This window comes from Lissotriton helveticus, chromosome 1_2, assembly GCF_964261635.1.
Source record: "Lissotriton helveticus chromosome 1_2, aLisHel1.1, whole genome shotgun sequence".
NCBI lineage: Eukaryota > Metazoa > Chordata > Amphibia > Caudata > Salamandridae > Lissotriton > Lissotriton helveticus.
In genome coordinates this window covers 409,374,583-409,662,940 of record NC_136058.1, presented here as the reverse complement: position 1 = coordinate 409,662,940, position 288,358 = coordinate 409,374,583, and the positions used below count along the sequence as shown (strand labels likewise).

At 48.3% G+C, this 288,358-nt stretch overlaps 2 protein-coding genes and 1 pseudogene across 3 annotated transcripts; 2 read left to right on the top strand and 1 right to left on the bottom strand.

The window, feature by feature from the left end:
- Positions 1-67,318: 67,318 nt before the first annotated feature.
- Positions 67,319-67,384, top strand: LOC144808093 (U4 spliceosomal RNA; annotated as a pseudogene).
- Positions 67,385-113,296: 45,912 nt separating this feature from the next.
- LOC144806756 (uncharacterized) lies at positions 113,297-196,604 on the bottom strand. Its single transcript, XM_078672999.1, has 3 exons — positions 196,515-196,604; positions 152,046-152,164; positions 113,297-126,318 (listed from the first exon to the last, which is right to left on the bottom strand). Exon 3 carries the CDS (start codon positions 124,933-124,935, stop codon positions 123,064-123,066), a length of 1,872 nt encoding a protein of 623 aa, XP_078529125.1. The 5' UTR covers positions 124,936-126,318; positions 152,046-152,164; positions 196,515-196,604; the 3' UTR covers positions 113,297-123,063.
- A 367-nt stretch (positions 196,605-196,971) lies between these two features.
- Positions 196,972-263,053, top strand: LOC144806730 (uncharacterized). 2 transcript variants are annotated; one of them, XM_078672998.1, is made up of 2 exons: positions 196,972-197,461; positions 258,359-263,053. In XM_078672998.1, exon 2 carries the CDS (start codon positions 259,566-259,568, stop codon positions 260,727-260,729), a length of 1,164 nt encoding a protein of 387 aa, XP_078529124.1. In that variant the 5' UTR covers positions 196,972-197,461; positions 258,359-259,565; the 3' UTR covers positions 260,730-263,053. The 2 variants fall into 2 exon arrangements, with proteins under 2 accessions (XP_078529124.1, XP_078529123.1); XM_078672997.1 differs by lacking the exon at positions 196,972-197,461 and adding an exon at positions 212,870-213,051.
- The last annotated feature ends 25,305 nt before the right edge of the window (positions 263,054-288,358 follow it).

The window sequence follows — 288,358 nt, the reverse complement described above, 5'->3', positions numbered from 1 at the left end:
ACCGCTGGTCCCGGCGAGCCATCCAGGGCGGAGCTGCTAAAGGCCATACAGGGCTCCCATATTGCCCTGAAACGGCAGATTGAGACAGTCTCAATTGATGTGAATCTGCTGAGGGCGGATCTCCACAAAGTCATGGACAAAGTCAATGCGGCGGAGGGAAACATAGTCCAGCTGCAGGAGGAGGTGGCATCCCTCAAACAAATGGTGACGCGGCTCGCGGCCTCGACCGGGGAGCTGGAGCGCATGGCAGAGGATGCCGAAGGGAGGGCGCGCCGCAGCAACATTAGAGTCCTTGGCATTCCGGAACGGGTGGAGATGGGGAATGCGGAGCGCTTTCTGGAAGACTGGATCCGCACCACGCTTTGCCCTACCGGGCTCTCTGATGTGTTTGTGATCAAGCGCGCTCATAGGGCCCTGGTCCCCCCGCCACGGCCTGGTGCCCCGCCGCGGGCCCTCATCGCACAGATCTTGAACTACCGGGACAGGGACTTCATCCTCAGGGCAGCGAGGGAAACGGCGGACCTCACATATGAAAATTCCAGGGTGTCTGTATACCCGGACTACACCCGCCAGGTTCAGCAACCACGTAAATCGTTCTTAGCAGTTAAGCAGAAGCTTCGAGAAATGAACCTGCAGTATATGTTACTATATCCTGCAAAACTCAAGGTCCTCTCCCAAGGCAAAGCTCACTTTTTCGATGGGCCTGAAGAGGTGTGGGAGTGGCTCGAGATTAATGGGGACGCACTCCCGCCAGAGGAACGGGGTCGATCCCGAAGCCAGTGTGGGACACGACCTGCAAGGAAACGACGATCCCGATGCAGGCGCTCATCTGGAGTCGCTGGCAGGGCTGACCCTCCCAAGTCAACGCGCATGCCACCGGGGAGTGGTCTGACAAGAAGCGAGCCGGATGAGTGATCGCCAATGCGACGGAAGCATCTATGTTTGCGACCAGAACCCTATCCAATCTGCTATGTGTGTTATGAGTGGGGGGAAAGCAAGTGTACAGTTTTTGGGTGGGGTGACGTTGACGCCAGACATCAGTGATCCCTAAATTCAGCATTACCTCATGGAGTTGCTTCGTCATTTGCGGCTTTGTGCCTGCGCGAGGCGGGAATCTATCCAGGACTGGGTCCAATACACAGTTAAAGTCCCCCAACCAGAATAGAGGGGTTTCCAGATCCAGTATAAGGACCTCCTGCAGGGTCAGAAAGAACTCGGGGTCATCTACATTGGGCGCGTAAGAATTCAATATCGTAATATCTTGCCCATTAAGTTTTGCCCGCAGGAGCAGGTATCTGTCATTGACGTACGCCTCCATGTACTGAATGGCGAAGGGGTCCCGGTCGCCACCCATACGAGGACCCCTCTACCAAGGGAAGCTACATCAATTCCTGGTAGACCTTGGTCCACCTTCTCCTCAAGAGTCGGGGAACAATGCAGACCACTGGGTCAAAACAAGGGTGACCAAGACTCCTGCTGGTGGGGGAGACCAAAAGAAAGAGGCCAGAAAGCGACCCTAGGGAAATGGGGTAACCCGAAAAAGAAAGATTCTACTTCAGGCCCCCAAAAACCTGTTCAAGAGAGTTGTCCCAGAGACTCTTGACAGCCAAAGGGTGGGTACCAGGGTAAGAACTGGGATCCTAAGATGGGCTTGGTGCCATGGATGAGGTCACTTGGGCACTGAGCTTGAGACTCTGGCTGTAAAAACAAGAAATATACCTCTGGTCCACCTGCAGTACCTGCAGCTGCCAGTCTCCAGATGGGATCTCAGAGAGCAATGGCCAGGCCAAGGAGCTCACTGAGGCGACTTGAGTAGGGGATGTGGCCTTAGCCACCTTAGCTGCCTGGCCCACTAACATGCACATGGGGTTAGGGTGGAGGCCTTGAGAGACACTGGTGCCAGCATCCCCATGGTGACTGAGCAGATAGTTTCCTTAGAACAGCATCTGCCTGGAAGGACCTTTCCAGTAATCAATGCTGAAAATGTGACAAAAACAAACCCCGCAGGCGAGGGTGTCTTTTGATTTAGGAGGAGTTGCTAGCAACGAAGAGGTAGCAGTGTCTTCATCCATGCTAGTTAATTGTTTTCTTGGCAATGATTTGGAACCCTTAGCCTGGGCTGAGGCAGAACTGAGGATTCATGCAGAAATGCTTGGAACCTCACACTGGGTGTGTGTGTGAAAACCATAGCACAGAGCAGAGCCCGGGTGTAAAAGAGGTGCTGAAGTCTGGAATATTGCCCCAGTCCTCCAAGAGAAAAGGCAGGAAAACTGGAGAACCAGCTTCTAGTCAGACACCAGACCGTTCTCCTCAGGAGGAAGAAGTGTCAGCCCCAGAGACAACTGAGCCTCAGGAGCTGAAGTTTTACCAGGATGAGCTTTTGGCCCTGGGGCGACCCTCTAGGGAAGATCTGTGCCAGGGACAGAAAACCTGTCCCACTCTTGAAAACCTGTGACTGCAAGCTGCAGCACAGGAAGGAGGTGATGGCAGTGGTGTCCGCAGGACATATTGGGAGGAGGAAATCCTTTACACTGAGGGCAAAGACCCCAAACCTTGTGCCACTAGGAGAGTGGTAGAGCCTCTGGCGTTTGGGGGAGTTCCTACGCCTCCATTTGTGCATTATAAGCAGCCACATATACGACTTATTCTGTCCAGACTCTTTGAGATTATCAAAGAACGGACTGTTCTTCTCCGCTTTCCATGATAGAACTTCGGATCAGAGTTGTATATGACGTATTGTTTGGCATCTGTGCAGCCACATCTGCTTTAAGATCAGTGAAAGCAGCCACAAAGCATATCTGGATGAGAGTCTTGAAGGTAAGTAACTCTCAGAAGCTCTTGTTAAGCTATCTTCCCTTCAGTGGGGCAAACTTGTTTGTATCTTTCCTAGAGGACTCGGATATGGCATCCCCGTAGCTGGACACCTTGACCAGACCAGAACTAAAGGCCAGGGATGCACCAGAAGGTGAAGAGATTTGTAACTCCTGTCCTATCTGTCAAGCCAGTGGCACGACAGGTGGGCACCCAAAGGCCCCCTTAATCTCACTTCCAGTTGTTGGTGTTCCCTTTGAAAGGGCAATGATTGACATTGCTGGTCCCCTTGAACCCCCTACAGCACCAGGGAACAGTTCTGCTGGTAGTAGATCATGCCTCCAGGTATTCTGAGGCTATTCCCCTCAGGACTACCACTGCCCCTGCAGTGGCTAGGGCCCTCATTAGCATCTTCACCAGGGTGGGCTTCCCTAAGGAGGTGGTGTCATACAGAGGTACCAACTTCATGTCTGGCTACTTGAAACACATGTCGAAGGAGTGTGGCGTGAATTACCGGTTCACTACCCTCTACCACCCACAATGTAATGGCTTTGTTTTGTTTTGTTTTTTTAGAACTTTATATTAATTTTGTCAACATACAACCTGGCAGTCAGTATACATAGACCTATCATACCAATATGTTCTACGTAAGTAGGTTAATCAAGAAGCAGTCAATAATTACACATGCACTAATCTGCTTTCCCATTCTCCAGGTGATCAATAAGTGTCCCATTTCCCTAATTGGGAATGTACCTTGTAATTATCATGTGGAGACACCTCCCTGCTCATCCCCAGTGTCATAGTGTTTTGCCTCATCAGTTTCAGAGTCTGTGTCTGTGTCTGTTGTCACTCGGGAAGCAGGAGCTAGGAGTTATCTGTATGAGCACGGCAAGTGTTTAGTGTATCCTCAAATATGTCATCCTTTCTGCTAAGGTGCATATGTGTCTCCTCAGCTAGTGCCCAGTCGAGCGCATCTGTATGCCAGAGCGCAATCGTTGGGGCATGCTGGGACAGCCATGTGATTGCAATTCTACGTCACGCCAGTACCATAGGTGACTGACCAAATTTATAGGTTATCTTGCGCCCTTTTGGCATCTAAAGAGGCCGAATAAACAGCATTTGGGTTTCAGCTCAATACTTAGTTGTGTGTTATGGACCATTTCTTCAACAGCTTGTTGCCAGAAGGAGTGTATTGCATCGCAGGGCCATGGTTAATGTAAGAAATCAGCCCCCACAGTGTTGCAGCGCAGGCATATTTCTGGGCAAGACACGACCATTCGATAAAGGTCTTGTGGTGTTAAGTAGGTTCTTCGCAGGGCCTGTGTGACTGTTTTCCTGCTTTCCAGGGGGACCAACAGGAATAACCTTTTTAGGAGTTTCAGGGCGGCGAAGCTTTTCCCACATAGAGTTCTTATGTGGGCCTGCATAGATATTGTGTCGTCAATAGTTACACCCAGGTTTTTGGTGCAGTGCTTGGGTGTGGGGGCGTCTCCTAAAGAGGAGGGCCAACAGGAAGAGTCCCAGATGTGTTTGGTTTCTCTGAGGAGCAGGATCTCGGTTTTGTCTGCATTTAGCTTTAGGGAGTGATCTGCCAACCAGTCAGCCATTTCTGTAAGGCAGCTAATAAGTTTAGTTTTGGTGTCTTCATGCCCCTTCCCTATGGTGATTGTAAGTTGTGTGTCATCCGACACCCTAGGAAGCAGGTGCTTTTAAGACAAGTTGCGTTCACTCACCTGATGGTGACATGCTTCATTATTGGGCTATACTCCTCACCAGGCTGGCGCTACAATGCCTGGCGGGCACCACCAGAGGGCACTTTGTCGGAGATCTTTTATTAAGTATGCCGGATGAGCATAGTAGGACAGAGGATGTTGTGTCATAAGATGTGAGATTGGTGAAGTCTGAATATAAGATCAACTATCGACCAGTTGCCGCAATATAGTTAATGTGATCATCCTGGTCCATGTTGAGATTAAAAACAGTGGCAAAGAAACTGAGGAACTAATGGCCCCTATCACTGTGTGAAAGTGTTGATCACCTATGGACCTGCTGGGAAGCTGGGGGCAATACTTCTGGTCAACTTTTTTTGCCCTGCACCGTGCATAGGTGATAAGGTGCCTATTACCATCTTAGTGCCACAGGTGAGCGCTGTCTAACAGGGTGCACTAGATATGGTAACCCTCCTAAAATTCAGGACATATTGACTTATCCAATAACGAGGACGGACACCGCATCAGAGGGCAACTGGTTTGAAAAGCACATGCTTCCTAGGGCGTTCAGTTAGAGATACTGTCTGTGGGACTGAACCTCCAGAACAGTATACTGTGAGTTGATTTATATGAAGAATGTGTATACTGGACTGTCATTTTCCTCAGCATCTCTTGTGCTATGTAAAATAAAACACAACACACTAGGAGGCCAACAAATCTATCATACATTTAATGCAAAAATAGCAAAAGGCCAAACAAACTAACAAGTGACAATTGTCTTTGCAATGGACGAGAGCATCCACCCTAAAGCAAGTTGGAGTATATAATGCTAATGCTACAACAATTTATTTTTATACACTTTTCTCCTAATACAAGTCAATGAAACATGAACACGTGATAGAAGCAGTTACTGAAACAACACTAATGAGTAGGAGGCAGGATCTTCTCTCGAGAGGAATGTGAGGAGTCCGTGATGTGCAGATAAAAGATACACAGACAAGCTGCAGAATTCACTGTTTCTGGAAATAACACTTCTGTTTGTCAATATTTAATTTACTACAAGATGCAGGAAAGTGTGCAGATGGACATCACTAAATAAAATGGTTCTGGCCCTAATGGAATCATGTAAATTTGCAGGCATATTAAGGCGAACAGACACATCAAATTAATATAAGAATATTGTAATTTGGTAATGTAATATATCAATGCACGTTGTGACAGTGATGTGCATGATGTGTAAACAATTACCGGTATTAAAGAAACCAGTATATCCAGTTATGCTTTCTTGCTAGAGGCCACCACTGCTGCTATTCAGCTATATTTAGCGGTGCCACCTGTGACTTATAATCCTGCACTTAATCAATACCAAAGGTTGTCAATGCTTCTTGCCAACTCTGGTCACTGGTGCCACTCGCACCCCCACCACCCTTGGGCCTGCTATTCTTTTAGCCAGCTCCTGTTAGTACTGGCCCCTGGGACCTGTTATCATTCTAGCCAACTTGAGTCATTAGTAGCACCTTGGGACTAGTGATCATACCAGCTTCAGTCAGTATTGACTCCCTGAGACCTATTATCCTGCTAAGTAACTCCAGTCAGTAGTGACCCCTGTACCTTAAATCCTGCTAATATTCAAAACCAGAAGTCCACTCTACTGCCAACCAGTTCCAGGCAATATTGACATGTATGGGGGGCGTGGCCAAGCAACATGGCCGCCAGGACGTAGTCTCCCGCAGCTGCCGGCCAGCCTGACCTACAAATCCTGATTTAGACCAGATCCTGGTGCCTACGGACAACTATAATTGTGGATTTAGTGACCAGAATACCTAAAGCTTTAGCCAGCGTCGAAGATTGCTGCGCCTGGAGACGGAGGACCGCTTACGGAGACCACCCTGCGGCCGCCCGACACATCCGCTACGTGAGGCCGGTGCTGTGGCCTATCCGCGATCTGCTGCCGGCGGATTCCTGTGGCCGCGGCGGATTCCTGCGGCCGCGGCGGCTTCCTGCGCCGCGGCATATCTCGCCTTTCCACACCCCTGGCCTCGGGGATCACGCTGCGGGGTACGCGGCAGAGGCGGGGCCTGGCGCTACCGGACCAGGAGCGCGAGACTTGGCCTGTGTGCACCTGGGCTGCGGGGGCCCCTGCAGTCATCGGGGACATCCTGCGGTGCCTGGATTCCATCAGAGCGCCGGGCCCGCAAATGAAGAGGGGCTGTGTGGCTGGGGGGCCTAATCCTGGTTTGGGGCCCTCGTTGGTGGGGTCCGTTCAGCGGCTCCGGCTCGGCTTGTGGGCCCTACTTCCCTGGTGGCCAAAGTGACATTCCTGGCCTGGAGGGGGGCCTTGACGGTTTGTGGTCTGCCGTCTGGCTCTCAGGGGCTGACTGCAGCCCCCGCCGCACGCCTGTTTGGAGCGGTGGGTGGCGGTGGTCGCCCGGAACCGGGCCCCACATGACTCTTCTTGGGCCCAGTGGATTTGCCATAGCTGCCTGAGGGGATCTCTGCCGCCTGGGGGTGATGATAAAACGGTCCCCCGAGGGGACATTGCACGATGGGCTGCACTTGGCTGCAACGTCGCCACGGCTGGATGGTAGGAGAACTGTGCGATCCCGCGGACTGGTCCTAGCCGAGCGCAGTTGACCTGAGGTCCTGGCCTGGAAGACGGGGCCCTTCCCCTGAGACGAACAGCATACACTTGGTGTGGCGGTGAGAGGGACCGGCATTTAATAGGACTCTGGCGGAGCACACCCTGGGAGACTGCTAGGGACCCTCTGCGGGCCGGGGCTTGCTCGCGGGCATGTTGCTGGCTGGGACACCTAGAAGGGGTTCCTAGAGACTTGGACAATGAGCAAGGACAGGATGGCCCGTACCTCGCAACCTAACACCATCACTCAGTACACTACGCCGCGACTCCCTTCCCAGCGCATGACGCGTCAAACCGGTCAAGAGGAGGAGGGAAATGCAACCGCTGGTCCCGGCGAGCCATCCAGGGCGGAGCTGCTAAAGGCCATACAGGGCTCCCATATTGCCCTGAAACGGCAGATTGAGACAGTCTCAATTGATGTGAATCTGCTGAGGGCGGATCTCCACAAAGTCATGGACAAAGTCAATGCGGCGGAGGGAAACATAGTCCAGCTGCAGGAGGAGGTGGCATCCCTCAAACAAATGGTGACGCGGCTCGCGGCCTCGACCGGGGAGCTGGAGCGCATGGCAGAGGATGCCGAAGGGAGGGCACGCCACAGCAACATTAGAGTCCTTGGCCTTCCGGAACGGGTGGAGATGGGGAATGCGGAGCGCTTTCTGGAAGACTGGATCCGCACCACGCTTTGCCCTACCGGGCTCTCTGATGTGTTTGTGATCAAGCGCGCTCATAGGGCCCTGGTCCCCCCGCCACGGCCTGGTGCCCCGCCGCGGGCCCTCATCGCACAGATCTTGAACTACCGGGACAGGGACTTCATCCTCAGGGCAGCGAGGGAAACGGCGGACCTCACATATGAAAATTCCAGGGTGTCTGTATACCCGGACTACACCCGCCAGGTTCAGCAACCACGTAAATCGTTCTTAGCAGTTAAGCAGAAGCTTCGAGAAATGAACCTGCAGTATATGTTACTATATCCTGCAAAACTCAAGGTCCTCTCCCAAGGCAAAGCTCACTTTTTCGATGGGCCTGAAGAGGTGTGGGAGTGGCTCGAGATTAATGGGGACGCACTCCCGCCAGAGGAACGGGGTCGATCCCGAAGCCAGTGTGGGACACGACCTGCAAGGAAACGACGATCCCGACGCAGGCGCTCATCTGGAGTCGCTGGCAGGGCTGACCCTCCCAAGTCAACGCGCATGCCACCGGGGAGTGGTCTGACAAGAAGCGAGCCGGATGAGGGATCGCCAATGAGACGGAAGCATCTATGTTTGCGACCAGAACCCTATCCAATCTGCTATGTGTGTTATGAGTGGGGGGAAAGCAAGTGTACAGTTTTTGGGTGGGGTGACGTTGACGCCAGACATCAGTGATCCCTAAATTCAGCATTACCTCATGGAGTTGCTTCGTCATTTGCGGCTTTGTGCCTGCGCGAGGCGGGAATCTATCCAGGACTGGGTCCAATACACAGTTAAAGTCCCCCAACCAGAATAGAGGGGTTTCCAGATCCAGTATAAGGACCTCCTGCAGGGTCAGAAAGAACTCGGGGTCATCTACATTGGGCGCGTAAGAATTCAATATCGTAATATCTTGCCCATTAAGTTTTGCCCGCAGGAGCAGGTATCTGTCATTGACGTACGCCTCCATGTACTGAATGGCGAAGGGGTCCCGGTCGCCACCCATACGAGGACCCCTCTACCAAGGGAAGCTACATCAATTCCTGGTAGACCTTGGTCCACCTTCTCCTCAAGAGTCGGGGAACAATGCAGACCACTGGGTCAAAACAAGGATGACCAAGACTCCTGCTGGTGGGGGAGACCAAAAGAAAGAGGCCAGAAAGCGACCCTAGGGAAATGGGGTAACCCGAAAAAGAAAGATTCTACTTCAGGCCCCCAAAAACCTGTTCAAGAGAGTTGTCCCAGAGACTCTTGACAGCCAAAGGGTGGGTACCAGGGTAAGAACTGGGATCCTAAGATGGGCTTGGTGCCATGGATGAGGTCACTTGGGCACTGAGCTTGAGACTATGGCTGTAAAAACAAGAAATATACCTCTGGTCCACCTGCAGTACCTGCAGCTGCCAGTCTCCAGATGGGATCTCAGAGAGCAATGGCCAGGCCAAGGAGCTCACTGAGGCGACTCGAGTAGGGGATGTGGCCTTAGCCACCTTAGCTGCCTGGCCCACTAACATGCACATGGGGTTAGGGTGGAGGCCTTGAGAGACACTGGTGCCAGCATCCCCATGGTGACTGAGCAGATAGTTTCCTTAGAACAGCATCTGCCTGGAAGGACCTTTCCAGTAATCAATGCTGAAAATGTGACAAAAACCCACCCCGCAGGCGAGGGTGTCTTTTGATTTAGGAGGAGTTGCTAGCAATGAAGAGGTAGCAGTGTCTTCATCCATGCTAGTTAATTGTTTTCTTGGCAATGATTTGGAACCCTTAGCCTGGGCTGAGGCAGAACTGAGGATCCATGCAGAAATGCTTGGAACCTCTCACTGGGTGTGTGTGGGAAAACCATAGCACAGAGCAGAGCCCGGGTGTAAAAGAGGTGCTGAAGTCTGGAATAATGGCCCAGTCCTCCAAGAGAAAAGGCAGGAACATTGGAGAACCAGTTTCCAGTCAGACACCAGACCGTTCTCCTCAGGAGGAAGAAGGTTCAGCCTCAGAGACAACTGAGCCTCAGGAGCTGACGTTTTACCAGGATGAGCTTTTGGCCCTGGGGCGACCCTCTAGGGAAGATCTGTGCCAGGGACAGAAAACCTGTCCCAGTCTTGAAAACCTGTGACGGCAAGCTGCAGCACAGGAAGGAGGTGATGGCAGTGGTGTCCACAGGACATATTGGGAGGAGGAAATCCTTTACACTGAGGGCAAAGACCCCAAACCTGGTGCCACTATGAGAGTGGTAGAGCCTCGGGCGTTTGGGGGAGTTCCTGCGCCTCCATTTGTGCATTATCAGCAGCCACATATACAACTTATTCTGTCCAGACTATTTAAGATTATCAAAGAACGGACTGTTCTTCTCTGCTTTCCATGATAGAACTTCGGGTCAGAGTTGTATATGACGTATTGTTTGGCGTCTGTGCAGCCACATCTTCTTTAAGATCAGTGAAAGCAGCCACGAAGCATATCTGGATGAGAGTCTTGAAGGTAAGTAACTCTCAGAAGCTCCTGTTAAGCTATCTTCCCTTCAGTGGGGCAAACTTGTTTGTATCTTTCCTAGAGGACCTGGTTGTGGCATCCCCGTAGCTGGACACCTTGACCAGACCAGAACTAAAGGCCAGGGATGCACCTGAAGGTGAAGGAGATTTGTAACTCCTGTCCCATCTGTCAAGCCAGTGGCACGACAGGTGGGAACCCAAAGGCCCTCTTAATCCCGCTTCCAGTTGTAGGCGTTCTCTTTGAAAAGGCAATGGTTGACATTGTTGGTCCCCTTGACCCCCTACAGCATCAGGGAACAGTTCCGTTGGTAGTAGATCATGCCTCCAGGTATTCCGAGGCTATTCCCCTCTGGACTACCACTGCCTCTGCAGTGGCTAGGGCCCTCATTAGCATCTTTACCAGGGTGGGCTTCCCTAAGGAGGTGGTGTCATACAGAGGTACCAACTTCATGACTGGCTACTTGAAACACATGTCGAAGGAGTGTGGCGTGAGTTACCGGTTCACTACCCTCTACCACCCACAATGTAATGGCTTTGGTTTTTTTTTTTTAGAACTGTGTTTTAATTTTAACAACATGCAACCTGGCAGTCAGAGTATACAGAGACATATAATACCAATATATTCTACGTAAGTAGGTTAATCAAGAAGCAGTCAATAATTACACATGCACTAATCTGCTTTCCGATTCTCCAGGTGATCAATAAGTGTCCCATTCCCCTAATTGGGAATGTACCTTATAATTATCATGTGGAGACACCTCCTTGCTCCTCCCCATTGTCGTAGTGTTTTGCCTCGTCAGTTTCAGAGCCAGAGTCTGTGTCTGTTGTCACTCAGGAAGCAGGAGCTAGGAATTATCTGTATGAGCACGGCAAGTGTTTAGTGTATCCTCAAATATGTCATCCTTTCTACTAAGGCGCATATGTGTCTCCTCAGCTAGGGCCCAGTCGAGCGCATCTCTATGCCAGAGCGCAATCGTTGGGGCATGCTGGGACAGCCATGTGATTGCATTTTTACGTCATGCCAGTACCATATTTATAGGTTATCTTGCGCCCTTCTGGCATCTAATGAGGCTTAATAATAAGCATTTCGGTGTCGGATCAATACTTAGTTGTGTGGCATGCACCATTTCTTCGACAGCTTGTTGCCAGAAGGAGTGTATTGCATCGCAGGACCATCGTTAATGTAAGAAATCAGCCCCCACAGTGTTGCAGCGCAGGCATATATCTGGGCAAGACACGACCATTCGATAAAGGTCTTGTGGTGGTCTTGTGGCGTTAAGTAGGTTCTTCACAGAAATTTATAATGTATCATTCGAAAATGGGCATTACTAGAAACCATGTTTGTTAGTTCACAGGACCGCTGCCAGTCTTGATCTTCCTTTGGAATGTCAAAGTCTAAATTCCAGGCCTCTTGAGTCCGTGTGTAGTGTGAAGTGTCTACTGTACAGTTTAAAATGCAGCCCTTTGGGGGTGCGAGGGGTCGTGGCTCCTCCTCTCCCTTTCGGGGATGTTACAACCAATATCAGCAGTACCGTCCCTATCCGGGCCAACCGCGTTACTCCTCCTCCCTGCAACAGCAGTCGTTTCGACAGCTGCAGGCTGCCTCTTACAAGCAGTACAGAGGGAAATCCTCCTGCTGAGGTAGAGATTCCTCAAAAAAGCGCTGCCAACTGCCAACTGCCAACTGTCAACCGCTCTTCCCATCAATCCGACCAAAGTTGGAGGGCGGATCTCCCATTTCTTCTCCAATTGGTCTGTAATAACTACAGATCGATGGGTTTTGGACATAGTGTCCAGAGACTACAATCTGGAATTTGTGAAATTCCATCAAAAATCTCCCCCCAGAGGTCCTCCTCCTGCCCGTCTGATGGAACTCATATGCCAAATCCATCTCATGTTAAGGAAAGGAACGATCAAAGTGTACCGAATCTTCAAGGGGATGCAGGCTTCTATTCAAGATTCTTCCAAATCAAGGAACAATCGGGGGAGTGGCGCCCCATTCTAGACCTTCGTTCCCTCAAAAAGTTCCTCAAGAAGCAAACTTTCCGGATGTTGTCTCTCCTAGAAGTGCTTCAATTAATGCGTCAAGGGGATTACAAGCCAACACTGGACCTTCAAGATGCCTATTTTCATGTCCCTATCCTACCCAGACACAGAAACTTCCTGCGCTTTAGAGTAGCTGGCAGAGATTTCCAATTCCAAGTCCTTCCATCTGGCCTTCGCTCTGCACCTGAATGTTCACTAAAGTCTTGGCACCGGTGGCAGCATATCTTGGTCAAGCTGATGTCCAAATATTTCGCTACCTCGACGACTGCCTTATAAAGGCCTAGTCGTTCGCAGTCGCAAGCAGACACACTCAGTCATGCCTGTCTCTGTGTCTTTCCATCACTCTGGAGAAGTCTCAGCTCACCCCCTCTCAAGTGAGGACCTTCTTGGGGGCCATCATAGACACACAGCAAACAAGGGCTTTTGTCTCCAATGAAAGACAACAGCGGATTTCCAAACTGGCAACTCTCCTGTGCACATAAAAGTATGTTTCTGTTCGACAGTTCAAATCGCTACTGGGGATGCTGTCTTCCGGTATTCCCCTAATTCCCAACTGTCGCCTCAAAATAGAACTCCGACTGGAGAACTCGACAACCAATTGCAACAAGTCTCAGGGTCCTTCGACAATGTCATCAACATCACGTCTCAGATATGAAGAGCATTGCTATGGTGGACTCGCATACCAAACATCTCTGCAGTTCGTTCGTAGTGGACACTTCAAGTTTCATCCTCACGACAGATGTCTCCCTCGAATGGTGGGAAAGTCATCTTCAAGCCCTCACAGTCAAGGGGAAATGGGACAACCACCTATGAACTTGGCACATAAACCTTTTGGAGTTACTAGCAATATTTCCGGCTCTGAAGTCCTTTTGCACCCTCATTCAAGGAGCTTCAGTGTTGATCCGAATGGACAACACAACAACCTGACCCCAGGCCACCCCCCATGCCGCACGGCTCCTCCGCTGTGACCGCGTCTTTGACCCTGGCGCCGCAGGTTCGCCCCTGACCTCGGTGTCCCCCTGCTGCTACCTTCTCCTTTCTGCTGCTGCCCTCACTTGTGAATTGTGCTTTTTTTTCAGGACTTCTGCATTTTTCTGTATTTTTCGTAGTTGCTGTTGTATCCCTGCACTCTGTGTGTGCCCCCCCGCTCCCCGCTTCCCGCCGCAGCTCCCCCGCGGCCCGCCCCTTTTCTTTTATACCCCCTGCTCATTGGCCGCCCCGCTCCCGCCTCCCAGCTGCTCCTCCCTCCCACTTCGTCTCATATGGAGGCCGCAAGGCGGCCGCGCGCAGAAGGCATGCCAAAGGCAAGCCCGTCTGCGCCTGGACCACGCCCACCGCCAGGACCCCTGGCCCTCAATGATGCCTGCCCACCGACGGACTTACGACGCCGCCACCATCCACACACTCAACGCCGGCCGGAACCCCGCCTGCTACCGAGCCATCCCGAAACGCACCCACGGACCCTTCACCTGCCAAGCCTGCAAATTCACCTGCCTCCAAACTTGAACAGCACCGGCCAAGTCAGCTACCAGCAACAATCACCTCAAGTGCATCCTGCTCAACACCCGCTCCGTCCACAGGCACACAGTCGAACTCTGGAACTCTGTAACCTCCTGGACACATCACCAGACGTTGCCTTCCTCACAGAAACCTGGATGAACGCCTTCTCAGCCCCCGACATCGCCATAGCCATCCCGGATGGCTACAAAATCACCCGGAGGGACCGCGTCAACCAAACCAGAGGAGGCATCGCCATCGTCCACAGAAACACCATCCAAATCACGACCAACTCCGACGACACCCTCACTGCCGCCGAGCACCTTCACTTCCAGATACACACCGACCCCAAGACCACCCTCAGGGGCACTCTCATCTACAGACCCCCGGGACCACGCACACAATTCAGCGAAGCCATCGCAGACTTCGTCAGCCCGCACGCCCTAACCTCCTCAGACTACATCCTCCTAGGGAACCTCAACTTCCACCTGGAGAACAACAATGATAGCAACACCGCCGCCCTGCTGGACAACCTCACCAACCTCGGACTCAAGCAACTGGTGAACACCCCCACCCACTACGCCGGCCACACGCTTGACCCCATCTTCTCCTCCAGCAAGCACATCTCCTTCAGCCATTCCACCGGACTACTCTGGACAGATCACAGCTGCGTCCACTTCAACTTCAGGAGAACCACGACCCACCACCACCCGCAATAGGTTCCTCGCAGAAGCTGGCGTAAGATCACCACTGACCAGCTCACCACCTCCCTCAGCCAGAACTCTCCCACCAACACGACGGACCCCAACGAAGCAGCCCGCAACCTCGCACAGTGGCTTACCAACTGCGCCGATGAACTCGCACTATTGAAGAACCCACCCAGCAGACCCGGCAGCAAGAAAGCCTTGTGGTTTACCAACGACCTCAAAAACTCCAAGAAAACCTTCCGCACCCTCGAGATAGCCTGGCGCCACAACCAGACAACAGAAAACATGACAGCCCTCAAGTACGCCACCCGCAAACACCACTAGCTGATCCGCACCACCAAAAGGACAACATTCAAAGAACGACTGGACAACAACACCCACAACAGCAAGGAACTCTTCAGCATCGTTAAAGAGCTATCCAACCCCAGCACCTGCAACAACAACATTAAACCATCGCAAGACCTCTGCGACTCACTCGCCTCGTTCTTTCACCGCAAGATCGCCGACATACAAAACAGCTTCGGCGCACAGACCAGGCACCCTACCACCGAACCATCGCCCCCCGCCACCACCACCCTATGCACCTGGACCTCGGTTAGCACCGAAGATACCACCCGAACGATTAACACCATCCACTCCGGCTCCCCAACCGACCCCTGGCCACACCACATCTTCAAGAAAGCCGACTCCATCTTCGCACCCCAACTCCGGGACATCATCAACAGCTCCTTCGCATCCGCCACCTTCCCGGAGAGCTGGAAACATGCCGAGCTCAGCGCCCTCCTGAAGAAACCCACCGCGGACCCCACGGACCTCAAGAACTTTCGCCCCATCTCGCTCCTCCCGTTTCCGGCCAAAGTCATCGAGAAGATCGTCAACAAACAACTCTCCGCCTTCCTCGAGACAAACGGATCCCTCGACCTCTCACAGTCCGGTGTCCGAGCAAACCACAGCACCGAGACCGCCCTAATCGCAGCTACCGACGACATCAGGTCCTTGCTCGACAATAGGGAAACAGCTGCCCTCATCCTCCTGGACCTCTCAGCAGCCTTCGACACTGTGTGCCACCGCACCCTAATACAGCGCCTCAGCAACACCGGAATCCAAGGAAAGGCCTTGGAGTGGATCATCTCGTTCCTCGCCGGAAGAACCCAGAGAGTCCGCCTCCCCCCGTTCCGATCCGCGTCCACCGAAGTCATCTGCGGCGTACCGCAAGGATCCTCGCTCAGCCCCACCCTCTTCAACGTCTACATGAGCCCCCTCGCAGCCATCGCACATCAACACAACCTAAACATCATCTACGCTGACGACACCCAGCTGATCCTCTCCCTCACCAACGACCCCGCCACCGCCAAAGCCAGCCTCCAGGAAGGAATGAAAGACGTCGCGGAATGGATGGAGCTCAGCCGTCTGAAACTGAACTCAGACAAGACGGAAGTCTTCATCCTGGGACCATCCCCCTCTGCCTGGGACGATTCCTGGTGGCCCCCTGCCCTGGGCACCGCCCCCAAGCCAAAGGACCATGCACGCAATCTGGGCTTCTTCTTGGACTCCTCCCTCAAGATGACCAAGCAAGTCAACGCCGTCTCGTCATCCTGTTGCAACACCCTGCGCATGCTTCGAAAAATCTTCCGGTGTATCCCCACCGAAACCAGGAGGACGGTCACCCAGGCCCTCGTCACCAGCCGACTGGACTACGGGAACACATTCTACGCTGGAACCACAGCCAAACTCCAGAAAAGACTCAAGCGCATACAGAACGCCTCTGCACGACTCATCCTGGACATCCCCCGTCACAGCCACATCTCTCCCCATCTGAAAGACCTGCACTGGCTCCCCGTCAACAAGAGGATCACATTTAGACTCCTCACCCACGCACACAAGGCTCTTGTTGGAAGGGGGAGTCTCTGGTTGGCGCAGTGCAACACTGGCGACAAGCAGCGACCCTCTCTTCCTCGTCAGGGCTAAGGGTTACCTTCAAGAACAACCTCTGCTTACCCTCTAGGTAGTGTGGCGCAAGCAGTCTAGGCTAATCTCTGGGGCACATAGGGTTAAACATTTGCAATATCATACCATCACCACCAACCCACCACACAATGACACCAAACTGTATTTTGTAAAAATATATTCTCTTTATATATCGTTAAAAGCAGGCTTGTAAATACAGTCTTGGATTACTTTGAAAATGCAGGTTCCAGTTATTCTTGGTAAAAAGTCACAGTTCTTAAGCAAATGCACTCTTTTGGGCCTTCTGCCCAGGTTTGGAAAGGTTCAGTGCTTTACAGCGCCTCAATGCGCTTTCCGCTGCCTCCGCTCGCTTCCTCGGAGACAATCGGGCCCGGCCTGCCAAAGCTCACGCTTCCCGCGTGAGCCGCGAAAGGCACGACCGGGTCCGCTCTGGAAATGAGTCACCCTTCGGGGCTCGACTCGAGGAGAGGGGGCCGCGGGCCACAGGGAGCGTCAGGCGGAGCCTCGGGGGCCAGGAGCAGTGCGAGCCTCTGTCTCAGGGGCGGCTCGCGCTGTGAGGCAGACAGCAGCTGCGAGGCTCCCGGGGCGCCTGAGGTCACACAGCGCGGTGCGAGCTCAGCTGGCAGGACGCTCGCACCGCGAGGGGCAAAGACACAGTACCTTAAGATTCTTGTGGAGCGGACGGCTGGAAGGGGGGGCCTGTCCCACGTCGCGTTGCTTCTCTGGGGTCGATGCGCGCTGCGGCTCTCAGCCGGGCAGGTCACGGGTCACCCGGGGCGGCGGTGCTTGGTGGCGGCAGGGTCCTTCCTTTGGAGTTCGCTCCGACCCTGAAGGCGGCGGCTGTGTGGTGGCGGCAAGTGGCAGTACGGTCCCCAAGTGCTAGACGTACCCAGCCAAAGTGCCGGTTGCAGCTGTGCGCTCACAGCTGAGCTGTCGGGCAGGATGCCGACCAGAGGGGGGTTATCACAGGGCGGCAGTCCGTCTTTGCAGAGGGGTTGACGGCGCGAGGCGCAGTCAACTCGGGCGCTTGGACCGGACGGGTCCTCCTTCACGTTGCTCTCGGGGCTCCCAGGCAGAGGCAGTCACGGTGCTCGGGCCAGCGGCGGCTGGGCCTCACGTTGCTCTTGCTGTCGCTTTGGGCCCCTGTCACGGTGCTTGGGGGGATATCGATGCCCTGGATCACGGGGAGCGTGGCAGGGATGCACAACGCTCCCAGACTCCTCAGTCAGCGCTGCAGCGATAAGCAGCACACACAGTAGCTTTCTTCAGGGGGATAGCGCCCACTGTTCCTGGGGCGCTGGTCAGGGGGCAAGTTCACAGGCAAGCCCTTGGAGATCTTTCAGCAGAGTTTGGCACAAAGTTCAATAAAGCAAAAGTCTCTTGTAGTCTTTTCTTTCCTCTCCTTCTGCAGCAAGGCACCAGACACAGGCCAGAGACAGCACTCCTCCTTGTAGTCTTCTTCCAGGTCCTTCTCTTCGGGCAGAGTTTCTTCTGTAGCACAAACAGGATCTAATTTACAAGGAGCAGGGCTCCTACTTTTATACCCAGATTCTTTTGTTCTAGCAGGCCAGGGGGGCCTCTGCATAACTGCTCCAGTCTCTGAGCACTTGTTGTGGGTACTTCTGGCTTCTGCATGCAGTGTGAGGGCAGGCACATCAGCCGCTCCCCGGGGGGGCGGAGCCGGCATTGTGAGGACAGGGGCAGCCTGAGCACTTTGTTGACAAGCTTCGGTCCTTCCTGGGCCAGGTGCAGGCTGAGTCATCAGTCGCTCCCCAGGAGGGCGGAGCCAGCATTGTGGAGGCAGAGCACAGCCTGATGCATCATTCAGGGGAAACTCCCACCACCCACTAAGGTGTCATCCTGCTATTCACTACCTGTCAACTCCCAGCCCTGTCACTCACACACACCAGACAGTCAGATCCACATCCAAGCAGAGGCGGGCTGAAATGGTTAGGCCAGCAAATGCTAACTTTCTAAAAGTAGCATTTGCAAACCCAGGATATTAAAATAAACTTTACTAAAAGAAGTATTTTATTATTCTGAGTTCAGGCATACTAAACATTAATTTCTACCATGTTCCCTGAGCCTGCTGGGATTATAGAGTGTAATAATTCCAGCAGCCCATCTGGCCTAGAGGGGAACTGGTAGCCTTACAATAGTGAAAAACGAATTTGGCAGTAATTCACTATTAGAACATGCCACACACACCAGAGCATGTCCTACCTTACACTTACAATGCACCCTGCCCTCAGGCCTACCATAGGGGTGACTAATATGAAGTTAAGGGAAGGTTTAGGGGCTGGCAAGTGTGTGCACTTGCCCAGCCAGCATGACAGTACCAGACTGCACGCAGGTTCTGCAGTGGCAGACCCTAGACACATTTTAAGGCTGCTTCTGTGGGTGGCGCAACCAGCGCTGCAGGCCCACTAGCAGTATTGGCATTCACAAGCCCTGGCACTCCTGGTGCACTTTACTGGGGACTAACAGTAAATCCAATGAACCAATCATGGACATCAATCATATGTACACTTTACAGTAGGGAGAGCATATGCACTTTGGCACTGGTCAGCAGTGGCAAAGTGCCCAGAGTCATTAAACCAACAAAAACAGGTCAGAGAGAGTATTGGAGGAAGGCAAAAAGTTTAGGGATGACCCTGCCAAGAGGCCCAGGTCCAACACAACCCCCTTCCAGCCAAAACGCAGGGTAGACCAATCACCACTGTGATGGGCTTCACTGCTTAGGGCGATAGAACATGGACCTGGCCCGCAACAGCAGGGGCACACTCCAGTTCTATGCCAATCTGAACCTATTTCAAATCCTCTGTCCATACTCTCAGGGTCCACCCAGCTAATCCATGGGGCACCCTTCTCTTCCTCTGTGGACACCACCTGTGCAGCCTCTAACCTTAACTTGCTCACAGGTGTGTCCCAACAGACAGACATCAAATCACAGTGGCCACTGACAGTAGTCAGGGCTGAGACCCAGGCCTCATGCCTCTCAGGGCTCTCAAACCTCTGTGGCCTCAGAGAGCGGGGGGCGGTAGCCCCAGGTGCTTGGCACCCTTTGTCCACTCTCCCTCCTGTCAGGTCAGGTATGACATCCTGGCACTGACCCACCAGCCCCAGGCCTGTACCTGGCGGCTGGACCAAAGACTGGGGTGGGCTCTCCCACACCCGGTCCTCCACCTCGGGGCTCTGTACCCTCCTACCTGGAGTGTTACCCCCTTCCAGAATTGTCAGGGCACCTGTGGCAGGTGACCTGCACAATTCGCCCACCAGTTCAGGGGTGCTATCCTGCAACTGGGGCACCAGGTCAGGGGGGACACCCTGCACCTGGCCCTTAAACCTAGGGTCTAAACCCTCAAACTGTACCGGGGTCAGAGGCAAGGACTCCCTCCCTCTGCACCCCCTTCCAGAGTACTGCCCACTCCCAACTGGAGTGGTACCCCTAGAAGAGACATGGGTCAGGACACTGATTACAGTGGTCCCACCCTCCAGGTCAGACAACACCTGAACCTGGCTCTCCAACTCAGGGACCCAACCCTGCAGTTGAACACTTGCCTGGCGCACCAGGACTTTCCGGGGGGCACGCCTGCCCCCCCTGAGGGTGGCACATAGCTCATGTGCCGTGCGACAGTCTGCCTGGCGCAGATCTCCCAACCCCTGTCCCTCTGACAGTGTGGGAAGATCCCCCAGGACAGAAGTGGTGTCCCCCTGGTCATTCACTGGGGACGCAGCCCTGCTGGCTGGCCCCTGACCCACTGGTTCTTCCACTGGGGACTCTTTCCCCCTCTCGCCCCTCTTTCTGGACTTCTGTACCCTCCCAACTGGAGCGGTACTGCCAGACACCAGAACTACTGGAGCCCTGTTTACAGAGCCTCCACGTTCTCTAGCCACTGGGGGATCCCCCTCAGCGGGTGACTCATCCGGACAGCCTAGGCTCCCCACCTGGTGTTCCCTCAGAGAACCATCCAGGCTCTGAGACTGAGGTTGGGCACTACCGGGACAAAACCTATTCTCACTCCTTCCCCTTAAGGACAGGACGTGAGGCCCTACACCCCTCTCACTACTACAGGACCTAGCTGGGCTACTCTGCGCCACTTCCACCACTCTGGGCTGGAAGATACCTGAGCCACTCCCCACAGGATCACACCCCAATGCCTCTCCAGAACCTCTGGAATCCACCACAAGGTCTGCCTCCAACGTGAGCTCCCTGGGGTCAGAGAACTCACTCTCAAACAGGTGTTGGCATAGCTCTGGAAAACTGGGACTTAAAGTATGCTCTTCCACAATTGGATTACACAGCCCCCTAGCAGGGTTAACCAAACCATCCTTCACCTCTCCATCCAGTGCCTCACACACATACTCCACACCATTCTTCTGAGACTGGCCAGACAGTAGCGAACTGTCTCTGTCACACAACCCACACTCTTCTGGGCGGTCCTTACACTCACCCACCAGGACCTCAACCATGGGGGAATCCCTCCCACCACTAGGACCATGAACTGCTACGCCAGCAACCCTATTCCCTTCAGGGACGCTGCGCACTACTGGAGCTACCTCATGCCCTTGAACCTCCTGGTGTATGTTAACCCCCTCCAAGTCAGGTGCCATACCTCTAGGTGCGCGCGCTATGCTGTCAGCACTAGATACCTTAATGTTGCTGCCACCATCTGAGCTGGACTCCACCTCCAACTCAGCAAAGCTCAATCTCTGAGCTACACACATTTCTTGTTGCTGGGCTGACGCCCTCCTGGCCTCACGCCCCTCGAGCTCCAAGTCAAGTTTCCTCATTCTTAAGTCATGCGCAAGCTCCATTTTCATTTCTTCCAGGGCTAACTTCCTAGATTCTAACTCCAGTTGGCAATTCAATTTCAGCTCCGCCAACTTCATTTCATGTATTCTGGCCTCCTTCCTGTCCGTCAACTCCTCTGGCGACAGGGCTCTACCAAAATCCATGATGCTTCCTGCTGATCCAGGCATGACTTCACAACAAATGGGGATTCTCTCAGTAAAACATAAAAAAAAAGTCTGTGGCTTAGTTACTGGACTGTCATCACTGTGCAATGGTCAATAGTAAATGTATGAACACTGCAAATGTAAATTCGCGATCCTCACCGCTGCGTCCAATGTTGGAAGGGGGAGTCTCTGGTTGGCGCAGTGCAACACTGGCGACAAGCAGCGACCCTCTCTTCCTCGTCAGGGCTAAGGGTTACCTTCAAGAACAACCTCTGCTTACCCTCTAGGTAGTGTGGCGCAAGCAGTCTAGGCTAATCTCTGGGGCACATAGGGTTAAACATTTGCAATATCATACCATCACCACCAACCCACCACACAATGACACCAAACTGTATTTAGTAAAAATATATTCTCTTTATATATCGTTAAAAGCAGGATTGTAAATACAGTCTTGGATTACTTTGAAAATGCAGGTTCCAGTTATTCTTGGTAAAAAGTCACAGTTCTTAAGCAAATGCACTCTTTTGGGCCTTCTGCCCAGGTTTGGAAAGGTTCAGTGCTTTACAGCGCCTCAATGCGCTTTCCGCTGTCTCCGCTCGCTTCCTCGGAGAAAATCAGGCCCGGCCTGCCAAAGCTCACGCTTCCCGCGTGAGCCGCGAAAGGCACGACCGGGTCCTCTCTGGAAATGAGTCACCCTTCGGGGCTCGACTCGAGGAGAGGGGGCCGCGGGCCACAGGGAGCGTCAGGCGGGGCCTCGGGGGCCAGGAGCAGTGCGAGCCTCTGTCTCAGGGGCGGCTCGCGCTGTGAGGCAGACAGCAGCTGCGAGGCTCCCGGGGCGCCCGAGGTCACACAGCGCGGTGCGAGCTCAGCTGGCAGGACGCTCGCACCGCGAGGGGCAAAGACACAGTACCTTAAGATTCTTGTGGAACGGACGGCTGGAAGGGGGGGCCTGTCCCACGTCGCGTTGCTTCTCTGGGGTCGATGCGCGCTGCGGCTCTCAGCCGGGCAGGTCACGGGTCACCCGGGGCGCAGTGCTTGGTGGCGGCAGGGTCCTTCCTTTGGAGTTTGCTCCGACCCTGAAGGCGGCGGCTGTGTGGTGGCGGCAAGTGGCAGTACGGTCCCCAAGTGCGGGACGTACCCAGCCAAAGTGCCGGTTGCAGCTGTGCGCTCACAGCTGAGCTGTCGGGCAGGATGCCGACCAGAGGGGGGTTATCACAGGGCGGCAGTCCGTCTTTGCAGAGGGGTTGGCGGCGCGAGGCGCAGTCAACTCGGGCGCTTGGACCGGACGCGTCCTCCTTCACGTTGCTCTCGGGGCTCCCAGGCAGAGGCAGTCACGGTGCTCGGGCCAGCGGCGGCTGGGCCTCACGTTGCTCTTGCTGTCGCTTTGGGCCCCTGTCACGGTGCTTGGGGGGATATTGATGCCCTGGATCACGGGGAGCGTGGCAGGGATGCACAACGCTCCCAGACTCCTCAGTCAGCGCTGCAGCGATAAGCAGCACACACAATAGCTTTCTTCAGGGGGATAGCGCCCACTGTTCCTGGTGCGCTGGTCAGGGGGCAAGTTCACAGGCAAGCCCTTGGAGATCTTTCAGCAGAGTTTGGCACAAAGTTCAATAAAGCAAAAGTCTCTTGTAGTCTTTTCTTTCCTCTCCTTCTGAAGCAAGGCACCAGACACAGGCCAGAGACAGCACTCCTCCTTGAAGTCTTCTTCCAGGTCCTTCTCTTCGGGCAGAGTTTCTTCTGTAGCACAAACAGGATCTAATTTACAAGGAGCAGGGCTCCTACTTTTATACCCAGATTATTTTGTTCTAGCAGGCCAGGGGGGCCTCTGCATAACTGCTCCAGTCTCTGAGCACTTGTTGTGGGTACTTCTGGCTTCTGCATGCAGTGTGAGGGCAGGCACATCAGCCGCTCCCCAGGGGGGCGGAGCCGGCATTGTGAGGACAGGGGCAGCCTGAGCACTTTGTTGACAAGCTTCGGTCCTTCCTGGGCCAGGTGCAGGCTGAGTCATCAGTCGCTCCCCAGGAGGGCGGAGCCAGCATTGTGGAGGCAGAGCACAGCCTGATGCATCATTCAGGGGAAACTCCCACCACCCACTAAGATGTCATCCTGCTATTCACTACCTGTCAACTCCCAGCCCTGTCACTCACACACACCAGACAGTCAGATCCACATCCAAGCAGAGGCGGGCTGAAATGGTTAGGCCAGCAAATGCTAACTTTCTAAAAGTAGCATTTGCAAACCCAGGATATTAAAATAAACTTTACTAAAAGAAGTATTTTATTATTCTGAGTTCAGGCATACTAAACATTAATTTCTACCATGTTCCCTGAGCCTGCTGGGATTATAGAGTGTAATAATTCCAGCAGCCCATCTGGCCTAGAGGGAACTGGTAGCCTTACAATAGTGAAAAACGAATTTGGCAGTAATTCACTATTAGAACATGCCACACACATCAGGGCATGGTCTACCTTATACTTACAATGCACCCTGCCCTCAGGCCTACCATAGGGGTGACTAATATGAAGTTAAGGGAAGGTTTAGGGGCTGGCAAGTGTGTGCATTTGCCCAGCCAGCATGACAGTACCAGACTGCACGCAGGTTCTGCAGTGGCAGACCCTAGACACATTTTAAGGCTGCTTCTGTGGGTGGCGCAACCAGCGCTGCAGGCCCACTAGCAGTATTGGCATTCACAAGCCCTGGCAACTAGTGCCTGGCTTGTGTTATTGCATTGTTTGCATAAGATTCTTCTGGTGCCTGGCCTATGTTATTGCATTGTTTCCCTCAGATTCTCCTAGCGCCTGGCCTGTGTTATTGCATTGTTTGCATAAGATTCTTCTGGTGCCTGGCCTGTGTTATTGCATTGTTTCCCTCAGATTCTCCTAGCGCCTGGCCTTTGTTATTGCATTGTTTGTGTCAGATTCTCCTCGTGCTTGGCCTGCGTTATTGCATTGTTTGCATCAGATTCTCCTAGTGCCTGGCTTGTGTTATTGCATTACATGCATCAGATTTTTCTGGTGCCTGGCCTGTGTTATTTCATTGTTTGCATCAGATTCTCCTAGTGCCTGGCTTGTGTTATTGCATTGTTTGCATCAGATTCTTCTAGTGCCTGGCTTGTGTTATTGCATTGCATGCATCAGATTCTTCTGGTGCCTGGCCTGTGTTATTGCATTGTTGCATCAGATTCTCCTAGTGCCTGGCCTGTGTTATTGCATTGTTTGCATTAGATTCTTCTGGTGCCTGGCCTGTGTTACTGCATTGTTTGCATCATTCCTAGTGCTTGGCCTGTGTTATTGCATTGTTTGCATCAGATTCTTCTGGTGCCTGGCCTGTGTTATTGCATTGTTTGCATCAGATTCTTCTGGTGCCTGGACTGTGTTATTGCATTGTTTGCATCAGATTCTCGCAGTGCCTGGCCTGTGTTATGGCATTGTTTGTGTCAGATTCCTCAGTACCTGGTCTCTGTTATTGCATTGTTCGCATGAAATTCTCCCAGTGCTTGGCCTGTGTTATTGCATTGTTTGCATCAGATTCTTCTATGACACGGCCTGTCTTATTGCATTTGTAGGACCTAGTACCAATGGCGTGGGTCTCCCATCCACTTTTTGATGGATTGCCTCCTCTGTTTTTGATGTTTGCTGGTTTAGACGCTTTGGGCACCTCGCCACTGCCAATCAGTGCCGCAGTGCAAGTACTCATTGGATTAAAATGGTGTTTAATTCGAGATTCCATGATTGCCGTATTTGATTTACTGTCAGGCCTGTCAGGCCTTAGTATTGTTCACAGGGGTGCCCAGGGCTTGTAAATCAAATGCTGCTGGTGGGCTTGCAGCACCAATTGTGCCACTCGCCGGAGCAGCTCGTAAAGTATGACTTGGGCCTGCCACCGCAGAGCGCCGTATGCAGCCTGGGGCTGCTGTGTGACTCAATAAGTGCAACCACTTGCCGGTCTGTGAACCTTCCCTTTACTGCCTGTTGGTCACCCCTACAAAAGGCCCTGCGGGCAGGGTGTGTTGTATGTGGGAGGCTGATCATGCCCTGGAGTGTGAGGCATGACCTGGTACTGAATCAACCCAGAGCGCATTTTTCACTATTGTAAGGCAGCCTGTTCCCCCTTAGGCCAGAATGAGCAGTTTGGTTATAGCATCCTATAATCCTACCTGACTCAGGGAACCAGGTAGTGAGTCGAGTTTATTATGCCTGAACTCAGAATGATAAGATGCTTCTTTTAGTAAAGTTTGTTTTACCATTCTGTGTTTGGAAATACCACTTTTCGAAAGACAGTATTTTCTTGCCTGACCATCCAGCCTGCTTCTGCTAGCGTGTGTATTGTGTGTCTGAGTTTGCGAGTGACAGGGCTGGAGGGACTCCAGGAGGTTGGGCGTGACGGCACTAGGCTGATAGTCCTGAGAGTGATGGGAGGAGTAGGCACCTGGGTCTGCATAGAGATTTTCGACTTATCTCACAAGACAGCAGACGCCACGCCGATGCGGTTATCACCACGCTCAGCTTCCCACAGATATCCAAATTGCATTTTTATGCTTTTATCGGCTCGATAACATATGAGGCCTCCACTGCCTCATATCAGATTCGTTTTATTCCACGAGGCAGTAGACGCCACACCGCTACAGCAATTACAACGCTAAGCTGCCCACAGGTATCCAACCTGGGTTTTTATGGTTTTATCATCTGATTTTTCATCAATATATGAAGCACTACATATGCCATATCAGCAACTGAGGATTTCTGAAGCCCCGGCCTTCTTAATCAACAGCTATCCACTGACCTTATTCACCTGCACAGTACAGTGCCTGCCGTTTGGGAACGCAAGATCACTTCCACCAAGCCATCGAGTTTTCGTCAACTTTTTACTTTATTCGCCGCAACTCATGCTGTCATGACTTTTCGGCTGGATTTATACCTCCCTTGTTTTTTCTTTCAACATCCTAAAGCACCTTTATATGCTACAAGATGGTAGCGTCCTGAGGAAGACACTTTCCATGTGTTGAAACGCGTAGACGAAAACCATCTTCCATTCAGATCATTGGAAATATCTGTATACACAACAATTTATATATATCGAATTTCTAACGAAAGAATTTTTTACTGTTATTGTTTAGTTATCCTCATGACATCTTTTATCAATTTTATTAAACCAAATCCGTAAATGCTAATTTTGTGCCTGATTATCTCTTACTAAAAAAATGTTTTTGCTACTTGAACCGCGCCAGTATTTTGTTTTGCCTGGGTGTGTTATTTTCTCATAAAATCTGCATAGAGCTGGGCCATCTCCCACAACATCGGCTCCACTCCCTGTAGTGAGTCTGAAGACACTGGCCTACCCCGACAAAGGAAGAAAACACACACTGGTAGAATGCACCAAAAACTGGGTTTGACCAGGCAAATACCCTCTGCCTTCAGAGAACAACGGATTTATGGGTATAAATACTGGGGCCCAGACCCCAGATCTTTGGAATCACTCTGGAACGAACAAGACGTCCCTCTGCCGAGGAAGATCACCTGGAGACAGGAGGAGTTGTACTGCCCCTCTGCCAGAGCGCTGTAGTGGGTTGGCCTGTGGTGGTGTCTCTCGTGCCAAGGAGAGGTAGAAAGGACCAAGGAAGATACTTTCATCATCCTGCCGATTATTCCCCGAGGGCTAGAGTTGTGCTAGTCTCCTGTTTGAAGGCGCAGGTGTTTGAAGGCGCAGGGCTACCAACAGCTTCACCTCTTCTGTTTGAGCAAAGCTGGAAGTGCTGTTTCAGCCACTACAGAGGAACTCTGCAACTCAAGCCAGCTAACTTCGCCACCATCTGCCACGAGACCGTGAGTGCTGCTCTGACTCGCACCGTAGACCAACACCTGCCGCTGGGCTGCAACCGGCTCCGAGATCGCCATCATCGACCAGAGTGAGCAAGCACTCACTGACTCAATGACATCAGCAATGACCTGTTGCGCCAGCGCTGCCGTATCGCCACCTCCTCTCCCATAAGGACCGAAGCCACCTCCTGCCTGCATCCCCAGCTGGGGTACCGCCACATCGCTTTCCCCCAAAGCAAGGAACCGACGCAACCAACATGCCACACGACCTCACAGCTCCCTGACGCTGAGAACAGCCTTTGTTTGTTTTCTTAATGGTACTGTCCCTTGAGAGTCTAGTTGTGACTCCGGGCCCGACGCTGTGCTCCTCGCAGGCAGACTGTCCCCTGAGAACTCTTTTGTGCGTTGAAACGATAACTCCTGTTGGGATTATCTGTTGCCAGAGACACTTGAAACTAAGAACCTATTTTTGAGTAAACGCTTAACACACTGCATCTGAGATATGCCTGTCTGCTCATGCCAAGCTACCAACCGGGTGAGCAGGGGTTATCTACAGCATGTAACTCCCTTGCCCTAATGTAGACAAAGGGTCCCTACTTGACAAAGGTCCATACTGTTGCCAATTAGAGACTCCGGGTTCTAACAGCATTGTTTGCATCACAGTCTCCTAGTGCCTGACCCTTGTTATTGCACTGACCCCCCAGCCCCCGGACCCTGCCCCCAGTTCAGGGACTCCATCGCCGACTTCATCAGCACGCACCCCCTGACCTCCACCGACTACATCCTCCTTGGAGACCTGAACTTTCACCTTGAGAACAACAACGACAACAATTACACAACCCTGATCGATTACCTCACCAACCTCTGACTGAGACATCTCATCACAAAGCCCACCCACTCCGCCGGCCACACGGTCGAGCCCGTCTTCTCCTCAAGACCGCACGTCTCCGTCAGCCACACCACCGAACACCTCTGGACAGACCAAAGCTGCATCCACTTCACCTTCCAGAAACCCACCACACACCACCGTACCCAACAGATCCCCCGCCGCCGCTGGAGCAAAATCACCGAAGACCAACTACATGCAAACCTCACTCTCAGCCCACCCACCAAACCCTCCAACACCAATGCCGCTGCACACAACCTCAGACGCTGGATCGAGGACTGTGCCAACACCCTCGCCCGCTGAAGTAACCTCCCCACAGAGAAACCAGCAAGAGGGCCAGCTGGTTCACTCCAGAACTCCTAGCCTCCAAGCAAGCCTGCCGGAAACTAAAGAAGAAATGGCACAGTGAACAAACTCCAGACAGCCACTCAGCACACAAGGAAGCCGTCGGCAACCACCACCACCTCATCAGGGCTGCCAAGAAGACATCCTTCAAAGACCGCCTCAACAACAATGCACACAACAGCAAGGAGCTCTTCAATATCCTGAAGGAACTCTCCAACCCCAGCTCCAACACCAACGACATCCCGCTGTCGCAAGCCCTGTGCGAATCCCTCGCCACCTCCTTCCACCGCAAGATAGCAGACATCCACGACAGCTTCAACACCCAGACAGCCCCAACAGACACTCCGCACACCATCGAACACGTCCCCTTGCTAGCCTGGACCAGCGTGAGCATCGATGACACCATCATGCCCATGAGCACAGTCCACTCCGGCTCTCCGTCAGACCCAGTCCCGTACCACGTCTTCAACAAAGCAAGCAGCTCCATCGCACCTCACCTGAGCAACGTCATCAATCTCTCCCTCGAGACCGCGACCATCCCAGAGAGCTGCAAACACGCCGAGATCAACACCCTACTCAAAAAACCCAAGGCAGACCCAAGAGACCTCAAGAACGTCCGGCCCATCTCTGTGCTCCCCTTCCCGGCCAAGGTCTTTGAGAAAATCATTTACAGACAGCTAACCCGATACCTCGAAGGAACAGAATCCTGGACCCTTCCCAGTCAGGGTTCCGCAGCAACCACAGCACCAAGACCGCCCTCTTCGCCGCCACCGAAGACATCAGGACCCTGCTAAACAACGGGAAGATCGCGGCACTCATCCTCATATACCACTCCGCCGCCTTTGACAGCGTCTGCCACCGCACACTACATGCACGCCTCCACACCGCAGGGATTCGAGACAAGGTTCTGGTATGGACCACCTCCTTCCTCTCCAGCAGAACCCAGAGCATCCGCCTCCCCACATTCTGTTCCAAAGCCTCCGAGATCATCTGCGGCGTACCCCAGGGATCCTCCCTCAGCCCGTCACTGTTCAACATTTACATGACCCCGCTCGCACACATTGACCGACAGTACGACCTCAACATAATCTCCTACGCCGACAACACTCAACTGATCCTCTCCCTCACCAAGGACCCCATCACCGCCAAAGCCAACCTCCATGAAGGAATGAAGGCCGTGGCAGACTGGACGAAGAACAGCCATCTAAAGCTGAACTCGGAAAAGACAGAGGTCCTCATCCTCGGCTCCAACCTGTCAGCCTGCGACGAGTCCTGGTGGCCAACGGTACTGGGATCACCCCAGACCCACACCGACCACACACGCAACCTGGGAATCATCCTCGACTCAATGCTCTCAATGACCAAGCAAGTCAACGCCGTCTCCTCCTCCTGCTTCAACACCCTCCGCATGCTCCGCAAGATCTACAGATGGATCCCGACAGATACAAGAAAGACAATCACCCAGGCCCTCGTCAGCAGCAGACTTGACTACGGAAACACCCTCTACGCGGGCACCCCAACCAAGCTCATCAATCGACTACAACGTATCCAAAACGCCTGCCACAACTGATCCTCGATGTACCATGACACGGCCACATCACCCCCCACCTGAGAAACCTGCACTGGTTCCCTGTCAACGAGAGGATATCCTTCAAGCTTCTCATCCACGCACACACGGCACTCAACAAGACCGGCCCAGCCCACCTCAACAGACAGCTCTTCTTCTACACTCCCAAACACCAGCAACGCTCCGCTGACCTCTCATTCGCCACCGTCCCGCGCATCCGAAGAACAACCACCAGAGGGAGATCCTTCTCCCACCTCGCCGCCAAGACATGGAACACCCTCCCACTGAACCTACGACAGACCCAAGACCTGCTGATCTTCAGGAGGATACTGAAGACCTGGCTGTTCGATCAGTAACGGCCCCTCCCCCCAGCGCCTTGAGCCCCTCCCGGGTATCTAATGTGCTTAACAAATGTCTGATTGATTGATTGCATTGTTTGCATCAGATTCTCCTACTGCATGACCTGTGTTACTGCATGGTATACATCAGATTCTCCTAGTGCCTGGCCTGTATTATTGCATTGTTTGCTTCACATTCTCCTAGTGCCTGGCCTGTCTTATTGCATTGTTTGCATCAATCCTAGTGCCTGGCCTGTGCTTTAGATTCTCCTTGTGTGTGACCTGTATTATTGCATTATTTGCATCAGATTCTCCTAGTACCTGGTCTGTGTTTTTGCACTGTGTGCTCTGCATTGGTTATGTTATTATTCTAGAAGTTGCAGCTTTTCTAACAAAGTACCTTTAGTCCCAATAAAGTGTATCTTAGTGCACGCTTCCTGCAGCAGTAATCCATTAGCTATTTACGTAGAAAAAGGCAGCACAACATTTCTTCCAGAGATTTCTTTAGGTCAGAAATAGTAAACAGCTAGGTAGGTATGATGTAAAACAAACTGGTGAGTGAAGTTTTAAATGAAGGACAGCAACACGTCCATGTTGAAACAACAGAAGTAAGACAATGGTACATGTTATGAAAAAATGGTTGATTAATATACAGTTCTGTGCGGTGTGTCATTATTTGTTCTTGTCTTCCAGTCTATTGTGATTTTACGAACTAACTTTGCGCGTGGAGCTTCCACGAATCTCAGAGACAGGCAGTTCCAAAGATGGTAACAGAGAATGTTGAAAGATTGGATTCTGGATGCTGGTAGATGGTTTTAAAGATTGGAGTCTGGATTGGGCTACCAAGTGCTGGTGGATCGATTGGTAGCTCCCGGAGGGTGTTTAGTTGGTCTGTGTGTTGGCACAGCTGTCCAGGAGGCCTAAGAAAATGTCAGCAATTTACAAAGGGCTTGCTGAGGACTAAGACCGCCCAGCTTCATGCAATATGGACTTGAAGGTGTGTGTTTGGGCAAGATTAATTGGATTCTGATAGCAAAATGTATGACCTTGTACAAAGAGCATTGATGTGACCAAGGATCACCATCTTCTGTTACAACAGATAGAAAAGATCAATGTACCTCGAGGTTCTTGAAAAGCTCTCTGCACTGTGCTGGTACAGTGGGTATGTTCACTAGTTGCCATTTTCAAGGGGATGTTTAGTAAGAGTAGTTGAATTCATCCTTAGAATTGTATTTCTAGCTTCAGCTCTTGGAGTCTTGCAGTATGTGGTGGATGCGGTAGAACTGTCTCAAATTTCCACGGAGCTTAGAAAATCCAGATTGTCCTTCATCTCACAGCTTGACACCTGTGACTTGACCAGTAGAATTGCAATAAAGAAGTTGACCTAGGCCAGTTGTACCGCACCCGACCTTTGAACTGATCATTGAGGAAAGAAGCCCCTGCCTGGAAGGAAGATCTGCACAAGGCACAGCTAACAGAAGACCCAGCTGGCGGTGGCCTCAAAGCAGTGAGTGAACCACAAACCACACGATCCTTCAAGCCCAGCTGGCCACAGTAAGCAAAGCAACAGGAAGCTTGATCCGGGGCCCTGGAGCTGTAGTAACACGTTACCAGCAGAGCGTATCTTTGCCACAGTGGTCAGGGGCCTGGGGGACCAAGAATTGACTGATAGGATTATAACAGGCAGACAAAGTCCAAGCTAACAGAACATCACATCAGCGGAATAAGTATGTTGTCAAGTCGTTCCTGAAGCCACTATGACTTTACTGAGGGAAGGGTTGAGTCGAGGAACAAAAAGAAGAATTTCAGTTTGTGATACCTGCACTCACTGAAGGTCCTCCACCCTCATCCAGCCCTCTGGAAGCGAGGGCAGTAGGTAATGCCTCAGGTCACTGAAGGTCCTCCACCCTCATCCAACCCTCTGTAAGCGAGGGCAATATGTAATGCCTCAGTTCACTGAAGGTTTCAACCCCTATCTAGCCCTCTGGAAGTGAGGAATGTGATTTAGGACCCAGGCGATGGGTCTTAGAAGTCATGTAGGAGTAGTGTGCGGGCACTAACACGTCAGGCCAGGAGGTTGGACCACCTTTGTACTTTGTAAGACGTCTGATGAATGAGACAGAGGAGTTTGAAGCTGACCTGTTTTTCATCAACGGTGATGGATTAAACCCAGATCTTTTGACTGGGTGTGAATGTTTGATTGATTCAGATGCTCCGTCCATCACCACCCCCTTTTGTACCGCTGTTTTTCATCAAGGCGGCAGTGAAAGCACATGATGATAGTTCTGCACTCTAACTCTATCATTTTCAGCATATTCAGATCAGCATATTGTGAAAGTGTAGCTGTCTTCCCCGTGCAGCCTTCCACAAGTTGAGGTAGATAGTCCAGCCAAAAGAGAAAAATAAGCTCTTACCCCCTCAACTCTGTTAGGAGAGGTTAGTAGTTTTGTTGAATCATTCCAGTAATCCTGTTGTAAAACTCAAGAAGACCAAACGTTTTTGAATTTGAGGAAGAAATCAGACATCGCGGGCAAATGAACTTCCAATGTTTTTAACCTATTCAGGCTCAGCTTGTGTGGGACAAAGCTCTGGCTTTCCTGTTGAGAGTCCTCTAGCTATGAGAAGAACTTCAGTTTGAACTCTATTCATATTTATACATTTAGTAGTCATCAGGAAGTAAATGGCTGTCAAGCACACCCTCAGACCGCTGATGGAATTGTCAGAATCCCTGTCCAGCCTAAGGATCAGCTGTTTGTCACCATCAAAGGATAATACTTTCAGACCAAAGGAGTGGACTAACCTCTCAGTGGTGCCACATCCGGATTACGGAGAAAGGGTGAGATATCACATCCATTGGGTTCCTCCATAAACTATTGCCACCATTGCTGAGCAGACGAGCAGAAGAACAACAGTGTTGGAACGCCCACGCTGAAGAAGCAGAACGATTGTAGAGCTGCCCTTGGTGCCTCCCACCGAAGGACATTCAAAACGAGAAGTAATTGTTCAACAGTGTCTAAAGTGGCCATCGGCTCTAGAAGGTTTAGGCCGGCCTGAAGGTTATCATCTTGGCTCATTTGAAGCTCCTCCCGGAAGGGTAACAGAACTGTTCCTGTGCAGGGGCCGGGCTGGAATCCTGGGTGTTACCCAAACAAGAGCATAGTCCACTAGACTTTTATGACATGATTTAGAGTTTGGGTACTCCTTTGCAAACACAAAAGAATAAACTGCCTGGATGGCAGACCTTAAGGGTTTCAAGCTTCCTCTGACAGCCAATAGAGTAGGGATCGTCAAAGGAGGGGCATTACACTGCCCACTTTATTTAGGGTGGGTGATGTACTGTCCTTTTTAGGTCTCGCCTAGCGATGCAGCGCATTTGTTGCTCACTTGGCAAGATCTATTGTCGTCGAGGTACAGGAGATATGCATGCGCCCGGACAGGACATGTGCACGCGTATGGTGTGTCGGCATGGCGCGCCTACGTCAGCTGCTTCCATTTACCAGCTTGTGAACGGGCAGCATTCCATTTGTCGCTGCTTGTTGTAGTGTGGCGTGGTTAGGATTATAGCTCCTTCCCCACGCCGCTGCTCGTAGCTTCCAGTTTACAGCTGAAGCTACATGTTGGTATCCTGCCCTCCTGCCCACTAATGCTGGTACACAGGACATTTGCAGAACAAACAAAACCGATGCAGTTTTTTAAAAACTGATTTAGGACTGACTTAGATGCGAGGCAGCGCCTTAAAAGGGAAGAACACGGTGCAGTTAAAAACTGGTACAAAACTAATCTAATAGTGAAAGTAACACCATATTATGTGCCTACTGAGGACGCAGTAAGTGTATTGGGTGCAGATGTTTGTCTTCTTTTGATTACTTCCCCTGCCCCTGGGAGAGGACTTGCTCTCATGTTCCCTGTCTCGAACCCAGGATTTCCTTTGCTAAAAGAAGTGTTGTGCAGGACAGAAGGTCATAATACCAGTAAAACTTAAAACAATAAAAGCATATATAACAAGAAACCCAAACGACGCAATGTTGAACACGGAGTAAACTGTGCAACACAGATGTGTGTGTGGTACACAGTGTGTGTTTAGTGCTGCAGAACAGGCACCTCACCCCCAGGTAGAAGCAGGTACACAGAAGGATGCAGACAGGCAGTCACCAGCCAGCAGTGTTCTGAACAGGAATGCCCGCTTTATCACCCTTGCCCTCCCGGTATTCTATAATAGATTAGTAGAGTGCATACATATATTCATTTGTTTAATTTTATTGTGTACATTTGAGTATATATACATGCATATACCATCTGTAGGTATGTTTAACATGTGGTGGTTAATTATGATATATGACTTGTGTGTGCCACACCTCTCATTCACTTTTTCACATTCTTTCGTAGTAGCGGCCACGCCTTCCTTTTCTGCACACCGCTTCATATTGAAGTTAGCGGCCATGTTTTTTTTTTATCCTGCCGGGCTCGCCACAAAGAGCTTTTCTCACCTACCTCCCGGTCACAAACGCTATCTTACAGGAAGAACAGCGGTCGGTAAAGACAAAGTAACTGGCACAGGATCATCTGATAACATATTATAATATATTCACTTTGGACTTGTTCCTTATCTTACATGTGCTTAATAGTTAAATACCTTTTGATTCTATTTTCATTTAACATTTACTTTTTATTTTACCTTAAATAAGCTCAAGTTTACATGTATTATTTTTTAAAACACATAATCAAACCAAACCTCACATTTTATAGTTAGGTAAAATACTTTGCTATTTGCAATGCGCATAGCTCTAACTCTTGAAAATGCGAGACCTATTGCATTGCAATTGCTTGTTTTTGTTAGTCACCTCCAGGTAAAACCTGGTAGCGATGGACAGAAAAGAAAATAATGATCCATACTTCCCGTGAAAAAGCTCCCAGTGTGTTTTTCTGAAACAACATTTGGTGGATTGACATCAAAATTGAATGTGGGCGTCCACCACATTTTTATGCTCTGAAAAGAACCCCTGTCAATGTACAAAGGTGACGACTGAGTCAACAGTTTTCTACAAATTTAAATTTGAAGTTTCAACTGGACTAGTCAGGCCTTTTGTTCGGTGGTGAACCAAATACCAAAACTGCCTCAGCACTAAAAGAAGCGTAAGTGCTACTGGAAGCTTTCAAGACACTGGTAGCAAAGGCCCTTTGAAGTGGACTCCGTAGACGGCATTGACTCAGTTTAGGTCCATGTCCCATTGAGTACCATGACGCTATGAGACCAATTGGGGTCTTAATTAGTCTAATCTGCACTATCTCTTGATGTGATACTAAACCCTAGGCCTTGATAAACTGGACATAGAGTGAAATAGCATTTACAATGCACCATTTATCATGCATGCCTTTTCCACGCATGCCTTTACAACAAAATGCCAAGTATATATATCCGATGTGTGTGTATATATCACCTACAGGCGGTTGCCAATAGGTAGTAGAAGCAATTCTCTCTCAGCACACAAGTTTGCAAGATTTATTGGGAACCCTATCAGCGTGCAGCACGGAGACCTCAGCAAAGCTTACTGAGTGCCCAATTGGTATGACAGTGCAGAGATATTTTATAGATACAAGCCCTAGAGGATGGGCATCACAAAATACATAACACAGATCAGACTATGTCCTGCTGGACCAATCAGTGAAGGCTAATACTGGTGTGATACCTTCTAATGACCGAAATACGTCTACGATCTAGTGTTGCTGCCCACGTGTCATCGGCAAAAGCAGATTTGGGATATGTCCATAGAGGTGAAATATGTGTTTCTGATATATGTGGGAATGGCACGGGCGTGACCGGTCAGGTCACGTTGACACAGATAGGAAATGTGCTGTTTCTGCAATAGCTAGCTGGAAGCTGGCACGCGTATTTATCGGAAAGCCTTGCGTTGCTTTGCACGTTGCAGCTGGCTGACACAGAAAATGAAACGCGTGACCATTTTGTGCATTCTTGCTGGTGTCAATTTTAAGTAGATTAAAGAAAGCTACAGGCCTTAAAGCAAAAGGCATTTGGTATCATAAAATATCAGCTACATCATCGCCACATCTGATACCAAATCACATGCTAATCAGAAATCAGCTTTGTTCATCATCTCTTGTCCCTCATGCTGATGGGTGTGGTGGTATGTAATACCATCCCTGGATATGCAGCGGGCACAGGAGTTGGAAATGACTGTACAACAGGCCGGGCAGATTTTGACCAGGAGGCATAGTGTCAAAAGGACTGCTACCACTATTATAATGGCCTGTAGTATCCAAGAACCCCAGTCTGCAAACCAGTTCATCATGTCTTCCCACAGGCCCCCTGTGTGTATACCATGAGCCTCATCTCTAATTTCCTTGATCTTATCTATTGCTATATTTATATTCCAACTGTTATCTATGAATATGCAGCACTGAGAAGGTAATTGATGAATGATGTTGCAGACTCCGCCTTCTTTGGCCAGAATGATGTCTAGAGTAATCCTATTCTGGATTATTACAGTCCTCATGGAGGTGAGTTCTTCTGTTATATTCCCTAAGGCGCCAGTGGTAGAGTCCGCTAGATCCTCAATCATTCTGGATAACTGGTGTATCCTTACTGAGGTATAGGCACCGCCTACCACTGGGATCATCGCCCCAAAACCTATTAATATGTTGTCTACCCATGCTGCCGTTCTCTCTGCCCTAACCAGCGCCAACACTTGCTTTTCTGCTGGAACTAACTTGGTGAAGTGGGTCATCTGCGGAATGATGGATGCTCGGTAGCAACTTGCATACCATCCTGGAGGCAGATAGAAGTATGCCCATGGGCCACAGACAAAGAAAAGGCCCCTGTAACCTACCAGACCTGGAGATGACTTGTCACGGCTCCTGACTCGTGTCAGTCTCATGGTGTGGTTACAGCTGCTGGTGCCCATATATATCTGTTGAACTGTCTTTGCTGGTTGTATACCTTTTATCCTGTTTATCCTGTCTTCACAGTCGAACAATCCCTGATGACCCTGAGCCAGTCGGCTGCATATTTGTGCAAGGGACCCTTTTAGGTATGAGAGGAGAGTCTGTTGCTTGCTTGCTATCGCTAGGAGGGGCCAGTACTTCAAATACAGTCACACCTACCGACACCTACACAGACATGCTGTGTTGGCTTAGTAGCATGTCGCGCATTAAGACACAGCCTACATACTTGGATACTGGCTGTACGTGGTACTTTAAACTATGTGTGGCATCTGTGGGCAGATGTGTGCAAACATAGCAATCAGATATATTTAAAATTGTTACATATGGCTTTAGCATTTCAATGTATTGATTTCCTTCATATGTTTCCCACAATCCTCCTTGATCCCCTTTATTCACATCCACCCCCATTTCAGCATTCTTTGTGGTCATAGTCAGTCATATTCAGTTCATAATCCTTTGGGGATTTCGTTGGTTCATTTCCCACTCTTCCATTAAGATGCGGTATCTCAAGATCTGCAGAATAGACTATAATCATCGTTGTCACTAGTATTGCTGGTGCCGGTAATAATATTGCAAGGACCACTGCTTTCCAGTTACATGTGTGTGGTTCAGTGGATGGCATGGCTCCAGAACAAACCTGTCCCTTCCCTATGCTTTTTAATCTTCTTGTGAAGGAGCCCTAAGTTTATTCAATGGTCCACTCGGGCTGGTGAATAGGCCCTAATTTTGTTCTTCTTCCTCTTGGCGCTATGCTAACTAACCCTTAGAGCCAGGTATTTTACCCACTGTTTTCCTGTTCTATTCAATGTCTCGGATAGGTCTAGGACCAATGTTCTCTATTGCAAAAACGGCACAATGGGGAATGTTCCAGGTCTTGGATAAGGCTAGAACCAGTGTCCTCCATAGCAAAAATGGCAGAAAGTTGAAAGTCAAAACGTACATTTGTTAATTCTTGCTCAGGTACTTGTGCCAAACGCGTTGGAGAGGAAATGTCATGAAAAATCAGTCTTATTAGTTCACTGAGCAACAGGGGATCTGGCATAAGTAATGTCAGTGTGGCAAAGAGTTACTGCCGGCCAGGAATCCTGCTGAAACTTGCCATCACCAGCCAGGGAATGTCTGAGACCTGGGCCAGACCCTCCAGGACAAGAAAAAAATTGAACGTGAGAAAAGGCAGCGGACAGTAGGCAGCAATGACAAAGGTGAACACACGCCCGTGGCGCAGAATCGAAGAAAAGTCAATATTACAGAAAGCGAGATAAATGGCTAAACAGTATTGACTTCCTGGGCCTTGTGATGGCAGAAGCAAAAATAGACCATGAGAACCAATAACAGGAGAACGAAGAACGTGACCATAAAAGGGACCATGAAAGACATGGAGTCGGGAAAACAAGCAGTGTAAATATCCCCAGGACATAAACACACTGGCCCAGACATAGGAAGCCAAGAACAAGAGGCAGAAACAACACAAGCGTGCTGAGAGGGAAAAGAGCAGAATCACCCCAAAGACAACAGAGAGGCAACAACGAGAGCATCCACCGGTATCGACGCTCCAGCAACCAGAGAGATCGGAGAGAGATAAATAAACAGAACGTTATCACCTCAAATCCCCTCTCTCAGAGGGTGCAGAAGAGGCCAAGCACCAGTGTCCGTCAATGGAGCCAGTCAGTTGTGATGGGACCGCATTCTTCACCAAATGTTGAAGCTGAAATAATAAAGGATAATAAAATGACACAGAAATAATTCTCTCTCAGCACACACGTTTGCAAGATTTATTTGGAACCCAATCAGAATGCAAAATAAACATGCAGCACGGAGACCTCAGCAAAGCTTACTGAGTGCCCAATTGGTTTGACAGTGCAGAGACATTTTATAGATACAAGCCCTCGAGGATGGGCATCACAAAATACGTAACACCGATCAGACTAGGTCCTGCTGGACCAATCAGTGAAGGCTAATTCTGGTGTGATACCTTCTAAGGACCGAAATACGTCTATGATCTGGTGTTGCTGCCCTCGTGTCATCGGCACGTGTCATCAACAAAAGCAGATTTGGGGTATTTCCATAGAGGTGAAATATCTGTTTCTGGTATATGTGGGCATGGCACGGACGTGACCGGTCAGGTCACGTTGACACAGATAGGAAATGTGCTGTTTCTGCAATAGCTGGCTGGAAGCTGGCACACGTATTTCTCGGAAAGCCTTGTGTTGCTTTGCACGTTGCAGCTGGCTGACACAGAATATGGAACGTGTGACCTTTTATGCATTCTTGCTGGTGTCAATTTTAAGTAGATTAAAGAAAGCTACAGGCCTTAAAGCAAAAGGCTTTTGGTATCATAAAATATCAGCTACATCAGTTTTAGTTAGGATGTAGTTTACATAGGAAGAGCGTTTTTTCATTTGCCAATAACTTTGGTGTCATTTGACGAATACTCGTGAAATTTCTAAAAGTAGTTTGAAACTCACTTTAGCTGCTGTCTTTTTTCGGGGTGATCTGTCTTAGAAAAAAGGGGGGTCCCAAAACGCTTTTTCCCCATGTTAATTTCCATAGGAAATGTTGGCATGTCTACAGCCCTGACCTGCTTAACAGAATGACACCAGATTTGTCAGGAAAATGGATGTTGATTCTGGGAAGTGCCTTTTTGTGATTTCTTTAAATCTGTACAGTAGTTGCAGAGTTATTTACAGAAATACCTTGGGACACGGAGCACCCGCAACCCCTCCCAATCTCATACCTTGATCTGATTGGCTACCAACACTTCAAACGAGGAAGTGTTGGAAGCCGTCTTGTGACTCTGTTTGAATCAACTCACAGAAAAAACCATTAAAAAAAGAAAAGGGGGTTGGGTAGAAACACCCTGACCCCACTGGGTCTCTTCGGGGGAGTCCCACAAAGACCTCGCATGGCCAAAAAAAGCATAAAAAAAATAATTTCGGCAGGATTCGATGCCTGCCAACTTTTTTGTTGTTAAACCTAGCGTGGTCTCCTGTGTTGGCCCCAAGTGGGCCAGGTCCTGAGGGCATTTCTAAAAATAATAGAGTGAGGCGAACACAGGTCCCCCCCATGAAGCTGAATATTGCCCTAGGGGCCATCACCTACCCGGGGCTTCTTTAAAAATGAAAGTGGGAGAGGCTCGCACAGCAGGGCTCGAAAAATCTGAAAAGTTGTACTAGTCCTGCAGATCTAGTACCTTGGAAAATCCCCTCGACCTAACTTTAACCTACTTGACCTCCATCTCTGAAAACAGAGCAAAAGTGACAAGATAACAAGATTTAAAGTCATCTTTATTGCTCATTCCCTTTGTCAGCAATAAAAATGCCTTTAAATCATGTTATCTTGGCACTTTTGCTCCGTTTTCAAAGACAGAGTACAAAAGTTAGTTTGTCTTCCTACTCGCCAGAAAGGGAGAGTGGGACCTAAAAATAGCTTGTCCTAATCAATTCTCCCTCGCAAATGCGAGCAGGCGAGTGAATTTGTCGAGCCCTGTACAGCCTCTTCCACTGCCCAGGAATCACCACCTCCCCGGTGCTTATTTAATTATAATTGGGGGGGCTCTTTGACTCCCCACGTGCCCCGGTGTCCGCCACCTCCCTGGGGCTTTCTCTTTACACAAAGCATGGGTTGCGCGGACCCCCCTTCCTCCACCCTGTGGGCTGCCACCTTCTCAGGGCTTTAATTTTAAATAATGCGGGGGCACAAAAAACCCCTGCGACCCCGGGGAATGCCAACTCCCTCGGCCTTTTGTCAATTTGGAAGGGGGGGCCTGCATGATCTTCCCGGAGACCCAGGGACCACCTCTCCAGGGGTCTAATTTTAATTGATGTGTGGGGGCCACACAGACCCCCCTGCACCCCTAGGGTCTGCCACCTCTTTTTTGTTAAATGTATTGCGGGGGTCACATGGCCCCTCCGCAGCCCTGGGGAAAATATGAAGAACCTTCAGCCAATAATGGCCCTGGGCACCCCTAGGGCAGACCCCTGCTATTTCCCTGGCCACCCGTGGGACATAGCTGTTTGTTGTGGCTTGGCGGGAGCTATACCGCTCCGGCCAAGCCACAGAAAACTGTGTTCCAGTTCTAGCAAGCGAGAGCAGAAAAAAATGCTCTTGCTTGCCGAAAGCGGCGCATTCTGGGGCAAGATTCTAGAGTTTAGTGAATATTATTGTATTAGCTCTCAGCTGAGCCGGAGAGCCTACCCCTGAGGAGGGTTTTGCTATTGGATACTATAATAATCACTGCACTCTAGAATTTCGTCCCATAATGCTTTGCAGGGCCTTTGGTTGGGATTGTATTTTTGCCCATACCTGTGCTTGGGGTGGTCCTAGGAGGATGGGACCACCACCAAATCATGTCAGCATTGTGTGCTGTTTGTGTTCAAGGATTCTTCTTGGTCCTTTCCCTAGGTTAGTAAGGACCCCAGAATCATCACGTCTCTCACTGCTTGCTGTATTTTTATTTTCACTTTTGTTAGATGATTATATGCATTTTAGCATGTGATAATGTTACTTGTCGTTTTCCCAAGGGTATGTGAGGATTCTGTTTTCTTAATTGTGGTGAGATGGAATGGAGTTGCGGAGCAGAATTCACAGAGTTTTTGATCAATTCCACAGAATTCGGTATAGTGGTACTTATCTGTGTGTTCATATTTTGTGTGTGTGTTTGTTATGTTATGTTATGTTAATTTCGATTTATATAGCGCCAAATCACCGACAGGTCTCTTAGCTCTTGCTTTGGGTACCCGTCCTGGCTTTCCCTGCGAGATAACCCCTACTGGGCATCCCCAAGGTGAAGACCAGGCATCCCATCGCACTGGGGCCTTAGTGGAGATTAAGCAAGCTATTGCCCAGAGTTGCAGAGTGTGAACCCATGATTCGAGTAGGCACTGAGGCGAGAATTATCGAGTCCGTGGATATTTTGAGCTCAAGACCCTGCCGCATCGGGAATTGAACCCTGGTCCCGGGTCCGACCTCTGCATCAGGGTCTGCCTCCTCTAACCAGTGAGCCACACTTCTCCACCTTTGTATGTGTATTTCTTTGTAGGTACACCCTTTTCTGCCGTAGAAGAATGAAAGCCTCTTTTAATGAGGTATTCCACAAGCCTGCCTTACAATTTAAAAAACATATTAAATGACATGAGCACACCCGCAATTTTCTATGTAATGACATTTATCCCAAACACGGATTGTTTTTCCTCCATTCCTACTTTCAAACTAGAGGCGTAGCTTCCATTTGCGCAGCAGGCGCAGTGGCACCAGGGCCCACTGAACTCCTAATTATTGCTGTATTTCCCAGTTTCACATGGGTCAAAGAGGGAATGTCTTTCTTGGACTAGAGCCCCTGACACACTGGCTACTGCTGTAACCTAGCCTTGCTGGAGAACAAATGTTATTTGCGAGAGGGATGCTGTATGAAAGAGTGACGACTCGTTGGATATTGTTCTATTCGTGAAATACATCTGCTTTAGAGTTGGAAATGATTATCAGCCCGTCAGTGGCGGGAAGTTCCATCGGGGAGCATGGCAGTGCCTAACAGGGCTGAATGTGAACACAGCTAAGTACGGGAAGCTGCCCAGCGCATTACCTTTGCTTGTGTTCTAGGCCTTGTCATAAAGTTTGGCCAACTTAATTAGATATGGTGATCTCCTGTATGTGCTGCAAGCAAGTACACCATCCCACCGAGATATTAAGGTGTTAAGAGCCCTGTTCGTTGGGGAACGTTACTTGCGAACCACAGAGAATTGAAGGTGGAGCAGCCATAAAGACAAGCCCCAGGACAGTCTGGAGGTCAGCCAGCGTGTAAGCCTCATTACGTATAATCTCTTTAGTTCAAATGGGGCTGGTAAAAGCAGATATCTGCCCCACCATAAATATGAAATCTGGAAATATAGAGAATCTTTTTACTTTAACACTGAAAACTGCCAACATTTCTGTGTGACAATGTGGGCGAAATGAGGAATTAGAAGGGGAATTGGAGCAGTATATCACTAAACGTGTAATAGGTGATTAGGTGGAGACCGTAAATGTGTAGTGTTCATGTGATGTTTGTTTTAATAAAACTGTGGTTGTGGTACACTGGGTTGCTCGGTTGAAGGCGTGAGCCGAAATGCGTAGGCATCATGTGTTGGGTTTTGCTGCATTATAGAATGAATAAAACAGTAGTGAGCACTTGGACAATGATTTGTCGTCTTCGTGGCACACGGAGTGAGAGTGCGGCTGATCGTCCTTTGGATAAAGTCATTTTGAGGTGGTTTATGGCAGGGCCATTGTTGTAAATCATTATGCGTGGTCAAGGCATATGCATGGTAAAGACTTGCGTGGTAAAGGTGTTACGTGGTTAAGGCATATGCATGGTAAAGGCTTGCGTGGTAAAGGTGTTACGTGGTAAAGGCATACGTGGTAAAGGCATTTGTTGGAATGTATGACATTATAATTAGTCTAATCCTGCACTATCTCTTGACTTGAAACTAGACCCTGAGCCTTGATAAACTGGACACAGAGAGCCCAAAAAAAGTGTAAAAGCACGTGTATTGGGAAGGTCATGCCACATTGTCATCACATGCCATTTTCCCAGTGCCTTGTACCATTTCCCCAGTTTTTCTCGCATAAATGGTGCAATGTACCGTATAGCACTACTCGCCACCACTTTTAGAGGGTGATCCATTTCTCTTCCTACCCTGGATGGAGAGTTACTGCAGCATTTTGTTGAAGTGAAACTCTAAGTGTCAGAAAAAGTCACATTGGCGTCTGTGAATTTTCACTTACTCACAAGTTAGGGTTCATTCACAAACTGACGAGGTGAAGCATGCGTGCGCTGCATTTACTAGTGTGTGATTCTACACATGCAAAACATGTACACCTGGTGGCGATCATCTGACTAGTTTTGTTTTCAAACATTGTTGAAAGAGCTGCTTAGTCCTAAAAGCTCCAACTCTTTGAGCATAAATAAGATAAGCTGCAAACCAACTCATCTGGGGACACAGACAAGCCCACTGACACCAAGATAGAGACAGTAAAGATGGTTATTCACAGGCCCTGGAAAACCCCCTAGTCCTGCTCATCATACAGACCCATCTCCCTCCTAAACGCTCATGCTTAACTATTCACAGGCATTCTGGCACACATCTTAGGCCATTCATAATGGCCTTATGACTGCGAGTCACAGCAGTGGTGAGATAATACTGTGCCGTTGATGCAATGCATTCTTTCCAACACTGAGAAGACACTGGACACAATGTCCGCCAAGGGCCCGATTTATATTCAGGTGGATGGTTTATTCTGTCATAAATGAGGCAGGTGTCCTGTCTACCCTATTAAAAATGCATTATATTCTGTGGCAATTGTAATAAAGCGATCATGATCTGTCATGTTTGAGGCAATAACCTGTCGGATAAACTCTAAATCAGGCCCCTTGTCTGCAGCAAGTGTTGTAAAAGGAGCAGGAGCCAGCGTTATAGGAAGAGGGTCTAGAAGCAGATATAGTCCCAGAGTCACTGAAGCACCTACCTGTTCACTTCCTCTGTTTATACCTCATTAGCACCTTCCTGTGCACCTGCTCTGTTTGTACCTCATAGGTACCTATATGTGCACCTCATCTGTTTATACCTCATAAGCACCTATATGTGTACCTCATCTGTTTATACCTCACTAGCACCCACCTGTGCACTCTCTCTGTTTATAGCTAATAGGCCCCTTCCTGTGCACCTTCTCAGTTAGTACCTCCCAGGTGAGCTTCTTAAATGAAGCTTGTGATCAGTGTACTGACAACCACGGCCTCTTCACTATCAGGCCATTATCTCCATCTGCTGTGTGCATGCTTCAAGCGTGCCCCCCTGCCACAGCTAACAAGGAACCCTGAAGAGTGAGTACACAGACCGAGGGGAGTAGGGGAGCTGAAGGACATGGAATGAGGTAAACCTGGATAAAAGAAATATGGGAATGGAGGAATGTGACTTCACCTGTGAACAATCGACATCCCCTTTCGCTCTACCAAAGCCCTGTTGAGTTTCAAAGTAGCATCCTGGCCTTCAGACAGACCACAATAAGTCAAATATCATGGAAAACAGGAACATGGAAAGCAATTATTAATATGCACACATCTGTTGGATGCTTGATATTTCAGATAATTTATTGGTTGTGATGGATTCTATATTAGGATTAAATGACTGATATCGTTGAATAATAAATGTCATGATTTAATGTTTGTTTGCCATATCTGTGTGCGCAATATAAAGACGGGCCATTAGAATTAACCCCTCATTCTGTTTCACAGAAAGCTCTGGAAGGAGCTGCTGATTGAAATACAACAGGATCTTAACTTTATCTACTTTAGGAAGAACTAAAGACTAATTTTTTAAGTTGTCTTTCAGGGCAGAATCAGTCAATAGTTCAAGGGAGATGGATATATATTACGCTGATAGAAAATCCACCTCAACTCGGGATAATGCTCCAGTCTTCCAGGTTAGAAGGATCCAGAAATGCTTGAGCCCGGAGGGCTGTAAAATGTGTTGAAGGTGACGTAGGGCTTTATTACGAGTGTGGCGGTCTTCCAATGGGACTACCACAGCGGAGGTACCAGGCAGACTGCCAAGCCCATTGAGAGCCCGCCGCCGGATTATGACCTAATCCATGGTGGGTGGGCGGTGCAGCAGCGGTCTCGCGGCGGCTGTATTAGGCTCATTTGAGAGCCTTAACAGCATACCACCACCTTAAAGGTGCCTGCAGTACGTTCCTGTACCATGTCATGCATGCCACACTGTGCAGGAACAAGGGTGCCATTCCATGGGATGGCACAGCATGTGCCCCCTGCATGCAACCCCAGGAGCAGAATCGGCCAGGGCCCTGTGAGGGCCCCCTTACCTGCATGTCCTTTATCCTTTTCATGGTAGAGTCCCCGCCATGAAAAGGGCGGTGGATATGCAGACTGTAATATGCTCGGCGATGACGGCATCGGCACTGCCAACATATTCAGGGTGTTTGCAGACCGCCTCCACAGCGGGATCCTTGATCCTGGTGGGGGGGGGGGGCGGTCTCACCACCACACTCATAATACGGCGGTCAGTCCGCCTGGATGGTGGCAGTTTGACCGCAACCGTGAGTACGGCGATCATGAGGGCAGTCGCACTCATAGAAAGACTCTTAATAAGCTGCAAGGTAAAGGCGGGAGTTGGCATTTGAACTGATCCAGTGTGAACAGGAAAGCATTGTGGAAAAAGGTGTCTGGAGTTACCTTTGTCATATATACTTCCTAAAGAGCTACCTTTGTCATGTATACTTCCTGAAGAGTTACCTTTGCTATACACTTCCTGAAGAGTTACCTTTGTTATTCACTTCCTGAAGAGTTACCTTGGTTAAATACTTCCTGAAGAGTTACCTTTGTTGTACACTTCCTGAAGAGTTACCTTGATTAAATAATTCCTGAAGAGTTACCTTTGTTATACACTTCCTGAAGAGTTACCTTTGTTGTACACTTCCTGAAGAGTTACCTTGGTTAAATAATTCCTGAAGAGTTACCTTTGTCATGTATACTTCCTGAAGAGTTACCTTTGCTATACACTTCCTGAAGAGTTACCTTTGTTATACACTTCCTGAAGAGTTACCTTGGTTAAATAATTCCTGAAGAGTTACCTTTGTTATACACTTCCTGAAGAGTTACCTTGGTTAAATAATTCCTGAAGAGTTACCTTTGTCATGTATACTTCCTGAAGAGTTACCTTTGCTATACACTTCCTGAAGAGTTACCTTTGTTATTCACTTCCTGAAGAGTTACCTTGGTTAAATACTTCCTGAAGAGTTACCTTTGTTGTACACTTCCTGAAGAGTTACCTTGGTTAAATAATTCCTGAAGAGTTACCTTTGTTATACACTTCCTGAAGAGTTACCTTTGTTGTACACTTCCTGAAGAGTTACCTTGGTTAAATAATTCCTGAAGAGTTACCTTTGTCATGTATACTTCCTGAAGAGTTACCTTTGCTATACACTTCCTGAAGAGTTACCTTTGTTATACACTTCCTGAAGAGCTACCTAAGGTAGATACTTCCTGAAACTGAATTAACGGCAGCGCTTCCTGATTCCTCTCTTTTTCCACAATCTGTTCTGTTTAAATGAAATCTTGTCCATGTATATCTGCCTAAAACTCTACCTGTAGCACGAGTGCTCTGTGGCTGCCCTTTCTTTAGTAAGTTACTCAGTGAATAATGGTAAATCACTATCTTTTCAGAAGTAAATACAATGTGACATGTTCAACCACAGTTTTAATGAAATATCCATGTATGGTAAAATGTTCCTCACTAAATTTCAAATATGGTAGAGAAGAGATGTCTTATCCAGCTGGTTAAATATTGTGTATTCACATTCTATTACATTTGCATTAAGTAATATTACATTTCTTTACATCCAACAGAGAATAAGCCTTAAATGCAAGGATTGATTATGAATAAGGAAGATAACACATCAAACCTGCAAAAATTATCAAAAATAAGGAGCTCCAAAAACATCAGCGCAATCAGAGGCAGAGGACAGATCCAGGAAGACGAAGTCAAAGGCAATTCAGTGAGTGTCCGAGTCTGAGATCTGCACCTCGACACCCCAAGACGAAGAAATGACCACAACAAAACCAAGACAACAAAACTGACAAACCACCTGCTGTATAAACAAGCGTCCAACACCAGCTTTGATCATGAGGCCGGTATGAGAGTTGGAGGAAGGTCTTGTGTCTATTTGGGATCCATAGCTTGGAACAAACTCCCTCCTCAGCTTTGAGCTGTTAGTATCATGATAATGTTTAAAAAAGGTTGAAATCTTGGCTTTTTGTCCATGTTTGAAACAAACTGATTTACTTTCTTTTCTGACCTGTGCTTTGCCGCGGGACACTCTTTGGAGTAGCTGTACACATTACGAGTCGCTTCACCATCATGATATGGCTAGAGCAGTGCTTCGCTATCTAAATTGGCAACAGACCACCATTCAGTGCTCTAGGTGTATTGTTAACTCTTTCTAGCCAAACCTCAGGCACCAGGGAAAAGCACAACGAAGTGGAGCCTAACCACTGAAGGCTAAAGGAAAGCGGAGTTCTCCTCTCTGAAGTACAGAGTATTGTCCCAATTTGCACCTACCGGAAGGAAGATTAGGCTTTACCCGCAAGCATGCAAAGCCATTATCCAATCTAAAGATGCAATCACCCTCAAGGAAGCCTTACTGATATTATGAATGTGGCAGGTATTTAGTGAGTCTTGTATTTTTATTTTTAAATCGGAAATCACGCGTCCAAAATATAACACGCATACAGGGAATGTGAAAATAACGCAAGTAGTTTATGAACTATGCTGACCCTTCAGGAAACACGGTCAGGAGAAAAATCGTGCAATTCCACTGAATATGTCAAGAACTTTAGCCAATTAGAAACCATAAAAGAGCATCAGCAAATACACACAGGGGAAAAACCATACCATTGCAATGAATGTGTGCAGAGCTTCAGTTGGTTATCACTCCTCCAAAGACATCAAAGAATACACACAGGGGAAAAACCATACCATTGCACTGAATGTGTAAAGAGCTTCAGTCATCTATCAGACCTCCATAGACATCAGAAAATACACACAGGGGAAAAACCATACCATTGCAAGAAATGTGTGAAGAGTTTCAGTCAATTATCAAACCTCCATAGACATCAGAAAATACACACAGGGGAAAAACCATATCATTGCAAGAAATGTGTGAAGAGTTTCAGTATGTTAGCAGAACTCCAAACACATCAGAGAATACACACAGGGGAAAAACCATACCATTGCAGTGAATGTGTGAAGAGCTTCAGTCAAATTACATGTCTCCGCACACATCAGAGAATACACACAGGGGAAAAACCATACCAGTGCAGTGAATGTGTAAAGAGCTTCAGTCAATTATCAAACCTCCAGATACATCAGCGAATACACACTGGGGAAAAACCATACCATTGCAGTGAATGTGTGAAGAGTTTCAGTACGTTAGCAAAACTCCAAACACATCAGCGAACACACACAGGGGAAAAACCTTACCATTGCAGTGAATGTGTGAAGAGCTTCAGTCAATTATCAAGCCTCCATACACATCAGCGCACACACACGGGAGAAAAACCATACCATTGTAAGGAATGTGTAAAGAGCTTCAATCAAATTTCACAGCTCCACAGACATCAGAGAATACACACAGGGGGAAAACTATACCATTGCAGTGAATGTGTGAAGAGTTTCAGTACGTTAGCAGAACTCCAATCACATCAGCGAACACACACAGGGGAAAAACCATACCAGTGCGGTGAATGTGTAAAGAGCTTCAGTCTGTTAACAGGCCTCCGGAGACATCAGCGAATACACACTGGGGAAAAACCATACCATTGCAGTGAATGTGTGCAGAGCTTCAGTCGGTTAGCACATCTTCAAACACATCAGCGAACACACACAGGGGAAAAACCATACCATTGCAGTGAATGTGTAAAGAGCTTCAGTCAGTTAACAAGCCTCCGGAGACATCAGCGAACACACACAGGGGAAAAACCATACAATTGCAGTGAATGTGGAAGTAGTTTTACTTACTCTTCAGCATTAAGAAATCATCAGCGAGCTCACAAAGGGGAAACAAATCGTTTAAATGCCATGAATGCTTGAAAAGCTGAAGTCCATTATCAATCCTAAACAGGCATCAGCGAACACACGCAGAAGAAAAGCCTTCAAGTGCAATAAATGTGTGAACAAATGTAGTCAATTGTCAAGCCTATGTAGACATCAGCTTGCACTCACTCTGTAAATACCGTACGACTGTAGTGAGTGTAGAAGTACCTTTAGTGCATCTTCCGCACTAAGGATTCATCAGTTAATGCTCACCGAGAAAAATCCATTCAGGTGCAGCGAATGTGTGAATATCTTCTGTCAGTTATTAAACCTACGGATACATCAACTAACATACACAGAGTAAAAAAGAGCATTGCAATGAATGTCAGAAGTGATTTTGTCAATTGCAAACACACCTGGGGTAAACCTTACAATTGCTCTAAAAGTGTGACGAGCTTTTGTCAATTTCTGATCCTACATAGCCTCAGCGTAAACACACCTTCATTTAACTCACTTAGAAATAATCCCAGAGATGCAGTGAATTCAAAAAGAACTTAAGAACATTAACAATAATATTGACTCATCTGAGGACATAGACAGGGGCAGAACAGTGCAGTTATTGTGAGATGAAGGAATTACAGGAACAAGTATATAATTATGTTAGTTATTCAAATACCAGATGAATGAAGACTCGACTAGAAGAAATGAAGAAAACCAAAGATTTGTAGAATATTGAAAGTGTCTGTTCCCAGTGATTGTTCACTTCGGTACACATAGAAAAAACAACGTGATATAACAGGAAATCCACTGGGAGACTAGCACAATGAGGAATAAAAGAAAAGAAACACTGGTAGTTTTTATTTGGCAATGAAGAGTTACAAAGAAAAACATCCAAGTGTTCCAGTTCATGCCACCTATGAAAGTGTAGGGATAAATATGATGTAGTGTAGTTCCTATTATCCCAATAGGCTCTGCGCATTGGAATAATACCTTCAATAGTATAGGCCTAGACCAGACGTTAACTAGGTCTACTACTGTCGATATTAGACTTAAAGTTTTGGGTTTGCCAGCTAGCTCAGAGTTCACTAGAAACTTTCTCGAATAGGCAAGGAGGAGTTGAACCTCCCTGGATAGACAAGAAGGGATTTAGTTTCTGACAACCATAGAACATGACAACTTTGCTCTCCCCTAATCAAGAGTGTATCTCTAGAGTCGTGTGAACAAAAGGCAATTTATTTTATTCAGTCAGTACGTGCATTCTTAGTCTCACCAGATTGTAGCGAAAAGGAAGAGACGGGCGTGTTCAATAAAAGATGTTATTTATTGATCAGTCTCTTCTCATACAAGAGAAATGGATCGATATTATTGCAATACTTATGGTTAAGTAAAGTGCATACATTAAAAGCAGAAGTATAAAATAATACTGTAAAAACATTGATATGGTTTCTGAGCCATATGAAGGTTTAAAATGAATAAAATGAATACATACACATATACATTTGACTAATCGTACTCAACTGGTGTTTCTAACTACGCCGACCCCGTGTACCTGACCTAAGCCTAATACGTGGGCGGGAATAGAAAGTTACAGTTTAAGTTAAGTTTGTTTTGCCAAGTGACTGACTAAAGAATTCTCTGCAAGGGGTTATTCAGTTCTGTACCTGGAATCTAGGATGAATGAGGGATGGTATCTCTCGTCTCTGGTCTCGATATTCCAGGCTGCCTGCGAGGGCTACCTGGAAGCGCCAGAGCTCAATCAATCAATCAATCAAGACATTTCTAGAGCGCACTACTCACCCGTAGGGTCTCAAGGAGCTGGATTTCTCGGCAGGAGAAAAGGCAGCTTCTCGTTCTCAGCGCGTCAGGAAGGCGGGGCTGCGCCAGCGGGGTCTGCTCTGCTCTGGGCTTCGGCAAGTCTGGCTGCTCCGATCTCGTCACCACCGCGTGTGTTTGCATAGGGCAATATCGGTAATATTTATACCTTTAAGGTGCCGAGATTGACGTAAGGATGGACATAGATACGTCAATAAGGATGTCATACGACCTGGTCGTTAGCACATTCTTTTGCTGAAGTTCTCGGTGAAATCAAAACAATGGCCGCAGGGTTTTTCCCAGGTCTGTCATAGGTTTGATTTGTTTTGAGAACTCCGTATGCCTTATCAGGGGCTGGAGGAATATCGCTTGTCTAATTAGATGGCAAGCGTTATGACCTAATCAGATAACACGTTCCTGTGCCGTAGTGTGGCTTTATCAGATAACGGTTCCTGCATCATGGGGGTTTTCTGCCTCATGGGATGGCTGCTAGTTAACTTGTTAACCAGAATAGGGTCAGGAATAGGGGGATCGATACAGAACCTATAGGAATACATCACAATGATTCTGCCTGCACATATTGCTATATTAGCATAAGTGAGTTAGTTGTGAATTTTGCTGCTTTTGCACATGACACAACATCTCTGTTTTTATAAAGACAAACTGCTTGCTTTTCCTTCACATGAGAACGGTCTGTTTTTCATATCTCTAGACTCACACTGCGACCTCAAGTCTACACAAAGTGTTCAAGGGTAAAATAACAATGTATGCTGTTGATGCAGGTTGATCGGCCCATGCTCTAGACACAACACAACACAAACACAGCTGCTCATTTCTAAAACTCAGGTGCTTTTAATATTGCACTGCATGCATGAGTCTAGCACTTGGAAAAAACCTTTCAATCGACAAAGAGCTGTGCTGATCTGAGATGTGATTCACTTCACCTGACTTTGGAGGTATGGGTTTCCCGGTTTTAACCTAGAGATCTTCTATTATTATAATACCTAGCTCCTATCAAGGGGAGGGTGGTACACAAGGCGCTATAGACCATTATAATATGATTTCTCCCTTTGTATTTTATGGAATTGTAACAATGTTGATTGTATTGATTTTATGCATCTTTTTACTTATGTTAGCAAAGATACTGCATCTTAGAGCACGTAGTTGAAATAAACATTTTAAACTATACAGTGTCTCTGATTGCTCACGTTGTGGACATTTATGAGAATAAAAACAAAAGAGTGTTCTTGATTCCCACTATTCCTGAGAGGTCCCAAAGTCGCTTGTTCATTGGTAGCTTCACTTTAGTACGGAGAATGAATGAGACACTGTTGCTAGTCGGATAGGGGTTCTGGGCACTGAGGTGCACTTTTGGTACACCACAATACACTGAAGTCCTGGTTTCCTGCGCATAGTTCTGTGCATGAGCTGAATTCCCGTAACATGGCACCCAAAGTCTTGATTAGTGCTCGTATCTGTCCCCAATACCCTCAACACCTTTTCCGGTTAACAGGCGTGACGGATTAACCTACCTATACGAATGTGTTATAGGTTAATACAAGCATAAGATTTATAAAAAGGTACACATTTTGAATTACTACCCTTTGTTGTACTGCAATTTATATAAATTGTTTTTCTTCTCTATGTCCTCATGGGTGATATTGACATAGCTCAGCATAGTTGGGCAGCGCTCCGGCGTCATCAGACGCAGTTTGGAGTACCAGACGATGATATGTCTGTAATATTTGTAGTGAGTGCTGATTCGGCGTTCCCCTTTGAGCTTTTCTACTATTGGGTCACGTTTCCTGCAATAAATGTGGATGAGGATACGTTTCATACATACACTCACACTGCGATTCCTGTGAACTATACACCATATAGGACACAAGAGATTCCAATTTCGGCATTGCAGCATCGTGTTTGGTTTAATGGCACCCTGCCCCACACAGTAACTCCGGTTCGGTTAGGTCCCTTGTCAATTCCTGGGGCCACTTGGCCAGTCTTAGCCGGGTTCACACCATATCCACGTTATCTCAATGCCCCGATTGATGACTTGTGTCAACTTTATACCTCTTTTGTTGGGGTACATAGGGCTTTAGTTCAATATGTTTCTTGCAGCGGAACAAGTTGGACCGGCCGGGATGTAGATTGGTCCAGTCATGGTTAGTACGGTTAATTTAGTAATGGGCAAGCACCCTCAAACTAAGTACGATATGCCTTATTGGCTTGCCGAGAAATTTGACCCACTGGAAGCAGTGTTTCCTAATAACACTCCTGTGGAAAAACACAGGATTCTCTCAATTAGTTTGCAGAAAGACCTATTGCCAGAGGTAATAGATTGTGAGATTTGGGGTAAAGTATTTGCAGCAGAATATGCGAAGTGTTTCTGCACGCCGTCTATAAATGTCTTGCCCTCTGTGATCAAGCATGTTCCGGATGAGCACAGTGCGGAGGCGGCTGTCGAGTTGAGAATGAGGCTCGTTGGAGTGTTTGACGTAGTTGCTGATCTCATCTTTTGTAATGTAAAGGGAGATGCGGTTAACTTTCAGGTGTCGAATGCTTTGCGCCTTGTCCAAGACGTTGACAAACCCGAGCGTTACCTTGAATTATTGCGGAGGCTTATAAGACCATTGGCCGCAATAGTTTGGGTGTTAAGCCTTTTGCTAAAACCGCAACTCAACCGCAGACTCAGATAGCAAAGTCTACTAAAGAGGATCATCCAAATTTTCCAAAACAGAATTGGAAGAATAAAATCAGGGGAAGCAGCAATAGAAACAGGGGTCGCGTCCGGCGTCGCCGATACCAGCGTCTACTGAGCGCATTTATGATTTGTGCAACCACGCAAGAATTAGGGCTCCTGATAGATTACAGGTTCCTCAGCAACGTTCTCCTTGTTCTTCACAGGAAACATCGCGCACAAGCTGGTGGAGGAGAACACGGCAGGGGTCAAGGTGCCCCACAAGGACGTGAGCAGCCCCGCCCGTCTGATGGTAAAGGCAAGCAGGAAGACTTGCCACGTTAACGCCCTCATTTTCAGAAAAAGAAAGTTGCTGCGTTAACCGTAAGGTATGCCACGGATAGTGAGAACACAGGTTTGGATCCTGACATGGGCATTAACGCTGCTCGACAGCGCAGCGGAGGTTACAATAGTGCGGCAAGCACTGCGTCCATATCTGAAGGCGACAGCAACTGACACTTTTATCACAATGGAAAATGCTGCCAGTAGGGTGGCTCCCCCTGACAGACTATATGATATAGTTCTTTTAATAGAAGGTGACATCCAACGTGTAATAAAAGGGATTTTTTGGGAACATCTGACCTCTACATCTGACATTCTGTTAGGTTAGTTGAGTCAGACTGGGCCCTGCTTTTCATTTTTGCCGCTCCAAGAGGGGAGGAGGTCACCCTCCCCAGCTTTCCGCACACCGTGCCCAAGGAGCAGTCCGCAGAACTTTGCAGAAGAGTGTGCTCTGGTGCTTGCACCTGTGTTGTACCATACTCAAGTCGGTGGGATAAACTTTCTCCCAGACACGAGATTCCATTGCGGTTTATGCCACAGCCACCACCCCGCTATCCCATGCGGCGATTGGCTAAAGCCCCCGTTGCGGAAATCCTTGAACAATTAGAATATCAAGGTGTGATTGAGACATGTGTGTCACCCATAAATAATCCTCATTTCACTGTTACCAAACCTGATGGGTCGTACTGCCTGGTTTTGGATTATCTTTGTGAAACAAAGGAGTTAGGTCAATGTAGAGTATGGGGTAGACTGGGTCATAATAAACTAGAAAACACAAGAATATGTCTACATCCAATTAATTTCCAAAAACTTATTTCAGATCATAGGAGAAACACAAATGTATTGAGTTTGACCCAGTATTTTCATTTATACCTGTCTATTTTGAAAAAAAAATCATTCTTCTTTTGAACGTTTCGCAAAAAAGGAGAAAACTGTACATCCAACACATTTAAATTCCAACGTCTAACTATTTACAAACAAAATATTTACAATTCATATACACAATTATCATACATTCCACAAAAAATTCACTATACAAACACAAACAATTGAAATTTTCAATGAAGTTAATCTGAATTCATATAGAATGAAGAGACAAAGTCAAAAGGAAGGAGCACGTCCTAAAATAAGGATGACTTTTACAACCAGCCAGAGCTAGTTCAAACACTTAGTGATATTGATTGCTCCCTCAGATGTGCTGACGCGTTTCTAGTCCGAGGAAACCAGTTCCCAGATAGTCATCAGGGCTTTGTCACTTTTCTGTGTAAAATGCAGAAAAACAATAAAGTTTTAATTATCTAGCTTGAAGCCTCTATTCTTTCTGGTATTGCACTAAACTATCTATAATATGTACCTGTTGGTCTCTGATGTCTTACTCATTCCGACTACAAATGTCGCTTTATTTACAAATTGCATCAAAACACGTATTAGGAACGGCCCCTTCAGTTGCTAGAAACTACGTGTCCCATAACCCCCAGCCTAATAAAAAAAGAGTTTGAAGTGCAGACGTTTCCAAGATGGCCACCGGTCAAGCGCAATAGAGAGAGCACCCGTCCTGCTCACACATTGACAAAGGTACGTTATATAGCAAACTGGTGGGTACACAAGATTATGGGTCCAATATTGTTACAATTTCTTTCATCAGAACCTGCTTTTGAAAACAGAAGCACAGGCGAACCACTTGCTGCTATTAAGACTCTGACCCTGAAACAAAGGTAGGAATGAGTAAGATTGTATCTTCTTCCTCCTCCCCGCTTCGTGTACATAAATGAGTGGAGAAACTCTGACTTTTTCCTTCTATCACAGGCAGTCAACATAAAATGTCCTGTTTCACAGCTTGAGCCACTTCCTTGAATACAAAGATTCATAAAAAGGTTTTCCCTGAGCCTGACGATACCGTGAGAGGCCAGGACATCAGAGACACACAGGTACATATTTTAGATCATTTAGTACAATACCAGAAAGAATAGAGGCTTCAAGCTAGATAATTAAAACTTTATTGTTTTTCTGCATTTTACACAGAAAAGTGACAAAGCCCTGATGACAGTCTGGGAAGTGTTTACCTTGGACTAGAAACATGTCGGCACATCTGAGGGAGCAATCAATATCACTAAGCGTTTGAACTAGCTCTGGCTGGTTGTAAAAGTCATCCTTATTTTAGGACGTGCTCCTTCCTTTTGACTTTGTCTCTTCATTCTTTATGAATTCAGATTAACTTTTTTGAAAATTTCAATTGTTTGTGTTGGTATAGTGAATTTTTTGTGGAATGTATGGTAATTGTGTATATGAATTGTAAATATTTTGTTTGTAAATAGTTAGATGTTGCAATTTAAATGTATTGAATGTTCAGTTTTTTCCTTTTTTGCGAAACTTTCAAAAGAAGAATGACTTTTTTTTCCGAAATAGACAGGTATAAATAAAAATACCGGGTCAAACTCAATAAGTTTTTGTTTCTCCTATGATCTGAAATAGGTTTTTGGAAATTAATTGGGTGTAGACATATTCTTGTGTTTTCTGGTTTTGGATTATCGACATTTAAATTCACATTGTCGTACATGTGCGGTACAGAACACCCACAGTTCAGCTCAGCTCTCATTAACAGTCTGATGCGAAAAAGATTTAAGGTCACACGAGATATTTCAAATGGCATTTTTAGTCATAACCTGTCCTCCGTTAGTAGTCAATGGACAGCGTTCACTTGTGGCGGCAAACAAAAACAATTTAAAAGATTGGCCATGGGCTATAAAAACAGCCCAGGTGTCTTTGCTGCACGTGTCGTCTCTTTCTTAGATGGCATTGATCCTGATGCGTACTCGTACATTGATGATATTTATCTAATGGACGACGAATTATGGCCACATCTTTGACCGCATTATAGTTATGTTTGCGGACTTCGGTTATACATTTATCTTTGCAAAGTCAAACATTGCGGAGTTCACAGTGTTGTTCCTGGGCTCAACAATGAAGGTAGAGGTCTTGCACCTCACTTCCTGAAGAAATGCGCATGTTTATGGTCTCCTACAACTCTGAAAAAACTACAATCCTTGCTGGGATTTTTGAATTTCGGGCGTACTTATATTCCCTATTATGCCCAGCGTATCAAACCTCTTTATGCTTTGATACAACCAACTTTTACCAAGTCATGCTGGCTGCCTGAACGTTCAGCTATTCTGCAATTCTTGAATCTAAGTACTTATTGACTCATGATGACCACACTAACCTGGTAATAAGAATTGTGCCTGGTGCCGTGGGTTTCATGTACTTGACGTTTAATGAAAGAGACACAGTGCCTATCGCTTACAAGTCACACTTGTACACTTCGGCTGAAAAGCGATTTTCTTCTGTCGAGAAAGTCTTGACAGCTGTACATATGGCAATTCTAAAAGAGAGAGCGCAGTCACAAGGAAAACACATGTTTGTTGTTACACCTTACACTGCATTTGAAGCAGTGATGAAAGCCAGTGTGCCAAATTCTAAAGTTTTATATCCTAATCAGATACAATGGGCAACTTCGTTGACATCTCCGGATGTCACATTTATCTTTGACCCCTCATTGCAAACTCAGGAGTTCTTACAGTATGAGTTTGTTCATACTGCTCCTCTGTTCATGCGCACGCTTGAGAATTAGCATTGTATCTATAACACTGACGGTTCGGCGCAACCGGCGATAGGATCTAAGCATTCTTATTCAGTGGTCTGCCCAATCGTGGCTGGTACCATGGTGAATGGAGAATTCAAGTCCGATGTCGTGCACACGCAGATATTAGGTGACTGTACCGCCCAGTTGGCAGAGCTACGTGCTCTAGTGCTTGGGTTAGTGAGAATGAGGGGTAAAAGGTCTGAGTCCCTTACTAGCCGTTTATTGAGCAATGGTCCCTCTTTTTTGTCAAGCTTACCCTCGGCATGGGGAAACCCCTAACCCCCTATTATAGCAAAGTTTGAGAAAGGTGTGTCAGGGCAAGCTTTGTTTTTTATAGTCTATTATGGAAAAATTCCAATCGCACGAGACGACTCGTACCAGCATTACACCAAAATCAGGGAATCTCTATTTATCCACAGAAAAGAACGACCAGATATACTTCTTCAACCTGATTCGTAAAGCCCTGAGGAAGCCCCAGGCCGGATGGCCATGTAAGGGGTGAAACAAGTGTTGGCTGTTCTCCTACGTACTATCACGAATATAGTAACACCTTTATTAAAACCAAAAAATTAACCATCGTGTGATTGGAATTTTTCCATAATAGACTATAAAAAACAAAGCTTGCCCTGTCACACCTTTCTCAAACTAAGCTCTAGTGTTTGCATTGAAGTTTGCTGACCCTCGTGTGACTACTTTAATTGGGAGTGACTCTTATTACTGTGTTCAGTCCTTCAATGAAAATGTATTCTTTTGGACTCAGAATGACTATCGTGATTCCAAAGGTGGCACAATTAAGCACAAGATACTATGGGTTTGAGTCGCAGAAATAAAGAACGTCTGCCTCTCGTAAATGTAATTCATACCCTTGGTCACCAGCATGTAGGAGTACACGCTGTTGGCAACAGTCTTGCTGGTGAAGCAGCAAAGACCGCAGTCGCAACATATATAGTAGCAGCAGTTACAAGGTCCAACAGTAAGAATGATGATGACATCTTGGCAGCTATAGCTGCTACAGAGATCGGTGATAATTACCCTAAGGGTTTCCCTTCTAAATACTTTTATCATTTAAGTCCTGATAAAGTTCCCTATGTGAGAATTAACAACGTTGGTGACAGGCTGATTTCCGACTCAGACCGCAGGCTACCCTTGATAACAGTCGCTCACTAAGGCATAGCCTCGGTTCATGCTGACGTTTCAGCGTATGTCTCGATCTTACAGCAGCGTTACTGGCGGCGTGGATTGTGTAAATAAACTTGTGAATATGTCCTTTCTTGTTATGTATGTCAGCAGATTAAACCTTCAACTGCTGCACGGCCGCCTCAAACTCAGCTGTACATATCTAATAGACCACTTGGTTGTGTTTATTTAGATCACTGCTGACCTTTTTCTGCTGATACTGCGTATAAATATATCTTAGTTGCAGTGGATTCATGCACACGTTTTCTCTGCGAAGTGGGTGCTGATGCTCGAACTGTCATCACAGATTTGCATGTCTTTGTGGGAATTTTTGCATGTGGCACCTTCCATTCTGATCAGGTCCAGCGTTCACCTCTAAGGTGTACAAGAAAGCCATGGGGTCTTTGGGGGTGCAGGTAAAATTTTTGTCTCCATACCAGCCTGAGGGCAATTCTGTTGTGGAGTGAATCAACCGTGACTTAAAGCGATCTTTGACAGCTAGGGTTTTAGGTACTACGTGCACTAAATAAGCTTCCTAGAAGATCTCTGGGTGGGCAGACCCCTTACGAAATGCTCTTTGGCATAAAAATGTTTGTCCTGGACCTTGATGGTCTAGACATGGCGGCGACAGCCGTACCCTATGACTTAGATAATCATTCTGCTGTGTTACAGAACCTACAAGAGACTCGAGATAGTCTTGCAAAGGAACACTTGCCCTCCACATATGGAGCTGAAGCTGCTCTACAGATTCCGGTAGATTCCTGTAGTTAGCTGGCTACCCCGAGTCAGTGACCTGGTCTGTGAGAAGGTGGAGAACAAGAAGGAGTTCAGCCGCTCGTATCATGCACCCATTCCAGTGCTTGGCATGCAGGGCACAAGAACAGTCATTTTACCACCACTTCCGATTCGCAAGGGAAACAGGTACGACTCCATTGACAATGTCAAACTACAACGAGCGGCCGATTCTTCTTAGTATGACTCCTGCTGTCTCTTGTCCAGTACTGCTGAGAAATTCTGTTTTGGCCTCTGCTGACACCAACATCCCTGACCTTGCTATAGAGATGCCCACAGTCACTAATCCATTATTAATTTCGCCAGCTGGCGATCCACATGAAGTTACTGAGTATACATATCCCACGGATGTGTCATTGCCTGATGTGTAAACAAGTCTAGCTGACCAGTCACATTTTTCCTTTGACTCTGACTCTATAACATCGAGTGTACCATTGAAGTTTTCTATTTTTGTTACTTGGTTTAAAATAAATTTTTTGGTTCCCCCTTGGACTTACATCTGGTTGGTTCTCATCTCCATTTTTTTGTTCATGTCGATTGGATTTGTGATGGTATTTTTTCGTCTGGTAAATGGACACTATATAACTGAACGATCAAAAATCTGATTCATTGATGGAACTTTGGCCCCACACTCCTCATCACACATCATGAAAAGAGACCAGACTTTTGTCAACATCACAGCCTAGCCCGTGCTAGATGTTATTGTATGAGATGCTGTAAAATTTCAAACTCATGGACCCACAGAGGTGATTAATGTTCCTAATGTACTTTGTGTTTCAATGGGAGATGTTGTGAAACAAAACATACAATCTGATGATTGGGATGTCCAAGCCATTGAATCTCTCTTTTCTGATTTGAAATATTATGCTACCTTTCATGCTGAGGATTTATATTTAGATTCAGCAAACTACGCTGACTTGTTCTGTTACCAACACTATGGCTATCACTTTCTGCATAATGCTAATACATTTAGAAATGTGGTTAATTACACCCAATGGGAGGGGCGTGGCCGAGAGCCGAGCATGGCGGACGCTTGCTGAATTAGCTCCGTCCTCTGCCCGGTAATACAAGCTTAATATCCTGCTACCCTGATGGCCCCGACGACCCGCCCGGGTCTGCATGAGACGGAGGTGTCGGTGGGCAGCCTGGTCGGGGTCCAGCACCCGGCACAACAACTTACAAGGCGCCGAAGCACCCGAGGCGGAAGAGGCCTGCTACCAGCCCAGAAGCCGCGGCCTCGAGTGAACTGTGGGGCCGCAGAGTGAGCGACCTGCCGGAAACACTGAGCGGACGATAGGCGGAGCTGTCGGGACATCGGCGGCAGAGGTGGGGTGGTGACACTGCTTTTACCCCGGACCCTGTCAGGACACTTGGAGTGCACTCCCTGCGCAATCAGCCGGAGAGACACTTGCAGAGCGCGGAGCCGCCCTGCCGGGCAGAGCCTGGTGGAGACGGGGAGGCGACGGCCTTGACTGCTGTGCGACGGATTGGGAAGTGCCTAGTCGGAGACGGCGAGCGGAGGAGCATCGGAGCATAGCGGAGGCCACGACTTCTGGGACCCGCTCTTTTCACAGCTCCCCGACGGCTCACAGCGGTTCAGGAGGTGAGGACTGCGGGCCAATGCGGGGGTGCGCACTAACGCCGGTGAACCATGATGGCGGACTAGAGGAGCTGCCGGGGCAAGCAGAACAGGACGTTCCTAGACACACATAAGGGGCAGGTCTGCCATAGAGGATAAGACACTACGACGTTGGAGGAGGGCCCGGTTCTTGCGGAGGTGAGGGGCGGAGAGGCGGCCGTGCTGTTCACTGCCTGGAGACCGGCTTTGAGACATAGCGTCTGGGAGAACACCCCCCCGCCACCTGGTTGATACTAGCGGTACCGGAGGCCGAGCGGCTGCGACCGCTGACATACATTGGGACTGGTGGAGTAGAGGAGGCTTTCATCGCACCTGCGGAGCACTGCAGGGTCTGTGGGAGGAGAGGACACGCCACCACGGGATCCCCCGGGGAGCCGGACGGAGGGACATTGGCTTTCCTGCTTGTGAGGGGTGGACCCCATTGAAGTGCAGTGGTCACACACGATTACGTGCATTGAGGTGCCGGTGGGGAGGCGCGTGGCCGGCCGATTTTGCCCCGGACGGCGCCAGGACAAGGGATCAGTACTTGTGTGCCACTCTCGCCTGGCCGCGGTGCGACCAACCACCACTGGGACGCAGGCCAGGCCTATTGTTATAGGCTTAATACCACCGTAGGCGCGCCACGTGAGCGACTTGTCGATACCACACCACTCCGCCAGCACACGGAACACAGGCGGTAGAAGAGTCGGGAACGGCGCAGGTGGGACGCCTGAGGCACGACCTGCTGTCCGCTGGAACGCTGCCCCCCGGGGGCGCACACGCCGCCATCCAGTTGCTGAGAAACATGGTCAGGAACAGGGCCAAGATGCCTGAGAGGGGCGCTGATCTAACGCAACAGTCTACTGGCTCAGAAGATCCACTGGCCTCGTCTAATGTAGAGATGGTGCCTCCAACGGGCCAGACATCGCAGGAGGCCAAACTGGACCTTATCCTGTCAGAGATACGGGCTTCCAGGGAAGCGATGGAAACGCGCATGGACCAAATGGCGACTGGCATGTCCCTACTACGCGCTGATCACAACAAGCTGGCGGAGAGGGTCACGGAACATAAACTGGCCCTGGACGATCTGATCCCGCAACAGACGGAGCATTCCACGAAAATGGAAAACATGGAGAAGCAGCTGAAACTAATATGGGCGAGGATGGACGATGCGGAAGGGCGGGCGCGCCGCAACAATGTGCGAATACTAGGAATTCCGGAGCGGAGTGAGGGGAGGAACCCGACGCAGTTCGTAGAGGATTGGTTGAGGAACCTTGCAGGGCCGCAGGTGCTTACGCCCCTATACAGCGTGGAGAGGGCGCATAGGATACCAGGTAAACCGCCAAGGCCGGGTGCGGCACCTCGTCCTTTAATAGCTCGCCTGCTCAACTACAAGGATAGGGATATAGTCCTGCGAGTGGCAAGAGAGAAGGCGCCTATACGCTTTGAGGACAAGACTATCTCGATTTACCCAGACTTCACCCCCAGGTGCAAAGGGCCAGGTCTACGTTCCTGCATGTGAAGAGACGCTTGCGGGACAAGAACCTGAAATATGCCTTACTGTTCCCAGCCCGCCTGAAAATAATTCACAACAACAAATCACTTTTCTTTGACACGGCTGAGGAGGCGGCGGAGTGGATGGAGGTGACGCTGACGCCGCCCAGCTCGCAAGACCCTCTTGCGGAGGGACAGCTGAGGGTCGACCCGCCGCGCGGGAGGGAGGAGAGGCCTGAAGAGGGTGCAGCACACGAGGAGGTGGAGATAACGAGCAGACCAGACGGCCTGACGGGACTGAGGGGGACACAGGAGAGGGCTCGGCTGACGGAGGCCGCACTGGCTGCACACAACGTGGGCGACGCGGTGGTCCTAGATAGCGCCTCTGATGCCAGGACGGAGGTATCTGGTTCTGCGGACAGCCTGCAACTTTTTCCGAAAATAACTGCACAAGAGGCGAATGAACTTTAACGGGACTTCGGAAGACACCGCTTGGTAATGTATAGCCTGCATGAAAGACCTTGGGCGGGCTAACCGGGGTCGGGGGTACGGACACTCGCTGGGGCACGCCGTAAGGACTCCGGCGAGGCCCAGGCGAGGGAGAGCGGTACCACACCCCCAGGGCGCAGCAATGGTACTGTTTGCTTGTCACCCCAGTTGGGTGCTAGTGTTTGGACCTCATAGTTCTTTGAATGGGGACCTTGATGTTTTGGGGTTGTTAGTAACTGGGGCACACACGGCAGCAATTACTGGGAAGTTGGTAACATGGTTGGATACACTGAACCTAATTGTCGCAAATGGCCATGGGGTCACTTAGCGAATACAAAATGTGCACCTGGAATGTGAGAGGTATGAGCTCAATCCATAAAAGGTATAGGGTGCTTGCGCAACTGAATAGGAGACGTATTGCAGTGGCATACTTACAGGAAACACATCTGAATAGGGATGAAGGTGCGAAACTGCTCAAGAAGTGGAAGGGGCAACTATTTGCTACTACTTATTCTGTGTTCTCCCGGGGAGCGGCGATATGGATTAGGAACACAGTCCCCTTCAAGGTGATGGAGGAGAGGTTAGACCCTGAGGGCCGGTATGTGCTTGTCAGGGGATTGTTGGATGGCTCCCCTGTTGTGCTTGGCTGTGTGTATGCACCGAATGTGGGACAGGGGGGTTTCTTGACCTCGCTTAACAGAGTGATAGCTGACTGGTCGGAGAATGTGTGGATTATTGGAGGGGACTTTAATGCAGTCCTGGACATATCGCTGGACAGGTCCTACCCGCCACTGCAGGCTACTGAAAGCAGGCGACAGGCGGAAGCGCTTTCTCAGTGGGCGGCGGGTTGGGGGCTAGCAGATATTTGGAGATGCATGCATTTGACGGACAGAGAGTATACCTTCTTTTCCCCCCCCCCATGGCCTACACACGAGAATAGACCACATGTTTTGCAACATGACATTACATGGGGAGATGGTAGGCTCAGAACACATGGGTAAGACCTTCTCGGACCACAATCCAGTCGAGGTCACGCTGAGATGGGGCAAGATACCCACGCCGATACCGACGTGGCGTATGTCCCCGGACCTGCTCGAGGACACCGTTTTTAAAGCTACCATGGCGGAACACATCGCACAACATTTACACATAAATGATGGCTCGGCTAGTACACGCCAAATAGAGTGGGATGCCTTCAAGGTGTATATAAGAGGGGAGGCATTGAACACACGAACAGGTATGAGGCGTATGGTCATGGAGAAGCTTAGTGATGTGGAGGGCCGACTGGCCATGCTGGAGAGGGAGGCTGCGGGCACGAACTTGCCTTTTACGCCATTGCAGGAGGCACACATTCAACACGCCGAGCTGTTGGAGGAACTGCGTGTCCTGGATTACAGGGAATATACATGTAGACAACATGCCCACGCAGACAAATCCGGACCTCTATTGGCCCGGATATTGCGAGATGCCCCGGACCCTACTCCTGTGTTGGAGGTTATGGATCAATCTGGGAGGCTGGTGGCGACACAGTTCGGTGTAAACGTTGCCTTTCGTGAATACTATGAGTCGTTGTACGGCCCACATCGAAGTATGTCTGATGAGGCATTTGAAGAGTTCATGTCGGGAATCGAGCTGCCGCGCCTAGGTAGGACCCAGAGTGACGACTTGGCACGACCTATATCGGTCGCGGAAATACGACAGGCAATAAAAGCACTCCCAAGGAACAAGACCCCGGGAACCGATGGCCTTCCGGCTGAGTTTTATGGGGCGTATGTAGATTTGCTGGCCCCGCGACTACACGAGGTGTTCAACGAAGCGAAGAAAGCGGGTGGGTTACCGCAGTCTACGCTGCAGGCCCTGATTGTTTCATTGCCTAAGCCGGGTAGGGACAGTTTACGTTTAGCTAACTATAGACCGTTGTCCTTGTTGAACACCGATCACAAGGTACTGAGCAAGGTGTTGGCGACAAGACTGGCGCAATATGTCCCGGGCCTGATCCACCCGGACCAATGTGGTTTCGTGCCTGGCAGAAGCACGGCGATGAACCTGCGGAGGCTTAGCCAACTCATGCTTCACGAGCATTCACCCGTGACAACTGAGGGCTGTATATCGTTGGACCTGCGGCAGGCATTTGATTCCCTTCGTTGGGATTATATGTTTGCGGCGTTGGAACGGTTCGGGGTCCCGGCTGACTTCATTGCTTGGATCCGATTACTATACACCCGCCCCACTGCTAGGGTCCGCACGAACAGATGTATCTCACCTCAATTGGCTATAGCGAGGGGCACGAGGCAAGGTTGCCCACTATCCCCGCTGTTGTGTATTATGGCACTGGAACCGCTCCTGTGTAAACTCCGGCTTCAAGCACGGCACAGAGGTATCAAGAGGGGAGGTGTAACACATGTGGTGTCGGCATACGCCAATGACATCATCCTTTACTTGAGGGACTTAAAGGGGGGACTGGATCCCATCCCCGAGCTTTTTGAAGACTTTAGTGCACTCTCGGGCCTTACGATCAGCGAGTCTAAATCCCATGGATACTGTTTTGCTGCTCTGGAGGCAAGTGATCCCTTGTTTTTCCCACCTCACAGCTTCCAAATGGCGGAGACTACTTTCCGCTATCTGGGGATACAGATTTACAGAGGGGCGACAAATATGCTTGAGGGCAATCTGGGTCGGGCTGTGGCAGCACTGAGGTCGCAGGTACAATTTTGGACCGCACTACCATTGTCAGTGGCGGGCAGGGTGGCCGTCTCTAAGATGGTAGTCCTCCCGAGGCTCCTTTACTACTTTACGAACTTGCCCTTTATGGTCCCAGCTGCGGTATTTCGAACCTTGAATACCATACTAACGGAGCTGGTCTGGGGACGGGGCAGACGCCGCATAAGTTTGGCGAAGCTACAGCTACCCACGGCGGCTGGAGGGATGGGAGTTCCTGACTTACTGGCGTATTACTATGCGTGCCAATTACAGTGGCTGGCTATTGGCTAGCGGGACGCAACCTGCACGAAATAGGCATGTCTGAAGAAGACAGGAGAAGGGGTGCCGTCCACACACTGTTGCTGCCCAACGCGGCGATCTGTGGGCAAGCTCCTCCCTTACTCAAGATGGCCATCTCCTGCTGGAGGAGAGCTGTGCGATACACGTCCCCCACCTCCTCCTATGCTCCCACAATACCATTACTGGGGATCCCATTGGGGACAGGAATTTTGTCTACACGGGCGCTCACCACATGGACGGATGCCGGGGTGTCGCAAGTGGGCGATTTTTTCAATGATGGACACATGATGACATTCGATAGCTTTGCGCAGTGGCAGTATCATAGCCAATGAGGTCTAACCGAGGCGCGATTATTGCTTATTGATGATGACATTCAATGACTTTTGCACAGCACACCACACGCCTGGGGGAATGTTCTTACTCCACGGAGGGGTGCGCGGCTACATCACACGGAATTGGGCACCGGCAGGCGACGAACCACTTGTCAACCCATTACACACGATGCTATACCTGATGGGTTCAGGGAGCCATTTAACGAAATGGATTGCGAGTGGTATTCGTGCGGGGAGGGCGATTTCGCTGCAGCCGCTGCGTGAAGTGTGGGGGAGGGATGCAGGCCGAGCGTTTCAAGATAAGGAATGGGAGCATGTTCTTAAATTCCCCAAGAGAGTCTCGAGAAACCCGAATTTAAATTTATACAACTTATGATCTTACACCGCACGTACCTCACGCCTCACCGCCTGCATTTAATGTTTCCCACCGCGCCAGATTCCTGCCCTCGGTGTGGACTGGCGGATGCAAGGTTAATACACATGCTATGGGATTGCCCGAAATTGGGATATTTTTGGGCTACAATACACACTGCACTACACAGAGTGTCCCCCACCAGACAGTACAACACTATATCCTTTAGCTTGCTGGGACTAGGGACCGCTGAACGTAAAAGAAGTGTGGTCACGAGGTTCATTGACCTCGCACTACTAATGGCCAAGCGTGCTATTACCATGAGGTGGAAATCGAGCAGGCCACCTGACCCAGACGTATGGAAAGCGGAAGTAGTGAGGTGGGGTAAGGCTGAGGGTATGGCATTACAGACCGAAGAGCGCAAAGGCTTGAGAAGGGTTCCTATATCTCTTGAGTGGAATGCTGTGATGATATCCTTTGAAACGGCTGAAGTGGACTCTACCACCGGGAGTGCGTCTGTGGATGACTGAAATGGGTAGAATGCCATGGGAATAACGTTTCCTTGGACTCACGTGCGCTTCTGTATGGCAAGGGACAGTAGCTCATACACAGACACAGGTGCACGAAAGAAGAAAAGAGTAGACATTTGGCCATGGCTGCGTTGTGGCTTATGGGACATAGAGGGCATTGCGACAAACCTTTGGAGAAACTAAGAGACGGATTTGGATTGTACCACCATGGATAGTTGACACAATATGCTTACTTTGATGTGCCTGGGGAGGGATGCTGGGTGGGGGGAGTTGGGCGGGAAAAGTTGGGGTTGGGTGGAAATTTGAAAAGAAGAAAAGGTGATTGGAGCTAATACAGTATACCTGGAATGTGTGCCTTCTTGAGCTGAACTGTACTGTGATGTTTTTGCAATGATATCCTGCAAATAAAAAGAATTAAAAAAAAAAAATGACACCCAATGGGAACATTGTCCTATTCCCATAAAAGGCAGCTCAAATACCCTTTTGAATAAATTCACATATTTTACTGACTTTGATCGGTCTAACCCGAGCTCATTTTATTTTAAATTAAATTACAAATCGAATTCGAAAGTGAGACTTACTCAATCAAAAGGGATGGCTAAGAGGTTTACTTAAAAGGGGAGGAGTGCACTTCCACACCTGATCATTCACTCGTATGCAAGAATGCTTAATTGCACGACACGTATAATGTGGAGGCTCCGAATTTAGCTTGCATTATGAATGGAATTCCTGTGTCAGCTATCGTACCAACATTCACACTAATAGCTAACGGTAGCTATTTGCTTTTAAATAATGAAGCTTGCTGCGGGATGTTGGCTGGAATTCCGTACATTGTCACTGTTTCACAGCGAGTAGGGAGGCTTGATATCTCGATTTGGCCTTTCATTCCGCCCCTGAAAGCAGAGTTCAACAAGTTGATCAGAATAAGAGCTTTATTGTCTCAAAAAGAAGTCGCTCTCACTTCTTCTCATGAAACATTTGTTCTTCATGTTACTAAAACGCGTACAGAAGTACACTTGCTTTTAAATATGGATCTCCCACTTCATTTTGGTGCTTTAATCCACACTATCTTTAATGCCTCAACCACTACAGGCCTGGCCCACTTTTTTAAAACTGTTAGCTCCAGCCTTGTGACCTCATTCCAAACTATATTTGGTGTGATACCGGCATTTTTTCATACTATTTTTTCCAGCGTCTTTGGCGGCTTCCCTCTAATTCTCACCTTGGCTGACAGTGTGCTGCTATTGATTTGCTTGCTCCAAAATGGCTGCACTGTCTGTGTCAAGAGACAGCCGACCCAAGCTCACGCAGCTTCATAATCGAAAGCTTGAACACTATGGAGTACTGCCATTGGGCATATTGGGCGTGGTATATGGATTATCATTTCGCTTTTCATACTTTACTTGTGCTGAAAATGCCAGAATGCTGGCTTTGCGCTGCCTTTGTCTTGGTCAGCTTCGTATAGCCCTGTGCCGTGAATGCTTCAGCACTGGCAGCAGGCTCCTGCTCACCTCTCCCATCCTACACTGGCACCACCAGCCTCTATGACCTGTGAAGAGGTGGTGACTAAGAATAGTACAAAACAAATAAGCACATTTTCCAAAATGCTTTATTATCACTAAAATCAAATTTAATGTTGCCAGGTAGCACCCAAACAAACTGTTTTCTTGTGGAAAATGGCTTTGTTTAGCTTATATAACACTGTTATTTATCGCTGAAACATCAAGTTACCGTTTGATGAGATTAGGAACAGGAATGACTGCCTTGCACGGAGGAAACATCTGGACCATAACAATAAACTAAATAAGTAGAAACGGGTGCCCTGCTGAAACATGAAGCGCTGGGCCCGTGTGGAGAAAAGTAATACGGTGTGGATATAAAAGCAGTAGTCCCCAAAGGAGCATATATACAACTACAGCGTAACCAAACTGTAGTTGGCCGGTCCTCCTGAGAGAAAACCGCAAGTGATGTTACAGGAATGCCAACCAATCAGAAGCCATCAAAGAAGAATGATGGAGGAGTAAACCAATGGCAAGAAGCCAGGTGGGATCACACTCCTTGTAAAGATTACAGCAGGTCTTGCAGACAGTGCATGTGCTGATGCTCAACCTATAAAATATTTAAGGGACAGAGTGGGCACACCCAAAAGGAACTCCCCTATACAGGCTGGCCACAACATGGACAACATGCCGTGGCAGCCGTTACAGGACTCTTGGACATGGAGCCAATTGAAATGAAAAGATGATAACAGTTCCTTATGACAAAACTATGGCACACCTGAAGCCATCTTGATTGAATCAAACTGATAAACCTAAAAATATTTCATTTAAAAAGGAACAAAAAGAGGCAGTCCATTTTGTAATAGACATTATGGTTAGTGCCGTAGAAAGCAAAATTAGAAAACCTTTTAAATGAGTTCTCAAATATCTTCTTCTATTTCATTAAAACGTTTTGGCATGCAGACTGAAACATGCACTTTCAACGCCAGCAGCAGATTGCCAGTTAACTCCCTGGTGATCAGCAGCTGTACCACAGTGTTCTAATGAGCAACTAGAGTACTAACTTTCTGAAATTTTTCCAAAAGTGTGGCACAGCTGAAATTCACCTTGATGGAATTGAAGTGGAAAACTGAAAGTACTTTCTACTGAGGATACCTCAGTAAGTTATACATTTGCTAGCTAAAGAAAAGCAAAGTTTCGATTCTATTAAGGACAAAGAGGCAACAAATATTCATATTTTTAATCACTTTATTAATCCAGCAGCATTCAAAGAACATCTTAATGAAAAACAGCATTTACTACATTTTCCATTAACCATAAGCGAATCCAAGAAATGCATCGAGCTGCACAGAGGAAGCAGGGAATCCTAGGAGCAGCATTGAGCAGCGCAGAGGGAGTGGGAAATCCAAGGACTGTAATCAAGCAGCGCAGAGGGGTGAAGGAATTTACCCGTTTAGCACCTCAAGCCTTGAACACAAAATGAAGAGTCGGTCAGACATTAGAGAATACAAACCAATAACTGTTTATTCAAAGTACACTCAGAGCGGAGCCTGGTCTGCCCAGTCGCTAGGAGTGCTGCAGAAGGACTGACATCATCCAGCATAAAGATACATTATGTACATTTCAGAACCAATGAAGGCACGCCCATCATTGAATTTTCCAAGCAGATGTAGCTAAACAGTGAAATACAAGAAGTAAGTTTCAATTCTGAGAGCGGGCACACATTATCTGCTATTCAAGGTCGTTCTGCCCGTCCCTGCCACTAGACAAGTGGGAGAAGGCCTCTATATGGTGTGAAAGGTATGCGCTAATAAGAGCAGCTCCTCATCCATGCACACAAAGCCCTCCACGACACCGGCCCTGCGCACCTCAACAGACGACTCAGCTTCTACACCCCCACCCGCAAGCACCGCTCTGCCGACCTCGCCCACGCCACGGTCTCCCGCATCTGAAGAATGACAGCGGAGGCAGATCCTTCTCCCACCTCGCAGCCAAGACCTGGAACACCCTCCCCACCAACCTCCGGCAGACCCAAGACCCACTGGCCTGCAGAAGACTACTCAAGACGTGGTTATTTAATCAGTAGCAACTCCCCCCCCCCAGCGCCTTGAGACACTCACGGGTATGAAGTGCGCTTCACAAGTGTCCTGATTGATTGATTGATTAGTGAAGCAAAACTCAACCCTGGAGCAATGCAACTCAGAAAAGGACATTTCTCAGAAATAGCAAAGAATTAGTTTCAATCATGATTCTTCAAAATGGTGCCCAAGTAGAAAATGGCCACAAATGCTAACTTACATATAATAATACATAAACAAAATCATTTCTATTGTAACAGGGGGTTGGGTATCCAAGGAGGGGCATGGAGTAGTGCAGAGGGAGTAGGGAATCCAAAGAGCTGCTCGAGTAGAAAATCCAAGGAGTGGCATCGAGCAGGGCAGAGGGTGTAGGGGATCCAAGGAGCTGCATCGAGCAGCGCAGAGGGAGTAGGAATTCCATTAGTTATTGTTGGGGTGCACCTCTGTGAGAAGTTGGCCTGATAGGTGATGTTTCCAATTCTGGAACCACCTATTATCAGACCAAACAATCCCTTATGGTGTCTGGTTGTAAGTCAACCTTATTAGACAAGCTATCCTAGGGGTAGCATGGACTAAGCAGCCTAAAGGCTTAACTTAAGAGGTCGTGTTAAGCGAGCTGTTTTACCACCCACAATCCTGTAATATCAAATGAAAGGACACCACACAAGTATATATTATAAAAATATATGTATTTATTACTAAAAACAATCCCCAGTATTCTTTATGAATAAAGGGGCACAAGCGTTAAATCAAAAGCACTGTTTAAACATACAAAGTTGCACAATTATGGATGAGGGCAGGGGGCCACTCAAACCATATACTAAACAAGTGGTATAAGAGATGCCACTCGAACAGTGGTTAGGCCTAGGGCCTAGGGAATCGCTGGGAGCAGTCAGGACAAGCAATGCTGAAGTCGGGAATGGCCCTCGGGATTCGGGAGATGTGCGGAAAGCGCACGCATGCACCAATGTTAACCAATGGTGCGTAAAAGTTGTAAAGTTAAAGTTAAAGGACACTTCCGCTGAACCTAGAGGAACAAAACTTAACACACAGACCCTAGAGGTGTGCACCAGTGTGGGAACACCGGCGGAGCAAAGTTACCTCACCCACAGGAAGTGGGTGCACAGGGTCGAAGTGGCGTCGGGTTCTGACACGCAGGCTCTTGATGCTTGAAGCTGAAAGGGCTGCAGGCGGGTTAAAGATGAAGTGTCCGGTGGAGTCCAAGGGTGGACTCAAGTCGAAGGGTACCTGAAAGCAGAGGGGACAGAGTCTGGGTCACTCAGCAGTGACCAGGGTGGAACCAGGACGGAACCAGGCAATGTCGGGCGCAATCAGGTGGTCGTCGAGGAGCTTCTCTCCGCTGTCACGTGGGCTCTGGGGCATCTGCGATGTCCAGGAGCAGGTCACGATCTGTCCCACGCAGGCTCTCACCGTCGGTGCAGTTGGCTTCAAGTTTGGAGCAAACAAGCCTTGGCAAGAGCAATCCACGCGGGATCGGAAGATTGCTTCTCACTCGGACCAGGAAGGTCAGAGTCGGGGCTCCTTTTCAGGGGAGCTGGTGTGGATCTGGAGCAACCAGATTCACGAGTCTTCTTAGTCGTTTCGTTGACACAGGGACCACTAGCCAGCTGGCAAGTGACCGGGCCAACGCGTTGAGCCAAATAGAGCAGAAGGGCCCCACGCAGCACTCGTCGAGTGTGGAGGGCTGAACTTCGGCTCAGGAGTAGCTCAGGGTGGGGGCTTCTCAAACCCCGGTGTACAGCTGCGAGGGTCACTCGTGGGCTGCACGGTCAGCATCTCGTGGTCAATTCAAGATGGCGTGCCCCACGCTTCCGGTCGCCTCCACGGGTCTCAGCTTTGCAGGGACTGTGGATCGGGCTGTTAGAAGGCAGGCAGGCTTGATCTCGTCGATCTCAGTCGCTCGAGTTCCGGCGGGAACTGCAACTAAGTAGACGTCGAGGGCTGGATGGTGCCTGCTGCTGCAGGGTGGTCACTCCTTGACCACAAGGGAGATTCTTCGGGCTTCCACGTTGAGATGGAGGGCGAAGGGTCCAGAATTTCGTTTCAAATGTTTCTTCCAGGAAATCTGATGTGCATTGGCACTGCTCCCACTCTTATTCGAATCTGGGGGGCGTGATTACCTGCTAGGTCCCCCCCTATGGGTGGGACCCAGGAAGTGGGTGGCTACACCCCCTTCCTTTGATCCAGGCCGCCCTGGCACGAGGGCTGGAGTGCCCCAGAACCGGTTTGGCCGGATTATGCAAGGGGCAGCCTTGTGCGCCCCAAGCAGTGTCTGGTTTCTTTCAAACCTCCCTGCTACAATCCACTATCTCCTGTCTGGAGGGCGGTGACACCCTCCTGTAACAGGAAACCCTTTGTCCAGGACCCCTTTGGCTGAGTTTCGGTCAGCTGCAGGGGTCCAGACATTTGTCTGTGGCAGAGGCATCCATTTTGTGGATCTAAGGTCTTTGGAGAAATCAACCGCATTTAAGCAAAGTAACATGTCTTACCCCTCTAGAGGGGTGGAATGCTATCCCCGTCGCCAGAACTGGCGAGGGGATAGTATTCCAAATCGTATGACACCTTACACGACATGTTTTGATAAAGCCAAACCAGAGTTGCTATATAACCGCGAGGATTATAAGGCACTTAAGAGTATATGGTATGGCATTATCCTGAAACAGCTTAGGGAGTTGTCCCCGACAGCTACAGACAGGCTCAGCTCATGCTAGAGCTCCATCTCACATAAAACCACGCACTCTGCCTCCAGGATTGATGAGGCCTTCCATAGGAGTGGCTCAAAGGTTAATATGTGTCCAGATATAGGTTTAGATATAGGTATACTATATCTAAGCAAGGGGTGATTACACCACCTTACCCCAGCTGAGTGATCAGCCAGTTGTGTCAATTTAAGAACCAGCCAGGGGTGGCAAAAGATATGCTGCAGCCCCTGGTAGGCCTTGGTGGCCCCTATGCCCTGGGCACCTATAGTGCATTATACAGGGGCTAACAAGGAGTCCATTTCCAATTGTGGTATGTACCTAGGGTACATGGAATCCATTTTACAGAGAGAGCAGATGGCCTGGGGCTCTGATTAGCAGGGAACCAGGTCAACTAAGTCAAAAAACCAGCTAAACACAGGCAAAAAATCCGGGGTAACCATAGTCAGGTAGCCACCTTCCTACATAACCCCCCCCCCAAACGAAAGGAGATAAGGCTATCCTTGGCCAGGTAAGCCTATATTGCCTGAGTGGCCATATAAGGAAGTACCTGCACTAGCATGGGTACCCCCTGTCTCATGGTCCACTAAGCAGTCCCTCCCCCTTGGGGTATCAGAGGGTCTCCACCATAGGGAATCACTACCTTGGGTGTGTTTATGCAAAGTTAAAGGCTGGTTTGGATATGGAGTATTGAAGCGAGGCTCTACTAATTTAGGGCTTAGCTTCCTCCAATTATCTTCCACCATGTGTGCCTTTCTCTCTTTAACTGAGTTGCACTGTGCTCTCAGGGTCAACCTCTGGCTACCTAAAGCTGGAGGCTGGGTCCCTCTGTTTGGCTTGCTGGAGGGACAGTTCAGGTTTGGGCCCCTTGGGTCCCAGGTGTGGCTGTGCCCAACGGAATCCATCTGTGGGAGGTCCCTAACTGTTTTTAAGGGGGCTCCCTCAGGAGTTTTTAAAGTTTTCACCTTACTAGGGCTACTAGTTTTGGTGCACCTAATCTTTTGATGGGGGTGCTTTATTTGACAGGGGGCCCTCTGGGTCTCACTGTCCTTCTTGTCCTCTGCAGCCCTGGGCTGGCTAAGGCAAGGTAGAGAGGGGCAGGTTACCTGCTCCAGACTGGGTCCCACCTGAGAAGGGTCCACTGACATCAGAGGTTCTGTCAGGCTAGGCCCAACCACCTCTGGGGCAGCTCCTTCATCAGGGGTAAGATCAGTTCCCTGAGGAGGCTGATCCTGTCCTAAAGTCTGGTGAGGGGGAGATTTCTCTTCCTCCTCCATGCTCTAATTTCTAATTCTAATTTAAAACATTTGTAGAGCGCAGCGTATACCGTACGGTTTCTTGGCGCTAGTAGTTCGTTTGACTCCGGAAGAAAATAAGACCGATCTTGGGTAGGGAGGGGCATTATACAGGGAAGGCTTGTTTGAAGAGAAATGTTTTTAAATCCTTGCGGAACGAAAGATAATGGGTGGAATAACGGAGGTGATCAGGGAGGGAATTCCAAAAAGTGGGGGCAAGAGTGGCAAAGTTGGTTCCGCCCCATTTTTTACGTTTAAAACGTGGGGTTAGGAGGAGGGATTTGGAGGAAGAACGAAGCTCTCTAGAGGGAACGTATTCCTTTAGTAATGAGGCAATAAAGGCAGGGGTAGTGCCTTGTCGGGCCTGAAAGACCATACACCCGGTCTTAAACAGGGAACGTTCTTTGACCGGGAGCCAGTGAAGCTCTTTGAGGAGGGGTGTGGAGTGGTGGTACCGTGGGAGACCATAGACCAGACGAGCCGCCTGGTTCTGGACCAACTGGAGTCTCCGCAGGCTGTATAATGGGATGCCGTTGTAGATGGCATTAGCGTAATCTAGCCTCGAGATAACCAGTGCAGCCATGATCACCTTAAGTGCCTGTGGGGAAAAAAAACGGGAAACAGAGCGGATAGTGCGAAGGGTGAGAAAGCAGGAAGATACAACGGTGCTAATTTGTGAGTGGAGGGTGAGCTGGTTGTTGATTTTAACCCCCAATGTTTTAACTGTGAGTGACGGAGAGGGGGGGGGACCTAGAGAGAGTGGCCAGAAATGAGAGTTCCACGGACTGGACGAACCACCGGTGAGAACCAGCTCGGTTTTGTCCGGGTTCAATTTCAGCTGGTTGTGGTTCATCCAGTCCCTGATGAAAGTCATAGTCGACTGAAAATTAGAGACAGAAGAAGGGGAAGTAGACAGATCGAAGATGAGCTGGAGGTCGTCCGCGTAGTTGTACACGGTGACCTCCAGCTGCTGAAGAGCAAAGATAAGAGGAGAAATGTAAAGGTTAAACAACAAGGGGGAAAGAGAAGATCCCTGGGGGACACCACAAGTGACAGGGATGGGAGTGGACGTGAAGTCACCCGACCGAACCGCCTGGGTGCGGTCCCTCAGGAATGAGGACAGCCAGAGCAGGGCTGAGCCCTCGATTCCCGCCGCCCTGACACGGGACAATAAGATGGTATGGTCAACCGTGTCAAAGGCGGCGGAGAGATCGAGAAGCACCAGCGCCTGGTGTTTATTGCTGTCCATGCCCGTCCTGAGGGTGTCCAGTACTGATACCACGACTGATTCGGTCGAGTGTCTGGGGCGGAAGCCGGCCTGGCGGGAAGCCAACCCACCGTTGGCCTCTACGTGGGCGCTGAGGACCGCGGTGGCATGGCGTTCCAGCACCTTGCCCAGGTAGGGCAGCAGGGAGATAGGGCGGTAGTTGGCTGAGATGGTAGGGTCAGAGCCGGGCTTTTTCAAAATGGGCACTATGAAAGCTGTTTTGAGTGCCGGGGTCACTACTCCCTGAGCGAGTGAGTTATTGAGAAAAGTGATGGGGGCTTCAGGGCAAGAGGAGTAAATGTGTTGCAAGATACGAGCTGGACAAGTGTCTGCCGGGGAACCCGACTTGACTTTGGAAAGTATCTCGCGGAATGAGGCCTCAGTGAGGGGAAGAATAGAGGTGAGGCGATTGAGAACAGTGGGGGAAGAGGGGTCCACAAAAGTAGGTGAAGGGGGGGGGGATGTTAGCCTTGATGGTAATGATTTTGTCTGTGAAATAGGTATTGAGCTGATCGCAAAATGATTGAGATGGAAGGATTTGCGAAGAAGCTCTGTCAGAGTAAGCCAAGTTGTTAACTATGCTGAATATTTCTCTGGATTTATTTTCCGCTGCCTCTATTTTTAAGGAAAAATAGGTGGTTTTAGCAGAGAGAATAGCAATTTTGTAAGTAGCAAGTGATTTGAGATAGAGGGATTTTGCTGCAGAGGAATAGTTTCTTCTCCACTGTCTCTCCGCCTGTCGGGCCGATAGTTTTAACTCTTTTAGGTGGTCGTTAAACCATCTGTTGGAGTCCTTTTGTCGTCGGATGGAAATACGACGCAAGGGGGCCACAGTGTTACAGCCTGTTGTCAGCCAGATGTTCATGGCAGTGGCCTGAGAATGGGAGGAGAGACCGGAGAGAGACGGGGTGGAGTTGCGGAGCAGGGAGGACAAAGAGGAAAGATCAACTCTGTTCCAGTTCCGCGCCCAGGTGTTTCTGGCATGTGGAGCTTTAGGTACAGAGTGGTGAGAGATAGAAAAAGAAATAAGAGCGTGGTCAGACCAACAGCAGGGGGATACCATGACCGGGGATAATTGAAGGTTGAGGGACCAAACCTGGTCCAACGAGTGGCCGTGGGAATGGGTGGGGACCGTTATGTGCGGGACAAAGTTCAATGAAGAGAGAGATTCAGTGAACTCTTTGGAAGCGGTGCACTCAAAGGGGTCCGAAGGCCAATAATTGAAGTCGCCTAGCACCAAGACCGAGGCGTAGTTGACCACCAAATTGGCCAACAGGTCTTGAAATGCCGGCAGGAATGAAGAAGAAGACTGGGGGGGCCGGTACATAGGAGACAAGTGATGGGGGGAGAGAAGGATAGGGAACGGGCCACAAGGAATTCAGTAGGAGAAATGGGAGAATAGGAGAGAAGTTGAAACTGTAATTCTGAACGGGCGATAAGCGCCACGCCGCCGCCGGCCCTGCCCGCCGGGCGATCGGCGCGCAGGGCAACGTAGGAAGGGGGGAGAGTAGCCAGGAGAACAGGAAGGGAGGAGTCACAGAACCAGGTTTCGGTTAATAGCAACAGATCCGGCTTCTCAGTGTCAAGCAGGGTAAACAGCTCATGATGATGCTTGACCGCTGACCTTGTGTTGAGTAAAAGAAAAGATAGCGGTGGAGGCGAGGAGGGAGGGACAGGCAGGGGCGGGTTCCGCGGTGGAGGGATCGAGGGGACGGACCGTGGCCTAGAGGTGGGGGAATGGGCAAGGCCTAAGGACGCAATGTGCCTTAGTATAGTTTCTGGGAGAGGCCAGTCTCCTTGAAGGGTGGTAAGCTGCTTGGATGAATACAGGGTATGTTGGGCAAGGGGTCGTGCCCCAGGCCCCGTCCGGCCGCGGACGGGCGCAGACGGGCTTGCCTTAGGCACGCCTTCGGCGCGCAAACGGCGCGCCCGCTGCGCACGTCCGCTGCGCTCCCTAGGATAGCACATTTGATAAAGGGGATTTGAGGGCGGGAAGGGGGCGTGGCCTCAAAGTGGGCGTGGCCGAGCGTGTAACAGGCCGAGGGGAGGGGGTCACGTGAGCGTTTGATCCGCTGCACGGCGCCCTCCGAAATGAGATTTAGCAGTGGGAGTCCAGGTAAGTTAAAAGCACAAGTATTTGTTCACAATTACACAAAATTGATTAAAACGAGCACTCCCGGCTATTTTGCCTCAGGAGACAACAAACACCCCAGCGCTAGCGTCTCAGCGCTTATAAAGGGCGGGAAGGGGGCGTGGCCTCAAAGTGGGCGTGGCCGAGCGTGTAACAGGCCGAGGGGAGGGGGTCACGTGAGCGTTTGATCCGCTGCACGGCGCCCTCCGAAATGAGATTTAGCAGTGGGAGTCCAGGTAAGTTAAAAGCACAAGTATTTGTTCACAATTACACAAAATTGATTAAAACGAGCACTCCCGGCTATTTTGCCTCAGGAGACAACAAACACCCCAGCGCTAGCCTCTCAGCGCTTATAAAGGGCGGGAAGGGGGCGTGGCCTCAAAGTGGGCGTGGCCGAGCGTGGAACAGGCCGAGGGGAGGGGGTCACGTGAGCGTTTGATCCGCTGCACGGCGCCCTCCGAAATGAGATTTAGCAGTGGGAGTCCAGGTAAGTTAAAAGCACAAGTATTTGTTCACAAATTACACAAAATTGATTAAAACGAGCACTCCCGGCTATTTTGCCTCAGGAGACAACAAACACCCCAGCGCTAGCGTCTCAGCGCTTATAAAGGGCGGGAAGGGGGCGTGGCCTCAAAGTGGGCGTGGCCGAGCGTGTAACAGGCCGAGGGGAGGGGGTCACGTGAGCGTTTGATCCGCTGCACGGCGCCCTCCGAAATGAGATTTAGCAGTGGGAGTCCAGGTAAGTTAAAAGCACAAGTATTTGTTCACAAATTACACAAAATTGATTAAAACGAGCACTCCCGGCTATTTTGCCTCAGGAGACAACAAACACCCCAGCGCTAGCGTCTCAGCGCTTATAAAGGGCGGGAAGGGGGCGTGGCCTCAAAGTGGGCGTGGCCGAGCGTGTAACAGGCCGAGGGGAGCGGGTCACGTGAGCGTTTGATCCGCTGCACGGCGCCCTCCGAAATGAGATTTAGCAGTGGGAGTCCAGGTAAGTTAAAAGCACAAGTATTTGTTCACAAATTACACAAAATTGATTAAAACGAGCACTCCCGGCTATTTGCCTCAGGAGACAACAAAAACCTCTCAGTTTGTGTGGAGTTATCCATCATTTCAGGTTTCACAACACACATGTCAGTTTGAGTTTGGGCTGTGGCCATCACAGCCCCACCAACCTTTTCAGGAGGAGACTCAGTGTGGGTTTCTGCTGTTATCATAACAGCTTTGCTATTCTGTTCAGGAAGAGCTTTTGCTAAAGATGGGGCAGAGAGTTTCTCAGCCCTACCAACCTTTTCAGGAAGGACATCTTGAATTGGGGCTGTAGCCATTACAGCCCCACTAACCTTTCCATTGGAATTCACCATTCTAGAATGGGTTTCCTGTTCAACCTCAGCCCAGGCTGAGATCTCCAAATCATTACCAAGTAGGCAGTCTACAGGCAAGTTTGGTGACACTGCCACTCTCTTTGGGCCAATGACACCTCCCCAGCTGAGACTTACTACTACCATGGGATGATTTGTTTGGATTCCATCAATGTTTGTAACCTGGTATGTGGCACCAGGTAAAAGTTGCTTAGAGGGGACTATGCCATCAGCCACCATGGTGATGCTAGCCCCTGTGTCTCTAAAAGCTTCAACTTTCAAACCATTGATGATGGGTTCTTGTCTATACTTGCTCAAAGTATTTGGGCAAGCAAAGAAGTTGGCAAACCCCATGCCAGTCTCATAAACAAGATCATTGGGTGATGGGGACCTGGATAGGCCAGGGTCCCCCTGAGCTCCAACAGTAAACCCACCCAGATTCCTGGGTGTGCTTCCACTTCCTGGGGGACTACTGCTGACAGTAACAGGAGGTGTTGAAGCTGGCTTTGGAGGTATATTTTCTTTATTGTTATTCTTGGGACAACAGTTGTCTGTTTTGTAATGCCCAACCTGTTTACAGAGATAACAATAAGGCTTTTTCTCAGTTGAAGAAGTGTCTTGGGACCCACCCCCATCCTTGGAGTTTTGGGGCCCTGGGGAAGTCTTTTCTTTACTTTTATCCCCACCCTTATCTTGAGGCTTGGTAGACTCCTTCTTCTGGTTACTGTCCTGATTCTTAGGCCTAATCCTGGTTCTGACCCATTTGTCTGCCTTCTTTCCCAATTCTTGGGGAGAGGTCAGATCAGAGTCCACCAGGTGCTGGTGTAAGAGCTGGTTCTGACAATTACTTAGGATCTGCTCCCTCATAATCAAATTATACAATCCTGTAAAGTCATGTACTTTGCTGCCATGTAGCCAACCCTCCAGAGCCTTAATTGCACAATCAACAAAATCAGTCCAGTCCTGAGTCTGTGTCTTCTGGGTGTCTCTGAACTTAAACCTGTACTGTTCAGTGGTTAAGCCAAACCCATCTATCAGAACACTCTTCAGGACTTTGTAATTGTTTGCATCCTCATGTCTGACAGTGAGGAGCTTATCTCTCCCTTTCTCTGAAAAGGAGTACCATAAGATTGCTGCCCACTGTTCCTCAGGAACCTGCTGTACCATGCAGGCTCTCTCAAGAGCAGTCATCCATTTGTGGATGTCATCCCCTTCTTTGAAGGGGGGCACAATCTTTGTCAGGTTTCTACTATCATAGGACCTGGGTTTCTCTTTAGGAATATTGCTGCCACCAGTGGCACCTAAGCCACACAATTTTTGCTCTCTTGCCAAGGCAAGTCTAGCTTGAGCCAAGGCTACCTCCTCCCTCTCTATCTGGAGTTTGACAGCCCTCATTCTGGCCCTATGCTCTAGCTTTTGAGAAGCACTCATGCCTCTCTGTGATTCTCTGGAGACACTAGAAACATGAGAGTCCCCTGAGGGAGATCTCACTCTTCTGTTGCCTGGGAGAATAACATGGTGGGTTCTGGGGAGGTGCTGGCCCTCTCCATTCCCCAGTAGGTCCAAGTTGGCCTGGCTAAGCCTGGCAACTGGAACCTGGCTACCCCTCTGATCCTGATCTTCTAAGTCCTCAACTTCTGAGTCCTCCTCCTCCTCTTCTTCATCATCATCCTCCTCCTGAGGGGGGTCAGTTACAGGGGGGTTCCCTCCATTTCCTGTTTCTAGGGAAGCTTGCTTCGCCTTTTCTAAGTCATCCTGTTCTAGGATTTCTACCAGGATTAGGCAGGTGGGGCTTCTGCCCCTTTTTAACCCTCTTGCTTTGCACAAGGCAATCAAGTCTCTACGGGTTAATTTGTCATATCCAAAAGTTGCCTGGGTAAGGTCAACTGTCACAGGAGTAGACCCTGAGGCTTTTCCTGTGTCAGACATGGTTACTAGTGAGGTGTAAGTGGTGCACTTACCTACACTAAGTGTTTTCCTACTGTACCTTGCTAGTGAGTTGTAGTCAGGGTGTGCTAATCCCTTTAATCTACAACTACTAAGTTCAGTAGAACTTAATATGCTAAGCTTTTGATTTATATGTACCTAGAGGTACTTGATGTGATCTTTCAATTTGATACAAAGATTGCAATGGTAAAACAACAGCAAGCTCAAATCCGCACCGCTGCTTACCAATGTGAGAAGTTGGCCTGATAGGTGATGTTTCCAATTCTGGAACCACCTATTATCAGACCAAACAATCCCTTATGGTGTCTGGTTGTAAGTCAACCTTATTAGACAAGCTATCCTAGGGGTAGCATGGACTAAGCAGCCTAAAGGCTTAACTTAAGAGGTCGTGTTAAGCGAGCTGTTTTATCACCCACAATCCTGTAATATCAAATGAAAGGACACCACACAAGTATATATTATAAAAATATATGTATTTATTACTAAAAACAATCCCCAGTATTCTTTATGAATAAAGGGGCACAAACGTTAAATCAAAAGCACTGTTTAAACATACAAAGTTGCACAATTATGGATGAGGGCAGGGGGCCACTCAAACCATATACTAAACAAGTGGTATAAGAGATGCCACTCGAACAGTGGTTAGGCCTAGGGCCTAGGGAATCGCTGGGAGCAGTCAGGACAAGCAATGCTGAAGTCGGGAATGGCCCTCGGGATTCGGGAGATGTGCGGAAAGCGCACGCATGCACCAATGTTAACCAATGGTGCGTAAAAGTTGTAAAGTTAAAGTTAAAGGACACTTCCGCTGAACCTAGAGGAACAAAACTTAACACACAGACCCTAGAGGTGTGCACCAGTGTGGGAACACCGGCGGAGCAAAGTTACCTCACCCACAGGAAGTGGGTGCACAGGGTCGAAGTGGCGTCGGGTTCTGACACGCAGGCTCTTGGTGCTTGAAGCTGAAAGGGCTGCAGGCGGGTTAAAGATGAAGTTTCCGGTGGAGTCCAAGGGTGGACTCAAGTCGAAGGGTACCTGAAAGCAGAGGGGACAGAGTCTGGGTCACTCAGCAGTGACCAGGGTGGAACCAGGACGGAACCAGGCAATGTCGGGCGCAATCAGGTGGTCGTCGAGGAGCTTCTCTCCGCTGTCACGTGGGCTCTGGGGCATCTGCGACGTCCAGGAGCAGGTCACGATCTGTCCCACGCAGGCTCTCACCGTCGGTGCAGTCGGCTTCAAGTTTGGAGCAAACAAGCCTTGGCAAGAGCAATCCACGCGGGATCGGAAGATTGCTTCTCACTCGGACCAGGAAGGTCAGAGTCGGGGCTCCTTTTCAGGGGAGCTGGTGTGGATCTGGAGCAACCAGATTCACGAGTCTTCTTAGTCGTTTCGTCGACACAGGGACCACTAGCCAGCTGGCAAGTGACCGGGCCAACGCGTTGAGCCAAATAGAGCAGAAGGGCCCCACGCAGCACTCGTCGAGTGTGGAGGGCTGAACTTCGGCTCAGGAGTAGCTCAGGGTGGGGGCTTCTCAAACCCCGGTGTACAGCTGCGAGGGTCACTCGTGGGCTGCACGGTCAGCGTCTCGTGGTCAATTCAAGATGGCGTGCCCCACGCTTCCGGTCGCCTCCACGGGTCTCAGCTTTGCAGGGACTGTGGATCGGGCTGTTAGAAGGCAGGCAGGCTTGATCTCGTCGATCTCAGTCGCTCGAGTTCCGGCGGGAACTGCAACTAAGTAGACGTCGAGGGCTGGATGGTGCCTGCTGCTGCAGGGTGGTCACTCCTTGACCACAAGGGAGATTCTTCGGGCTTCCACGTTGAGATGGAGGGCGAAGGGTCCAGAATTTCGTTTCAAATGTTTCTTCCAGGAAATCTGATGTGCATTGGCACTGCTCCCACTCTTATTCGAATCTGGGGGGCGTGATTACCTGCTAGGTCCCCCCCTATGGGTGGGACCCAGGAAGTGGGTGGCTACACCCCCTTCCTTTGATCCAGGCCGCCCTGGCACGAGGGCTGGAGTGCCCCAGAACCGGTTTGGCCGGATTATTGAAGGGGCAGCCTTGTGCGCCCCAAGCAGTGTCTGGTTTCTTTCAAACCTCCCTGCTACAATCCACTATCTCCTGTCTGGAGGGCGGTGACACCCTCCTGTGACAGGAAACCCTTTGTCCAGGACCCCTTTGGCTGAGTTTCGGTCAGCTGCAGGGGTCCAGACATTTGTCTGTGGCAGAGGCATCCATTTTGTGGATCTAAGGTCTTTGGAGAAATCAACCGCATTTAAGCAAAGTAACATGTCTTACCCCTCTAGAGGGGTGGAATGCTATCCCCGTCACCAGAACTGGCGAGGGGATAGTATTCCAAATCGTATGACACCTTACACGACATGTTTTGATAAAGCCAAACCAGAGTTGCTATATAACCGCGAGGATTATAAGGCACTTAAGAGTATATGGTATGGCATTATCCTGAAACAGCTTAGGGAGTTGTCCCCGACAGCTACAGACAGGCTCAGCTCATGCTAGAGCTCCATCTCACATAAAACCACGCACTCTGCCTCCAGGATTGATGAGGCCTTCCATAGGAGTGGCTCACAGGTTAATATGTGTCCAGATATAGGTTTAGATATAGGTATACTATATCTAAGCAAGGGGTGATTACACCACCTTACCCCAGCTGAGTGATCAGCCAGTTGTGTCAATTTAAGAACCAGCCAGGGGTGGCAAAAGATATGCTGCAGCCCCTGGTAGGCCTTGGTGGCCCCTATGCCCTGGGCACCTATAGTGCATTATACAGGGGCTAACAAGGAGTCCATTTCCAATTGTGGTATGTACCTAGGGTACATGGAATCCATTTTACAGAGAGAGCAGATGGCCTGGGGCCCTGATTAGCAGGGAACCAGGTCAACTAAGTCAAAAAACCAGCTAAACACAGGCAAAAAATCCGGGGTAACCATAGTCAGGTAGCCACCTTCCTACAACCTCGCTTGCAGCACTCCACACTGTTCACACTTTACTATTGCACGTTGTACCAAATTCTGTCTCATGGCTGGTGGCTTTGACTGTGCCTTGCCATACAACAATAATAGTAATGAACAATAAGAAAATAAAATTCCCACTGTGCAACTTTAGTTAGATATTATAGCTCTCCTGCGTCTCAACGATATCTTCATGTATACTGCAACAAATAGACAAAAGATAGTGATTAAAATCAAATGTGTAGCTATATATTTCAAATAAAAAACATGTCCACCTAATAACTATTTCAATCCTTCTGTCAGTAATGATTAACCAAGATGTACCGCTAGTTCTTCATCAAGGTTAAGGCCTGTCGGATGAAGGGTGTTGTACCTGATAATCAATTTTGATTCTAATCTTCTTAGTTCTAATATTCTGTTGCCGCCCCATCCTCGAATTGGAACACTATCAAGCACACTGGATTTCAGCAGGTTACAAATCTGGTTAGGGAAGTTTTTCAAATGTCTGGCAATGGGGTATTGTTGATCTTCATTGTGAATAGCTCGCATATGTTCTAATACTCTTTTTTGGCCTCATGGACAGTACTCCTGATATAGAATTAATTGCACGGACATTTGAGAGCATATATTGCAAATTCTGTATTGCAAGTAAAATGTTTTAGGATTTTGTGTGCTGCTAGTTTTTCGGATAGTTTAATGGTCTTGCAATTATCACTAAACTTATATGCCTTGCATTTTCTACAACTGAAAAATCCTTTGATGTCAGTCTTATCCCTTTCCAGATTAAGTAAACAGTGACTCAACATGTCTTTTAGGAATCTCACTTTTTTGAAAGTGATGGCTGGCTTGTCTCCAACAGGTTTTACTAAATCTGGGTCTGTTTTTAAAACTTCCCAGTATTTTCTTAAACTATGTTTCACCTGCCAGGCGTGGTTGTTAAAAGATGGAATGAATCTATTTTGCTTGTCCTTATCCTCATCTGTCTTTTTCTTTGGTACTAGCAATTCATTATGTTTGAGTTTTTCAACCTTCTTACTGGCTTGTCTAATGGTTTTCTTAGCATACCCTCTCTCAGCAAATCTTTGCATCATATGCACCTTTTCTTTCTGAAATCCCTAGTCAGTGCTACAGTTTTTTTTCGAATGTAATAGCTCTCCGTAAGGGATGCTTTGGATTAGAAAGATAGGGCGGCAGCTGTCCGTGTGCAGTAGACTATTGCCTGCTGTTTCTTTTCCTACCTCCTCCAATTTCAGAACTAGAAACTCAATGGTAGTTTTGTTGATGTTGCTACTAAATGATAGGTTTAGGGACTTATCATTGAGTATGTTGACAAATTCGTAAGCTTGATTCTGGGTACCCTTCCAGATAAAAAAGATGTCATCTATGTATCTGACCCAGAGGACGACGTGGTCTTCAAAGTGTCTGATGTTACTGACAACTTGCTTCTCCCATCAGCCCAGGTACAACCCAGCAAAGCTGAGGGCAAAGCAAGTTCCCATCACCGTTCCCTGGGTTTGTCTGTACAGTATTTTATTGAAAATGAAGAAATTGTTTATTAGTCAAATGTGTATCATATCTAAAATCATCTCAGTATGCAGCAGATATGAGAACGATCTTCCCTCAAGGAAGTATCGACAAGGCTCGGGCTGAGCAAATTGGAAAAGATGGTATACAATATAGATGTATCTAAACCTTGGTCCTGAACAAGGTGGAGATGTAAATTGAAGATGTCCGTCAAAACGTGGATTGACGTTTTTTAAATTGTCCATTGTTGCCTGACTTCACAGGACAAATGTAAACAATGTATAATGTCTTGTACTCAAAGAAGAGTTTTTGTCTTTTTGTGTGAGATTTAATTTTGAAGCTCCTTTTTGAGTGCTGTGATAGATATTTATGTACACAGATGTACAACCTTAATTGAAAATGTGGATTGTTTTGAGATTGATTAAAGAAAAACCTTTTTGCAGTCTCAGAGGTGACAAGTGTGGTATTGATTATTTACACATCGTGCAATATGATTGTACTAATGTGGAACAGAAACAGCATTCATGTTCATTCTTACCTATATATAAGGTGTTGAGTTTTTGTGTATTTTTTGAGTATTCATTGGCACTCTGTTACCTAACCTTTCTCACTCCCTCTTTGGTTAACTTCAAGCAAACCCTTGGACTGTCCTCTGTCACACTTAGTAAAGAGTCTGTCCTCCTTGGGTCTCCGAAGTCATGCCCTGAGTGCAGTTTGTCTTGTCCCTGACATACTTCATGTAGAGCCCGGCCTCTTCTTTCTACACCGGTCTCAGAGCCTGGCATCTCTCATGTGCCACTGGGCGTGTGCAGTCCGTCTTGTCCCTTACATACTTCATGTAGAGCCCGGCCTCTTCTTTCTACACCGGTCTCAGAGCCTGGCATCTCTCATGTGCAACTGGGCGTGTGCAGCCGCTGTCACATGTAGAGCCCGGCCTCTTCTTTCCACACAGGGCTCAGAGCCTGGCATCTCTCATGTGCCACTGGGCGTGTGCAGCCGCTGTCACATTTGGAGCCCGGCCTCTTCTTTCCACACAGGGCTCAGAGCCTGGCATCTCTCATGTGCCACTGGGCGTATGCAGCCGCTGTCACATTTGGAGCCCGGCCTCTTCTTTCCCCACAGGGCTCAGGGCCTGGCATCTCTCATGTGCCACTGGGTGTGTGCAGCCGCTGTCACATTTGGAGCCCGGCCTCTTCTTTCCACACAGGGCTCAGAGCCTGGCATCTCTCATGTGCCACTGGGCGTATGCAGCCGCTGTCACATTTGAAGCCCGGCCTCTTCTTTCCACACAGGGCTCGGAGCCTGGCGTCTCTCATGTGCCACTGGGCATGTGCAGCAGCTGTCACATTTGGAGCCCGGCCTCTTCTTTCCACACAGGGCTCGGAGCCTGGCATCTCTCATGTGCCACTGGGCGTGTGCAGTCTGTCTCGTCCCTGACATACTTCATGTAGAGCCCGCCTCTTCTTTCCACACAGGGCTCAGAGCCTGGCATCTCTCATGTGCCACCGGGCGTGTGCAGTTTGTCTTGTCCCAGACATGCTTCATGTAGAGCCTGGCCTCTTCTTTCCACACAGGGCTCGGAGCCTGGCATCTCTCATGTGCCACTGGGTGTGTGCAGCAGCTGTCGCATTTGGTGCAGGGCCTGTTCTCTCTCACAGGGCTCAGAGCCTGGCATCTCTCATGTGCCACTGGGTGTGTGCAGCAGCTGTCGCATTTGGTGCAGGGCCTGTTCTCTCTCACAGGCTTGTTTATGAGAGCCCTGCGTCACTTTTGCACCACGTAACGGGGTACATGCATGACGCAGTGCTCTCAATCGACTTAAGAAGCCACACAAAGCCTCCCTGCGTAGTTTTAAGTGACCTCAGAAATCATGAGTAACGCAATGCAGTGCAGATCACTATGCCGCCTTAATCTGTGCCCGAGAGGCTTTTTTTGGTTGTTGCGGTGGGTTTTCCCACGTAACACGCACAGAATTTGACGCTGCCCCAGATTAACAAAATCATGTAAACCTGGGGAGCTGCCAAGTGTGTACGCCTCCTAAGGTGAGGCGTACTGAAAAGACATTCTGCAGGAGACATACAAAGAGAAAAACACCTCTTAGCATTGTTTGTGTTCAGGAAAGTGCCCCTGCACAAAAACAACCTTGCGTGCAGCGGAGGTACCCTTGCGTTGGGGCTGGGCTGCCAAAACGGCGCCAGTGCAGGAAGAAAAGACATGAATGCACCGTATTGCCTTGCTGCACTGCCCTATGCCAAAATCCCATAAATGAGCCCCTGGTTGTCGGACCTGTCACACTGAGTTCAAATCCTCACTTCTCTGGGTTCCCTGTCACACTTAATGACGTCTCCTGGCTTCCACTTCTGTTTGCGTTGATCTGTTTCCATAACCATGCTTGTCCCTCATTAACAAGGACTGTATTCCACTCACAGCAGTAACCTCCCTGGAATTCTTACACGTGCAATCCTGAGTGGCTCCGTATCTTGAATTACTAGCCCCGCAAAATCTTGACCCACTAATTACGGGTCTGAAAACCCCAGACGTGAGTCCCGTGCTCTCCATGCCACTGGAATCAAGCTATCCTGGCTGAAGAGGGGTGAAACCCGAAACCGGTTCTAGGATGCCTGTTTCCAGTCTAGGGAGGATCTGGCTTGGCAGTTCGCGCGGGACTGTTCCCATTGGGTGAAGGGTCAAGACTGATTTGCATATGGCTGGGTCCAAACTGGAATGGCATGGTGACCAAAAAAACAAAGGATTTAGGACCCAGATCTCTGTACTGGGGTGAATGTATGACATTGTTCTGCATTCTGCCCATCAATAGTTCTTTTTGCAGGTACAGCTGGAGCAGAGGAAGCGGAGCTGGAGTACACAGAGCAGGGACCCCCAATATTGGGTTTGAGCCCCACCACTATTCAGGAGGGTCGTGGCCTCCTCCCGCAGGTTAAACAAACATAGAAAAGAGTCAGCTAGGGTTGAGCTTAGGAGAAGCCACCTGAAAAAGTTTATGAGCAATGGGTGGAGGGTTCAAGGTGCAATAAAGAAGCAAATGAGGGGAAACATAGCGAAATATAAAGTATGTTCTTGTAAAGGACCGATCTGGGAGCATGAATAATTCTTAGCTATCCTGCGAGATCGACGAATGGAGACAACACTACTGCGGCATTTACGCCCGCCATTTAGAGCACCCGAAAGGACCCTAATGATCCAGACAATCTACTTTCCCAATACCCTATAATATGCCCCGATGAAGCCCCAGGCTGGATGGCCGTGTAAGGGGTGAACGACGTGTTGGCTGTCAGTTTTGCTCTCTAACTCACTCTCACGGATAGAGTGACAACACTCATGGCATCAGCCGAGAAGAATTTAAGAGAGCTTCTTCGAATGGTGCACTTGCCTTTGTTAAGTGTCCGCTTGGCACCTTGCAAAGCTTGGCAGACTTTAAGAAGGGGGCAGCATCAAGATCTTGAGAGGTGAAAAGAACTGCTACATAGTACCAGAACACAGCTTTTACCTGTCTGCAGCAAGGCACACATGTCTGCACTAAGCCCCTGCGTAGGTCCTCCTCCTGCAGGCAGTGATGGGAGTACAACTGAATACACCTGGTATGCTGATCTCCTGTCAAGTGCCATACTGGCTGCAGCACACTCCCTCTAACACCTCACAACATGCACATGCCACTTAACGCACCCTTACATCTCTAGACGCATGGGTGCGCAAAGCTCATGGCATGAGAAGGACATTCTTGCATCTCTGAATCAGATGACAAGAGGTAAAATTAATCACTCGCAGTAAAGGAAGCCAATGGCTGGAGTGGGCTGACCCACTGCCCGATGCTGAAGCAAAATGTGAATGACACAACAACAGACCAATGGATGAAACCCCTTGAATAGTATAAGGAAGGCAGCTTTTTGTATGGTCACCCCCAGGATTTTTTGACCGATGGTTTTTAGACTCTAAGAGAGAACTGAGGCCTGCTAGCCAGACCTCCGCGTCAGTGCCGTGACCTCAAAACTTGTACGTTACATTGGCTTTACCCACTTGGTATCGGCTACCTTACCTATCAGTCCCTTGTATGTGGTACACTGGTAACAGGGCATGTAAGTTAGAAGGTCACCCCAAGTACTGCAGCACTGGTTGCACCACCCTGGGTGTGATAAATGTCAAAGGAGTCTCCCAGCTACTCACTGCAGACTGGAAGAGCAGTTTCAAACTGCTTGCCCGATGTTCCCATTTAAAGCCATGGCAAAGTCAAGTGTGCCCTTGAAACATGCGTAAGTTACCCCTATAGCAGGTCTATCGAGCCCTAAGGCAGGGCGCAGCATATTTTACATGTTCTTCAAGGAAAAATCTGCAACTGTTGTTTTTATTGTGGAAAGACTTGGCCGCCCCATTGGCGAGTACAGGGTTACATGCTGACACCTCAGCTGTGCTAAATCCTGAATGGTGTAACCAAAGTTGATACAACAAAGTATCAAACAACTCTTGCATTAAGCCCCACTTGATTCTGAAGCTTAAATAAATGTAATAATTTACAGTGTACAACAAGTCTAAAGTTGCCACTTTGTAACCTTCTGTCTGCTATGCCTTTAGCAGTTAGCTTGCGTCTGAGACAGTTTTCTGCCCTCCCGGGGAGCCATGTTAACGACTTCCAAGAAAGGAGACAATAGGGTCCTGCACTGGAGAGAGGTGTTACCTCCCTCCTACAGGAAGCCATGCGGGATTTGACCCAAAATGTGACCTTCAAAGCTGAAGCTGCCTTTGAAGAGCAAAGGGGAACACTTGGCAGAGGGGCAGCTCGATTGTTTAGGCAGAATAGCTGACACCCGGAAGGAGAGGGGAAAACGGTTGTAATTTTTCAGGACATGTAGCCCCCTCATTAGCCACTCCTCTGGGTTTGGGGCTAGAGAGCTTTGGAGACTGAGAGAGGGGGTTCTGCTATCTTTGGAGCATGCGGAATCCTGGGATGCCCACATGCCACACTTCCCAATAAGTGGTTATCAGGAAAGAGGGTACCTGGTAGCCCAATGGCTACAAGCTGCACCATACCCTGAGGGCACTTTTCTGTACATAAATAGAGCCCACCTGGCACCCAGATCTCATCTGGACCCAAGGAAGGACCGAAGAAGGACTGCCGTGCTGCACCGTGGAAACGACAAAGAGAGACTGCACTAAAATGGGGTGCACATACTGAACCTGGTGGCAGGCGAAGGAAAGGGACTGTACCTGCTGTTTCCAGAGGCCAGCCAAAACCAAGAGACTCCAAGGGGCAGGTAGCTGTCCTCCTGTTCACAGAGCAGGGCTACAGCAACTGAGAAGCCTGCTAGGGGAATCCATATTTAAGGGTCTTTGGACCCGAAGTAAAAGGAGCAAGGAAAACAGCCTTAGATCTGTCCTCAAGATATGATTTAAGCCAGGACAGAGCTTTCCCTTGAGTTCTAATCTTCAACAGCTGTAGGCTAGAATACGAGACCGTGTCAAACGCTGATGACAAATCCAATTCTACAACCGTAGCCGATGCACCCTGAACCAGATTAGACTTGATAATTTCAGAGATCTCCAGTAAGGCCAACTCTGTACTGTACCCTGTACACTGCGTTTCATGGAAAAGGGAGTTTGATTCCATAAAAAGGGAAAGCTGTCTATTAGCCACCTTTTCCAGCATTTTGGCTACTGTGGGAAGAATTGAAATAGGTCTGAATTTGCTAAGAGTTTTGGGGTCAGCATTAGTTTTGTTAACAGTGGTACCTGGAGGGACTGTTTTCACCCCTTCAGAACAAACAGCAGACTTCTGTGAGGCGTTCAGCAGTTTGTTCAAAATGTGGTTAACAAACAGCAAAGCTGATTTCAGGATTTCAGGGAGGATTTCAGGGAGGCAACTGTCTCGGGGCAAGCCAAACTTGCAGATGGAAGAACATATAGGTCTAGATTTTTCATATATTACTTAATCAGGTTGTCACCCTATTTAGGGACTCACATTTCTGACAGAAGAGTGACACAGGGCCCGATTCACAGAACAAACTTAATTCTGGGAGTTTTTAAGGACCAGTTAAAGGTGAATTGCTAAATTACCTTTCTTGCTGATTATGGACCACACACGTGTCCTAACCACATCTGTTAGATTGATCCAAATCTTTTAAGAGAGGAAAGCGCTTTAATCCTGTGGGCTCGATTCACAGAACTAACTTAAGACAAAATCCTAAACTTACTACTTTTGGTATTCACAGAACGTACTTACTACTTTTGGTGGGATAGAGCCATGTCTTCAACTTCTTCCTGAGCTGCAGCAAGTTCTCCATCTGCCTGAGTTCAGTTGGGAGTTTATTCCAGGCCAGTGCCGCTGCAATACTAAAGGCCCTTCCTCCTGATTTAGCTCTTTTAAATCTAGACACTCTTACCAGCTTAGCTGATGAGGAGCGGAAGATGCGCTAGGCAGCGTACTTTAAAACGGCTGCTTAGAAACATGTTGTGTTTGGTGTCAAACACCTTGGAATCCTACCTCCCGCGGGAAGGCATGATTCCTCCCTTCTAGAGGGACTTATGTGAAACACCGGTACACCCGATACCCGCTTTTTCGACCTGGGCATCACAAAATAGATGATGCCAGGCACAGACACAAGTCTGACCTCCTGCTGCTGAGCCAAGCCTGACAATAGGTTTCCTGTCACGGGCGGTGTGACCACCTCCCAGAGAGACCTTAGTGTATTGGGGCTGAGTGGATGCACTCTTAGAGTGCCAGAAAGTCTGCACTGGGGGCACATTTGGTGTCCCTGTGCATAGTCCAGCTCAAACCGGTTGCAGGAGCCATTTGCTGCTGCACTGGTGTGAAACTGGACAAAGGACATGGGTGTAGCCACCCCTCTGTCCTTACCCTCCCCTAGGAGGGTCCCTAGAGTTAGTTCAATGCCTTCCCTGGGTATAAAGTGGGAAACCTGACTACAGGACTTTGGATTTTACCTGGACTAAACTCTGCAAGCAGAAACCAAGTACTTCAATGGTCTACACTTCGCTGGAAGATAGAAGAAACTCCCTTGGAGTAAAGGAGTTACCCCCCTGCATCAGCAGGCACCTAAAAGCATCTGACTGGTTTGCATCTCCCGAGCTCCTGAGCACTCCGCAGATTTCTGCAACACAGGAGGTGGGTTCCCGAGCATCTCTGAGGTCGATCTGCTCTCAAAAACAAATGAAACAAGGCCCAAAATCCATTATATAGTACAATTAGCATAAAAGCCAATGTACCATGTCAAAAGTCTTCTATACATATAGCAAAAGTAGGGCAGTTGGGCTGTGGAAATCGTGCATATGTGAGAGTATAATGTGGAGGTTCCGGAGACAATTATGAGCGCTCTTATTAGGCTTAAAGCCATTTTGATCATCATGCAGTAGTGTTCGGACGACATTATGTAATCTCAAGGCTATTACGTTTGTACAGGCTTTAGTTTCGATATTATTAATTACTGAAATTGAATTATAGAAGGCACCGAGTTGTGGGCACTTATGCGGCTTCAGAGTAACTGAAATAACCACCCCTCACAAGAAGTCAGAAAGCATGCAATTCACAAAGACTCTTTGAAACATCAACTTTAAATGCAGAATAACCAGAAAGGCACATTTCTTGAAAAATTTAATAGTACACCCCTTGGGACCTGGGTCCTCCCTTGACAGTGCCCACACTGAAAGATCTCTTATGATGGGATTTTGAAGTTTAGCAGGAGGGGGATGTTAAAAAAATATAATATTTCGTAGTAATGGGTGAATGCCTCTGTAATATCTGTACTTGACCCTCAGTGGATACAATCAAAGGGACAATTCTTGACATATGGCCTTTGTTTGGAAGCCAGTACAAAAATTCCCAGCCTGGTCACCCACTTCATACTATGTGAATATAACTAACCTGTCCATCCAGTAATATCAATCTTCTGCTTTAGTGTGGTCCTCGGATGTTTAAGGAGTTGAGCTGCTTTGGTATGGTTTGGATTCACCTCCCTCTTTTCTACCTGAATAATTTGGTCTTCTGGGTCAGTATTCTCCCTCTCCCAATTTTCGAGCTTACGCCTAACCTGAGCCATGGTATTTCCTCTAGGCACTACCTTGAATGCTTCCCAAGCTGTAACTGCTGAGGAGACTGAACCCGCAATAATGTAAAAATAATCTATGATCTTATTCCGCAGATGTTTCACAAGAGTATCATCTAACATTCAAACACCATTTACCCTGCAACTCCCACTGTCGATGTCTTGAAGTTTATAGGACGGTGAATGATCGGAGAACCCACTGGAGAGAATGACATGTTTACCTTTGTCGTCTACATAAACTATCTGTACTGAAAATGGGAAGGACCTACAGAGGCAAATGGAGAATGGCAACCCCTCTGAACCACTGAGTACATACTGCATGATAGACATAGGTGTCTGTGTACTACCCAAGAACACACACTGTGTACCTAGTAAATGAGTCTCTTGAAGTTATGTTATGTTATGTTATAATTTTGTTGAGCGCGCAGCTGCCCCAGCTAAGGGGCGTCCCGGCGCGGTCAGTCTAATTGTACAAAGTAGCTGAAACAGAACAAGAAAGCAGAGTCCCTAAGTCAGTGGAAAAAGGAAGGTCTTAATGGCTTTTCGAAAAATCAGTATGTCCTCTATACCATGAATGAAAACTGGCAAAGAATTCCACAATTTAGCCGCCAAGAGCCGAAATGAACGGCCCCCGGTACGGCAAAGTTTAGTCCTTGTATAGCTACCAGATGTTGACCCGAGGAACGCAAACTACGTTGGGGGATGTGTGGGGTTAGAAGAGGGCAAAGTAGCTCAGGGCTGGTACCTTTTAAATTTTAAATGCCATACAAATAGTCTTAAACTGGATTCTTACCTCAATCGGTAGCCAGTGTAAGGCTCTAATAGTGGCTCTGGCTGAACATCTACGTGGGAGTCCCACTAGTGCACGGGCTGCCGAGTTTTGGACTCGTTGGAGCCGTAAAATCTCGGCTTTACTTGCGCCTAAAAGTAGAACACTTGCATAGTCCAGGCACGATAAAATCGTAGCCTGGACAATGAGCTGCCGGACTGGTGCATTAAAGAACTTCAGGATAGGGTGGAGACCTCTCAACAAGCCCACACAAGTCGCTGCCACCTTCTTCGTGTGGGTCTGAAAGTTGAGACCCGCATCCAACCAAACTCCCAAGTTCTTAACCACTGGCTTAGATGTTGGCATGGAGCCTAGCGAGGCCGGCCACCAATGCTCATTCCAGAGGGAGGTGTTTACAGTAACAGGATATCAGGGGTGTGATGATCAACAAACAACATAACTGCCCCGTTCCAATTTTAGTTTTCAAACCATTATACAATATCCCATCTCACTGTCTGACAGCAATTTGTTAGTCATTAGAATCAAAGTGATCCTGTACAACTTGCGGGAGCATGTGCCTGGTAACCCAAGCAAAATGAAACCTTAAAGAATCTAAACTAAAATCCATCCCCCTAACACACCCACCCTATATTTCTATCCTAGAAATAAGTGTCAACCCAAATCATATGTAATACTCACATGTGAAACTCAATGGCAAAAAGTGAAAATAGAAACAAGCAAGCAAAAGGATTGATGCGCTTTGAATGAAGAGTCCCTTTTCTTTTCTCTTTCAGGGGTTTTGTATTGTGCAGAAAAGCTGAACATGAAGTAAGTCCTTTCATAATGGTTTCTGTTGCCACAGGCGTGTTATTTCCCCCAAACCCTGGGTATGGTGAAGACGGTCTGCAGCAGGAGCAACCTCTACCCCCAATGACTTAAGGTGTGCTAGATTCTTTGATGCCTCATCGATTTATGTAGTGTTCTTTGCGGGATGAAGATATTTCATCAGACACCCTTTCAATCCCCAAATGTGTCAGATGAAAACATTTCAATACTTCACGTCCAGTTGTAACACTAAGAGCATCTGTGAGAAAGTGCCTCGTTTGACATGGTTATCCCCTGTTTTTTGCTGCCTGGTTTTGATGTGGTTTCAATTGTAGTGCACAGGGTCTCCTGTGCCAGTGCCGCTGACCCAAGTGATCTCAACAACTACAGGACTGTCTCCAATCTCCCATTCCTAGGAAAACTACTAGAAAAATATGTTCTCGGTCAACTCACCCATCACATGGACATCAAAGATCTCCTCGACCCCCACCAATCGGGCTTCAGAAAAGGATGCAGCACAGAGACTGCCATCCTAAATGTCATTGATGACATCCATAAATCACTGGACATGGATCGCTGTTGTCAACTCATTTTCCTCGACCTTTCAGCGGCCTTTGATATGGTTCAACACAATCTACTCATCAACGTACTCAGAGAAAGGGTAGGAGCAGAAGGGGTGGTCTCACAATGGTTCAACTCCTTCCTGCAAAATCGCTCCCACAGAATAAAAATCAGAGACTTCACGTCCCACCTACACACTATAACCAGAGGCGTCCCCAAGGTTCAGTTCTCAAACCCGCACTGTTCAACATCTACAGGGAGCCACTCACCATCATCCTCAAAAAAGCCAACATACCCTTCCACCTCTACGCCAATGACACCCAGATCTACCTCGAAGAGAAGGAATGTGTTCCTCCTTGCTTTTGTATGTAGTACATTGCTCTCATATTGTCCATCGTCCAGTCAGCCTTGTTGAGAAGATGTACTTGGAACTAGAAATATTACCAGTGGTTCTAGGTGATTGATGTGGAGCGCTTTTTGTTGAGTGGTCCACTTGCCCATAATTGTGTAATTTAGGAGATGGGCTCCCCAGCCGGTGAGTGATGCTTCTGTTGTTAGCACTATTTGTGAAACTGGCTCCAGGAACGGCCGTCCTTTGGAAAGGTTTTGTGTGTTCCACCACTGCAGAGAGCGATGTGTTTGGCTGTCTACCAACATCAGATTTGTAAGTTGTCCCTGAGCCTGATTCCACTGACATGCCAAACATGCTTGTAAAGGGCGTATCTCAGTGGCGTAACTAGGAGGGGTGAAGGGGGCAGACCGCCCCAGGCGGCACTATTTTGGGGCAGCGGCCGCGCGGCTCTGGTGGCCCGTTGCTGTAGCCTTTATAATTTATTTGGGGATACTCAAGTGTCATTACAATAATGTCAGTGTCCCCAAAAAAAAATAACAGCCGCTGCAATGGGCCGCCAGTACCGCGCGGCCCCAGTGTGAAGTGCAAGCAGCACACCTACTTGTAAATGCTGCCTGCAGTGCATGTACGGTGCGCAACGTACCGCCTTTGTGGATCCCGTGACCTCCCGAGGGCCGTCAATCTTGTAGCGCGCGAAAGCACTACCAATAACGGCCCTGGACACAATGTTTGGCCAGCCCTCGCGCTGAAATTGCAGTGCCAAGGGAAGGACAACGCTGTAATCCTGGTACTGCCTGCAAATTAATGGGATAAGTAAAGTGGCACGTCTGCCTTGTGTTGACTGCAGCGTGGTAAATCTGCAAAGAAGCTGCAGCCCAGGAACAGATGCGGGCACGGCGGCACAGGTGCTGCGCCATGCTGCCTCCGCCTGCCCGCGGTGCGTGTGTCACTAGCGGAAGCGGTAATAAAGAGGGAAAGAGAAGCCGAGACAGCAGCAACCCGCCCGCAGCTCCAGCCATCTCCCCAGCCCACCGGGCCTCGAGGTCTCCTTCATCAAGTACCAACTCTATGAAGTAAGTGAGTGGCGGTCATTTTTACTGACGCTCTTCTGGCATGGTGGTGAACTATATTAGTTTTACTTGGAGCGCCATGCACACACTTACTCAGCATTGTTAATAGCAAGCGCTATCGCATGCTGGACGACACCGGGGTCGGAGTGCTCAGCTGACCGCTTTTAATTATAATACTGCTCAGTACTGACACGTAAGTGAGAGGCCTGAGTGTGCGGCGGTTTTCGTCTTAAAGCAGTGCACTTCTGTGGTACAATTTGTTTTGGTAAAATTTGCTAATTCATAAGTTATACAAAAAATGATGTATGTTGGGGCAATTGGGGCAAATCCATAGTTGTACAGCAAAGCACAAAGCCACAGAATCATATATTTCCAGTGGCCCTGCCCTAGACTCACATTTTACTTAGTGCTTCTCAAAAGGTAGTAATTTTATCTCTAGAAGGATTCAAACCGTCAGGATCTGGACACAGGTTCGGCTCTTCGACTGAACTGCAGAAACCCCGCACCCTCCCCCAGGAGCGCCTCGTAACCCTGAGTGGTGATTAGCCCCGCTCTTAATTGAATACAGCATTGAACAGCTGAACGGTGGACAGGAGCGTTCCAAGAAGTTTCTGTATTGCAGCTCATATGCACCTTTTAAACAAACTTGATGCATTCGAGCAATGCGCTATTTTTCTGAAATACACAGAATCTGTGCAGAATATGGTTTATGAGGCAAACACAATAAATCGCTAATCAGTTGTATTAACCCCTTCAAAGCTCATGACGAGCTCAGCTCGTCATGAGTTACGCCTGTCATACGCTCATGACGAGCTGAGCTGGTCATGTAACGCGGCTTTTCGCAAACGTTAGCGCACAGCGGGAAAACCCGCAGCGCGCATGGGGTTAAAGCAAACACAAATGTTTGCTAACTTTATCTGCTGCGCAGTAAAGGCTGACCGGCAGCTGTGAGGTCCGTGTTGGGGCCTCTCACATCCTGTTTGACTCCTCGGCCCGAGTGTCCCATGTGGGATAGAGCGGCCTCAGCGATGTTCCTGAGCATGATTGCCAAGGAGGAGCCCGAGGCCCAGCAGTCAATGTTACTCACCTCGTTAAACAGTACAATAAGGTTACAAGGGCACTAAGTTAGTGAATAGTGCTCCGTCTCTGGTGCTTTGTAGCGTTTCTTTAAGGATCTTCTTAGAGTTTCTCATCAAATGGGTATCATTTCTGATATTTATGTTTCACTCGTCTTCATTGCTTGATTTTGTTTGCAAGGAAGTGTCACTCGTAGTCGTTCATATGTCACCCATAATTACACAGAAATGATGAAAATGTCACACCAATCTGAAACCTTGGCAGCTATGAGAGTACTGCTAATCGGTATCCATGGAGCACGGTGTGCCTACTCGGGGTTCAACAGCTCGGTGTATCATTCTGCCGGAAACGAGCCCTTAGCCTGACAAACTTCACCACCACAGAGCGGCCCCCTTCAACCTTGATTGCGGGGACTCAACCTAGAAAAATCATATATACCAAGGCCCATTCTAAAGTCCCACCAGGCACGTCTGTGCGTAGATTGATTTATCTGAATGCACGGATTTAATCCTGTAGGTTCACTTTTTAAAAATATTTATGCTGCTTGTTAACTCAAAGTAGAATGATTTACCCAAAGCCACATCCTCCCACGTCCCCCTGTCAGTCAGCACATTATGTATTGGGGTATAGTTGCCAAATGAAGTGGCTGCTAGGGCGGTTGGTGTCCTCAATCAACAGGACCACTCATATTCCAAATCTAGCACTCCTCGGACTCCAGAATTGTGACCCTTCTGTTGCTCTGTAGTCTGTGCACGGCATTTCTCCATAACCATTTTGCTGAAAGTTGCTGGCTTGTGGGAACACATCATGTCTGTACCCAGACTCCCCTGTGTAGATGTCCAGCTATTCTTGCAATGGGCCCATTCCTGCACCTTCTTCCCAAGTGCCCAAGGATCCTGACTGTGAGTTTGAATGTTTCTTGTAAAACAGAAATGCATGTGTAGTCGGGTATTCAGTCCACCCTGCATTTCTGTTTAAAGCCTGCAGCACAACAAGTGCTGAAAGACACCTAAATCCAACAGCCCACCTTCAGATCCAGATACACGCAAGTAAGTGCAAAAGTAGTCTGTCTCGAGTGACAGTCACGACGCACGCTGACGAGAGTACCTGTCTGTGAACATGTGGCATTGCGGCTGTTTGGAAAGAGCTCAAATAATAAACCAGGAGATAAGAATCACTAAACTCCATGCTGCTCTCTCTGTCGCACATGGGACCTGGGCCCAGATTATTAACAGGGTGTGAGAGGCCCTAACACAAATCTCAGTTGCCTCAGGTATATACCATAAATTCATTAGAGTGAGCTGACTCACGGACTCCAGCCGCCACAGTGAGCATGTGTGTGTTAGCATGATTGCTGGGCAAGGCTCGGGAGAGCCAGAGTGACACACATAGCGGTCACAGTCAGGCAGGCTGACAAATATTTTTAAAGTATTTATTTTAAATCACACCAGTATAATTAAGCGAGTGGCCCCGGGGTGCTGTGCGCAGCCCTCTACAACTGCGAGTTCAGGTAGTTAACACTTACTTGCACTAGTTAATAGACCAATCTAAAACTAGCATTCCAATGATACATGTGAGAAATATTTGTGCCTGAAATTTGACAGTGAGGTGAGATTCAAAATTCCTCACACAATCGCAGGACTGTGGATGCCATGGGCGGCAAACTGAGGGATAGCCCCGGGCGCCACAAACTCTAGCTACGCCTGTGGCGCATCTGAAGTCTTGAGTGAGGTATGATGAAAATGCAAGAGGCCATCAACCCTATTAGCTGCATAAACACTTGTGCTTAGAGAGAGTGTTGAGGCTGAAACTTGGTGATGAGGGTTTGCATGCTGGCTATCCTGGCTGGATTAGGGTATGCTAGAGCTTTGCAAGTGTCTATTGTAGCTCCTGGATACTGATGTACGTAGGAGGGTTGAAGGTGTGACTTGGTGTAGTTTAGTGTGATCCCTAAGTCGTGTAATAGCTGCATCATTTGATAAGTGTGATGAACACACTGGCTGTATGACTTGGCTTTTAAGAGACAGTCGTCCAGGTATGGAAATGCGTGGATTTGCTGCCTTCTTAAGTGCGCTGCTACTACTGCAAGGCACTTTGTGAACACCCCGAGTGCTGTGGTCACCCCAAATGGATGATCCTTGAACTGATAATGCTGGCCGTCCACTGTGGATCTTAGGTATTTCCTGTGAGCAGGGTGAATGGGAATTTGGAAGTAGGAGTCCTTGAGATCTAGTGTGGCAAGAAAGTCGCCTCTTTGAAGCAGTGGAAGGACCTGCTGAAGAGTGATCATGTGAAAATGATCTGATTGAATGTAGAAATTGAGAGGTCTGAGGTCCAGTATTGGTCTTAGAGTCCCGTCTTTTTTGGGGATTAGGAAATACAGGGAGTAAACCCCTGTTCATTGATGTTGTATGGGAATTGGTTCTATTGCGTGCTTTTGAAGCAGTGAAAGAACTTCTTGTTTGAGGAGTGTTAGATGTTCCCCGGACATTGGACGCTGTTTGGGTGGTAAGTTGAGGGGAGTATCAGAAAGTTCCAGGCAGTAACCATACTGGATAATAAGTCTTACCCACTTGTCCATAGTGATGGAATTCCAGACAGGTCAATTAATCAATCAATCATTCAAACACATTTATAGAGCGTGCTACTTACCCGCTAGGGTCTCAAGTCGCTGGGGGGCGAAGGGGGTGCTGCTAATGCTCGAAGAGCCTGGTCTTGAGTTGCTTCCTGAAGGAGAGATGGTCCTGGGTCAGCCGTAGGTGGGTGGGGAGGCAGTTCCATGTCTTGGCCGCCAGGTAGGAGAAAGATCCTCCTCCGGTGGTGGTTCTGCGAATCCGTGGGACGGTTGCGAGGGCGTTGCTGGCGGATCGGAGCTGCCGGGTGGGTGTGTAGAACGTGAGGCGGTTGTTGAGGTATTTGAGGCCCATGTCGTGGAGAGCCTAGTGTGCGTGGACAAGGAGCTTGAACGTGATCCTCTTGCTGACGGGGAGCCAGTGCAGGTCTCTCAGGTGGGCAAAGATGTGGCTGTGACGGGGGATGTCCAGGATGAGTCGTGCAGAAGCGTTCTGTATGCGTTGGGACTCTTTTCTGTAGTTTGGCTGTGGTTCCAGCGTAGAGGGCGTTCCCGTAGTCCATTCGGCTGGTGACGAGGGCCTGGGTGACCGTCTTTCTGGTTTCGGTGGGCATGCACCGGAAGATCTTTCGGAGCATGCACAGGGTGTTGAAACATGATGACGAGACGGCGTTGACTTGCTTGGTCATCGTGAGGGAGGAGTCCAGGATGAAACCCAGGTTGCGTGCGTGGTCTGTGGGAATGGGGGTGGTGCCCAGTGCAGGGGGCCACCAGGACTCGTCCCAGGTGGAGGGGAATGGTCCAAGGATGAGGACTTCCATCTTGTCCGAGTTCAGCTTCAGATGGCTGAGCTTCATCCATTCTGCGACGTCTTTCATTCCTTCCTGGAGGCTGGCTCTGGCAGTGGCAGGGTCTTTGGTGAGGGAGAGGATCAGCTGGGTGTCGTCAGCGTAGGAGCTGATGTTTAGGTTGTGTTGGCCTGCCATGGCTGCGAGGGGGCTCATGTAGACGTTGAAGAGGGTGGGGCTGAGTGAGGAGCCTTGAGGAACGCCGCAGATGATCTTGGTGGCCGCTGAGCGGAAGGGAGGGAGGCGGACTCTCTGAGTTCTGTCGGAGAGGAAGGAGGTGATCCATTCCAGAGCTTTTCCTTGGATCCCAGCGTGGTGGAGGCGGGTTGTTAGGGTGCGGTGGCAGACTGTGTCGAATGCGGCCGATAGGCCAAGGAGAATAAGGGCAGCAGTTTCCCCATTGTCGAGCAGGGACCTGATGTCGTCGGTGGCTGCGATGAGGGCGCTCTCGGTGCTGTGGTTAGCTCGGAAGCCGGACTGCGATGGGTCGAGAGAGTTGTTTCTCTCGCGGAAGGCGGTCAGCTGTTTGTTGATGGTTTTCTCGATGACTTTAGCCAGGAAAGGGAGGAGCGAGATGGGGCGGAAGTTCTTGAGGTCCGTGGGGTCCGCGGTGGGTTTTTTCAGGAGGGCGCTGATCTCTGCATGCTGCCAGCTCTCTGGGAAGGTGGCAGATGTGAAGGAGTTGTTAATGATGTTCTGGAGTTGGGTTGCGATGATGGAGTCGGCTTTGTTAAAGATGTGTGGACAGGGGTCGGTTGGGGAGCCGGAGTGGATGGTGTTCATCACGTGGGTGGTGTCTTCAGTGCTGACGGGGGTACAGGTGCAGAGAGTGGTGGTGGGGGGCGTTGGTTCGGTGGTTGCGTGCATGGTCTGGGCGCCGAAGCTGTTGTGTATGTCGGCGATCTTGTGGTGGAAGAAAGAGGCGAGTGAATTGCAGAGGTCTTGCGAGGGCGTGATGTCGTTGCTGCTGGCGCTGGGGTTGGAGAGCTCTTTTACAATGCTGAAGAGTTCCTTGCTGTTGTGGGTGTTGTTGTCCAGTTGTTCTCTGAATGCTGTCCTTTTGGTGGTACGGATCAGCTGGTGGAGTTTGCGGATGGCGTTCTTGAGGGCTGTCATGTTTTCTGTTGACTGGTCGTGGCGCCAGGCTTTCTCGAGGGTGTGGCAGGATTTCTTGGAGTCTTTGAGGTTGTTGGTGAACCACGAGGCTTTCTTGCTTCCGGGTCCGTTGGGGGGATTCTTCAGTGGTGCAAGGGCATCAGCACAGTTGGTGAGCCACTGTGTGAGGTTGCGGGCTGCTTCGTTGGGGTTCGTAGTGGTGGTGGTAGGGTCTTGGCTCAGTGAGGTAGTGAGCTGGTCGGTGGCGATCTTGCTCCAGCATCTTCGGGGAGCCTGTTGCTGGTGGTGGTGGGTCGTGGTTTTTTTGAAGTTGAAGTGGACGCAGCTGTGATCTGTCCAGTGTAGTTCGGTGGAGTGGCTGAAGGAGATGTGGTTGCTGGAGAAGAAGAATGGGTCAAGCGTGTGGCCGGCGTAGTGGGTGGGGGTGTTCACCAGTTGTTTGAGTCCGAGGTTGTCCAGCAGTGTGGTGGTGTTGTTGTCATTGTTGTTTTCCAGGTGGAAGTTGAGGTCCCCTACAAGGATGTAGTCTGAGGAGGTGAGGGCGAGCGGGCTGACGTAGTCTGCGATGGCTTCGCTGAATTGTGCGCGTGGTCCCGGGGGTCTGTAAATGAGGGTGCCTCTGATGGTGGTCTTGGGGTCGGTGTGTATCTGGAAGTGGAGGTGCTCGGCGGTGGTGAGGGTGTCGTCGGAGTTGGTCGTGATGCGGGTGGTGTTTCTGTGGACGATGGCGATGCCTCCTCCGGTTTGGTTGGCGCGGTCCCTCCGGGTGATCTTGTAGCCATCCGGGATGGCTATGGCGACGTCGGGGGCTGAGGAGGCGTTCATCCAGGTTTCCGTGAGGAAGGCGACGTCCGGCGCTGTTGTGTCGAGGAGGTTCCAGAGTTCGACGGCGTTCCTGCGGACGGAGCGGTTGTTGAGCAGGATGCACTTGAGGTGGTTGTTGCTGGTGCCTGGTCTGGCGGGTGCGGTGCAGGTCCGGAGGCAGGTGAATTTGCAGGCTTTGCAGGTGAAGGGTCCGTGGGTGCATTTCGGGGTGGCTCGGGGGCAGGCGGGGGACCGGCCGGTGTTGAGTGCGCGGAGGGAGGCGGCGTCGTAGTTCCGTCGGGTTGGGTGGCAACGTCGAGGGCCAGGGGTCCTAGCGCTGGGTGCGGTACAGGCGCGGACGGGTGCAGACAGGTTTGCCTTAGGCGCGCCATCGGCGCGCCAGCGGCGCGTCTGGTGCGCGGTCGCTGCGCGGCCTCCATATGAGGGGGAGAGAAAGGGAGAAGCAGCTGGGAGGCAGGAGAGGGGCGGCCAATGGGAAGCGAGGGGGCGGGGCCGCGGGGGATGCGAGCGGCGGGAAAAAGAGGGTCACAGAAGGAAAGAGGGGGCAGGGGGGAGAGACGGACACAGCGGCTCAGCTAAACAAAATGAAAAAACAGGGGGCACAAGTGGAAATGAGGGTGAGGTCAGAAACCAGCCAGAAATTACAGACAACAGGGGGCAGTGATAACCGAGCAGCAGACCAGTCTGCAAGGCAGCAGACAACAGGAGCGGTAGCAGCGGTGCACAGGGGGTCTGCACGGTGGCAGAGGGAGCGACCAGCCTGGTCACAGGGTCAAGGGTCACTTCTGTCACCACCTTGCGGCCTCCATATGAGAGGGAGAGGGAGGGAGGAGCAGCTGGGAGGCGGGAGCGGGTTGGCCAATGGGAAGCGAGGGTGCGGGGCCACGGGGGATGCGAGCGGCGGGAAAAAGAGTGTCACAGAAGGCAAGAGGGGGCAGGGGGGAGAGACGGGCACAGCGGCACAGCTAACAAAAGAAAAAAACAGGGGGCACAAGTGGAAATGAGGGTGAGGTCAGAAACCAGCCAGAAATTACAGACAACAGGGGGCAGTGAAAACCGAGCAGCAGACCAGTTTGCAAGGCAGCAGACAACAGGACCGGTAGCAGCGGTGCACAGGGGGTCTGCGCGATGGCAGAGGGAGTGACCTGCCTCCGACCGGAGTGGAATGGGCTGGAGGGGAGTCACTGCTTCCTAGCGGGGGAGGTGCGAGTGTTGTTGTTACCTCGACCTCTCCCTTTGTTGTTACTTTCCCTGTATCCACCTCTAAAATATCCCGTGGGAGATGTTTGTGTGGTGTTTTTGTATGAAGAGGAAGCAGTGTCTGTACCAATGTTCTTGGATTATCCTCTGTAGGGCGAGCGGCAAAGAAACCACGTGTGGACGGAGACTGAAATGCTCCCATGGATTTAGCAGTCTCCGTGTCCTTTTTCATTTTATGGTGTCTACAGCCGGTCCAAAAAGTTGTTGCTGAATGAACACCTGGTTGAGGATAGTTGTTTGTACCTCCTGTTTTAAGCCAGAAATGTGCAACCAAGCATGTTGTCTGAGTAACATGCTAGTGTTAATGGCTCTAGAGGCGGTCTTTGCTGCATCAAGGGCACACTTGATTGATGCATTTGTTATTAATTTCCCCTCTTGGATGAGATCATTGGCCTTGATCTTGTATTGATCTGGTAAATGTTGCAATTGGGTTTGTAGTTGGTCATAGTGAGCCCTATCATACCTAGCAAGTAATGCTAGTGTGTTGGATATCCGCCAGTGATTAGCTGCTTGAGCAGCAACTCGTTTGCCGGAAGCATCTAATAATTTATACTTCTTGTCCGGATGTGGTGCCTCACCAGAGGTCTGAGAATTAGCCAGTTTTCTAGCGTTAGCTACCACCAGGGAATCTTAAGGGAGTTGACTTTTGATGTAGGCGGGATCATTGAGAGGAGGTTTATATTTTTTGTCAATTCTCAGATTGAGAATTCTAGCCCTAACAGGGTCTTTAAATATGTCAGGGGCATGTTTAATGACACCTTTTAACATTGGCAGGGTTTGTGCAGTCTTTAGTGACTGCTCAAAAGTGTCTGAATGCATTGAAACACCATGGTATGTAGCTGCCCTATTTACCAACTGACTAAAACCAATATTGTCATCTGGGGGAGTTGGCTTTGTTGGGTATGCCTGGGGATCAGGGAGGACTGGAGGGTCGACCGGGTCATCATAATCGTCCCAGCCGTCCTGTGGTAAGTCTGTGTTGGTATCAGGGTCTGTAAAAGGGTCATTGTTGCCTCCCCCATTGCCTAAATTTTCATCGACCTGTGGTAATGGTGAGTTTGGTGTAAGTATAGGAGAGTGTGGAGGAGAGATAGGATTGGTAGGAAGAACAGGAGAAGAGGGTTGTATAGGTTTAGTAGCACAGTTTTTTTTCTTAACAGGCACTGCAGGAATGCCCAGTGTATCCAGTTTCCTCTTCTTGTGTGGAACAGTAGACACATGTGCGGTTTTAGGGTCTATGTGGAGTGTTTTTTTTATTTGGAGCGATAGGATCTGGTCGAAAAAGTTCTTCCTCTTTGATAGACGCTTTCGGTGCCGATCTTTTCGGGTCCAAGCGAGGTTTGGATTTCTGCTCTGGAGCCTTGGAAGGTGTTTTTGGATCCATCGGCTTTCGATGTGGAGGCGGAAATCTTTTTTGGTTCCCGAATGTGTTGGTTTAGGATCCGATGCCTTTTCTTTCGGCGCCGGGGTGGTCAATGCTGATTTCTTTCTGGGAGTAGGCTGCGCTCCCTATTTCGGTGAAGATGGCGCCTGTGGGACACTAACATGCGGTTTGCTCGGTCACGAGCTGCCTGAAGGCTTGTCCTTTGTCTTTGGAGCCGAGCCCGGGGGCGGGGCTTCTGAACATTGTTTTCCGTCACAGCTGGGGCCAACAGGCGAAGTCTTGACCAGGGCCTTCTTTTTTGCACGTGGGGTTGGGGATGCGGCAGTGGTACTCACTCGTTGATCTGGAGGAATGGGTGGTCTGAGTTGGAGTCGTCTGCTTCGGACATGATTTCCAGTTCCTCAGAATCTTCCTCCGGGACATCGGCACCTGCATCAAAGATGTCCACCGGTACCGGAGCTGCTTGCTGCGCCATGATGTGTCGTCGGGCCCGGTGATCACGGATGGTCTTTTTGGATCGAAAGGAGGCGCAGGCCTGGCAATTATTCTTGTTGTGCTCTGTCGAGAGACCCAGATTACAGACCTTGTGGTGGTCACTGTGTGGGAATTTAGCTCCACACTGGGGGCATTTTTTAAACAGAGTCCTTTCCTTGAGCTGTAGCCCCTAAATGTAGTATTTAGTGGCAGCCTGAACCTTCCTTCCTCAGATCCAGCAAGAACAAGAAAAGAAGATAAAAAGGACCAGAAGCCGTGCAGAGCTAACACGAGGACGACGCCCACTGACTTGGCCCCAGCCCTACAGGCCTGTCTCCCCTCGAACCTGCTCCTGCAAAACCCCGGCATTTCCAGCAGACAGCAACCTCACAAACCCCGAAGGACCTGCCTGCCTTCACTTTCAAGACTGTTTCTCCTGTGAACACCGGAAGTGTTTCAACTGCAGCTTCTGGTGCCAGCCAGAAACCGATAATTCAGCCCACTCCACACCCACCGAGCCCAACCCGAGCTCGAGTGGAAAAACGCCACAAGGAGGTCCCCCCGGCGATCCTGACCCGAGATCCGGCGACCCATGACTTGCCTCAAGCCTCCAGAAGACGTCTGCAGCCTCAATCCAGAGGACCCCCCCTACCGTGACCGGAGCGGGTAAGAAAATCCGACGTCCAAAATCACCCCTACATCTAACGCCCCACGGCCTCGTGTGCCCAAACCAGCGGTGCCTAACCAGCTTTCAAGTTCCCAACTTACCACTTGAAGTGGTGGTCGCTCCTGGAAGATCCTCGTCCACAAGCCTGCAGTGTTTCTTTGTCCCGGAGAATCTCCATTGAAATCAACAGGGCATCCGACCTCAAAACAGCCCCTGCGCCCGGCCGCCCTAGCAAGGGACTCACGTCTGAGCATACCCTGCCAACTTAGGGCGAACAAAGCGATACAAAAGGGGATGATGGACGAAATCTAGGTATCCAGCACTGAGTTAGAAAAGTAACACAAAAAGTAACTTACCTGCAATTTATTGTAGAAGCCCATTCATTTCAATGTACTGCTCCAAAAAATTTCCAAGTGTGGAGTTTTTAAAACTGAAAATATTCTTTAAAAATCATGCGAATTACCATAACGTAATTACTTAGCTGTTTCTAGGAAATGTACCAGTGCTGAATCTAGGTATCCAGCACTGAGTTAGAAAAGTATAGCAAAAAGTATCTTACCTGCAATTTAGTGAAAAAGCCTATTCATATCAATGTACTGTATTTGCTAAGTGTTGCATACTACTGCTCCCTTGTAAATCAAACAAAGTACAATTTCTACTGCATACTTGAACTGTGTTCATACAAGTAAATAATTACCGTAAAGCATTTTTATGCTTACCTGTGCCAGGCTTGCTTGGTTCTAGAAATAAAACAATAGTATATTTTGTTATACAAAAACAATTGGCCTAGAGTTCAGTTCTTGAGTGTGTGAATTCATTTGCTGACTGAGTGTGTACATCAAATGCTTAACACTGTCCTCTTATACTGCCTTACTGCTCAACCAAGCTACCACTTCAGAGAGTAAGGTTCTATCTAACTTTAACCTCTGTCTTCCTCTGGAGACCCTTGGACTCTATACACACTATACGTCACTTTGGTGCAGTATACCGATCCAGTTTCTTACAATACCTCACTGTATGTCTATCTCAATTTACATGTGATGTTGCCCAGTGGATGGAGCAAGCTGCTCTGGTAACTTCAACGCTGGAGAGACACACCCGGATGAGGGAAATATAACTCTGCTGGGGTCTGTACTTCAGTATAGCATCTTGAAAGGTCAGAGTTATCACTAAATTTTTTTAACAGGGGATTTTAATACTCATGTGTAGGGACATCATGCAAGGAGGAGTGGAAGCTATGCGCTGTGCACGACAAGCAGGCTTACACATGGAACATACTCCCAAGGGTGTTGAGCTTAACTTCATCTTGCTTGAATTTTATCTAACACCTGTAATAAATAAGCTGCCTCCGGGGAAAACAGACATTACTCCTATCTTTATTGGGAGAGGGTGTGAGACAGTTATTGATTTCACCTTTGTATGTACCCCCTTTTACTCTCTGGTTACAGATTTTTCTGTGCAGGCGAGTGAATGCAGTGACCACAACCCCGTTTGTGTCTCAACTGGCTGGACCCGAATACTCGGACACACCAAGGTGGGCGGGGGGCTGGTGTCTCCCTTAAAGAGGCGGAAGCGGGAAGGAGCGGGGGTGTATTGTCCCAGAGCTACTCCACGAGCCCCTTTTAACTCGGTGTTGCAGCGAGTTTGCCACCTGTCTCGACGATGAGGCAAGTGCTCGGGACATCATGGGTGCATTTGGATCCATGTCTACTGTCATAAGGAACTTTCTACAGGGCCTGATAGCAACCAGGTCCACGATGGTTTGACTCAGCGTGCTCCCAGGCTTCCAGGAACCTGAGACAGGCCTTGGGTGTTAAGCCCCGAGACTGGGTGGCGGTCAAAGGACTACGAAGAGCATATAAGGCTGCTCTAGCAACTCGCGAGTCTGTCCTGAAGGAGGAGGCCTGGATCAATTTAGTGGAGGCGAGTACACTGCGTAATAGCTCAAAGTTCTGGGACATTATTAACAGTCCATTTCTATCTGGAAATAATGCTAATTTACTGGATGCCCAAATCACAGAGGACGATTGGGTACATAATTTCGAGGGTATCGAGGGCAAGGAAAGGGTGGAAGGCAAGTCGGAACTTATTTTCACCACGCAAGAGGTGAGTGCCAGTATTCTGGGTTCATCTAAAAACAAGGCCCCCGCGCCAGATAGGATCCCACCAGATCTCTACATCGCCCACTTAAAAACCTGGGTGCCTGTCCTCACAGCGGTCATCAATACTGCAGTCCAGATTGGCCGCACAAATTCTTGGGCTTTATCGATTATAGTCCTGGCATTTAAAAAGGGATAACAGATCAGTACCTATTGTTATAGGCCCATTTCTCTGCTGGACTCTGTGGTGAAGGTGGTGGGCTGCATGGTACTTGACACACTTGTATCATGGGTTGAGGAAAACAACTTTTTATCCGATATCCAAAACGGCATTCGCCCAGGTCGTTCCACTGTGGAACAGTGTTTAAACCTGTACATGGTTCTGAACAAATACACTGTGGCTCGTTCCAGCCCCATTACCTAGCCTTCATGGACCTGTCCTCAGCATTCAACTGTGTTAATAGGTCCAAGCTGTGGCAGCCTCCATTGGCATTGACAGGAACATCATTTTATTTACCGTGATTAAACTGCGGTTGTCCGCTATTCAAAGGACCTGAACGTGTCCTCTCAGCTTGACATCAAGAGAGGGGTGCATCAGGGGTGCATTTTAGCACCCTTTCTTTTTAACCTATATATTAATTCCTTAAAGAAGGCCCTTTTGGCCACAAATGCGGATTGTCCCCAGGTAGGCAAGCGTAGCCTGCCAGTCCTCCTATACGCTGACGACGCAGTCCTCTTGGCGAGGACAGCTAGGGGCCTACAACTTCTGAATTCTTTTGCCCTTTTAATGGAGGACTTGGACCTGTTGTTTCATCATGCCAAGTCGTTCATTATGCAGGTGGGACCTCGTAAAGCTAAGCAGTTCACTTTTAAACTCTGACTTTCATCAATACCGAAGACCAATGTTTTCTCCTATTTGGGAGTTGTGTTTGACGATTCCTTGAGTTGGTGCCCTTTGCTTACTTGGAAGAAAGGGGATCTAGTGAAAGCTTTTGCAGCTGTTTTTAACTTTGCCAGCAGAGTGGGTGGGAAGCCAATAGGGGCTCTTTTGAAGACATATGAAGACGAATATATCTCAAAGGTTATTTATGGGAGTGAGATTTTGGGTCACATTGGGGTAGGAGCAGTGCAAAGTACTGAAAACTCTTTCCTCCGAAGGACCCTTTCTGTCCCACAAAGCACTTTGTTTTATGTCGTGCACAAAGAATTGGGAATGCCTTTCCTCTCAAATGTACTGGCTTTCCGTCCCCTGGCTTTGTGGCTTAATATTTGGGCTAAGCAAGAAAATACACTTAGCAAAGACATCCTACGGGAATGCCTTTCACTTGACCGTGTCTCACGCATCCGAAGGCTCCAGTATATAAGAGTTGGCCTCTTCAGGGTAGGTAGGAACTATTCGCTAACCCTGAGCGCAGATGTAAGAGTGACTTTTCTCTGGTCAAAGAGTGTTTTTAGGAATGAGCCACTGTGATAGAGAGAAAAATGAGCTGTGTAAGCCTAGTATGCACATGTACATCGTGTTAAAAACCGTACCAACCAGCGAACCTTATCTTCTAGTGCTTAAAAGCATCCATGATCGTTTTCAATGATCCGGTTTCAGCTCAACCTCTTCCATTACCTCATGGCACACCCTCGCGGCTTCCACAGAGGCCAGTGCCTCATTCCCTGTAGCTGCAACAGTGAGTCTCGTCAGGACAAGATGCACTTTATAATGTTTTGTAGTTTTTATGCTGTCCCTAGAAAGTTATTTATTATTCCCATTCTCCAAAAAACAGGTTTTAGGAGGGTGAGACCAGCTCTTATCTTTTTACAACTCCTCTCTAAAGACACTGTTTTGCATACGCTTTACTTTTTACGGTTCGCTGTTAGACTCAGGTCAAGCTGCGATTAACTTTTGTACTGTAATTCATGAATTTCTATTTTGTGTTTTGATTAACTTGTACATATTATATTTGTCAATCTGTAACTTGGAAAATGTTTAATCACTTTATGTATGACTTTTATGGTTTTCTTTTATAAAACCGAATAAAGTTTGTTGATAATAATCACTAGGGGATTCATTTACAGGGTAGCATGGTATCCCTCACAATAACTCCAGGAGTCACAGTCCACACAATGTACATGGGTTGTTCCCCCTACTTCCAACTTTACATGTATCCCAAATCACCTGCCCAAACCTCTCCCTCCTGATGCCAATGTGGTACTCCGTCAACCCGCAGACCATATTTTTGGCCCCTTTGAAAGTGCCCATACAATAAAAATGCTGCAGTTGTAAATACATATCAACTACCATTTGTTGTGTTTTAAACATTTTATTGAATAATAAAACCTAATAAACATAAGCTGATTATTAAAGCAAAACAGAACATCAGTTGCCATACACATAAGAGACAAAAGTTGCACATAAAAATCAACAAACTGTAACACAGCAAAGTTATGTAGAGCACAATTCCTAATTTCGGGCAGTCTTTAAAGTTCAACAATAAAATAATTCATAAAGAACAAGAAAGGAAAGAAAGAAGGTGGGATACAGTGGTTTCATTAATGTAATGCTTCCTACATATAGAAAAACAAATACTAATTATTTTCCTTAAGCAAGAAAGTCCTCACATTAAAATGCTAAGAGAAATATATTGAAGAATGAACATTTCATGTGTAATTAGAATTCAATTTGAATATTTTAACCTTCTCAGCATTATTTGACTCATGATTACAACCTGAATGCTTTCTGGAAAGGAACCGCCGTATGGGGTTCAAAATCACATCTTTTCCAACGATAGGATTAAAATGATAAACTTAAATTAAAATTTGATTTATTGATTTAGGCCTTTTTAGAGATCAACAATTTTAAATATATACAAAATCCATACACTTTTGTAAAATTGTCACCTAAACTTGAATTCAATCCACCTTTTGATTAAACACTTCCCATTCCAGCAAGCATCACAAGACCACTTGTTGTTATCTTCCCAATTAGTGATAATGTTTCAGATGGCAACAACAATAAATATGTTTAGAATTTTACCTCCGAAAGCAAAAACATGCCATTTCTGAATCATGGTGCACAATAAAATGTAGGAACAGAAAAGCATCTGTAGGTATAGCATTCATTAAGGTTTGACCAGGCTTAAAACTAGAATTCCTGAACTTTTGGACATTTAAATGTCATATTTTAAAAGAGTTCTAACAGCCCCGGCATGAGCTCCGTGAAAAATTGAAGATGAGTGAATTGTACTTAGACAACATGTGCTGATTAGTAATCTATTGATGTAAAATACAGTGGTCAGGCAATGCTTGTGGATCTAATCTATTTAGATGTTAACTCCATAGTTTATTCAATAAATTGACTGAGCATAATACTTGAAGGTCCATCTCTCAAATCAGTTCTATTACAGTTTTATTTGCAATAACACTAAAAGAGATCAATGAAAAATAGGTTTTAAAAGCCATGGGTGGGATTGATCCTTGGTTTAAATCTAGATTATTGTCTGCAATAGAAACCAGTACAAACAGATCAAATCTAAAAGCATTGAATATGTTTATTATGTTGGTTTAGAGTAAACACAGATGACACACATTGTTCCTGAAACTCAGAAAATTTATCAAAAGATTATGATTACAACCTATTTTAAGTCCAGAGACCGGTTTAGATGCTTTCCTGTTTAAGTGACAACATTTGCAAATATATTTAACAAAACATTAAAGCTGGATGTCAGAAATTCTGTCTTTAAGCATTGTGTAAGAGTTATGTGTGATGGTTTTTATTTGATCTGAAGCAACACTAACACTAAATAGGTACGTCCACCGGTTATCATTCAACCAACATTATTAGCAAACCTAATTTGGAGGGAATTGAGAAAAATGGACTCATGTACCAAGGGTTTTATTGTTCAAAAATCCACTGGTTCGGTAATGCACAGAGTTTGCAAATGCTAAACCCCTTTTTGAAATGTACTAAGCCCATTTAACAATTCAGAATTTGGAAGTGGAATGTTCATAGAGTCCCTTCTAAATACGTAATACATCCTTAAGGTATGTATGAAGCTTTGAAACCATACGTGGGCTGAAAAACAGTAACAGGCAGTAGTAACCCAAGGGGACATTTGTGAATCTGAAAGTAAAATGGGGTGCATTAAAAATACCTTTATTTAAAAGCCATCACAGACACAGTAGTGTGCTGAATCCACAAGCAACCACTTTTACCAAATGGAATATTAATACATGAACCTCAGTATTTCTTATATATTGCTGAAATGTAGTCTAATATTTTTGTCATGTGGTGTAAATATTTGTTTCTATTATTTTATTTTCAATTTCAATATTGTCATGAAATGTACCTATTCTTTTTGTCAAACATATTGAAATATCTTTGTCATAATTTTTGGGGCATTCTAAAAAATGTTTTCACTCTCTAACTTAAAACTTCCTAAGAAAAATACTGGCGCGCAGTCCTGGTTTCTCCTAGATCATTGAGCTTTCTCACTAAACCAAGCACAATATTGATTTGAGAGAGGTGGTTATTGAAGTCATACGCACTGGGGTTAGCTTACAAAAGTCAAATATAGAACTTCCTTTATCTTTAGAAATAATACTTGCAAAAGTTTATGTCCAATAATTTCAGATAATTTACTGATAAAGATATCAGATAAAGATCCCCTAATTTCTTATACCTTGTGCTATCAAAAATCTGCTAGAATTAACAGACTTCTCTTCTAGATAAATCCAGGTATGAGAAGGTATTAAATGCATTTATCAACTTTCTGTTATTTTAACACATTTTCTCAGTGCAAAGAGTATTTTTCCTACATTGATCACAACATTTCAAGCAATGGCCTGTGCTTAAACGTACAATGAAGGGGTAAAAATGTATTTCTACCACAATCAAGAAACCCTTGGGTCTATGAGGATTACTGTTGCAAATGAAGACCTAGCTAAGATTAAATATCCCTTTAAAGGGAAGATTTCCCTCACCCACCATAGTTGGCATGCTTCCTCATTCGGAATCTTCTCCCACCATTATACCTAGTTACAGTACAGGGTACAGCCCCCTCACTGAGAGGGAGGAGTTCAGGCATGTTTTGTTATAGAGAATGGTATACGAAATACCACAAAAATGAGCTCAGGGTAGTGGGGGGCAGCAGAGTGAAAGTTAATAAGAGGTCAACATGTTTCAGCCTATTAACCCTCCAAAGAGGTGTTTGCTGCTTTCTTCAGGACCTAATCAAAAGTGCTGCTGTTCATTGTACTCAAATAATAACAATCATTGGCATAGCCAATAGGTCTCGCCTTTGGGACCTTATAAGTGTTTAGCCATGCAGATCCAGTAACAATGTGAAAAAATTTCTCTTAAAAAAGAAGACTATAAACTAACTAAGCTAGACGTGACTTTATAACTGGTTAATCAAATGTTTCTGGAGGTTTAGTATATATAAAAAACTCCTTTTTTTATGGCCTATCATATAAAATTGATGCTCTAAATTTTGGTAAGAGTACACAATTTCAAAATATTCAATTCTGCTTTTATATCAATTTACTTTTGAAAGCTTGAAGTGAAAGAGAATTCTAAATGTCATTTGCTTATGAGTAGGCTCTAATGACTATTTCGTGATGACAATGTAGTTAGCATTTTTTTGTAAAAGATGTGTTAGAAGTATGGGTAGGGAAAATGGCTATTTTGGCCAAAGGCTCCCCTTTCTTTATGCATGCTAGTTTTAATTTGTACACAGAATCACAAATGTTTTATGTGGTACACTATCATGTTAGATGAATCGGTTTTACCCTTTTGATAAGCAAGAGATGACGATGAACCGTTTTTTCGTCCCTGGTTTTAAATGGATTCAGGTTGGAACAGACGAGGTGTTGGTTGACTGCCTCAGAAAATAGTTGTTTCCCGCATGCTGCTTTCATGCGACTTAAATCCCTTCAGTCCAAGAGGCGGCTGCATGCCTGCAGATATGGCCAGATCAGTACTTGGCTGGTTCAGTTCACCAGTGGGGCTAGAATAGAAGCTGTTAAGGGCAGGGGCTTAGCTTCCTATTGGTGCAGCAGGTGCAGTGGCACCAGGCCCCAGGCGCGTTAAAGGCCCACTGAACCCTGATAACTGCTGTTTGTCACAGTTCAAACAAAGGCCTGAGGGGCCCACAGAACAATGATTATTGCTGTTTTCCACAGTCCAAACAGAGGGCAGGTGTCACATTTCCTTTCTTGCCTTAGGGCCCAGGGCCCACTGGCTAGGCCACTGGTTAAGGATGCAGTGGGGAAGAGGTGGGGAGACAGGTGGATATTTAAACATCTCGACAATGACTTCATGCCTGGGTATTAAAGTATTCATTGCAATTAAGGACTTAAGCAGGAATAGATCTCATAATATAGGGAGGCCTACTTACAAATGCAGCTCGATAAGCGGCTGCCTTTTAACATCTCACTTATCACCTCTCCTAATTTACAGTTTTATTTTAGATGCAGACTTAAATCGTGACCTTTGAATATGTTTATCTATCTTTAGGTTCCAAATGGCCCATCTTTTCCATATGCAAGTATCAGACAGGTCGGGAACACCCAATGGCGTTGAACTTCATAAAGCCACATTAATCACTGGTCTTGAAATGCAAATGGCAGCATTAGGCACACAGAGGTGTAATCTACGTAATCTCATTATGTACCTTAGTATACAAGTAGTACCACATTCTTTGTATACCTGAATTAAATAGGCACACAAAATAGTACCATATTTAAAGGCCCAGTTCAGAATTACAGGGAAGGTGCACTGTCCCAGACTACACATCGGTGCAGTCTTCAGTGGGTGCGGTCATGTCACACAGGGGGAGTACACCAGATTATGCTGGAAAAAGCATGTGGTGCCCCAACGTAGGTACAGTTGTAAACCACCAGTCTGCTTACAAAGTAAAGCGTCTGGCAGCTATTAAACGAGGTGGCACGTTTCCCCTGCAGGTGGGTGGGGTCTGTCACCATCCTGTCAGGTGGTGGTATACAATCAGTGCGCCTCCTAACTGCTTGTTTGCCCTTTCGCCCGTGTCAATAATACAGTGCAGTCGCAAGACAAAAGGTATTACCACATTTGAATGTGGCCATGCCCAATACAAAGGAAAGCATGCCCGCTGAGAATCTCTCCTACGTGATCCACACTACATAAAGGGCTTTGTAAGTGTCTGCAGCCTCTTCTGTAGAACAAAAGCCAAAATGCCCATGGGACAAAGAAAGAGGGTGCACTCTGATGCTTCATCATGTACGAAGCCTTTGGCATTCGTCTGTACTAAGCGAGTGACAGAGTTAGTGGAGTGTTTATTGCCCTCTATGTCACTCTACTTCTAAGCACCTACTACAGCTTGTACATTGGTTACTGTAATCTGTTCACCTACATTATGCTTAATATAAATAGTGCACAATTTTGGCGTTTGTGTCTGCCTACAATGTGGACATGATACAAACAACAGTACCTACTGTAGTGTAGTTCCTATATTCCCAATAGGCTCTGCGCATTGGAATAACATAAACAATAGTTTAGACGTAGGACTGAAGTCGACTAGGTCTCTATTGAATATGTTAGACTTAATTGTGAATGCCAGCTAGCTCAGCGGTCACTAGAAACGTTCTCGACTTCACAAGAAGGGATTAGTTTCTGATAACCGCATAAACATGACAGCTTTGTTACCCAAGAATAAGAAATATATCTCTAGAGTCGCGGAAACAATAGATTGCTATTTCACTCAGTCAATTGTGCATGCTTCGTTTCACCAGGATTTGCAGAGAAATAGAGAGACAGGTGTTTTCAATAAAAAAGGTTATTTATTGAGCAGTCTTCTTTCTTATGCAAGAGAAGTGAATTGCTACAATGGCAAAAGAGTATTATGAACTAATACTGTAAAAGCATGATACGGTTTCTAAGCCATAAGATACATAAAACTGATAAAATGCATGCAATGATAAATAACGACTAAAAGTACTCAACTGGTGCTTTTAAAATACTCCTACCCCGGTGTACCTAACCTAAGTCTAGTACGAGGGAAGAAGTAAGTGAGGTGTAGCTTAAGTTCAGTATTTTTTGCCAAGAATCTATCCAAGATTTCTCTAAGGGTCTAAGGAGCTCCATACCTTGGTTTTAGAGTGAAGGAGGTCTTGTATCTCTCTCTCAGGACTCGATCTCCCAGTAACCCGCAAGGGTAGCTGGGAAACACTGGAGCTGGATTTCTCGGCAAAAGAAAAGACAGCAACTTTCTCAGTGCATCAGCTGGAGGGTCGGCTTCCTTCGGCACTCGCTACAGCAGGGCATCGGGCAAGTAGTTAGTCGATCTGCTCCAAACCACCGTGTGTTTGCTAGGGCAGATGTGGGTATATTTATACCTGGAAGGTGCTGAGTTTGACGTAAGATTGGACATATTAACCTCACTAAGAACTCGGAGTTCTTTAAAAAATCCATGAGTTCTTGGACAAATCAATACTTAAGCAGGGGGAAGTCCCAGACTGCTGAAGTTTAGTTTCTCCAAGAATTCGTTGTGGATTCTAGGAACTTGTGGAAGTAGCCATGCCGTATTTGGACTGCATTGGCTATGTCTATATATGGTTAAGATTCTTATGCCTATATAAGGATATAATAAGTTATACCTATATAAGGGCATGAATCAGGAAAAATTACACTAGGGTCCTAGATTCGTCTACAACACTACAAGGTGGATGTTACAATTCAACAAGAGTCTAAAATACTTCAGCACAATTGACTTTGCATCAATATTACGGGGCATCAGTCTTGATGGCAGGCCAACTTTGTATACATTATTATCAGAGACTATACTTGCCACTTGGATACAACTTTACAAGAGAATTTTATAAATTTTCGTACAGTTGTATTTATATAATAAAACAACCTACCCACAATAATTGATCTATCTATTCATCTTTTTGGGTTCTGGAGTAGCATGCTACTCGCTGAAAAGCGCTTCAGCACTTCATCAGGGGTAGCAAGCGCTATATAAATGCAAAACCTTCCCTCTTCTATCCCTCCAGTCTCTTTTTCAACCCAACTAACAGACCAACATGTCCAGCTCTCAAATCCATTTTATATTTCCCTACACTAATTCACCACTAATCATTTTGGGATCTACTCGCCGAAAAAGCGGTTCAAATTGACCCTAAAGCACTCTGCTGCTCGCAGAACTCCGCGTTGAGCGGTTGAGTTTTTTGACACTTTGCCGAGTTCTTTATTGAGGAACACCGCCTAGGCCTAATCTTAGCATGAAAATCTAGATTTCAGTCATATGTTAAGAAACAAGTGTGAGTAGAAACCTTTTGGGTGGAGAAAATTTAAGACATTAATATTATGAATTTTTTGTTAATTAGTTGATATTTGCAAGTACTAACACTTCTCTGTGTCAAGTAAAGACCTTGATAGTTTTGTAACTTTCAGATACTCAAATTGTGGATTTTGTTGCAATTAAAACATTTTCAAGGCCTAAAATTTCTTTGGAGGTTGCATGCGGGCAGCCTAAGTTATCCTGCAAGAATTTCCTGATTAATCCTATTGCAACTACAATATGTGCTCTCTCATGTAAAGTCAGGTTGTTAGAAGCTTTTCTGCAACTCAAGATATGCGTTACTTCTTACCTGGTGCCGGTGCATTTCTCATGTTTAGTGAGATCTCCTTTCTGAGTATAACGTTTCTGGCTTTCCCCTCCTGTATAAGGCTTAAGTCCAGTGTGAATTCTCTCATGTGAAGTGACATTGTATTTGTGATTAAACCTTATCTGACATTCAGAACACATAAGGCTTTTTTCTCCCGTTGCTCACGACAAGTGAGATGTAATTTGTGACCAAAACTTTGCTTGCATTTCGAGCACTCATAAGGTTTTTCCCCAGAGTGGGATCTCTCATGAAGCATAACTCTGTCTTTCAGATTCAAGCTTTTAAGGCATAAGGATTTTCTTCAGTGTGGAGTTTCTCATGGTGAGATAGCGTTTTTCTCTGCAGCTTTTCTGTCATTCAGAGCACTCATAAGGTTTTCATCAGTATGGAGTGGATTATGGTTAGTGAGACTGTGCCTATCAAAATAGGAATTTCTGGCATTCACAGCATAGGTAATGTTTTTTTCCTGTGTGCGTCTGCTCATGTAGTTGAGATTGCATTTAAAATGGATGCTTTTCTGGCACTTGGAGCACTGAAGTATTTTTGATGGTGTGTTTTCTTATGGTGCATGTAACCATCACTACCTCTGAATCTTTTCTGACAATTAGAACACTGATGTTTTTCCCCCAGTGTGGATTCTCAAATGTGCAGTGAGATCATATTTACGGCTGAAACATTTTTGGCATTCAGAGCACTGATAAGGTTTTTCCCCAATGTGGGTTCTTATATGGTGAGTGAGAATGATTTTTTCACTGAAACATGTGTGGCATGCAGAGCATGGATAAGGTTTTTCCCCAGTGTGGGTCCTTGTATGTGTAGTGAGTATTCTTTTTTCACTGAAACATTTCTGGCATTCAGAGCACTGATAAGGTTTTTTCCCCACTGTGGAATCTCACATTTCAGTCAGGTCAGTATAGCTCTAAGCTGGCCCTGTACGCGGACAATTTGATTTTATATACGGGTGATCCAGGTACAACAATTCCTCGGATCGAGGAACTGACAGCAGAGTTTGGGGCATTATCAGGATACAAGGTGAACAAATCCAAGACTGACGTCATGTGTTGGGACGTAGATCAATGGTATGGCACTGAGAGTCGGAGTTTAGATATCTGGGAATATATATTGTGGGGGAATTGGATCGGATTCCTAAGTTAAATCTGGACAGAACAACTAGGGAAATGGACTGTTTGTTTAGCAGATGGAAGAACCTCCCATTGTCAATCTATGGGAAAGTGAATCTAGTGAAAATGGTCATTCTCCCCAAGCTCTCCTACCTGTTTTCCACAATACCGCTAACATTCCCTAAGAAAGACATAAATAAGATACAGAGCAAAATAGGTAGTTTTGTGTGGGGGGACAAAAGGGTGCGCCTGACCTGGAAGAAACTCAGACGAAGGTTATTAAAAGGTGGGTTAGCTCTCCCCGATATTAGTCTATATGTAGTGGCATTCCAGTTTAAGAGCCTACGCATGCTACTTACTAAGCCAGACGACTCATCCTGGGGCAGATTGCTGGGAGAGATGGTGAGAGCAGAAGGGGGAAGCGATGCCTTTATGTATAAATTTTGATCTCCTAGATTCTTCAAGCGGGTTCGTTTGAAGATACTAAAAACCACCCTAGAGACATGGTACAGGGTAAGGGTAAGCAGTGGGATTGGGTACTATCCAGACTCAGCTCCAGTTTGGGATTCACCTGGTACCCCGGACTGCTTGAACGATGCCTTGGCAGTACCTATAAAAAGGGCTGGGATTACGAAATGGAAAGAGTTAATGGATGAGGAAGGGATATACCCATGGGAGTACTTGAGTGCAAAGGTAGGGACAGATTTATCAAGATTTAAATATCTTCAATTGGTGTCTTGGCATACAGCGGAACGTGAGGAGATAAAAAGTAATGAGGAAATAGAAAGGTTAAGTCAATCCTTCACACCCATTATAAAAGAAATCTCGGTATGGTATCAACATCTACTAAAGGGTGAAGACACTGGGATAGCTTCGGCAGAGGGGGTATGGAACAATTCCTCCATGGCACCACAGGCAGAGGGCATGCTTGAACCATCTTTGAAGACACTATACAAACATATAAAGCCTGCCTGTCTGAAAAAGAACCATTTTTTCGTGGTCTATAGGCTTTACTACACTCCTTATAAAATCGGGAAATTCGCCCCCTCACCGCACCAAAATGCCCGAGATGTCAAGAATTGCTGGCAGATGACATCCACATGTTTTTTGAATGTTTTTGAAACATTTCTGACATTCAGAGCATTGATAAGGTTTTTTCCCCAGTGAGGGTTATTGTATGTCGAGAAGGACTTCTTTTGTCACTGAAACATTTCTGGCATTCAGAGCACTGATAAGGTTTTTCCCCAGTGTGGAATCTCACATGTGCAGTTAGAAGTGATTTACGGTTGAAATGTGTTGGGCATTCAGAGCACTCCTAAGGTTTTTCCCCAGTGTGGGTTTTTATATGCAGTGTGAGATGTCTTTTTTCACTGAAACATTTCTGGCATTCAGAGCACTGATAAGGTTTTTCCCCAGTGTGGGTTCTTATATGGTGAGTGAGATTGATTTTTTCACTGAAACATTTGTGGCATTCAATGCACTGATAAGGTTTTTCCCCAGTGTGGATTCTTATGTGCCGTGTGAGACTACTTTTTTTACTGAAACATTTCTGGCATTCAGAGCACTGATAAGGTTTTTCCCCAGTGTGGGATCTTATATGCACCGTGAGATTGCGTTTTTCATTGAAACATTTCTGGCATTCAGAGCACTGATAAGGATGTTCCACAGAATGGGTTATTGAATGTTGAGAAAGACTTTGTTGGTTACAAACCCTTTTCTGGAATTCAGAGCACTGATAAGGTTTTTCCCCAGTGTGGATTCTTATGTGCCGTGTGAGATTATTTTTTTTACTGAAACATTTCTGGCATTCAGAGCACTGATAAGGTTGTTCCACAGAATGGGTCACTGCATGATTAGAAAGACTTTGTTTGTTACAAAACCTTTTCTGGCATTCAGAGCACTGATATGGTTTTTCCCCAGTGTGGATTCTTGTATGTTGAGTGAGTCTGATTTTTACACTGAAACATTTCTGGCATTCAGAGCACTGAAAAGGTTTCTCGCCAGTGTGGGTTCTTATATGATGAGTGAGACCGTTTTTGTCAATGAAACATTTCTGGCATTCCGGGCACTGATAGGGTTTCTCTCCAGTGTGGGTTCTTCTATGCCGAGTGAGCTCGGTTTGGGTAATGAAACATCTCTGGCAATCCGTGCACTGATGAGGTTTTTCCCCAGTGTGGGTCCTTGTATGTATAATAAGTCCTATTTTTTTACTGAAATATTTCTGACATTCAGAACACTGGTAAGGTTTTTCCCCAGTGTGGGTTAATACATGTAGAGAAAGACTTTGTTTTTTACAAAACCTTTTCAGGCATTCAGAGCACTGATAAGGTTTTTCCCCAGTGTGGGTCCTTGTATGTACAGTAAGGTCTCTTTTTTCAATGAAATATTTCTGGCATTCAGAGCACTGGAAAGGTTTTTCCACAGAGTGGGTTAATACGTGTCGAGAAAGACTTTGTTTGTTATAAAACCTTTTCTGGCATTCAGAGCACTGGTAAGGTTTGTCCCCAGTGTGGATTCTCAAATGTTCAGTGAGATAAGATTTACAGCTGAAACTTTTTTGGCATTCAGAGCACTGATAAGGATGTTCGACAGAATGGGTTATTGAATGTTGAGAAAGACTTTGTTGGTTACAAAACCTTTCCTGGCTTTCAGAGCACTGATAAGGTTTTTCCTCAGTGTGGAATCTCACATGTGCAGTTAGAAGTGATTTACGGTTGAAATGTTTTGGGCATTCAGAGCACTTATAAGGTTTTTCCCCAGTGTGGATTCTGATATGTTCAGTGAGATAAGATTTACTGCTGAAACTTTTTTGGCATTCAGAGCACTGATAAGGGTTTTCCCCAGTGTGGATTCTTATATGTTCAGTGAGATAAGATTTTCTGCTGAAACTTTTTTGGCATTCAGAGCACTGATAAGGGTTTTCCCCAGTGTGGATTCTTATATGTTCAGTGAGATAAGATTTTCTGCTGAAACTTTTTTGGCATTCAGAGCACTGATAAGGGTTTTCCACAGAGTGGGTTAATGCATGTTGGTAAAGTTGCGTTTTGAAAGTAAACCTTTTCTGGCATTCAGAGCACTGATAAGGTTTTTCCCCAGTGTGGATTCTCATATGCGCAGTGAGATAAGATTTACCGCTGAAACTTTTTTGGCATTCAGAGCACCGAGAGAGGATTTTCCCAGTGTGCATTCTCTCAAATTCAGTGAGATGAGATTTATGGCTGAATCTTTTTTGGCACAGGTAACTTTTTCTCCAACTTGGGTTATTTTGCTTTGATTGAGGCGAGTTTGAACACTGAAATTGTTCTCACAGCCCGTGTTTTTAAAAGGTGTATTCCTAGAGTTAATATCTCTACATTTAGTTTTCTCTTGCTTATATGCCACGGTAAGAGTGAACCCTATTTTAGAGTTGGGCTTGTTTAGATAATGTTCAGCATTTATCTCTAAAAGATATTGTGTGTAATCTTCTTAACACTTGAATTGAGCAAAATATGTCTGGATGCAGCCCTGTAACACTGGTCGAAATGTTTGTAGCAGATAATAGTCTTTTGGTTATAGCCTCTCCAGCAGCAACTTATTTTGTGACTGAAGTTTTTCTCAAATCTATTTGTATAGGTTCTTAGCAATGCAGTGATAAGGTGTTAGTCTGATATTCAATGATTAAACTGAGAAGTACCTTTTTGCACTGGCGTAATGGCAGTAACTGAGAACATTAGAACATGCACAGTAATATTGTGGCTCATCAGTCGCAGAACAACAGTTCTTTTTACCCGTTCTGTGTTTGGTGTAAGGTTAAGGATTGTAGTTCTGAAGACAAGGATTTATTTACATTAGCTAGCGCAACGGTGCTCATTTAATCCATTTTGATATTTAACAGTTTTAAATATCACTGAGGCGATTTACATAGAATTACAGAACAGTACACAATAAAAAGGAAACAATCTGAGATGGTCATGAACAACACAATAAAGTGGTGAATTTTTAACGTTTTCGCCAGAGTGAGCAGAGTGGGTCGAGGTGTTATATCCCGAGGCTGATAGTCTCAAACTTGCGTAACTGGTTAAAAACGGTTGTTGAACAAAGGTGATTTTCCAATCTTTTGGTTGTTAGCGTGTCAGCTTCGGAGTCTTCTTTCAGTGTCTTTTCTTTGATGGTTTGCAGAAGAAACCTTTTGTTATATCTTTCTTTTATGCAGTGTGTGCTTCCTCTCTGGAATTACATGCTTTAGATCATGCGTGCTTTAGATGAACGTTATTCTGTCATGCTGAGGCAATTTGTCTTTCTGATAATATTTCAGATGAGGATGTTGTGATTGGTCTTTCTGGCACTATTTCGGATGCTGTGTGGACAGATATGACTTTGCTCTGGGTTAATGAAATGCAACATTAGAGACTTCACTTACAGGTATAGTACTTTCCTCAGCTCCCACTTCCTCGCCACACCTAGATTTTGGAAATTGTTTAAACTTAGAATGCTGGATGTCCTTCAGTTTTTCAAAATGATCCTTCTTATAGCACTAACATTCAGTTGGCTGGTGCTAAATCTTTCTTTCTTCGTCTGTAATTTCAATCACCTATAGTATTAAAATTAAATAGTTAATACATGTAAATATCCCCAAAAATAATTTACAAGCCATATCAAAGCAGAATTGCAGAATTTTGAAAGTGTTGAGCTGTTCTTCAGACAGAGCAGAGTGTAGAATGGTAGCCTGAGAGTACTTGGATCTAGGAGTGAGGATTTGTAGAATTTCCAACATTTTATTAAGCTCAGAAAGGATACATGTACCCGATGGACTTGTAACATAGAATCCCAAAAGCAGACATTAAAGTCATATGGACTGGCACCAAAAAGATATTTAAAATATTGGTTGAAAGCTTTATTCGATATGCAAAGATATCTTACAAGCATAACATACATTAAAACAACATTTAGCAAAAGAAGTACAGGTATGTCATACAATTAAAAAAGATAAGATTAGGGAATTCCCTAAAATAAATTAGCTAAAAAGGAATTAAATCGATATAGACAATCTATTGCAACGAATCAACCAAAAACGCTTTAAAAATTTGGAAACACCACAGACTATAAGAGATGAGGTATCAGTCAATAAAATTCGGAGAGCCACCGAATGCTTTCGTGTTCCCAGACGTTTGAAGAGGGGTTTCAACCAGTATCTCCTTGGGTGAATATAGTCTGGGCACTCAAAGAGTATATGTGCCACCGTCTCAGGCCTGGTTAGACAACAAGCTCAAAAGGGGGATAAATGGGCACAAGACTTCCACTTTGTTACAGTTGTTCTTAGCGGCAGGGTGCCAACTCTAAACTTGAAGTAAAGGGCCCTGTCCATTGGCATGGTAATTAGGTCCATGTAGGGTTCATATGATGCCACATCCTTTATTTCAAGGAACGCTGCCGTCGAATTGCAATGATGTGGGTTCCCAATTAGTTGGCGAGAGACCCAGTCCCAATATAGTTTTTTGAGGACTGCCTTAGAAGGAGCAGATCTTAAAGTCCAACAATCTCCTAGGCCCAGTTCCCCCAGAAGAGTTTTAGTGTCCCTCAGCCACTTGATCTTATTCCAGCCCCCCATGTTCAATATCTCTGATAGGCCATTGGCATAGGATTTTAGTTCCGGGACCCTCCAAATACGGGACCATAGGAGCAATGGGCGTAGACGGGCCTGGTCTTTGATGCTTTTACAGCCCAAGTCCAAGAACACTGGAACTGTTGGGGTGCTTAGGGGGAGAGCTAGTAGGTCCTTCAGGAACTTATTTTCAGCCTTGGATAGGGAATCCAAGTTGCAGTGACCCCATAGTTCTGCGCCGTACAAGGCAGAAGTAACCCCCCTTGCCTTGTAGATCTCGATTGCAGGCGCCACTGAAGATCTGGGGGATGCATGATATTCCTTAAGTAAGGCACCCCCTACCCTTTTGTGACAAAGGACCATCTTGTCGATGTGAGAAGGCCAGCTCATTTTCTCATTTAGGCGTAAACCCAAATAATCAAATTCGGTCACTTTCTCCAGAGGGACTGAATTCAAGGTGGGAGGGCAACCTAATTTCCTTGGTGGACGTAGTATCAGATATTTCGTTTTTTCTACGTTTATCACCAGCCCTCTGGTTACGCAAAAGTACTGAAAACGGGTCAACAACTTCTGGAGCCCCTGGGGGGTCTTTGAAATTAGCAGAGTGTCATCCGCGAACAATAATGTTGGGATCCGCACACCCCCCAGACAGGGTGCATCCGCAGGTTCCTGTAGCAGATGCTCCACCACACCATTTACATACAGGGAAAAAAGTGTGGGAGCTAACACGCAACCCTGTCTGACACCCCTACAGACAGGGATCCTATCTGTTGTTTCACCGTTCCTCCCCCAGCGAACCTGGGCGAAATTGTTCGTGTGAAGTTTCATAAGAAGAAACAGAATATACGGGGGCAGGCCCAAACGGTGGAGGACCCTCCAAAGTTCTTCCCTGGGAACTAGATCAAAGGCAGTCTTCAAGTCAATGAAGGCCAAATAGAGACTGCCCTTGCCCAGTTCCACCACCTTCCAGTAAAGTAATGTTAGCCTAAAGACCTGCTCGATTGTTCCTGTTCCTGAGCAAAAGCCAGCTTGGAAGTCCGATAGGACTTGATTCTCGTCCACCCATTGGAGGATTCTCCCCAGAATGACTTTCCCAGCTACTTTTTGCGTAGAATCAATCAGGCTTATTGGCCTATAATTCCCTGGAATGTCTCTACTTCCCTGTTTGTATATGGGGACTACCACTGCCCCTTTCCACGACTCTGGGATAAAATAGAATACTATTAATTAATATTTAATGTAGATTTCTAGGATGGGAATTTCCCCTTCACGGACAACAGGCGTTGCCCCTGCCCTGAGTTACCACCTACTTGTTTTTGGTAACCTGACTTTTGAGTTTTGGCCTCTGCCTCAAGCAAATCTATTGTGTGTTGCGAGGACTATGCCTAGACCTATCCCTCAACTAGGGTCCAGAGTAGGAATCAAGGGCAATGAAATTAGGGAGTACTTTCATGTGTTCATTTTAGTCCACCTGATTATCAGTCGTTAGGCTTTTCTGCACCTGGATTTACCAGGTGCAGAAAAACAGGACACAGTTTTTTTCCAGACAGAAAAATTAGACTGAAAAGACCCACAAGACTCTGGGTGCAGCAGAAGCCGCCAAGACTTATGCTGTTTTTTTTACTAACTGGGGGAAACACACAATTCTTCCCTCTGTTAGAAATATCTTTCCCCTTCCCTCCTCTGCTTCGCCCATCTCCCCCCCAACCAACCACATGCATATATCTACCACCTGCTAAAAACAAGTGGTAAATAAAAGCAGAAAAACAGTATGAAATAGTGAATGGCATGTGGTTTGACAGGCAGAAGAATCTGTTCCTCGTGGCAACTCCCCAGTACATGGCGTCAAACCTGTAACTGCACGTTACTGGGATAAATCTACCATAAAACAATTACATGAGATTTTTCTGCCACCCCAGTACTGTGCAACTTCTAACAATGGACTATGAGAGATATTGGACCGGGCCTGTGACCTAGAGGGTCCCACCAAGTGTGCCCTTATTTAAGGCAGAGGACTGTCATGGGTTTACCAGCTAGAGCAGTGGTGGCAATGCACCCTGTTGTAAGGATCAATAGCCTTATGATATCTTTGCATCATGGTCAGTGGAGTGGCTTTCTACTGACACACCCATGTTATGCTCCATTTCTATTCCTGTGCCCAGACTTTGCGCTAACATCAAGTGCATGTTTAGGGTGTTGGGTGTGCATAGCATAAATGCAATGTGAGAGTGCGACAGAGTAAACTGCATCTCCTGCCTGTCAGTTGTGTATACAAGTGGGACCATCTATCCCTCTTTTATACCCTAGTTCAAAGTCCTCTGTTACCAAGGAATAATGTGCTCTACAAAGTACTCAGGTGCCTGCTGTGACACCAGGGATGGTGTCAGCCTGACAGTCTATCTAAGTTGAAGGGACATCACCGGCAGGTTGTATTACTTAATGGAGAAGCTATGTACCTGTACTGAGGAGCCTAGAAGCCTGCCTATCTGGTAAGAAAGGGAAGGGAGTTTGACTATCCAGCAGGAAGACAAGTCTGTCCTGGAAGAAGCAAGGTCCGACACATCCTCGTTCTCTGTAGGGCGGGCCGGAAAGCCATCCAGCAGGACCAGCTAGTCTGAGGGATGCCAAGACTCTCCCAACAGTTCAAGGCAGAAAATAAAACTTAACGACAACATGATTGTTGAGGCCAAGTAGGACGATTGTGTGCTGCCAACAGGCCCATTCAAGGTTGCATTTGCCAAATTCCTAACACAACAGAGTCTGAATCTACTGACTTCCTGGAGAGCCTGTGTTGGGCTTTTAGCTGCTGAGTTTCTGACTACTCTGTGTCAGAGGCCCATGAGGGACTACAACTACTCCAATGTCGAACACCCTGTCTGAGCTTACGCCTGTGGTCCAGCTGGCCACAGTGTGGGCTCAATTGCTGATGGTCGGGCCTCCAGAGGGGCTGCACTTACAGACAGGCCAGGTGTGACTGCTACCTTGGGACTGCTGATCTTCAGGCAACTGCAATAAAAAGACAGAGTGGGTGCCCTACTGAATGCAGTCCTACATCCAGTCAAAAGCACTCCACAAAAGCCTGCTGGTGGGTCACTGCCCTCTCAAGTCTTCGGGCGTGCCATTCAAGTGTCGGGAAACAGGAAAGAGACCCAGACAAGACTGACTCATCCTGTGACAGGGTAAGACGCTTACGACAGAGCATACAAGCATCGGGGTGACTGGAGCGACAGAACTGCACCTATACTATATTCATGATACTCCTAAATGCCCCAGAGGACAAGAGGGTATCAGAACCGGACGCACCTGTCTGCAGCACATGGTAGTCTGGCATGCCTGCACTATCTTTTCACCCAGACTGTCCATAAAGATGATTTCAGAGCCGCTACGCACATAGCAGTGGGAATCACAGACCATTGGCTGGTGGAGGTGCAACTCGATAGTCCGGTTGTGGACTTCATGCTACCCCCAAGGGTTGATCCGTGATATTTAAAAGACAAGACGTTCAAAGCTCGTATGAGAGATGGAGCAGACTTCTATTTTAAGGAGAACGGGCGGCCTGTTGAATCAGCTTGCGTGCTATAGGATGAATTCAAGCCAGTGATCCTTGAGGACACTTACAACAAAGGGGACGGAAATACTGGGAGAGACTTCCTGAAAGACCAGACCCTGCCAATGCTAACGAATGAGGACCGAGACGCACTAGACCGAGACCTGACAGTAGACTAAATAAATAAGACAATAAGAACCTTGCAAACAGGCCAAGCAACAGGGCCTAATGAGCTTCCCTTAAAATTATATAAAAGCATGATGGATAAAATCAGGGAGTACCTCCAGAAGAGGTTTAAGACTGCCTGAAAAGAAGGGTGTCTCCCAGAGGACCAAAGAACGTCTGAGGTGGTAGTCGTCCCAAAAAAGGACAAACCAGTAACTGAGTTTGGGTCTCATATACCTACCTCCCTGCTTAATTTTGAGACTAAGGTCCTTGAATAGGCCCTAGCGATCTGCCTGCTGACAGTAGCTTTATGCCACATGAGGGAACGCGCTTAAATCTCCGACACCTTAATGGAGTACCACATGCAACAGGGGATTCCTTTGCTGAACCAGTGGCGCTGCTTTCAAGCTCTTGTATGTGGACCCTCTAGCGCGCATGCACGTCAATAACACAGTCTCCGAGTCTTTGCTGTCCAACAGGGATGTTTCTTGTCTCCTATGCTCTTCACACATGCTTAGGTTCGCCAGGACCTCTCATATGGGGTATTCCAGTTGATCAAGAGTGGGATGAGAGAATCTCCCTCTACGCTGATGTTTTGGTGTAGGATACGTAATCAGCCTTCTCGAGTGAACTAATCCTACAAATCTTTCACATATTTGGAGATTATTAAGGATATAAGATCAACTGGAAGAAGTCCTTAATATTCCTGCTGGTGGCAGGGACCCTGCGGCTGGACTCTAGGTGCACAGTTCGAGTGGCACTACATGGCTTTAAATATTTGGGCGTGTTCATTACAAGAGAGCCACAGGCAGGAACATACTCCTGAAATTAGACCGGCTTTGCTGGGATGCCCCACACTTGTGGGTGCTCCCACTTTCCTTACTGGGCCGGGTAGTCCTATTTAAAGTGATGACCCTCCAGGGTCTCCTGTACATCGTGAAAAAAACGTCCTTTAAGATCCCACCAGACATTTTATTTTTAAAAGGTAGACTGAGAACTTTGGCTCCTGTTGTGGGATGGTGGCACTTCGTGCTGAGTAAGGTGCAGAGGGGAATTTATTAAGGTGGACCGGCGGTCCGGAGCATTCACAAGTACTACTGGGCCACGCAGCTGATGGCAGTCAACAACTGGGTTTTTGTGGACCGTGAGGATCCAGCTTACCGGGTAGATAGATTGACCATGGGCAAGAGAGGTTACCGCACCCTGGTGCTGTATCGAAAAAAGTATGAGTGCGCCCTACCTACTCATACCCAAACAGTGGTAAGGGTGTGGAGAGAGGCTACCAAGTGTTTAGGCTGAGAAGGTAAGCTGACTGAAATTATTCCACTGTATGGTGGTGATCTCTTAAGTGCAGTGGGAGGATTGCAGGGCTTCACAAAATGGGGATTGATTAGCTTAGAGCAGCCGGGCGATGTGTGGAGGGGACAGGCGCTTGTGCCCTTCACGATCCTACAACAAAAGTATGAATTAGGTGACTAAAAACGGTTCTGACATTTGCAGGTGGGTCACGCTCTGCAAGGTCACATCTGGGAAGGGGGGAAGTTGCCTGATGCATCCCCACTGGGGGACCAGCTGCTAACTAATCCCTTGACCGAAAAAAAAATCTCAACCATCTATAGGAAGTTGATCTACAATTCTCTGGATCCCTTGGGGATGTTTCAGGCGGCCATTCACCAACTTTTGTTATTTTCAAGAACAAGCTTCCAAAGCTGGAGTTTGTTTTTAAAAAGCAATAACTAATGACCCTCACACCCCTGGAACTTTCTCCTTGATTAATTTACTCCCAGGAAGTGGGATTCATTTAAAAACAAATTCTCATCATGACTGCCAGGTATTCCCTGGTGGTCCTGAATAAGAGAAAAAAACATCAGACAGCCTGATCTAGAAAGGAAGGGCCGTTCGATGTATTTACTGGCAGACCATCGTTAGTTGGACAGGATACCCTGATATTATTGTGCCGTATCTGTTTTGCCTGTCCTCTGCGCCCCTGATTTTATTGTGCCGTATCTGTCCTCTGCTGTGCCCCTGCTCGCTCCTGTGCCTCCACTGCCGACCCACCCCGCTCCCTGCCGCTGCTCCCCCGCGGCCCCACCACCGCTCCCTCCAGCATCACCGCTCCCCTCCCCACTCGCCACCCCGCTCCCGCCTCCCAGCTGCTCCTCCCTCGCTCCGCCCCCTCCACTCTCCACTTATGGCAGAGTCCGTGCGTGCGCGCAGCGTTCACGCGAAGCGGGCGCGCCAATGGTGCGTTGAAGGCGCGCCAAAGGCAAGCCCGTCCGCGCCTGGACCGCGCCCAGCGCCAGACGCCCTGGCCCTCGCAGATTCCATCCCACCCACCGGACGTATGACGCCACCACCCTCAGCGCACTCAACACCGGACGCCTCCCCGGCTGCCACCAAGCCATCCCAGGATGCACCCACGGACCCTTCACCTGCCACTCCTGCAGGTTCGCCTGCATCCGGACCTGCAACCCACCCGCACCTGCCAAGCCAAGCACCAACAACCTGAAGTGCATCCTGCTCAACACCCGATCCATCCACAGACACGCCGTGGAACTATGGAACCTGCTCGACACCACATCTCCGGACGTCGCCTTCCTCACGGAGACCTGGATGAACGCCTCCTCAGCACCCGACATCGCCATAGCCATCCCGGACGGATACAAGATCACCCGGAGAGACCGCGCCAACCAGACTGGAGGAGGCATCGCCATCGTCCACAAGAACACCATCCGCATCACGACCAACTTCGAAGACACCCACACAGCCGCCGAACATCTCCACTTCCAGATACACACCGACCCCAAGACTACACTCAGAGGAACCCTCATCTACAGACCCCCAGGACCCCGAACACAATTCAGCGAAGACATCGCAGACTTCATCAGCCCACACGCCCTCCCCTCCGCTGACTACATCCTCCTAGGGGACCTCAACTTCCACCTGGAGAACAACAACGACAACAACACCACCACCCTTCTGGACAACCTCGCCAACCTCGGACTCAAGCAACTGGTAAACACCCCCACCCACTACGCCGGACACACGTTTGACCCAATCTTCTCCTCCAGCAAGCACATCTCCTTCAGCCATTCCACCGGACTCCACTGGACAGACCACAGCTGCGTCCACTTCAGCTTCAGAAAGACCACTACCCACCACATCCCGCAACAGGCCCCCCGCAGGAACTGGAGCAAGATCACCACCGACCAGCTCACCACATCACTGAATCAGAACCCTCCCGCCAGATCAACGGACCCCAACCAAGCAGCCCTCAACCTCGCACAGTGGATCACCAACTGCGCCGATGACCTCGCACCCCTGAAAAGCCATCCCAGCAGGCCCGGAAGCAAGAAAGCCCTGTGGTTCAACGAGGACCTCTAGAACTCCAAGAAGAACTGCCGTACCCTCGAGAATGCCTGGCGAAAGAACCCGACCACAGACAACATGACCGCCCTCAGGCACGCCACCCGCAAACACCACCAGCTGATCCACACCACCAAGAAGACAGCATTTAAGGAACGAATAGACAACAACGCACACAACAGCAAGGAGCTCTTCAGCATCGTAAAAGAGCTTTCCAACCCCAGCGCCGGAAACAACGACATCATTCCCTCACAAGACCTCTGCGACTCACTCGCCACGTTCTTCCACAGCAAGATCGCAGACATACACAACAGCTTCGGCGAACAGACCGCGTACCCCACCACAGAACTGACGCTCCCCACCACCACCCTCCGCGACTGGACCCCGGCCAGCACTGAAGACACCATCCGCACAATGAACACCATCCACTCCGGATCACTGACCGACCCATGCCCCAACCACGTCTTCAACAAGGCCGCCTCAGTCATCGCGCCTCAACTCCGGGTCATCATCAACTGCTCCTTCAACACCGCCACCTTCCCGGAGAGCTGGAAACACGCCAAACTCAGCGCCCTCCTGAAGAAACCATCAGCAGACCCCACCGACCTCAAGAACTACCGCCCCATCTCACTCCTTCCGTTTCCTGCCAAAGTCATCGAGAAGACCGTCAACAGACAGCTGGCCGCCTTCCTCGAGATGAACGGATCCCTTGACCACTCACAGTCCGGCTTCCGAGCCAATCACAGCACCGAGACCGCCCTCATCGCAGCCACCGACGACATCCGAACCCTGCTCGACAAGGGGGAAACAGCGGCCCTCATCCTCCTGGACCTCTCCGCAGTGTTCGATACTGTCTGCCACCGCACCCTAGTACAACGCCTCAGCAGCGTCGGAATCTAAGAGAAGGCACTGGAGTGGATCATTTCGTTCCTCGCCGGAAGGACCCAGAGAGTCCGCCTCCCCCCGTTCAGATCAGAGGCCACCGAAGTCATCTGCGGCATACCACAAGGATCATCACTCAGCCCCACCCTCTTCAACGTGTACATGAGCCCGCTCGCAGTCATCGCACACCAACACAACCTCAACATCATATCCTACGCCGACGACACCCAGCTGATCCGCTCCCTCACCAACGACCCCGCCACCGCCAGAAACAACCTGCACGAAGGAATGAAAGAAGTAGCCGAGTGGATGAAGAATAGCCGTTTGAAACTGAACTCAGACAAGACGGAAGTCCTCATCCTTGGACCATCACCATCTGCCTGGGACAACTCCTGGTGGCCCCCGACTCTAGGCAGCGCACCCAAACCAACGGACCACGCACGCAACCTAGGCTTCATCCTGGACTCCTCCCTGTCGATGACCAGACAAGTCAACGCCGTCTCGTCTTCATGTTTCAACATCCTACGCATGCTCCGAAAGATCTTCCGTTGGATCCCCACCGAAACCAGGAAGGCGGTCACCCAGGCACTTGTCACCAGCCGACTGGACTACGGAAACACCCTCTACACCGGAACCACAGCCAAACTGCAGAAAACACTCCAACGCATCCAGAACGCCTCCGCATGACTCATCCTGGACATCCCCCGCCACAGCCACATCTCCGGACACCTGAAAGACCTGCACTGGCTCTCCGTCAGCAAAAGAATCACGTTCCGCCTCCTCACCCACGCATACAAAGCCCTCCACGACCTGGGCCCCAGGTACCTCAACAACCGCCTGACCTTCTACACTCCCACCCGCCAACTTCGATCGACCAGCCACGCCCTCGCCGCCGTTCCACGCATCCGAAGAGCCACCATGGGAGGAAGATCCTTCTCCTACCTGGCAGCCAAGACCTGGAACTCCCTCCCCATCCACCTCCGTCTTATCCAAGACCACCTCTCCTTCAGGAAGCAACTCAAGACCTGGCTGTTCGAGCAGTAGCGGACCCCCTCTCCCCCCCAAAGCGCCTTGAGACCCTCCGGGTGAGTAGCACGCTATACAAATTTCTTGATTGATTGATTGATTGACCACGCTTGTGAAGGAGTGCCCTGCTCACCAAACTCTAAATCAAGACCTTTATCTTGTCTGTGCTATGCATGTATCTCTAGGTCTGCTTCATTATGTCCCTCAGTCTTTGTATTATCTACCTGTTATTGAGGCTTGAGTGTTTAGCACAGGTTTAATCTTACGGTCTGTGTGTGTGTAGGTTTATTTGAACTCTGCGGTTTAATCTGCACTTGTTGTTTATGCGGTGTTATTTGGTGCCCCTTGTAATTATACAAAATTATGTTACAGGCGACCAGGTGTCTCTTGCCTGTGACTTCTGAGGAAGTAATGGTGCACAGTTAACAGCAGCAACATTGCAAAGTGTCAAGAGCCTGATTTAGAGTTCGCTGGCCGGGTTACTCAGACACAAACGTGACGGATATCCTGGCTGCCGCATTACAAGCACCACTGAATATAATATGTGGGAGCCTCATTTCTTTCGCACTTTCTATATCCCTTGTTTTTATTATCTTTATTTCACTTTTTTTTGTCTCTTATTTCTTTTTCTGTTTCTCTCTATTCCTGGCTTATCTTTCATTCATTTCTTAATTTAAGAAGGCTTAGCTTCCTAAAGCATTTTATTCATTCATTTGCATTTCTTCTTTCCTGTCATGGGGATGACTGCACAGATATCCTTACAAGTAGGATCTTTTGAATTCTGCATGAACCTATTTACTAATGGTCCTAGTTGAAGGTGTCATTAAGAAGTTAAATATATGTTTCTGATGTGAGGTAGGGTGGGTATGTGTGAGAATGTGTGTCAGAGAGAGAGAGTGTGTGTGTGTGTCTGTGTCTGTCTATCTATGTCTGAGTGTGTGTGAGTACTTGAGCGTGGGGAGTCGGCTCTCACTATACTATACCAAAAAGAGGTATAGTGTGCAGAGAGTCCAGTGGATCCCCAGAGATTATACAGAGGCTAAAGTAGATAATACTAATGCTCTTTTGTGGTAGTGTGGGGGAGCAGTTAGACGTATACGAGGGTAGTTTTAAGCATTTGTTGTACACATAGTGGCAATAAGTGACACACACTGTTGTACACATAGTGGTAATACATGACACACAATCAATGAATAAATCTGAGACCAATTTATAAAATGACACTTGGTTAGATTTATTTTGCGGAACCACAGAATTTCATCTAGAGTAAATAAGTGTTCGAGGCATATGGGCTGCAGATGGTACATTTATGAATAGATCGCCATCTGGTGTTGAGCTCGGATGATTGCACTTGTTTTTCTCTTGGAGAAGTCTTTTGTAGTCACGAGACTGATGACTCCTCCCCTGGGTGCTAGTGCGCATGGGCATCGGCTCCATCCTCAGATTGTTTTTTTCCGCCATCGGGTTCGGATGAGGATCGAAGCGCTCCGGATCGACTTCGAGAAAAGAGTTATATTTCGGCGCGTATTCCCTTTCCAATTGGACGGTATTGTTATCGAGCGCGAGTTCATTTCCATTTCGACACGCTTCGACGTCAACAACAAAAATTTCCAACTTCTACGTCGACCAGACCGGGAGGCCTATCTTGACGTACTCCAGCCCGGAGTCTATGGCAAGGACTCCATTCAAAAAATGTCCAACGTGTGGTGCTAAGTTCCCACACAAGGACCTACACGAGGTGTGCAACCTCTGTTTATCACCTGAACGCGAATCCAGGGACTGTGAAGCCTGCGCGGCATTCTCCTCCAAGTCGACGATTAGAAACCGTCGAGCCCGAAGACACGAGGCGTCGAGAATGCAGTCAGATGCGGAGTTGTTCGAGGCCCAACACCCAGAAGAGGAAGAAGAAGATGAGGACGAGTCGGGTCGGAAGCGGACGAGTCTGACGTCGAAGAAATTGAGTGACGACGTCCCTTTACCAAAAAAACGACCCCGTTTGGTGTCGACCCCGCGTTCGAGCCCGGTCAGACAACCGAAAAAAGTTTCCGACGCCCCGCCTTTAGGCTCGGCAACGAAACCGAAACACTTGGCCTCCCATCATGTTGGATCCGAGAAACGGTCGCCATCGATATCGACACAGAAGCTCCATAACAAGGAAAGCTCGCGGACGAAATATTCCATGTCGAAACTGAAACAAGCTTCGACGTCGAAGACTTCCTCGACACCGAAAAAATCGGATTCGAACAAACTCTTGGTGCCGAAAACATATAACACTGACAGTCAAAAGCAAAAGCACCTTTCGGAACCAAAAACTTCGGTACCGACACAGGAGCATCAGACAGATCCAAAACAAAAGACTTTGTTTATTGATCCACAAACTGGCAAGGTGGTGACAAAACTACCTAAAAAGAGGAAGAATGAACAGTTGGACGACAACGCTCCTCCTCCTAAGAAGAGAACAATGGGGACAAATACAACTCCTCCCCTTTCTCCACAACCTAGAGACACACCCTCTTCTCCTCTTCCTCACACTCTGCCAGCTATTCCTCCACCTTCTACACCACGCCCATCTACACCTCAAACAGATGTAGAAAGTGACACAGGGGAGGGGGAACTTCCTAGGGATGATAACGACACTATCCCAGAAGATACAGACACATGGGAAGATTATAATGCAGGGTCAGATAATGATAATGACCCTGAACTGTATCCCTCAAAACCTTCACCACCTGATGATAATACAGGTTTTGCACAGTTATTTAATAGGGCAGCAAAATACCACAAGGCAGACTTACATGCAGAACCTCAGATAAAGGATTTCCTTTTAGAAACACTACCTGCTGCACAAAGAACCTCAGGGACCCTATCAATGCTTAAGGGTCTCCTTAATCACACATCAGACATATTTAAAGACCCAGTGAGGGCTAGGGTATTAAACCCAAGAATTGATAAAAAAAATATAAGGCAGCCCCAAAGGACCCAATATTTATTAAGGGACAAATACCCCTGGACTCGCTAGTAGTCACAAATGCTCGTAAGAGAGCAAATTCATTAACTACGGGAGAAGCTCCTCCTCCTGACAAGGAGCCCAAGTCAATAGATGCCTCTGGCAAAAGAGTAGCATCCCAAGCAGCAAACAGCTGGCGCATAGCTAATACGCAAGCGCTACTTGCACGTTATGATAGAGCTCATTATGATGAGTTAGAAAAACTCATTACACATCTCCCTAAGGAACATCAAAAAAGGGCAGATCAGCTCATACAAGAAGGGAAGATAATAACTAACACTTCCATTAAGTGCGCCTTAGACGCAGCAGACACTGCAGCAAGATCCATAAACACCAGTATCATGTTAAGAAGACATGCATGGCTCAGAGTCTCAGGATTCAAACAAGAGGTACAAACCTCCTTATTGAACCAGCCTTTTGATGGGAAAACACTTTTCGGCTCAGGGACAGATGAGGCCTTAGAAAAGATGAAAAAAGACACAGAAACGGCTAAATCAATGGGCGCATTGCAACAGCCAGCTCAAAGGGGTTCCTTTCGTAGGTCCACCTCAACCTCTTTTACACCAACTTCACCCAGAGGTAATTCTAGAGGCAGTTAGAGAGGTAACAACAACAAGGGTAGAGGTCGCGGAAATAACAACAACCGCAACTCTCCAACCCCAAAACGGTGACTTCGTAAAGCTCCCCTCAGACCATGTAACACCGGTCGGGGGACGTCTATCACAGTTCCTACCTGTCTGGGAAAACATCACATCAGACAGGTGGGTGAGACAAATTATCCAACATGGTTATTGCCTAGAACTGACAGCTACCCCACCAAACATCCCCCCCAAACAGCGTCCAATGAGTCAAGATCATCTAACATTGTTAAAACAGGAAGTACTATCACTGCTACAAAAGCATGCCATAGAGAAGGTTCCACAACATCAACAGGGAACAGGAGTATACTCTCTATACTTTCTGATTCCCCAAAAAGACGGGTCCCTAAGGCCAATACTAGACCTCAGACCTCTCAATGCATACATAAATTCGGAACATTTCCACATGGTCACGCTCCAACAAGTACTTCCTTTACTGAAGAAAGGGGACTTTCTTTCTACACTGGATCTAAAAGACGCTTACTTTCATATCCCAATTCACAAAGCCCACAGAAAATACCTCAGGTCTGTTGTAGAAGGACAACATTATCAGTTCAAAGTCCTTCCTTTTGGGGTTACAACAGCGCCAAGGGTGTTCACAAAATGCCTAGCAGTGGTTGCAGCACACCTAAGAAGACAACAAATACATGTCTTCCCTTACTTGTACGACTGGTTAATAAAGGGCAAGTCACAACAAGAATGTCTTCAAAACACACAGAAGACAATTCAGCTACTGCACCAGCTAGGGTTTACGGTGAACTACACAAAATCCCACCTGCAACCAAACAAGGTTCAACAATATCTAGCGGCTACTATAGACACAGAAAAAGCCAGAGTATACCACAATCCAGTCAGGATTCAAACAATGCTCACATTGATTCAAAGATTTCAACCACAACACTCACTAACAGCTCGAGTGTTCATGCAGCTATTAGGAATGATGTCATCCTGCATACTGCTAATACCATATGCCAGACTACAGATGCGTCCGCTTCAAGAATGTCCAGCAACACAGTGGAATCAGGCTCAAGGTCAGATTACAGATCTGGTGTTGGTAGACGACCGCATACATCGCTCTCTGAAGTGGTGGAACACAACAAACATTTCCAAGGGGCGGTCGTTCCTAGAACCAATTCCATAAGTGGTACTAACAGCGGATGCATCGCTCACCGGATGGGGAGCACATATGGAGAAATATACAGTACAGGGAAGATGGAGTGCACAGGAAAAAAGACTGCACATCAACCATCTAGAACTACTAGCAGTGTTACTAGCATTAAAAGCTTTTCAAATGCAGATTCTAAACAAAGCAGTCCTGATCAGAACAGACAACATGACAGTAATGTATTATATTCAAAAACAGGGGGGGGGACACTCTCTCCAACTATCCAGACCAGCGCAGGAAATTTGGAGATGGGCCATTCCTCAAAACATCTATCTGTTAGCCGAACACCTACCAGGAGTTCAAAATCAGATAGCAGATATCTTAAGCAGGGAGTCAGAACAAATACACAAATGGGAACTGCATGATCAAATACTGCAGCCATTCTTCCAAAGATGGGAACAACCAGAGATAGATCTCTTTGCCACTCATCAGAACGCAAAATGCCAAAGCTTCGCATCCAGGTACCCACATCACCTGTCGCAGGGCAATGCATTATGGATAAATTGGTCCAACAAATTTGCATACACTTTTCCCCCTCTCCCACTAATTCCATTAGTGGTTCGAAAACTGCAACAACATTTAATCACCATGATACTAGTAGCACCCACCTGGGCACGACAGCCGTGGTTCACCACGCTCCTGCAACTCTCACAGGTGCCACATCAAAAATTAAGATTCTTACCCATGCACCTTACACAGAACCATGGAGAAATAATGCACCCAGATCCCAAACAACTGAACCTAGCGATCTGGCTCCTGAGGTCTTAGAATTTGGATACTTAGATTTACCTCCAAACTGTATGGAAATCATTAAGCAAGCAAGACGTCCCACCACCAGAGCATGCTATGCAGCAAAGTGGAAAAGGTTTGCTGTATACTGTAACAGTAACAACATCAACCCTCTGGACGCATCCACAAAAAATATTATTTGCTACTTACTACACTTACAGCAATGTAACCTTGCTTACACCTCCATTAGAGTACATCTTGCAGCTATAGCAGCGTACCTGCAAAACAGGCAACATCTATCCCTGTTTAGAGTGCCAGCAATTAAAGCCTTAATGGAAGGCCACAAAACAGTCATTCCACCAAGACTGCCACCTTCCCCAGTCTGGAATCTCAACATAGTACTCACCAGACTAATGGGACCACCCTTTGAACCTATGCATATGTGTGAAATACAATTCCTTACATGGAAAGTAGCCTTCCTTATAGCCATTACCTCCCTCAGGAGAGTGAGTGAATTACAGGAATTGACAATACAAGAACCATTCCTACAGTTACACCAAAATAAAGTGGTTCTTAGAACAAACCCAAAATTCTTGCCTAAAGTAATTTCAGCATTCCACATCAATCAACCAGTGGAACTACCAGTCTTTTTTCCAAAACCACAGACGGTGGCAGAGAGGGCCCTACATACATTAGATGTCAAAAGGGCAATATTGTATTACATAGAAAGAACACGAACTTTCAGGAAAACCAAACAACTATTTGTAGCTTTTTCCCCAACACATAAGGGCAAGCCTATCTCTAAAGCAGGCATTGCCAGGTGGATTGTAAAATGTATACAAATATGTTACATAAAAGCAAAGAGAACATTAACTGTTCCTCCTAGAGCTCATTCTACACGTAAACTAGGGGCATCTATGACATTCTTAGGAAACATTCCCCTAGATGACATATGCAAAGCAGCAACTTGGTCTACACCGCATACCTTCACAAAACACTACTGTATGACTTTGCCGTCAGATATGCTGCCAGTATTTGCAAGGGGAGAAGCTTTTTTTGTTTAATGGAGAAGTGTGGCTCAGGGGTTAGAGGCAGCAGACCCGGAAGCTGAGATCGGTCCTGGACCAGGGTTCAATTCCCCGCCTCGGCGGGTCTTGGGCTAAAAATTCCACGGACTCGATAATTCTCGCCCCGGTGCCTCCTCGACTCACGGGTTCACACTCTGCGACTCTGGGCAATAGCTTGCTTAATCTCCACAACGGCCCCTCGCGGCGGGATGCCTGACTTTCACCTTGTGGATACCCTGCTATCTCACAGGGGAATACCAGGACGGGTTCCCTAAGCAAGCGCCGGGAAACCCACTGCGGGTAGCTGTGCGCTATATAAGCTCAATTACATTTACATTTACATTTACATGTGCAGGAAACACAACAAGCAAGAGTGGGCCAGGCTGTACTAAAAGCTTTATTTCAAACTGTTGCAACAGACACTGGTGACCACCGCTAGGGAGGTAACTGCTGTATAATCTATTCATAAATCTACCATCTGCAGCCCATATGCCTCGAACGGAATATGCTACTTACCAGTATGCATCTGTTCTTGGCATAGAGGGCTGCAGAGTGGTACATGCCCTCCCTGCCTCCCCGGAAACCTGTGTCTGTTCCAACACTATCTTATTTAGATACACTTACATGGGCATCTCTTTCTGTATTCTATCATACTACTCCATCTAACCCTACTATGGCAAAACAATCTGAGGATGGAGCCGATGGCCATGCGCACTAGCACCCAGGGGAGGAGTCATCAGTCTCGTGACTACAAAAGACTTCTCCAGGAGAAAAACAAGTGCAATCATCCGAGCCCAACACCAGATGGCGATCTATTCATAAATGTCCCACTCTGCAGCCCTCTATGCCAAGAACAGATGCATACTGGTAAGTAGCATATTCCTTTTCTATAGAAATTCTGGTCAATATAAAAAGTGGACAATTAGTACAATTTTCAGACTTTACAATGTTAACCTATGGGGTGAAGAAAACATTCAACAAACGCATAGCCAACATCTACTTACAAGACCATTCTTCATAAGTTAAGGTCTGTATTGGACAAGGTTCACTTCAGAACTAACAGTGCACCACCAGCGGCACGTGGGCGCCTGGGTGCAGGTGCAAGTTCAAGGTTGGAAACCCAATACAAATTAAGGGGGACTGTGGCAATCGGACAGAGGCTGCTTACAGGTAGGTAACAGCGGCTTGGGGGAACTAGGTGGTCAGGAACTGAAGTTCAGGGACTAGGGATGCCACCTAAAAACTTGATTTAAGGGCGATACAAGAAAGTGACAGGTAGTGCCCAATGGGCCCTTTGCCTGGGTGTCTAGGTCCTCTAACATGCCCACCTTCTGTGAGAGGAGGACACAGTCCTAGCCATACCTGAACAAGTCCCACCATCTTCAAGATGGTGGGCACTGAAAAGTGTACTTGATCTAGCCTCCAGCACCCGAGGGCTGGAGTTGACAGAGGGGGGGCACATCTCCTATTCTATCAAAGGTTTGCCACCTGTCCTGCCGCCAAAAAGGGGGTGAGGATGCGACGGAGGCCCGCTCCTTCGAACAGGAGAGGCTGGGGTCGCATTACATAGGGGGCAAGACCTTTGAAGCTCCCCACCATGAATGGCTCTTCCTGTCCAGGGGAGAAGTGAACACCTCCACCCAGGAAAGGCATTGTTCTCAGCCATAGAGTGCGCAGGCACTCTCCCCTGACTTGGGAACTGGGGATACGGGTTTGAGTCTCAGCTTCAGTGCAACATTCTGTGATTCTGGGCAAATCACTTTATCACCCCGTGACAAAAGACAGCATCTAGAAACCATCACGGGTGATGAGCCGCAATATATGTGTAAGACATCCCTAGAGCAGTGTTCATGGGAATGTCACACAGGGATGTGTGCCAGGTCGGCTCCTCAGTTTTGTCAGTAGATGACGCAGTCTGAATTTAATAATTGTCCCACTCAGTAAGGAGGGATCTATCACCCACTCCCCTTCTTCGCTGTCATCGTCAGTTGTGTGTGCGTCCTCAGGGAGATGAGACATCGATGCCACCGGAGGGGGCGGCCTGATGATCGATGAAGCCAGAGGAAGAGGCATCTGTGGAACAGATAAGGCCGACTCCGAGGGAGGAAATCGGCGGTAGTAGTCATCAAGCACATGTTGCAAATTAGAGATGAGAGACATGGGCATCTGCACAGTTGGATCACAAGTGGTGGTTGAGTATTAGGCTCAGGGTAATAATCATATCCTTGGTCATCATCAATATCTTGTTATTTGATGAGAAGCTCAGAAGGAGTACAAGCAGCACGGAACTTGTCATCCTCTTCCGAAACATCCTCATTAGCCCCATAGTCAAAAAGCTCCACAGAAAGATTTGGAGATGGTTGAATCGGCAATAGATCCAAAGAAGAGTTCCTACGTTGAAGAAAGGAAACATCCGACGTTCCTGAAGGCGGCAAAAGTGTTGCTGAAGATTTCAAGGGGACTAGAGACATCAAAGCTGAAGGTGGAACCAAGGATGCCGCCACCGACTCAGCGGTCGACGACGAAGAGAGGGGTTGAAGTTCCGTAAGGAAAAGCTTCTGTGCTGTCGATGAGGCAACCGTCGACGAGGCAACCGTCGACGAAGCAGGTGGAGCCTTGAGCGCCATCGACCGTCTCGTCGGCGAGAAGGCATCCGTCCACGACTGACCAGAGACAGACCTCTTTTTTTGTCAATGACGAAGTGAGGGAGGTGGCAGACGAGCGAGGTTTCACCGACACCATGACAAACGTCGACGGAGAGGACACTGACAACATAATCATTGTAGGTTGAGGAGAAGAGAAGGTGGAAGTCGTCGTTGTAGCAGTGGCAACGGAAAGCATCGTCGACGAGGAACCCATTTTTTAGGCAAATTTGTCTCAGGAAGAGACTTAGTGTTAATGTTAATGTTATGGGTGTCTTTTATAGCGCTCGGCTACTCCGAAGAGTGTCCCGGCGCTTTCTTACCCACAACAGACTGCAAAGGACAGGCACAAAGAAGAAAAAAAGCAAGCAGATTACTGGCCATAAAGCCACGTCTTCAAATCCTTTCGGAAGGTCAACAGATTAGAAGTACTACGAAGCGACAAAGGAAGAGTGTTCCAGAGCTGAGGTGCCAGGCGTTTAAAGGAACGCCCCCCCTACACTTGCTTTTTTAATGGCAGGGACAACGGCAAGGCAAAGAGATTCCGATCTTAAAGCTCTAGCCGGTTTGTAGAGCACAAGCCGTTTCTGGATGTATTCCGCTCCAACACCATGGATTGCCTTATGCGCCAGCGTAAGTGCTTTGAAAGCAATCCGCTTCCGAATAGGCAGCCAGTGCAAGGAGATCAAAAGGTCCGAAGCTCTCGCTCGGCGATGCAAGCCAAAAATGGCACGAGCCGCCGAGTTCTGGACTACCTGTAGCCTTTGAAGAAGATATTCAGGCAAACCCAGATATAGGACATTTGAGTAGTCCAGTCTCAAACCAATAAGGGCCTGGACCGTGATCTTCCTATGCGCCAGCGGGAGGAGGGGAAGGAACTTGCGCAGCATCTTGAGGAGGCCATAACAGGTACCGGCCAATCCAAGGATCTGGGACTTAAGTGTCAAGCCGTTGTCAATCTTGACCCCCAGGATCTTGGCGATCAGAGAAGATGACACGGGAGGGAACATGTTCACCGGCCACCACTCCTGCCAGCTCGGGTCAGACTGACACCCGAAGAAGAGTACCTCAGATTTATCTGGGTTGCATTTGAGGCCGTTTCGCTGAAACCATTCGAAAACAGCTCCAAGACACCCCCGAATGCCCTCGCCGTCAAACTCAGCCCCCTTTCCACAAGTGAAAAGGAGCTGGGTGTCATCGGCATATGACACGATCTGAGCCCCAAAAGACTCAGCCAGCACCGCCAGAGGGGTCATAAAGATATTAAAAAGAGTTGGGCTCAATACCGAGCCCTGCGGGACTCCGACCTCCAGAGGCGGCACTTCGGCTGAGTACGGCGGAGCCCAGACCAACTGCCGGCGACCAGCCAAGTAAGATCGAAACCAGCTCAACACCGTCCCTCTCAGACCGATCTCATAGAGTCTACAAAGGAGACCCTCATGAGGGACGATGTCGAAGGCCGCCGACAGGTCTAGCATTACCAACATGGCCCTTCCTCCTGCATCCAGCACTTCCTTGATAGCCTCATTGACCTCCAAGAGTGCCGTCTCGATGCTTAGGTTTGTCCGAAAGCCCGACTGGGTGGAATGCAGCAAACTATGGGTTTCAAGGAAAGTGGAGAGCACCATGTGCACGTGCTTCTCCACAACCTTTGCCAGAGCAGGCAGGAGGGAAATCGGCCTATAATTGGCATGCAGGTCGGGATCCAGACCCGGCTTTTTGAGTAATGGAACAACCATCACCTGTTTCCAGACCGCGGGAACCACACCCCTAATCAAGGATAGATTAAGAATGGGATTTATCAGCAGATTCATAACCTCCGCCACCCCAGCCAAAAATTTGGCAGGGCGCGGGTCTAAAGGTGAACCCGATTTAGGCTTGATCAGGAGATCCTCAGATGCAGAGCAAGAGAGAGATGGAAACTCCGAAAGAGTGGGGCCGGATCCAGCTGACAAAGTCAACTGATCCCCCGGACTGGTAACAACCCTCGGGCCCAATGAAGAGAAAGAGTCTTGGATCTGTTTGATCTTGGTGGTAAAAAAACCAGCTAACGAGATCACCCATGACTCCGACATCTCATGATGCGACGCAATTGCCTTAGGAGTCATAAACTCCTTAACAATACTGAAAATTTCCCTGCAAGAACTCGAGGCAGTCTCAATTCTTGCAGAGAAAAACGTCTTCTTTTCAGACAGAATGTCAGCATGATAGGCCTTAATGGCCGACCTATAGTTTGCCTTGGCCCCAACATCATACTGCTGTCGCCAGAGCCGTTCTACTACCTTACAGTTGCGTCGTGACAAAGCCAGAGCCTCCGTAAACCAAGGGGCCGAGGTCCATCTAGAAGTTTTCCGGGGAGCCGTATCAGGAGCTAATTCATCTAATCGCTCCACTAACCACCCTTGCAGCAAGTCGAGATCCATCTCAAGATCTCCTGACAGAGGACAGGGATGAGCCAAGAGAGCCTGAGCCAGACTTTCCGGGGTCACACGGTGATATGCTCGACAGGACTGCCTAGGATGAGTAGCCGATAAATACGATGATTTATTAATACCAAAAATATGGAACCTAATCAAAAAGTGGTCCGACCAAAGGACAGGGATGGGACTGGCCATATCAAGTGGGATGGTGGAAAACACCTGATCTAGGATGTGGCCCTTATTATGAGTCGGAACTGCCAAATAGGGAAGAAGGCCCAGGGGGGAGGTGACATCATTGATTTTAATCGTGTCTCCATCCGCCCCCACGTCCATATGAATGTTAAAATCCCCCAGCACTATACAATGTTCAGCCTTCAGGCAGAGTTCCGATGCAAGTGTCTGCAACTCATCGTGAAAGGACCCCAATTGTCCAGGTGGTCTATAAACCAGCAGCCCAGTAAAGGATTGATGGGGGGATAAGGCTATTGAAAAAGCTAGGGATTCACAACCTGAAATGGCTTCCATAGGGACGACCAAACAGGAAACAGATCTCCTGACCACAATCGCCACCCCACCACCCCTCCCCATCAATCTATCCTGCCTAAAGATCACATAGTCAGGTGGAATGGCGGTCGCAATATCCGGATTAGAGGCCCCCCCAGCCAGGTTTCAGTAAGCATTAAACACACCGGTTTTTCTGCGCATAAAAGCTCGTAGATGTCCAGAGCATGTCTACTCATAGAGCGAGTGTTAAGTAAAAGGCACAGATGCTTAACAGTAGCCTTGGGGTTGGCAGCCCCCCCCCCACCGAACAGTTGCCTGGTAACCAACCACAACCCTGACACCGTCTTTTGCCTCTATATCGCCCAGGACAGACTACACAGCACGCACCCTTACCTTTCCTATAAGAAAGTAGCTCCGCCGCCGAATACCTCATCCTAGTACTAGCCCCTCCCGCCACCCCGTCAGCCTCCGGGACGCTGAAGGGCGCAGACGGGCTGAACTCAGGCGTAACTCCGGCAGGAGTCCGGCGACCTCGCTGCGCGTACCCGCTGCGCGTTAGCATGACCGCCTTGTGCAGGTCAAGCGTCCTTTGAGCAACTAGCCCGACAACAAAGATGGCGCCGCCAGGCGTCCTACTTTTCCCCCAAGATGTCCGCCGAAATGAAGGCGAAGGGACAGGGCCCGCCAAAGAAGCGGTGAGTAATCCGTTTTATAGTGCAAGTCTGAGGGCTTTTAAAATCAGGGAAAACTTAGACGTCTGAGACTTAGATTTCGGAGGCGTAGAGGGCATAAGTAGTCACTTAGAAGGAACAGGAGCCCTTTTTGAGGAAGAAGTCTTGCCTTCATGAGTAGAGGTGTGGTCTTTCTTGAGCACCTTAGCCTTAGCAGATACCATCTCTGCCTCACAAGCCCTCTTCTTAGAGATGACAGTCCTGAGAGAGGAATCACTCTCAACATCCGATATCCTTAGTCTTGAGTTTCTGTAACCACAGAAGTTGACCTCCCTCTCTGTCTCTTAAAGTCTTTTGAGGAAAAGTCCTGCAGATTTTACAATCTCTCATCTGATGTTCAGGGTGGAGGCAGTAGATACACTTTTTGTGGGGGTCTTCGGAATGAAGCCAGAATTTCCCACAAGACTCACAGTGTCTGATGAGTGACCTTTTTGTAGTAGACAAAGCAGTGAAGATATTCTGAAGAGTTTCTGAAGGGAAAAGGTAGAGGTACTGATCACAGGGTCAGACTGATTTGCATATGGCCATGTCTGAACTGGGGTGGCAGAGTGGGCTAAAGAACGGTGATGGATTAAACTCAGATCTGTTGACTGGGTGTGTGTGTTTGATTGGTTCAGATGCTCCGTCCATCACCACCCCCTTTTGTACCATTTTGTTTGCCATAAGTTGGCAGGGTATGCTCAGACGTGAGTTCCTTTCTCACTTTGCCACTGGATTCAAGCAAGCCGGGCTGAAGGCGGCTGGAGTGCCAGAAACCGGTCCTCAGAAGCTTGTTTCCGGTCCAGGGAAGGCATGGCTTGGCAGTTCAGGCTGGACTGTTCCCATGAGGCACAGGGTCAGACTGATTTGCATATGGCCATGTCTGAACTGGGGTGGCAGAGTGGGCTAAAGAACGGTGATGGATTAAACCCAGATCTGTTGACTGGGTGTGAGTGTTTGATTGGTTCAGATGCTCCGTCCATCACCACCCCCTTTTGTACCGGTAGTAGTTTCCATGCATAGTCTTTTTGTAGCATGCCGTCATCTCTGACTGGAGCTGGCTAAAAAAATAAGAGGCCCAAGGGTGGTGGGAGTGCGAGTGGCACCAGTGACCGGAGTTGGCTAGAAGCATTGACAACCTTTGGTATTGATTAAACGCAGGATTCCAGGTCACAGGAGGCACTGCTGAATACAGCTGGATAGCAGCAGAGGTGGCCTCTAGGAAGAAGGAATTGAGAAAGCATAACTGGATATACTGGTTTCTTTAATACCGATAATTGGTTACACATGAATGCCACAACGTGCATTGATATATTATATTACCAAATTACAATTTTCTTATATTAATTTGACTTGACTGTTCGCCTTAATATGCCTGCAAAGTTACATGATTCAGTTAGGGCCCAGAACCCTTTTATTTAGTGATGTCCATCTGCACACTTTCCTGCATCTTGTAGTAACTTGAACATTGACAAACAGAAGTGTTATTTCCAGAAACAGTGAATTCTGCAGCTTGTCTGTGTATCTTTGATCTGCACCTCACGGACTCCTCACATTCCTCTCGAGAGAAGATCCTGCCTCCTACTCATTAGTGTAGTTTTAGTAACTGTTTCTATCACGTGTTCATGTTTCATTGACTTGTATTAGGAGAAAAGTGTATAAAAATACATGGGGAGCATTAGCATTATATACTCCAGCTTGCTTTAGGGTGGATGCTTTTGTCCATTGCAAAGACAATTCTCACTTGTTAGCTTGCTTGGCCTTTTGCTATTTTTGCATTAAATTTATGATAGATTTGTTGGCCTCCAGATGTGTTGTGTTTTATTTTACATATCATAAGAGATGACGAGGAAAATGACAGTCCAGTATACACATTCTTCTTATAAATCAACTTACAGTATACTGTTCTGGAGGTTCAGTCCCACAGACATTATCTCTAACTGAACGCAGGCACCCAAGGAAGCATGTGCTTTTCAAACCAGTTGCCCTCTGATGCGGCGTCCTCGCTATTGGATAAGTCAATATGTCCTGTATTTTAGAAAAGTTACCGTATCTAGTGCACTCTGTTAGAGAGTGCTCACCTGAGGTTGTAAGAAGTTAATAGGCGCCTTATCACCTACGCACGGTGCAGGGCTTTGAGTTACAGAGCTCCTCACGCAGTGGTGAAGATTAGGTCACATTTACCCATTTTCCCATATTTGCTCTTGATGAAATGCCAACAGATTGCTCCATGACTACACAAGGCATGAAAAAAGTTGACCTGAAGTATAGACCCCATCTTACCAGCAGGTCCATAGGTGATCGACACTTTCACACAGTGATAGGGGCCATTAGTTGCTCAATTTCTCTGCCACTGGTTTTAATCTCAACATGAACCAGGAAGATAACATTAACTATATTGTGGCAACTGGTTGATAGTTGATCTTATATTCAGACTTTCAATAATCTCACATCTTATGACACAACATCCTCTGTCCTACTATGCTCATCCGGCGTACCTAATAAAAGATCTGCAACAAAGTGCCCTTTTGTGGTGCCCGCCAGGTATTTTAGCGCCGGCCTGGTGAGGAGTATAGCCCAATGATGAAGCATGTCACCTTCAGGTGAGTGAACGTAACTTGACTTAGAAAGCACATGCTTCCTAGGGTGTCTGTGTTCAGTTACAGATAATGTCGCTAGGATTGAACCTCCGGAACAGTATACTGTGATTTGACTGTTATATTTTAAATATTGTACATAGCAGATATTGGCCCTTCCTTGTTTCACAAAAATGATCGGATACCTGCCTCAGAGCGCACTTCTTACAGACGAGTATGGGGTTATCATGTTGCTGCTACAAGCTCCTTACCTGTGCGAGTTATCGGGAACGATGCAGGAGGCAGACCCAAACCAGCCACACATGGAGATCAATGACAAATACTGAAGAACGAACAGAGCTTCCAAGCTGGTGACCATTACTTAATTGACCTTGAAAATAAAAGACACGTTTTAGTATTCTGGTGACTCATAACCATAAAAAACAAATGTTATAAATTCAATATTGTGTCAAATACTTAAAAAATGGAACTGGATGCGCTGAATCGATGTTGTCCCAGGTCATGAGTGACACCTTCCACCACTATAGCTTATGGGACTTTGAGTTTTGTTTTTCTCATTAACCCCTTCCATGCTCATGACGAGCTCAGCTCGTCATGCAGTACACTGCTTGTGTGCTCATGACGAGCTGAGCTCGTCATGAACAATGGATTTCAAGCACTTTCAGCACCAAGCGGGAATTGCTTTAGCATTGATAGTGCTAAAAGGATGGGCTCTAAAGTCCCAGTGTTCTAAGCGATGTTGGTTAAAATCGAACACCTGACGCAGGATGACGCAATACACTGCTCTGCTTAGCAGTGAGATGAATGACAGTTCCCCAGCCCTTCCATTCTTTGACCTACTGAGGCTTGTTGGCCATTCATATTTTTTTGCAACGACAAAGAAACTTTTATTACAGCTTCTGTCAACTGAAGAGATAATACGCCTGGGCGTGTTTCATTAACTACTGACAAACATGAACAAGCAAGAACATGAGTTTCTGGAAAACTATCAAGCACCCAATCAGAATCAGCCGCCCTTCACACCCAGCAAATCCTACTCTTTGGCAGGGTGCTGCCTGCCACTATATTGCAGGTTACTTCCAACATAATCTGATTTATACATACATACTCCAGGGTGCTGCCAGCTATCGGGTCTGCACACAGCAGTCTGGAGCCACTCAGGAAGGAGGTAAGCTCTACATTTCATCTTAAGCCCTTAGGTTACATTCACAGCCTGATAGGTCCGGAGAACTTTATCCTCGCTCTAACCGCGCCAAGCAGATAGACGTAGCCTATCATAGGCTGTGTTGTGTGCTGGGTGATGCCTGGCATCTTATTATCGTTGGCGGGAGGATGAAGCTCTGATAAGAGCTATTACAAGAAGAGCAGAGAAACAGGGCCACAGATCGCCACAGAGTGACAACAGCCCAGAAGCTGAAGAAAGAACTCTTGAATAGGAAACCTCCTCCACCCTGGAGATTCTCCTGGGTAAGCAAATGATGGTAATGAAATGCAAACTGCAGCATTAAGATCACACACTACAGCATCATTCCCTTTAAACAAAAGGTAACAGCCTACAAGAAAAAGCGAAACAAAAAGCAACAAAACTAGAAAATGCATTTCTAAATGCTGCAAAAGAGAAACAGTTAATACAATTGAAAAATATTAAACTTTGTTGGTACCTTAGTAATATGCTTACTTCTGGGCTTCACTCCATCTGCAGCAATAACGCTCTAAAAGGAGAAACTACTGCTGTGAGTCTCAGAGTCTTCGGTATTACTGGTCACGAAGACTGTGGTGTCGGAAAATAACTTTCTCTTATTTGGCTTTATAATTCCACCAGTCACGCCATCGCTTTTAGCAGACACGCTACAGTCGGCAGCATCACAACGTCAGGCAGACCTGCAATGCGGATCTCACCACTCACACTGGGTGAATATTCAACAAGCATGGTCTCGGCTTACCAAGCAGAACTAAAGAATCGGGTCTCATAACCATACCCAGAGCCACAGCTAGCTCTGCCGCCACTTGAGCATACCCAAACACCTCAGCACTTAAGCACCAGTCCCAGGAGAGACCATCTGTGAAGTCCTTGTTAACTGGCACCACTCCTGGGTCAGCACAAGCAGCATCATGGACATCGTCTAACACCGCTGCCACAAACATTCATGAACATCCAAATCCTCGTCACCCAAACTATCCAAAAATGACTTTCTAGATAAGCTGCCATCCCTGTAGTTTCTGTCTCTGTGCACTAATTTGATGCCAAAGATGTAATTTTAAAAACAGCCTTAGCAACCTTACAGGGGCCTTACTGGCACCAATAAGGGTTCAAACCAAAGGGCTGTGGTCTGTGTACTTTAAAAGATGCATGCCCCCAGACCTCTTCTGGACAATAAAAACACAACCATTCAGAGGAATTGGTGACATCATAAATCATGTAAGAGGGCAGTAAGCTCACTCCGTACCCTCAGAAAAACAGAGCGCACTCTATGAATGAGAGGTACTGCCTGAGCTTTAAGTTTGATACAATGCTCAACCCATTCACTGCACCCACTCGGGAAACATCAGGAGAATGTAGTAAAGTATTCTTAATGTCATTGGCATCAAAATCTACATTTGATACAGGCATGTCACTCAACACCGCTGGATTATCAGGACCCGGCCTCATAGCGAAACCAACTTAGTCTGATTCTGCCATCCCATCCCTTACCTTACATTGATAGATACACATTTTTGAGTGAATCTTTTTACCCAATCATTCCAGCAGACTAACAAAGTAATCCAGTATATATCGAAATCCTGCTCACCTAAGGTGTGGGGATTTATACTGGAGCTGGCCAGCTGTTTCTCACAGCTCTAGTTTTATCAAAGGCTACATCATACAAAATCTTGATGGTTAGTCCTGAATCCGCCATTCCCGCACCAGCATGAACCATACACAAGGGACACATTACCTGTCGCATGAAGGTGGAACGAACTATGGAATCAATTTCTAAAACTAAGTTATTCCCTCTGGGGACATTCTTCCTCATTAACATCAATTGTGCCGACTTTTACAGTAGTGCATACACTCATACTGCTTGAAAATGCCCCAACACTGCAACACTGTCCTTGATCCGGGCATTTACCATTACTTCCCAAGTGTGCCTTAAACCCACACCAGTAACAACTGCCATAATGAGCTTTCTCAGCCCAATTCCCATTTGTTCTGTCTCTGGAGTTCACAGAACAACCCAGAGCAGTCCCAAGAATGCGACTCACTGGTGATGCACCCTCCCCAGAGGTCAATGTTCTAGATGGAAGGATGTAGCGCTCTATGCTTTTAGGAATGTTCACCTCTCGGGAGAGTTGGGTTCCTGCAGCTCAGTAATCCCTCCTGCAACTTCTTAGAGAAACAGTTAAACACAGGCTCGTCTCTGCTACATACATCCACTCTGTTCTCAAATTTGTTTGGGGCTGTCAAAATGCAAAGAGCTGCAATATATTCCGCCACACTTTCTTGACTACCTTGTTTTAAAAAGTTGTGACATTCAAGCGTGATGCTTGGTTCATCTCCAAACTGAATTATTTAGAGGTTCTGTTCCCGCACGATACTCGTCCCATATTCCAAGTGCTTCAACCCCGGTAGGTTATCAACTACCTATTTGCAGATCATTTTAAAAAACTCTCCGCTAGTATCTGCAAGAAATTGAATCATTATTTGCGGTGAAAGAGGAAAAATCACAACCCCTGTCAGAGTGAATCCTCAACGCCATTAACCCCTTCCATGCTGGTGACGGAACCGCTCCGTCACCAGCCTCGGTCGCGCTGTGCTGGTGACGGTGCGGTTCCGTTGAGTGGGCACAACAAAGTAATAACAACTGTGAACGTTGCTTCTTTACCAGTCCTCTCGTTCTTCCCCACCAGTCTTTCCCTAAGTTGGCAGTTCCATCCGCACATCTACTTGCTTCACAGTCTTTCCCCCAGTGTCTCTCCACACAGCAAAACGGGGCATGCTTTGAGGATAAGCTTAATGGTAATGCATGAGCCTTAAAATCTAGTACGTCTTATCAGAATTAAAGGCTTTAAACGCACAGTCGGTTTTTGAAATAGATCCCACAACTTTAATATCTACATCGTAAATTATGATAAAATCATCTATCATAGTTGCTGTACGAAACAGTAAGCACGTTTATATTCTTCTTGGTAAAATCGAGTTTATAAATGTGTCTGTAAAAATGTATTAAAAGCAACTCGATCGGCTGCCATGTTGATATCCTTACGTGGAGCAAAACAGAGAGAGGTAGGGGATTCATGCCTCTTCATCTGAGCAGCAGGTCAACGGTCCAATTTGTTGTGAAAATTCAAAGCATGACAATGCAAAATATTTTCCGGTGAGCATTCATTTCAAACACTTATTTCATTTTTTTTTTTTAAAACAGATTTTATTGACTGAACACACATATTATGCAAAGCTCTGTCATCCAGAGTCTACTACCATCATCAATTTGTCAGTACAGCTTCAGCAGTGTTCATATGCATAGATATACAATAACACAATGCAAGGAAAGAAACTAAATAATAAACACAGCACCCCCCACCCAATCCCACCACCCCATGCACCGCTACTCGCTCTATACGCAGCATAACGACCATATATACAGCATGCCATGTACTCTAGCCACCAACCGTGGTACCATACAGTCCAACACTTCAGGGAGACCGGATGGCCCCTTCTTCTGGCGGGGGATCCAAGTCCAACCCACGGTAGTCTGCCCACCGTTTCCAAATTTTGTAGTGCTTTCTGGGACAGCCCCTTGCCAGAAAGACAGGTTTCTCAAGGCCCATGCAGAAGTCCATCCCATTCTTCCAGGCAGCTAATGACGAGGCCTGGGGCGCCTTCCACGCCTTTGCAATGTCTCGTTTCACCAACGTTAAGCCTAGCAGCAGGAGATGGCGCTTATACCTGTTGCCCCCAATCCCTGCCATTACATGCAATAGGACGAGCTTAGGATCCCTCTGGAGCTCCCAGGCCAAGACCTCATTCAGGCATCGGAACACCCCATCCCAGAATCTCTGTAGCGCTAAGCACTCCCACACCGTGTGTAGCAGCGTGCCCATCTCCGATCCACACCGAAGACAGTCAGGAGATGCCACCGTACCCGCCCTCCACAAACGCTGTCTAGTAAAGTATGTGCGGTGCAAATATCTGAATTGAATAAGCCGCAGGCGAGTAGAGATTGCCGCACCCCTAGGACTCTCTAAGGCCTCAACCCAGTCCTCCTCATCTAGATCTCCGACGTCCTGTTCCCATGTGGCCCTAAGTCGTGTCAGGTCAGAGGAGCAATGTCGCACGAGCGTCTGGTATATGCATGACAGCTTCTTGTCGGGCAGTTCCCCCATAAATATTTTAGCCTCCAACAGACTGAATTCAGGGAAATGCTCCAGACCCGCCAGGTAGGGTGTTAGAGCGTGGCGAAATTGGAGATATTTGAAAAACTGGGTGCGGGGCATGCCGAAGTCCCTCTGTACATTATCAAACGATTTGAGAACACACCCTGACATGACATCGCCCAAGGCAGAGATGCCAATGGCATCCCATCCCCGGAAGCCCGTCAGTGCATCCATCTGGGGTAGACGACCATTGCGCCACAGTGGGGTTTCCTGAGTAAGGACATTCCACCAGCCGATTCTATGCAGGGCCTGCCTCCACACCTGAAAGACCACCTGCGTGGCTGGGGGAGGGACCTCTAAAGCAGTGCCGAATACAAGAGCGTATGCAAGGACACCAGCCCATCAGGTGCCGTTCCACTGCATAGGCCGGATCCCCTCTACTGCCGTACCACCAGTCGTTCAATACTAGTAGGTGCGCCGCTTGGTAATACGAGAGGACGTGCGACGTGGCCAGTCCCCTCCGTGTATGTTGAAAGAAAGCATGTCCGCAAGGCTACCCGCGCCATGCCCCCTTCCCACAAGAACCCACTCAGGGCTGAGTTAAGGCGTCAAAACCAGCAGGGCGAGATCTCGTGTGGGTGGTTCTGTAATTGGTATACCAGGCGTGGGAGCGCCACCATTTTAAAGATGGCAGACCGGCCCTGAATAGACAATGGTGTCTTGGCCCACCCCTTCATATCCTCCCGAGCACGGTCCCACACCGGAGTAAGGTAGCGCTCGCGGGAGACAGCAGCATCCTCTGAGAGGAAGACTCCTAAGTATTTCACCCCCTCAGTAGTCAGCTGGAGGCCTGATGCCCAATCCCCCACGCTCTGCGGACCACCGAGCGGCCACAATGTGGATTTGCCCGGGTTCATGTAGAGACCCGAGGTTTCACCAAAGATCTGCAAAATGCGGAGGAGTCGAGGGCCGGAGCGAGGCAAATCTGTTAGTTCGAATAGCACGTCGTCGGCGTACAATGCAATTTTATCTGTAAGGCGTCCACCTGAACCCCTTGAGTTGGGCATCTATACGCACCCACACAGCGAGAGGCTCCATAGCGAGCGCAAATAAGTACGGGGAAAGAGGGCAGCCCTGTCTCGGAAACGACCGGGAGACGACACCGCCCACGCGCACCGAGGCTGTGAGGTCAGTGTAGAGCAGCCGAATATACGCCAGGAAGCGCGGACCAAGATTAAGACGACCCAAGAGGGCAAACAAATATGTCCAGCTCAGTGAGTCGAACGCCCTGTCCATATCAGCCAGGAATAGCGCTGCCTGCTCCCCCAAGCACCTCCAGGCCGATATTGCGACTCGGGCCCTCCTGATATTGTGACGGGTGGACCGCTGTGGCATGAACCCGGTCTGGTCCGGGTGGACCAGGTCCATAATGTACGGCTTGAGCCTGGTGGCCAATGCTTTAGCTAGGATCTTGGCCTCTGTGTTCGAAAGGGAAATGGGACGATACGATGCGTGGCACTCCGGGGGTCTCCCAGGTTTTAGAAATACCACCACCTCAGCATGCCGCAAGTCCGGGGGGAGCGACCCGCTTTCACACACCTCCTCCACCACCGGTCGGAAATGAGGACCCAACTGGACTAAGAACCGCTGAAAAAATTCACTAGGGAAGCCGTTGGGGCCCGGAGCCTTGCCCGGATTGAGATCACCCAGTGCCGCCGCTACTTCGTCGTTCGACAGGGGCCGCTGGATAACGTCAGCCTCCAGACACTCCAGGGGAGCATACAGCCCCTCGTAGTACTCTGCAAAGCTCCCGGCGATGGCCGGGGGCTCAAGAATTGGCGCACCCCCAAGGGGCGTGGCCGACAGCCGGCGGGGATGGTCGCTAGTTAGAGCGACTCACGGCCCGTGTCCGACGATCCGCTGCACCGATCCGCCCACAGAGCGGGATTTCCTCTTCTGCCGAGGGGAGTCCCATGAAATACCGATTGCGTCCGCTGTGGCGAAGTGCTGGCCCGATCGGGGCTCATCAGAGACTGCTGTGCCGGAGGAGAGGTGCTCCCCCTGGGCCCGCAAGATGGCGGCCATCTCCGGGGGTCGGCCAGCCTCGTAGGCTGCGCCCGCCGAGAGTGACTGGACCCGGACGGCACTCGGCACGTGCCCTACTTTGGTGCCGCCCATAGGACCTGCCCGCTGCCTTACAAGACGCGGCGGACCCCCTGCGCGAACTCTGGTGCGGCCTCCGACCCGCGGGGAGAGACGCAGTGAGGGTCCCTTCCGGCCGGGGAGTGAACTACGCGACTCCCCGGCTTCGAGGCCTGCCGATGGCTGAGCTTCACTCCCTTGGTTGCCCTGCTCGTGGGGCAGCAAACCTAAACACCACGGACACTTGCCTTGGTCCTACGTGGGGGTGACCGCCGGTGTCGTCTGCCTGCCGGGGCACACTACAGGCGACGTCCCGGCCTTGCTGCACTCTTTGTCTCTGGGGAGCTCTGGCGGAGGCTTGAGGGGATGAGCAGCCACCCAGCCTGCGAAAAACAGACGGCACCTGCCTGAGGCTGCGGGGGGCGTGCCCCAAGGGCCCTGGTGGCTGTCTGCTCTTGCTGGCATTGCTCTGGGCCTGCTCGGCGGGGTCGTCTCCGACGCTGTGGAGTCCTGCAGAGGCGGAGCGGCTGAGTTGCTGCCCCAGGGGTGTACCGGTCCCATCTACCATACCCGCCACGCCTATTCCACCGCCTGGCCCTGTTCTGCAGCGGCAGTGTAGCTCCTGGCTGTTTTGCCCACCAACGACCCAGCGCCTGGCACCTACGAACAATGTTTGGGGGGTGACCCTCCCCTCCAGGATCCACCATCATCGTGCCACTACGTGGCCGTCAGCTACGCATAGTAGCGCCACACCTCGGAGGGAGCCAGGCCTCTCCTAGAATCACCCCACGGACCCCGCTGAGCTTCCTGGGTTGCCTCAGGTACAGTATCTGGTTCCTTTGCCACGGGGGCAGCCTGAGACTGTTGATCCACGTGTGACGGACCCGACCGGTGCTGCGGTGATTGGTCCAGAGGGTGCTATATGGTGTGCTCTTGATCCGCTCCGTCGCCGCAGAGGGGTGCTGACCTTCATCCTAAACTTTGACTCTGTCTTCTCCTCCTGGTCTCGAGGTCCCACCACCCGGGAGAGATGGCGTCCGGCAAAGGGTCACGGCCCCCAACTCAGAGGCAGATCACCAAGAATTCCTGGGGCGCCAGGGGTGACAACAGAGATGCGTCCCCCTCGAGTGACCCGAAGCTCGCTTCCCCTGCCCAGGGGACAAAGACACTTACCCTGGAAGACGTAATGGAGGCTATCGCCGGGGTTCGCTCCTCCCTTGAAACTCGTATCGACTCAGTAAACATCGAGGTGACCCTCTTGCTCGCTGACTTGCGTAAGATAGACACTACAGTTAAAGATGTAGAAGTCAAGACTGCCGCCCTGATTGACGACACTTCTACTCTTCAACAGCAAGTCGCTCAACTTCAGAAGCAGCAGAAACAGATGAGCGAACAGTTGGACGACTATGAAGGGAGGGCGAGACAGAACAACATCCGCATCCTGGGAGTCCCGGAAAGAATGGAGGCGCCCTCAGCCGACCTATTTGTGGAGTCCTTGGTCACAACTCACCTTAAACCAAAAAACCTTTCGAGTGACTTCTCCATTGAAAGAGCACACAGGGTCCCGGGGGGCAAACCTAAGCCGGGGGCCCCCCTCGCCCCATCATCGCGAGGGTCTTTAATTTTAGAGACCGGGATGCTATCCTGCAGGCTGCCCGGTCCGGACCGCCTCTTCTTCTAGAAAACACTCGCATCTCTTTGTTCCCGGACTTCATGGTTAAGGTGCAGGCAAGGCGGCGCAGCTTTTTGGAGGTCAAGAAGGCACTGCGAGACAAGGGCGTCAAATACTCCATGCTATTCCCGGCGAAACTACGTGTAGAGAGCGACGGAAAAACTTGGTTCTTTCTCTCGCCGGAGGAGGTGTGGGACTGGTTGGAGGGCTGGAGCAGAGTCGCAACCGTTCTGTGCCGGACGACCCCTTGAGGGAGACCCCCCACCTGAAAGCCAAGAACTCTTCACAGGACCTCATGATGACGTGGAATGACACGCCTCTGCCACGATGGACCTGAACGAACACTGTTTTGGCCCTTACCACAAGGATGTCCCGAGAACTGCTAGATTGCCCGGAGAGGCTAGCTTCCTCTTTCTGTACTGACTCCGTTTCCTGAGACTTCTCCCTCCGGCCGGGATCGGGCTGCACCAGCTACCTAACAAGTAACCTTTCTATTATGAGAATGTAGCTTAAATCGTATGATGTGCTCTTACTAGTGTATTACATTTATATTGCTTCTCAGTCGGGCGAGTGGCATTGCCGGCTCACTTGCTACCCCCAATAATGAGTGGGAGGGCGACAGGCACTCTGCCTAGTTGGGGTGTGGATAGTTCTGAATCTGCGGGCAGGGAAGCAGGGTGGGGGGTAGGGGTGGGGAGTAGGGGGAATTGTTTAGGTTTTGTTGCTGTTATGCTGTATTCCGCAGAGCTTCCGATGGTCACCTAACTTTGTTCACTTCCCCTTTTGCCTCCAGCAGAGTGGTCCTTAGTCTCGCTTTTTTGCTTACCCGAGGTCCTGTACCGCAGGGCCACACTCCCGGGCTGCCACCCGACCCCTGGGGTTCTCATGCTTTAACTAGTCTCCAGCTTGGGAGGGTCCGGAGGTCTGGTCGCCACGAGAGGTTCCTTTCTAGACGACCCGCTAATTTGACTTTCCACCCTTACAACCATGACTCACCTACTCTCTAGCTCCCTTTCAGTCCTCACCTGGAACGTCAACGGATTGGGTCACAAAATAAAACGAAGTGTGGTCCTCCAGTTCCTTAGACGCCATTCCCCCGACATAGTCCTGTTACAGGAGACCCACCTGATTGGCAATAAATGCCAGGCAATGCAGAGGGGGGATACAGGCTTTTGATCCACGCAGGGTTTACTACTGGGTCCCGGGGCACTGGGATTTTAGTTAGGAAATCTCTTGCACTCACTCACTCACGCTGCTGGGCCGACCCTCTTGGCCGCTTTGCAGTGGTGGAGGCCACCTGGGAGGGGCGCCCATTGAATATCATTTCAGTACACCTCCCGCCGACCTTAGCGCGTGACTCTCTTAAAGAACTGGGTATCCAACTGTTAGGCCTCTCCACGGGTACCCTAATAATAGGAGGGGACTTCAATACCACTATGTGCGACGACCTGGACCGTAGGCCCAAGAGGGGTTCACACCGTCAGACCTCTGAACTGGCTGACTTCACTCACGCTTTGGGACTAACGGACATCTGGCGCTTTCACTTTCCAGACACACCATCCTTCACTCACTACTCTAACGCACACAACAGCATGTCGATAATTGATTATTTCTTATGCCCCGACGCCGACATTGGCCGCTTTGTTCGCCCGCGAAGCCTCCCGTGCGGTATATCCGATCACTCCCCATTGATGGTGGACTTAACCTATAATCACCAGGTGGTGTGGGGACCCATCGTTATCAACCCCTGGCTCTTACAGATCCCCGATATCAGAGAGGCGCTGCGGGAACGTACTGAACTTTACTTTGAGGAATACGTTGGCTCGGTGGACTCAGCTGTTACACTCTGGGAAGCCTACATAGCGGTGGTGAAGGGTGAAGCACTAGCCCTAAAAACTAGCCATTTGCGTAAACAGGCCGAGCTCATCACGCGGGCGGAAACTGACCTCATTAACCTCAAGGTGTCCCATAGTGCCGCACCCACAGACTCCACCACTGCGCGTCTCCGTACCCAACAATTGATTTATAGAGCATTGGCCCAGGGGCGGGCACAGGCGCGATTGCTTCATACGCGCCATCGGGTCTATGAATTCGGAGACTGTGCAGGCAAGATGCTCGCATGGTTGGAACGTCTCAATCATGGAACGAGATGGGTGCCGTCCATAGCCAGACCGGACGGGTCGGTGGTAGTGGACCCCCCAGGACATTGCCGAGGTGTTTGCCGATCATTTTGAAAGGGTATACACCGCCAGCAACGTTTATTCATCTGCTGAATCCAGACAACTGCTGGAGGAGATGCGTCTCCCTGTCATTTCGGACTCGGATAGGCGTGCTTTGGATGCAGACCTCTCCGCTGATGAGCCCACCTCGGTGCTCTTTGCTGTAAACTCCGGAAAGGCTATGGGCCCAGACGGAGTCCCGGTTGAGTTCTTGAAAGGAATGGTCCCTGACATCATCCCCCACCTCCTGAATATGTTCACGGAAAGCCTAGAGCTTGGGGTGCTCCCCCTCGATCAAAGGCTGGCCTCAATTGCGGTCATCCTAAAACCTGCCACGCCTCCCACTGCTTGTAGCTCCTATCGGCCGATCTCCTTTATCCGCACTGGGGCCAAGGTTCTGGCTAAACTGCTAGCGACCCGTCTTCTCTTGGTACTCCCTTCGCTGATACACGATGACCAATCTGGCTTTCTGCCGGGCCGAAACACGGCGTTGAATCTCCGTAGGGTCCAGAATGTGCTGAGCCGGCAACCCACCCTATCTCAAGATGCTGCTATATTATCCCTCGATGCAGCAATGGCATTCGACTCGATAGAATGGTCTGGCTTTGGACCCACCTTCATTGCTTGGGTGCGCCTCTTATATACGGACCTCTTTGGCCAGGTCCGGGTCAACAATTTCATGTCCTGAAGATTTCCTCTTCATCGGGGCACCAGGCAGGGCTGCCCCCTCTGCCCCTTGTTGTTCGCCCTCACCTTGGAGCCGCTGGCTCACTGGGTCCGCACCGATGCCTCAATTCGAGGCCTGCGTTGCAGCGACGAGACCGTGGATAAAATCTCTCTCTGCGCCGACGACATCCTGATTTATGTATCGTCCCCTCAGTCCTCCATTAACAGTCTGTTCCATGTCCTTACTAACTTTGGTAAATACTCCGGATACGCCATAAATTGGTCCAAATCGGTGCTGTACATGCTACATGGCCCGCCACCTCGCTTACCTCAGGGTTTTTCAATTACATTGGCCTCTGACGGCTTTACCTACCTTGGTATTTTCATTACTCCCGACTCCACACAATTCTACAACCGCAATCTGATGGGCCCACTGCGCAGGCTGCGTAGCGACGTCGCTCACTGGCGATCGCTCCCGCTCTCTCTCCTGGGTAGGGTGGCATTATTCAAAATGCTAGCGCTTCCACGCTTCCTGTATGTCCTACAGAACTGCTTTTCCCCCGTTCCGAGTTCGTACTTCAGGTCGGTGGAAAGTGAGCTCCGAGGGCTGCTCTGGGACGGAGGTGCCGCTCGGATCGCTCTCTGTAAGTTGTTTCAGGACTGGTATGATGGGGGAATAGCCCTCCCCAACCTCCGTCTCTACTATTGGGCCTCCCAGCTTGTGGTGCTCAACCACTGGATACACGGTTCACCTCTGAACCCGGCCTTCCTGTTGGACAGAGAACAAACAGGCCGTGAGGGTTACCTGGGGGCTCTGTATAGTAAACGCACTAAAACGAGGTACATTGGACCCATGGCTCATACAGTGGGGGTTTGGCACACTGCCAATAGAAGGCTGGGATGGGCTGACAAACTTACTAAGGCCTCACCCCTGTGGTCCGCACAGCGTCTGGGTTCCCTTTGCTTCTCCCAGGGCTTTGATAGATGGGATGCGATCGGGATTTCTGAGGTCGGAGACCTTGTACACAAGGGTAGATTGCTGACCTTTACCGACCTACAAGCTAAATACGCCCTGGCATCCACGGAGTTCTTTAGGTACTTGCAAATTACACACGCTCTGCGTGACGCATTCCAGGACTTCGCTTCCATACCGGATACCTCCCCTTTGGAAGATAGGCTCTTGTCAGAACCTCTCCCTGAAAAGGCCATCTCCCGAACTTATCGTAAACTCTGCAATAATCTCCCCGATTCCTTCCTGCCGTTGAGGGCCAAGTGGGAGGCAGACCTGAGTCCCCTAGAGGATGAGGATTGGAGATCGGCACTGATGTCTCCGAGGGAATCAGCTATATGTCACAGGTTCCGATTGATTCAACTAAAAGTATTACACAGAGCATATATGTCAGCCCTTACATTGGCCAGGATAGGTCGGCGACCAGACGCCCTATGCCTCCGTGGTTGCAGACTCCCTGGAACCTTCTACCACATCCTGTGGGAGTGCCCTGTGATACAGCTGTTCTGGGTAGCCGCGCTGAGTAAAATGAGCCGCTCCCTGGGCAAACCCCTATCCGGGTCGCCTAAAGAATGCGTCCTCAACATATGGGGGCCCAATGACCTTACTGCTCCGGAGCTACAATGGGCGGTCCTGGGGTTTTTGCTGGTTAAACGCTCCATAGCGATGAGTTGGGGTTCCCCAGATAGACCGTTGGTGATAGGCTGGGTGGCCGCAGTGGACCAATGCATGATAGCGGAGAAGACTGTGTATAAAATAAGGGGTTGCCCCAAGGTGTGGGACAAGAAATGGGGACACTGGAACACTTACCGGGGTGAACTGTGTGACTCTCCAACGGTGGAACTGGCGATGTCCCGGGGAGGCTCCTGAGACGAGTGTATAGACTGGGGGGTTTGAGACTTGTCCTTACTGGGACCCGTCAATGTCTACTTCCTAAACAGGGGTTCTTTCTTTAATTGTGTGGCTTATTGCTGGGCCTGGTACGAAGCGCCAAGAATGGTTAATGCTGGACCCTTAAGCTGGACTAATGACTTTCCTGACAGGCTCTGCTGGATTTCTTTGTTTTTGTACTGTTTCTGTTTTATACAAAAATCAGTGGTGCGACTGCCCTATCTGTGTCCAAGGAGGATATTGACATGCTTCTTATACTGTTTTGCAAAATTGAGATGCCTTCCGACCTCAGGGTTGTGGACCGAAAGGCTGTGTATGATACCTTGACCTGGCTTTTGTTCCTCATCTTTGCTTGCATAATCACAGATGTGATTGTATTATGTATATCTTCACGCAATGCCACAATAATAACAATTAAAAAAAAAAAAAAAAGAATTGGCGCACCCCCAGGGTCCACGAGCTTAGGCAGCGGCTGGGCATGCATAGTGCCCTGACACAGGTGATGCAGCATCTTACAGGACTTGTCGCCCCACTGGTATATCCGGCTACGGGTGGCTAACCATGCCTGCCGTGCCTCATCCATCAACACCATGGTATACTGCTGTTGTGCAAGTACCAATTGTCGCCTGGCCGGGCCTCCACCCTCCTCCAGACCCTTGCGCTCTAACGCCTCCAGTTCCACCTCTCCCCTCACTAAGTCCTTCCGTCTCTCCCTCCGGGCCGCCGCGCACCAGGAAATATCTATGCCGCGTAACGTGGGTTTCAGGGCCTCCCAAAGAGTAGCCGGTGAATCCACCGTGCCTATGTTGGCTGACAGAAAATGACTTATTTCAGTAGTTAGATGTGCCCGGTAGTCGTCCTGTACCAAGTGCCAGGCCGACATGCGCCACCGAAACGGCTGTCTGGCCGAGCCTGTAGTGACAGTAACAGCCACCGGCGAATGATTAGAAAGCACCCTCGGCAGAATCTCGGCGGACAGCCCTCTATGGACAAAGACCCTCTGGAGGAAGATATAGTCTAATCTAGAAAAGTAGTCTCTCGACGCGGAATAATACGTGAAATCTCTACGGGACCCATGCCTATACCTCCAGGTGTCCACCCAGGCAAGGCCCGTGGCCAAAGTCCGCAGTCTAGTGGCAGGTCCCCCATCCCCGGGGGGTCCCGGACGCCTGCGGCACCCCGCCATCGATCACAGTCCCTCTCCATCACGTCATTCCAGTCACCCCCGATGATGGACAGGCTATTGGGCATGTCATCCCAGAAGGACATGATCCGCTCCACCAGGGACCACTGCAGCGGCGGTGGGGCGTACACGCTACCGAAAGTCACTATGTCGCTACCAATCTCTCCCTGTACAAAGAGGTATCTGCCCTGTGTATCTGTCCATGTGCGTTTGTGTACAAATGAAAGCCTGCGATGTATAAGGACTGCCACACCCCTAGAGCCCCTAGTGAACCCGGAGTGATAGACGTGCCTAAACCCAGAGCGCTGGAGGCACAGTGCTTTAGTACCAAGCAAATGAGTTTCCTGCAGGCACAGGACGTCCGCCCCCGTCCACCTAGCATACTGGAAGACCGCCCCTCGTTTCACCTTATCTAACAGCCCCCGTACATTCCAGCTCAAGATGCGCAATATAACCGGGCCTCAGCGTCCCCCTTCACCAGCAGTGGACATTGAAATAACACAGCAGATAAAAGGCACGCAGCACCAGCACACAGTCGGCAACGCACATGGCAATCATTAAGCAGCGAAGCGGGCACAAACCAACTCCCCCCCCAGTCCCAATCCCCAACTCCCCCCCCCCCCACCTCCCCCCACCCCGTACCTCCCAACCATGGAAGCACCTGTCGTGGTCGGATCATGGCCCGGCCCCCAACGGGGGACCAAAAGCCACCCCCCCAATGGATCCCCCAGCGGCAGCCCATAGAAACGAGGCTGTCACTCCCTCCCACCCAACCTGGCCAGGTGTGACTCCCAGCCTAAGCAACCGTGCACCTGATCATCCACACCACTAATCCATAGAAGACTTAGGGCCAGATGTAGGTGGCCAATTACCGGTCGGTAACGGCCGAATTCGGCCGTTACCGACCGGTAATTGGTGTTTGAGAAGTAGGGCCAGTCATTTTACAGAATCGGTAAATTTACCGATCAGTAAATTTACCGATTCTGTAAAATACCGAATCGGTAGGTGGGACTCTTCTGAGTCCCACAAGCCTTACTGAATCGGTATTTTACCATCAAATTCAATTTGATGGTAAAATACCGATTCCGGTGTGCATGCACATGTGTGCATGCACACCTGTGCCATATGACAGGCAGACCTGCCCTTAGGGCATGTATGCCTGCCACATGGCACCCGACCCTGTTTTGGGGGTGCTAGAGGGTGTCAAAGTGACACCCCCTGCACCCTTGTGAAATTCGTTATTTACCGATTCGGTAAATACCGAATCGGTAATGCCCATTCATTCCTATGGGCATAGGAATGAATGGGCATTACCGGTCGGTATTTACCGAATCGGTAAATACCGAATATTACCGATGGATTTACCTACATCTCCCTCCTTCTATTTTACCGATTCATAAATACCGAATCGGTAAAATTCGGTATTTATGAGTCGGTAAAATAGATTTACCTACATCTGGCCCTTAGACATGTCCCATAAGAGCCAAGGCACATCCCCTTGCTGCTCCTGTGCGGCGACATCTCGGTGGGAGGCCGAGCCAGAGCGTGAGCCACGGGTGGAGTGCGATCTTCTACGGCGCTGCCGCTGACTCCTAAGGCCCTCCCTGGCTGCTCCACTCGCAGAGGAATCCGACTCTCCACCCTTCGCCGTGTTGTCCAATGAAAGACCTCCTCCGGAGTGTCGAAGAATAGGGTGCGGGACTTGTAAATGACCCGCAGCCGCGCCGGGTAGAGCAGCGAGTACTGAAGCTGGAGGCCCCCGAAGACGGGCCTTGGCCGCAGTGAAAGACTGGCGTTGTTGCTGCACCAGTCTCGTGTAGTCCGGGAAGATGAGGATGTTCGCGTTCTCATGCATGACCGTGCCTTTCAGTCTTGCTTGCCGCAGGATGGTATCGCGGTCAGCAAGTCAAGTCAAGTCAATAAATTTATATAGCGCGCTACATACCCAGAGGGTCTCAAGGCGCTTGAGGAATGGTGGGGAATTACTTGTCAAATATCCACGTTTTAAGTTGCTTTCTGAATGCTAGGTGGTTCTGAGTAAGGCGAAGGTGAGTGGGAAGTGAGTTCCAGGTTTTAGCTGCCAGGTAGGAGAAGGATCTACCTCCCATGGTGGTTTTGTTGATGCGAGGTACAGAGGCGAGGGCTTGGTTGGAGGATCGTAATTGGCGGGAGGGGGTGTAGAAGGACAGTCGTGTGTTGAGGCATTCGGGTCCGATTTCGTAAAGTGCTTTGTGTGCGTGGGTTAGGAGCCGGAAAGTAATCCTCTTATTGACGGGGAGCCAGTGGAGGTTTTTCAGGTGACCAGAGATGTGTTCTTTACGCGGGATGTCTAATATGAGCCTGGCTGAAGCGTTCTGGATGCGTTGGAGTTTTTTCTGGAGTTTTGCGGTGGTACCGGCGTAGAGGGTGTTTCCGTAGTCCAGTCGGCTCGTGATCAGAGCGTGGGTGACTGTTTTTCTAGTTTCAGTTGGTATCCAGCTAAATGTTTTTTTGAGCATGCGCAGAATGTTGAAGCAAGATGAAGAAACAGCGTTGACTTGTCTGGTCATCGAGAGTGAGGAGTCCAGGATGACGCCCAGATTACGTGCGTGGTCCGTCGGGATGGGTGCTTTTCCAAGGGCCTCTGGCCACCAAGAGTCATCCGAGGCGGAGGGGGAGGTGCCTAGGATGAGGACTTCTGTTTTGTCTGAGTTCAGTTTCAGACGGCTGTTCTTCATCCATTCGGCTACTTCTTTCATTCCTTCATGCTGGTTGGTTTTGGCAGTGTTAGGGTCTCTGGTGAGTGATAGGATCAGTTGAGTGTCGTCGGCGTAGGAGATGATGTTGAGGTTGTGTTGGCGTGCGATGGTCGCAAGGGGGCTCATGTATACGTTGAAGAGGGTGGGGCTGAGTGACGATCCTTGTGGTACGCCGCAGATGACTTCAGTGGCCTCTGACTTGAATGGTGGGAGGCGGACTCTCTGGGTTCTTCCGGCAAGGAACGAGGTGATCCAATCCAGTGCTTTTCCTTGGATTCCGACGTTTCTGAGGCGTTGTAAAAGGGTGCTATGACAGACCGTGTCGAAGGCTGCGGAGAGGTCAAGGAGGATGAGGGCGACTGTGTCTCCATTGTCCAGTAGAGTTCGAATGTCGTCTGTTGCTGCGATGAGGGCGGTTTCAGTGCTGTGCTTGGCTCGGAAGCCGGATTGTGAGGAGTCGAGGGATTTGTTGGTTTCGAGGAATGCGGCGAGCTGGTTGTTGACAGCTTTCTCGATGACTTTGGCCGGGAATGGGAGGAGTGAGATAGGGCGGTAGTTTTTGAGTTCGGTGGGGTCAGCAGTGGGTTTCTTCAGGAGGGCGCTGAGTTCGGCATGTTTCCAGCTTTCCGGGAAGGTTGCAGAGTTGAGGGAGCAGTTGATGACGTCTCGGAGGTGCGGTGCAATAATGGAGTCTGCTTTGTTGAAGATGTGGTGAGGGCATGGGTCTGTGGGGGATCCTGAGTGGATGGAGTTCATCATGCGGATGGTGTCCTCAGTGGAGATTGGCTTCCAGTCATTGAGGATGTTCAAGGTGGGTGGGGGTCCTGCAGGGGGTTGGGTGGGTTGGTCTACGGGTCGGTTGTCGAAGCTGTTGTGGATGTCTGCAATTTTGTTGTGGAAGAATGAGGCTAGGGAGTCGCAGAGGGCTTGAGAGGGGGTGATGTCGTTGGAGTTGGCTGCGGGGTTGGTAAATTCTTTGACGATGTTGAATAGTTCCTTGCTGTTGTGGGCGTTGTTATCTAGTCGGTCCTTGAAAGCGGCTTTCTTGGCATTCCGGATCAGTTGGTGGTGAGTGCGGGTGGCGTTTTTGAAGGCGTCCTTGGTGCTGGTGGTTGGGTCTTTTTTCCAGGCCTTCTCAAGGGAGCGACAGAGTTTCTTGGATTTCTTAAGATCATCGTTGAACCAGGAGGCCTTCTTGCTGCCTAGTTTGATTTGTCGTTTTTTCAGTGGTGCTAGGATGTCGGCGCTGTTGGATAACCATTGGGTGAGGTTGGTGGCTGCTTGGTCTGGGTTTGAGGAGTGGTCTGGGGGGATTTGAAGAAGCGATGAGGAGATCTGGTCGATGGTGATTTTGTTCCAGTTTCTTTGCAGAGTGGGTTGGGGGTGGTTGTTGGATGTGGGCTTGTTGTAGGTAAAGTGAATGCAGCTGTGGTCAGTCCAAAGGAGAGTTGTGGTGTGGCTGAAGGAGACATGTTTACTGGAGGTGAAGATAGGGTCGAGTGTGTGACCTGCGATGTGGGTGGGGGTAGTGACAAGTTGTTTGAGTCCGAGGTTGTCGAGGTTGTCTAAAAGGGTGGTGGTGTTACGGTCGTAGTTCTTTTCAAGGTGAAAGTTGAGGTCTCCCAGAAGGATGTAATCCTCGGAGGGGAGCGCGTGTGGAGTGATGAAGTCCGTGATGTCTTTGCTAAATTGTTCGCGGGGTCCTGGTGGCCTGTAAAGGAGGGTGCCTCTGAGTGTGGTCTTGGGGTCGGTGTGGATCTGGAAGTGAAGGTGTTCAGAGTTGGCGAGATTGGCGTCTGAGCTGGTTGAGATGTGGATGGATTTCTTATGGACGATAGCGATGCCTCCTCCTGTTTGCTTGATGCGGTCCTTGCGGATGATCTTGTATCCTTCCGGGATGGCAATGGTGATGTCTGGGGCTGATGTGGCGTTCATCCATGTTTCTGTTAGGAAGGCGACGTCCGGAGAGATGGTGTCTAGTAGATTCCAGAGGTCGATGGCGTGCCTGTGGACCGAGCGGGTGTTGAGCAGGATGCATTGTAGGTGGTTGGGGTCGGATATCTGTTGTGTGTTCGTAGATGAGGGGTTGTTCTTGGTGACGTCGAACTTGATCTTGGCTATTATAGGCCTCGGGCGTGCACCAGTTAGGGGTTTCTGCATCAGTGCCCTGTGGGCCCTCTCCACCTCAAAGCAACGTGACAAGGTGTCCGCCGGGAGCCAGCCCTCCAACCAGTAAGCCAGGAAGCGCTCCACACTGTCCCCCTCGCAGTTCTCCTGAAAGCCCACAAAACGCAGGTTGTTCCGCCGGGCGCGCTCTTCCGCATCCTCGACCCTCATGGCCAGGCCTCTCTGCACCTTCTCCATCGCTGCGACTTTCTTCTTGAGGACGGACACGTCGTCTTCCACCTCCATGATGCGCGTGTCCGCGCCCATGATGCGTTCCACCGCGTTCCTGGAGGTCCTGGCGGAGGAGCATGACATCGGATCCGACTGCCCCAATTTTAGCATCCAGCACATCTCTGGACTGCGTGATAGCCGCCAGCAGCGCAGCATTGTCGGGCGTCGGCGCCTGCGGTCCCCCAGCGCCCGCCGCCGCGGTGAACTTGTCTATGGGCCCCTGCTTGCCCTGTTCTCCTCCAGCGCCGCCACCCGTCATCTTTCCCACAAGCTGCGAGTCAAGGCCGCCTAATGTCTGTACTCCCGCGCCGGACCGGGCGCGCCTACCAGGCGGACGGCCCTGCAGCTGTCAACTGACGTGCAGCCGCCACGGGGACCTCGAACCACTGCCTTCAGCACAGACTCCCTGGATTCGCAGGCTGTGCCCCAGTCAGGCCGCCAATTCGCCACTCTACCTCCACAAGTCGGCAGCGCCGCGTGTCCTGTCCGTGGGCAGCCCTGTTGTCCTCCACGCACCTCCACTGTTACCCCGGCGCCCACACCAAGCACCGTTGGCCGCCCAAGGTGATGAGCTCCCGGTAGCGCCCACACTCCGCAATCCGCCCGGGCAGCGACTCTAGGAAGTATTGCGTCCCATTAAAGCCCAGCAGCCCGGGCACTGTCCACACTGTGCGAAGGTGCCTGAGGGAGACTATTGCCAGCAATGGCCAGGCGGCACCGAGGAACTCCCCCCAGGCACCCTCCACAGTCACCCTGGCACCACAAGATGTCACCGCCGGGGCCCGACCTGACCCCCGAGACCCCAGGCACCGGCCCCTTCACTCACCGCCACTCGGTGTCCGCCCGAACTGTGCAGGGCTGCCTCCGGCGGGTCCCCAGCGCCCCTCCGCCATCACAGGGCGACCCCACAGCCTCTGATGGGCACCTGGGCACACTTCTTCTCCGGTCAGGCCCGGGCAGGGAGGAGTTGCAAGATGGCGGCCGCTCCCACCGGCCGCTCCAGAATATGGCCTCCTGGCACGTCCTCTGATGGCCACCGCTCTCCAGCCAGGCGCCGCTATTGCCCTCTACCTCCGCTCCTCAGTGGAACGGACACCGATGAGCCGCCCGGTCCCCAGGAGAGCAGGCGCCACTTTCGCCACCATCCGCCGGCACCAGCATTCGCACCCGACCGGCCACGCCAAAATCGAGGCCCCGGCTTTTCTGGACGCGCCGGGCCTCACACACCTTGCTGCGTCGCCGGGCCGCTCCTCCGCGCCCGGGGCCAGGATGCCGCCAGGCAAGGCGTCCACACCACAGCTCCGGGTGCCCTCGTGGATGATCAGGGCAAGGATATTCGGCAGGATAATTTTAAGGCTGGTCGGCGCTCGCGCTCCACACGACCGCCATGCATGCCAGCTAAGCCACGCCCTCCACTTATTTCATTTTTAATGAATTTCTAATCTGCATGCCGTCACTCCTCTGCATATCTTTGCCGATCAAATTCAAACCGCAAATTAAAGTTTAGAGTTATGGCAGTCACATTTTAAAAGGCCACCCAAATGCACTTCATGATAGAATTAACCCCTTCGATGCTGATGACAAAGCCAGCTCGTCATCAACGTTACCTGAGGTGCGCGGATGACGAGCTGGCTTTGTCACGATCAAGCAATTTTTGAAATTCCCACGTACAGTGGGAAAACGCGGTAGCGCGGTAGCGGTTAAACTTTTAACAGAACGTCAAATAATTTATGTAAGCTCACAAAGCTAGTGTTTTATGGAGCAGTGTTCACTCTATTTATAGGCAGGCGGCATTTTGGTAAGAAGTGAATTGGGTGACGGAAAGAGAAAGGACTCTGTCCAAGATCACACGCTTTCGGTCAAGTGAGGAAGTAGGGTTAGCGCCGAAGTCTCCTTGTTTTAAAGTTAATCAGCTAAAGTGAATTAGCTGCAAGCACCTCTTCGCTTCATTGGGGAGAGGAAGGTATAGTGTTGTAATAATGTGAACTGGGTGTTCTCCAGGCGCTGTTTTTAAGCAGCACCCTTCCTCCAGAGGACCACAAAAGGGTGCGCCTGAGTTCCCATCGTGGAGAAGCGTGGCTCAGTGGTTAGAGGCAGCAGACCCGGAAGCTGAGATCGGCCGTGGACCAGGGTTCGATTCCCCGCCTCGGCGGGTCTCGGGCTCAAAAATTCCACGGACTCGACAATTCTCGTTCCGGTGCCTACTCGACTCACGGGGTCACACTCTGCGACTCTGGGCAATAGCTTGCTTAATCTCCACTACGGCCCCTCGCGGCGGGATGCCTGGCTTTCACCTTGTGGACACCCTGCCGGGGTATCTCACAGGGGAATACCAGGACGGGTTCCCTAAGCAAGCGCTTAGATACCGTGTCGGTGATTTGCGCTATATAAATACATGTACATTTACATTTACATTTACCCTCCGATGCTTTCCCCGTCCGCCGCCCTAGCGCCAAGTGACCTTTGTCCTGGAGATGATGTGCTTTAAGGTAGCTCTTACATTACATTTTGGCGCTCCCATTACTAATCAGTGTTCAGCTGAAGCGTCAAGAGCTCATACCTTCAGTTCTTCAAACATTTTAACAACACACACAGCTGCACCACCTCTTGCTTTATCAGGGAGGGGGGGGCTTTCCAAGGAGACGTGAGAGCGCCCTCTGTGAAGCACCAAAACAAATACTGCTTTGTATAAAGCGATTGTAATGTTTTCACTGTCTGCCTTGTAGCTTAGTGACGCTGTCCTCACTTGTGCAGAGCTGGCATCTGGCCCTGTGACGTAAGCGGTAGCTTGAGCCTTCGCGTGGTTGTAGCAAAGAGTGCTGTGCATTCTGGGACCTGTAGTCCCATGCGTCATTAAATACATACAAACTGCATTTAAGAGTTAAGACACACAAGAATTGGCGGCGTGTGGCAAACATGGACTGTGGGTTAGTAAAACACAGACCGAAGCACGTGGATTCTGTTTTCAGCAGCAGTGACTGGGGAAAAAGAATGGTAAAGCCGGAGTCCAGGAAGGATCCGGGTGTCAGGAGTAGAGAAGGGTGCTCAGTCCACTGTGAGTAAATCTGCAGGAAGCTCCTTCACCAATGACGGGCACCTTCATTGTGTAAACAACTGATGGTTCTGACAAGCTACATACCAGGGCAGCTTTTTAACATCTCAGAATCAGGGACATCTCAGAATCAGGGCCACTGGAATTATGCAGCAAGGGAAGCTCAAATTATGCGGCAGGGTTGACTAAATTATGCAGTAAGAAAAGGCACATTGTGTGGCATAACACAGCAAATGTTGTAATAGAAATACTTCCTTATTTTGTCATGTTTACATTTGTTAACCCTGTCTGGGCACATGCTGCACCTCATCAGTAATAGTTAAACACCCAAATATAGCAATAAGCAATAGAATGGTTCCCAACCAACCTTTGCTAAGGGCCTTCCACTGTGTGGCAACACGTTACTGCTTTTTTAGTAACTTTTGATTCATTAGAGATAGAAACATACGTTTTTTTGTTAAAATCTGCAAATTATGCAGCAGGTGATGGATTATGTGACAAATACAGCAAATCCATAATTATGTGAAAACCGCAGCACTCACATAATTAACAAAGTCTATCTCAGCAGATATCCAAACCGTTTCTCTCTCCAACCATGTCTGCTGTTGTCCATAGACTAACTCTCAGAATGAAATACCAGTGCGGTACCCAGCTTAGTGGACTCTGATCATAGGAAATACCATAGGGAGACCTGCAGATTCTTTCCTGCTCAGACTATGGGAACTCCCTATATTTGGGCTCACCCAAATATTTTATCACGACACTCCAGATAGTCCAAAACGTGGCAGCAGGAACTATCCTCAAGCAACCCAAATAGTTCACTGCCTCCTTGCACTGGCTTCCAGTGGAGGTAAGGCACTCCTCTTGGCTCATAGGGGAATTAACCAGAAAGGACCCTCCTTGGTAAGGGGCCCTACTGGTAAGTTACACCCACGGCAGGACCCCAATGTTGTCCAATGCGTGACTACTAAAGGTTCAGTCAACCCAAAGGATTAGATGGGGGGGCCTGGAGGGAGGGTAAAGACTGCTCACATTTGACCCCTAAGCTTTGGAATGCTGGGCCTGCTGAGCTCAGAAATGAACTAAAGAAGACCCGTTTAAGAAGAAGCATTTACAATGCAATAGGTCTCGCACTGGCATTATTTTGAGCTATTGACACTGTAAATGATATTGATTTTTTTGTTTGTTTTTCTTTTGTAAAACATGAATAAACGGCATTTGCTATTGACTATTCACATTGTAAATGACAATGCCTTTTATTTGTGTTTTCTTTTCTAAAACATAAAAAAAGCTATTGGTGTTGCATTATTTAGCAATGCCAATAGCTCAAACCTTAATAATGCGAGACCTATTGCATTGCAAATGCTTGTTATTTATGTTTTTAAAAACCAAAACATAATTAAAAGGCATTGCCATACAATGGCAATAGCTCAAAATCGTGTACTTGCGAGGCCTATTGCATTGCAAAATACTGCTGGTTCATTTAATCTGCCAATTTCCAGACTTTGCACAAGCGAAGGTTTTTATTCTCTGTCTGAATGGGTTTTTGTAGATCTTGTGACTCTGTGCACAACTACACATAGGTTGAGGTAGCATGCATGGATTGTCTGTGCAAGTACTGAAGTTGCATGGACTTTGAAAAATCCAAACCTGCTGGCTTGGTCAACCAACGCCTCTTTCCATGGGTTCTCTACCCAGTTATGCAGACCTCACACTGTGTTTTAGTAAGAAGCTCCACGGTGGGAAACAGGGGTGGAATTGTGTGGTATGCAGTGGATTCGTGTATTGGAATTATGTGGCATGGTGTGCCTGTGGAATTATGTGAATAGTAATTATGTGGTATTGAGTGTGCTGGAATTATGTGGAGTGGGACTTGGGTTATGGAGTGTAATGATGTGGAATGGTATTTGGTGTTGTGGAGTGACATGTAGTGGAGTTTAATCATGTGGTGTGCGGTGAAGTTTGTGACATGATGTGGAATTCTGTGGTGTGGATTGGATGTATGTGGTGTTTTGTGTAATTGTGTTGAGTAGAATTATGTGGTCTGATGTCGAATTCAAAATTTGCAAACATTCGTCACAAGAATTTTCAATTCTATTAAGGACTAGGAGGCGAGGATTATGCTTAGACTCAATTTCTTTACTGAAATACAGCAGCCAATCACAGTACAGTAAAGAAACGAAAAACTACATTACCCATAAACCCTGGGTAACCATAGAGTACACCAATGGTATATAAACAGTCATAGAGGAAACCACTTCCTCTTTCTTTGTCCAAAATCCAGTAGGAAGAACAACTTGAACACCAGAAATCCATTAAGGACGTCCTCCAGAGAAGCCAAAATCCGGACGAAGGGGCGAAGGAACCTCCCAAAGCCACAGGAACAAAAGCAGGCCAACGAGGAGTAGAAACTCATACAAGGACGAAGCCGGAGGAGCGTCACTTGGGATCAGAGCCTGAAAAGAGACACAAAGCCGTAATACACATTCCGTGGAATCATGAGCATATAAAAAGGGTGGGTAGAGAAAAAATAAAGTAAACACAACAGTACAGTAGGAATAAATCCATGAATAATTGCACAGTAACAATATGTGATATAGCAAATGCATATACAATGGGTGGGATAATCCTCGCCTCCTAGTCCTTAATAGAATTGAAAATTCTTGTCACGAATGTTTGCAAATTTTGAATTCTATTTCAGGACAGGAGGCTCCGATTATGCTTGTTTAAAGCTCCTCCACCACAACAGAAGCAACAGTAGCAATAGGCTTAAAGTAAAAAGTTTTAAATACAGAATCCGATGACCAGTCAGCAGCTTTCATAATGTCCCACAAAGTGACACCCAAAGAAAAAGCATTAGAGGCCATGGCCCCACGGGCAGAATGAGCACCAAACACAGAAACATCAATGCCCGCTTCCCCCATGAGCCACCGTACCCAACGAGCTAGCGTGGCCGGAGTAACGGGGCGAAAGGGCTTCTGCAATGCAATCAACAATTGACCTTGCATATCAGATCGATGAAGAGAAGTACTCACCTCATAATCCTTAAGGCATTGGACAACACAAAGGTTAGGCCGAGCGGGAAATGAAGGGTAAGAAATGACTTCCGTATTAGTTTTAGTGCGCCTGGAAAGGCGAAAGGTAACCCCTTCAGGCGTGAAGCTACGCCCCGCAAGATCCAAAGCGCGGACATCCGAGACTCGTTTGCAGGAAAGCAAACACAACAACATAGTAAGCTTGGCCGAAAGTTGTTTACGATTCAATAAAGAATTAATCGGCCAAGCTTCCAGGAAACGTAAGACAACCGAAACGTCCCATAAAGAAACATATTTAGGACGTGGAGGAGTAGCCAGACGAATACCTTTAAGAACCTTAGCCACAAGTGGATGTTCACCCACAGGAAGATGGCCCGCCGAGATAGCGGAACGGAAATTGTTGACGGTGCGGTAGGCCAAACCAGAAGAAGAAGATAGAGAAGCCAAAAAATTAACTATCAAAGAGACATCAGCTGATGTGGGATCAACTTGCCGTTGAGCACACCAATCACTCCAACGTTTCCAGGAACCTCTGTAACGTTTGTGAGTACCTGGGGCCCAGGCGTTGCTGAGAAATCTGGTAGCGTCTGCAGAAAGGCCTGACACCGCCCAACATTCCCCGAAATCCGCCACGCCAGGAGAAGGAGGGAGCCTGACTGAACCAGGGGATGCGGATTCTGAAGCGGATCGAGCAGGAGATTCCACTTCTGAGGAAGAAGAAATGGCAATTCGCATGCCATTTCCAGGAGAACAGGGAACCACGGCTGAGCCCTCCACAGAGCCAGAACCCTGGGGAGCATCATGAATGGGGGAAACGCATAACAGAGGGTCGACGGCCACGGTTGGAGGAAAGCATCCGTGGCCAGAGCTTCCGGATCCGGTCTCCAACTGAAGAACCGGGGAAGTTGGGTGTTGAGACGGGACGCAAAGAGGTCGATCAGACACGGGCCCCAAGTTCGAAGGAGTTGGCGAAACACACGAGGATGGAGCCTCCAGTCGCTGAAGTCCTTCAGGTACCTGGAGTTCCAGTCCGCCACAAGATTGCGAGAGCCGGGAAGGTACTCTGCAATAACGGTGATCTTGTGCTGAAGGCAATAGTGCCAAAACTCCTTGGCAATCTCTGCCAACAATCTCGATCGAGTCCCTCCCAGCTTGTTGATGTAGCGTACTGCTGAGACATTGTCCATCCGGAGAAGGATACAGCAGTGGGACCGCAGAGGCGACAGGCATTTGATCGCAAACGATCCCGCCAGCAATTCCAAACAATTGATGTGGAGTGAAAGTTCCTGCAGAGACCACCGTCCCCCCGTCGAGATCGGACCGCAACGGGCCCCCCAGCCCCAACGACTGGCATCCGATTCGATCACAATCTCCGGAGAGGAGCCGAAAAGAGCCCGGCCGTTCCAGGCTTCCATATGGTCCAACCACCATTGCATTTCCGATTTCGCTTCCTCCGAGAGAGGAATCCGATCGGAATAACGAAGACCCCGTTGAAGATGTTGAATCTTCAAACGCTGTAGGGCACGATAGTGCAGCGGAGCTGGAAAGATCGCATGTAGGGAAGACGCTAAGAGACCGACAACTCGTGCTAACGATCTCAACGATAGAGTCTGACTCGAGATAACGGAAGTCAATTCCCGTTTAATGTAACGAATCTTCTGTTGGGGAAGCAGAAGCTGACAAGTGAGGGAGTTGACCCTGAACGCCAAAAAGTCGATCACTTGAGTAGGTTGTAGCACAGACTTGGGAACATACACCAGAAAACCGAGGGACTGAAGAAGGTCTATGGTCCAGTCCAGATGAGTCATCAGTTTGACAGGACAATCCGCCAGTAGGAGGATGTCGTCCAAATAGATGATCAAGCGAACTTCGCGACTGCGGAGAGATTCCACAACCGGACGTAACAACTTCGTGAAGCACCAAGGTGCTGACGAAAGGCCGAAGGGTAGAACCTGATACTGATACCAAGTCCCCAGCCACTGAAACTGCAGAAAGCTGCGATGGGGACGGAAGATCAAGAGAGGTAAGCATCTTTGAGGTCCAGACGAACCATCCAATCCCGTTCCCGCAGGAGATCCCGCAGCAGATGGATGCCTTCCATCTTGAAGTGCCGATAAACTACTCCCGCGTTGAATTCCTTCAGATTGAGAACCAACCACGATCCCCCCTTCTTCTCCACCAGGAAGATTGAACTGGCAAAACCCTGAGGGTGGCGCACTGTCGGCACAATGGCCCCCTTCAATTCCCGAGACTTGAGTTCCTCTGTGATGAACTCTTGACTTTGCCTTGAGAAGTGAAGGGGAAAAGGAGGACGAGACTGGCGTAAGGGATGATAGAACTCGATTTTGAATCCCTGAACTGTCTCCAGCACCCAAGCATCGCCGGAGATTGCGCGCCAATTGGCTAGAAAATGGCGAATCCTGCCCCCCAGAACAACACTGCATGCAGGAAGAAGTCTCACCTGAAGTGGCGGAATCCTGATATCCTCCGGAGTTGCCACCTGAGCGTCCTTTTTTGTATTGGCCACGTCCTTTCCTGGAAGGGTAGAAGTTAGAACGCTGGGCATAGCCTGAATCTTGCTGGCCTCCCCTATGGGACTGATACCCACGTTTACTGGGTTGGTTTTGACCACAGCCGGACGACCGTCCCCTGTTTCGTCCGGCCCTGTTGAAAACCGGACGCATGGCCCGTTTTAAGGATGCCTGTGCTTTGTCAATACTGCTGAAAGTACTGACAAAATGAGTGAGTTCCTTTAAGTGCACAGTTGGCGTTCCCCAACTGGCAAATGGCGCGCTGCGCCCATTCAATGAGTTCATCAGGATCAACTGTGGAGGATGCTTCCTTGGCCATGAAACCCAGATCCAATATTTTAGTGAGAGGCCCTAGGAGGTCCAAGACTTTGTCCTGGCAAGCCCGCCAGGAACGATCCAGTCCCTTTTTGGGGTCCTTTGAAAACTTTTTTAAGTATGTCAACATTGTAGGGTCGACCTCAGGCGCGTCCGCCAGGTTATCCGCCAAATCAGGCCGCGGACACTCTGAGCGAAGACGCGCACGCACGTCCTTATCAAATGGATGGCGGATATGTTGTTGAACATACTCCGCCACAGCCGGGGAGGGGAGCCACGCAGAGGAATGAGGATGCACTATATCTTCAGGTTCGAAAGTCAAGACAGGAGGGTGCGAAGGGGCATCAACAAAATGTTCTTTACATTTACGCTTTTTAGGTGGAGGAGGCAGAACCTCCGAGGAGGATGAGGAAGCATGTTGGTCATCACTGTCAACATCCACTGGAACAGCCTTCAACTTGGAGGAGGACAAGGACCGCGCCAGTCTACGAAAGTCAGAAGTATGGCGATTACCAGGGGAAGAAGTAGACTTCTTGGAAGGCACCCAACCTTGCTTTTGCGCATACTGCGTTAAATGGCGCTTCAGGGGCGTAATGGCGCGCACCAGCGCCTTATTCATCGAATGCTGAACCCCTTTGTCCAGTGCCTCAACAAGGTCCTGCTCAAAAAACTCGGACCCCTCTTCCTCATAGTCACCCTCCTCCTCATAGTAATATGAATCACTCATGGTACACAGAGAACGTGTAAATACAGCCCACTTGGTGACTAGAAATCCTGTATGTCAGTGACAAAGTCTGAGGGAGTGAAAAAACCTCGCAGCAAGCAAGTGAATGCAGAAAAAACTGCGTGGAAACAACAATTAGAGAGTGGAGGGAGGCTTGCTGACAAAAAATATGCTCACTCTCGGCAAAGCCTATGCAAATTATACGACCGGGACTTTTTCAGAAGCTCCGGTGTCAGAAGGGGCCAGCTGAGAGGCAGTGGGCGTCTTCGTCGTTCCGACGAGTTCAGGAGCCGGCACTGCTATGTAAACAAACGCAGCGTGAGGAGGAAATGCAGCGTGAGGAAAGCCGCGCATGCGTGGAGAAACCGGCTGGCCAGACAGCACCGGAACCGCTCGCGCTAGACGCACGCGAGGCAGTACCACCCCAAAAACTCCACTCCACCAAGATAATGGGACATAGGCGGCACGCGCCCGACCCAGGGAGGTGGCACACGCTCCCTACCGCGAGCGCCGGTCGCGGGGAACACACACAACGAACGGCAGCAAGTGCGCGAGATAAGCGCCCAACAAGCGGTACACAGCGCAAGCAAAGCGGTAACAATGCACAAGTAAGCAAAGAATAACAACAAGAATGCACTTAACTGGCTGCGGAGCAGCAAAGAAAGAGGAAGTGGTTACCTCTATGACTGTTTATATACCATTGGTGTACTCTATGGTTACCCAGGGTTTATGGGTAATGTAGTTTTTCGTTTCTTTACTGTACTGTGATTGGCTGCTGTATTTCAGTAAAGAAATTGAGTCTAAGCATAATCGGAGCCTCCTGTCCTGAAATAGAATTATGTGGTGTGGCTTGGAAATGTGTGAAACTAGCAAAAGCGCTGTTTTAGGCGAGACTTAACAACATAGATCAAATAAATGGACAAGAACTTACAATAAACTCAGTGCTGAACAGCACAAAAGAGCATGCAGCACATTAGTTTACCACACTGACCAAATACTAAATGCTTAAACTGCAAACAAATGAAGAGGTAAAACGCATTCACGCAACTCATGAGGAGCGAGCCATGGCTTAAAGATTGACAATGAACTTTCACTGGAGTTTTGACATTTCTTTTACAAACACATAAATGGGAGTAACCTACATGTAGTTTGACATACAATAACGTGATCAATATATCAACCAAGAAGTGTTTGCTTTAGGTACGTCACAAGTACATGCAGCGCACTACAGAGGGAAGGTAAAGTGGAGCATCTTATTCTGTATTCTCTCAAACACAAGGCATTGCATCATCACTTCATTCCTTTAGAATCAGACACAAGGCATTGCATCATCACTTCATTCCTTTAGAATCAAACACAAAGCATTGCATCATCACTTCATTCCTTTAGAATCAAACACAAGGCATTGCATCATCACTTCATTCTTTTAGAATCAAACACAAGTCATTGCATCATCACTTCATTCCATCAGAATCAAACACAAGGCATTGCATCATCACTTCATTCCTTTAGAATCAGACACAAGGCATTGCATCATCACTTCATTCCTTTAGAATCAAACACAAGGCATTGCATCCTCACTTCATTCCTTTAGAATCAAACACAAGGCATTGCATCATCACTTCATTCCTTTAGAGTCAGACCAGGACCGTAGGTCATAGTGATTATTTTCAGAAACCTTATCACAGTGCACACATTAATGCCCTCTGTCAACCACTGCAATGCATTTCGGACCAGAAAGGTCCTTCGTCAAAACTCATGAAAATGCACATCAACAACAAAACTACAAACACAACTTTTGTGCATGAAAGACTGTGCCACTTGGCCAAGAAAAACAGTCTTAAAAACCCTGCACAAGTGATAAGCAGATTCCAAACCCTTTGCCCCTGCAAGAGAGAATCAGAAGCCTGAAAGCACTAGTAAAAAACAGTACAATGAGCCTTGCATGAGGCCGCATTCTAGTATTTGTGCCAGCTCATTGAAAGAACTCTGTGGCTTGACATGTGTCAAGCCACAGAGTGCATTACATCATGAGTGTTCAAAACAAGCAGAAAACTGAAACTCAAGAAGAAACCAAGGTGATTCTTACCCAAGTCAAGATGGCAAATAGGACTGCACGGAGGACGGGGAGCACTGGAGGCGGCCCCTGTTTGTGCCCGGAGGGATTGCTGAGTGAACAACTGCGCATGCGCAGAGGACAGACACTGTCTTCTGCCCTGAGTGTGGGCTGAAGAGAACCTGCTGTGTGAACAGCTGCGCATGCGCAACGGATTGCGAGACAGCCTTCTGCCCTGAGCGTGGGCTGACGAGAGCCTGCTGGGTTAACAGCTGCGCATGCGCAGAGGACAGACACTGTCTCCCGTTGATGAGGACGCGAGCGCGGGTTAAAGAGGGCTTGGTGGATGACCAACTGAGCATGCGCTGAGGACAGACACTTTCTCGGCGGATTAAAGTGGGCCTTGTATTAACAACTGCACATGCGCTAAGGACAGACCCTGCTTCCTGCCGGGAGCACGTGGCGTCTCGCGCTGTCACAGCTGGGGTCGAGGCCCGGTGTACTATCAATAGACCCACCCCATCTGTCTTTACACCCCCCGCGTTTCCACGCATGCGCATTATTATGTGCATGCGTGGAAACCGCATGTCTTGGCTGCATGTATTTTGAAGCTCCCCACTCTTCTGGCCGTTTAGTGCGCATGCGTGTGATTGCACGCATGCGCTTTCAAGATCCAGCGGCGAACACTCCTCCTGCTTGAGCAGCGTTAACAGCTGCCAAGGTTTCAAATTGCTGTGCGTGACATTTTTATAATTTAAGTGTTATTATGAGAGCAAAGTCACGTCATGAAGGCGAGGGAAACATAAGATTACATCCATTTGAACAACTAGAAACTGTACAAAGTCACTGAACTAAAGTGCATTAATGGCTGCCACTGAAAACTGAGCAGAACAGAGTCAGGCAGCGGCTGCACAGCTCTCCGACACAGTAAACTAAAGGCAGAGGCACAGGCAGCTCAGAACGATAAAAGCATTCATTGTATTTATTAATAGCAGCCACAGCAAGTCAGCTGCACTACTATATACCGGTGCCCCGGATTCAGGGAGGTACACCTGGTAGGGAGAGATATATAAATATAATACTATACTGCTGACTTTCAAAGGGGCTGCTTTCATTAGGACCTGAGTATCACGGGTTCAACTGGTGGCAATGGAATATTTATATAGCTTATATAGCTGCCACCCGAGCACTCACCTCCGAACTACAACTACAGAGAATGAGTGAACTGGCTCTGGCTGGTGATTCCGTTCCTGGAGGCCACCGTGAGAGACACAGCAGAGCAACCACAGGGTCGGATCATTGGCTCGCCAAATTTGCAATCAGTGGCACTGCCAGGTCGTCCATCCCTGTCCCACAGCAACGGGGACGAGCGTTCAGAGCGTTCAACAGAGCTGCCTCGGATCACCCCTGTCTTCTCGCCGGCGACCTGGAGAGAGATCTGGAGTCCCTGCAAGCATGGCTTTCTGAGAGGCTTAATGACCTGGCCCCGATGTTGCCCCCCCGCCTGACATCTAAGCGGGTTTCGGCCCCTTGGTTTACCACTGCACTGTGGGCTACGCGGCAGCAGTGTAAGGTAGCCGAAAGGGCCTGGCGGGCACACTATGATAGCATGGACAGGTCGGCCTACAAGGCCGTGGTTAAGGCCTACCACCGGGATATCCGCCTTGAAAAAAAGCCTATCTTGCGGGGAGAATTGAAGCGGCCTCTAACTCCAGCAAGGAGATCTTTACCATTGTCAGAGAATTTATTTCCCCTCGGACCGTCACATCGGAAGAGGTGCCCTTAGAATCCTGGGCGGCGGACCTTGCTTGTTTTTTCACAAGCAAGATAAAAAGCATACAGGATTCCTTTCCATCGGGGGCACCCGGTAGGCCGTTCACATCCGAGGCGGGCATGTTCCCTTCCGCCCCGCAGGGTGCCATATTGGCTGCGTTTCCATCCTTGCCAGCCCCTGCCTCCTTAGCGCTTATGGGCAATTTGAAATCTGGGTCTCCACTTGACCCCTGCCCAGCTAAGCTTTTGGGTAAGTTGGCGGAAGTGATCAATCCACTGGCGAACCCTCTTCTCAATCTTTCGTTGAGTCAGGGAGTGGTTCCGCCAGTGTGGAAGCAGGCAATGGTCATCCCGCTGCTTAAAAAACCGGGTCTTGACCCGAAGGCCCCAGCCAATTATAGGCCGATTTCGTTGTTGCCGGCTCTCGTAAAAATCTTGGAGAAGCACGTTCAGTCGGTGCTCTCCAATTTTTTGGAGACCCATGAGATCTTACATGACTCCCAGTCTGGCTTCCGCTCAAATCGTAGCACCGAGACCGCACTCCTTGAGGTTTCTGAAACCATCAAAGGGGTGCTGGATTCCGGGGGCAAAGTCATGTTGGTGTTGTTGGACTTGTCGGCGGCGTTCGACACCGTCCCCCATGATGGCCTTCTCGCAAGACTCTATGAGATTGGTCTTCGGGGGACGGTGCTCAGCTGGTTTTCGTCCTTTCTAGCTGGCCGCCGGCAAACGGTCTGGACATCGCCTGACACCGCCGTGATGCCGCCTTTGGGGGTCGGGGTCCCTCAGGGCTCTATATTGAGCCCGACCCTCTTTAATATCTGTATGACCCCTTTGGCGGCGGTGGCGGAGTCATTTGGTGCCCGGATCGTGTCGTATGCCGACGACACCCAGCTCCTCTTTTGTTGCGAGAGAGGGGCAGACTTTGACGGGGAGAGTATCCGGAATTGCCTTGGGGCGGTGTTCACATGGTTCCAACTGAACAGCCTCAAGTGCAATTCCGATAAGTCCGAGGTACTCTTCTTCGGGTGCGATACGGAGCCTAGCTGGCAGGCCTGGTGGCCCATCGATATGTTCCCTCCGTCCGGCTCTTCCCCTATGGCTAAGAACTTGGGGGTTAAGATGGACAAGGGGCTGACGATGAAAGCCCAGATCCTTGGGGTGACCGGCACCTGTTTCGGTCTATTAAAAATGCTGCGGAGGTTTTTGCCTCTTTTGTCGGAGGAGCACAGGAGGCTGACTGTGCAGGCCCTGATAGGCTCCAGGTTGGATTATGCCAACATTCTTTACCTGGGCCTACCTGAGTACCTGCTGCAGCGGCTTCAAGTTGCGCAGAATGCGGCGGCCAGGGCCATTTTTGGTCTAAGCAGACGTGCTAGCGTCTCGGGGTTTCTGTTGACGCTGCACTGGCTACCCATCCGCAAACGGATTGCCTTCAAGGCTTTGACTTTGGCCTACAAGGCACTCCACGCTGTGGGAGCAAAGCATCTCCAAAAGAGAGTGGCCTTTTACCATCCGGCTCGCTCTCTGAGGTCAGAATCTCTATTTTTGGCGGCTGTCCCTCGAGTTAAGAGAGCCCGCCTGGGCGGTCGTTCCTTCAGCCTGCTGGCCCCACAGATGTGGAACTCGCTTCCACTCCCACTTCGGGGGGCTGCTACTCTTCTTGACTTTAGGAGAGGTCTTAAAACTTGGTTGTTTACCCAGTAGTCCTCCCAGCAGTCCCTTTTTATCTGTTTGTTGTTCACTCTCTTTTACTGTGTTGTGTTATTCCGAATTAGTTCTCCTTACCCAAAGCGCCGGGACACTCTTTTTGAGTAACCGTTGCGCTATACAAAAGAATAAATAACATAACATAACATAACATAACATAACAGGGCTCTCTCTGGCGCGCTCCACACTGTGTCCTCCTCCTGCAGTCATTGCTGTGGTGAAAAGGACAAGCTCAGTGTGAACTAGTCCCGATCTTCTATGCAAACTACATGCGGTGAACAGCATGTACCCGGCACTGAAGTTGGGCCAGACAGCTTGACAGGCAGATGAGGTACACACTTGAAAGTCACAGCTGCCCGCCAACACTAGCATCAGTGACAAGTTCAAAACTAGAAAACGATGAGTCTGGCACTGCCTGTGATACTTACAAACTTGCGCCAGCCGCCCGGCCATCAAACCGGAACATTCCTTGGATGGTCAGTTGATCCTCCGACCAGCCGGGAAGTGTCTCTTTTGCATGCTTCTCCGTCAAATAAAGAAAGTGTTCCTTACCTGCTCGGCGTGGTCTTCATCCTTCTTTACCACAAATGCATTTATATAGAAGTTTAACCTGTAAATAAAATATCCATTCAACCACTTCTAATGCAAATTCAGGAGTCTAAAGACCTAGAATGCCGAGCAAGAAAAGTCAACTAAATTCTGGTGTTGATGGGTCTCAGTAAGGAGGTTAGGGTGACCAACGGGCATGGGTGCAAATTCAGGACAGTGAGGGTAAAAATTCATGACAATGGGTCAAAATTCGGGACAAAAATTCAGGACAGGAGGTCAATATTCAGGACAAAACTTCAGTACAAAAGGTACGTTTCACAGACACAAGGAGGTTGCGTAATAGTATATAAGTAATCCCATCTACATCCAAACATATTCATACATTTGCAAGCCTATCCATCATGTATCCTTCCGTCCATCATTTCACTCATCCATCCATCCACCCTTTCACCCTATACATCCGTATACTCATCCATTCACTCTTCCACCCAATCATCCACTCATTCATCCAGCCACTTATCCATTCATCCATCCAGCAAGTTACCCTTTCATCCATCCTTTCACTTACTCATCCATCCAAACAGTCATTCACCTTTTCAGTCATCCATCCATCCATCCTCCCTTTCTCTCTCCATTGACCCTTTCACTTAGCCATCCTTCCTTCCACCCATCCACCCATCCTTCTACTCATCCACTCATGAATCCATCCATTGACCCTATCACTCATCCATCATTTCACTCATCCATCCACCCATTCACTCACCCATCATCCACCCTTTAACTCATCTATCCATCCTTTCACTCATCCATCCACCCTTTTACCCATCCATGTACCCTTCCACCCAAACATCCATCTATTTACCTTTTCTCTCACATCCACCCATTCACTCGCCCATCATCCACTCTTTCCCTCATCTATCATCTTTTCACCTATCCATGCACCATTTTACCTTTTCTCTCATCCATCAACCCATTCACTCACCAATCATCCACCCTTTCACTCATCAATCCATCCTTTCGCTCATTATCCATCTATTCACCCTTTCATTCATCCATTTACCCATTCACTAATCCATCCAGCCATCCACCCTTCCCTTACTCACTCACCCAACTTTTTACATTAATTATGAGCTGAGCCTTTGGCTGCAGAGTTGCAGACAGAAGAGGCTCATCAAGAATTTCACCCTTGCTTTAGTTCATAAAGCAAAGAGTGGGGTGGGGGGAGGATTCACTACACCCCTGCACATAGGCAATCTGAAAGAGTAGAAGGCATGAGTCATGCATGATGCACAGTGCCATGCGATGAGGTGACTGTGACATGGTGTTGTTTCCAGGGCTTTAAGCAGGTTGAGGGGGGGGCTCTCAAATGGGGTGTTTGATGTAATTAAAAGTGTCTTAAAATACCTTAGCAAAAAATCTGTGCTTAGAATAGTGTACCGCCCGACTGGTATTTTGCCTCTTCTGTCAATGTATCCAGATTTATAACACAAGTTACGTTACACCTACAATAAGCCAGAACTATTGACTTTGTCAATGGTTGTTAGTTGCATAAAATAAAAATGCAGCAACCATGGCTTCGTTGAATATAATATTGAAACTGCACTTTTCTAAAGTGATGAGACTGAAAGAACTCTAGCCCCTTCTTTTCAACTTGTTTCACTAGCTTTTTTTCATGAACTGGAATGGTAGCAGCATTGGTGCGTTTGCATTATTCCTTCCATCTCCCCCAGCCCATGGCAGGAGGAGGCCACCTCATGCAGTAAGTAACACTCCAAACTGGCCAATTGTCATTCTGTATGTAGGAATCAGCCGCATACAGAATGACAATGGGCGGGTGGGGGCTACTTGTGCTCCGAGGAGGAGTGCGAGGCGGCCCCATCAGGGGTTAAGGCTTCATACAGGGAACAGTGCTGTTCCCTGCAATACCCAAAATTACGGACAAAAGGCGTCCGTAAAAAGGATCCTCACGGACAACGGACGTGAGGTCCATATTACGAACGGTCCGTGAAATTTACGGACGGTTGGTCACCCTAAAGGAGGTCTCAGGAGTGCAGCTCTTAACAGATACTCACGAAGGTAGCTGGGAAAAGTAAGTGCGCTGCCACTTTTTGAGTTCAATGAGTTATATTAGCAAATGCGTCACCCCATTTTATTTATTTATTTATTTATTTATTTATTTATTTATTTTTTGCATTTGTAATGCGCACAGATACCCACAAAGGGTTTCCCGGCGCCATGGCTAAGAGAGCAAAACACAGAGTGGAGGAGAAACCCTTTGCAAGTTGTGTGGGCCAGTGTGGGTCATAGAGAGACACTTGATCCAAGTCCCTATACGTCATACATATGGATTTTCATATCAGCCGTCCACCCGCAAAGCTCACCTGGATGATCACTGCGGCCATGGCGGACATAGAAACTGCAGTTCCAGAGGGTAGGAGGTTCAGGCACCTCTGTTGGGCAGGTTGGTTCCACACATGGGTTTCCTTGTTTTCACTGCACCAAAATTTAGGGTGGAGGGCAGACGGTGACAGGATGCTTACTTGTTTGGGGTCCAAAGCTTAGACAGATGACTGTTGTTTGTTCTTGTGAGCCTTGGACTAGCACTGCCCCCTCTTGTGCATCTCTCCCACAGATAAACCCTACATCTGCACCATTTTAAGGAGCAGAACATCTAGGACATACAAAGAGCACTGATTAAACACAAACCCCAGCTACATGTGCAAAACATGGCTCAAGCCTATAGAGGTTGCCAAGCAATTGCCACCTCAACATAACACCCAACTCCTGGTATACTCTTACTGTGTGCTACGTCAGCTGAACAAGCTAGACACAGTTCCTGCCAACATCATGCATTGGGACACGGCTCATGCAGTCGCCTAAGCATTTGCCACCTCAACGCTACATCCAGTTAGAGCTACTGTCACACCTCACGGTACAACAACAGTACTTATGAGACACAGCTAGCACCATCATTCACACAGCAGTGCTCAAAGCCCTGTAGTTGGCTAAGCATCCAACTCCTCAACAGATCACGGTACAACAACAGTACTTATGAGACACAGCTAGCACCATCATTCACGCAGCAGTGCTCAAAGCCCTGTAGTTGGCTAAGCATTTACCTCTTCAACAGAACACCAATGCAAGTTATACTGACACATCAATTCCGTCACACCAACCTAGATACCAACCAGCATGAAGAAGTGGGAATTGAAACCTATCAGGTCCACAGTGAATGCAAAAAAAAACATAATGGGAAATATGTTTGAAATAGATCTCTAATCGTCTGTTGCGCTGCTTCCTTCTCTGCAATATAAATATTAATATAAATATATTTTCAATATATATTTTATTTATATATTTACAATATATATTTTCTTTTATTAATATAAATATAATATATTTACAATATATATCTACAATATAAATATATATATATATATTTAATATAAATATGTATTTATATTTACAATATAAATATAAATAGAACCATTTGCTACCTGGGATATTGTAGACAAGGAAGCAGCGCAACAGACTGCAACCAAATCTTTACCTCTGACTAACTGAGCAAAGCGAAAATATGAGTTACACCTGAAATAGAAAAACAAAATAAGAACTGCTGTTACCAATTGTAAAAGCCTTGAGGAAGCCCTGATCCTGATGACCATGTAAGGGTGAAACACGTGTCAGCTGTCGATAATCAGATACCCAATATTGCAACATCTTGAACAATTGATGAAAATCATGAATAAAAGGATAGCTTAAAATCACAGTCCAAGATCTTGAATTATTCTTCATGTATCAATATTGAATAAGGAAGACGATGCACCCATATACCTCAAAATAGTAAGTGCTAATGGCTTCCCATCAGCAGCTCCTTGCAGTCTCTGTCATACCTGGAGGGAGCCAGAGGGCAGGCACACCTCCTGCTGTGACAGCCGAGCATCCCACTGTCATTCTGCCTCTGACATTAGCCCTCTGGACTGACTTCACATGCATGGGGTCATGTGTGTGAAGGCTGTTACAACAGCTTTTCACAGGGTACACCAGTCCTTAGTAGACCAAAACACCGGCCCGCTAACTGGGCCCATCGGCAGATGGCAGATTGCCCGCCTTGCCAATCAGAGGCGCTCTCAGCCTACCCATAGGCCAGGTGCCAGACTTGAGCTAACCCGCACGTGCCGATGCCCCATCACCAAAGCACAAGAGCCACAACCCATCAGGGCTGCTCAAGTTCTTCTAGAATTGCCACCAGCCTTGTGTTTAATGCCTGAGGGCAGTCACTAAATACGTTGATAACCTATATATGCAAGATATGTGTTGCGTTGCTACTTACAAAGTGCAACAGAGCCAGGGAGGTAAGGCTGCTGTCATAACCTACTGAGATAAAGTCTTGTTGGCCACTGCAGCTAAATGGGATGACCAGCCCCTTGAATGTCTTGTGGAACATTAATGAGTTTTAATAGATGCTACAACATAAGGGTTTCATGTCCTGGGGTGATGCTGGTCTGAGCACACTGGTGAAATTGTACCATCAGGTGATTGTCTAATGGAGAGCAATGTTTCACCTGAGTCCAGAAATGTTCTGGTGTTTTCTGTGGATCTCCTTTCGGCTGCATTCTATGTATAAACTATATGCCTATAATGTTACGACTGAAAAGGTAAATGTCTGGTTGGCTGGGGATTTTGTTTTAAGTTTTAGTTTTTATAATTTTAGCTCTATATAAAATATATTCCTGGAACAATATTCTGCAATAAATAAACTCAATAAAGAGCGAGTTCCAAAAAACAAAAGTTTGAAGGACCAGGTGTCCGACGGCAGAAACCATCAGTCAATGTAAGTCAGAAGCCTTCCCTCGTATGGTCATTCCAAGGTATATTTTTCCTGTTTGAGACTGTGTCACTGAAAGCCTGGTGGTTCCCAACAGAAAACAAAATAAATGATCCCCAGTTGCTGGGAGAAAATTCCCAGTATGCCAAAGCTATTTGTAATATACTCTTTAAAAAAAGCGCTCTGCTGAGAAGGTGCAGTAAACATGGTGCCCATTTGGCAAGGAAAATGGCAGCTCCACTTACAGCACAAATGTTTCTGCCTGCCTGGTGGGGCTCCCAGGTGTGGCAGGCTCTATTCTACCAGGGGAGAGGTGTCTAACCTCGCTGGCATGGCGGTCTGGTGGGCCACCTGCCAAACTCTAAATGAGTACCATACTCTACTACAACGATCGTGGGTGTATCAACATGTATAGAGAACTTTGCATCATGAAAACGTTAATACTAATGTAAGAATGCATCGCACGTCAAAGCCAATAGGCCTTCCGTACTGATAATGATACCCCCTTGTACTATGATATTGTGTCAATGCCTATGTGTAGGAGTACTTGGATTTATTGGTATGGCTTCCTGGGGTGCCAACTGTTCAGCATGCGTCACCAAAGGTATTTCCATCTACCTGACTGTATATATTTGTGAATGATGCATAGTATGTAATAGTGTTTTTGCAATAAAGTAATATTTATGAGATGAAGCACTGACTGGACAATGACTTATTGAGTGTGGTTGTCACGTACTAGCAAACTGGGGGTACTAGCCCACACCACCTCCCGAATAGGCCTTGCACTGCTCTGCTTCACTAGCCGGACAGAGTCAAGTGCTACAATCGGGTACTTGGTTCCCAGCACAGAGAATGTTGCAGACTTATTTCCTGTGAAGGACTAACCTCCTTTTCAAGTCGTAACTCTCTTCCTTAGAAGGATGAAGTTAGAAAGCAGGTGAAACAACCGCAGATAACGATTTTAAAAGTCCGGACTGGACAGACATCATCTGGAGAGACTGCCTTTCAGGCGGTAAGCAAGGAAGATATCTCCTCTTCCTTAATCCTTGGGAGAACTAGAATACGAGGGATGAAGGCTTGTAATGATTCTGCATGGGACAGGATGAAATAAGATGGAAAATACAGTCATGAATGACCTCGATCTCTTAGATAAAGGAGGCCAAAGTTTCACAAGCATCTTAGCAGGGGGAATAGTCATTTTGATACAAGGCAAACTGGTGAGATTCGAGACTGCCCTTGAGGAGTTGGAGGCTTAACATTGAAATTAAAATGGTAGCAATAAGGTGCAATATCCAATGCCTGAGTTGTTGACATTTATTTTGCACTTTCATATGCAGACGTGTGTATTTTTAAGTGTCTACTGTACTTGCAAATGCATGGCAAGAAGACTCCATCAAAACACATACAGACACACAGCCGAAGGTGAGAACCTGTAGGTTGTAGTTTACTTAGTTGCAGTTCTTAGACCACTGCTCAAGCAAGCCCAGAGCACCCAGAGATTGTCCCATCCTCCTGGTGCACAATGCAGGAACAACAATTGATGGACGTAATGTTGCACAATGGCAGAACATTCACCCCCAGTCACAATGCAGGGACAGCGTAGTAGGATGAGCTTGGCCGCTGAGTTCTGTATGGTCTGCAGTCTCTTCAGGGTGTGTGTGGTAATTCCTGCATAGTGTGTTGCCCTAGCTCAGACGGCTAGTAACGAGGGCTTGATTGATAGTGCGCCCGGTGCTGATTGGGAGACATTTGAAGATCTTTTCAGAGCATGCAAAGAGTGAAGTAGCAGGCATAGCAGACTGCGCTGATATGGGTTTCTTTGGAGAGTTTGTCCAGGAGGATGTAGAGGTTCCGGGCATGGTCTGTAGGAGTTAGTTCAGCAAACCACCAAGAGTCGTTCCACGAGTGGGTGTTGTTCTGGAAGATCAATTCTTCTGTTTTTCTGTGTTGAGTTTGAGGCAGTCGTTTTTCATTCAGTTGGCGACGCTTGTTCAAACTAGCTTATGAAACTATAACTTACAGTTCATTGAGATATTAAGGGTTTGTAGAGCCCCGGGCAACACATATTTGGGGCTCCCTATTTGAATATATTTGAATGTATTACCACTTTTAGGCTCAATTGAAGTCCCTGTGACGCCAAAACAAGATGTTAAACCTTCAGAACCCGGGGCTGGCAAAAGCATCTAAAAGCCCGAGCTGACTAGAGTCCATCAGTCGAGTACTATCGGAGAAGGCTCGTCCTGGGTACTGCGAGAGTGGGGGGCTGAGCTGGCCGGGGCCTGGAGTAGGCGCGGTGTCAGGCTGAAGAAAAGGGCTGGGCACAGTGAAGCTGGGGCCCCTGCAGAGGTGGCACTGTATCTGCAAGGAGCAGTGCCGAGCCCAGGGCCCAGCAGAGCAACACAGCGGAGAGACGCCCAGCCACAAGTAACTGCTGATCCCGTGCCAGGATACATTGGGCCATTCAAAGGCGCAGCAATGCAAGTAGAGACTGGCTAGAGCTAACGAGAGCTGCAAGTGGGGTGGCAAGGGCACCCCATGACGCGGTGATAGCACCGTAGAGGAGCAAGGGGCCCCAAAAGCAGCAGGGGGTCGGAGGCAGCAAGGGGCAGCTCTGCCTGGGGAATGACATGGACTTGGGTGCGCTTTATTAAGCTTCTTTTTCATTTCATTTCATTTCATACTGCAGAGTGCTCTGTTGATCCACATTTAGGCTTGCGCTATATACATACACATACCTACAAAGATATCAACTGAAGAGATTGATAGAAATTGATTTTGCACAAAAGAATGTATATGCAGAGCTAATTGTTTCTGTACTGCTCACACAGACATACCTCATTTCAGAGTCAGGGTATGATAGAGTCCATTACTCTCCTGCTTGACCCTGGCTCCCCCAATCTCTTATGCCCTTGACGAGCGGGAGACTTAAAAAAAAATCTTTGTTGCTCACCAATTAGGGACATTGCACATTTTCTGAGTAGGGTTTCTTAGCCTTGGGTTCTGAATAGGTACTTTGCCACACCACGGATACTTTTAAATGTGCAGGAACTTTCACAGATAAGACACACGTGCCACCCAGCCCAGGCCAAGGGTGCCTTGCCTTTTGCGCGTCTATTAATCGTTCCACTGGCGATCAGGACTGCTTTCCATACTTTAGACTCCCCCACGTCATTTTAATTTCTTCCCTGCAGTCAGTGGTCCCGTCCATATTAGAAGGGACATCTGGGAAAAGGGGTGGATTAAAGCGAAACTCTCTATTGTCCTAAAAACATTATTAATAGCTGCCAAGTGCCCCCACGTGACATGTGACACGTTCCACTACTTCTGTTGTAAACGACCTTATTATCCCTCTCGTGAAGTTAAGTGCATTAGTACGAAGGAAGTTACAACATGCTGATTAGAAGTGAATACGTGCCTTGTATTACAACAAAAACCACGGTGGAACAGAAAAGTACCTTGCCACTCTAGGTTGAGGCTCATAAGCTAGTATTCCAACAATAGCTATGAGAATCTGAATAGAAAATCTGAAATAAATATCAGAGATGTAACAATCTGGATAGAGCTAAGTGCTGGATAAGACTAAACCTGCTGAAGAAGCCTCGGCTCACCTGCTGTGTTTACAAAGAGCTTCGCAAGTGTGTAACTGCCAGGTGAGTCACTGTCAGCCATCGAGAAGCGGAAACGGTACTGATGTACCCTGTCAGATCTGAAAGTGACACCTGATCCAATGTTAACACCCTGACCCGTCACCAGAGTGAGTGCGGTGAGGGATCTCAGCTGTCAGGTAGGACGATCGAGAACAGCAAAACCAAGAGAGTTCAAAGAAATGCCCCCTCTCTATATGAAACAAGGCAATAACAATGTGTGACAATTACCTACTAAAAAAAAGAATGTCGGGTGATGCACTAATAAGTCTGTGCGAGCCGGTTCAAACCTATGATAAAACGGATTGAAACGTCCTCAAATCTCCCTTTCTGATGCTAGATGCGCTAACCGGCTCCTGAGATACTCGAATCCTTAATATTCAGACCCCCCCACCCCCCCACCCCACCCCCCGCCGCCGCAGGAGCATGTGACGTCAAATGAGCCGAACAAATAAAAAGGACTTAAGCGTTCATAGAGACCCGAGTGTGGCTGCATGTTCAAGTATTAGTATCCATGCCTTTCCCTGCTCCCCCTCGTGTGTGCGCATGCGTAAGTGACTAGCGTGCACGAGTGCACAGCCAGACGGGGGAGCGCCAAAACACAGGCAGAACCTGCATGAATCGGCACCCCTCTGACGTAGGGGGTGTACAAAACGACGGGGGTGGAAATATAGTTAGAACACCGGCGCCGCACTTCACAAGACCGAGAGGGGGCAGACTAAAATGAGGCACCGGCCCGGCCATGGGAGGGACGCACTGAGCGCGTGACCCGCGCGCTGACCCTCACAGCTGCGTGCCTGGACTTCGCGTCACGACCCAGGGACCTATGAAACGCCAGAACAAGCCCACATCACGAGAACGTGGAAGGAGCGGAGCACCCGGACGCGCCGAAGGTCAGCTGTGAACCGCTGACCCCACTGACGAGGAGTGCAAAAGGCCCACGCCGCCAGCTGACCCCAGAGACGAGGAGTGCACGAGTCCCACGCCGCCAGCTGACCCCAGAGACGAGAGGCGCACGAGGCCAACGTCCCCAACTGACCCCAGAGTAGAGAGGTGCACGAGGCCCACGTCACCAACTGACCCCAGAGAGGAGCAGTGCACAAGGCTGACGTCACCAGCTTAACCCAGAGAGGAGAGGTGCACGAGGCCCACGTCACCAACCGACCCCAGGCACGCGGGTACGTGAGAGACTGGGGGGGGGGGAGCTCACCATTTTTTTTTCGAAAGTGAAAATTTTATGGGAAGGTTGGAGCTTTTTAAAATTTGGTTTTATTGCTAAAAGACATAACAATATTGTTGACTATCATATCAATTTGTCTTTTCTGTTCCTATTGCTGTAGTGGGGGCGAATAATAACACCACTAAGAAGATGTGTCTGAGTTTTTATCTCATATATATATTTTTTTTATTTTTTATTGGCATTTGAAACAATACTTACAATTACACTGCCACGTTAGACAGTGCAATATGAACAATCATACAACCATTTGTGACTGAGTTTTACCCCAACAGTGTTTAAACATAACCAGTATTTGACTCATCAGCATTTGCAGTGACCAATTAAACATAACCTGCAGCAGCACATCATTTGATTATATTAGTAGTGACGCTAATCAAACTGTGTGTCAGTGGAAGCCAGTCTTAGTAGGTATTGACGTACAGGTTACCATATATCCCTGGGTCTTGGCTCAACCGGTATCTTCTCTACATATAATACAAGATTTTCATTACAATAAACCATATCCTTCACCCAACGCTTAGTCATAGGAGCCAACAGCCTTCCCCAGTGCAGCGCGACTTGGTGGTTGGCCAATAACAGCACAGCGCGCATAAATGTTCCCATCGAACCCTTTAAGTGAGGTACATGGCATAGCAAACATACTGATGGAACACACTGCAATACAATCCCAGTCATTTCCTGTAGGTTTTGCAGTATCCCTTCCCAGAACAACAGCACTCGTCTGCACCCACACGCCAAATGTAAGAAGTCAGCTTCCGGCTGTCCACATCTTTTACAGTTACTAGTTTCTCTAAGGCCACATCTGTGTAGTTTAACATGTGTGGTAGACTTGGTGAATGTATTTGAAATGTATGATGCACAAGTTACCGTTAGGTGTGAGGGCACCTTTCAGCTTGCAAATAGGGTACCATTCAATTTCTAGTAGTGGTTGAGTTAAACTGCTATTCGTTACTAGTTTACGTCTAGTAGGTGCAACCAGTAGCGTTTGCAGCGCCGCCAGCACTGGTGGTTCAGATGGGTACGTGGTATAGTGGGCTTTGATCGCTTGCCGCAGCCTTTGAATGGTAAAATTAAACAACAGTGAGGGATCGGTTATGTAACTCAGGTCTTCTGTCATGAGGAAGTGCCCATCTGGGTATATGTCTTGCATAGTCACCATGCCCGCTTATCTCAATGTCCTTAGTGGACCTTTTTCCTTCGTCACCGATAAGGTCGCATGATGTGCAAGGGGCAGCGCTGAACATAAACCGGGAGCCTATTAGTCATTTTGCCTATAGATTGCCATGCCGCAATAGTCGTGTCTATCGCATTGATTTCAGTTTGCGGCGTACCTCTGTTTGAATGTGTGATGACACCAGATAACAGGGTTGGGTGTACATCCCCTTCTTCCATTGCGACATGTGGAGTGTAATTGTTCGGTTTAAACAAGTAGTAGGCATATTGTGCCTGGGTGGAAAAGTAATATATAAAGAGGTCCCGAGCACTGAAGCCTCCTCCAGTGTGAGTATAGTCCAGCTTACCCTGTCCTGCTTCCCACCCCCATATCAAGCGAGTGAGAGTAGAGCGGACGTCCCTGAAAAACGTTTGTCAGCTTAATTGGGATGTTACAGAATAAATATAAAAAGCGTGGTAGCACAACCATTTTAATGATCGCTATTCGATCTGCCTGGGAGAGTGGCAGCTTGTTCCATCTGTCTACCTGCTGTTTGAAAGCAACCTATGCTCTGCCATGGTTCTCCCTGATCACCAGTTCGGGTTCTCGGTGTATCCACACACCCAAGTATTTCACCGGGTACGTAGTCCACAGCAAAGGGTAGTCCATAGTTGCGGGGGCTTGTTAGTGGTATAACTATCGATTTTTTTTAGATTTTTTTTTTCCCCAATTTATTTGTAGTCTTGAGTAGAGTCCAAACCGAATATATTCCCTCAACAACTGCAGCTGATACCGATCCGGCTCCCTTAAAAATAACATCATATCATCTGTGTACAGTGATGTACCTACCGGGCGATGTAAGAAATTCAGTGCAGATTCTCTGTGGCGCTGCCATATGATGCAAGGCAGTGGCTCTAATGCCAGTGCAAACAGGAGAGGGGGCAACCCTGATGGGTACCTCTATATATTTGAAATGGGTGCGCTGTCAGTCCCCCCCACTCGCACCAGCGCCACAGGGCTGCTGTACAAAAGTAATTTCCAACCCAGGAACAGTGGCGGGAATCCCATGCGGCGCAGTACATGGAACATGTCACTCTACTCAATGGAGTCAAATGCTTTTGCCGCGTCAGGAGGACCGCGGTGGCGCTGGCATTTCAGGGTTCAGTACATGGAACATGGCAAAGATAGTTCTCAAATTGTTAGACGTGGAGTGCTCCGGGATAAATCCCGATTGGTCCAGGAGAACCAGGTTGGGCATGAGGGGCTGAAGCTTGGTAGCTAATATTTTCTCCAGTATCTTAGCGTCCAAGCTTATCAGAGACAACGGCCTATATGATTTGCACCTGTCCAGGGCCTTTTCTTTTTTTAACAGCGTAATTATCAGGGCTTGGCGGAGGGACGGTGGCAGTACTCCCGTTTCATGTGCCTCTGCATACATTTCAAGCAGATAAGGCGCAAGCAGATCGATGTATTCTTTATAGAATCCAGTCGTCGGGCCCCGGCGCCTTTTGGTTGGGCATCGTGCATATCACCGCCTTTATATCCGCTTCATCTATGGCAGAGGTCTTCAAACTTTTGGATGCCGAGACCCTCCCCCTGTCAACATTTTGAGGCGTAAGGACCCCCTCCTGACAAAAAATTCTAAACCTGTAGGCAGGGCTGCTGGAATTATGAGGCTGGTGAGGACCAACTTACGCAACAGGCTTCACTAAATTTTGTGGGAAGAAAATGTAAAAGATGTTATGTGATGCCATGTATTTTAGGATTGACAGTCGAAAATGTGCACGTATTTTTCATGCACGCCAGTCGCACTGCTCAATGTGCGAATTTTTCTTCACCCTACACTTGTAAATATCCAAAGTATTTTAAGTGTCCACGAAATCAACCAGAGTTTTAACCAATTTTTTCATTTTTCAGTACTTATACAAGTTTTAAACCAAAAGATCTAAGTCACGGCGTAGACAGCTGAATTCCATGATTTGCTTTTATTTCATAATTTTCAAATGTCGCTGTGTGCCAATCCGGGCTTCAACATGGACACATCAAATAAAGCATTTCATTTAAGTGGCCTCATAAGATATTTCCCTATGCATTTCGAACTGTTAAGTTCTTCGTCAGGGGTAACTGTAAAAAGACATAATAACAGAAAATCTAGACCATCTGATTGGTGTAAATAATATTCAATAATGCAAGTGAAACAACGATTGAACCCCACTGTAGATTGCTAACCCATGCCACTCCACCCTTCAATACAACCATACCTCAATTTGTATGAAAAGCATATCCATTCATCCCAATTTAAGAACAAGACCAAAAACACGATGTGCGCAACTCCCTCATTAGTGAACATAACATTCCTTAATGCTATAGCCCATCCAAAATCTCTCCCTGTTTCCACTAAACTATCTATCTCGTGCCTTCACCTTTTAAATCCTTTAACAAACTGGTGTGTTACCTTCAAAATTGCGGCCAGCAGCCTACATGCTCCCTATTCTTTCCAACGGCCAACATTACAAGCTCTTACTTCTGCGCATCCTTATCTATTCCCTTTCCGCCTGAATATCGTAATACCCTCATCTCTAACAGTCTCTTGCATTAATTTCATGGCCTCTCTGGCCAGTCACCTCCCGTGCCCCTCCGCACCTCTCATTCACCTAGTCTCCCCATTCAGATTTTTGTCTATTTGTATCTTACACCTCTCAAGTCCCCCCATTCATCTTTCACATACTTTGTCCTCCCCGAAACAGTCCAATGGCTCATTCTCTTCCCAAATGATTAAATGCAAAGTCACCTGTATTTATTTTTTGTTTTATTTACTGCATGTCCCTCTTTGTAATACTGGTAGGGGCTTTGAGAAATAAAAGAATCCTGATTTGACTTGTTGCAGCAAATACGGCTTTAGGGACGGTGGGGTGTCCTGTTTAGCCTGAGGAGGTCGGGGATCAAGTGCCACATTTGTTTGTCAGGATGGAGAAGCAGCACATGCAGACTTGCACGCCCGGTACTCAGCCATTAGCCCCCACCTCGAGGCGCCCGGCAATAGCATGAGAATGCAGCCGTTTTGGGTTTCTGGTGGCCGGGCATTCACTTGTATTGTATTGTATGGCATATTTATGTAGCGCAGAAACTGTCACCCAAAGGGTATCCTGGCGCTTTTGACCAACCATACGCGATGTTACACTACTACAATCTTTACACTATCCTGGGAAAGAGATATGTTTTTAATCCTTTTTTAAAGGAGAAGAGATCCCACATATTTCTCAGAGGCAGGGGTAAGGAATTCCACAGTTTAGCTGCGGTTAATCTAAAGGAGCGTCCGCCCATCCGAGTCCTCAAAATTTTAGGGATTACCACCAGGCAGGCTGACGAGGAACGAAGAGATCTGGTAGGCATATGCCAGGAAAACATCGCCTGCAGCGGAAACGGCCCCTGACCATGAAGGGCCCAAAATACTAGACATAATGCTTTAAACTTTCACTTGACTGTACTGAGGGGGCACCCTGGAACTTGCCCCCCAGCAAGCGTGAGGGCCTGTGTTACACCACTGGCTGAGCCCCCAGCAGCTCGAGTTGCACTGCAGCAGCCCGGGCTGAGACACAGGACGGGGTAAGAGGGAGGGCTGAGCCCTTGGGCCTGGGCAGAAGTGTGACTGGGAAGGCACGACCCCCTTTACTTTGCTCCACGCCCCCCCTGGGGGTCGCGCCCCACAGTTTGAAGACCCCTGATCTATGGGTTGGCAAAGATTGACGGTGGCCACCCACAGCCATGCCCAGGCAATGTCGGATAGATAGGCGTCTGTCGCACACCCCTGTGCTGTGTGTAAATCAGTAAAATCTGCGGAATTGTTCCACTATCGCCTCAGGGGCGTACTGCTCCGTGCCCTGCTGGTCTGCAAGCTTAGTTATGTGGTGATAGTCCTCACAAATTCTTATTATAGTGACCAAATCTGCCTGGGCGCCCTCCCTCCCCATAGACTCATGTCTGCGTGCATTGTAGCAGATCTCCGATTCTGCCAGTGAGTCGTATTTCCTTTTGTGTTCGTGTATACAGGCTAGGGTTTCAGGACAAGGATTGTCTGTGTATTGCCGTTCTAAACCTGTTAGTGCTCGGCCTGTGTTAGTTGGCCTCGAACATCTTCAAGAATGCCCACTGTATTGCTGATACAAATCCCTCTAATAGTCACTTTGAAAGCTTCCCACAGTGTGGATGCACTGTCCACCGTACCCGTGTCTACAGCAAAATATTGTTCCATGGCTTCCCTGACAGTATTATTGTACAGCGGATCTAAAAAAGCATGCGCACGTAAGCGTCATATGTATGGGCAATGTACATTAGTCGCACGTTTAAAGGCGAGCAGCATCGGATTATGATCCGACAATGTGCGTGGGAGGATCATGACATCCGTAACCCAGTCATTGGCCCTCTCACTGAGTAGCCAGTAGTCCAATCGGGATCAGTTATTGTGTGCAGGTGTAGCATTCGTACCCTCCTTAGCTGTACTGTTGTATAGCATTTTAGGACCCTAGTGTAATTTTCCCAATTCATGCCCTTATATAGGTATAAATCACCTTGCCCTAATATAGGCATAGAAGTCATAACCATAGCCCATGCAATACAAATAAAGACATGGATACTTCCACTAGTTCCGAAAAGCTACATCGATTTCTTGGAAAAACTCGCCTTCAGCAGTCGGGGACTTCCCCTTGCTTGAATATTGATTTTTCCAAGAACTCATGGCGTTTTCAAAGAACTGCCATTCTTTGATGACGTTATGATGTCCAACCTTACGTCAAACTCAGCACCTTCAAGGTATAAATATACCCACACTTGCCGTAGCAAACACACGGTGGTGCGGAGCAGTTAGACTATCTACTTGCCCGACGCAGCTCGCTACAGCAAGTGCCAAAGGATGCCGACCCTCCAGCTGAGGCACTGAGAGAGACGCTGGCTTTTCTCTTGCCGAGAAATCAAGCTCCAGTGTTTCCAAGCTCCCCTTCCGGGGTGTTGGGAAATCGAGTCCCAAAACAGAGAGATACCAGACCCTTCCCATAGTGCTGGTCAACAGGACTATAAAGCCATGCCTCAGGCAGCCCCTTGTAGAGCCTGGAGTTAAGTGAATAAAACTGCCCTTCGAACTAAACTGGTTTGTTCTGTCCCCCTAAGTTCGGCCAATGTGAACAATGCAGTTAATAACTACAATAGCTGGTTATCTGATGCCATTAGGGAAGCGGTTCCTATCAAGCATATCTCTGGTAACCGGGCGGCGCCATCTGCACCTGGTTCTCGGATCTTCTTCTAAGCTGTGGAATCTGCTGCCACCAGAAATTAGGAAGGCCAGCTCTCTTATGAGCTTTAGAAATCTTAAAACCTAGTTGTTTCAGTGAGGGGTGTTGGTTGGGGCTCTGCTCATGGTTCTAGAGCCGAGACACCATTTTTGGCATTTGTGCGCTTTATACATTTCATTATCATTATTATTATCATGATAAGACAGCAATCGAGCCAGATGGGTCACCTCCATGTTAGGAAGGCCTCCATCCCTTACACCAAGACCCTGTCCAACCAGCTGTGTGTGTTATGAGCAGGTATACAATTTCTGCGTTCGGTGCCTATCTCTCCATATGTCCCTTATTCCCAAGTCCTCCATTACCTCCCTATGCCTCTTGGTCATCTGCGGCTTATTTTCCTGTCTAGGAGGGTGCCTGTTCAAGTTTGAATCCAACACTCAATTAAAATCCCCATCCAGAGAAGAGGAGCGTCCAGGTCCGGGGCCAATATGTCTTGTATGGACTGATAAAAGCCCGGATCACCTATGTTTGGGGCATAGATATTTAGGATAGTGATATCCCGTCTGTCAAGTATCACCCTGAGTAGGACATAGCGGCTGTTCATATCGGCTTTCATGTACTGCAAGACAAAACGCAGTCCCAGAAGCCACCCATATCAATACACCCCTCGCGTAAGTAAAATAGGATCAGTGAAATATCTGGCCTCTTCATCATTTTTTTTTTGTCAACCTACTGGCTCCCACGTCATCCAGGTGGGTTTGTTGCTAGCAGGCCAATCGGACGTGGTGTCGCTTAAGAAACGTGAGTACTCTGTTACCTTTTGTACCCAATTCCCTTACATCTCAACTAAGGAACTTAACCTCCATTGCCATAGCGATATCTAGCTTGGTGTTTTCCCAGTCTCCAGCAGTGCACTCCACCCACATTCCACATGTGCTGCATATGCTGCATGTGCTGCATATAACAACTACTAACAAACAAAGCAAACTGTGCCATGCTCCCTCCACCCCCCAAGGATCGGTAACGTGCAACTGTGCTATCGTCAATGCCCTCCCCATGCTTGTTCCAGGTTGTGCGCAGCTTCCCTCACAGCCCAGCAGGGGCCACTGAACTTCCCAAATTAACCAGCCTCACGACCTAGCCCGCCCTTCACTATACCTCAAAATGCCTGTCAAGGGAAGTGTTGTCCAGCGGGGGTCCCCAATAAGGTTGCAGTACTCTCAATGTTACATTTGGATTGTCGTTTCCCCTCTTGCCACTGAAGGCACCTCCGTCCCCCCCCCCCAACGAGGCTGTTCACTTATTCTGCCCCTCCCCCCACCACTCAGTAGTAAATGGGTGGCCCACATGCACTTCATTCTTTAATTATTATAAATGTCAGAGCAGCCAACAGTAGTGCAGCGCCTGTGTGAATGTCCCCTTTTTCATGTAGCTTCTGTCACTGGAGCTGCTTCCAGGATGGTTTCAAGGACTATGTACGTCGCCGGGTTCAGTGTTTCCGGGGTATCCTCTGTGTCGGGCCCAGATTCAGTGTTCGGTGAGGAGGAGGCACCCAGCTTGATGGTTTTCAGATGCTTGGTGCCGTCCTCGCCCACCGAAATTCTCTGTTCATCTGGTGGGTCCCCGTCCGCGGACTGACCCGGGTGCCTTTTATTTCGATTTCTTCCCCCAGACCAAGTGCCCCATCCCTGTCATTTGTTACGCTGTTCTTCGGGGGGAGGGCGTCCCCTCGGATCTCCAGCCATTCACACACCTCCGGCATCTCAAAGAAATAGGCCCGGCCTTGTGCAATTACTTTCAGTTTGGCTGGATATAGCAGCATGTACTGCAGTTGCATATCACGGAGCTTCCGTTTTACTGCCAGAAAGGTTTTCCGCTGCTCCTGGACCTGCTTGGTATACCCCAGTAATATGACTATTTTACAGTTTTCATAGCAGAGAGTCTAAGTCTCTCTTGCAGCCCAGAGGATACAGTCTCTATCCTGATAGATCAATATTTTGGCGATTATTGCCTGGGAGGGAGCCCGGGGCAGGTACTCGAAGGGGGGGGGGGGTGAAGGCACCAAGGCTCTGTGTTCCCTGTCCACTGCAAAGAGTTCGGATAAGCCCCACGGACGCACTGGGTGTGTATCCATCGCTCCAGGAATTGCTTTTTCCTGTACTCCTCAACTTGTTCAGGGAACCCTAGGACTCATATGTTGCTGTGCCTTGCGCGCCTCTCCGCAACATTGGCCTGGCACTCGGGGGGCCCTTGTGACTGTGGACGTCTGGGCCACGTGCTGCTTGAATGCTGCTACCTCTCCTTTTTAAGTCCACTATATCTCCCTCCGCCCTGGATTCTTTATCTGCTACTTTAGGTAAATCGGCTCTCAATATGTTCACATCAATAGACACAGTCTCAATTTGTCTTTCCAGGAGCTTCCTGGAACCCTGGATGGCTTCCATGATGGTTTGCAAGTTGCGCCATCTTCCCCCCCATTACCAGTGCTGGTTTGTCTTGTTATTCTTTGCGGGGGTGTCGAGGGGTAGTATACTGTGTGATTGTGTTGGCCCTAGCAAAACAGCCCGTTTTGTCCTTGTCCATTGTGTGTACACCAGGTGCCCCTGTGCTCTAGACCAGGGTTGCGTCAACCACCTCAGTTCATCAGCCACCAAAGGATTCTCCGTCTTCATCAATCTGGGCACTGTAGTCACTATATTATCCTCTCTGGAGTGTGGTGGGGGAGGAGAAAGAAACAAGAAGAGGAGGCAGCTCTGTCTGACACCACCTCCCCCCCGGCTGACCTAAATGGCCTGCAGCAGTAGGACAGCAGGGTTTGCTCAACAGCAAACCCTTAGTGTCAAATGTGTTGTAAATTAACTGTGATATTGTACAGCATCCCATGTGCCGCATGGTACCCTCAAGGAGAAGTTCGGTCCTCAGCACCCCAGGAGATTTCTCCCTTGGCTTTGCTCAGCAGCAATCAAGGCCCCGCCCACAGTCCAGGGGGCCACAGCGGTCCAACAACAACTGGGGAAGGGCTGGGGTCAGACCCCGGACAGGACAGGGGGGGACAAGGGAAGGGAGGCAGGGAAGGGCTGAAGCAGCAGATAACAGCGCTGAGTCAGACCCCATACAGGACTGGGTGGGGACAAGAGAAGAGAGGCAGGGAAGGCTGGAGCAGCAGATAACAGTGCTGGATCAGACCCCAGACAGGACTGGGTGGGGACAAGGGAATGGAGGCAGGGAAGGGCTGGACCAGCAGATAACAGTGCTGGGTCAGACCCCAGACAGGACTGGGTGGGGACAAGGGAAGGGGTGCACCAGCAGATAACAGCGCTGGATCAGATCCCGGACAGGACTGGGGACAAGGGAATGGAGGCAAGGAAGGGCTTGGGTCAGACCCTGGACAGGACAGGGTGGGGACAAGGGAAAAGAGGCAGGGAAGGGCTGGAGCAGCAGATAACAGCGCTGGGTCAGACCCCGGACAGGACTGGGTGGGGACAAGAGAAGGGAGGCATGGAAGGGCTGGGGTCAGACCCCGGACAGGAAAGGGTGGGGACAAGGGAATGGAGGCAGGGAAGGGCTGGAGCAGCAGATAACAGCGCTGGGTCAGACCCCGGACAGGACTGGGTGGGGACAAGGGAAGGGAGGCAGGGAAGGGCTGGAAAGCAGATAACAGTGCTGGGTCAGACCCCGGACAGGACCTGGTGGGGACAAGGGAAGGGAGGCAGGGAAGGGCTGGACCAGCAGATAACAGCGCTTGGTCAGACCCCAGATAGGACTGGGTGGGGACAAGAGAAGGGAGGCAGGGAAGGACTGGAGCAGCAGATAACAGCGCTGGGTCAGACCCCGGACAGGACTGGGTGGGGACAAGAGAAGGGAGGCAGGGAAGGGCTGGAGCAGCAGATGACAGCGCTGGGTCAGACCCTCGACAGGACTGGGTGGGGACAAGGGAAGGGAGGCAGGGAAGGGCTGGAGCAGCAGATAACCGCGCTGGGTCATACCCCGGACAGGAGTGGGCGGGGACAAGAGAAGGGAGGCAGGGAAGGGCTGGAGCAGCAGATAACAGCGCTGGGTCAGACCCCGGACAGGACTGGGTGGGGACAAGAGAAAGGAGGCAGGGAAGGGCTGGGTCAGACCCCGGACAGGACTGGGTGGGGACAAGGGAAGGGAGGCAGGGAAGGGCTGGAGGAACAGATAACAGCACTGGGTCAGACCTCAGATAGGACTGGGTGGCGACAACAGAAGGGAGGCAAGGAAGGGCTGGAGCAGCAGACAACAGCGCTGGGTCTGACCCCGGACAGGACTGGGTGGGGACAAGAGAAGGGAGGCAGGGAAGGGATGGGGTCAGACCCTGGACAGGACAGGATGGGGACAAGGGAATGGAGGCAGGGAAGGGCTGGACCAGCAGAAAAACAGCGCTGGGTCAGATCCCAGACAGGACTGGGTGGGGACAAGAGAAGGGAGGCAGGGAAGGGCTGGAGCAGCAGATAACAGTGCTGGGTCAGACACTGGACAGGAGTGGTTGGGGACAAGGGAAGGGAGGCAGGGAAGGGTTGGAGCAGCAGATAACAGCGCTGGGTCAGACCCCGGACAGGACTGGGTGGGGACAAGAGAAGGGAGGCAGGGAAGGGATGGGGTCAGACCTTGGACAGGACAGGGTGGGGACAAGGGAAGGAGGCAGGGAAGGGCTGGAGCAGCAGATAACAGCGCTGGGTCAGACCCCAGACAGGACTGGGTGGGGACAAGAGAAGGGAGGCATGGAAGGGCTGGGGTCAGACCCCGGACAGGACAGGGTGGGGACAAGGGAATGGAGGCAGGGAAGGGCTGGGGTCAGACCCCGGACAGGACAGGGTGGGCACAAGGGAAGGGAGGCAGGGAAGGGCTGGAGCAGCAGATAACCGCGCTGGGTCAGACCCCGGACAGGACTGGGTGGGGACAAGGGAAGGGAGGCAGGGAAGGGATGGGGTCAGACCCCGGACAGGACAGGGTGGGGACAAGGGAATGGAGCCGAGGAAGGGCTGGGGTCAGACCCCGGACAGGACAGGGTGGGGACATGGGAAGGGAGGCAGGGAAGGGCTGGAGCAGCAGAAAACAGTGCTCGGTCAGACCCCAGACAGGACTGGGTGGGGACAAGGGAAGGGCTGCACCAGCAGATAGCAGCGCTGGGTCAGACTCCGGACAGGACTGGGGACAAGGGAATGGAGGCAGGGAAGTGCTGGACCAGCAGATAACCGCGCTGGGTCAGACCCCGGACCGGACTGGGAGGGGACAAGGGAAGGGAGGCAGGGAAGGGCTGGAGCAGTGGATAACAGCGCTGAGTCAGACCCCGGACAGGACTGGGTGGGTACAAGAGAAGGGAGGCAGGGAAGGGCTGGGTCAGACCCCGGACAGGACTGGGTGGGGACAAGGGAAGGGAGGCAGGGAAGGGCCGGAGCAGCAGATAACAGCGCTGGGTCAGACCCGGACAAGACTGGGTGGGGAGAAGAGAAGGGAGGCAGGGAAGGGCTGGACAGCAGATAACAGCGCTGGGTCAGACCCTGGACAGGATTGGTGGGGACAAGGGAAGGGAGGCAGGGAAGGGCTGGAGCAGCAGATAACAGCGCTGGGTCAGAAACCAGACAGAACTGGGTGGGGACAAGGGAAGGGAGGCAGGGAAGGGCTGGAGCAGCAGATAACAGCGCTGGGTCAGACCCTGGACAGGATTGGTGGGGACAAGGGAAGGGCTGGAGCAGCAGATAACAGTGCTGGGTCAGAAACCAGACAGGACTGGGTGGGGACAAGGGAAGGGAGGCAGGGAAGGTCTGGAGCAGCAGATAACAGTGCTGGGTCAGACCCCAGACAGGACTGGGTGGGGACAAGGGAAGGCCTGGACCAGCAGATTACCTCGCTGGGTCAGACCCCGGACAGGACAGGGTGGGGACAAGGGAAGGGAGGCAGAGAAGGGCAGGACCAGCAGATAACCGCACTGGGTCAGACCCCGGACAGGACTGGGTGGGGAGAAGAGAAGGGAGGCAGGGAAGGGCTGGGTCAGACCCCGGACAGGACTGGGTGGGGACAAGGGAAGGGAGGCAGGAATGGGCTGGAGCAGCAGATAACAGCGCTGGGTCAGATCCCGGACAGGACTGGGTGGGGACAAGAGAAGGGAGGGGCAGCTCAGTCATAAATGTAATCTGAGTAATTCGACAGGGAGCTTGGCCCTCTTCCTTCGGGAAATTTCCACAAGAGAAGAGGTGCTGCTGCTCCAGAGAGTGAGGTGAGGGGGGGGTCCGGGGAGCAGTGGGCCTTGGGAGGAGTGAAGTATTGTTAAACAGAAGGGGAGGTGAGATGCTGCTGCTAGAGTGTGAGCTGAGGGGGGGCGGGGAGCAGTGGGCCTTGGGAGGGTGAAGTATTGTTAAACAGAAGGGGCGGTGAGATGCTGCTGCTCCAGAGTGTGAGGTGAGGGGGGGTCCTAGGAGCAGTGTGCCTTGGGAGGAGTGAAGTATTGTTAAACTGAAGGGGCGGTGAGATGCTGCTGCTCAAGAGTGTGAGGTGAGGGGGGTCCTAGGAGCAGTGTGCCTTGGGAGGAGTGAAGTATTGTTAAACTGAAGGGGCGGTGAGATGCTGCTGCTCCAGAGTGTGAGGTGAGGGGAGGTCCTAGGAGCAGTGTGCCTTGGGAGGGGTGAAGTATTGTTAAACAGAAGGGGCGGTGAGATGCTGCTGCGACAGAGTGTGAGGGGTTAGGGGGGTCCGGGGGGCAGTGTGCCTTGGGAGGAGTGAAGTATTGTTAAACAGAAGGGGCGGTGAGATGCTGCTGCGACAGAGTGTGAGGGGTTAGGGGGGTCCGGGGGGCAGTGGGCCTTGGGAGGGGTGAAGTATTGTTAAACAGAAGGGGCGGTGAGATGCTGCTCCAGAGTGTGAGGTGAGGGGTTGGGGGGGTCCGGGGAGCAGTGGGCCTTGGGAGGGGTGGTGAGCAGTGCTTTAAATGGGCCGGTACTCACTGGTACTGAGGACCAGCACTTTTTATTTGTAACTTCCTGAGTACCGGCACTTTTTCCTTGCCAAGGAGCGTACCGGTACTCAGGCTCTATTGTACTTGTGCTGCTAAGAATGAGGGTGTGTGAACGACACTCTCAGCCAAAGAGCCACTGTAGCCCTGTGCCGAGCTGCTGCTGAATCATTCAGCAGCAGCTCATTTACTTTTTGTTAGTGTGGCAGGTGTAGCAAGTTTAGTATGAGTGACAGGGTCAGATCAGACCCTGCACTATATATCACAGGTGTGAAATTGTGCAGGTACTGAAAGTCCAGGCAACTGGCTGGGAGTCTGAAAGAAGAAAGCTGTGGGAGGTAGGAATTGCAAACAGCGTTTTTAATTCTGTTGTGAGCCTTTTGTGCCAGCTCGGGCTGCCACAGGGGGTGGGGGGTGGAGGTGCATGCACTGGCAACAACCTGCCATGCCAGTGCGCAACACTTGCATCACCCTCTCTGCCTGCCATTATGCTCCATGCTTCTGAAAGGTAAGGAAAAAAACGTGCATTTGCTTTTCAAATGTCCGATCTTACAGCAGCCACTTCCAAAGCCCGTACATGCCAGGAACCCGATTCAAAGTCTCATTCTCTCGATTTTTTTTTTTTTTAAATCTCCCACTTTGCTCTCCTGAAATGTTGGCATGTATGATTGAAGGGTAAAATGATTACTTGACATATGGTAGTAGTGTCTTGATCTAATCATGCCCCGCCCTCAGCTCCGCCCCTTGCCACGCCCCCTCTCTCAATTTGCTGAGTACCTGCACTTATTTGTTCCCATGTAATGCAGGGGCGGTGAGGAGCTGCTGCGGCCTGAAGGGGTTTGTGGCCGGACACGCAGCAACAACAGAGTTTATTTAGGTTTTGTGAGAGCGCTCATGTTGTGATAGAAGGGAAAGGTCATGAGTCACCACGAACGCAGGTGAAACTAAACACTAAACGTGAAGGGAAGGAGCTGCAGTCCCCACAGACTGTAGGAATCAGAAGAAGTGAGGCGCGGAGCGGTGATCAATGTACAGTGAAAGGACTCAGATGGACCCCAGCGCGTGCACTGGTACAGACTGGAGAGGACCGAGAGCAGCGCGGACACGAGAGGAGGAGCCAGGGGAGCCCCCCGCGCCGGGCACAGCAGAGCAGTGAATCCGAGCTGGGGGCACCGATGGGGAGGGGGAGGCCGGGGGGTGGGGGCAACGCCCGTGAGAGGGGGTGGCTTCTCGGGATGCCGAGCAGTCAGTGGGGGGATAGTGCGGCCCCTGGAGCTCGGCGTGTCAGGCGGTGATCCTCGGCAGACCGGACAGTGTCCTCCCCCCTCCGCAGACCAGCTCCTGGGAGGGGGGGGCGCGGGAGTGCAGGGCTACAGCAGGGGTGGAGGGGCTCTGCAGCAGAGACTGGGCTATGGATCTCGGCGCCTCCGGTGACCCTGGGCGGTCGGTGTGTCTCCCAGGGAGGGGGTCGGTGGGGGAAGGGCAGCACGAGCAGCAGAAGACACTGCAGTGGGGGGGGGGGGGGCATGAAGGCCGCTGAACAGGGCACCGAGGGATCTGATCAAGAGGCTGAGGCCAGGTGCCCCGCGGGCCGGCGCCGCCCTTCACAAGACCGAGAGGGGGCAGACTAAAATGAGGCACCGGTCATGGGAGGGACGCACTGAGCGCATGACCCGCGCGCTGACCCTCACAGCTGCGTGCCTGGACTTTGCGTCACGACCCAGGGACCTGTGAAACGCCAGAACAAGCCCACGTCACGAGAACGTGGAAGGAGCGTAGCACCCGGACGCGCCGAAGGTCAGCTGTGAACCGCTGACCCCACTGACGAGGAGTGCACGAGGCCCACGCCGCCAGCTGACCCCAGAGACGAGGAGTGCACGAGGCCCACGCCGCCAGCTGACCCCAGAGACGAGGGGCGCACGAAGCCCACGCTGTCAGCCGACCCCAGAGACGAGGGGCGCACGAGGCCTACGTCCCCAACTGACCCCAGAGAGGAGCGGTGCAGGAGGCCCACGTCACCAACTGACCCCAGAGAGGAGCAGTGCACAAGGCTGACGTCACCAGCTTAACCCAGAGAGGAGAGGTGCACGAGGCCCACGCCACCAACCGACCTGACGTGGGTACGTGAGAGACAGGGGGGGGGGAGCTCACCGTTTTTTTTTTTTCGGAAGTGAAAATTTAATGGGAAGGTTGGAGCTTTTTAAAATGTGGTTTTATTGCTAAAAGACATAACAATATTGTTGACTATCATACTAATTTGTATTTTCTGTTCCTATTGCATCCTTTTTTTTTTGTGTCTGAGTATTTATCTCATATATTTAAAAAAAAATGTTTTATTGGCATTTGAAACAATACTTACAATTTCACTGCCACGTTAGACAGCGCAATATGAACAATTGTACAACCATTTGTGACGGAGTTTTACCCCAACAGTGTTTAAACATAACCAGTATTTGACTCGGCAGCATTTGCAGTGACCAATTATACATAACCTGCAGCAGCACATCATTTGATTATATTAGTAGTGACGCTAATCAAACTGTGTGTCAGTGGAAGCCAGTCTTAGTAGGTATTGACGTACAGGTTACCATATATCCCTGGGTCTTGGCTCAACCGGTATCACCTCTACATATAATACAAGATTTTCATTACAATAAACCATATCCTTCACCCAATGCTTAGTCATAGGAGCCAACGCACTTTCCCAGTGCAGCGCGACTTGGTGCTTGGCCAATTACAGCGCAGCGCGCATACATTTTCCCATCGCACCCTTTAAGTGAGGTACATGGCATACATACTGACGGAACACACTGCAATACAATCCCAGTATTTTCCTGTAGGTATTGCAGTACCCCTTCCCAGAATAACAGCACTCGTCTGCACCCACACGCCAAATGTAAGAAGTCAGCTTCTGGCTGTCCGCATCTTTTACAGTTACTAGTTTCTCTAAGGCCACATCTGTGTAGTTTAACATGTGTGTGGTAGACTTGGTCAATGTATTTGAAATGTATGATGCACAAGTTACCGTTAGGTGTGAGGGCACCTTTCAGCTTGCAGATATGGTACCATTCCATTTCTAGTAGTGGTTGAGTTAAACTGCTATTCGTTACTAGTTTACGTCTAGTAGGTGCAACCAGTAGCGTTTGCAGCGCCGCCAGCACCGATGGTTCAGATGGGTACGTGGTATAGTGGGCTTTGATCGCTTGCCGCAGCCTTTGAATGGTAAAATTAAACAACAGTGAGGGATTGGTTATGTAACTCAAATCTTCTGTCATGAGGAAGTGCCCATCTGGGTATATCTCTCGCATAGTCGCCATGCCCGCTTATCTCAATGTCCTTAGTGGACCTTTTTCCCTCGTCGCCGATAAGGCCGCATGATGTGCAAGGGGCAGCGCTGGGCATAAACCAGGAGCCTATTAGTCATTTTGCCTAAAGATTGCCATGCTGCAATAGTCGTGTCTATCGTATTGATTTCAGTTCGCGGCGTACCTCTGTTTGTATGTGTGATGACACCAGATAACAGGGTTGAGTGTACATCCCCTTCTTCCATTGCGACATGTGGAGTGTAATTGTTCGGTTTAAACAAGTAGTAGGCATATTGTGCCTGGGCGGAAAAGTAATATATAAAGAGGTCCGGAGCACTGAAGCCTCCTCCAGCGTAGTCCAGTGTGAGTATTGTCCAGCTTACCCTGGCCACCCCCCCTCCCCATATCAAGCGAGTGAGAGTAGAGCGGACGTCCCTGAAAAACTTTGGTCAGCTTAATTGGGATGTTACAGAATAAATATAAAAAGCGTGGTAGCACAACCATTTTAATGATCGCTATTCGATCTGCCAGGGTGAGTGGCAGCTTGTTCCATCTATCTACCTGCTGTTTGAGAGCGGCCTATGCTCTGCCATGGTTCTCCCTGATCACCAGTTCGGGTTCTCGGTGTATCCACACACCCAAGTATTTCACCGGGTACGTAGTCCACAGCAAAGGGTAGTCCATAGTTGCGGGGGCTTGTTAGTGGTATAACTATCGATTTTTCCCAATTTATTTGTAGTCCTTAGAGTCCAAACCGAATATATTCCCTTAACAACTGCAGCTGATACCGATCCGGCTCCCTTCAAAATAACACCATATCATGCTGTGTACAGTGATATACCTACCGGGCGATGTAAGAAATTCAGTGCAGATTCTCTGTGGCGCTGCCGTATGATGCAAGGCAGTGGCTCTAATGCCAGTACAAACAGGAGAGAGGGCAACCCTGATGGGTACCTCTATATATTTGAAATGGGTGCGCTGTCAGTCCCCCCCACTCGCACCAGCGCCACAGGGCTGCTGTACAAAAGTAATTTCCAACCCAGGAACAGTGGCGGGAATCCCATGCGGCGCAGTACATGGAACATGTCACTCCACTCAATGGAGTCAAATGCTTTTGCCGCGTCAGGAGGACCGTGGTGGCGCTGGCATTTCAGGGTTCAGTACATGGAACATGGCAAAGATAGTTCTCAAATTATTAGACGTGGAGCGCTCCGGGATAAATCCCGATTGGTCCAGGAGAACCAGGTTGGGCATGAGGGGCTGAAGCTTGGTAGCTAATATTTTCTCCAGTATCTTAGCGTCCAAGCTTATCAGAGACAACGGCCTATATGATTTGCACCTGTCCGGGGCCTTTTCTTTTTTTAACAGTGTAATTATCAGGGCTTGGCGGAGGGACGGTGGCAGTACACCCGTTTCATGTGCCTCTGCATACATTTCAAGCAGATAAGGCGTAAGCAGATCGATGTATTCTTTATAGAATCCAGTCGTCAGCCTGTCGGTGCCCGGCGCCTTTTGGTTGGGCATCGTGCATACCACCGCCTTTTATATCCGCTTCATCTATGGGGTTGGCAAAGATTGACGGTGGCCACCCAACAGCCATGCACAGGCGATGTCGGATAGATAGGCGTCCGTCGCACTCCCCTGTGCTGTGTGTAAATCAGTAAAATCTGCGGAATTGTTCCACTATCGCATCAGGGGCGTACTGCTCCGTTCCCTGCTGGTCTGCGAGCTTAGTTATGTGGTGATAGTCCTCACAAATTCTTATTATAGTGACCAAATCTGCCTGGGCGCCCTCCCTCCCCATAGACTCGCGCCACATGTCTGCGTGCAATGTAGCGGATCTCCGATTCTGCCAGTGAGTCGTATTTCCTTTTTTGTTCGTGTATACAGGCTAGGATTTCAGGACAAGGATTGTCTGTGTATTGCCGTTCTAAACCTGTTAGTGCTCGGCCTGTGTTAGTTGGCCTCGAACATCTTCAAGAATGCCCACTGTATTGCTGATACAAATCCCTCTAATAGTCACTTTGAAAGCTTCCCACAGTGTGGATGCACTGTCCACCGTACTCGTGTCTACAGCAAAATATTGTTCAATGGCTTCCCTGACCGTATTATTGTACAGCGGATCTAAAAAAGCATGCGCACGGAAGCGCCATATGTATGGGCAATGTAAATTAGTCGCATGTTTAAAGGCAAGCAGCATTGGATTATGATCCGACAATGTGCGTGGGAGGATCGTGACATCCGTAACCCAGTCATTGGCCCTCTCACTGAGTAGCCAGTAGTCCAATCGGGACCAGTATTGTGTGCAGGTGTAGCATTCGTACCCTCCTCAGCTGTACTGTTGTATAGCATTTTAGGACCCTAGTGTAATTTTCCCAATTCATGCCCTTATATAGGTATAAATCACCTCGCCCTAATAGAGGCATAGAAGTCATAACCATAGCCCATGCAATCCAAATAAAGACATGGATACTTCCACTAGTTCCGAAAAGCCACAACGATTTCTTGGAAAAGCTCGCCTTCCGCAGTCGGGGACTTCCTCTTGTTTGAATATTGATTTTTCCAAGAACTCATGGAGTTTTCAAAGAACTGCCATTCTCTGATGTCGTTATGATGTCCAACCGTACGTCAAAATCAGCACCTTCAAGGTATAAATATACCCACACTTGCCGTAGCAAACACACGGTGGTGCGGAGCAGTTAGACTATCTACTTGCCCGACGCAGCTCGCTACAGCAAGTGCCGAAGGAAGCCGACCCTCCAGCTGAGGCACTGAGAGCGACGCTGTCTTTTCTCTTGCCGAGAAATCCAGCTCCCGTGTTTCCAAGCTCCCCTTCCGGGGTGTTGGGAAATCGAGTCCCAAAACAGAGAGATACCAGACCCTTCCCATAAGTGCTGGTCAACAGGACTATAAAGCCATGCCTCAGGCAGCCCCTTGTAGAGCCTGGAGTAAAGTGGATAAAACTGCCCTTCGAACTAAACTGGTTTGTTCTATCCCCCTAAGTTCGGCCAATGTGAACATTGCAGTTAATATCTACAATAGCTGGTTATCTGATGCCATTAGTGAAGCGGTTCCTATCAAGCATATCTCTGGTAACCGGGCGGCGCCATCTGCACCCTGGTTCTCGGATCTTCTTCGTAAAGAGAAACAGAAGTGCCGCCGTTTGGAATGGCGTTGGCGTCTGAACTACTACGATTCCGACAAACAGATTTACAGGACTTCACTCAGGTCTTATAAGGCATTAGTAATCCCAGAGAAAAGCAAATATTTTAAAGCCCAAATTGACTCCGCAAAATACTCCAAAGAGCTGTTTGCAGTCATAAACAAATTAACGGTCCCCAAGGCTCTGAATAAACTGGGCAGTCAACAGTTTGTGGATGTCAAGGCTTCCAATTTTAAAACCAAAGTACTGGATATTGTCCGCAATTTTAAAGACGGCCTGGGTGCTCAGCCGGCTCCTAGCACGCAGGTAACAGCTGCCGGCATGAGCAGATTCTTAGAGTTTTCCCGTGTCAACTGAGACAGCGATCCATTATATTTTGGCCTCTAAATCGGGCTTTCCCTTGGACCCCTGCTCGTCAGCTTTTTTGATGGAGCTGGCAGACCTGGTGAGTCCCGTGTTGGCAGACATCTTCTACAAGATGTTTTCCTCAGGAAGCTTTCCCACTATTTGGAAGGAGACCTCTGTTCTCCCGCTACTTAAGAAACCCTCCTTAGATGCATCTATGATATCAAACTATCGCCCCATTGCACGCCTTCCTCTTCCAGCCACAATAGTGGATAAAATTATGAACATCCAATTGACCCAATTTATTGATGACAATGGGTTGTTGAGCCACTCTCAGTTTGGCTTCCACAAGGAACATAGTACAGAGACAGCACTCATTAAGGTGACCGAAGAAATTAGAGCAGTCATGGACCTTGGAGGTACTGCGGCATTAATCATACTCGACCTCTCCGCCGCATTTGACACCGTTGATCATACTCTCCTGACCCACCGATTAAAAACTTTAGGTTTGGATGGCATGGCGTTGGCCCTGCTGGCCTCTGTTTTGCAGGAGAGGAGATCAACAGTGTCACTCGACGGGTTTAATTTGGAACCTTATGTCCTACCTTGTGGAGTTCCGCAGGGAAGTTTGTGGAGCCCACTGTTGTTCAATGTCTGTCACTGAACTTGCATCACTGGTCAGGGATTACGGCTTCTCATTAACATTGTACGCAGAAGACTCACAGATTGTGGTTGCAGCTCATAAGAAACAGAGCTCCCCTGCAGTGCAGTTTTATGACTGCATGGCCGCCATTAACATCTGGATGAGAAGTCACTGCCTTAACTTAAACTCCGAGAAGACGGAAGTGTTGATTTTTGGCAACTTGCAACCTTCCTGGAGTAATCTCTGGTGGCCTGTGGAAATGGGCCTCCCGCCCATCCCTACGGCAAAGACAAAAAATCTGGGCATTTTGATAGACAACAGGCTGATGTTTATCCCTCAAACAAATGCCATCGTGTCTGCCTCTCACTTCCTGATAAAAAAAATCAGGAAGGTACTTCCCTATATCCCGGAGGAAACCAGGAAATTGGTCATCACCTCCCTGATACAGTCTAAGTTGGATTATTGCAATGGGCTTTATTTGAATGCCCAGATGCAGTGCCTGAGAACTTCAGGCTGTCCAAAACTCAGCGGCCCGCCTATTGCTGTGCCTACCCCGGCATAAATCCATCTCAGAAGAGATTCGGAAGCTTCATTGGCTTCCAGTGATGCAGCGGATCAAATTTAAGGCGCTTTGTGTGGCCTTCAAAGCTCTGACACAAAAGGGTCCGCTGTTCATGCGGGTGCTCTTTGCATGGTACCAGCCAGGCAGATCACTCTGTTCCTCAGATGCAAAATTTCTAATAGTGCCAAAAATTTGGACTTTGCATTGGGGAGGATGGAGTTTCCAGCACGGCACTTCTAAGCTGTGCAATCTGCTGCCACCAAAAATTAGGAAGACCAGCTCTCTTATGAGCTTTAGAAAAAATCTTACAACCTAGTTGTTTCAGTGAGGGGTGTTGGTTGGGGCTCTGCTCATGGTTCTAGAGCCGAGACACCATTTTTGGTATTTGTGCGTGTTGGACCTGCGATGGGCAAGCCCAGCACAAAGGGGGTAGCTTGGCTCAAGTGACAAGGCAAGTGAAGGCTGTAGTGTTAAGCCGGCTCTGACCCAATAATAACTCCTTGTACATCCACACCAAAAAGAAGGACACCACACCACTGCTGTAGAAAAATACGATTCCTTTATATAAAAGTTCTTTTTTGTAAATAGGGTTGACTGGGAAAGCACATATACATTTCTTTTGGTCATACAGTTCTGGTAATAAATAGTATTAATAAATAGAATAACTTCAGGGATGAGTATCACAATAAATATCAGAATAAATATCAGAATAAATATTGGTTCATTTAAATAAACAACCACATGTTTCTTCTGGTATCGCTGCCACCAATTAAATACTTTAGAATCATTAAATGTGCAATACGCTTCAAATGGGAAAGATAACTCTTACAGTTTATGCTGTTTTCAATGACCGGGTATACGGCTTCTCTGAGCACAAAATAAGGTTTGGGACTCTTTAATAATCACTCAGGGCGTATGCGCGTATGTCTAAAAGGCAAGGAAACACAGTAAATACATCATTTGCACTCGGCGGTCACCGGGATAGGATCTCTGCTTTGCCGGTGAAGTCTATGCGCGCCTACGGGCTTTAGCACCACTTGAGCACAGGCGGCACCAGTTCAAAGTCTTTAGACTGACGAACGGGCTGCCGGAGAGGTCACACAACATTCGCGCACAGTCAAATGAATGCCGGTTCACAGTTCCTTCACAGCGCTGCATTCACTATGAAGAAACGGGCCCACCTCACATCGGCTGCAATCAAAATACGATTCAGTCGGGCACAGCACTTCTCTCGTTAGCGACGGGGCTCTCAGGGGCTCCACGGACCTCCCTCCGACCTCCGCATACAGGGTGGTTCCCGCCCACAGCTACAGCTCCCGGGTCACTGGGGAGTGGCAGAGACGCTAGTCCCGCCCAACGAAGGCCGGCCTTTCCCCGCCCCGGCACACCACCTCACCTTCAATCTGCGCAGGAAGCGCTCTACGCTGGTGGGGCTCGGAGACGTCCGAGCTCCCCTCTAGAGGCACCTGTCGCGAAGGGGGCACAGCTGACGATCGCGGTCACGGCGAACTTGCTCTCGCCTCGATAAATCGATCACAGTTCACCACCGGGGGGCGGGGAGGCACACGAATCTGGCCACAGTCTTTGGGGGCAATGAGGTACTCGCTGGGCAGGCGCTGTAGGCGCTAGATCACTTCTCACGTAGCTGACTGGAACGCCAGTCAGACACAACGCCGGCAACCCTTTGCTGCTCTACTGCCTGCACTACCAGCCACCTCAGGGGTCAACAGGGCAGGTGTCAATCTGGTGTCAAGTCTGGAATCTCTTAATCTCCTCTTCTCTAGTCTGAACTAAAATGGCCGCCAGGGACTGGGCCTTATATAGCCAGTGCCCTAGGGTACTGGCACGAGCCAGAAGGTTCTAGAACCTTCTCTGGCTGTGACAATGACAAGGCACTCTTGAGGGGTATTTAGGACACTCACAGCCACCGTACTGGGGTTCTAGAGCAGCCATTTTGTGTACCTGAGGAAAATAAAGGAATTCCTGTCAGAAATGCGCGCCAAACAAAGGGCGCCAAAACCTCAAAAGGCCAGGGTTCATGAAGGCGCCAATGGGAGTCACTTCACATGAGGAAAAAGGGTGTCCACCATTTTAGGTTCATTTATACAGGTTGACAACCCCAGTTTGTAATGCCACAGGTTTGGGCCAGGCGCCTTGTAAATAGGTGCCACAAACCTTGTGAGCAACTGGGCATCAAGGAACATCTAACCCCATGAGACAACACATAAAAAGTCCTGGTAGACAAATAAAAAGCGACACATTTTGGGAGGTACAGGGGAACAAAAGAAATCATAGTGGTGAGGGGACTCTCAGAAGCAGACGGGTCTAACACGCGTCCCCCCCAGCTGAAAGTGGGGAGAGCTACCCAACCCCTTGGGAGTCCTCAACACTAAGGCGGAAATACCTGGAGAGACCGTCTGCATTGGCGTGGTCAACTCCGGGCCGGTGTTCCACCCGAAAGTCCATTCCCTGTAGGGAGATAGACCACCTCAACAGTTTGGGATTTTCCCCCTTCATTTGCATGAGCCAACGAAGGGGTCGGTGGTCTGTCTGAACAAGGAAGTGTGAACCAAACAAATATGGTCGCAGCTTCTTCAGTGCCCAGACCACCGCAAAGGCTTCTCGCTCGATGGTACACCACCTCTGTCCCCGGGGAAGCAGTCTCCGTGACAGAAAGACCACGGGTTGATCCAGACCCTCTTCATTGAGTTGCGATAGCACCGCCCCAATGCCAATGTCGGATGCATCTGTCTGGACAATGAACTCTTTTGAAAAATCTGGAGCCTTCAGGACTGGAGCTTTACACAATGCTTGTTTCAGAGTGTCGAAGGCTCGCTGGCAAGCCTCCGTCCAAATGACTCTCCTGGGTTGCTTTTTGGCCGTGAGTTCTGTAAGGGGTGCCACGATAGTGCCATACCCCTTCACGAATCGTTTGTAGTAACCTGTGAGGCCCAGGAAGGCTCAGACCTCAGTCTGGGTCTTGGGGGGGTTTCCAGGCCATGATTGCCTCAATCGTCGCCTGAAGGGGCTGCACCGTTCCCCGGCCCACCAAGTGTCCTAAGTACACTACCGACCCCTGTCCAATCTGACATTTGCTGGCCTTGATCGTCAAGCCAGCCCGTTCCAGGGCCTGGGGAACGGCTTGCAAGTGCTGCAAGTGATCCTCCCAGCTGCTACTGAAGACAGCTATGTCATCCAAGTAAGCAGCAGAGAATGACTCCATCCCGGTGAGGATCGTGTTCACCAGCCGCTGAAAAGTGGCAGGAGCGTTCTTGAGCCCAAAGGGCATGACGCAAAACTGGTAGTGTCCATCAGGTGTGGAGAAGGCTGACCTTTCCTTGGCTCCATTAGACATGGGAATCTGCCAGTACCCTGCAGTGAGGTCAATGGTACTGAGATATTGGGCAGCTCCCAACCGGTCAATCAATTCATCCGTCCGAGGGATCGGATGAGCATCCGTTTTGGTTACCGAATTTAGTCCTCGGTAGTCCACACAGAATCTCAATTCTGGTGTGGTGCCAGGTGGGGCAGCTTTAGGAACTAACACCACTGGGCTAGACCAAGGGCTACTTGAAGGTTCGATGACTCCTAGCTCCAGCATCTTAGCTACTTCGCTTTGGATACTGGCCTTCACCTTGTCAGACAGCCGGTAAGACTTTGACTTTACAGGTGGGCTGTCCCCTGTGTCCACGTCATGGGTACACAGGTGGGTCTTACCCGGGACAAGGGAGAACAGAGGAGCGAATGACCCCAAGACCTGGCGACATTCCTCCTGCTGCTCAGGAGTCAGGGTTGGCGAGAGTTTCACTCCCTCCACTGACCCATCCTTTTCTTGAGACGCAAAAAGGTCGGGGAGAGGCTCCGTGTCCTCTTCCTCCGATCCGTCAGTCACCATAACCAACATGACTTCGGGCCTCTCGTAGTGGGGGTTGAGGCGATTGGCATGTAACACCCGATGCGGATGTCGAGGGGTCTTTACGTCGACCAGATAGGTAGACTTGCCCTTCTTCTCCAATACCTCATAGGGGCCTGTCCAACGGTCCTGGAGGGCACTCAGCTCTCCAGGCTCCATCACCCACACCTTCTGGCCAGGCTCCAACTCCACTGGGTGAGCATTGTGGTCATACCACGTTTTCATGACTGCCTGACTGGCTTCCAAGTTGTCAGAAGCTTGCTTCCACAACTTAGCCATTTGGCTTCGGAAGGCCAGCATGTAGCTCACCACATCCTGGGGAACTTTCCGGGGAGACTTTTCCCAGGAGTCCCTCACCAGGCTGAGAGGTCCACGTACAGGGTGCCCGTACAAAAGCTCGAAGGGGCTGAAGCCCACTCCCTTTTGCGGCACTTCCCTGTAGGAAAAGAGCAAACAGGGTAGGAGGACGTCCCATTTCCTCCGCAGGCTTTCGGGTAGACTTCTGATCATACCCTTCAAGGTTTGGTTGAACCTTTCCACAAGACCATTGGTCTGTGGGTGATAAGGAGTGGTGAACCTGTAAGTCACTCCACACTCCTTCCACATGGCCCGCCTATATGCTGACAGGAAGTTGGTCCCCCTGTCAGACACAACTTCCTTGGGGAATCCCACTCGGGTAAAGATCCCCATCAGGGCCTTGGCCACTACTGGTGCAGTAATGGTTCTCAGAGGAATTGCCTCTGGATACCTTGTGGCGTGATCCACCAGGACAAGGATAAACCTGTGACCGGATGATGTAGGTGGATCTAGGGGCCCAGCAATGTCGATGCCCACCCTTTCAAAGGGGGTGCCAACGACGGGAAGTGGTTCCAGGGGAGCCTTCAGCTTCGTCCCTGTTTTCCCACTGGCTTGGCATGACACGCACGACCGACAGTATGTGTCGAACGCCACCCTCATTCGAGGCCAATAAAAGTGGGGGACAAGCCGGGCAAAGGTCTTGTCCTGACCCAAGTGTCCTGCCAAGGGAATCTCATGAGCCAACTCTAATAGGAAGGCTCGGTAACACTGTGGGACTACCAGGGCCTGTGACAATCCGTGCACTGGCGCCCTGGGTTCACTGTAGAGGAGACCATCCTCCCAGTAAACACGATAGTTCCCAGACTCGTTACCTGCTGCCTGGGCTTCAGCCTGTTGCCTCAGACCCTCAAGGGTGGGACATTCCCTTTGTCCCTTGCTCAGTTCCTCCCTGGATGGTCCTCCTTCCACTCGCCACTCAGCGGGGATAGGCAAGTCCTCCAACGGAACCGTGTCCTCCTCCGCGGACTCCGGGTCCACCTCCACAGGTGGCCTATCCGTCTCACGGGGCAGGGACATCGAGGCAGGCTCCTCCTGTCCTCGAAATGTTCCCTCATCAGCAGCTGGGTGGGCCATTGTTCCAGGCTCCAACCCACGCGACTTCTCCTCCCGAGCAGCCGCAGACCTGGTACTCACACAGGCCCAATCAGGTGTACCCAGCATCTCAGTATGAGTCCGGTATTCCACCTCCTTCCAAGCATTGTGCTCCATATCATTGCCCAGCAGACAATCGACTGGCACGGCGGGGCTTACGGCAACTCGAAGTGAACCTGCAACCCCTGCCCACTCAAAGGGAACCTCGGCCACAGGATAGTGGCCCATTCTGCCGTCAGCCATCGCGGCTGGATGAAGTACGCCTGGAATCACCTGCTCTGAGGACATCAGATGACTCCTTACCATAGTCATACTGGCTCCTGTATCTCTCAGAGCTTCCCCTCTATGGCCATTGATGGTGACCCATTGCCCATACTTGGTAGTATTTGAGGGCACCTGGATCTTTGGAACCACCTCCCGATCACCCAGGGACACTAAGGTGACACCCGCCCACTCCCCCCCCTTAATTAAGGGCATCTCTTCCCCGAGCGCTACACTAGCGACTCCCGGGGCCTTTCCTCCAGTGGGAGGGGTGGTCTCTTTGGGCATTTCACGTCTCCCTTATAATGTCCAATACCACCGCACTCATAGCAATGGATAACCCTTGGCTGCTGACTCTGGCCAGGATTAGGGTTCTTCTGCGGGTTAGCCTTAGAAGTGGAGAAGAAACTTTTCCCCTTAAAGGTATTTTGGGGGCCTTTGGAGAACTCCTGCTTCTTGTTATCTCCCCCCTCTTTCTTCTGGGGAGCGCCCTGTCCGGACTTCTGAGAATCTCCTCCCGTCCCCTTCGTGGACACTCGGGTACTTGCCCAAATGTCCGCCTCCTCAGCAAGCTTACGGGGGCAAGTAAGTTTGCTGTCTACCAGGTGTTGCCTCAGCTCGGGAAGACATTTCTCGAGTAGATGTTCCTTGAGTATCAGGTCGTACAACTCTCGATAGTCCTCCACCTCATTACCTTGTACCCACCCATCCAGGGCTTTCTTAGCAAAATCCAGGAAGTCAACCCAATTCTGTGAGCTCAGCTTGTGGCTGCCCCTAAACCTTTGCCGGTATTTCTCGGGGGTCAACCCAAACTTCCTGATGAGCGCCACTTTCATGGCGGGGTAATTAACCTGTTCCTCCCGGTCTACGGCCAATAGGGCATCCCTACCTGTCGGAGGCATGTACCGGTATAATCCACCACCCCAATGCTTCTCATGGATCCCATGGGCTCTTAAGGAGACCTCATAGGCTGCCAGCCACTTGGCTATGTCGTCTCCAGCGGTATAACTGGCGACTACGTCCTTGGGTAAATGGGGCCTGGGCTCCCTGGCAAATTCCTTTGACTCGACACCCTTCGGAGTGATGTTAGGGGCCTGGAATTCGAGTTCTCGTAGCTTGAACTCGTGTTCCATCCTTTTCCTTTCCATCTCCAGCTTGGACTCCTGTTCCAACCTCCTCCCCTCCCTCCTTTCTTCCAACTCCATTTTTGCTATTTCCCACCTTAACAGTCTTTCCTCCCTCCTTTCAGCTAACTCGGTTTCTGACAACCCTCTCGATGACACACTGCTGCCCTCCCGTGAGGTTGCCTTGGGGCTGATTGACATCTCACCCACCCCCGGGGGACATTCCGCAGTCCTATCAATGACAGTACCTCTGTCCGATTCCTCCTCCTCCACTCCTCCACCGTTCCCTCCGTGTGTGCTTCCACCCATGCTCGCAGACTAGTACGGAGCTCCTCTCTTTTGGCCCCTCGCCTGACAAACACTCCCCTCTCCTGACAGAAATCCTTGAGCTGTGCCACAGTATAGGTCTCCAGCTCTGACATTTCGAATTCCATCTTGTCAGTGAAAAGTGTGGACAACCACCCCGAAGTAGGTGACCAGGATAAGAACTTTGAGGGTCACTTCCACCCACCTCCAGGAAAGAATTTGGAAAAAACAAAACGTTGAATTGGAGGGCCGCTAGGAGAAAACTCCGGGTGTGTACCTGTGGTGCACACTGAATTATTATGGGGTTCAAAACAAGCACGGCTCGCAATCCCACCCGCTGAGCACCAATTTTATGTTGGACCTGCGATGGCCAAGCCCAGCACAAAGGGGGTAGCTTGGCTCAAGTGACAAGGCAAGTGAAGGCTGTAGTGTTAAGCCGGCTCTGACCCAATAATAACTCCTTGTTCATCCACACCAAAAAGAAGGACACCACACCACTGCTGTAGAAAAATATGATTCCTTTATATAAAAGTTCTTTGTTGTAAATAGGGTTGACTGGGAAAGCACATATACATTTCTTTTGGTCATACAGTTCTGGTAATAAATAGTATTAATAAATAGAATAACTTCAGGGATGAGTATCACAATAAATATCAGAATAAATATCAGAATAAATATTGGTTCATTTAAATAAACAACCACATGTTTCTTCTGGTATCGCTGCCACCAATTAAATACTTTAGAATCATTACATGTGCAATACGCTTCAAATGGGAAAGATAACTCTTACAGTTTATGCTGTTTTCAATGACCGGGTATACGGCTTCTCTGAGCACAAAATAAGGTTTGGGACTCTTTAATAATCACTCAGGGCATATGCGCGTATATCTAAAAGGCAAGGAAACACAGTAAATACATCATTTGCACTCGGCGGTCACCGGGATAGGATCTCTGCTTTGCCGGTGAAGTCTATGCGCGCCTACGGGCTTTAGCACCACTTGAGCACAGGCGGCACCAGTTCAAAGTCTTTAGACTGACGAACGGGCTGCCGGAGAGGTCACACAACCTTCGCGCACAGTCAAATGAATGCCGGTTCACAGTTCCTTCACAACGCTGCATTCACTATGAAGAAACGGGCCCACCTCACATCGGCTGCAATCAAAATACGATTCAGTCGGGCACAGCACTTCTCTCGTTAGCGACGGGGCTCTCAGGGGCTCCACGGACCTCCCTCCGACTTCCGCATACAGGGTGGTTCCCGCCCACAGCTACAGCTCCCGGGTCACTGGGGAGTGGCAGAGATGCTAGTCCCGCCCAACGAAGGCCAGCCTTTCCCCGCCCCGGCGCACCACCTCACCTTCAATCTGCGCAGGAAGCGCTCTACGCTGGTGGGGCTCGGAGACGTCCGAGCTCCCCTCTAGAGGCACCTGTCGCGAAGGGGGCACAGCTGACGATCGCGGTCACGGCGAACTTGCTCTCGCCTCGATAAATCGATCACAGTTCACCACCGGGGGGCGGGGAGGCACACGAATCTGGCCACAGTCTTTGGGGGCAATGAGGTACTCGCTGGGCAGGCGCTGTAGGCGCTAGATCACTTCTCACGTAGCTGACTGGAACGCCAGTCAGACACAACGCCGGCAACCCTTTGCTGCTCTACTGCCTGCACTACCAGCCACCTCAGGGGTCAACAGGGCAGGTGTCAATCTGGTGTCAAGTCTGGAATCTCTTAATCTCCTCTTCTCTAGTCTGAACTAAAATGGCCGCCAGGGACTGGGCCTTATATAGCCAGTGCCCTGGGGTACTGGCACGAGCCAGAAGGTTCTAGAACCTTCTCTGGCTGTGACAATGACAAGGCACTCTTGAGGGGTATTTAGGACACTCACAGCCACCGTACTGGGGTTCTAGAGCAGCCATTTTGTGTACCTGAGGAAAATAAAGGAATTCCTGTCAGAAATGCGCGCCAAACAAAGGGCGCCAAAACCTCAAAAGGCCAGGGTTCATGAAGGCTCCAATGGGAGTCACTTCACATGAGGAAAAAGTGTGTCCACCATTTTAGGTTCATTTATACAGGTTGACAACCCCAGTTTGTAATGCCACTGGTTTGGGCCAGGCGCCTTGTAAATAGGTGCCACAAACCTTGTGAGCAACTGGGCATCAAGGAACATCTAACCCCATGAGACAAAACATAAAAAGTCCTGGTAGACAAATAAAAAGCGACACATTTTGGGAGGTACAGGGGAACAAAAGAAATCATAGTGGTGAGGGGACTCTCAGAAGCAGACGGGTCTAACAGTGCGCTTTATAAATGTCATTATCCTGATCAGACAGCAATCGAGCCAGATGGGTCACCTCCATGTTAGGAAGGCCTCCATCCCTGACACCAAGACCCTGTCCAACCTGCTGTGTGTGTTATGAGCAGGTATACAATTTCTGCGTTCGATGCCAATCGCTCCATATGTCCGTTATTCCCAAGTCCTCCATTACCTCCCGATGCCTCGTGGCCATCTCCGGCTTATTTCCCTGTCTAGGAGGGTGCCTGTTCAAGTTTGAATCCAACACTCAATTAAAATCCCCCATCCAGAGAAGAGGAGCGTCCAGATCCAGGGCCAGTATGTCTTGTATGGACTGATAAAAGCCCGGATCGCCTATGTTTGGGGCATAGATATTTAGGATAGTGATATCCCGTCTGTCAAGTATCACCCTGAGTAGGACATAGCGGCTGTTCACGTCGGCTTTCATGTACTGCAGACAAACGGCGTCCCAGAAGCCACCCATATCAATACACCCCTTGCAAAAGTAAAATAGGATGAGTGAAATATCTGGCCTCTTCATCATTTTTAGGTCTCGCGACCTGTCAATGCGCATGCGCATTGAGCGGAGCGAGACTATAGGGGCTTAAACAGACTTTAACTAACTGGCAATTTGATGCTGTTCCCGTGCGCTTTTAGGTCAATGCGCAAGCGCATTGACCATCAAATGCTCGTGCACAGCATCAAATCGTCAGCCATCTGTTGCCCAGCTTGGTGCCGCTCCACCCCCTGCGGCATCAAAGGCTTTCACTGCCGGCCGGCCGTGCTTTCAGTTTGCCGCTCCACCCCCTGCGGCATCAAAGGCTTGCTGCATTGTTTTCACGGCCGGCCTCCGGCCGTGACTCGCATTTCTCCTTCCTTCGTGTCAGAGTTTACACATATTGGTTGGTCTGTGAAATGAGAGGAATGTGTTTGCTGGCAATCATTTTACTTTTCTTTTTACTGACTGAGTACTCGGTCTACCAGAACACTGGAGCACACCTAATTTTATAAGCATACTGGTGTATTTTCTCATGACTAGATGGTGCATTAAAAATTTAAAGTCTCACTTGGGTCTCATAAGGAAAACAAATAACCATTAGCACTTTAAAAGACTTAGATATGAAAAACAGGGCCATGCGAACACCAATAAGTACTACACCAATCGCACAACAAACTTCAAAGGATGCATTATTTTGTAGAAACAGAAACGGCTAAGCTTAATGATGCATCTGCACCTTACTTACAATATCAAAGCAATACTTTATCCATAGTGCCAAAACTAAATAAGCTACCATGCAACCAATAGGCTTGGCTCTTTCAAACTGAAAGTGAATGTTCAGTGACCGACAATTTTGTGCATGTGACTGTGCGAATGGGGGAGTAGGCGAATGTTTTAATGAGTCAGAGTGAGCTGGATGGCTAAGTGAGTACAAGAATGAAGGAATATGTGATTGTGTGGATTAGCAGATGAGAACTTTATAGAGATATTACAGGGTAAACGACTGAGTGTACTGATGGTTGACTGATGTAGGGCGTGTAGGAATGGTAATGAGCAAGTGCAGGTCACACTAATAGTAATAACAGTATTATAAAATGTTAAAAACTACCTATTTCATGCCAGTGTTTGCAGTACAACAAGGAAAGGTACCGTTCTTTTAAGAATGCCTACATTGTCATCATTCTTGCTGCTACATCAGTGCAAGCATTATACAGATGTGGGCACCACTATTTCAAGAATGCCCATCATATGTAAGGAATTTATTACCATTAATCATGTTTAGCTATAACCCTTTGATGCATTTTCAGATCCTCATGTATTAATCAGAAGTGGACGCTGCATTGTCCCCTTCACTAAGTAAATCACTCATTCCTCTTGAATGCTCGTTCAGATTTGTACTTCGAAATCTTCAGTGTCAGGCCAGCATTGCAGTATTAATTAATCTCAGAGCATGTTTAGATGTACACCATCACATAATGATTAAGGCATGCTGAAAATGTCACCTTCACTCACTTATCATTAGTTCACACCCGCATTAGAACCATCACTTCGTAATACTGACAACATTCCGTTTGCAAGCAGTTCAACAACGTCACATTTACTGAAATACAGCACATCTATCTGGTTGCAAAGTCATTTTGGGGACAGGTGAAGAGGCCGGCCGTGCTTTCAGTTTGCCGCTCCACCCCCTGCGGCATCAAAGGCTTGCTGCATTGTTTTCACGGCCGGCCTCCGGCCGTGACTCGCATTTCTCCTTCCTTCGTGTCCAGCCCCCCTCCCAGCGCTGCCTTGTTTGTAGAAAGGCATCAAGCCTTCCTTTCACTATTTAGTTAAAGATTATTTCTACTTTCGTTGTGTGGTTCTAATCAGTCAGTTCTCCCCTAGTTTCTGCTGCTTGCCCAGCTTTAGGTAATCACGTTTTATTATGAGATTATAGAATTTACTCCTCTCGCAGTGAAGGGTGCTTGAGTGAAGTTCCGTAGTGTTACTGAGTAAAGTCTGACTAACTAACGGGTGACGGTCACGCACTAGTGTCAGCAGGTGTGCACGAGTGGTGTCACCCCTGCTTCAGCCGTAAAATCGCCCCGCAGACTGCTCAAACAAGCATTGAAAATGCAATAGGTCTCACCTTTTATTAAGCGAAAGCCATTTAATTTGCTAATGGTATCGTATTGCATAGCAAATGGCTTTAACTTAATTAAAGGCGAGACCTATTGCATTTTTAATGCTTGTTTTTTTTGTCAACCTACTGGCTCCCACGTCATCCAGGTGGGTTTCTTGCAAGCAGGCCACTCAGACGTGGTGTCGCTTAAGAAACCTGAGTACTCTGTTACCTTTTGTACCCAATCCCCTTACATCTCAACTAAGGAACTTAACCTCCATTGCCATAGCGATATCTAGCTTGGTGTTGTCCCAGTCTCCAGCTGTGCACTCCACCCACATTCCACATGTGCTGCATATACCAACTACTAACAAACCGAGCAAACTGTGCCAGGCTCCCTCCACCCCCCAAGGACCGGTAACGTGCAACCGTGCTATCGTCCATGCCCTCCCCATGCTTGTTCCAGGATGTGCGCAGCTTCCCTCGCAGCCCAACATGGGCCACTGAACTTCCCAAATTAACCAGCCTCACGACCTAGCCCGCCCATCACTATACCTACAAAATACCCGTCCAGGGAAGTGTAGTCCAGCGGGGGTCCCCAATAAGGTTCCAGTACTCTCAATGTTACATTTGGATTGTCGTTTCCCCTCTTGCCACTCCAGGCACCTCAGTTTCCACCCCCCAGGCTGTTCACACTCATTCTGCCCCTCTCCCCACCACCCCAGTAGTAAACGGGTGTGTAAAGAAGTAACACTTCTTGTAAATAGTTAAAAGTATGATTTATTCTTATAAAAGGATCCCATCCATTAGGTTACAAATCTCAATACAGCCAGTCAGCTCCAACTCCAAACTCTTTCTAATCATAACATTCTAATTAGGCTGCTGGCACTGATGTAAGAACATTCTAATCTAAAAGGTGTAGCATCAAGATGCCACACATCTCCCTTCCTACAATAAAGTAATATATACAGTAGAACTACTTAACAAAGTCTTTCAGATGTGCTGGTTCACGAGTGATCCTTGACGTCTTGCGAAGACACAGAGATAGTCCATCATGACGAGATGAATCTAAAGATGAATCAGGATTTAAATCAGAAGGGTTACTACCGGAGATCAAATCCTTTCTGATGACCACCACTCTGTTGAGATTCCAAATACGATGATCAGCCGTCTTAATTGCATTTTGGAAAACCTTGATGACTTGAATAGGTTTCATGAACATAGCAGACATCTTATTCTTATTAGATGGATTTTTTATGAGAACCCAATCTCCCACTTTAACACAAGTTTTCTTAACACTCTTCCTCACATCAAAAAGTCTTTTCCTATTTTGTATTCTTTGAGCTTCACGTAATTTCCAGTCAACATGATCATTGGTAGAATTCAACCTGGGTTGTAAATCATTAACCCATGCTGGTGTTACCTATGTGTTGGCTCTTCTAGATCTAAAAAGCTCAAAGGGAGACTTATTGGTTGTGGCATGTGGAGATAATCTATACACTTTAACCTTTTTAAAGATATCGCACCTCCAGTCGGTACCTGAAGATTTAGCCATCCTAGTAGTCTCCTTAAGTACTCGGTTGAACCTCTCAACTATGCCATTGGTTTCTGGGTGGTATAAAGATGACTTCTTGTGTCTAATGCCATGTTTGGAAAGAAATACCTCCATCTCTTTTGAGACAAATTGACAACCATTGTCTGTAAGTATAATGTCAGGAATACCTTCCCTGTCAAATAATTTTTCAAGGAAGTTAATAACATGTTTTGTTTCAATTCCATGCGTGATAGCTATCTCAGGCCACCTTGAGTAAAAATCAACTAAGACTAAAACATACCAATCAGATCCTGATGATGAAATAGGCCCTAGAATATCTAAACCTACTTCTTTCCAAGGTGAATCTGGACGATCTCTAATGATCATGGGTTGTGTTTTTGGCTTGGCTACTCTGTCACTTAAAGCACATTGAACACAATCCCTAACTGTCCTTTCTACTTCTAAATCCATCCCTGGCCACCAGTAGGAAGATCTTAACGTTTCTTTAGTCTTAGAAATGCCCATGTGACCAATGTGAGCTAACGAAATGAGTTCATTCCTTATGGACTGTGGTGGAACTAACCATGTCCCCCTCATTAATAAACCATCATGTTCCGCCAACTGATCTTTGACATGCCAGAACTTTTCTAACATTTCATCTCCTTTGTTCCTACACCTCCAACCTGTAATAATACGTTTCAAGACTTCCACAAGAACTGCATCAACTTCTAAGGCTTTGTCCCATTTTCTCTGTCAATAATACTATCTTGTATGGAACACACCAACTCATCCTCTTCATCAAAGTCATCCTTCTCGCTAGACTCTCCAGATGGAACAAGGCGAGACAAAGCGTCAGCAACCTTATTTTCTACTCCAGGAAGATACTTAACTTCAAAATCATAATCTTGTAACCCTACAACCCACTTAGTGATTCTACTAGATATAGCATCTATACCTTTCTTCATTAGAATTTCACATAAAGGTTTATGATCTGTCCTTATTTCAAAAGAAGTTCCCCACAATAAATTTTTTTATTGTTTGACAGACCAATACACTGCTAATGCCTCCCTCTCAACAACAGAGTATCTACATTCTGCACCTCTTAGACCCCTTGACAAGAATAAAATAACTACTTCTCCTCTTTCACTCTTTTGGACCAAAACAGCACCCAGACCGTTTAAACTGGCATCAGTGATCAAAACGGACCTCCGAGCAGGATCAAAACTGAGTTTTGGGGCACAGCTCAATTTTTCTTTCAATAACAGAAATTCTTTCTCACACTTGTCACTCCAAACAAAATTACACCCTTTCTTGAGCAAAAGTCTCATATTAACACAAAGAGAAGCAAAACCCTTGATAAACTTGTTATAGTACTCTGCCATTCCCAAAAAACTCATTAATTCTTCCTTGCTAGTTGGCGAAGACATTTTGGAAATGGTGGAAACTAAACTCTCTTTTGGCAGAATACCTCCCTCTGAGATAGTGTGACCTAAATATTCAATGGAGTCTTTCCTAAATTTACACTTCTCAATTTTTACAGTAAGTCCAGCAACACATAATGCTTTCAACACTTCCATAAGTCTCAGATCATGTTCCTCATTGTCTGAGCCAAAAATTAGTATATCATCTTGATATATCTTGACACCATTCAAGCCTTTAAGTACATTCTCCAATGCTCTCTGAAAAACGGAGGCAGCAGAAACTAGCCCAAATGGCAGCCTCACAAAACGGAACGTACCAAAGGGTGTGATAAATGCTGTTAAATCTTTGACTTCTCATCCAGACTAATCTGGTGGTAGGCAGATCTCAAATCTACAGTGCTAAAAACTTTAGCACCTTTCAAAAAGATCAACATATCAGAGATCTTAGGCAAAGGGTAATGATCACTAACTACACTCTTATTTAATTCTCTCAAATCTACACAGAGGCGTAAAGAACCATCCGATTTCTTCGCTGCGACAATGGGGGCGACCCATTCAGTCCCCTCAACAACTTCTATGATGCCTTCCCTAACAAGTTTCTCTAATTCTGCTTTCACCTGATCCCTGACAGCAATGGGTACATTACGCACCTTACAACACACCGGAACAGCATTATCTCTCAACCTAATATGATGTGTATAGTTTCTTAGACATCCTAATTTTTGTGAAAAGACACTAGGGAATTTTTTCTCCAGACCACGACTAAATTCCAGATCATCAACCGTAACAGCTTTGGGATCTTGATTAAAAGGTTCTTTCAAAATGATAGGAGGTGATGAATTCGGGTCTAACATAACTCCAAGATCTCTTTGTGCAAACCAACTTATAATGCTGTCACCCTCTTGAGACACATAGACTTTAGTTGTGGTCAACCTTTCTTTGTAATTAATGTGTCCCATAAAATAGCCAAGTAGTTTGATGGGCTTATTACCATATGCTAAAGGTCTGATATCAGGGCGAGACAAAATTGTCTTGTCTTTTAAATTCTTTAAATAAAAATCTCTTGCAACTATAGTTATTTTGGCTCCAGAATCAAACAAGACATTGGTTTGATGCCCATCAACAAAAATGTCATCAGAAGGACAATTTTTGCTATCTTGACTGCTTATAACTTGTACCAAAATCTGACCACAGTCAACTTCCTCAATATCTTCTGCTAATTCATCAAAGTCATAATAGATTTCATTCACTTTACCTTTATAATCTTTCCCTTTACACATATGAGATACATGCCCCTTTTTTTTACACTTACCACAGGTCATTTTCCAATCTGGACACTGTCTGTCGTTGGCGAAATGTCCCATTTTGCCGCATCTAAAGCATTTAATTTGAGAAAAATTGAATTTACCCTGACATTTTCTAGAAGGCATACTACTTGACACATTTTCTTCTCTATTTACCTTCGGAGCAGTATTGACTTTGTGATTTAACTTAACAGTTTGAATTACATCTTTACTTTTTGTCTCGCCCTTTTTTTAAATTACTTCTACACATTTAATGGAATGTTCAATCCTTTTCGCTATTGTGATGACATCATCTCAACACGGCTCATCCTTTTGCCACAGCTCATCCCTAACCTTTTCACTAATACAACCTAACATAAACTGATCTCTTATACGTTCATCAACTAATGCTCCAAATTTACAACTAGAAGCAAGTTTCCTGAGAGCTGTAATATAATTTTCAATACTCTCTTCCTCTTGTTGAGCCCTGCGACCAAAGTGATACCTTTCTAGAATGGTACTGACTTTCGGCAAATAATGTTTATCTAGTTTAGCCATGCAAATTTCATACTCATTTAGAGAACTGTCATCATGTTCTGGAAGATGGTCGAATACGTCTTGTCCTTCAGAACCAAGACAGTGTAATAATAGAGCTGTTTCCTTTCAGCACTAAGACTGGAACCACAAACCCTTGCATATCGCTCAAAAACTTTGCGCCATTTTTGCCATCTAATGGGAGGGTCTCCAGGAGAAGATAGAAAAAATGGCGGTGATGTGACATTCTGCATGTTGATAAGGGAATTTTTTTTTTAAAATAAATAAATAATTAATATATGCTCAAAGTTATTATTAAATACACACTAGCCTTGAAGACTACATTAAAGAAAAACAGTAATATGTTTGAGACCAAATTCAAAGGAGGGTGAAAAGATATCAAGGTATACAACCTACTTGTTAAAATCACCTTCACTAAATGAGAAAACACTTTGAGCTATATATAAAATTACAAATTTCCATATTATAGTTGACAATATAAATTTTGATATTATAAATAAAGAATACGCTTGAAACAATGAGAATTCCCAACGTGCTTAAACCAAAAGTCACTCAATTGCCAAAAAGAACATTCAAATATATGTGAATTGTGAATTGCGAAGAGTATTTGATAACAGTGTGCGTGTCACTGAAATAATAGTAACACGCAAAGAGGTCCAGCACGCTGCAAAATTTTGAAGTAAGTGAGCGTGTCACTGAAATCTTGGAAGTTGTGATGCAGGAATGACAAATTTGACAATAGTGTGCGTGTCGCTGAAACGGCACGCCAAACTGGTGTGAAATCGAAGATTTTGAGCAAAGTGTGCGTGTCACTGAAACGGCACGCTTCAATCTTCAAAGCGTTGCAGCTTGCACGTCAGAGCTTGTTTATTTAAAAGATGCACTGGCTTCTCCTCTTAGGCGAGTAACACAGGGAAGTCAAAACTCGCGTTATGGCTTGTTTGTTTACTGGCCTCTCCGCCTAAGCGAGTAAAAAGAAGTCAAAATCCTTCGTGAAAGCGCACAGAACCACTCCAACCAAATTGTGACCAAAGCAACATAAGCGCATGAAGGTCTAAATAAAGTAGACCGCGCCAAAAGTTGACAGAATTAAATCTCAGTCACAGTGATGGCTATTATTCAAACGCTGGAGAAGTTCAAAAGGTATAAGAAGAATAAAATAAAAGCGCTTAATTTAAGTAAAGTTGTAAAGTGTAAATGCAAGAGAAGAAGAGGTTTTAAACTTTTGAAGTTTAAGACCGTACCTTGAGGCGTTTTGAAGTTCAGAAGCCTTGTTGGGGTCTTGTAAAGTAGCAGCTTATTGGAAACACAAACTTGATAACTTGAACTCTTCTCCTTCTTTTTAAAAAAAAAAAATCTTTGTAGATGTTGAGATCCTTTCTTCTTCTTTATCCCGTCCTCGTCGCCAAGTGTAAACAAGTAACACTTCTTGTAAATAGTTAAAAGTATGATTTATTCTTATAAAAGGATCCCATCCATTGGGTTACAAATCTCAATACAGCCAGTCAGCTCCAACTCCAAACTCTTTCTAATCATAACATTCTAATTAGGCTGCTAGCACTGACGTAAGAACATTCTAATCTAAAAGGTGTAGCATCAAGATGCCACAGGGTGGCCGGCATGCACTTCATTCTTTAATTATTATAAATGTCAGAGCAGCCAATAGTAGTTCAGCGCCCGTGTGAAGGTCCCTTTTTCATCTAGCTTCTGACACTGGAGCTGCTTCCAGGATGGTTTCAAGGACTATGTACAGTTCAGTGTTTCCCGGGTATCCTCTGTGTCGAGCCCAGATTCAGTGTTCCGTGAGGAGGAGGCACCCAGCTTGATGGTTTTCAATGCATGGTGCCGTCCTCGCCCATTGTAATTCTCTGTTCATCTGGTGGGTCCCCGTTCGCGGACTGACCCGGGTGCCTTTTATTTTGAGTTCTTCCCCCAGACCAAGTGCCCCATCCCCGTCATTTGTTACGCTGTTCTTCGGGGGGATGGCGTCCCCTCGGATCTCCAGCCATTCACACACCTCCGGCATCTCAAAGAAATAGGCCCGGCCATGTGCAATTACTTTCAGTTTGGCTGGATATAGCAGCATGTACTGCAATTGCATATCACGGAGCTTCCGTTTTACCGCCAGAAAGGTTTTCCGCTGCTCCTGGACCTGCTTGGTATACTCCAGTAATATGACTATTTTACAGTTTTCATAGCAGAGAGTAAGTCTCTTTTGCAGCCCAGAGGATACAGTCTCTATCCTGATAGATCAATATTTTGGTGATTATTGCCTGGGAGGGAGCCTGGGGCAGGTACTGGAGAGGGGGGGGGGTGAAGGCACCAACGCTCTGTGTTCCCTGTCCACTGCAAAGAGTTCGGATAAGCCCCATGGACGCAACTGGGTGCGTATCCATCGCTCCAGGAATTGCTTTTCCCTGTCTTCCTCAACTTGTACAGGGAACCCTAGGACTCTTATGTTGCTGTGCCTTGCGCGCCTCTCCACAACTTTGGCCTGGCACTAGGGGGCCCTTGTGACTGTGGACGTCTGGGCCACGTGCTGCTTGAATGCTGCCACCTCTCCTTTTAAGTCCACTATATCTCCCTCCGCCCTGGATACTTTATCTGCTACTTTAGGTAAATCGGCTCTCAATATGTTCACATCAATAGACACAGTCTCAATTTGTCTTTCCAGGAGCTTCCTGGAACCCTGGATGGCTGCCATGATGGTTTGCAAGTTGCGCCATCTTCCCCCTCATTACCAGTGCCGGTTTGTCTTGTTATTCTTTGCGGTGGTGTCGAGGGGTAGTATACTGTGTGATTGTGTTGGCCCCAGCAAAGCAGCCCGTTTTGTCCTTGTCCATTGTGTGCACACCAGGTGCCCCTGTGCTCTAGACCAGGGTTGCGTCAAACACCTCAGTTCATCAGCCACCAAAGGCTTCTGCGTCTTCATCAATCTGGGCACTGTAGTCACTTTATTATCCTCTCTGTAGTGTGGTGGGGGAGGAGAAAGAAACAAGAAGAGGGGGCAGCTCTGTCTGACACCACCTCCCCCCGGCCGACCTAATGTGCCGCATAGCACCCTCAAGGAGAAGTTCGGTCAGCACCCTAGGAGATTTCTCCCTTGGCTTTGCTCAGCAGCAATCAAGCCCCCACCTCTCCGCCCACAGTGCAGGGGGCCACAAGGGTCCAGTGACATCTGTTCCTTGACTCCAACAGGGTCAAGAATATGCAACTGCACAATCTGCAGCCACCACTGCAAAGGGAAATCGTCCTCGAGATACACGGAGAGCGACGTTTGGGACGAGACCGTCTGACTTCCAAGCTCAAGATTTGGCGACAAAATAGGATCCCTCAGATGCATGGACTGCTTCATTGACATCGCACAAGATACTGAACCCCTTTGTGAGTTGGAAAGATCACCACAAAAGAAAGGTCTTTATCAAAAAGGACATAGCCTTGAGAAAGTTGCGGGACGATTTCCCTTTGTAAGCAATGAAATACGTGTTGGCTGTCTGAAGCAAGACCAAATGATAAAAAAAGAAACAAAACTTGAAATAACTTGTGTATAATTTGTGCTTACATCGTGCACGTAACAAATTGTTGCTAAACCTATGACTGTGTGCTGAGGATTTCTTTGTCTATTCAGTTTTTGTATTTCACTCACAACATGAACACCGAAAGACGTAATCTAAGATAAGCAGAAAGAGCTTGGAGATCCTCTCCCTCCTTAGAACTTCTAAAATGCTTAAGATTAACGAGGAACACATACAACAGAAGAATAAGGCAAGTGAAAGCTAATTTCTTTAGAGCACAGCTTGACCAAGCCAGAAATGCGCCCAAAAACTATTTGAAATAGTCCAGCAGCAGTCACGCCGGAACCGGCACCCTCCCAAACTTTGAAGAACTGGCTGCCTTCTTCATGGAAAAAACCACAAAGATAGAGAATGAGCTACAACTAGTGAATTAACTACCGGCTTCCTCACTCAGTTTTTCACTCACCACCCAGTATACTGATGGTAGTGATCCATCCAAGCACCCTTCCAAAAACAATGCCTCTTGCCACACCTTCTCCTCAATCAACGAAAGTGACATTTACAAAATCCTTTCATCATTAAACCCATCTAATCACTTCACTGACCCTCTACCTCCTTCTATATTCAAAGAGATCACAGCCTTCATTCTCCCTATGGTCTAAGATAGTAAATGCCTCACTACATCAAAACACTCACTACATCAAAACATTATCCGTGATTGCCTAAAAGCAGGACACCCCCACTTTTTAAAAAAAACAACGCAGACTGCTCTGATCCTAATAACTTTCAACCCATCTCCAACATCCCTACTCTTGCCAATCTCTTAGAAAAATGTGTATAGATCCAACTCTGCAACCACATAGACAACTTTTAACTCCTTGACCAACACCAATCAGTTTTCCGTCTAGGTCACAGCACTGAATCTGCACTTACTCATTTTGTGGATAACATATTAATGCTGGATCTAAATGAATCATCCCCCATGATACTGCTCAACTTTATGGCTGCCTTTGACAGTTAATCACGGTAGACTACTGAAACTATTGGAACAAAGGATGGGCTTATTAGGGGTCGTATTGCAATGGTTTTCCTCATTCCTCTAAAACAGATCTCAGAGAGTCTTTTCTATCAGATAGAACCTTCCAGGTCTTTGACGGCACATCCGTCTCATCGAGCAGGCCTCTGGAGTGTGGAGTCCCTCAGGGTTCATCACTGAGCCCTACGCTCTTCAATGCGTACATGAGGCCGCTGGCTGGGATTGTTTGTCCGCATGGTATTGACATAATTTCCTATGCGGACGACACCCAGCTGGTGGTCTCCCTTGTGCAGAAGAGCGGCCTCCAATCACCGCCCAATCTAGCAGCGTGCCTGGAGGAGGTGAGGAGTTGGATGATGAGCTCATGCCTGAAGCTCAACGACGACAAGACCGAGCTCATGCTCCTGGGCCCGGCGGCCCCCTCTACTATGGAGCTGCTATGGCCAGTGAGCATGGGGACGGCCCCTGCCCCCAGTGATAACATCAAAAGTCTGGGGGTATGGCTAGATAAGTCGCTGAGCTTCAATATCCAGGCCACCAAGGTGGCGGCCACCTGCTTTGGCCTCCTCAGGGTGATCAAAAAAATTCTTCCCCTTCTTCCATTTGAGGCCAGGCAGATAATTATACAGGGCCTCGTCCAATCTCGCCTGGATTCTAATAACGCCCTTTATCTTGGAGCACCGGACTACACCCTACAAAAACTTCAACGCGCCCAAAACTGTGCGGCTCGTGCGCTACTTGGAGTCCCACGAAGGACTTCAATAAATGCTGGCCTAAGAGCGCTGCACTGGCTGCCTGTCAGGTATAGAGTTAAGTTTAAAGCGTTGTGCATTGCTCACCAGGCCTTCTGGAAAATGGGCCCAGAAATCAACTCTTCCCTGATCTCCCCTTACCTGCCCAACAAGGTGCTTCGATCCTCCTCTGCTTCTCTGGCCAAGATCCCTAGAATCTTTAGAGCCAGAGCAGGGGGACGTTCCTTCTCTTTTAATGTGTCACGACTGTGGAACACCCTCCCTTTACACATGAGAGGTAACCCCAACTTAACCAGTTTCCGGAAACGGCTTAAAACCTTTTTGTTTCAGTAACCAGAAGCTTCCTGTTCATCTGAGGACATTTTTGTTAGTCACAGCGCCTGGACGCCTGAGGGCAACTGTAACGCTTTTACAAATTTTATTTTCATTTCAAATGAATCAATCTCTGTCGAAGCCCCATGCGATCACTCTTGGCTTTCCACAGGGATCTGCTCTCTCACCCATTCTCTTCAATCTATTCCTGGAACCACTGGCAAACCACTTATAATCCGCTACCATCCAAAATAATATGTACACTGATGACATTCTGCTGTATCTCAAAATCACCTTTCCAGAGGACAATATATTCCTCAATTCCACCTTGCAAAATACACATCACTGGCTCACGGATAACCATCTCAAACTCACTACTGCCAAAACGGAATTCTTTCTCCTCTCACCGCCGAATAACATCCCCAAGATCGATCTTTGGTTGAAACCTCTTGTAGCCCTCAACTGTATAGTTATTATGTGAAGACGTGAAGCTACTATTATTATTACCAGCAACGTTCAGAACTAAAGTACATTCACTTTTCCCCACTGGAATTTTCCCAATACTACTCACACATAAATCTGCTCGAGCTCCAATTACAGCTATAACAAATGGTCCATTACCCTTAGCAGTTCGAGTATTTGGGTAAACATAATGTGTAGAAGCATTTCGTCGTCGGTTCTCCTCCATCTTCCATTTACTCCCTTTAGCTTGCGGATCACCTTATTCATCAGGATAACATGCTTTATTATGATAATAGTTTAACCTCCCTACACCCATATCAGTAATATTAGTCACTTCAGAAGCCAATAAAAGTGCAAACCAGGCTTGACAAGAACCGTTCTGAGAAAATGGAAGAGGAATAAAAGGTGTTCCTCCCATCATTCCATACTCCGAACAGTTAGTAATGTTCGTAGCATTGTGCGTGTGGTGCAACATCTGGCTGAACGTGCTGTTTAGATAGCACTGTCTATGCTTCTGCTCATTGTAAGGGAGAATGAAATAGTGGTGTTCAGTGGATGCTGAAGTAGCGGCAGTCAGCATTCGTCGAGCAGGAAACACTTCCTCTACAATCCAAGTTATCACTGCCATAGTGAATGAACCCAACAATACACATAATCCCCTTGTTGCAAATCCTCACAGCGATTGATGTCTTCTCTATAGGCATATTCATCTTGTTGAAATAACAAAGCAGTCGGAACTCTAATGTCCTGGGCAGTCATTGGTTTCTTCACTGAGGGTTAAGATGGGTGTCACTTCGCAAAAGATCCCCCCTCTTCAGCGCAGTTTCGCACTAACCCAGGACGGTTGCTCAACCAGTCGTTTTCAACAATGACGTTTCTTTCCGGGGCTGCAGCTGATATTGAGATGCACCAGGAAACGTATTGTCCAGGAAGACTTCCTCAGGGCTTCAGGTGATATGGCTTGGCCTCTCTCTGTGTCCAGGATATCTTGATGGTCGATTAGGGCAGCAGGTTCCACCAGGGTAGACGGCACCTTCTTGCAGTGGGTAGAATGTACCCAGTTCCTCCTGTTGGTCACTCGGACTGCAGTTCTTGTCGCAAGGAGGACTTGCTCTGGGCCGCACCACCTAGGTTCCAAACTGCTCGATCTCTGAAAGGACCGGATCACCACATGATCGCTGGGCTGTAGTTTGTCGCCCTCACCTTTCGACCTGTCATCAGGAAGAGCTTCTCGAACCTGTTGATGAATAGAAATCAAACTGTCAGTCAACTGTGACCGGTATCATCAAGACACAAGGTACATCATGTATGGGGCGTAGGTTAGGAATCCCCCAAATATTCATAGGCCTTCCAAATACCACCTCCATATTGTGTAAGACCAGTTCGTGAATGTGGCACTGATCTAATGGACAACAATGTCAAGGGTAGTGCGTCAGGCCATTTCAAGGGTGTGAAAGCCTGGATCTTAGCTAGCTTAAGCTTGAGTAGCATTGTACCGTTCCACTAGCCCTGCTGATTGTGGGTGGAAAGCAGTATGAAACTTCTGCTTAATCCCTAATCCTTTCAGGACATACTCAACAACTTGCCCAATAAAATGGGGTCCGTTGTCACTCCACAAAAGTTTGCAAACACCAAATCTGGGAAAGTATTCCTTTAGAAGTACCTTTGCTGTAGTAAGAGCTGTATTATCTTTCGTAGGGTACGCCTCTATCCACTTACTGAAGGCACATACCACTACTAGAACATATTTTAGATTGTTCCAACGTTCAAGCTGGATGTAATCCTTTTCAAAACTTCAAGAGGTGCAGTTGGTGTGGCAAACCCTCCTGTAAGAGTTTGTGTCCCTTTTCCAGGATTGTACTGGAGACTATTCAAGCAGGACTGCACTATCTTTTTAGCTGTGCCGGCAATTTCTGGATGCTCACAAACTTGTGTAAGCAACTTCGTTATCGAGGAGGCTCCAACATGTGCTGGCCCATGTGCTATATGAATCATAGGCTGTGGGCAGTTTCCACTTGGTCATGTCTTTATTTCTCCAACAGCCCTCATCATCCAATGTTCCCTCCTTAGACCATTGCCCAAGTTCTTCTACAGAAGCAGATCGCTGCATGTCTAGCATTTCCTGCCTGGCATCATGCTAACCTTCAGCCTGTGACTTCACTACGTACATAGATCTGGTGCTTCGCTGCATTGCAGTCTCACGGGCTGTGTAATCTGCGAAGGCATTACCTTGTCCGATTTTATCAGTCACTTTCTTGTGTGCACTACACTTAACAAACGCTATTTTTTTCGGGTATGTCAAGGCAGTCAGAAGATTGTGTACCAATTCTCCATGCATTATTTGCAACCTATGGGATGTAAGAAAGCCTCTTTCCTTCCAGAGCAACCCAAAAACGTGAGCAGCTCTAAAAGCATAGCGGCTATCCATATAGATGTTCCCAGATAAGTCAGTACTAAGTTCACACGCTCTTGTCAATGCTATTAGCTCAGCTGCCTGAGCTGACTTCTGTGGGATACGAGCTGTCCCAACCACCGTCAGAAGTGTTGTGATTGCATATGCAGCTGATGTTGTGCCATCTGGTAATTTCAAACAGGACCCATCAACCCACAGTTCCCCATAAACATTTGAGAGGGGCGTATCTTGCAAGTCGACACAACCCTTTGTCTCTTCCTCCGTAAGAAATATACAATCATGAGGTTCTTGTGACTGGGACTGAGTCGCTGGATATGGCAACAGAGTGGGTGGATTCAGGGTTGAACATCTTTGCAGAGTGATGTGAGGAGCCAAAAGTGTCAATTCAAATCCTGTCAACCTAGCACTAGTTAAATGCTGTGTTTTGGTTTGGTTCAAAAGGGCATCAACTGCATTGGATACTAACACAAACAGTCTATGTGACAAGACTATCCCTTCACTCTGACGTATGGTCACAGCTGCTGCTGCGGCAGAACGGAAACACCCAGGCAATGCATGAGCAACTGGATTGAGAACAGCTGAAAAATATGCACAAGGACGCTGCTTGTCACAGTGTGTCTGTACTAAAACTGAAAGTGGACAACCATCTCTCTCGTGTACATAGAGTGTAAAAGCCTTAGTGTAATCTGGAGTGCCTAACACTGGTGCAGAACAAAGAGCTTGACGCAACTGGTGGAAAGCATTCTGGCATTCAGTCGTCCATGGAAGGGGCATTGGAGTGTCTTTAGTCAGAAGAGTCAACAGAGGTTTAACAATGTGTGAGAAGCTTGGAATCCATTGCCTACAAAAAGAAGTAAGACCAATGAATGCACGAACATCTTTCTGAGTACGGGGCACAGGCGCGTCTAAAATAGCTTGAATGTGTTCTGGTGTAAGTGCACGTCCCTCCTTAGACAGGAGGTGACCCAAATGGATAACCTTCTGTCTACAATACTGATATTTCTTCCGAGAAACTTTGTGATGGTGAGATGCAAGAAATTGAAAGCAAAGACAGTGTTCCTTTTTCACACTGTTTAGAGCTACGCCGATGACACCCAGCTTTTGTTTACCTGGGACGACTCGGATGTATGCACTGATACGGCGCAAAGATGCCTAGCCGCCATGTTTACATGGCTTGCTCAGGCCAAATTAAAATGTAATGAGGGGAAATCAAAAATTATACTATATGGGCAATTTTTCTCTCATTTTACAGAAGCTTTGTGGCCCCCGGATTTCCCCCTACCTCTATCCGAGGGCGGCCCAGCCAAGAATCTAGGCGTTTGGTTTGGAGCTGACCGTAGGTTTACGGAGCACATCAAGAGACTCACGGGCGTCTGCTTCGGGACTCTCAAGTCCTTAGGCAGATTCTTTCCCTTGCTCCCCCAGCCGGCCAAGGATATGGTCGCTCGGACTCTCATCCTATCCCGCCTCGACTATGCCAATGCGCTCTTTCTTGGCATCCCGGCATACCTGGTTAATAAGCTTCAACTTATCCAGAATGCTACGGCCAGACTCCTTCTTGGCATTTCTAAGAGAACCAGTATAAGATCACAAATGTGCACTCTCCACTGGCTGCCGGTGACCCAGAGGGTAAAGTTTAAGTCTCTTGTCCTAGCACACAGAGCCCTCCACGACTCTGGCCCCTCCTATATTAGGAAAAGAGTGGCCTTCTACATTCCTCGACCATCCCTAAGGTCGGCTGCCCATCGACTGATAGTAACCCCTCATTTCCGTCGAGCCAGGATGGTCGGCCAGTCCCTTTCGGTTAAAGTAGCCATCCTCTGGAATGCCCTCCCTATAGCACTGCGCCACATTCAGGACTTAAGATGCTTCAAGTAGCTCCTCAAAACTCACCTTTTTAAGCAGGCCTACTAATTCACTTTTCTTGCCATCTGTCTGATTCCGCATCGCGCCAGGATACTCAAGAGTAGTCGTGCGCATTATAAATTCCCATATATAACAGAACATAACATATCAGCTGCCAACAAGATATCATCGACATATTGTATGAGAGCCACCCCAGTTGGCACAGGGAAAGAATCAAGCTGTCTTTTCAATGCTTGGCTGTAAATACTAGGACTCTCTGTATACCCTTGAGGAATTCTACAGTATCTAAAGGATCGATTATTCAAAGTGAAACCAAACAAATATCGGCAGTCAGGATAATTAGGGATGGAGAAGAAAGCATTCTTTAAATCAATCACAGTAAAGTTAGTCGCAGTCGGAGGAACCATGGTAAGGAGTGTTGTGATGTCAGAGACTACCGGGTATTGGGGCACTACAATCTTGTTAACCCCTCGCAAATCAATGATAAACCTGTAGATTTTAGAATCCGTGTCTTTCTTCAGAATGGGAAGGATAGGGCTATTGCAAATATTGTACGGGACTTCTTCCACAATCAGATCATGAACATTACGTATTAGTGCCCCTTCACCATTGCGAGAAATTTTGTATTGAGCGAGATAATGAAGCACCCTCCTTCACCTGAATATGCACTGGTGGAATAACCATTTGCCCCACATCGGTATCTGATGTAGCCCACAGAGTACGAGGGCGTGAACCCAATGCAATGTCCTCTCTAAGAAGGTAGGTCTTCTTAACCAAGAAATAGTTATCATTGAATATAACACGCACACCTTCTGGGGGAACAACGTATCATAGCGCTAAAATACTTGAGCATATCAAGACCCACAATATTGTCCGGTGTGTTAGGGGACATGGAGCAGTACATTTAACAACATGAAATGCAAGTGGTTGTGACAGTGGGCTAAGGGAAGGTGGCCCATCAACACCTATTGATGTAATGGTTAAGCCAGACAGGGAAGCCCTAATTGTTTAGACAGTGCACTACGAGTAGCTCCTGTGCCGACCAGAAACTGATCAATAGAACCCAAAACATGTGCGGTAAGATAGGGACCCTTCTGATCTACTGGGACTTCAACTGGTTCCTTACCCCATCCTAGGCATTCCTATGTATAAGCAGAATCCTTCAAATCAGATAAAAAGACTACTAGATCTATCCCTATTGTCCAACATGTTTGAGATGAAGGCCTTAAGGCAATGAAGATTCCAGCGACAGTGGTCCCTGTACTACCGCGCCTCGACAAAAAATACAAAGCACCTGATGATGGTCCGGCGTCTTTGACGGGACACCCAAAACCGGACTCTGTAATTTCACAAGCGGCACAAAGGAAGTCACGCAACCCTTCAGCTCCTTTGACAACTCCTCCAGATAAGGAAGGCAGGAGGTTAGACAACGTCGGGAAGAGGTTCTCTTCAATGGCTAGAACGAATGTCCTAGATAAATAATCAGACATTTGATATTGGTTTCATCTATCAAAAGTATTAGAGGGATTCTGAGTATGCGCAACAGTTTCAAACCTGATGCGATCATCCATGCCTCCCCTATGTCCTGAATACCCCAAGCGGCCTCACATTTGCCCCTGTCAACACTGATATTGCTGAGCACGCAATTCTTGACAGTCAACAGCCCAATGTCCAATCTTCTTACAATAAGCGCACTGATCAGAAGACAGAGTAGGCCGAGCATAAGAGGGTACACTCGGGCAATACGACGCACGTCCGCCGCTGCCACCACCTCAATAGGATGGACCATAAGCCTGAGCTAACATAACCTTTGTTTTCAACTCCTTATATTTTTTTTTATCCTCATTGCCCTTAGCTTCTAATACCTGACGTTCATAATACTGATCCATATTCAAAAGAGAGACTGAGGAAGACGTGGTCCGTGAACTTTTGCTGGCCTTTAGGCGACTAGCTATTCCTGGCAACATGTTCGCAACAAATTTATCGACAAACCGATGCCTGCCCGTACCATCTGTCAATGACTGGCCCCTAAAGTCGTGGAATGCCTCCTCAAAACGTGTAAAGAAGTCATAGACCGATTCATCTGCCTTTTGCTTACAAGATGCTAACACAGTCCAATCTATCTTTTTAGGAGGCATGAGAGTTTTCAATTTAACTAGTATATCCTTTGAAGGTCTAAAAGTTCTTGTTGTGGTTTCTGTGCGGGTTCCCTTTCTGCATCTATCCTCTCTAGTACCTTCCAAACACCCCCAAAAGTTGGATGATCATCGATTTTACGAATAGACCTCCACATATCGGGGTAGAATAAGCCCAAAAGACATATCAATATCTGATAGTCATGGTACAAGAACTAATGGCTCCTTCAACTTCTTCATAGAAAGCAGACAGATTTTTCCGTGGGTCGGGCAAAGCAGCTTTAAGAGCTATGACATCTGCTCTACTCCAAGGAGTATAGACCCAATAATAAATAAAATAACCCTTCGCATCAGTGGAATCTTTATTATCATCTGTTCTCGTACCCCAGGAGGGACATACAAAGGTGCGGCTTCCCGCATGGGTTTCCCATGAACTACAATATTCTTATCTGTCCCTGGAGTGTCATCCTGTGGCACGGTGGTCTGAATTGTTTGTTCAGCTGCAGCAGCTGCCTTTTTCTCCTCTCTCAAACGGAATGCATCAGTTCGTAGTTTAACCACGTGTCTAATTAAGTCAGCCACCTGGGAAGGGAGAAAAAGAGCGTCACACAATTTTTTATAATCATCTGCGATATCAACAGGCTCTAATTCTGTGAAATGCTTTCTAAACCGTTCAATTACTTCTGTGGTAAACATCTCTACAAAATATAACTGCTCTCTCTCCAGCCATTGTTGTACATCTGCTATTAGATCTTAAGCAGGAGTGTTACCATGGGCTGCTTTGCGAGCAACAGATCTAAGAGTGGCTGCGCAATCAGCAGTCAGAAAAGAGCGAGTCTGACATTAAGCATTTGATCCTGACTGATCCTGATCTGAAGGAAAAATATCAGCATCAGAATCAACCTTAAGGGCAGAGGGAAAAGTATATGGAAGCGGGCAACGATCTAACAAAATGAAATCGTCCTGTGGTTTATTAAATAGAGGATAAAGGGGGAGCCGGACAGGGTATTGGCCATTTACCTGTAAACGATGCTCCCTATCCTCTCTCTTTTATCTCCTTCATTTCTCTATTTTTCAGCTCCAGCGCTTTCGCATGGATATTTTTGCGTTGTTCCTTTTCAACCAAAGCTTGGTCTTTTCTCAATCGTTCACACACTTCTTTCTCCCACATTCGTTCACAGTCAAACATATCTTGTCTACTTTTGTGCTTAAACATAGATTGTTACACATACTGAATTTTTCTAAGATATAATGACTTATTTTTTATAGGCCATCGCAACACAGTATCATTACTAGTATATTTATTCCATAGTATGCTGTAGGGTATAGCAGGAGTACCATTTTTAATATACATGTCCCTATTTGGTGTACCCTCGGGGAGAGGGGAGACGGCGGATTCCGTTCTAGTTCCATATTGGTACCTCCAAGGAAGCAACACATTCTACGAAGTGTGCTAGGAACAGGCATGCCAAGAATATTGCAGCATATACAATGTTATTTGCCAAGTGGCACTTACTCAATATGTGCCGTTCAAGTTTTAAAAAAGTTAGAGAAAAATCTCATTACCGGTCTATATAAATTGCAATTCATATATATCCAAGCAAGTTCCAAGATTTTGGCCAAAAAAACAAGCAGTGTTGCATCAAATGACCTTACCAAGCAAGAGTCTCCAGATTCCAAGTGCCAAGTTCTGAATCGACCAAATGGTCTCTGCACGGCGAACATCAGAAGGGATCTCAGTCGAGGACCGGCACCACCTGTAGGGTCAGATCAGGAAGAGGAGAAAAACTCTGTGACTGCCAAAACACGGGCCTCCTCAGGCAGTGATCATCCGCAGCGAGATTCCAGTCCTCCGTCAAGACCACTCCGTCGGGTATCCGAGTCGCCGATGAGCCACACGGGTGGGCGCCAATTTGTAGAAGTAGACCTCAGCAAGGCATACCAGTGCTAGGGGTTCATCCTTCTCTGCACACAAGTCCTCAGACCAGCAAATAGAAGTTGGCACGGAAACTGAAATGTCAAGTTAACAATTTATTTAAACCTCATGAGGTGGAACTACATTCACACAACACCTTTCAGCTGTGTATGAAGTAGCACAAGGAATAGAAGAACCATGGGTCTTTTATACCCACACAGGAGCTCAAAAGGAGGCGGTACAAGTTCACATAGGAAGAGTTACATACATAGATGGTCATACAGAAAATGCACAGTCAACAAAGAAGGAGGGGCGATAAGTTGCTGCTCTCAGTTAAAACAGCCTGACAGTAACAGACTAGAGCAGGTGCATGGGCAGCTACAGACTCTTCTGAGCATGTGCAGAGTAACAAGGGCTACATATAGCCAGTTCTTGAGCAAAGCAGAAGGGCAAGCAACAGCGAAAACAGAAAGAGCACATTGTGAGCACATAGTCAGACAAGATGGCTGCCGGAAACAAGATGGCTTCAGCTCAATGCTAACAGCGATCTCTGCCAAATTTCCACACGGTCTAAGCTCTTGTATTGCCCAGACTGGATTATGGTAGTGCCACTCTTAGTGGCTTACCTCAATACAAGTTGGCCTCTCAAAGAGCCTCCCTCAACACAGCAGCCAGACTTGTCTCCAGAACAACATGAAATACACACATCTCCCCAGCCCTAAAATCCCTGAATTGGCTACTGTACGAAGCAAGAATTCAACAAGTAATTGCATGCATGACTCATAAAGTGCTACACATCTATACCTCCAGATATCAGTCCCAAAAGCTAAACCATGAGGGGGCTGCAGACCCTTGCGTAGTGCGCACACCCTGCTTCTGAAACCCAAATGAACCCATAAAAAGAAAACGGGTGCCAGCACATTCTCCTTTGTCCCACCTAAGATATGGAATTCTCTACCACCGGACGTTTGTCTAATCTCTTCTACCACCTCCTTCAAAAAAGAAGCAAAATCTTTTCTATATTTATGCTTATTAAAATGTAACCATACTAACTACTCTTTATGATGCTTGACCATCTTATTGCTGACTATTATTGAGATCAAGCTTTTTACTCTATTTATTTTCATTGCTGTGTTTTTCATTCACTCATGTCTATTTTACCAGTCCAACTGATACCCTACCTCTTGTCATGTAAAGTGTTCTAATACCCACTAGGGTCATGTTCGCGCAATACAAAACTATAAATAAAAATAAATATACATTTTTATTTGAATTTCTCAGAGTTCTGAGTTTTTGTAGGTGTGTTGAGGGTGCTAGCCTCCTTCGTCTCTGCAAATCGGAGTCTGCTTCTTTCTTCATTTTGGTGACCATTATACCACGGTTGTGTTAATTTGTTTTTGGTGCTTTTTTGTTGTTGGGGGGGGGGGGGGTACCCTCTCCATTTTGTCATTCATAGTTCTGTTGTAGTGTTCCATGAGTTTGTGAACATCGGAAATGCTTTCCTGGGGTTGAAGTTTTCTTTGGCATAGATCATACAGGTCATCTCTATTCTTATTTCTAGTATCTCTGACCCACCATCTAGGTCTAACCTCTTATCTCGTGCCTTTGCTTCAGGAGCTGAGATGTGGAATGAGATGCTGTGATCTGACCAATCGCATGCCATTATGGACTCTATGCATAGTGCTTCTGCCATGGAGATATGGGTTAATGATGTTCCTTTGCCGTGTGTTCGACCTGTGCATGTTTTTTTTTTTACAGAGTTTTATATATCGCGACTTGAGCCGGATCGGGTATCGGAGCGCTTTACATAGCACCAGTTGCATTACATGAGAACACATTTTTTTATTTTTCCTTTTTATTAGGCACAGGTAGATTAAGTGATTTGCCCAGAATCACAGTATGTTCAGCGTCATTGCCGAGACTCGAACCCAGTTCCCCAGATTCAAGGCAGACCGCCCTAGCCATTAGGCCAACTCCTCTCCCCTGATTGCATGATTGCACCAGATTATGGTCTTTGAAAAAAGATTTAGTGCAGTCACATGTGGGTCCTCAATTTAATTGCAATTTAGGTTGAAGTCACCTAGAAAGATTGTATTCGGGTGTCGTAAGGTCTGTACTGTGATTGTTAATTGCTCATGAGGGTCTGGTTGTATCCAAGAGGGTGGTAGATAATATGTAATTTGGTCAGGGAATAAATCCCCCTAACCCATGAGGGCTTCAACTCCCATATATTCACAGGAGTATATCTTCTCCATTTGGAATCGTTTGATTTGTAAGGTTGATCTGTGAATGCACGCAACCCGCACGCTCCCAACTTGGTTGTAGTGTGTGGTTCAGTCTAATGATGTTGTAGTTAGGTGAAACTAAGATATCTAATAGTGGTGTGGAAGAGTTATTTAGTCAGGTCACTGGTAGGATTGTTGTGTCTAGCAGGGATGTGGAATACATATAGGCCGACGCCCAGGACATATTGTTTGAGGCCAAGTGCGACACGTTTTCATTTGTATTTTGTCGTTGGGACAAGTAGGCCCAACCCCCTGCAGCACAAACCCTTTGGTTGCCAGTTTACAGTACCACATTATGGATCAGGAAAGGGCACTGTCTGCAGTTAAGGTAATATTTGTGTCCATATATTAATGTTGTTCAAGCTTGTATTTATGGTTCATTAATTGAAAGCATTTATTATTAGGGTGAGAGTAAATGTTGTAAGCTCCGACTGCACTACTGACCGTGGTTCCACTATAGAAACGTGTACACACGTTTTCAAAGTTTAGCAATTTGAGGCTATGTATAATGCTCCCAGAATGCTCTCTTATTTGATGCAAATATTTGCAGAAAATGGAAAGCAAGATTGATGAGTCTTTGCTTTCAAAATAAAATGTTCATAAATAAATGAAAGCAAAAACAATTTGCTAAACTACTGTAACATTTCAGATACCATTTCTTCGCAGCTGCAGCATCATTTAGTAACGTGTTGATGCACGCTATTATTTCCCAATACTATTCACTATGGAAAATCAGTGTAACCAGTTTCAGTAAGATTATGGGAAACAAAAATAAACAAGCATCGGCAAAGCCAGTAGGTCTGAAATTGGTGGTCAGCTTTTTAGTTTTTATCAATGTGCGAATTGTTTTGGCATGGTTTTTGTAAAACCTTATTGGTGAGAACTGCCGGGCCCTCACCATTAAAACAAACCTTGGCAAAATCAACAATTTTGGTCTCAAATAGCATATTCTGCCACAGTAGTTACTGGCATTGAGCAAAACTACTGTGTGCCGATATGCTCCTTGTGAAAGAGCAGATTGCAGTCACTCACAGTGAAGCCAGCCGATACACAGAGAGAGAGATAACATTTTAATAAACGTCATGGTCAACGCCAGACAAAATTAGGGAAGCAATAATTAAAGAAAGTCTAAAAAGTGCACCCATTGTATATGTCCTTGCATTAATTGCAGCTATACCGCTTTCGTGAATTCCCAAGAATTTACAGGAGAAGGACACAAAATAGTACTCCTATATAATATTTGTGAACTGCATTTTGGCATGAGCAAATATGGATGTGTATCTTTGTTCATGCGAACATCTGAAGTTTTCCAAGTTAACTTTCCCTCCAACCACTCTTGTTCCCAACTCTGTAAGATTGTTTACGTCTGCCATTGTAAGGAGTACATTTCCAACATTTCTCAGTATTGGATAAGATCAGAGAAGAGTTGTTGAAAACCCTTAAAAACATGCAAGTTAGTAGGTTTGCACAAACTCAAACGAATATTCTAACCCTGGAACTATTGTGTACCACTACCTTCAGCCCCAGTATGTAGATATGCGGAAATGTGGCAACATAAGGGGATCACACATATTCAAACACTATCATGGTATGAGCCCTGGCATAATCCGAGAGGCTATATCAGAGCTGTTGTATAAAGATAGATTTCTGAAGCTACCTTCCGCATGGACAAGCAAATATTTTATTAAATTCCACACCCCTGGTCTAGATTATGTGACTGGATGGGGTCAGCTATATCTTTGGCATATTTAGCTGCTGATTGCAGTTGTGCAGTAAGCTTTTCAGTGTCTTTTTAGGCTCTCTTTTTTCTGTCTTGATTACCTGTGATGAAGGTGATCTGTCTTACTTTTGAGAGGTTTTTAGTACAAGCTATGACTCGTTGCGCCAGAGAAGTATTTATAGCTATAGTGTGTATTTTATAAGTTGTTTGTGTGGTGAGGGTATGTTATGTAAGATTGGCAAAGGTCATCAATGTCCACCTCTAACATCTGGTTTGTTGTCCTGTTGAGGTGAATAGTTGTGTTTGGCAAAGGCATAGAGATCCGTCTAGGTGTGCTTGAAACTGTGTGTTTGTGGTGGTTGGAGATCTATGCGGTCTCCTAATTTTCTGAGCCGTAGTTATTTCAACAGCCAGCTTAAGGTTGGCCATGATATTCTATAATTCTTGTCTAGTGTCGACTCTAAGTTGTTAACACATGCTTGCACGGGAGAAGTAGCATTGTTTGTGGTGCTGGGAAGGGGAGACTCTTATGAGGGTGGGAAAGCCAAAAACCGGGCATGGAGAGAGGTGGTTTGACAAAAGATGTTCAAACGCGCACGCTGCACTTCTTAAAGCACTTAAAGTTACCCCTAGGGACAAGGGACTAGTAACCAAGCATAGATTGGCATATAAGCTAGCGATAGCTGATAGGAAGCGGGAATTAAGGTATGAAGCCTGGCACAAACTACTGTCACCCGAAGTTTTGAGAGACAGCTGAAAAATTCTGGGCTACAGTAAGTCAACCCCTCCTTGCAAATACAGACCATGCGTCTCTGGATTGCAATATCACAGATGAGGTCTGGATTGCACACTTTGAAGGGATCTATAGGTTACCTTCCAATTGCCCAATCGCTGAGGCCCATTTACCCAAAAACACTTTGCCACCACTGAAATTTGAAGCCTCAGAGGTTGTAACAGCCATTGAGGAAATGTCCAAAAACAAGGCGCCAGGACCGGACGGGGTCCCCGCCGATCTGTTCAAGGCTGCCCCTGGTATGTGGTCAAAAATTTAAGCAAACCTTTTTAACTCCATTAATCAAGACAGTATCCCTTCATCATGGTTAACCTCAACTATCATCCCGGTCTGTAAAAAAAAAAGGTTCTAGGCAGGATCCCTCTTGCTATAGACCAATCTCTTTGATTGACTCGTCTGTAAAGGTCTTGGGGCGGGTGGTCCTGCATAGACTGAGCGAATGGTTGAGGGTAAAAGGGGTCCTGTCTAATGTACAATACGGTTTTAGGTCAAATAGAGGTACCATTGACCAATGTTTAAATCTGCATCTCTTAGCTAGCAAGTATACGGTGGCCAAGGAGGGTAACCTATACATGGGCTTCATGGACCTATCCTCGGCGTTTGACCTAGTTAATAGGTCAAAGCTTTGGATGGGTCTCCTTGAGGGGCGATGTACTAGGCCATTCAGATCTGAAAGAGGGGTAAGACAGGGGTGCATTTTGGCACCCCTGTTGTTTACCCTCTACATAAACGCCCTTGAGACTGAGCTGGGGGAGGTTTCCCCGGACATCCCGCATATGGGGGAACAGGTTATACCAGTTCTCCTATACGCGGATGACGCGGTACTCATGGCTCGTACCGGGGTGGGCCTCCAGAAATTGTTGAATGCCTTTGGTACCTTTTATGAGCACTCAAAAAACAAAGGTGTGGAGGGTCAGGGGGAATATTTACAGACCTGTCTACTCAATCCCCCTATTCTAAATATATAACACACAAAAGAGTAGAACAGGTCTAGGTGTGGTGTGCTTCTGTACAGGCGACTGTGAGACAATTGGATCTATGCAGGGGCGAACAAAGACTGTTCAGTCACTGAGGTTGGAAGAATCCCATCAGACCACCCATTTGGCGGAGTTTCATCACATGGGACTAGATAAATATCCAAACCCTCACCCGACCTTGTAGTGCCGGGAAAAAACAATACTTTATGTAAAACGTTCCTCAACATAATAGCGTTAATAAAGTGCAGTGCTCAAGTGATGGTGTAAAGTAAAATTGACTACTGAGACTCAGGATACTTTCAGATAAAAGTCTGAGTGTCAAAGGTTTAAAAATCCGCCGGGTAGAGGCTGAAACATGTCGACCATCTTGCTTAGCGCCATAGGGTAGTATCAACATTTTACTACCCGGCGGATTTTTAAACCTTTGACACTCAGACTTTTATCTGAAAGTATCTTGAGTCTCAGTAGTCAATTTTACTTTACACCATCACTTGAGCACTGCACTTTATTAACGCTATTATGTTGAGGAACGTTTTACATAAAGTATTGTTTTTTCCCGGCACTACAAGGTCGGGTGAGGTTTTGGATATTTATCTAGTCCCATGTGATGAAACTCCGCCAAATGGGTGGTCTGATGGGATTCTTCCAACCTCAGTGACTGAACAGTCTTTGTTCGCCCCTGCATAGATCCAATTGTCTCACAGTCGCCTGTACAGAAGCACACCACACCTAGACCTGTTCTACTCTTTTGTGTGTTATACCTTTATGAGCAACCTTGATCTCAAGGTAAATGCAAAATAATCTCAGGTGCTAATTGCAGGGAGGAGTAAAAATAAAGGGAAATCAAAAAGCTTTTATTGTAACAACGAAGTAGTATGTAGGGTCTCCTCGTTTCCCTATCTTGGTGTAGTATTCGACGAGAAGGGCACATGGCGTCCTCAAAACACAAGCCGTAGTGTGGCTTTTCGCAGGAGTGTTTCGGGCCTCATGGGGTTTGCCAAAAAATTGTGAGGTAGACCAGTTGAAGCCATTATTAAGGTTTACAAAGCAAAGTGTTTGGCAGTGGCCTCATATGGATGCCAAATATGGGGCTATACCCCGACTAACAAAATCCAGTTGGTGGAAAATAGATTTTTAAGAGGGCTCCTCTCAGTTCCCCAGTCAACCCCCACTTTTACTACACATACTGAAGTGGGGATCGAATACATCTCAGACCAAATTAAAATAGCACCCCTATTATATTGGTTAAAAATTTGGCTAAACGAGGAAATTACCTTAAACCATTCTATCATTAAAGACTGCTTACATCTGGAGATGGCTGCTAATATTGCTTGGCTGACTTATATCAAAAAGGGTTTTCAGAAGATAGGCCGCCCAGCCTTGTTTCACTACCCCGAAACAATAACCAAAAAAGACATCGCCCTAACAAAAAATGCTCTAATGGATCTCTTAACATTAGAACGGGAGGAGATTGAGATGAGAAAACCTCTTAAAGTGCTAATTATGGGCTGGTTAGCTGCTCAGGCCCTGAACCATATTTATCGGTGGTAAATAACCGGTACCACCGATACCTCCTTACAAGATTTCGTCTAAATTTGATTCATTACATCCTGGGTTCCTTCCGTACTTGGTGTATTCCTGATAAAGCAGACCCTTGTTCCTGTGATTGTTTTTCATCACAAGACACCCTACATTTTGTAATGTTCTGTACATTTTATGAACAGTGCAGAAGGAAATATTTGTTACCAGTCCTGAAGAAGGCGGGCTTTGTTCAGGTTAGACCAGCTTTAATATATTTAATGCAATTGGGTAGCCCTTATATTATGTTTTCTGTAGCCAGTTTTTTAACGGCAGCCATTCGTGTAAGGAAAAACAATACCAGCTTACCACAGATTCGAAGTTGCTTTGAGTAAAATATATTCTGTAAAATTATGTAACATACTTGTGCACTGAGTTTTAAAGGATTTTAAAGGTACCAATTTTATGGTGATATAAAACTTTTTTTAAATGTACAGTATTTTTTAATAATGACAATGAACTGTTTTAATTTTATTGGTGATTACTGTAAGTGTTTTTTATTGCTACTTAAAATGATTGTACCATGTCTTTTATGATATTAATTTTATCGAATAAAGAATTTTTGACTGACTGACTGGGTGGGCATGCTTGTTCTTTGAGATATTGCTTGCCTGGTTTGGGGACTTGTGCGAAGAGGTATACCGCACAGTGAGGGGGAGGAATTTTGATCAGACACTTGAATAGCTTACTGATGATTACTGATGTGCACAAAACTGTACATCAGAATTTCCATCTTTAGACCTCTTCAACCTAGTGTTCCATTGTTCTCAAGCTTTCTATCTCGAAAATGCCTAGTGCCCTCTCATTCCTCTCTCAAAATGATCTCAGAATCTGGATGTCTGTATTAGCTAATAAATGTTATTCCTTTGTTCCAGTTTGTATTCTTTAACAATCTCTATTTTTAAATCCACAGGTGATTGAAGAGTGGGCACGGAAGACAAAATGGTGGTCAGTAATAAGCAAATAATTGAAAACTATTAAAGGACTGATGCTAAAGAAGTAAAGTTGCTTCAGAGCTCCAACAAGAGGAAAGTATCCAGGAAAAAGATGTGGTGAGGAACTTGGATTGGAGTAAAATAAAGAATGTGAAAGCAGTTTCTATAAATAGACTTCCTGCTGCTCTAATGGTATGTGAAGAATGCCCTGGAGATACTAACCCAGGGCAGGAAGACCATCTGTCTGAACCAGTGAGGACAAGCATCAGTCTAAAGTTCTATCCAGTCCAAGAGAAGAGAATACACACAGAACAAGTGGGACTTGAAGAGTTTTTAACAGACCTCAGCCAATGGAACACTTGAGCACCATATCCAGTGAATGGTCTTTAAATCAAAAACAAATATCTGTTCATCACTTATACAGTGTAAACGAAGCTGCTTAAAAGACCAGGTGGTCAGGTTAGGACTAAGATACCTGTTAGTTACGAACTAGCGATGTGGGTATATCTGGGACCAAGGGAAGGAGAATGAGGGGAAAAAAAGCACCTCTGTGACCAAGGACCACCTTTTGATTGTAGTCCGGGTCCACATGTCCACAACCATTCTTGCCCATTAGATGTGACCTCGGGTACTTGTTACCGGGCAAGACCTGCAAAATCCTTAACGTCCTCATTGTAGTCTTATATACAGACATTGAAGGCATCCGTAAGAAGGGTGACCAGAAACAATGTGCTGCTACTGATACACAATAGTATTCTGAATGTTCATGCCAATACATTATGTGAATATGTACCTAGCTTTGAAATACTGAACACCAACCAGAGACTTGATCAGTGCTTCATTAACTCATAAATAAATATGAGAAAATGGTGAGATAATCCACATGGATGTAATGAAGAGGCAATAATCCCATGAGAGGCTTCCCCATAAGCAGCAGGGACTGCTGATATTAAGGTTGTAGGGTGAATTAGGTTGCCTACGGAGGTTATAAACTGTAAACTCCACAGAGAAGTGATCTTTGGCTAAATAAATGTCCAAGTGTTAAGTTGAACAAGTGCAGCACATTTGAGTGGGTGATGCTAAACACATGCTGTATAAGATTTAGTATTGTCTTATGGTGTGTCTGCTAGAAAAATCCCAACTTGGAGATATTAACTTCAGAAAGAAATCTTTTCTGATCTCATAATGGAATGTATACAAGACAAAACCGATCTTGGAGATATTAGCACCGAAAAGAAGTCTCATACCTGCTCTGAATGTGAGAAGAGCTTTAGTTGTCAATCCAGACTCAGTCAGCATGAGAAAATTCACACTGGGGTAAAACTTCATCAGTGCTCTGAATGCCTGAAACGCTTCACTCGCAAATACCATCTGACTCTACATGTGAGAACTCACACTGGGGAAAAGCCTCATAAGTGCTCTGAATGCCACAAAGGTTTCCGTTGTAAATTCAGCCTTACTCGACATGAGAGAATACATACTGGAGAAAAACCTTTTCATTGCTCTGAATGTCTGAGCAGCTTCAATTGTAAAACCCTTCTCAGTCAACATGAGAGAACTCACACTGGAGAGAAACCTTATCAGTGTCCTGAATGTCACAAAAGGTTCACTCAAAAAGCCTATCTCCGTAAACATGAGAGCACTCACACTGGACAGAAACCGTATCAGTGCTCTGAATGCCTAAATAGTTACCAATGTAAAGCAGATCTCACTCTACATGAGAGAACGCATACTGGGCAACAACCTCATAAGTGCTCTGAATGCCAGAAAACCTTCAGTCGGAAAACCATTCTCACCCGGCATGAGTTAACCCATACTGGGCAGAAATCCCATCAGTGCTCTGAGTGCCCGAAAAACTTTAGTCGTAAATACCTTCTCACTCAACATGAGAGAACCCACACCGGGGAAAAACCATATCACTGCTCTGAATGCCAGAAAAGATATTGGACGAAAAGTGGTCTTAAATTCCATGAGAGAACTCACACTGGGGAGAAACCATATACGTGCTCTGAATGTCACAAAAACTTTATTGACAGAGCTGGTCTCACTCACCATGAACAAGCCCACACTGGGCAAAAACCTTATCAGTGCTCTGAATGCCTAAAACAGTTCAGTTATAAAACCAGTCTTATTGTACATCAGAGAACTCACACTGGGGAAAAACCTTATCAGTGCCTTGAATGCCAGAAAAGCTTCAGTTATAAACTCAGACTAACTTTACATGAGAGAACTCACTCTGGGGAAAAACCTCATCAGTGCTCTGAATGCCAGAAAACCTTTTGTCTGAAAAGTCACCTTACTGTTCATGAGAGAACACACAATGGGGGAAGAACCTTTTCGGTGCTCTGAATTCCAGAGAAGCTTTAGTTATCAAATAATTCTCACTCCACATATAAAAGCCCATCCTAGCTAAAATAATGTATGAGTGTTATGAAGGCATGTAAAAATTCAGTTGGAAGGTCAAAGTTATAAAGGAAAAGTGTTTATTAGTGTTTTGAATGCCAGAAAAGCTTTAGCCTACAGCTAACCTATATATGGACACACAGTAACCTATAAGTCACTCCTATGGCAGGCCTTAACAATCCAGGAGGCAGAGTGCTTGGTTATGTGTGAGATGGTGCTCTAGCATGAGCTGAGCCTGTCTGCAGCTTTCGGAACCATGTCCTTTAGCTGTTTCATGATAGCGTCATACCATATACTTTTAAGTGCATTATGAACCTCGCGGTTAAATGCTAACTCTGGTTTGACATTATCCAAACATGTCGAGTAAGGTGTCGTACGATTTGGAATACTACCCCCTCGCCAATTCTGGCGACGGGGGTAGCATTCCACCCTTCTGGAGGGGCACGACATGTACAGAACCTGAACCCCGGTTAAAGTTAAACGGAGCCTCAGCATCACAAAATGGATGCTGCCACCACAGACACAAGTCTGACCTCCAGCTGCTGGGAGTCCTTCCAGCGAGGTAGGCTTCGACAAAGGGTTTCCTGCCTTGGGAGGTGCTAGCACCACCCCAGACAGGATTTTGTGTATCTGGTTTGGTAGGGCTGAATAGAATCAGACATGCCCGGGGCACACAAGGTGTCCCCGTGCATAGGCCAGTTCAAACCGTTGCTGGGGCACTCCAGCCCCAGCTCTGGCGCAAAACTGGACAAAGGAAAGGGGGTGTAACCACCCCCCTTCCTGGTCCCACCCATAGGAGGGACCTAGTAGGTAGTCCCGCCCCTAGAATTGGTTTAAAAGTAGGAGCTGAGTCGCAAGACTGCAGATTACCCTGAAATTCGACTGAAGAAGAAGAAACTCTGGACCTTCGATGTTCTGCTGCTCAGAAGACTGAAGAATCTCCCTTGTGGCCAAGGAGTGACCACCCTGTGAACACAGGCACCATCCAGCGATCAACGACTGCTTTGCCGCCGCCTCCTGCCCGAGCCCAGAGCCTGACAAGAACCAGACTCCCAGACATCTAACAGCCCGATCCACAGTCCCTGCAAAGCTGAGACGAGTGGAGGCGACCTGAGACGTGGGACCGGACCTCTTGAAACGTCCACGAGAAGCTGACTGCGCAGCACCCGAGGCCCCCTCAATGCCGTTCTTGGGGTCTTGAAAAGCCCCACCACCGAGCTACGTTTGCACCAAGGACCAGCCCCCCAACTCTCATGAGATCTGCGTGGGGCCCTTCTGCTTTGTTCCACTCGACGCGCTATCCGGTTACTAGTCCGTTGGCTTGTGGCCATCTTGGTGACCAAACGACAACTTTCCACCACTGGTCTGGTTGCTCCAGACTGGCCCTTGCTGCTCCCAAAAGCAGCAACCCCTCTGAGCTTGCTGGTTAGAGTCAGAAGCCTTCTTTGTTTCCTGCGTGGCTTGCATTAGCCAAGGCCTGTTTGCTCCGATCAAGAAGCCGACACCGCCATCAACTAGAACCTACGTGGGACAGCTCATGAGTGAATCCAGGTCATCGTCGCCTGGTCCACGTGGCTGAAGAGACAAGCTTCACGACATCACCTGTTGGCATCCGACAATGCCTTGTTCCTTCCTGGTTCCACGCCGGTCACTGGCTAGTGACTGTAAACATTGTCCCTTCTGCTTTCAGGTCTTCATCACTTCATATCCACCCTTGGATCCACCGGAACTCTACACATCAGGTCGCCTGCAGCATCAACACTCCAAGGCTCCATCTGAACTCCTGCAGAATCCCGACACACTTTGGCAACAATGCACCCGCTTCCTGTGGGCGAGGTAACGCTGGCACTCCGGTGCCCCCGAGTAGTTTAACACTCCTAGTGTCCAGATTCCAAAGGGTTAAGTTCTAGACTGACCAGAAGACTTCCTACCTTCACCTTTTTAACTTTTACGCATCCACTGACTTCAATGTAAATTGCTCCTAACTTTGCGCACTGCAAACCAGATCCCGTGGGCCTCCTAGTTTCTAACTTGCGTTAGTACAGCATCGCCCCAGCGATTCCCAAGGCCCTAGGCCTTACTTCCTTTCGACTCGTGGTACTTATACCACTTCTTTAGTATATGGTTTTAGGGGCCACCCGGGCCTATCCATAATTGTGCCACTTTTGTATACTTATCAATTGAATTGTTATAACGTGTTTGCTCTTGTGCTCATAAAGTGTTCAGGGGACTATTTGTAGTAATAAATACATATATATGTTGAATATATATCCTGTGTGGCGTCCTTTCACTTGGTGTTCAAGGGGTTACACATGGTAATACAGCCGGCTTCACATGCCAAAAGAGTTTAGCCTAAGACTGCTTTGTCCACGCTACCATTAGGATAGCTGGTCTATAAGGTTGACTTACAACCAATCATCATACGGGTTGCTTGGATTGATACAAGGTGGTCACTAGAACTAGTGAACATCATATATCAGGCCAACTTCTCACACCCCTGTGTGGGTTACACACCTTTTATCTGACCTAGAAGCCCATATTGAACAGATTACCAGTTCTCATCTTAAACCCTTGATGTCTAAGCTTGACAGATTGACCTCTGCAATTAATAGTCTAGGTCAAGGGAGACCTCAGTTGGCTGGTCCATCGGGGAACGCAATTAATGGTACACCCCCTACCCCTAGTGATCCCAAACCTTCATCACTAGGAGAAAACAAAACAGTTGAATTGGCTAAGGTAATAGTAAATCCTTCACCGGTCCCTGTTGTGCCGCCGCTAGGGGTTGGAAAAGCGGTTGCTGGAAAACCCCAAGCGACAAAAGGTCCCACTGGAAACAGGCTAGGGTCCTTGAATCTCCACCCCTGCTCTATTAGCAAAAGTCTGGAAGAGGGGACCCTACCAGCCCTGCCCACTCTTTACCTACCGGTTGAGTCCTTGCCCTACGTGGTGGTTCTTGTGGGGGTCCCCCCTTTAAGCCATGGTAAAAGTGAGGATCATTCCGAACTAAAAAACAAATGCATACAATGGCTTAATGTAAACAGGCCCCTTCCTTCCGATGTCTCGGGTGAAATACTCTGTGTAAGAAGGGTTGGGTGGATTGGGTCTGGGGCTAAAAACATCGTGGGGAACTGTGTAGTGTTCAATTTTAATTTTAGGAGCATAAGTGCGGCAGATTATATCTGCAGTAGGTCACCATCTTGGGCAAACACCCAAATCTTTCCCCTGCATCTTTCATATTTTTATCCTATAACCCATCCCAGACAGTATAGAGGTATTCGACAGGAGGAAGGACAGAACATCCCGCCACTAAACGTTCATCAGGGATTAACCCCGTGGGAGGTTAGCCATCTGCCCCCCCCCCCCTACTCTCACATTTCCCACAAAGGAATAGGTTCAGCGTACTGGAGCAGGTTGAATGACGCCAAGTGGGACAGGGCCTTTTTATCAACTCAGGTAGCGGCTGGATTAAGCCAATAAAGCCCTTGGGGTGCAACGGCGACAGTAGTTCACCCCCCGAAGCCAATAAATCTTTTAGTAGATACCACGTAGCCAAACCCTTGTGGGCAGGGCGGGAATAAGGGAGTTGCATCAGCCTTGTCCTCTACGGTTCATAGGGTGTTACACTTGCTATCTTGGAATGTGGCTGGGTTACAAAAAAAGACGATCTTACCAGAGAGGAACGCGTTTATCGAGAAGTTTGATATCTGCATGTTCCAAGAGACTTGGAGTTTGCTCCCAGTGTACAAATCAGGTTATGCAACTTTCTTTTTGCCCGCAATAAGCTCTGGGAAGGGTAGACCCGCAGGGGGCCTTCATGTTTGGATAAAGATAGCATTGAATTGGGATATTATTGTCCATAAACCAGTGAGCGAGGACATTTTACACCTTTGATTCCCAGGGCACAACAAGGGGAGTAGGATAGACCTATTTAATGTTTATTCAAGAGGGTCCCCAGGGGACCAAATGTCAAGCACAATAGCGACCCTTAAGCAGGTATTAGCTAAATGCCCCCCGCTCTCTAAAACCATAGTGGGTGGGGATTTTAACTGTACATTTGAACCCCTAAGCAGGGATGATCCCCTGGGTATAGAGGATGAGGACTCTAGATGGTCTATACCGGCCCTGTCACTAGCACCAATCAGAAAATGGTCCCCAAGGGCAATACAGATTAATGCCCTGACCATGGAACACAATCTAAGAGCGCTAAACGGCAGAACAAGCTCAGACCGTGGCAGGGCAAACATATTTAATAGGCTTATTGGCCCGTCGAGAATAGATTACATCCTACTTGACGTCACCTTGTGGCGAGATCTAACCGACATGGAGGTAGTACCTTCCCAGGACAGCGACCATAACCCTTTATGTTTGAAGTTAAGATAGGGCACATTAAATGGAAATAGGAATAAAGCCCCCCTGAGGACAACCAAGGAGGTTGTCCCCTACAATTCCATTCGTAGGCTGAAATGGGACAAGGTCCAATCCCAGGAAGGGAATCTCGGTAGGATTAAGGTGCATTTAGCAGAGTTGTTTGCAGACCTAGAGGAATTCGAATTGGCTAATGGTATTGTTCAGGACCCGTCCTTCTCTCTAGTTTATAAAAATGCAATAGAGAAAGTGGGCCAATATTTTTCCATGTAATAACAAAAGGAAGAGTAAGGGATTAATTCACAAAGTGTGAACGGAGTGTACTCCTATTCCCCTAGGTAAGGTATTAAAGTAACAAAAGGAGGAGTATACTCCTCCTTTTGTTACTTTAATACCAATATTTTTCCACCCAGGGCAATGAGGGTAGACTGAACTACAAACAGGCAAAATCTAGTAACCCTTGGTACACGGACCAGTTCAGGGAAAAAAGGAAGGAGCTATCAGCCGCCCTGCTTAAAAAGCATCCTTCACTAGTTAGAGTGGCTAGGAAGGATTATGCCAGGTTATTAGTGCTAGCCAAACGCGAGTGGGAAGAACAACATTGGCAGGACCTTAAATCTGCAGCCCACATGAAGAATTCTTCTCTGTTCTGGGATTTGATCAACAAGGCCAGACGGCGGAGTATGGTTCCCATTAGTAATCATATAACAGAACAACAATGGTATTCCCACTTCTTTGCTTTGTATGGCGGAGCAGAGGTGATACCCCCCTTTCCCCCAGCATGTGACATCGAGGGCCATGTGCCATCGGTGCTCTTAGATCCATTTTTGACCAGCGAGGTAACATTGGCCATTAAACATCTGACCCCGGGGAAGGCGGCGGTCCCTGACGGGCTACCTGGGGACCTCCTTCTGGACGAACCTGCAGTCTGGGCCAGACTCATCGCCCTAATGAATTCGATCTCTAAGGGCTACCCAGTGCCGGATTCGTGGAAGGGAACAGAGGTTGTAACTGTGTACAAGAAGGGGGCGAGAGATGACCCTACCAACTACAGACCGATCAGTCTAATAGACGTGATCCAGAAGGTGGTTGGCAGGGTCATCGTCTCCAGGGTGGGTGTCTGGATGGAAGAGGAGAACGTCCTTTCCCATTTCCAAGCGGGATTCAGCCTTCTTTGTTTCCTGCGTGGCTTGCATTAGCCAAGGCCTGTTTGCTCCGATCAAGCCGACACCGCCATCAACTAGAACCTACGTGGGACAGCTCATGAGTGAATCCAGGTCATCGTCGCCTGGTCCACGTGGCTGAAGAGACAAGCTTCACGACATCACCTGTTGGCATCCGACAATGCCTTGTTCCTTCCTGGTTTCACGCCGGTCACTGGCTAGTGACTGTGAACATTGTCCCTTCTGCTTTCAGGTCTTCATCACTTCATATCCACCCTTGGATCCACCGGAACTCTACACATCAGGTCGCCTGCAGCATCAACACTCCAAGGCTCCATCTGAACTCCTGCAGAATCCCGACACACTTTGGCAACAATGCACCCGCTTCCTGTGGGCGAGGTAACGCTGGCACTCCGGTGCCCCCGAGTAGTTTAACACTCCTAGTGTCCAGATTCCAAAGGGTTAAGTTCTAGACTGACCAGAAGACTTCTTACCTTCACCTTTTTAACTTTTACGCATCCACTGACTTCAATGTAAATTGCTCCTAACTTTGCGCACTGCAAACCAGAACCCGTGGGCCTCCTAGTTTCTAACTTGCGTTAGTACAGCATCGCCCCAGCGATTCCCAAGGCCCTAGGCCTTACTTCCTTTCGACTCGTGGTACTTATACCACTTCTTTAGTATATGGTTTTAGGGGCCACCCGGGCCTATCCATAATTGTGCCACTTTTGTATACTTATCAATTGAATTGTTATAACGTGTTTGCTCTTGTGCTCATAAAGTGTTCAGGGGACTATTTGTAGTAATAAATACATATATATGTTGAATATATATCCTGTGTGGCGTCCTTTCACTTGGTGTTCAAGGGGTTACACATGGTAATACAGCCGGCTTCACATGCCATAAGAGTTTAGCCTAAGACTGCTTTGTCCACGCTACCATTAGGATAGCTGGTCTATAAGGTTGACTTACAACCAATCATCATACGGGTTGCTTGGATTGATACAAGGTGGTCACTAGAACTAGTGAACATCATATATCAGGCCAACTTCTCACACCCCTGTGTGGGTTACACACCTTTTATCTGACCTAGAAGCCCATATTGAACAGATTACCAGTTCTCATCTTAAACCCTTGATGTCTAAGCTTGACAGATTGACCTCTGCAATTAATAGTCTAGGTCAAGGGAGACCTCAGTTGGCTGGTCCATCGGGGAACGCAATTAATGGTACACCCCCTACCCCTAGTGATCCCAAACCTTCATCACTAGGAGAAAACAAAACAGTTGAATTGGCTAAGGTAATAGTAAATCCTTCACCGGTCCCTGTTGTGCCGCCGCTAGGGGTTGGAAAAGCGGTTGCTGGAAAACCCCAAGCGACAAAAGCTCCCACTGGAAACAGGCTAGGGTCCTTGAATCCCCACCCCTGCTCTATTAGCAAAAGTCCGGAAGAGGGGACCCTACCAGCCCTGCCCACTCTTAACCTACCGGTTGAGTCCTTGCCCTACGTGGTGGTTCTTGTGGGGGTCCCCCCTTTAAGCCATGGTAAAAGTGAGGATCATTCCGAACTAAAAAACAAATGCATACAATGGCTTAATGTAAACAGGCCCCTTCCTTCCGATGTCTCGGGTGAAATACTCTGTGTAAGAAGGGTTGGGTGGATTGGGTCTGGGGCTAAGAACATCGTGGGGAACTGTGTAGTGTTCGGGGAGGCGCTAGGGGGCGCACAGCGGAATGGCTGCCTGATCCGCAGCTCCGCCGGGCGATCATCAGCTAGGTGGTCGATGTCCGCCCTCACCCCGTTATTCAGCTCTCCAGGGCCAACATCACTCATGGGAAGTGGAGGTGCGTCGGCGACGAGGGGATGCTTCAGCTAATTCTCCGGCAATAACGACTTTTCACCGTTTTGGATGCGGAGCTCGCCGGCTTGCCTGACAATATGGCCGCCATCGGACAGCGGATCCCAGTGCCAAGACGCGACCCGGCTTAGTCTCGCCCTCCTGTACTGATCATCGCAAGCGGAGGTGAGGGTTAGCGTTCAGGGTCTGTGGAAATGAGTGGCGTTGCCCTTCACTTCATTTACCGGCCACAGAGCTTTGCAGACATCCAGACGCAAATGCCTGACAATATGGCGGCGGGAGGCTCCGGAGCGCCGAGGCTGCTGCCTTCGCGCCTAAACGCGCTATAACTGCTGCACGGACCTATGGCCTCCGAAAGAGCGCTAACACACTGCGGACTGCTGTATGGTCCTAGGGGCGGTCTGTCCTGCCCAAAGTTCCGAACATCACCAACGCTGCCACGTGGGCGCCCGCCCGACCGGCCAGGACACGCGACCCAGACACGGTGGGGCACACGCGGTGGGAGGTGTTCCCGCGTCTCGCTGCCTTCTGCAGGGCCCGGGACGGGGCTACAGACGGTCGCTTACAACACCAGAACACGCAGAGGACAGATTACGCAAGCCGCATCCCCCCCTCTAGAACGGTGCAGTCTGATGAGGTGAGCCCGAGCTCTGGGACGTTTTCACGCGTGCTTGCTACACGTCTGCACGGAGACATCACGGCGGCAGCGGCGAGGGCCACGAGGGCATCTGGGGCCATCCTCAGGAAGGTGACTTCCCCTTCCACTACCATGGGGAAACCTGATAAACAACAGTCAAAGATCTCTTTCGACTCCAAAAAGGCGACGAGACTAATGGACGGGGCGGTGAAAGAGGGCGGTGCGACCGACCCACCACCCAGTTCCAATATGGAGAAGATACTGCTAGCGATACAGTCAAATCTGCAGGACATCAACGGTAAGCTTGATAACCTCACATGCAGAATGGATAGTATGACTGCACGTCAGGAGAAACATGGTGAACGGCTGGATGAGGCGGAGACCAGGATTTCCGCAGTCGAGGATGAGGCAAGGACCTCCACCACAAAATGCACGGGAATGGAACGTCTCCTAGAGGTGATCAAGGCAAAGGAGGAGGATTTGGAGGCGCGCTCGAGGCGCAATAACGTCAGAATAGCGGGCCTGCCGGAGACGACCAACACTGGGAGGATGGAGCAGTTTGTTGAAAACCTATGCAAAGATCTCTTTGGAGCGGAGGCCCTGTCATCGGTCTTCATAGTGGAACGTGCCCATAGATCGCTAGTCCCCAGGCCGCCACCTGGCGCCGCACCGAGACCTATTGTGGCGAGGATTCTCAACTATCGAGACAGGGACACGATCCTCAGACTTGCGCGAGAAAAGGGCAAAATCACCCATCAAGGCAACTCCCTGGAGTTTTACCCGGATCACACGGTCGCAGTTCAGCAGGCACGGAAGGAATACTCCTCCGTGAAGGCCAAGTTGCGGGAAATGAACGTTGTCTACTCCATGCTTTATCCAGCGCGGCTTCGAGTGATGTGGAAGGAGAAAACAATCGTGCTGACGACACCGAGGGCAGCCCAGGACTTTATTAAAAGAGCGCAGCGTGAGTCGAGAGAAGACTCGCAACGGGACCAGCACAGAGACTCGGAATAATGCCATTGAAGCTGTCTATCATCATGCAGCGGTGAGTTTTGTTATACTGTTCCACGACGTGAATGACCACTGGCCCACTTTTGATAGTAGTGGACAGCTCCGTCCAGGGTCATCCTCCTTGGGGAGGTCAATGAAGCTATACCACACTTGCACTTTCTCACTGGGGCAGTCGTCCGTTGACGCGATGGGGGCTACAGTGCAACTCTGTTTTTTCTTTTTTCTTCTTGATGGTTACTTCGCCTGTGGCTGCCCCATGCTATATTTTCCAAACCACGTTGCATTTATTCACGCGGCCGGAACAGGCTGCTGAGGTGGCGGACGGCTGTGGGGGCTGACGAGCTCTCACCTCTTGCATTAACAATAACTTCTAACACTGCGGAGTAACAAGACCGCTAGAAGCGTGCAAGACTCTCACGAGTGAGGAGGCACTGCCTTGCGGCACAGATTCCAGCGGTTGGCAACGCATTCAATTGTACATTGGCGAAGGTGCCCCCTGGCCGTGCCGCATATCGTCAGGGTGGCATGTGGTACAGGGGGCGGACAGACTTTGTTGTCAGCAGCGGACATCGATAGGTGCCAGGATATCGAGGTGATGCTCTTGTGGAACTGAGACCCAGGGTAACATATCGCCGAGGTATTGGAGGGGTGGAGGGTGGGGGCGGGGGGATCGATCACTTGTCTTATGCATATATCCAGTTGCTTGAAGTATCGCCGGAACCCGACCACCGGGTGTAGAGTTGTGCTCCTAGCGGACCTCCGTAAGGGTATTACCCACGAAGTGTTCTAATTATGGGCAATGTTTTGATAGTTCTATGGTTGTGGGAATTGTGCTCTGAAGGGACATGGCTTCGGCAGGTTGGGGTTGCTGGAGTGGGAGGGGTTCAGGGGGGGGGTATGTTTGCCAGTTTACTAAGACCGACAACCTTGAATATGTACTGCTTGTTGTATTCCTCATTGTACTATGCTGTCATTGAAGTGATCATTCTTAGCATCGCTGGAGGGTGGATACCACCTGAGGGAGTGGCGTATGAAGAGATGGTGTTTGTTATATTTGCAGATATCAATGGGTCCTGGGGGGGAGGGTAGATTGGGCTTGAACGTTCTTACATGGAATATCAGGGGGTTCTCTAGGCCTCAAAAGGTCAGGCAGGTTTTTGCTAGTCTTAACAGATGGAACGTGGATGTAGCATTCATACAGGAAACGCACCTCGCACCGCACACTCATGCACATTTGGGGGAGAGGTGGGCCGAATCAGTGTATAGAGCCTCGTATTCTTCCTACTCACGCGGGGTGATTATTTTGATCAAGAAAGGGATTAACTTTGAGGAGCGACACGTTCTTTGTGATCCGGATGGCAGATATGTATTGGTTACAGGCACACTGAGAGGCCAAAGACTGACACTCCTGAACGTCTATGGGCCAAATACTGATGCTCCCGAATTTTTCCGGGAAATATGGGGACACTTACAAGCACATGCTAGCGCACACATACTCTGTGGGGGGGATTGGAACGTCACGTTGCAGGATGGAATGGACCGCTCCTCCCAATCGCTAGAACAACACAAGCAATCAAGGCAAATGGTGGGTCACATGATGAATGATCTGGCCTTAGCAGATCTATGGAGGTTGCAGCACACTGATATGCCGGGCGCTACGCACATCACATCATCACACAATGGTTGGTCCAGGCTGGACTACTGGCTGGGCTCTAGGGACATGGCGCTGTGGGTTCGTAAGTTACAGGTACTACCTCGAACGCTATCGGACCACAATCCTGTACTACTGCGGGTGGAGTTGCCCCGCTACTCACCTCCCCCCTTCCAGTGGAGATTCAATGCCCGTGCCCTCTCGGACACAGTCTATGTTGACACAATAACGAAAGCTATCAAAGACTACTTTGATGATAATGCGCAATCGACGGATGACCCGTGCCTTCTATGGGAGGCGTTCAAAGCTACGATCAGGGGAGTCTGCCTAAGCACCTCCGTGGGGATACTCAGGGACATAAGGGGCCAAATTAATCGTTGTGAGAAGCAAATGAGGGACTTGGAACTGTTGTATGAGACCACGCAGGATGTTTCACATTTACAAGGCTTGCGTGCACTACATACGGAGCATGCAGACTTTTTGGAGTCCGAAATAAAGTACTTAGATCGCCCGCAAGTGGCCAGAGCTTTCGGGGAGGGAGGTAGGCCAGGGGGGGTGCTGGCGCGTAAAATCTGTGAGGGACGAGGACAAAAAGCGATCCTTAAGGTTAACTCTAAAGAGGGTATACCACAAACGCACTCTGAAGACGTCTTGAAATGTTTTGTTGACACCTTTGGCACGCTGTACAGGTCGCAACCCACTGCTCCAGCGGAGGACACGTATGACTATTTGCGCGATGTAGCAATTGGCTGGCTATCGGATGCACAAAGGGAATACTTGGCTAGGCCCATCACTGTCGAGGAAGTGAAGGAAGTGATCGCCTCGCTTCCGAATGGCAATGCGCCCGGCCCTGACGGGTACACCTCTGAATTCTACAAGCACTTTGTGGATATTCTTGCACCCTATTTAGTAGCCATGTATGGCGCTGCCTTCGAGAATTCGTTACTCCCCCCCACTCTGCGAGAAGCCATGATCATTGCGCTCCTGAAGCCGTCCAAAGATCCGGAGGAATGCGACTCCTACAGACCGCTCTCCCTGATCAATGTGGACTCAAAAATCCTCGCTAAGCTGATAGCATGCCGCCTGTCTCCATTGATGACTAGTCTGGTCCTGCCAGATCAGTCGGGCTTTGTACCCACCAGATCCACGTCACACAACACTAGATCTTTGTTCGCTCTTGCACACTATCTCCAACCGTCGATTAAAGCGGCGGCGGTCATGCTCGACGCCGCGAAGGCGTTCGATTCCATTGAATGGCGATATATGATCATTGTCTTACACCGGATGGGTTTCCCTAAACGGTTTGTACAGTGGGTCACTTTGCTCTACACAGAACCGCGCGCTAGGGTTCGGATCAATGGCTACATATCGGATCCGTTTGACATTGAGCGTGGTACCAGACAAGGCTGCCCACTCTCCCCATTGTTATTTGCGCTGGCTCTAGAGCCCCTGGCGTGTATAATTCGACAGAACTACAAAGAGTCGGCGTTGCAGTTTGCAGCCAGGCCTCTTCACATATCACTCTACGCGGACGATATGCTCTTATACGTTCGCGACCCTGAAACCCATCTGAACCCACTGCTCAGAGAATACATCCGCTTCGGCGGTCATTCAGGGCTGGCGATTAACTGGTCCAAGTCATCCATAATACCTCTGACCGACGCCACCATGCCCTTCGACGTGGATTTCCCATTGGACTGGCAGAGTGACCCGATCCGATACTTAGGGGTCATGTTCCACAGAGATCCGGAGGAGGTCCTGCGGGCCAATTATGGGGTGGTACTCTCTAAGCTTGAAGATAAGATACAACGTTGGATTCGTTTGCCACTATCATTAGCCGACAGAATCGCAATCGTAAAGATGAACGTGTTGCCCAAGCTCTTGTACCTGTTTAACAACGTCCCAATAACGCCGACGCGTGAGATCTTCCGCCGTATAAAATCCATGGTGCGGACATTGATTTGGGCAGGCAAACAGGCTCGGATTGATCTGCAGACCCTAACGCTTCCGTTCGCGAAAGGCGGCTTTAGCGTGCCTGATTTTCTCCTCTATTACCTTTGCGCACAGGCGCAGTATGCGGCGTACTGGTACCACGATGTCCCATATCTCGCACATACGGCCGTTGAGGAGGGTGATGCTCATCCCATTCCCCTATCTGCGATAATATCACACACAAGGCCACCGCTGCATGCAATGGACATCAACACGGTGGACACCACGGTCAAAGCATGGCACAGGCTTGGACAGCTGGCCCATAAGACTCCCCTATACGCTCCAGACATGCCTTTACAGCATCACCAGGCACTGTCAGTCACTGGTGAGAAGGTTGGTATGTCCTTGTTGAGTAGGGCAGGCATTGACAAGCTGGGTGATGTGTTTCGAGACGGTATGTTTGTAAGCCTGGACCAATTGAATTACATCCAACACCAGACTCCCATGTTCCACTTCACGTACTATAGACTAACTAGGGCGTTGAGGGACCATTACCCAACTTTCCCGGCAGAACCAAAGTGTCTTGCAACACTACAACTCCTGATTACCACTACTGATCTTTCACATCTAGTGTCTAGATTATACTCAGCGGCACAATCAGAGCTGGCGGGACACACTCAGAAAGCTAAGGGGCGGTGCGATGCACTACTAGAGACTCCACTAACAGAGGAAGAATGGAACACCACTTGCGGGTTAACACAGATCTTAACGCCTAACGGTAATTTACGAATAATACATTTTAAATTTATACACCAGATCTACTACACGCCGACCAAGCTGCGAAGGTTTGGCCTACAAGAGGAAGACAGATGCAAGAGGTGCAATAGGGAGGGGGCGGATTTCGCACATCTGGCTTGGGGTTGCGAGAAAGTGGCAGGATATTGGGGGGAGGTGACTACCGCCCTTGCTGGTATGTTAGAGGAAGAGGTACAATGCACACCTAAGATCTGCTTACTGGGCATAGTTCCTCAATTCCGTGCATTGAAGCGTAAGTTTTGTGCAATTGCTTTATTGATGGCGAAGAGACAGGTGGCACAATGTTGGCATAGCCGTAAGGTACCGACGAAGACAACATGGCTGCATGATATGTCCATCTGCCGGGACAGACTACAAACATATGAGGAGCAATTACCGATGAGATCCAGACCAAAGGATATGTGGTGTTTTTTGACAGACTACCTTACTTCACTGCAGGACAGTGAGGAGGATTAGTTACCCAATTGTTTCACCTCATGGGTGGGTTGATTAAGGCATGGGTACAGACTGGCCGAGGTGCACGTAGGGGGAACACTGAAGTTGTGGAAGACTAGATATCTAGGTCGTATGAAAGGAAATGTCAGGTCTTCAGTTGGGGAATGTTTTTGTTTACCTTGTTCTCCTTTATATAAAAGGTTAAAATGTAAGACTCACTACGCTTGACAGAAATGAGCCATATATAAGATGATGAGGGTGGTAGTACCAACAGACTACACGCTTGGCTTCATATACCGATTGATAACTACACTCTGTCTGCATTGTGATAGCGAACCGGCCTCGGGGTTGTAGGTTCATGCTGTGTACTCTGCTTTGTGTCAATAAAGGTCTTACAAAAAAAAAAAAAAAAAATGTGTAGTGTTCAATTTTAATTTTAGGAGCATAAGTGCGGTAGATTATATCTGCAGTAGGTCACCATCTTGGGCAAACACCCAAATCTTTCCCCTGCATCTTTCATATTTTTATCCTATAACCCATCCCAGACAGTATAGAGGTATTCGACACGAGGAAGGACAGAACATCCCGCCACTAAACGTTCATCAGGGATTAACCCCGTGGGAGGTTAGCCATCTGCCCCCCCCCCCCCCTACTCTCACATTTCCCACAAAGGAATAGGTTCAGCGTACTGGAGCAGGTTGAATGACGCCAAGTGGGACAGGGCCTTTTTATCAACTCAGGTAGCGGCTGGATTAAGCCAATAAAGCCCTTGGGGTGCAACGGCGACAGTAGTTCACCCCCTGAAGCCAATAAATCTTTTAGTAGATACCACGTAGCCAAACCCTTGTGGGCAGGGCGGGAATAAGGGAGTTGCATCAGCCTTGTCCTCTACGGTTCATAGGGTGTTACACTTGCTATCTTGGAATGTGGCTGGGTTACAAAAAAAGACGATCTTACCAGAGAGGAACGCGTTTATCGAGAAGTTTGATATCTGCATGTTCCCAGAGACTTGGAGTTTGCTCCCAGTGTACAAATCAGGTTATGCAACTTTCTTTTTGCCCGCAATAAGCTCTGGGAAGGGTAGACCCGCAGGGGGCCTTCATGTTTGGATAAAGATAGCATTGAATTGGGATATTACTGTCCATAAACCAGTGAGCGAGGACATTTTACACCTTTGATTCCCAGGGCACAACAAGGGGAGTAGGATAGACCTATTTAATGTTTATTCAAGAGGGTCCCCAGGGGACCAAATGTCAAGCACAATAGCGACCCTTAAGCAGGTATTAGCTAAATGCCCCCCGCTCTCTAAAACCATAGTGGGTGGGGATTTTAACTGTACATTTGAACCCCTAAGCAGGGATGATCCCCTGGGTATAGAGGATGAGGACTCTAGATGGTCTATACCGGCCCTGTCACTAGCACCAATCAGAAAATGGTCCCCAAGGGCAATACAGATTAATGCCCTGACCATGGAACACAATCTAAGAGCGCTAAACGGCAGAACAAGCTCAGACCGTGGCAGGGCAAACATATTTAATAGGCTTATTGGCCCGTCGAGAATAGATTACATCCTACTTGACGTCACCTTGTGGCGAGATCTAACCGACATGGAGGTAGTACCTTCCCAGGACAGCGACCATAACCCTTTATGTTTGAAGTTAAGATAGGGCACATTAAATGGAAATAGGAATAAAGCCCCCCTGAGGACAACCAAGGAGGTTGTCCCCTACAATTCCATTCGTAGGCTGAAATGGGACAAGGTCCAATCCCAGGAAGGGAATCTCGGTAGGATTAAGGTGCATTTAGCAGAGTTGTTTGCAGACCTAGAGGAATTCGAATTGGCTAATGGTATTGTTCAGGACCCGTCCTTCTCTCTAGTTTATAAAAATGCAATAGAGAAAGTGGGCCAATATTTTTCCATGTAATAACAAAAGGAAGAGTAAGGGATTAATTCACAAAGTGAACGGAGTGTACTCCTATTCCCCTAGGTAAGGTATTAAAGTAACAAAAGGAGGAGTATACTCCTCCTTTTGTTACTTTAATACCAATATTTTTCCACCCAGGGCAATGAGGGTAGACTGAACTACAAACAGGCAAAATCTAGTAACCCTTGGTACACGGACCAGTTCAGGGAAAAAAGGAAGGAGCTATCAGCCGCCCTGCTTAAAAAGCATCCTTCACTAGTTAGAGTGGCTAGGAAGGATTATGCCAGGTTATTAGTGCTAGCCAAACGCGAGTGGGAAGAACAACATTGGCAGGACCTTAAATCTGCAGCCCACATGAAGAATTCTTCTCTGTTCTGGGATTTGATCAACAAGGCCAGACGGCGGAGTATGGTTCCCATTAGTAATCATATAACAGAACAACAATGGTATTCCCACTTCTTTGCTTTGTATGGCGGAGCAGAGGTGATACCCCCCTTTCCCCCAGCATGTGACATCGAGGGCCATGTGCCATCGGTGCTCTTAGATCCATTTTTGACCAGTGAGGTAACATTGGCCATTAAACATCTGACCCCGGGGAAGGCGGCGGTGCCTGACGGGCTACCTGGGGACCTCCTTCTGGACGAACCTGCAGTCTGGGCCAGACTCATCGCCCTAATGAATTCGATCTCTAAGGGCTACCCAGTGCCGGATTCGTGGAAGGGAACAGAGGTTGTAACTGTGTACAAGAAGGGGGCGAGAGATGACCCTACCAACTACAGACCGATCAGTCTAATAGACGTGATCCAGAAGGTGGTTGGCAGGGTCATCGTCTCCAGGGTGGGTGTCTGGATGGAAGAGGAGAACGTCCTTTCCCATTTCCAAGCGGGATTCAGCCTTCTTTGTTTCCTGCGTGGCTTGCATTAGCCAAGGCCTGTTTGCTCCGATCAAGCCGACACCGCCATCAACTAGAACCTACGTGGGACAGCTCATGAGTGAATCCAGGTCATCGTCGCCTGGTCCACGTGGCTGAAGAGACAAGCTTCACGACATCACCTGTTGGCATCCGACAATGCCTTGTTCCTTCCTGGTTCCACGCCGGTCACTGGCTAGTGACTGTGAACATTGTCCCTTCTGCTTTCAGGTCTTCATCACTTCATATCCACCCTTGGATCCACCTGAACTCTACACATCAGGTCGCCTGCAGCATCAACACTCCAAGGCTGCATCTGAACTCCTGCAGAATCCCGACACACTTTGGCAACAATGCACCCGCTTCCTGTGGGCGAGGTAACGCTGGCACTCCGGTGCCCCCGAGTAGTTTAACACTCCTAGTGTCCAGATTCCAAAGGGTTAAGTTCTAGACTGACCAGAAGACTTCCTACCTTCACCTTTTTAACTTTTACGCATCCACTGACTTCAATGTAAATTGCTCCTAACTTTGCGCACTGCAAACCAGAACCCGTGGGCCTCCTAGTTTCTAACTTGCATTAGTACAGCATCGCCCCAGCGATTCCCAAGGCCCTAGGCCTTACTTCCTTTCGACTCGTGGTACTTATACCACTTCTTTAGTATATGGTTTTAGGGGCCACCCGGGCCTATCCATAATTGTGCCACTTTTGTATACTTATCAATTGAATTGTTATAACGTGTTTGCTCTTGTGCTCATAAAGTGTTCAGGGGACTATTTGTAGTAATAAATACATATATATGTTGAATATATATCCTGTGTGGCGTCCTTTCACTTGGTGTTCAAGGGGTTACACATGGTAATACAGCCGGCTTCACATGCCATAAGAGTTTAGCCTAAGACTGCTTTGTCCACGCTACCATTAGGATAGCTGGTCTATAAGGTTGACTTACAACCAATCATCATACGGGTTGCTTGGATTGATACAAGGTGGTCACTAGAACTAGTGAACATCATATATCAGGCCAACTTCTCACACCCCTGTGTGGGTTACACACCTTTTATCTGACCTAGAAGCCCATATTGAACAGATTACCAGTTCTCATCTTAAACCCTTGATGTCTAAGCTTGACAGATTGACCTCTGCAATTAATAGTCTAGGTCAAGGGAGACCTCAGTTGGCTGGTCCATCGGGGAACGCAATTAATGGTACACCCCCTACCCCTAGTGATCCCAAACCTTCATCACTAGGAGAAAACAAAACAGTTGAATTGGCTAAGGTAATAGTAAATCCTTCACCGGTCCCTGTTGTGCCGCCGCTAGGGGTTGGAAAAGCGGTTGCTGGAAAACCCCAAGCGACAAAAGCTCCCACTGGAAACAGGCTAGGGTCCTTGAATCCCCACCCCTGCTCTATTAGCAAAAGTCCGGAAGAGGGGACCCTACCAGCCCTGCCCACTCTTAACCTACCGGTTGAGTCCTTGCCCTACGTGGTGGTTCTTGTGGGGGTCCCCCCTTTAAGCCATGGTAAAAGTGAGGATCATTCCGAACTAAAAAACAAATGCATACAATGGCTTAATGTAAACAGGCCCCTTCCTTCCGATGTCTCGGGTGAAATACTCTGTGTAAGAAGGGTTGGGTGGATTGGGTCTGGGGCTAAGAACATCGTGGGGAACTGTGTAGTGTTCAATTTTAATTTTAGGAGCATAAGTGCGGTAGATTATATCTGCAGTAGGTCACCATCTTGGGCAAACACCCAAATCTTTCCCCTGCATCTTTCATATTTTTATCCTATAACCCATCCCAGACAGTATAGAGGTATTCGACAGGAGGAAGGACAGAACATCCCGCCACTAAACGTTCATCAGGGATTAACCCCGTGGGAGGTTAGCCATCTGCCCCCCCCCCCCCCCTACTCCCACATTTCCCACAAAGGAATAGGTTCAGCGTACTGGAGCAGGTTGAATGACGCCAAGTGGGACAGGGCCTTTTTATCAACTCAGGTAGCGGCTGGATTAAGCCAATAAAGCCCTTGGGGTGCAACGGCGACAGTAGTTCACCCCCCGAAGCCAATAAATCTTTTAGTAGATACCACGTAGCCAAACCCTTGTGGGCAGGGCGGGAATAAGGGAGTTGCATCAGCCTTGTCCTCTATGGTTCATAGGGTGTTACACTTGCTATCTTGGAATGTGGCTGGGTTACAAAAAAAGACGATCTTACCAGAGAGGAACGCGTTTATCGAGAAGTTTGATATCTGCATGTTCCCAGAGACTTGGAGTTTGCTCCCAGTGTACAAATCAGGTTATGCAACTTTCTTTTTGCCCGCAATAAGCTCTGGGAAGGGTAGACCCGCAGGGGGCCTTCATGTTTGGATAAAGATAGCATTGAATTGGGATATTACTGTCCATAAACCAGTGAGCGAGGACATTTTACACCTTTGATTCCCAGGGCACAACAAGGGGAGTAGGATAGACCTATTTAATGTTTATTCAAGAGGGTCCCCAGGGGACCAAATGTCAAGCACAATAGCGACCCTTAAGCAGGTATTAGCTAAATGCCCCCCGCTCTCTAAAACCATAGTGGGTGGGGATTTTAACTGTACATTTGAACCCCTAAGCAGGGATGATCCCCTGGGTATAGAGGATGAGGACTCTAGATGGTCTATACCGGCCCTGTCACTAGCACCAGTCAGAAAATGGTCCCCAAGGGCAATACAGATTAATGCCCTGACCATGGAGCACAATCTAAGAGCGCTAAACGGCAGAACAAGCTCAGACCGTGGCAGGGCAAACATCTTTAATAGGCTTAATGGCCCGTCGAGAATAGATTACATCCTACTTGACGTCACCTTGTGGCGAGATCTAACCGACATGGAGGTAGTACCTTCCCAGGACAGCGACCATAACCCTTTATGTTTGAAGTTAAGATAGGGCACATTAAATGGAAATAGGAATAAAGCCCCCCTGAGGACAACCAAGGAGGTTGTCCCCTACAATTCCATTCGTAGGCTGAAATGGGACAAGGTCCAATCCCAGGAAGGGAATCTCGGTAGGATTAAGGTGCATTTAGCAGAGTTGTTTGCAGACCTATAGGAATTCGAATTGGCTAATGGTATTGTTCAGGACCCGTCCTTCTCTCTAGTTTATAAAAATGCAATAGAGAAAGTGGGCCAATATTTTTCCATGTAATAACAAAAGGAAGAGTAAGGGATTAATTCACAAAGTGTGAACGGAGTGTACTCCTATTCCCCTAGGTAAGGTATTAAAGTAACAAAAGGAGGAGTATACTCCTCCTTTTGTTACTTTAATACCAATATTTTTCCACCCAGGGCAATGAGGGTAGACTGAACTACAAACAGGCAAAATCTAGTAACCCTTGGTACACGGACCAGTTCAGGGAAAAAAGGAAGGAGCTATCAGCCGCCCTGCTTAAAAAGCATCCTTCACTAGTTAGAGTGGCTAGGAAGGATTATGCCAGGTTATTAGTGCTAGCCAAACGCGAGTGGGAAGAACAACATTGGTAGGACCTTAAATCTGCAGCCCACATGAAGAATTCTTCTCTGTTCTGGGATTTGATCAACAAGGCCAGACGGCGGAGTATGGTTCCCATTAGTAATCATATAACAGAACAACAATGGTATTCCCACTTCTTTGCTTTGTATGGCGGAGCAGAGGTGATACCCCCCTTTCCCCCAGCATGTGACATCGAGGGCCATGTGCCATCGGTGCTCTTAGATCCATTTTTGACCAGCGAGGTAACATTGGCCATTAAACATCTGACCCCGGGGAAGGCGGCGGTCCCTGACGGGCTACCTGGGGACCTCCTTCTGGACGAACCTGCAGTCTGGGCCAGACTCATCGCCCTAATGAATTTGATCTCTAAGGGCTACCCAGTGCCGGATTCGTGGAAGGGAACAGAGGTTGTAACTGTGTACAAGAAGGGGGCGAGAGATGACCTTACCAACTACAGACCGATCAGTCTAATAGACGTGATCCAGAAGGTGGTTGGCAGGGTCATCGTCTCCAGGGTGGGTGTCTGGATGGAAGAGGAGAACGTCCTTTCCCATTTCCAAGCGGGATTCAGACAAAAAGTGGGCATGATGGATCAGGTCTTCCGATTTTTCACGATCTATTGGAAGGCCGTGACCATCGGTAAGGGCAGCCTGTACCTGGCATTTATAGATCTCAAAACAGCTTTCGATCTAGTCCCTCGTGCCAGGCTGTGGGATATTCTAGAGAAGATGGGGTTCCCTAGGTCTCTCCTGGGATTTATTGTGAAACTTCATGAGGGGAACTATGCTAGGATCAGATGGGGTACCCAGGGGCAACTGACAGAGAGGGTGTCGGTGAGGAGTGGAGTCCGCCAGGGATGTGTTATGGCGCCGACCTTGTTCTCCCTCTTTGTGAATGGTGTGGTGGACCACCTGAGGGAGGAACCGACCGATGCCCCAACCCTGGCGGGGGAAAAAACACCTACCCTGCTATTTGCGGATGACACCCTCCTGATCTCTAAAACCCCCACAGGCCTCCAAAAGCTCCTGGATCGTTTTAGTGCATTCTGCAAGGATAGAGGTCTTACCATCAGTACCTCTACGACAAAGCTTATGGCCATCTCACCCTCCAAGAGATTCAGGAATAATGTCTTGCTTAATGGTGCCCCCTTGGAGTTGGTAGATTCATTTGACTATTTGGGGGTTAGGGTTAATAGCTGGATGAATTGGAAATATATTTTGGCCAAAATGCTTTTAGATCATAAACGAGTGTCAGGGGCTTTTCTGAGGGAGCAGAGGGAGTCGACGAATAAACCTGTAGCTCCGGCTCTCGCTGTGTACGAAGGCCAAGCATTATCATCGGCACTATACGGATCCGAGCTGTGGGGGTTCGAGAACACAACTGATCTAGCTACATCTGACAATAAGTTCTTGAGAGATCTGGTGTCCCTTCCAGTTTCTACCCCGCTAAATCCACTACGGTAAGACATGGGCAGGCGCTCTTTAAAAGATATAGTCCGCCTGCGCCCGCTACTTTTCTGGGTACGACTTAGAACGACCCGGGAGCTCCATAACTACGCAGCAGTTCTAGATGAACTATTTTCGCTCCACTCGGGGAACAAGATCAAGTGGTTGAGCAATCTGAGGCAGCTGGTCTTAAATTTGGGCTTGAGTGAATCATGGATGAGCCAAACACCACCCCTAAGCTAGTGATTAAGAAACTTTATTGGGACTGGGTCCAGGAGGTGGCCACATGTAGAGGTGTAGGGGGTCCCCTTACAGAGCGGTTCCTTGAGTTTAAACTGGTAAGGAAACTTGAACCGTTCCTTGATTTTATACAAATACCATTGGATAGATCACTCTACCTAAAACTCAGGTTTGGGGCCTTCCTGGTGAATTAATTCACCTCTGGGTGGAACAATCTAGGCAATGTACCAAAATTCTGTCCTGGGTGTGCAGCCCCCAAAGAGTCTGTGGCTCATTTCCTCTTCGCTTGCCTGTCTTATAGGGGTGCTAGGAAAATATGGCTAAAACCACTATGCAAGGGGCTGGGCCTCAGGTGCCATAAAATGGCCTTGTGGGTCCTCAGCACCGACACATCTTCCCTTGCTATGGTTTGCGGGGTAGCCAAATTCTTGGGAAGTGCCTGGCAGACACGTATGCGGAGGGTAAAATCAACCCCCTCATCAACCTAACTTATATGGATTCTTGGTATGATGATTTTAGGCTGTTATGTACCTGTTTTTATTGAACATTTTTATTGCTTTTAGCATTGTGTTTTAACGTGTAGATGTATGTATACAAGGACTGGTGGGTTCCCGTTTTTATTTCTTTTAACTGTATAAGATTGTATACTTTTATGATGAAATTTTATCGATTAAAGTACATCCAACTAATGGCAGCACTGCACTTACAATGCCCAGGAATAGACTTGGGCACTGTAGGGGTACAGGGCTCATGCACCTGTACACTCACCACTGGCATAGGGCACCCAGCTAGAGGGGTGACGGATGTATGCCAGTGCAGTGGTTTGTTGGGCATGGCACACATGGATGTGTGCCATGTCGACTCTTCACTTTGTTCTGCACCAAGTTACTGCAACAGAAACCCACTGTTCGAGGCATATGAGCTGCAGAATTCACACTCTGTGCATAGATCGCCATCTGGTGTTGGGTTTGTATGCTCGCACCTTGTTGTTGTCTTTGAAGAAGTCTTTTTGTAGTCACGAGATAGGTGACTCCTCCCTTGGACGATAGTGTGCATGGGCATCAACTCCATCCTCAGATTGTTTTTTTCCGCCATCGGGTTCGGATGTAACTTCTGCGCTCCGGTTCGGCACCATATCTCCAAACCTTTTCGCGCACAACCCATCATAAACTTCGATGTATTGTTTCTCGATCGCGTGACCTTCGACGCGCTCCTCAAATATCCCATTCAGGTCGGCGACACGGGGCCGCTGGGCCTATCGACGCCATTCGGAACTACGGCTCATGGAAAGGACTCCACACAGTGACCACCACAAGGTCTGTAATCTGGGTCTCTCGACAGAGCACGACGAGCATAATTGCCATGCCTGCGCCTCCTTTCAATCCAAAAAGACCATCCGTGATTGCCGGGTCCGACGACACATCATGGCGCAGCAAGCAGCTCTGGTACCGGTGGACATCTTTGATGAAGGCCCGATGTCCCGGAGGAAGATTCGGAGGAACTGGAAATCGTGTCCGAAGCAGACAACTCCGACTCAGACCACCCCATCCCTCCAGATCAACGAGTGAGTACTGTAGGAGAGTAGGGTTTGCTATCCTATGGTCTAATCAGCCCCACAGCCCTGCTGTTCTCTCTCTAAATTCACACCATGTACTTTAGGTACATCACCAATTGGGATTTGGGTCACTCTTATGAGTCCCTGTACAGTGTACTATAGGTACCCAGGGCATAGGTGCACCCAAGGCCTACCACGGGCTGCAGCATATCTTTTGCCACCCCTGGCTGGCCATCCAAACTGACACAACTGGCTGATCACTCAGCTGGGGCAAGGTCGTGTAATCACTCCTTGCTTAGATATAGTATTCCTATGTCTAACCTTATATCTGGACACATATGCACCTATAAGTCACTCCTATGGCAGGCCTTAACAATCCTGGAGGCAGAGTGCTTGGTTTTATGTGAGATGGTGCTATAGCATGAGCTGAGCCTGTCTGCAGCTTTCGGAACCATGTCCTTATAGCTGTTCCAGGATATTGCCATACCATATACTCTTAAGTGCATTATAATCCTCGCGGTTATTGCTAACTTTGGTTTGGCTTTATCAAAACATGTCGTGTAAGGTGTCGTACGCTTTGGAATACTACCCCCTCGCCAGTTCTGGCGACAGGGGTAGCATTCCACCCTTCTAGAGGAAAAAGACATGTTACTTCCATTAATGCCGGTTAAAGTTAACCAGAGCCTCAGCATCACAAAATGGATGCTGCTGCCACAGACACAAGTCTGACCTCCTGCTGCTGGGAGCCCTTCCAGCGAGGGAGGCTTGGACAATAGGTTTCCTGTCACAGGGAGGTGCTAGCACCACCCCAGACAGGAGATAGTGGATTGGGGCAGGGAGGGCTGAATTAAATGAGTCACTGTCTGGGGCACACAAAGTGTCCCATGCATAGGCCAGTTCAAACCGGTGCTGGGGCACTCCAGCCCCAGCTCTGGTGCGAAACTGGACAAAGGGGTGTAACCACCCCCTTCCTGGGTCCCACCCATAGGAGGGACCTATCAGGTAATCCAGCCCCTTGATTTGGAATAAAGGTAGGAGCTGTGTCCTTAGACTTTAGATAATCCTGACTGAAACTCTGATACAAAACGCTGGACCCTTCGACATCCTACTCGACGTAGAAGACTGAAGAATCTCTCTTGTGGTCAAGGAGAGACCACCCTGTGCAAGCAGGTACCATCAAGCGCTCAACAGTTTGCTTTATCGTTGCTCCTGCCGGAGCTCGAACAACAGAGCCTGACAAGAACCAGACTTCCAGACATCCAACAGCCCGATCCACAGCCACAGCAAAGCTGAAACCCGTGGAGGCGACGAGAGACGTGGGACCGGCCATCTTGGAAAGCCAGTGGAGTGCTTTCCGTGCAGCTCCTGAGGCCCCCTCGAAGCTATGCATTGGGGATTGAGAAGCCCCAGCCCGAGCATCTTTTGCACCGAAGATCAACTCTCCACATTCACCCAGTGCTGCGTGAGGCCCTTTTGCATTTTCCTGCTCTACACGTCTGTCCGGTCACTTGCCTGTTGGCTAGTGGCCTCTGTGACGACGATCCTTTGATTTTCCAATGCTGGTCTGGTTGCTCCAGACTGGCCCTTGCTCCCCTGAAAAGGAGCAGCCCATCAGACCGTGCTGGTCTGATCCAGAAGCCATCTTCGATTCCTGCATTGGTTGCATTTGCCAAGGCCTGTTGACTCTGAATCGAGAACCGACACCGCCGACAGCGAGAGCCTTCGTGTAACAGTCCGTGTCCAGCACCTGGTTGTCGTCGACACCTCCTGGTCCACGTGGCAGCGGAGACAAACTTCATGACAGCACCTGATCGCATCACGACATCGCCTGCTTTCTTCCTGGTTCCATCCTGGTCACTGGCTAGTGACCCAGACTCTGTCCCCTCTGCATTCAGGTACTCTTCATCCTCGATCCACCCTTGGATCCAACCGGACTCTTTTCTCCTGGTCGCCTGCAGCATCTTTTCTCCAAGGCTCCATAGAACTCCACGACTAAACCCGACATACTTTGACACCTATGCACCCGCTTCTTGTGGGTGAGGTAACACGAGTACTGAGGTGCTCCTGTGTAGGTTTACTCTTCTAGTACCCTAGTCTCAAGTGGTTTAGTTCTAGTCCAGTCGGAAGGCTCCTAACTCTTTAACTTTCTAACTTTACGCACCCATTGACTTCTATAGGTGCACGCGTGTGCAATCAGACACTGCACCCGCATCCTGTGGGCCTCCTGCTCCCTAACTACTGTTAGTCCAGTGTAGCCCCAGCGATTCCCAAGGCCCTAGGCCTTACCATTGTTCGTGACGTGGTACTTATACCACTATTTTAGTATATGGTTTTACGGGCCACCAGGGCCTATCCATATTGTGCAACTTATTGTATGTTATATTAAGTTCCTTGTTATATGCTTGTGCTTCTGTGCTCATAAAGAGTACAGGGGGTTGTTTAGAAATAAATACATATATATTTTGAATATATAACCTGTGTGGTGTCCTGTCATTTGGTATTAAAAGGTTTGCATATGGTAAAACAGCTGGCTTCACATGCCCTCTTGAGTTTAGCCTAAGACTGCTTTTGTCCATGCTACCAGTAGGATAGCTGGTCTATAAGGTTGACTTTACAACCATCACCATAAGGGTTGTTTGGACTGGTGCAAGGTGCTCACTAGAATAGTGAACATCATATACCAGGCCAACTTCTCACAAGTACCACTGCTACAACCCCACCTGCAAAAACGAAGGACTTGGTCAAGACTTCGCCTGTTGACCCCAGCCGTGACCGAAAACAATGTTCAGAAGCCCGGCCCCCGGGCTCGGCTCCAAAGACAAAGGACAAGCCATCAGGCAGCTCGTGACCGAGCAAGCCGCTTGTTAGTGTCCCACAGGCTCCATCGGTACCGAAGTCGGGAGCACAGCCTACTCCCAGAAAGAAATCGGCATCAACCACCCCGGCGCCGAAAGAAAAGGCATCTGATCCGAAACCAACACATTCGGAACCAAAAAAGATTTCTGCCTCAACATCGAAGCCGAAGGATCCAAAAACACCATCCAAGGCTCCGGAGCAGAAATCCAAACCTCGCTTGGACCCGAAAAGATCGGCACCGAAAGCGTCTATCTCAGAGGAAGAACTTTTTCGACCGGATCCTATCGATCTGAATAAAAAAACACTCCACATAGACCCTAAAACCGGACATGTGTCTACTGTTCCACACAAGAAGAGGAAACTGGATATACCAGGCATTCCTGCAGTGCCTGTTAAGAAAAAAAACTGTGCTACTAAACCTATACAACCCTCTTCTCCTGTTGTTCCTACCAATCCTACCTCTCCTCCACTCTCCTATACTTCCACCAAACTCACCATTACCACAGTTCGATGATGATTTAGGGGATGGGGGAGGCAACAATGACCCTTTTACAGACCCTGATACCCACACAGACGTACCACAGGACGACTGGGACGATTATGATTATCCGGTCGACCCTCCAGACCTCCCTGATCCCCAGGCATACTCAACAAAGCCATCTCCCCCAGATGACAATATTGGTTTTAGTCATTTGGTAAATAGGGCAGCTACATACCGTGGTGTTTCAATGCATTCAGACCCTGCAGAGGAGGACTTTCTAATAGACACTTTTGAGCAGTCACTAAAGACTGTACAAACCCTGCCAATGTTAAAAGGTGTCATTAAACATGCCCATGACATATTTAAAGACCCTGTTAGGGCTAGAATTTTCAATCCGAGAATTGATAAAAAATATAAACCTCCTCAATGATCCCGCCTACATCAAAAGTCAACTCCCTTAAGATTCCCTGGTGGTAGCTAACGCTAGAAAACAGGCTAATTCTCAGACCTCTGGTGAGGCACCACCTCCAGACAAGGAGTCTAAATTATTAGATGCTTCCGGCAAACGTGTTGCTGCTCAAGCAGCTAATCACTGGCGGATAGCCAACACACAAGCATTACTTGCTAGGTATGATAGGGCTCACTATGACCAACTAGAAACCCTATTGCAGCATTTACCAAATCAATACAAGACCAAGGCCAATGATCTCATCCAAGAGGGTAAATTAATAACCAATGCATCAATCAAGTGTGCCCTTGATGCAGCTGAGACCGCCTCTAGGGCCTTTAA

Excerpts from the sequence above, each read along its gene's own strand:
- LOC144806756 (XM_078672999.1), bottom strand. The coding sequence starts at position 124,935 with ATGCACACTGGGAAAATCCTCTCTCGGTGCTCTGAATGCCAAAAAAGT.
- LOC144806730 (XM_078672998.1), top strand. The coding sequence starts at position 259,566 with ATGGAATGTATACAAGACAAAACCGATCTTGGAGATATTAGCACCGAA.